We start from the raw sequence: 288,358 nt of genomic DNA, 5'->3' as shown, positions 1-288,358 counted from the left end.
GCTCACTGAGAGGCATGTGAATCTAGTTCAAGTTTCCCATTACTAAGAAAACCAGATGAGTTTCACCTGCTTTTGAGTTTAAGGCTGAAATTTTCAAAAGGACCTGGAGGATTTGACTGCTTAATTCCCCTTAGGAATTGGGTATCCTTTTCAAAAGTATCTAAGTGACTTTGGAGCTTAAGAATCACTGACTTTCAATGGGACGTAGGGTTCTAAATCACTTAAGTGCGTTTGAAAAAATTATCCCAAATCCCTCATGCAGCTTTGAAAACACTCAGCCTAAAGTTTCGCTCAGCTCAGTACTATATGAGGTCCCTCACCCATATTAGCAAGAGAAAAGTATCTCACTAGGATCCCTTTCAGCTGACGGGTTTGTTCAGAATGTGCTGTCAGAAACTTGAACTCATTGCCTCCTCTTTATGCAGGGTGGTTGACTTGACTACTATTAAAATTCTCCACTAATGCACTGAGCCATTACTGTCTATCTCCTCACGGGCAAAGCAGTAAATCATTTTCATGAGTTAGCAATTAAAGTGCCTCTTGTTTGCTGTTGTGATATGAGGCTGAGGCTGGCTCTTTAGAATTTTCTAAATCTCCAGAATGTCATATGCACTTTGTGAACTACAGTCACATTTTTAAATTCTGGAACTACAGCTGATTGAAAAAATACAAACCAAAACAGTACTTTCAAAGTGGTTTCTGTTTCACAGGGCTCGGAACAGTTTTTTTCATTTTCTTCCCATTTTTTTTCCCTGCAAAATATTTTTTCCAAAACTTTTAAAATTTGGAATGTTTGAAATTTTGAATATGTTTCCCCCCTTTCATTCCCTCCTACTTTATTTATTTATATGTTTGTTAGCATGTGCAATAAATTGAGTGATGGCCAGGTTTTTGGTTTTTTTGGTTTTGTTCATTTTTTTTTTTTTCCCACTGTCTAACTTCAATAGTTCTCCAAATGTTGGAGAGGCAGCGTTAGTTTTATTTTTAATTTCTGTTACTCTGTACCTTTTCCAACATTTGAGGAAGTTTTCAGCAGTTACTGAGTGGCAAAAAAAGGAAAAAATTGAAAAAGAAAAAAATAAAACTGGAAAAATTAATCCTAGACATCATGAATTCTATTATAGTCAGTGACTAAAAAGAGGTGTGGGGGAAGATGGGCAGAAAAGGGGAAACAAAAAGGCAAAAATTCAAATTTTTGACATTCAATATTTGATGATTTTAAATTTCCATGAAAAATGGGAGAACTTCAAAAAACTGATTTTGACCTTTAATTTTTTTCATATAAAAATAATGACTCATTTAAAAATGTCATTTTGAAACAAAACATGGAAACATTCAGTTAAAAAAAAAAGTCTCAAAATGGGATAATTTGTAACTATGAAAATCCTTCATTTTGTTTCTTTTCTAAACAAAATATCATCAAAATGACACTATTTTTGAAACTTTCCAACTTAGACAAAATTGCAATTTTTGGTTATTGAAAAACTGTTTCAATAAAAAGTTTCCGACCAGCTCTAGCCACCAGTTCCCAACTTGCCTATTCCTCTGAGGAGCAGCCACAATGGCTTCTGACCACAAGGAGGGGAAGTTCAATAGCTTGAACCTGAAGCCGGTCAATTAGGCAAAGTACCTCTAGTTCTTTAGAAGACTTAGGGCTGGATTCCATGCTGTGGCTTTCCACCAACTTTCTGCCCCCTGCCTTCCAATCCTGGGGGATACTGAGGACTAAAGCAGACCCTGGTACAAGTTACATCAGCTTTAAGAAAGGAGCTGTTCCACCAGCTGAAATCACCAGGGATCATTGCTTTTTAGCCCCTGGAATGTGGTGGAGTTGGTATGTAGGGCTAGGTATAGTAACTTAAGGCCTTCTGAGGATTCAGGAGAGTCTTCAGCTGCTGTTTTAAGGCTGCTTTAAGTTTCCTTTGTGTGACTGCAGTGACACACACAGCAATTGCTAGGGGCTGAGGATCTGGCCTGTCCAGGTTGAGGATCCGTCTGAGGATCCGGTTGTCCAAACCCACCTTTCACTAGGTCCTGTCTAGCTTTTGTACTATGTTTAGGTTGGTTGTGTCTTATTGTGCACTGATCCTGTCTAGATTCTCTTTCCAGTTGATGCAATAATTCCTAACTGGCCTTCTTAAATTCAGTTGTCTGTCACAGCAAGGGCTTGCTGATCTTGGTGAATGACAGCCCATGTCATATCAAATTAACCCACATCTTGGTCTGCATCTCATTTTGTGTAAACACACATGCCGACAGCACAGTGCTCTGAAGTCCACACTCCAGTCCACTGTGCAATGAACCTGTTTGACCCATTCTCCTCATCAAAACACTTCAATATTAATCTTTGTTTGGCACAACAGCAATGCAAAAAATATGCCCTTGGTGTTTTATTAACTTGAAGGATTATGCTTTCAGCAATGTATCAGAAAACATTTTATCTAAACAGTATTAGCTGTTAAATTTGCATTTGAATTTCAATGCCCAGCATTTCACATGCAGTAATGACCCCAGAGAGAGCAGGGACAACATTTATCATGTTATACCATTTGTCACTGGAAAGAAACCAGAAGAGCATTCCCTTTCCACTTCTATATTCTCATCATCACAATTTCTTGCTTTGGTGAATACCTTCGCTAAGTCCTCTGCAATTCTTTTGGCTGGGTGTGCCCTTAAAATCTATTTTAGACACTAAAAATGGCATCTTGAGATGATAGTTCAGGGCTGTAACTTCGGGGGCTTATGGACCCACTACTTCCTTGTTCCCACCCACTGTCCATCTCATCTATGTAGATTGTAAGCTCCGTGGAGCAGAGACAGACTCTTACTATGTGTATGTACAGTGCTTAGCACAATGAGGCCCTGATTTTGACTGGCACTTCCAGGCACTCCTATAGTACAATTAACAATTATCCTGGAACGTTATAATCACCCTCTTGTAAAATGTTGAGCGGTCTCAAATCCCACTGATGTCAATGGGAGTGGAGAGCTCTCAGTACTTTACAGGATCAGGCTGTTGGTTACTTTTGGGTAGCCGTGCTTTTTAACATTTTGGGAAACCATTGCTTTCACAGATGTCCAAAGGAGTAATCGAAAAGATATACAGATCCTTCCACCTGTTTACTTTACCAGCTGGGACCCACCCACAGCAATGAGCTCCACGTGGGTAGACCCTGTACTTGCGTAGAGCCCCATCCATTTCAATGGGCCTCCAATGTGGGTGCAGCTGTACTGAACTCACTGCAGGATTTGGGGCCTGTTCTGCTCTTGCTCTCCAGATGGAAAAAGAAACTAATGAAAGGCCTGAAAGTGCTTAGACATTTGGATGGTTTACAAAAGGAGACAAATAATATTCTTTGGTTTTAGGAGGTTCTAAAGAGTCAGACTGAAGTAAATGGGAAATTATATATTGGGGAATATTTACCAAGACAAGAGCCTCTGGGCCTCCATAACCATTGAAATTTCCCCCTGTATATTCCGCGAGGTGATGGCAGTTACCCAGTTTGAAGCAACCTAGAGGTGCTATAAAATTCTCCGGTAGGCAGTTTGAGGCAGCCTAATGCATTTCAAAGCTTGCAGAATAAGCTAAAAATAAGGAGTGCTGTAATTCGATTGTTAATATCCCATTAAGTTTTATGAGCATGAGGAAAGAATAAGAAGAAAAAAAAGAGGTAGCTTTGTGGGCTCTTTTCACAAAGCTACAAAATAGCAATAAACAGCCAGCTTGCCATTAGATTTAGAGACTTTTATAATACTTTTGTGAGGCATTTCTCATGCTCTTCTGCTTCATGGAAATATTAAATCAGTGGAAGTGGGGCAAGTTGAGGGGGGTTGGTGGGCCTTTTTCTCCCTCCCACCTCTACCACCTCCCCTGGAGATGCTGGCCACAGCCATCAGAGACAATGACATTCCACACAATGAGAACACAAACCAGCACAGCGCTGCATGCATGGGAGGAGGAGGGCATGGAGTTCAGCAACAAATTGCGGGGCACCTTGTCCTAGGCCCGTTTTGAAATAAGTAAGCATTTGCTTAAGATTTAACAAGTCAATCACTGTATGATAATTGCTGTAAATGGCGAGGATTAAAAATGATAAAAGCAATACATCTCATTCCAAAATAATTAGCCTTGGTGACATGTTTGTACAGCACATGAAAGGAGCCTGTTAATGGAAATCAGCCCACTTTCTGTGTGTATGTACGATTGTATTGTAATACGAGGCACTTTTACAGAATGCCTTGCAGACACTGGCTAAGCTGCTATGGTCATATTTTCAAAGGTTCCAAGCAGCTCCCATTTATTTTCACTGGGCATGTAGGTGGTCAAAACCTCCGAAAATCAGGGCATTAGACCACACCAATTTTCTTTCAGGTGAATATTATTATCCCTGTTTTGCATATGGGGAAATGGAAGAAAAGAGGTTAAGTGACTTCATCCACAACATTGAGGGAATCACTGACAGTCAGATTTAGGAGTTCCCAGCTCTGAGGCTCTTGTTCTAACCACTAGACTATACTGCCTTTCTGTATCCTTTTCTTTGTTGTATACATCCAGGGATTGACTCTGTTCTACCTGGTGTTGTGTGACACTGACTCCCTTAGTGACCAAGAGCTAGTCACTTAGCCTCTGTAAGGTTTGTTTTCCCTGTACACAAAGTGAGGATAATAATATTATTATTGTGTGTATTACAATAGTATTCGTCTAAATTCATTTCAGTGCAATCTAAACAGGATTAGGTGTGTGTATGGTGGGGGAGGGAGGGTCAATTACATAACTAGATTGATTTTATTTCCATAGATAGAAGTTTTGCAAAGTAGACAAAGTCTGAGAATTAATTATTATGTTAAACTCTCATAAAAGCCAGTAAATGTAAAACATAAAGATTAACGAAGATAATGAGTCTGGTTTCAGGGGGAAGATACATATGGAGTTACTGGACTAAATAGACCTGTTCATCTTCAACCACTTTGACCTGTATAATTTATTGTGTCCTGACTAGTGATGAAGGACTGAGTTGTACACTGTATGGCTGGACTAACCTTTTCACTAGCCACTAAGTTGGAAAGTCCAAGGGGTGTGATGAATGCTGAATGAATAAGACACCTTAGTTGCTTCTTTCATCTTAGCCTGTTAACACAAGGATGGAGTAGATTAGTGTTTGTTTTATAGCTAATACTGCCCTTTTGCTGACATCCTGCACTGCCTCTGCATATGAAAATGTCTCCATAGACAGCAAAACAAATGGACTTTCATTAACAAGTACTGTGTTGGTCTCACGGATTTATGCACACTGCTATTGAAAAGGTAACACACATTCATGCCTGGGGTAATATTAATTGTGATCTATCCCAGAGAGCTAGTCTTTATGCAGAGATCCTTTCCTTCTGCTTTGTCTCCTTTAAAAGTTCAATTAATGCAGGGTGGGAGCTGCATTTGCTTCACCTGGGTAGGTGGACAGAAGCCTCTCAAATGATGGCTGCAACACCTACAGATGTAGGAGCTATGAAAGGTGTTAGATATAGTGTTAGCTTGCTGCCTCTTTATTGCACTATGGAATCCTGGGTTAGACCCCTTGCTAGAGTGTTACTGGTGCTACTTGGTCTTATTTTGTGGGCAGCTGCTGTAGCTCTGGTCTTTGGTGGAGCTTTTGTGATTCTTACATACAAAAATTATCAATCCTTTTTTGGGGATTGTTTCCTGCTTGTGGCAGGCTGGCTGGCTATTGTGTCTGCCTTCCTCCTGCTGCCCACGGGTGCTTTGGCTCTCTGTATTCCCACAAGGAACGCTCGCTATCAACAGGGGACTTTCATGTACTTGCTTGTTGTTCTACTTTGCCTAGAAGCCTCTTCTGCAGTCTTGGCACAGGTCTACTGTGACCAGATGAGTTCTGAACTGAGCCACACCATGGGCCACCTCTTCCATCAGTACAATGGGACTGATACTCACCATCCTGGCAGCAGGGCTGTGGACATAATCCAGAGACAGCTGCAGTGTTGTGGTGTCCACAACTACACAGACTGGGGAGAGGCGGCAATGTCCCAACATGTCCAGATTGGAAACAAATGTGCTCCTGAAAGCTGTTGTAAAGAGACTTATTCAGATTGTACTGGTGACCTAAACCAGCCAGAGCAGCTCTTTCCAGAGGGCTGTCTAAGGAAGCTGGACTATCGGCTGCAGTTTGTCATGGGCTATGTGTTTTGGTGCTGTGTTGTTGTAGGTTGTCTGGAGGTGGTAGCTGCCATTAGCAATGGGATACTTATGAAGCAGGGGCCATTCCAAGATTTCCGAATCCTGGACTCTGCCACATTTTCATAGACTTAAGAAGTGGGAACTTGTGTGATCTTCCCCATATCTCCTGAGGATGTGGGTCAGTGCCAGTTACAACTATACTGAAAGCAGACTTTTTTTTTTCTTTTTTCTTTTAAACCCAAGAAGCTCTCTTAACCCACTAATTTCCCCTAAAGTGGACACCCCTCCCTCTCAAAGAACTATCAGGTCTTGGATTTGATTTTTATAAAACTGATATATTAATAAATATATTACATTTGCAAATGCAATGCCATTAATTCAGTGGGCACTTGAGCCAGTGAGAAGGGGAGTGTGTTTGAGGGTATGCAAAGATGAAACTGCTGAAAATATAGGAGTTAGCCACAGATGTCATTGGAGGCATAATTTGGTTGGGTAAAGCTTCATTAGTCAACTTTTTAGTACCAGGGCTAATCCCATTGATTTTAAACACCTGCCTAAATGTTTGTAGGATCAGGGCCTAAATCACTAGAATAAATCTGAAAACTTAATTGACCTCCCTAGAGTCATAGAGCTTTACCTGAGATCAGAAACCGTTCCTATCTGTTGGTTTGAAGTGATGTTTATCGCCAGCCTTTCATGCCTGGCATTACTATCACAGGCCTGAGAGCGCACGCAAGGGAGAGAAGGCTCAAAACAGAGGATTAGATACACCTTTATTACAGGCTAATGGCATTCTACTATTTACCTTCTACTGTGCCAAAAACAAGAAATCTGGAATAATATTGAGGTATTTGGGTGTTCACTAAAATGTGTTCTTATCTATATGTTGTTCATCAGGAGTGATACATTTAATGGACTATGAAATATCTGTATTTGGGGAGGAGGAATTGAAGCACTGGAAAAGTTGGCTAAGGGTATTTAAGTAACTTATTCAGAATATGGAGAAGTAATTGGGGAGAAAGTCAAGCTCAGCTGTTCTGGAGATAGTTAATTTAATAAACCTTCAGTTTCCCCTCTTTACTTAATAAATAGTAGTGGGAAGAGTGTTTGAAACTTGTTATGGCAAAACAAAAGAGGAACTAAAGAAGCAATACATTGTTTTTAATCAGACTAAATGATTATAGCTTTTGAAGATGACAAATTGCAGTTGATAAATGATGGCAAAACTTAAAGTGCAGTATTGCAAAATCGTGGGTTTTTTTGTTTTGTTTTTCTCCAGGCGGGAGGGAGGAAAGAATATCATCTGGGAACACAAATGAACTAATTCAGTTAAGCCAGTTTAAAAATATGTTGCAGAGTCACTCAAATCAAAAGCCCAGCCCTGCATCTCTGCAGAGAAAACTTGTCATTTAATGAAAATAGGAGTGCAATTGACCTCTTAGGAAAGCTTGAGCCAAGGGAGCCTTCCAAGACTTGAAAAACTGTACAACAAAGGTAAATGAATGCATTTTCAAGCAGGATAATAAACACTAGCAGGATTCCTGTTACAGGTTTACACTATAGATGAGGCATGATGGAGTGATGTACTTAGGAACCAGCCGAGACGTGGCTGTCATAGCGTAAGGCTATCTTAGCACACAAACATTTTATAATGCAATGATGTGCTATGATGATTCAATGATGTAATAAAAGGGCGATGACTCTACAAATAGTAGAAAAGTGGCCAATCCAGTTAAGAAACCAGGTTATTTGAAGCACTCAGGATAAACTAAGAGAGAATGAAGTCCCTCTTTTTCCTCACTTTGCTAGCTTGGGGAATTTAGCTCCCCTCCCCTCTCCTCCCATCTTGGCTTGGGTACTGAGGATATGTGGACCAGGGTCTTTTGAAGAGAGAGGAGATTGGGGGCGGGGGTCCTCCCATCCTTCCTGCTTATAAGTGGAGCAACACCTCTCAACTAGAAAAAGGTGTGTCCTACAGGGGAGTCTCGTTGTCATCTTCTGTCCTCTAAAAGATCAGTTTGCTCCTGGCTTCCCCAGTTTTACAATGCTGATCTTCTATTAAAGAAATAATAAAGAGTGAATTCATCCTGTATCGTGACTTACTCACCACTGTTGATTTCTGGAGCCTATTTAACAACAGCACAAAAAACTGGATTTGGTCTTCTGTCTAGAGCATAGTGGTAGATATCCTGGCAGAATATCAAACAGACTATTTTGATCCTGTTAGGAATAGTGGAGAATGAGATCAAAAGAGAACAGACTCCTACCAATTAGAAGGCTATATGTAGTAGGGTCGCTAAGTAAATTGTTTGTTTGTTCTTTTTAAAACAAAAAAAAAATGTAGTCTCAGGCAACGTTACTAGGTGGAACCGGCTTTTTAAAAAGTGGATGTATCTAAAGAAATAGGACAATTATGTCCCCTTGATAGAACTCCAATGTATTTCTACTCTACCAAATGTATCCGTTGCTCAGATTCTATTGTAACAGATTTTACCCTCATTTCTAATGTTATGCATTGCTACTGCATCTCTCATTCTGAGATCTCAAAGTGCTGCTCACACTATATGTACCACTACAAGTAACTTGCATGCAGGATGCTATGCAATAGTGGTTGGGAGGGGTGGGGGGATGGAGACCAACCCCCGTTGCTTACAAAACATCATGTGAACTTTTAACATTCCTATAAAATAACCAATCTACATAGACAGTCTGGGCCTGGGCCTGTACCAGATCTTCTGAGACAGTCATGGGGGAATCAGTCTTCTGAAGGATTAACCCCTTTTCTATCAGAAATGACTGAGGTGAATGTAAACAGTGGAAAAACACACTCCTTCTCAATAGGAAGGAAATATAATCAAGCTGTAGCAATGAAAGACCGACAATACACCTGGCTAATCCCTCTTAATCCTCCCTAGGCCTGTTCTTCTAAAAGGACAATCCTCCCCAGTTATCCGGGTATAAGAACCTTTTCCCCAGCAAGCCTCTCAGGGGCTGGCTTCTAAAAGTGGGCTGAGACCAACACCTGCAGCCTAAGAAGTGGCCATTTTGGAGCTGGCTGCTGCTCACTGGCTCTTCTCCACCTTCCTACCGTGAGCACTTTTAACTCCTATTATTTCCTCTTCTCTTTTCTGAAGTGATCGTATGTTATTGCAGGGGTAACTTGGCCCTTTCTATTGAAAGGTATTTTGTTTTATTCTTAGCTCAGGATACGCTAACACTAGAATCTGGTATTGACTCTCATGCAATAACTGTCTTGTACTCCCATAAGGGACATTAATTGAATACATGGTACTAAAAATACAAAGGGGCCTGGTGTGTACAGGGATCGGTGGAGCAGTGGAAAGTGGTGTGTTTTTTGTATCCACGTGGTTGAAGCTTCATATCCTGCCTGCTCTGACACGGAAGTGGTGAAAATCACCTGAAGTTTCATTTTTCAAACAGAAGTGCTGGGCTTGATGCAAAAACTAATGGGTGAGGTTCTCTGGCCTATGTTCTGCAGGAGGTCAGACTAGATGATCTTAATGGTCCCTTCCAGCCTTTAGAATCTATGACATACTGTGAGGCCTTAAAACATGGGTGAGCTGCCCCAGCTAAGAAAGTTTCAATGCAACAGCTGCAACTTGAGTAAGTAAACAGAATTTTGCTTGCAGCGTGACACCACTAGGGAGAGCCTTTGTCCGTATGTGGCAGCTGCCACTTCAAAAGCCAGGGAGAAACCCCATTTTTCCCCCCAATTATTCCCTGGGTAACTGGATCGTTTCAATCAGCAGAATAATTTCTGAGAGCCTTTCAGTGAGGAAGTAGCATGACAGTCAGTGAGTTGACACCTGTTTGATGTTCAGTTACTGTCTGAATCGTGAGGATGAAGGGTTAGAATATGCTAATATTAAGATATTTAGAGTGTTGAGAAACCTGGCTTTCTGCTGAGTCCCCTTTTGCCTGCTTTTGCTTTTTGAAGGAGAGAACCTTTTCAGAAAATCTGCTATTGTTTGCTGTTTACTATGGCTTACAATGGAAACAGATACCCTTGCCATAATCCAAATAGAAACTAAGGTTAATTGAGAAATTCAAAACGCATGATACATTGGGTTCAATTGCCTCAGTGGTGCATTGTACACAGGGATAGGTCGTTTTGTTCTGTGTTTGTATAGCACCTACTGTGATGGGATCCTTGTCCATGACTGGGGCTCTTAGATGCTACAGTAATATAAATAAATAAGAATGATTAATCACATGGGTGTACTGAAACGGCATGTGAAGTCAGTTTGGTATATTAACTTGGGGATTATTGAAAGTGGGGGAGAGAAGCCTTTTGATGACTTAAGTTTGCACAGCTCTTACAAAAAATTTGTATTGTTGGGTGTTAGAATACACAGGTACTTTACATGGAATTACTCACCTTCCACTTTAAGGGACCAACCCTGCAGACACTTGTGCATGTGAATAACTTGATTAGGCAAGCAAGAAAGCCACTTTCAGTTTATGCAACTCTTAAATTTTGTATGAATCCTTAGTCGGGGAAACCTCTTGCAAAATTGTGTGTGATTTTTTTTTTTTTTTTTTCATACATGTTGGTGTGAATTATGTGTTTGGAATATAGAATGTTTGGTTTGTGTACACACACAAACACACACACACACGTATACTGTGGGGTGCTAAAGTAATCTAGAGGAAACGTCCACAGAAATAAATAAAAGCAAAATTACCTGTCCTGTGGTATTAGGCAAGTAATTAAAAAAAAATGCATAAAGGTCCTTTTGAGACTTGCATAGAAGTTCACTGGGTGATAAAGCTGAAATTGGCCACTGGATCATAGTACTGCAATTTGTTTCTTGGATGCCCCTTTTTAATTAAGGAAACTTCATGTGGTAGCTGTTGATCATGTGGCATGCCTGAGAGATTTACCTGCTTACAGGAAATTTCTCATCTGTTGCTTCATCCTTTTTAAAATCTGCCAACAAGTGTCTCTTCTGATAACCATCAACATATGCAGCAAAGATGCCTTTTTTTTTTTTTTTTTTTGGTATTAGGTCTGGAACTGTTAATTTCTTATCAAGGCTTATTGGCTACCTCCTAAAAAGATTAGCCAGGATTCAGCTTTTGTTACAGAAATTATGAAGTTTGAATCTAAATGAATAAAAAAAGGTTTTGATGTTTCATTGGCTAATGAAAAAAGTACTCTAATCACACTGTCTGAAAACCTCCTTTTGAAAAAGGGAAGAAATCACTCATCTCTCTAAACAACCTGCTGTTTTTAATCTAACCCTCCAGGGTGTAATGTGTGAACTCTGTTATCTCTAGGCTGCTACTTATATGTTAACATGCAACAGGAATGTGGATCTTTCATGAAAGAAAAAGGCATATATTACTATTGGCTAGTAGCTCCCCTGGTGGGCATTCTCATTCCACATCTAGAATAAGAATGCCTTTTTCTGGTTTGGCTTAATCCACTTCCAAGTCCAATAGTTATTCCAAAACAGCTATTCCAGTCGATTTCCCTGTGTAGCCATAGCACCACTGTCATCAATAGGGTTTGGCTGAGTTGCACCAGCTGACGATCTGGTCCTATATCTCCAATAGACTTTTGGTATACGGAAATGTTTCTTCTTGCTAATGTACATTTAAATAGCCCCTCTCACTCTCATTTTTGAGAGGGGGAAGGATGGTCCAGTGACCTTAGCCTGGGACTCAGAAGACATCAGTTCAATTTGTTGCTTTGCCACACCTTCCTGTGTGACCTTGGGCAAGTGACTCGAGCAAGAATTTTGAAGGAATTTAGAGCTAGGGGCTTTTGTAAATTCCACTAGGTGCCTAAATGTCTTTTAGACATCTGACCAATAGTCTCTGTGTCTCCGTTTCCCCCCCTGTACAATGGAGATAATTGCACTTCCCTACCTCACAGCTGTGTTCTGAGAATGAAGACATGAAATCCTAGCCTCCTGATTTTCAAAACTGGTCAGTACCCATTGACTTAACGGGAAGGTGCTAGGTGCTTGCAATTTCTAAAAGTCAGGCTCCTTATTGAGGGGCCTGAATTTAAATAATCATTTTGGGAAAATCTTGGTTTACGGTGTTATTAGCAGGTCATCTCTAAGTATCTATTGGCCAGATTCTGCTGCCACGTATGCCAGCACAAGTTAATTGAGTTACACCTAGAGCAAGAAAGAATCAGTTGCTAGTTTTACAATATGGGTCTAGTACATCACAGAAAAGCAGCATATTTTGTGGCATAAGATGAGAGTGCCAGTTAAACTTCTTATTCAATTATGTCAAATGATCGACATTCATTAGATGAAGTAAAGTGACATCAAATTACAGCAAGTAAGTGATTACATTAGGTAAAGTGAGGTTTTAAATTGGATAATACGATCTCCATTCATTTATTACATTAAGTTCAGAATGTTAGATATCGATGCCACTACTGAATCCTTGGAAAAGCTTATAAAGGGAGACTAGTTAAAACACAAAAATAAATAGCACCTAAGTGAAGCTACCCTCTCTTCAGTCAAGGGCCTCCTCATGACCCACTTACTCTGTGAGGCCCACAAATGCTAATCTAGGTCAGAAAAACCTGTTACATCTCCTTTTATTTGCCCTTAAGTGTACGTAACAGGTGGGCTTGTTCTGTGGTCTGGAGAGCCTAGGACTAAACCAGCCTCATCACAGAATGAGCCCAGCCTGAAGGGAATAAGGCAATTCTCCCTAAAGAGCAGAAGGTGGCTACAGAAAAGAGGAAGAGTCAGGTTTAACTGATGATAAAGCCCCGCTGGGGTAAAAGCCAGGTAGGCATCTAGGAGTAGGAGGAAAAGCTCTCCAGGCAGGGTGGCTTGGGGAAGACCCTACCTAAAGCAGGAAAGAAACAAAGTGACCTAGAGGGGAGCTTGAGAGGCTGGGTAGAAAGTGACCCACTGAAAATGACAGCAGAGGTAAAGGAACAGACCTAGCTGTTCCGTAGAGGGCCCTGGGTTGGAACCCAGGGCACAGGGTGGGACTCGGCTCCCCGATTGAGCCCAGCTGGAGGGCTGCAGGTTATGCCTGGAAGACAAGCTGAGGAATAGTCCGAGAGATGGTGGAAGGATTTTGTTTGTGTTGAAGATACTTTTAGTTTGGACAGTTGTTAAATCCCCCTTCTCCCTCCACCCCCAAAGAAAGGGATGGACTTAAGATGGTGACCTGGATGAAGGGCTAAGTCCCTGGAAGAGAAGCCACCACAGTGCTGGATCAGCTGTTGGCAAGGGGGTCCTAGAGAAGCCAGAGAGCTGCTAGGCCACGCCTAGCCATGAAGGGGTGCCTAGTGGTGAGTGGACTCGTTTACAGAATACAAATCTCTGAGTTAGCACCATGTCTTGTGTTTCCTGCCTGTTTATGGTTTCCTCTCTCTGGCATCATGCCTTTCTCTAGCGCATCATGCCTTTCTTTACAGGTGAAGTTCTGTAACTCTTATTCACGTGACTGTAGTCATATTGAAATCAAGGGACTACCCAGTAGCTCTGTGTATGAGGCCCAAGGTATTTTCTGGTAGCTGCAAAAATATGGATTCAGGTACTTAACTTTAGGGACCCACGTCTGAAAGTCTGGCCCTTTTCTATCTGCTTATCTTCTGTGGTCCCCAGGACTGTAGTATCTGAGCATAATAACCATCTTTAATGTATTTATCTTCACAACACCCCTGTGTGGTAGGGAAATGCTATCATCCTCATTGTACAATGGGGAGCTTCAATACAGAGATACTATGGCTAAGATCCACAAAGGCATTGGAATCCTAAGCATTATGGTGTCTAGACAATCACGGGAACAGCACTATGGTCAACAGAGCCCGAGTTAGGCTCCTTATACAATGTCTAGGGAGAGATGGGCACCTTCGAATGCAATCCACAAGAGTCAGCATGCTAGGTGGAGAGCTTGCCCACGCTAGCCAATGGGAGACGATGATGATAATAGGTGTGTGCTAAGTCTCACCCATTCTGAGATGGAGTCAGGCATCTTAGGCACCTGAGGCATTTCTGGTAGGAATGAGACAGACACCTGCTTCACTCCACACACAACGGCTTGAGGAGAAGTTGGTGATGATGGTGCTCAACTTCCAGCCCCGTGGTTATAGCAGTCACCTGGGATGTTGGAGACCAGGTTCACGCCACTGTTTTTGCCAGAGGGAGAGAAAAGATGTAAACAGGGGTCTCCCACCTCACAGAGGCAGAAATTTAGGTACTGAGGGAATTTCTACCTTGATAATTTAGGTAGAGAGAGATTTTAGGCCTCTACAGGGTGGGAACTCTGTGGGTCACAGTGGAGCCAGGTGCAGAAGTGATTTGCCCAAAGTCACACAGGAAGAGCAGAAAATTGAACCTAGCTCTCCAAAGTGCCAGACTAGTGCCCAAACCCCTGGACCCTCTTTTCTTTCATGCCGGGATGAGGCCCTTCATTTTAAAGGTCTTATCAAAAAGAGCCACATACAGTAAACCACTTGGTACTCAGTCTATCAATCATAAATTAGAAGGATAAAGGCCTGGGATGATCCCCCTAGGATTCAAATCTGTTGTCCCAGTAATTTAATAGTTAGGCCAATTAAGTCCTCCCCTTTCCCGTTTACATTAAGATGCAAAACTATGAAAGCCTACAACTGTTAGCTGCAGCTCTGTCTGCCTGAAAAACTAAATGGTTTTCATTGTGATTTGTTCCTCCATTTGCCTCTGCATAAGTGACTGTGTCTCTCTTTCCCATCTGCTTTTAAAATGGCTTTAATACTCTGCAGATGAAAACAGGTAGCATTTTATTTCATTATTTCATAATAAGAAATGACAGCTGATGGATTTCAGGGCTGTCACATGTTGCGCTGGCTGCTGTTGTAAACCTTGCAACTCCAATGTTGTGGGTGGAAATACAGGTTCAGATCCATCCAGTCTCAGTGTGAGACACTCATGTAGGAGTTCTGTGTTTGGGTTCATATATAGAATAGCTTGGGTGGGATTTTCAAAAGCATCTCCTTTAGGAGAATCAGTCCCACTGAAAGTTGTAGGTGGTTTTATAAACCCCTCATCATACCGTTCTGTATTCACTGGGACTGTTGTCTACAGTGAGGAGTAAGGCCTTCTGTCTAGCTGTATACCATAGAGCCTGGCACCACCTTACACTCATTCATGGAATTTTGCCTCACAACATCTCTGTGAGATGTCTCCATTTTTTCCCCCCCAATGGTGAATTGAACTACAGTGTAGGTTAAGTGTCTGTCTTGCCCAAGGTCACACTAGAAGTCTGTGTCTGAGCTGGGAATTGGAACCAGAACTCCTGAATCCCAGTCCAGTGCCCTACTTGCTAGATCATCCTTCCTGGGCAGAAAGGTTAGGGTAGGGAAGTCCTTCAAGTCAGACAGTTGCAACTATGCACAACTGATCAATATGTAGGGCTTAATTCAATCCCACTGCAATAATCATATTAATTAATTTTAACACCATTACGATCCGAGTTAAACCAGGGTCAATGTAGCCCATTGTCAAAAACAATGATCAAAATCCATGTTTTCTTCTATATTCTTCTACATGAAAGAAAAAATGATTAAAGCAACTGATCTCGGAGGACCAATATCCTCCCTGGAGTGCTCTTCTTTGGGTAGCGAATGATTGTGTGACTAAAGAGAAATTGGGCTTTTGCATAAACTAAGATGAGAAAGGGAGATGGCGTCAGTAATAGCCAGCCAGGATGCTATGGTCATGCCCCTAATTCTAAAGCCATTCCCTAGAGAAAATAAAAGAATGTGCTAATGGAAGCATTCACTGCAGGGAAGGGGAGGTGGCGGTACTAACACCCTCTACAGGGGAAGGCAGCTTTGAATGCCATCTGGGCCTCCACAAGAGTACCACCTGCAAAAACTGTCTGGGAAATGCACTGAATCAGTGTGTCTCATGCCCTGCCCCTGAATGTCCACTGTTGCCAACTCTTGTGATTTTAACCCAAGTCTCTTGGTTTTTAGTGTTTGGGTTTTTGTATGCTTGTTTGTTTTTTGTTTAAAACCACAGGCTGCTGCTGGAATCAAGCTATTACATCAGAACCTCGCTTTTTAAAATGAAAGCTGAGTTTCTAGTGCTCATGATTGCAGAAAAAAACTTGCAACCACAATGTGCTGGCTTCAGAGGCACAAAAAGCAGATTGGCAGTCAAACTGTAGGGGGGTCTTTGGTCTAATTTCAGTTGTTAGGTTTATTGTGTGAGTGGGAGGTGGTGGTCATGGCCTGAAATATACAGGTGATCAGTCTAGATGATATGGTGGCCCCATCTAGCCTAAAACTCTGATGCTAAGAACAGAACAGTTACTTAAAAAACAAAAACAAAAAAAAACCCACCTCATGATTTGTGAGCCAAACTCATGATTATGGAGAATGGACTCTTGACTATTTGGAGTTGGAAACGTTACTGGTACCTTTATTACATGCCTTTGTAGTCATGGTGAGGACTAGGTCTGTGTATTGTTACAGGTTTAAAGTGATGAAATAAACAATCCATATTTGATAGTAACATAGTAATTTTGAAAAACAAAACTTCACCATCACCCCCCACACAATAAACCTAACTGAAACTAGACCAAAATATCAAACTAAATAATATTTTGCTAGTCATTTCTATGAGGCCAATACTGCGGGTCTTGGGGGGAAAAATCAAATCTGTTACAACGAGGCTTGGAAGGATTAGATTTTTATCAGTAAAGGTCAGTAATCATCAATTTCACCATACAAATAGATTGAAAAAAATATTTGCATAGATGATAAAAATTTATAGATAGGCAAAATAAGAAAAATGTTGTTTGAGAACTAGTTTGATTTAAGCGTATATATATTGTATATTTTGATGTGATAAATTGTGTTTTAACCATTATAAAGCTACAACGTTTTGATTCTCAATGTCTGTCATTAAATAATTGTCTGCCTCCCTTAATTTCCAGCAACTGTGAAAATTTAAATCAATAAAGTTTAAAAAAAAAAAAAAAAAAAAAAAAAAAAAAGCTTAAAAATAAACATTAAAATGAGAAGAAAAATTACAGGTCAGCTGGCCTAGCATACACACATTAGAATAGTGGTGGTAATGGGGAACAACATTAGGAATAGAACCATTTCTTATATATTATTATTTTTGCATAATACTTCAAAAGGGAGAGACTGTATGTTACTGTATGGAGTCAAGTACAGTTTCTTGAGATTACTAACAGGCACCTATGCCAAGGAAGTGTTAATAGATATATTAGGTGTTTTTATGTGTGAACTTGAGACCCCCAAATTAGTCTGATTGCATGATTGGGGCTGACGTTAGTTTTTCATATTGTTTTTGTGGAATTTCACAAAGCAATATGGGAGAAAATGGCACTTTAAAATAAAGTAAAATGGGATTGTAAAATCCACAAAAACTGCCATGGAAATCTTTATCCGTGCAGAGAAAAGAGGACCTCATTTTAAAAGACTAATCTAAAAAAGACACAATCTCCCTTGAAACACTCAGGTGACAAAGTGGCCTTGCCAGGATTTGAACCTGCAGTGTTTTTCTGTGCATTGTAAAACAGCTGCTGCATTTTACCTGAGATGGTTGCATTTTCAGTGCTTCAGAGTTTTGAATTTATATCAGTTAATTCAGATAAAAAAGATCTAAATGTTTATTAAAGATGAAGCATATGAAAGCATAGACTGTAAAACTCAGTTGGGCTATGTGTGGGGCTAGGAGACCACCTGCATGGTTCCAGTTGGAGGATTGGGGTTTAATTATCACATGAGTAAATGGTGGAAAAATTAGAGAATTTTTTTAAACTAGACTCTTCCAGTAATGATGATCGTGTGGTGCTATTAACAATAATAGATTTTTAAAAAATCAGCCCAAAGTGAGGGTAAGATTTTTTTTTTTTTTTAACTGAAGATATCCCTTAATCTAAAATCACAGCTGCAGTGAGAACTAACTATAAAGTACACGGACTTCAAAATTCTTAGGGTTTGACCAAGCTCTTAATGTTTTCTGGGAAGCATTTTTTTTAAAAAAATTACTGTTTGAATCGGTTCCTCTGAAAACTTTGATTGAAGAAATGTATATTGTTCAACTTTTATACAAGCAGCATATTTATTCTTTCCTCCTCCTACTTCCTGATGGCTTATTGGCAAGCAGGCTAACACCAGTAGATAAACACAAAACTGAACTGCAAGACATCTGTAAGCTTCTAATCAACATTCATTGTCTTAGACCGACAAGAAAAAAAAATACAGTTTGCAAATACTAAACTGCGAGAAATATTAAAATGAAAACTGAGCTTAAGTACTGTCTATGAAGAGTGACAATGAAAAATGACTGCTATTAGAGAAATATATTTTAATGGTTTCAACTGTTACTCTCTTCTCCTTCATGCAAATTTATAGTTAATATCCTATGGCCTAATCATAAGATCAGAATATACTCACAGCAATTGACCCTAAATTAATATTATGAACAGTTATTGCTCTAAAATGAATTCATTTGCTTTGATGTATTTGCAGTGTCATTTTAAAATAAGTACATAGAAAAAAATACCAGCTTTACTCTAAGATGATAAATTATATGAGGACAGTCCCTTCTTAAAAATCCAGGTCCTGGGTTTGGAGTCTTAATGACGGGCAGGTGATTTAGACATGGGGAAAGCAGGGAAGAGATGGGGAAATGTCCTGCAGAGTCACATCAGCAAAAGTAGAGCAGATCTTCATAGATTTGAAGGCCAGAAGGGACCATTGTGCTGATGCATAACCCAGGCCAGTGAAGTTCAGGTTTTGCTGGTATTATTGCCCTGATCTAACTTGGACTATCACTAGCATAGGCTTGAGGGTAAAGCATGAGAGTCGGAGAATATACCTGGTTGGAGTCCTTCATATCGGTGTATGGAGGGACCCCTCCCTGTGTAGATCCCCATGCTCTTTCCCCAAAGGAGAACTCAGTTGCTTTCATGGCAACATCCAGGTTCTGTGTGGGGGTGAGGGTGGAATTTAGGGGGGAAGTGATTGGCCTCGAATTCAGTAGAGCTAGCAAACGGATATCAATTTCCCATTAAAAAGTTTAGGCTTGAAATTTAGATGAAAATTTCTAATCATCAGAGGAGCAAAGTTTAGCCTCCCAAGGGGAGCAGTGGGGGCAAAAAACCTAACTGACTTCAAGACTGAGCTTTATATGTTTATGGAGGGGATAGTCTGATGAGGTTGCCTACAATGGCATGTGACTCTTCTGTGACTGCTAGCAACAAATATCCCCCAACAACCAGAAATGGGGCACCAGATGGAGAGGGCTCTGAGTTATTAGAATGTATTCTTTGCAGGGAGGCTGGCTGGTGGGTCTTACCCATACGCTCAGGGTCTATTGAGCACCATATCTAGGATTTGAAAGAAATTTTCCCCTGGATCAGATTGGCAGAGACCCTGGGGGGTTGTCTCCTCTGCAGCATGGGGCACAGGTCACTTGATGGTTTGAACTAGAGTAAATGGTGGAGTCTCTGTAATTTGAAGTCTTTACATCATGATTTGAGGACTTCGGTAACTCAACCAGAGGTTAGGGGTCTATTACAGGAGTGGGTGGGTGAGGTTCTGTGGCCTGCAATGTGCAAGAGGTCAGACTAGACCATGACGATCCCTTCTGGCCTTAATGTCTATGAGGAGAGGTAATTCAGCCTGGGTTGTGCAGCAGAAGCCTGTCTCTTGCGGGGCAGGGGCGGGCGGGCTTTTCCTTGAATTGGGGTTTCTTGGGCAGATGCATTCAGAGGCAGGGTCTGATGGCTCGACTGGAGCTGTGCTACTAAGGAGTGGGCCTGGAGCCACCAGGGCACAGGGCTTACACACACGTGGCTTTGACCCTTCGTCCGATCCCCCTGAGTTTTATGTGGGTCCTTGGGCATCCTCTAAGTTTGCAGGCCAACCCCGTGCTCACTGCCAGAATTCCTTCCCAGAGGAATCAGGGAGTAACTCTTGTTCATGGAATATTCCTGCCCCTAAGCCTCTTGCCATGGATTTTATTGTGTGGGAAAAAGTGGGATCTGATCCCCAAGTTCAAGTAAGTCTATCTCACTTGCTGTGTGACTTTGAACAAATTACCCTGTGCCTCAGTTTCTCCATTGTCAAAAATGGGGATAATAATCCCATAACTGCCTCACAGGGATGTTGGGAGATTTCTCTCTATTTTGGAGAAAGGCTTTGAGAGGTCCTTGGATCAAAAGTACTCTACGTGCTTAACGCTTATTACTTTTGCCCCATTTCCTCTGAAGTGCTAGCCATTTTCCAAACTAACTAGCCCTATGAAGAAAGAAAATTGCACTGTGTAAGGGGGGTGGGAGGAAGATGATTTGATGGAAATAATTTAGCCAGCAGAGGGGATTCATCAGGAGCCAAACCGAGCTGGGAAAGCACTTTGTGCAAAATTTGCTTTGATTGTTTCATCCTTTCGATGCTCGCCTCCCACCTGGATTCTAGCTACTGACTTTACTTGCGGGTATATTCTGGCCCAGTCATGTTTCTAGGCAGTAAATTTCATGCTTGGAGCCCTAGTAGATCTGGTCAAAATTTTTCCAACAGGAACGTTTTTTGTGGGAAATTTCCCTTTTGAAGAAATTTCATTTAGAAATAAATCAAAATGAAGCATTTTGATAATGTTGAAACAGAACTTTTCAACATTTTCAGAAACAAATGTTAGGATTTTTCCTTTCAAAATATGTTTTTTGTTTTGAAATGCATTTTATTTTAAAAGAAAGTCAAAACTGAAATGGAAACATTGAATTGAATATTTTAGATAATTTGTTTTCCAGGAAATTTTGAAACGTGATGGGTTTGTTCCTATTCGGAATGGAAACAAATTTTGAAATCGCAGAATTTCCTGCAAAACGGAAATTCTTGTTCCTGCACAGCTCTAGTAATTAATATTTTCTGCAAAAAACAGGATTGTCACAGTCATCCAGCCACAACCCCCTCCCAATACCATACAACATATAGATCTGAGCAGACCATTGAAATGTTCAAAATTTGAGATGATCCAACTGCTGGAGCTAGGACTGTGAGGTCACTACACATCATCGCCCAGGCCCAAATCCAGTGGGATTTGACTAATCAAGAAGAGGACACTTTAAAAAGAGCCATCCAGCTACGCCACTGATTGGATGCCCTTGTGTAACTGACTGTCTGGTTCCAGCAGCTTTTTTCAGCTGTTTCCATGTTAATTCCATCTAGCTATCTAAGGTACTTGTATGGCTTCCATTACCATAAGTATCTGAGCTATTCACCATCTTTATGTATTTATCCCTCACCACACACCTGTGAGATACGGAAGTGCTGTTATCCCTATTTCATAGATGGATGCACAGAGTGTTAGGCTAATATGCCAATCACAGAACCATCCTTCCTCCATTAAATTTTCTCAGATCAAGTCTAAGTAACATGTACTGAGAACAGCCAGAGTCTGTTTATCCTAGGGCTCCCAATGAGGCAAAAACTCGTGGATCAGAACTGGTGTTAATGGTGAGAACATCTTGTTTAAAATATATATACATCTCACATGGACAAGGATCTAGAGAGTTACATTTTATCCAAACGTCCCAAATCTCTGCAGAAAATAACTCGAGACAAAATTTTCTCAGAGCGATAAAAGATGACGTCCAAAAATCAATTTATGTTTGTCATTATATCCATTGACTCCAATGTCACATTGTCCTTTAATAAAACCATTAGCGCACAATTGGTCTGAAGAGAAAGCAATCAGTCACTGTGTCCTGGTACCTCTCTGTGATTTGTTGACAGTACTGTATGTCCCATTAGACCAGCTGCTGGCAGTAGTAAATAACCATACGCACTGCTTTCAAAAGCAGGGCGCACAGAACTGGCACAGGTCTTGATAGGTAGATTAGGCAGACATCAGCAAAGAAAAGTTCTTAATTTTATTTTGTTCTTTCTTTGGGGGGGAGGAAGGAAATTTTGCATGTTTCTTCATTAAAATTGACTTTTCACCCAGCATTAGGTGAAACTCCAGGGAAACAACCTTTCCCCGCCCTTAATTAATCCGGAGAACGAACACAGGGATGACTAGACAGATGGGATATAATTTGAGTATGGAAAAATTGTCATCATCCCACTTTAATTAGTGTTATAAGATGCCTCTCTCTTCAGATATAAGTAGATATGACAAAGATGTGTTTCACATATTCAAGAGGGTAATTAAACTGCCACATGCTCAAACCAATATACATACAGCCCTGATTAAAAAGCTGAATCTCCAGAAACAATGATGGATGAGCTCTGAATGCCCATGGGTATTGGAGGTACAGTGAGAGGGGAAAGTCAGGAGTGAATTGTTTTGGTTCTTAGTTTCCATAAAAAATATGTGAAATGTATTAAAATTAAAGGAGGGAAAAAATCAAAGTAGGGGCTGAGAACACAGCAGGGCTAATTCATAAAGTACAGTTTAATGCAATGCTTAATTATAAAGACAGAAAAGCAGGCAGGCAAAAGAAGTGAGTTTGGAAGTACCAGTGATCAAGAGAACTAGCAATGCCATTGATAGTCTTGCTTGTGTGGCCATGTCTGACAGGGTTATGTATAGACTCTTTCTATTGGTTGAGTCAATGGGACTACTCCTTTAGTTCAATACTGTAGATTGAGATCTGTGTTTCTGGAGTCCTGTTTGTGAGCTCTGACTAGAGGCAGGCCTAAAGCAAACTCAAATTCTGATCCTGTTGGGCTGGTGCCCATATCTAGTTCTAACTTGGACCTTGCATGTGTGCAATTGGTTGATGTTTCTGGTGTCTATATGGAGTTGTGATCCTAACAGTAAGAATAGCCTGTGGCACCCTGGGGAATTATTGATTTCTAATATGTACTATAAACATTGGTTATTGTCACAAAAGAAAAACATCCTGTAGACTTCAGGTTTGATTCCACCCTAGGTAAACCCAGGCTTGGGGCCTCTGTGGGTATGTCTACACAGCAAAGAGAAACCTCTGGCTGGCCAGTGCTAGCTGGAGCCTGGATTTTAAGATCCTCCCACCTTACAGGGCCCCAGAGTGCGGGCTCCAGCCTGAGCCTGGAAGTCTACCCAGAATGAAACAGCCCCGCAGCCCAAGCCCTGCGAGCCTGAGTCAGCTGGCTCTAGCCAACCATGCGTTTTCTTGTTTCTTTGTTGTGTAGACATATCCTGAGACTCTAGAGTCTCCTGGAAGTGATAGAAGAGATGGCTTTTCCTTGAAGTAAACCATCTGGTTGCTGAGATAGAGAAGGGACATAAGATGTGAAAAGGTTCTAGTAAGTGCTCAGTAACCATGTGAAATATGTGGTCAAGTCTGCTGACTGCACTCTCCGCAGCAGCCATGACAGTGTGAAGGTTTTAGTTTCTGTTCCATCTGCCCTATGAAGAAGAGCTTTATCCTTAACCAGATCTGAGGAAATGATTTTATGGCACAAGACTCTTTTTGACAGGCTGCAATCCCATGAATTCTCGAGGAGCTGGCCTTCTTTCTTCTCTGTTCCAGCCATGGGAACAGATTAGGATTTCTCTTGTGTGGATGGCATAAGGTGGGAGGGTGACTACACACAGCCCTTACCCACTTTGAACACCTGCACGTGGAGGAGCAAGCATTTTAGTGCTTGTGCTTTGAGAGTGCAAGGGAAATGGGCCAGGCTAGTGTGACATGAGAAAATCCCTCCGATTTTTGCGGAGCAGAGCCCCACCTGATTCCCAGCCCATGAGTACTTGTAGCCTAGCTCTTGGAAGAATGCCTGATGCACCCTTTGTCAAAGTGTAGCCGTTGTCTTTTTGGAGACTACTCCTTTGGTACCACTGAAACAATTCTGCCTGTAACAGCATTCTGTGAACATGTGAGCATTGCATTTACACACACCCCTGTCAGCACGTCTGCAAAGACACCACTTAGCCAGAGATACCGTAAACCTCTGCGAAGGCTCAAAGCTGTGAGTTACTGCAGCTATCCGATCTAGAAGGTCTGGCTCTTGAGAGAAGCTTGCCAGAGCAGGGGCTGAAGAGGAAAGGGTCTCTAATGGACCATTTTAATTATATCCATTTCTGGTCATAGAATCAAGTGCATCCTCTGGCACATGACACAAAGGGAATTCGACCTGCAGAAGAAAAAGGGACTCACTTGGATGAGTAAAGCTGCCAGTTCAGCTCTCTTACTTACAAAGAAGATGCAGTATTGGGTTCCCGTTTAGTAACATTGCTTCCATCCAATCTCTCTGTTTAGGAATGTGCCACCACTTGGGGTGTGTGGAAGGGAAACAGGCCAGTTGCAGCTACTATCGGTGGGCTGAAGCAATAAGTGAGACTAATAGGGCCAGCTGTGCTCAGACTGAGGGTGGGCAGCTCCTATGCAAGCTCCCTTACAAAGCGCTGCCAGGGCATCCTGCTCCTCAATCTGCATCATCACTGCTTTATCCTGTAATGGACCTCTTGAGCGGTAAGCTATCAATCATGCCAAATTGGCGAATGGGTTTCTTTTTCCAAGATGTGGACAGACGCACACCTCGGATGATGCCTCCAGCCTCGCTTTGCTTGTGAACTAATCCAGGACTTGAACCCTGGAGATGTCCATGTTGAATTGTGTGGTGATTTTTACTGGGCTAATCTCTATTTCAATGCACCAGGCTCAGATACAACTCTTCACGACCCACTAACTTGTCAGAAAATTGTGCCTCTGGGAAACAGCCTCCTGATTTATTTTTTTGTTTGCTGTTTCCCAAACAAGATGAATGGTCACATTCTGTTGGCACTAAATATCCTGGCCCTTGACATGTGGGAGAAGAACAGAAATCCATGTCCATTAAATCTTGGATCTAGATTTTAAAAAATTAAGCAGTGTAGTAACTCTTTGCCATCTGCCAGAAACAGAACTGGCAACTTTACACATTCAATTGGCAGAATTTCCCTTTTATTTATTTGCTGGTACTTTGATTATGATTTATTCTCACCAAATAAATAACCTCCCTATTATGTTCACTGAGGCATTTCATTTTTTAGAAGATAGAAATCATTCATTTCCTGCCAATGGAAACTGATGAAACAATAGATGACAATTACAGCCAGCTGAGTTGGTGATTATGAGATTAATTATTGGTTGGGTGATGGCGCTTAGTAGCTTTAGGTTTCTAGCTGTAGTAACATGGGGCAGTTTCTCTGGGCAGAAGGGAATTACAACCCATAGCTTATAGTGGATTGGACACTGGAAGGACACCAATAGTAAGAAGAAGTGCCAGCAACCAATCCTTCAGTGAATTAGGAAGTAACCAGTAGGCAGATTGTCAGGATGAGGGAAAAGGTTATATCAGGGTAAGGGATGACACACTGCTGTGAAACTCTCCGTGGACCCTCTGTTTGCGAGGGTGCCACATGGTAGGTCTGCTCCTGGGGCAGCCCGCTTTAGGGGGAGAATGGGGCTTCCCTCCCTCATCCTGGTAAGCGCCTGCATTGCATTGCTAGCAGCTTAAATAAACAGATTTTGTAGACACTGGCTCATCCGACTGCTCCTTTCTCGCTACTGAGATCTTGAAACACAAACCCTCTGTCTTGGCGGAGTACACCACTGACTTCAACAGGAGTTATAGATGCCCAGATCCTTGTAGGTTTGAGTCCCAATAGTTTGCCCGAGTTGGGAATTACACTCAGTTTCTTCTTGAGCAGTTAGATGCTTTGTAAGGGGACTCTAATAGGATTGCAATGGTTTAAACTGGGATTTTTGAGCAGGAACTCTGGATCTAATGTAGAGATGGGTGGATTTTTCAGTTCATTAGCTATTTCAAGAAGTAAAAAAATAATAATTCTTTGGGTCAGACAGAAAATGGAAATTTCTGAACTTTTTAGCAAATTGAAAAGTCAATCTTTTTTGTCTTGGATCAAACTAAACATATTCTTTCAACAGACTCAAAATATTTTGTGGCAGTTTTGACCATTTTAAAATATTTTTGGGTTTTTAATATAATTCAAGGAAATTTTGAAACAAATTCAATGTCAAAATGAGTTGGGTTTTTTTTTCAGAATTTTAGTTTTATGGTATGAAGAATTTGGCAAAACTGAAACACACAAACAAAATGTTTTGGTGATGACAAAACTGCAAAACTCCACTGCAGCTCTTGTTAAATTAAAAAACCCAACAACTTTTGGCCAAAAAATTTCTCCCAGCTCTAGTCTCATGTGCATGTATGGGTCTACTCCCCTTACCCACCAGAACAGGATATCCAGGGGAAGTTGCCTGTGGACTTTTCCACCTGGATTGCCACCTTTTTCCTTTTTCTCTCAAATCAGCAGGGATTGGACATTGTTTTGATTTGGAGGATTGTTGAAGTTGAAGGAGGTTTTGTATTTGTGCTGCACTTTATGGTCATCCTGAGCTCTTTTGGGAATTTCAGATATGAGGCCTTTTGCCAAGAAAATTGTCTCCTGCATGCACGAATCTCGCAAGTAACGCTGACAGTGTCTTTGTTCCCATGGAATGTAGCTGGGCATCATTATCAAATGTGCATAGTCTACTGAGGACCGTTGTGCCTTCCAGAGTCACCCAGTTGTTGGGATCGTAGCAGGCATGATAGAGTAAAGTTCCTAGATCTGGCTCAATCCTGTGAGTCCATGAATCTCTGGGGTGGCCCTGCGAGTGATGCCAGGTATGGTCAAGCCATGCTCCCCTTTGCATGTCAACGGAGAGGTTGTGAGCACAGTGTGCGGCAGTGTTTTTGTCCATCCTAGTGATATGGCCAAAGAGTACACAATGCCAGTTTTGGATGTAGTGAATGATTGTAGGAAGGCTAGATTTCTGTAAGCTTATGGCATTTTGCATAAAGTCAAACCTCTGTATGCTCAGGAGTTGGTGCTGACAGTGGATATAGAATACCTCTAGCGTCTCTAAGTCTGCCTGTACGAGGGTCCAGGTTTTTGACCCATATATTGGTAGAGGTAGTACACAGGTTGGATAGATCCTGAATTTTGTCTTAGCACAGAGAGATTTTTTTGCATCTAGATATGAGAATGGACTTCATTCAGGAGAGATGGCAAGCCCTATTAATTGGAGGACATCTGTCTTGCTGCAACCACTTGAAATCTTCTTGCAGCCTTAGGAAGATGAATTTGCCAACACTCTCTCCAAGGTGCTCGACCCACCTGCTCCAACGGGGCTGGTAGTCCAGCTCTGAGGTTTTGGACCTTGGTCTTCTGCAATGAGAAATTCAACCCAGTAGTGTGGTTGACATCTTGGAAACCTTGAAGGGCAGGGCTGAAATTCTCTGGGTTCCCCATAAGCAAGGCAGAGTAGTCAGCATAGTCTTGGTCAGTGAACACTTCTTAACCCATCTTGATTCTGATGTGTGGAGTGGCAAGTCCTGATCTCTGTGGACTGATCAGCTGGATAAGTGCCAGGGTGAGATACATCGCTGCTGCACACCATCTGAGTTAGCAGGTGCTTGTATGCTACCAAAGACACAGTGAGGTTTCACTATGTAGCTGACTTAGGAAGTTATAGTCATGGAGGGTGAGGCAGTCCTTCAGGTAACTTGGGCACGATGGATGGTCCCATGGAAAATGATGACTGGAACGTTAAATTTGACTCTGTATTTAAAGAGGAGCCAATTAAGAGAGTGGAGTCCTGGGAAGATATTCTCTCTGCACTATGTTGCTGAGCATCTTTTCTAAATAAGAACTGTAACTTTCTAAGATCAACATTTCCATATCTAGTTCCAAAAAATTACTACACTTGAGCCCTGGAGGTCACAAATGTATGGAACAGTGTGTTTAAGTTTGTTTGAAGTAGGAGTGGTTGGTGGGAAAGTCTGTGCCAGTCAAAGAGAAGGAAAAGGCCAATTTTTTGGCCCTGACTATTTGCATATCCTGACAGATCCCAGGTGAATAAAGAATGCAGATGGTTCGAACAACATAAGGATAGAAACCTTCAGTGGAGGGTGATGTTACAGAGAACAGATGGTTATTCAAAGCATGTCCATCTCCCTGTCACCATTGTCTTAGTCTTTCCTGGATGTAGCTCCAACCAGCTGATCTAAATCCAGTTGCTGTTTTCAGTCATTCCCTGGGAGATCAGGGAAATGACGCACTTTGCATGTGATGTGGAGGTAATGGAGAGCTAGGTGATGTCTGCATATTGTGAGACAGCCTGGCGTAAAATATCAGCAGTCTTCCCTTGTGGTTTCATATAGATGTTAAACAGGATGGCAGAAAGATTGGGTCCCTAATCCCTTTGGCTCTCCACTGGGGTGAGGGCTTTGGAGGTGGAGGTGCAAGGATGCTCAGTGAGTTATGATGGGCATTCTGAAAGCAATGCCGGAATCTATATCCGAGTGATTCCCCTTTGCCCCTGTTACATGAGAGAGATGGGTCAGCGGGATTCCATGCTCAGCCCTGCTAGATATTACAGACCGGTCCAGCAGTATGTGTATGGATGTACAGCTCTTGTCTGTCTCAAGGGGAGATCATCTCCCACTGCCATGATGACCAGCTGCTAAGAGGGCCAGCACAACATCTAACCCAATGTTTTCTTTGTCATTGATATGTTTGGTTGAGCCTTAAAAGACCATTTTTAATGGACGCCGAAATTGTTCAGTAATGCTCCCAGAACCCTATAAATGTTATGGCAATGTACCCTTTTGAGTCTGCCTACCCGGCTCACTTATGTTAGTCACATTCCATATAGTATATGTCCAATAAGGGCTGGGAGAGAGGGAAGGATTTAAAGGTACATGGGAATGAGGAGGCAAGATAATAAAATCTAGAATACTAGTTCGAGAGCGCCAATGCATTTAGAACTTGCGCCTTGAATTGCATTGGCCTTTTGTAGAAACTAGGCAGTGCCATCAAAATCACCCTACTCAAGATTTCCAACCATCGTAATGTTATCATAAGCAATCGTTGTTCTTAAAGTGACCATTAAAATGCTCTAAATGTCAGGGCTTTACCATTTCTTTTCTTCAGTCTGCATAACTGCAGACCAGAAAGTTATGAGCCATTTAGGTAATTACTATATTGTGCTATTGCTTTATTTATTAAAAAAAAAATACTAATTAGAGCATTATGCTGGAGAGTGCATGCACCAGATGCAATAGATTTAGTTTGTGAGATGCTGTTGATAATCCTCTTTATTGAATTGTATTTTATTTAGATGACCAGACCGGCAACCTTTACTGGCCAGCATCTGATTCAGGTAATGATGCTATACCAAAGAAAAGAAAATTAATAGCAATGACTGGCAGCAGGAAGAACCACTGTCATGTCTCTCTCCCCAAGGGAAATGCAGTAGCTTTAATTGGCATTCAGGAGGACTGGTTGATTTACCAATGGATGACATGCAAATGCTTTGTCAAAAAAGGCATTTAGGCTGAGGTTTTCCAAGCCTCTTGGGGAATTTGGGTGTCCATTTAATTTCTTGAGCAGATAGCTTTGAAAATCTTAGCCTTGCTGTAAAGATAATAGCATGCTATTTTGCTCATGTTCCCACATGCACATCTAGCCTAAACAGGTCTAGTTTCAAACAGATCAATATATCCTGCAGGGCAAACCACAGAGTAGCCACCCAATATAATAGTTTCACACCAGTTGTTTTATTCTCCAGCACTGCATTGTTACTTCTCAGATTACACTTTGCAGAATCTCAGAGAACTCATGTAGCGATGTATTTTTTTTCTAAGTAGTTTTCAAAGACTGACCTTCCAGCTAAAAAGGGACACTGTCAAACTGAAATCTAGTCTATTAAAAAAAAAAAGTGATTTCACAAATTATACCTGTCCCTGAGTCCCTCAGCCCATTTTTGTGGTCTTGCAATCAATTTTTTCCATCTTTTAAAAAAATGTTTTCCCCATCTCTGTTGCTAGGTGAAAGATCCATACCAGCATCAAGGGATTCTAACTAACTAAGTCCCCGATTGTTCAAACCAATCTTTTAGTGCAGACCCCGTGCCAGTGTGGAGCCTAACTGAAATCCCTTTGGGTGCAGGAATCTGCTCCTGTGGATCAGATTGCAGGATTGGGACCTAGGTGGTTATGCCAGAGAAGCAATGAAACTGATTACTGTGAAATACTCAAACAAACTGAAAAGAGGGAACAAAATAGCTTCTTTCTCATCTCTTACTTTTATAGTGATCCTGACTGTTACCTGTAACAATAGCAGGTGATAGTCACTCTCCTGCCTGAACTCCTATTTTAAAGCTGTGCTTGTCCCTTAAAGGCAAATGCTATTGACACTGCTCAATACTGAACAATTTCTGCCCCATTTTATAGGGCTCTGAGAAGAGCCAATCTAAATATCTGGAATGGCTTGCTTCTGTCAAGAACAGCCTCTCCTGCTCATCAAGGAGTCACTTATGTATTCAGGGACTCCCCTTATTTGGGAGCTCCCTTTTCCCTTAAATTGGGGAAGAGTCTGTGGAAGTAGGGGAGGATACCATTATTTTTATATTCAGCAACCCAGCTGAGATTGGGTCTCCATTGTGCTAGGAAATGTACAAATACAGACTAAAACAATGATGCGTATGATGCTTATGCTTATGCTGCTTATGATTTAAGACAGAGAGGAGAAATGGCTTGCCCAGGGACATAAAACAGGTCAGAAACAGAACCCAGGTCTCCTGACCTTCAGTCCAGTGCTCTACTCACTGTGTCATGTTGTCTTTTAATAAACTGCAAGACAAACCACTAATGGAATAATGAGTGTTAATACTAAAGAAGCAGGTGACACAGAAACAATAAAGATCTCTGGGTTGGGATTGGGGCAGTAAAAGGGATGCATTATGTCTTGCTGGGTGTCTATCACATCCATGGCAAACTGGACATCTATATTTTATGAACTACTCATAAGGGAGCCAGCTCCCTGTCTAAGTGAGGGGACACTTGCAAAGCAACAGAAGCAAATAGTATTCAGGAATCTCTTGAAAGGCTTGGGTTTGGTATTTTTCTCATTCAGGTTCATGTCAGTTTCATTATTAGTCATTGAGAGCAGAGCAATTTACTGAATAGTAAAACTACTGAGTCACAGATGAGTGACACGTCCATTTTGTGTTGATTCCTGGTGTTGTATTGTTTCATCATTTGCAAGTATTTGGATGACCACTATGGATTCCAAAAATGTCACAGATTTTTAGCTTGGTTTTATTCATTTAAAAATACCTTCTGTCATCCAATCAGGTGAGAGAAATAGTACTAAGTGACTGAGATGACTAAGCATTCAACAGAGATGTGTACGCAATGCCAAATAGTTTGCAAACAGCCCATGCTCTGAAAACTTTGTAGACAATTCCTTAGGAATACTGGGACAATTAGCCAGTTTGGACACCACCAAAGAGCAGATGCTTCAGCCATGTATTTTGTATGAGCATGCCCGTTTGCTGCAATTCCTGCTTCCAAATGTTTATAACTTAGTAATACACAATTTACTTCTGAAACTTGACATCACATAATATATATACTTAATTCTCTGCTGTGTTAGACCAGTTTTATGACTGCTTAATGCCACTGAAATCAATAAGATCACACTCATAAAAAAAAAAATGCAGCAAGGCAATGGAGAATCAATCGATAATGTTTACTGTATAGTTTTTGTTATCTGTACTTTGATCTTGGTTCCTGGAGACTTTAATAGAAAGTCTATATTTAAAACACTGTTGGGCATTAGGGGACTAGAGAAAATAAGTTAAAAGAGCTTTGTAATGCCAAATAACTTATTTTACGGTCTAATTTTATGCAAGGAACACTATACATTGTCTCAGGAAGACACAAAAAAAAATAAAAAAAAGCAACAGATAAGTGCAAAATGTTAGTTTTGCTAGACTCTAGCACTCTAAGACTCTAAGTTGGCAGTATAATGTCAAATAATCAGAATCATACCCCGTGCCTCTGTCATAAGAAAATGTGTGTTTGCTTATCATTGCATGTATCAGAGCTGGGTTGAAAAATCCTTTGCTGACCAGTTCTGATTTTTAGGTCACATATTTCATATATTTGGCAATGAATTCTGTTCCCTTCAATACATTTAGAAGTCTAATTTTAAATGTTCTGTAGATGGGCTTCCAGAACTTCCCTTGGGAGGTTTATTTCTCAGCCTAATAGTTCTCCCTTGCTGGGTACACAACACAGTAATATACACTGGAAAGGAAGATAGCCTTATGTGATTGGTGCTAACAGGCTTTCAACAAACCAAGGCAGAATCTTGTGAGAGTCAGAATAAAACCTACTGAAGGTCAGATTGTGGCTGGCTCCTGAGCAAGTACATAAAGGAACGTTGCACTGCTGCAGGATGGCCAGTCACGGTGGTATTCCCTGTGCTTTCTGGAGGAGTGGAGCATATGCTACCTCTTCTTAAGGGGTGGCTTAGCAGGTGTGGAGCACATTATTCTGTGACAGGCGACGTTAGAAGGTGGTGTGTCTGCACACCAGCTCATACTCAGGTAGTGCTTGAAAGATGCAATCTAAGCCTGAGGCCTGGTGGGAGTGGTGTGTGTGCAACAGAGTTTTGTTCAGACATAGAAATTCTACCAGAAAAGACTATTTTTAGTAGATATGGTGAAAAAATTAGTTAGTTCTTCAGGGTCAATTCAGATAATGCATTCAAGCCTGCCGCCACAGAAGGCCTGACCCCAGCCGAGATCAAGCTGAAATGCTGGTGTGGTGTTTACTGCTTAGGTTTCAGTGTTGTCTGGAGTGAGATCTGAGCCCTTTCATGCAAAATGAGAGCTCTGTGGTGAAAATAACTTGAGCTTGTGGAGAATCAGTACAAGCTGAGGGACATCACAAGTTTTCTCCTCCTCCTGTTCAATAGAAAACCTCCTTTTTACAAGGCTCCTATTCCAGACCCATCACCTGTTCCCCTCTTTCTCAGCTGACACAATGGAACACAGGAGAGAAGGTAGCACACTGCATCCTGGGCCAGGAAGATTGTTGTGGCCATGAATACCCAGAAACGTAGATGATTATTCCAAGGGTATCTGAATTTACCAGTTTGCCAAACCTGACCTGGAAATCTCCTTAGAATGTAAGAAAAGCTTGTCTAGTGGTGTTTCTGCATTGCTGATTCCAGATGGAACCAGGAAGCCCCCAAGGCCCAGATCCTCAAAAATATTTAGGCATCCCAAGCACACACACACACAGAATTTTTTCAGATCTCAAATGTGTGTTTCAAATGCATTCTGAATTTCCAAGGCAGGCCCAGACTGGCTGTTAGTCATTACAACTACTTATCAATAGTCTTTATACAGTGTGAGGCTTTCTATCTGCAAAGCACTTGTGACATTAATTCTTTTATCTGCATTTGTATGCACTTGCCTGCTACCAAGATGATGTCCTTTGATAAATGATAGCTGCCTGTCTGTTTCTTTTGCTTCAGAGAGAAGGTAATAGTCTCATCTGTTACTTTTTGTTTTGTTTACTGTAGGTAGTTATTTAAGCAACAACAAAGAGTAAGGAAAATGGCCTTTACTGACTTGTAGAGTTATATACTGTTTTTTGCTGCCTCTGGCAAAGCTGAAGTAATCAATGGACCAGATTCCAAAACTCATATATTATGTTTGTGTATCAGGATGCTGGAATGGAAAGCTTATGGTGCATTTAAGTGCAATGCTATTTTATTTTGCCAGCTCTTTTGTTAGTTGTTAGATAGCATAGACGGGTTAGAGGAGTGTCTGAATCTGACTCTCTATGGGAGAAACCACTGAAAATTTCTTAAGAAGTGGAATAAGGAATTGCTTTAGATTGAGCATATAGTCCAGTAACAACAGAAAATCTGGAGCTATATCAGAATCAAGTTCAGAATGTCATGTCACATTTCTTCCCTTTTCATGTTTACAAGTTCTAAAAAATATTTCGCATTATATTACTTCTGTTATTTTTATTTGTATTGAGGTAGTGCTGAGAAGCCCCAGTCATGGACCAGGGCCCCATTGTGCTAGGCGTGTTGTACAGACACATTTATTATGCTTATATAAAGGGCCAAATTCACTCCTGGTGCAAGTAGGTGAAGCTACTGAAACCCATGATATCCACAATGAAATCTGAGTTGCGCTCGTACACCGGAGCAGAGTTTATTCCTTAACTAACACCCTTCCATATATCTGTCCTGATTTAGTAATTCAAATAGGCACATCACTTGTTTGCTTGTAGTTTTCTTGAATGCAGTGTTGACTTCTACGACAAATGAAGATGAAAAGTAGATGGTACAGCCTGATAGTGTACGTCCCTGTGCCTTGTGTAGTCATGTAGACCAATTCAAAGGGAGTGTACCATTCAGAGGATGGTACCATTCTGAGAGCGAAGCATTGTACACTCACTTTGCACTGGGGTAAATATCGTCACAAGGTGCAAGGTAATAGCCAATCAGGCCCAGGAACTGAAATCTTTTGCTTCATCATCCAAAGGCCCAATCCAACACCAACTGAAATCAATGAGTCTTTCTAATGACTGCTATCAGCATTGGGTTGGGCCTTAAAACTTTCTCAGTTTATAATCTCTAAAATATCTATTTACCTGAACTATATTCTACAGAAAGCTGCTATTTCTTATATATCATATGAAAAATGACCTGGGATTTTGTGGCCTCACAATATAATTGTCATATGATGGATACAATTGATCATGGAAAAACAAACCTTTAAGTCATCAGTTCAAATGCAGCCCAGGTCAGCAGTGACTGAATTTTGTTACCAGGTGAAAACAACGGGAGTTCTGTAGCACTTTAAAGACTAACAAATTTAATTTCTGCAGGCATAAGCTTTTGTGGGCTGTAACCCACTTCATCAGATGTAAGGAATAGAAATCAGATTGGGGGTGTATATATATATATAAACATCTAAGGTTAAGGAACAACAATGGGGAGAATGTGTGAACAGTGTCAATTACTAAATCTACTAATGTAATATATGCCAGCAATGCCCCTCTGTCATGTACACTGGCCAAACCGGACTGTCACTACACAAAAGAATAAACGGACACAAATCAGACATAAAAAATGGTAACATCCATAAACCAGTAGGAGAGCACTTCAACCTCCCAGGACACTGTGTAGCTGATTTGAAAGTTGCTATACTTCTACAAAAAACCTTCAAAAACAGACTTCAAAGAGAAACTGCAGAATTGGAACTCATCTGCAAATTTGACACAATCACAGTAGGTCTAAATAGGGAGTTGGAATGGGTCTCTCATTACAAGAAGTAATTGTCACCGTTCACACATTCTCACCTCCTAATCAATGGTTGTGAATAGGCTCAACTACTCTAACTGAATGGACTTTGCTTATACCTAACTTCCCCATTGTTGTTCCTTAACCTTAGATGTGTGTGTGTATATATATATATATATACACCCCCAATCTGATTTCTATTCCTATTCACTTCTGATGAAGTGGGTTACAGCCCACGAAAGCTTATGCCTGCAGAAATTAAATTTGTTAGTCTTTAAAGTGCTACAGAACTCCCGTTGTTTTTGCTGTATACAGACTAACACGGCTACCCCTCTGGAACTTGTTACCAAGCGAGATTCTTTGGTGTCCTCCTACATTACATGAGTCTGACTGATCCAGATCCTGGATTCTACATCACCAAAACAACTACCACAATGGGCATCTTGGATGATAATCTCAGCAAAGAAGCCAAGGACTCTACTTTCTTATGCACTCCCTCTCTACTGCCAACCAAGTGTGTTTCCTGTGCTCTTTTAATGGGGAGTAGGGCACATGGTATCTGAACTAACCCTTTGGGTGATGGGTTAAGCATATTGGCATGTCAATGTGTGCAAACCTTTATTTCTGCTTCTCTACCTCTTCAGTGGACAGAGAACTTCAGTGTTCCATGATTCTCAAGTTTTCTATAAATGCTCTAAAAAACTGCAGTTTTCCAAAACACCCTTCCCCAAAATGGAACAAACCTTTTTCATACAATCTTCCATCTACCTGCCCAAAGCATTGACTCCGTAAGTCACCTCCAGAATTTTATGGACGGTTAGGAAGTAACATTTACTTTAGAAAGTCTTTTGTCTGAGATCTCCTTATCTCTCTCAGATTAAACATAGCAAGTGCTATATTTTTGGACCATTACCCTTTTGTATGTCAGAGTTGCCTATCGTATCTGGTCCTGTAGAACAAATATTTCCTCATTGAGTTTTACTGCAGCGATCCTTCATTCTGTTTTATCTCTCTTTCATTGCCTACCGGGAACTTGAGCTATAAATTTAATGCCAAAAAGATTCCATTTTTTCCCTGCTTCCTGGGCCCTGCCACCTACTCCCAATGCGCGCACATGCTCCAATGGTCTCTTGTCATTATTCATCATGTTACTTGTCTAATTTAGAGAATGAGCTCCTGTCTGCTTCTAAATAATGGAACTGCCCATTTGGTGGGTGTGGTTAAACTAAATAAGCAGAGGCTGGAACTCTACCCTAGAGTTAAACAGATTCTCCCCAAGATTTAATAACCATTACCTTACTATGATTCGCAGAGAGAGAAGATACCTTTAGTGCTGACTCTAATTTAATAAACATTAAATGCTACATTATTTGACTTCATGACTACTTGCTGAGATGGTCAACGGGAGGGGGGGGACGGAACGGGGGGAAGAGCAGTTTAGTGCTGATGAGAGTTAGTACCATATTTGTATCTTGGGTGGTCATAAATATAGTTGGTTGAATTATTCATCAGAAATAATATTCATTGAAGATTTCATCCTTTTTACTGTTCACACGTGATTCACAAACTCATCACAGGCCCCAGTCCTGTGCTGCGATCCATGTAGACAAGCTGCTGTGCCTGTGGGAAGACCCAATGACTTCATGGGAAAGGAGCATTAATTACTGCAAATATGCTGATTATTGATAAATATCTGTCAGATAGCCTGGGGTACCTTATGGGTAACTTGTAAACTGCTCACTCTATTTCTTATATGTTCAAAGTGTGCAACTGGTCTCCTAAATCAGATAGTACTGTTTCTATTCCTGGATTGGATGATTGGAATTTTTTAGTGGCAGTCAACTTAAATTTGGCACAAAATTTAAATTCCATAAAACAAAACAATTTTAAAATAAAATTTAAGATCAGCAAATATTTCCACATTAAAAAAGTAATTCCAGTGAAAACAGTTAGTTTAGAGACATGTGTTTCTTCTCCTGGTGTTTTTGAAACCCAAATATAACAGCATTAAGAATCTGAAAATGAAACTGCCAAACAGTGAAATTTGTCATGTTTTTTACCTGGTTTTTTGGTTCATGTGGGTCTATTCTGTAAGCAGCAGTTTTGCATACAAGAAAAAATTTCAGTCAGATCTTTGTATAGTAAATACAACCAATCAAAATATTTTTGTCAAAAATATTTTTGGTATGAAAAGGTCTTAGGGAAATTTTGTCTCTAATTTAAAATTTTAATTTCATTTCAATATTTGGAAACTGATTTCCTCCTCTTCCACCCTCCACCCCCCCCCCCCATTCTCCTTTTATTCCACGTTCTATCTGAATGGTATAGAATGAATAATTGTTTAGGGTTTTCCCTACAAACACTCTTTGCATTTTTGTCCATTTTCCCTTTTCCCCACTCTAACTTTTCAAACACTTCTCCAGAGGTGGAAAAGTCACAGAGCCACAAAAATAAAAATGCAACAGTGGTGAAAGTTGTGTGGAGGGAAGAAAAAATTCAAAATGTTTCAGTTTTATACAGCTGAATTAAAAAGGTTTGGTTAGTTTTGAAACTTTCCCAAAGAGAAGAACTTTTAAAAAAAAATTCAAAATGAAATACTTTTGCTGTATTCTTTCATTAGCTCACGTGGGCTTAGCGGAATGGGACTGGGTTGTTTGCCCAGTTACTGTTACCAATTTGATCAATTTCAGATCCAGATGTGCTCTGAGACAAAGCACTGATATTAAAAGGAAAGATTTGGGATGCTTTGTGGTCCTTATTGTGCTCACACATTGTAGTACATGTACTTTGCATGCCTAGTGGGTTACATCCACAATCAAACAATTTCTGGACAATGAGCATGAGTGCTTTAACCGTGTATGTACTATGTAGATATAGTACTAACTTGTGCACAGGTATCCTATTTTAAATTGATCTGGTGACATTTCTCTCCAACTGGTAACCTATGTGAAGCTTTGGTCTGTTGCAGATGGAGCTGCTGCCACTCAGGTCCTTGAGTAGGTTGCTGCTTCCACTAAAACATTGTCTGTGCTGTGTTCTGGATTCTCATCCGTTGTTTGGACTTGCACATTTCTGACATGTTTGGCCAGTGTGTGTCTGTTTCCCACAGGTTGTCCCTTTGTTTAGTGGTTTACCGCCTTCCTGCTTGTGTGAATTATTATATTTCATAGGAGATCCTGAGCCATTGAAATCAATGGGAGTTATACCTTTCTTGATTTTGAAGATGCCTTAAATTATGGAGAGGCTTTGCTACTCCGTACACTGCGTTCTCTGTAGCAGCATTGCCAATTCAGGCAATGTTTTCATGAGACTCACAATATTTGGCGACTTCTTAAATCCCCAGCTCCTACAGTCATGATGGTGTGAGAATCTCTTTTCATTTAAGAGAAGTAAGTTTCTAGCTCTCCTGGCTGCGGAGAAAAACCTGAAAATATGAACCCTATAAGATCAAAACTCAGAAGGCAAATAAAAAAGCACCCCAAGTTTATTATTTTTAAGAAGTCCCGTGATTTTTAGTGGCCTGACTTATGGCTTTTGAATATTTGGAGTTGGCAATATGGCTGTAGTTATAGATTTTTAGCTGGGCTTGTGCCATTTCTTGTGTTCTAGCAATATTTAATTCAGTCCAGACTCTCTGGCCAAGTAATCAGCTTTTTACAGACTTCTGGTGAATTTGTGTCAAACACTACCCTGTCCTGAATCATTTTCTCTCTGTCAGTAAAATGCAGTCTTTAGCCAACAACTTTAAGTGCGACACAAGCTATCTGATGGTTTTGTTCAGACCGAGTAATTTGTTATGAAATGTATAACGTGTACACAATGGGTAAATTTCTGAGATGACCTCATCCAGCTTATTGTAAAATGATTCCTTTCCCGTCACTAGAAGGATCTATAGAAAACATGAGTTGAAACTCAGTTTTCTGGCTCATATGTAGGTTATTTCCCAAGCAGCGGACAATCCTACCCTTTAGTTGCCAGTGTATATTGTTGGAGTATGGCAGATGATCCTGGTTCTGAGTATATAGCATATGCAATGGTCGATCCACTGGATTGTGGTGTACACGCAAGAGGTCTAGTCAGGTGCCTGATGAATCCATTTAAGGCTGACAAGCCCCATTTGAGAGCAATAGAGTGTTACAAATGTCACCGATCCTAGTGTTGTCTGAGCTGGAATCGAAGGTTATAGCACGCTGCTTTCTTCTTTCTCACTTTGCTTCCATCCTCTGAATCAAAGACGCTTCATATTGAGCTACACCCAGTGCCAGATATTTCCTTCACATTGGATGCCTCCCAGCTTTCTACACTGATTTTGAACAACTTCATATCCTTTTTGGACTCAGGGTGGTACTGCCATAAAGGGATGCTGAGTGAAAGGAGCCTAAATCAATTCACTGGTAGTGGATCAGTCTAAACAGCGGTAGCTACAGGCACACCACCAATGGGCCAGAACAGAGGATTTTCCTCCAACTGTGATTCAGGACTTAATGCTTTGGCAGAGCGAATCCTGTCAATTTCGACAATGGCTGTTTGCTTTAAAACATTCGGTGGACAGAGTAAGATGAACAGTTTGTGCAGAGGATGTAATTTCCCTATCTTTACCGACTGCTCGACGATCCGTATCTGGCATTATTACACATAGAGGAGAGATTGGCAGTTGGTTAATTTGAAATAGTTATTTCTTAGCAGAAGTGATTGTTTTCTGTAATGCACAGGGGCTTTGTCGATTAATTGTGTTTCTGTGGCAACGTTTCATGTTAGCAGGGAGAAGAGTTTGGGTTAAGCAAGGTATTTGAATAGTTACTTCATTTCACAGGTCTGTTATGTCGTCTTGGCAGGTGATTTCTCTGATATTCAGTGATTGTGTTGAAAGGAAATACCAGGTGCTGGTGATAGGGTTTCGGAGTCAGCGGGGGGCCTGGTGCTGGCAGAGTGGCCCGGAGAGACAGGAAAGAGGTAAGCGGGGATTGCGATATAGGTGAAGGGTTGCTGGATAAGAGGAAGCAGCTAGGCGAACAGATGATAGCAGGGGACATGAGGAGAAGTGGAGGTGTGCGCCAGTGCGTATGGTGGAGGGAAAGCAGAGGAGTATAGAAAGAAAGGGTGTCATCGGTAGGGGTGGGGAAGGGCTGTGTGGCCTTGGCAATAGACCCCTCATTGCCTAGTGTGCAGTGTGGTGTTCATCCATGGCTATAGTCTGAGGGGCTCCCCCCCAAAATAAACTCCATTCCCTAATGGGGGAGAGGCCAAGGACGGGGAGGGGAACAGGAGCATTCTATCTCCTGCTTCACTCTTCCTTCCATGCTGATCATTTCCAATTAGTTGATACTGCCAGCATGCAATTACTGTTTGTGATGCCTACTCTGTGGTTCGCACAGAAGTCATGCTTGGGGAGACACATAGTTAGGCTGCAGGGAGTGGGAGAAGAGAGAGAGAGTGTGCCTAGGTCAGTAATTGCCATCCTATATGATAATTTCAGGCTCTGTCCCCTTCCCTGTATATGTGCAAAGCCTGCTCACATAAAGGAATGATGCATGGGAACTGTAATGACCAAATCCCATGACACTTTTCAGATAACTGTTGCTTTTCTGTGTGTGTTTGGGTTGGAAGGGATTGTTTCTGCCCCATGATATTCCTTAAGGACCAAATCCGCTTGACTCCAGAATTAACTTTGTTCCTTAGCCAGATCTCCTACTTCGTTTCCTGCTGGCCCACTTCTTCTGAGTCAATCTCTTCATCTTCTGAAGAACCAATTGCAAAATTCAAGCTGCTTTCTTGCTACCAGCATGCACAGATTAGCTGTGCATAACTCCTCCTTGGCTGCACTAGATCTAGTTACAGCTATCATTGCTTGAAACTTATTTTCTTCACCTCCTTTTTCTGTAATTCATTGTATATAATAATGTCTGATCAGCGATGGGAGGGGAAAACAACTTTCAGCCAAGCTTCTCTTCTCTCCCAGCCTTTAACCAACTGTAAAAAAAACTCCATGCTACTAATTCCAATAGACTTGGCTCTAAATGAGAGGAGGGATGGTTTTAAGGCAATGAACTAGGATTCTAGCGAATAGTTCAACTGGGTTCAGTTCCCAATGACTCTGTGTGAATTGGGATCAATTTTATAATCTCTGTGCCTCAATCGTCCATCTGTAAAATGGGGCAAAGACTTCCTTTGTTTCACCCCTTGTTAGTCTTGTCTATTTACTCGTTCCAAATAATTTACAATCTAGTTTGTACAGCATCTACCAAAATGGGACCCTGATGACAATGAAATTGGTTCATTCCTAGGTGGAAATGGTAGAATTATCAATAATAATGTAGAAAAGGCAGAAGTATTCAATAAAGAATTCTGTTCTGCATTTAGGGAAAAAATAGATGATGCAGTTTCATCATCCAGTGAGGATAACTCTTTCCATTGCACTAGTATCTCTGGAGGATGTTAAACAGAAGCTACTAGACTTGGACATTTTTTTAATCTGCAGGTACAGATAACTTGCATGCAAGGTTTTAAAAAAGCTGGCGTGGGAGCTCACTGGACCATTAATGTTAATCTTCAATAAGCCTTGGAGCACTGGGGAAGTTTCAAAAGACTGGAAGGAAGCTAAGGTTGTGACAATTTTTTAAAAGTGTAAGTGGAAAGATCCAGGTAATTATAGGCATGTTAGCCTGACATTGATCCTGGCCAAGATAATGAAGTGGCTCATATGGAACTCAATTAATAAAAAATAAAAGGAGGGTAATGTAATTAATGCAAATCTACATCAGTTTATGGAAAATAGATGAAGTTAGTCTAACTTGATTTTTTTTTTGATGAGATCACAAGTTTGGTACAATAGTGTTGACATAATATACTTAGACTTCTGCAAGATGTTTGACTTGGTGCCACAGGTTTTTTTAATTAAAAAACTAGAAAAATATAAAATTAACATGAGAGACAAAGTGGGTGAGGTAATATCTTTTATTGAACCAACTTCTGTTGAGAGAGACAAGCTTTCAAGCCACACAGAGCTCTTCCTTTGGTCTGGGAAACGTACTTCCAGCATCACAGCAAAATGCCAGGTAGAACAGATTGTTTAAGATATGTAGTTAGCACATATTGTAAGGGACCATTCAAGACAGAGTGGCCCATTAATGCTAAACAATCTGTTCACCTAGCATTTTGCTGTGATGCTGAGAGTACCTTTCCCAGACCTGAAGAAGCTTGTCTCTCTTGCCAGCAGAACTTGGTCCAGTAAAAGATATTATCTCACCCACCTTGTGTCTCTAATCTTCTGGGACTGATACGGCTTCAACTATCCTGCATACATAAAATTAACATGGCACACATTAAATTGATTTAAAAATGAGTTAACTCATAAGTCTCAAAACGTGATTGCAAATGGGAAATAAACAAGCAGGTGTGTTTCAATGACATTCCACAGAGTTAGGTTCTTGGCTCTACCCTATTTAAAAATATTTTTATCAATAACCTGGAAGAAATCATGGAATCATCACTGAAAAACTTGGCAGATGACACCAAAACTGGGGGAGTGGTAAATAAGAAAGTATCAGCTTGCAAGTTCAGAGTGATCTGGATCACTGGGTAAACTGGGTGAAAGTAAATACTATATGTTTTAACATGGCTAAATGTAAATATATACGTCTAGGAACCAAGAATGTGGGCCGTACTTATAGGATGAGGTGGGGTTGGAGGCTCTATCCTGGGAAGCAGTGACTCTGAAAAAGATTTGTGGGTTGTGGTGAATGATAAGCTGAACATATGCTTCTGATGTGACACTGTGGCCAAAAGAACTAATTTGAGCTTGGGATGCATAAACGAGAATCTCAGGAAGAAGAGGAGATATTATTTTATTTCTATATTTGGAGTGGCTGCTTCTGGAAAACTGTGTTCAATTCTGATGCCCACAGTTCAAGAAGGGTGTTGATAAATTGGAGAGGGTTCAGAGGAGAACCATGAGACTGATTAAAGGATTGGAGAACATGACTGATAGACTCAAGGAGTACAATCTGTTTAGCATAACAAAGGGAATGTTAAAGAGCACTTGATTAGTCTCTAAGTATTTACATGGGGATCAAATATATAATAATAAACTCTTCAATCTATCAGAGAGAGGTACAGCATGATCGAATGGCTGGAAGTTGGTTAGACAAATTCAGATTGGAATAAGGCATCAATTTTTAACAGTGATAGTAATTAACCACTGGAATAATTTACCAGGGGTTGTGGTCAGTGATGGAGAATCCACAATTTTAAAATCAAGATTGGATGCTTTTCTAAAAGATATGCTCTAAGAATTATTTTCACAAAGTTCCATGGCCTGTGGTATTCAAGAAGGCTGACTAGATGATCACCGTAGTCCGTTCTGGCCTTCGAATCAGTGAACCTCCAAAACTGTTACATCCAGAGTATTTGTCGCTTCAATTACTCCTATACCTCCTATAGGCAAACCCTGTTATTATATTAGTTGTGCTTGAGTACTGTATTGTACTAACGAGAAGTTAGATTCAGTCCAATCTAAGCCATGGTATTATGTCACAGTGTTTAGTTTTGTTCATTTGGATATGGCGAGAAAGGCAGAGCCCTGAGATTGCCTGTGTAGCCTCTATGAAGATCAGTCAGCTTGGGTTTATTGAAGTGGCACTTTCTCCTAGTTTAGCTAAGAAAGAAATTATAGGAACATGTTACATAAATGAGAAGCTGTTCCTTAATTGCATAGAGAAAATATCAGTTTTAATGACCTCAGCAAGAGTTATCGTATTAATAAAAAATTAAACATCATGAAATTACTTTTACATGTTACCTTATTATGAGTAAATTTATTTTTTTATATGATGCAGCTTTTAGTGGGTATATGAAATGGAATTTGAGACTTAATAATTGAAATGCTTCATTTAAAAACATTGTGGTGGAAATGGTAATTGCTACCGATTTAGTTTCTTTAAAGCTGTTGCAATCATCACAACACAAGTGTGACATATTATTATTAGGCGCTCAATGTAATGTTTTTCCAATTAGGCTCACAAATATAATCTAGGTCATACTCCAATACACTTGATGCAAAAGTGCCTTAAAACTCAATCAAAGCATTAGAAATTTAGTGAAAAGGAAAACTTTTAATTTTACTTTTGAGAAATCCTACCCAGGTAAAGGATAATATAACAAAATATCAGCTGTGAGACTGAACAACAAAGAGGAGGGAAAATAACAGATGATCATTTGGACTTAAAACAGTGGCTTTAAATGGGGGCTTTTCCGGCATTCCACGAAGTTGGTTGTTTTTATTATCCCTGTTTTACAGCTGGGGAAACTGAAGCAAAGTGTCTGTGTACAAGCTAATGTGCTGCAAACCAGAGCTTGAATCTACAGTGCTGAGGCTTGCCCTCCAGTAGTGTACTGTGTGGACACGGCTGCAGTACACTGAAAGTCCTAGAGTGCAGTCTGGTGTACTACACTGTCAAACGGTGGTCCATCAAACCGCACTCTGGGACGTCAGCTGTTGTGGTGTTCAGCAAGCTGGTGTACTGTAGAGTCACACCCTGACTTGCCGCACAGCAGTTTGTTGTCTGTAGACAAGCTGCAAATCTTGTGTCCAAGGTCAAACAGTGAGTCACCTGCCAGCCTGAGAATCCAATCCAGGGCCTCCGACTTCCCATCCTATGCTCTAACCATTGCTTCTCTTCATCACTTTGGGGTGGGTTGAGCTTTTTTAGTGCTTAGCCCTGAACAAAGGACAAAGTATAGCTGTGGTGCCCCAGAAGGAGCCTTGGGAATAATCGTGACTTGGCCAAAGTTCTTCCCCCACCTTGATGCATGGGGAGGACAACGTTAGCTCACCCATTTTCATCGAGCAGCTTACACCCCACTATGCAGCCAGCCAGCTGCTCTGCCTGACATAAAAGGGGTGGAGCCAAAACCCCTGCCACACCTCCACCTCCTCTACACCTGTCGGTCCCCATGTGTTTACTCACAGCGAGGGAGTTTTGTGTTAGCAGCAGGCCTTGGGAGCTAAGTAAGGGAATGGAGGTAGGGTTACTTCTCCTTTGTAATACTGCATGGCTGAGTAAGGGCTGTACCAACTTAGCCCGTGGAGTCTGGATACAGAAGCTTTCTGAATTCAATATTTTGTAACAGCCTCGTAATTTTGGATGAGTGTGGTTAAACTGAGCATGAGATCTTTAAGGTGTATGAAAGAGAGGCAATGGTACCTTGAATGCTTTGCTGCAGTTGCTGAGTCTTGCTTGGCAAAGTACAACTAAGGTTGCACTGACACCTTTTTTTGCCAATCACATCATACTCGAGCAATAATGATTGCCGTGTGGGGCATTTCCTTGGAATTAATGACTGGCTGGGAGGAGTTTATGGCACAAAGAATAGCAGGCGGTCAAAGAACGGGTCTCATGCCGCTAGCGAATGTTCATTATGAAATGGAGAAAAGAATGTGAAGTCATTATTACGTTTGCTTTGCAAAGCATCAAGCCAGATCCTTTCTGCACTCCCCAAATAATGAAATACAGTGTTGTACTATCCCTCTAATTTGCATGCCTTAAAAAGAATGTTCTTCAGTTCTCTGTGACTTCCTTCCATTCTGTTTTCCTGAATTTCTTTATTGTTTTCAACCCCAACTTCAAAATCTCTCTTCCTCTCCTCAAGGCTGTGTGTGTGTGTGTGTGTGTGTGTGTGTGTGTGTGTCTGTCTGTCTGTCTGTCTTTCCTCTGTTTAACTGCCACACTGTTATGATCTCCCTCTCTTTCAGGACAGCCAGTTGCTGACTTTTTTACTGGGGATATTTTTGGGTTATTTGGTTGTATCTGTTACCCTTTCCCCTAACTCTGGATTAAAGGTGCAATTAAAAATAAATCAGATGGAACATTATGGTCTGAGTAAGTCAAATGAATCAGAGTTTGCACGTATTCATTGACCAGCTCAACCAAGATAGTGCAATGGATGCACTGTTTCTAGATTCATCTCTGCTAATGACAGAGGAGGTGAGTGTGGTGTTAGTTGCAGTACAAAATCCTCAATCTGTAGCACAGCTTATTGCAGGTAATAAAACAAGTATTCAGGCAGAGTGAGCATAAGCACTTATATCACAGCAATGTGAACATGTGGGGAAAGCACTGGGCTGCCTGAATGTGGTGCAGTAGCTTACTGGGTATAATTCGGAAGAGGATTTATTGGGTTTTCAGCTATTTGCAAAAATCAGCTGCACTCTGTAGTTCAGGAATTAGTGGAGATCACCTAGTAGTCATCATGCTTATGGAAGCTTAAAGACTAAATACATGTGACTTAACGCTCTCTCTTTGGTTTTGTTGTGACTGGGTATGTGGTGAGACCAATGGGATCTGGACTTGCATTTCGCCCAGTCTGAAAACGTATGTAATTCCTAGGGCTGTCTGATTTTGATTTATTGAATAATAATGGCTGGGATAAGGTAGCAAAGTCAAAGATCCCATGCTGCCCCTCACACGTAGAAGGATCTCCCCATAAACATCCACAAAGCTACAAATTTTGTCCTACATCAGATTCTTCTTTAAAACCCTCTCCTTTGCCTGATGCCTAAAGCAAATGGACAAGGTTAAGCTGCTGGTGTGCTGAGACCACGCTGACCTCTGTTCCCCATCTGTAATATGGTGGTAAGACTTTCTTTCTCCCACCCAATCTGCTTAGCTTCTGGACCTCCCGAGATTGCAAGTGGCTAAAGCAGGATGCAGTTGCTACCCACCAGTCACTGTAGAGCAAGTCCTTGCTGCAGTCATCGGCCACAGCATCTTGCCTGCCAAGTCCACGCCATGCTCAGTCCGTGTTCCAGCCCGGACTACACAGATGCAGTGCCGTTCCCCATCCCTGAGCTCCCCTGCAGCTCCTGAGCCTACTTGAGAGGGCCGAGTGTGCTCAGGAGAAGCTGAAGCTGCTGTCCTCCCTAGCTCTGCCCCTGCAAATAGTACACATTACGCGTAATGCACAGCTGTGGGTGCCACGAAATGTTCTACTTGGACCAAGACAAGGGGTTTTGGGAGGTGAAAATGGGACCGTCCCATGAAACCTGGGAGATATGAGATTCTGAACCCTATGGGGGCAGACACTTGAGCGTGTTCCTTCCTAGCTAGTTGCAGTACATTAGATGTAATATTTGCTGTCGCTAAAGAAGCGATCCCAAATCTCTGAGCCTGCAGTAAGCTCTGCAGGAGTGGACGCCTGTGCCTTTATGGACTTCAATTCAGGGAATGTATCTGTCTGTCGAAATGGATTTTAAAAAGAATACCAGGTGGGAGGTGGATAAACATCACGATTTTTAACTTCAGCTTAACTTGAACTCTGCAGGGGCAAAGGCAGACCACCCACATGCAGCTTGCTGCAGGTTTGTAGCTCAACTGAGCAGCATTTTTCAATTGATGGTTTAGTTCAGCCCAAAGAGAAGCTCCTCATCCCAGCAGGCACATACAGGAAAGCAGCCCATTCAAAAATCAGATCCAAGTTGTGTGTGTTGGGTCTGTAAGTATTTCTTGCTAAAATACCCCTGCTTTATGGCAGGAACAGAGGAGCTGTATCCACGACCCAGTTCAAAATCTAGAGGTTAATTTGATTGTCACTGAATATCCCTTTTCTGCTAACAAGATCTGACTTGTATTACACTTTAGTAAATCCAGTTCCTGAACTTAAGGTAGTTCTTGCCTTTTACATCTTTTTTTTAAATATCATATATGCATCAGGGCTCAATGTATAGCATTTTCAAAAGAGGCACACGGTTCTTGACACTAGGAAGAACTGCCATATCTAAGCCCTTTGAATGCTCCACCATTTAAGTAGCTAAGTTTTTTATACTTTATTCTGAAATCTGGCTTTTCTTGTCACGAATACATTTAGGTGCAGGGCACTATGAAGGATGACTAGGCTAAACTGCTGGAGGCCAGCTAATTTTTCATACACTTTATTAGTACTACAAGGACCCTGTATAATGATAATTCTGCTCGGTGGGTCATGATCATACTTGAACATTCCTTCTGCCTGAAAACTTATTGCTGTTGGCTGAGTGATCCTGTTGTAATACAGGAAGCAGAAAAATGCATTTTGAGCTGGTGGGTAGTGGGCACACAACAGTGTGCACATCTGTTATGAAATTTCTTCAGGACAGTAGGAATAAGTCCAAAACTGGAAGGGAAGTAATGGGACAATGAGTATATGGTAATGGAGAAGGATTGTGGAGAGGGTGGCTTTTTTGCTATTATTCTGAGGTTGATGGCACACTGGACTCTGAATCATTCCAAGAAGTGTAGCCCCCTGATTTGATCCTTGCAAGAACGTAAGAGGGATACCACAAACAGCCCTCAAGGTTGTGAGTATTTTGACTAGGTCTGAGCTGCAAAATGTGGATCCAGATCCAGTTTTGAACTTCTGCAAATTTGGCGTTATTCTGATCTGAGGTTTTGTATCAATCCATTATACAGAGAGTGACTTGTCAAAAGTTTGGGTCCTGCTCAGAACATCAGCCAAGTTCAGAGATGTTCAGATTTGAGGTTTTGATGGAAGCTCAGATCTAATTTTAAAGATATTTTTATGTCCGCGGTGGTGACTCTTTCTAATACTACTTTTATTATAGTATTTTTATATCCTAGTCTTGTGCAAAACTCCAGAGATGGGTGCCTGGCTGTTGGATCATGCAATGTTAGACAATATACGCTCCGTGCTCCATTGATCTTCAAAAGTCACAGTGGCCCCGTAGAGTCAGGGGCAGCTGCATACAAACTAGACAGTCCAGCTGTCTCTAAAGTCTGGGAATTTCAAAGGTGCTGTGGAGTCACCGTTCAGTACAGTTCAACCACTTGCGAGATTTAGTATTTTCATATTTTGCTGATTCCTGTATCATTCCCGAAAAGCACAACAACTTCTGCAGCTGCAGTTAACTATTGTCTTATATAAGCTGAAATCTTTTAATACAAGCAAATATGTACTAGGCCTCCTGCTTCTGGAATTCAGTTCTGTCAAACCTTTTCATCTGCTCATTGTAAACTTGTAATCAACAGTTCTCTGCAGTTTTATTTTCTAACACAAATACCGTCTAATGTCATTTCTTCTATTGTATGTAAAACATGTTGCATATTAAATAAAATTCTTAATCTTATTATGCATGAGCAGGGACTTGCACATTCTCAGTTGTATATAGTAGCTGATGACAAAAACCTATTGAAACTTGAAAGCAAAAGGAAACCTGCTGCAGTAGTAACAAAAATAGGGTTCATATTCAGTGGAAACTGACCATGGAATCTGCCATAATAAACAAGCTTGAAACACTGCTGATTTGAAATTTTTCAACCAAAGTAGTTTTTTTTTTGTTGAAAAAGGCAGTTTGTCGAATTGTTTCAGTTAAGTAGTTGCATTTCAACTATTATTTAAATTTTTTAGAAGACAATTTGAAACGCCATGAAAATTTCATTTCAGCATCAAGCAGGAATTTTTACCTTCTTTGTATTTTCCCCCTCTTTCTGTTGGAAAGTTTTGGGGAGGAATAAAATCAGATGTTTTCCAAGAGCTCTAGTTTGAAAGGAAGCCCAAAATTACATTGTTGGTTCTTTTTCAATGATCGAATTAAAATTTCATTCTGTGCATGTAGAATTTCAAGATCCAACAGGCTATGTCAGTTCTTCTTTTCTCCTTCTCCTACATTGCTGCCAGATGTAGCCCAAAAGCACACCCGGAATAAAGTGCGTAACACACAGTACTGCCCAAGGAAACGAAGAGACACTAATGGGTCTGATTCTCCACTGCCCTTTTCCCTAGTGTGGTGAGTCACACATGTACAAAACACTACCCAATCAGAATGGCAACATTTTGCACAGGTGTAAATAACCATGCAAGGAATAAGGCAGAGGAGAATCATGCCCAAACATGTTTACAAGCACTCTATAATACACTGTTCAGAGTTGTCTTCTACAGTCAGGCCATAGGAGGCTGCTGGGCTTCCTGGACTTGCATTGCTCTATCCTAACAACCATGTGTTACTATACTCAGAACAGCAGGGGCAGTGCACTGCACCAGGAAAGCGTTGAAATTTACTAGAGTGCATAGATTAAAACCAGTCTTTTGTCATTAGCCTTAGAATGGAGCAACGAGACGGAGGCAGAATCGATCTGCATTTATAACACTGGAAGACATTTTGTTTGATGACTGGCCCACAGGTTCCAGGAAAAACATTTCAGTGTAGTTAGGAAACGAGCAGCCAACTGTGGCACAAAGTGTTGTTTTGTACCTGAGCTGCCTGCCAAGTGGGATCAGTTCACAACATAGATTTAGTGCTGCTGATGGAACTAAAAAAAATATTTTAGGTGCCTCACTTTAGTAAAATGTACACTGGAAAACTTCGGAGACACCAGGGGATGCTACCTCAGTCTCCCTTTTAATAGACAGCTCAAAGAAAGAGGTATAAGATGGTTGAGGAAGATTTCAGAAATGGATGGCTGCTTAGTATCTTTGCAGATCGAGGTTTGAAAAAGCACCTGGCGTGGGCTGTGTACACAGCTTGTTAGCACGCCACAGTGGCTGATGTATTTTTGTCACTGTTCAAAATATTTTATTTTGTTGTTTTAGAGCATACTGGGTAATAGGGTGAGATGGCAGATTGGAGGCGGTGACTGAGAAGTTTCGAATACGAGGAAACCACACACACAATGGGGTTCCAAGTAATCCTGTTTACTAACTGTATATAAACACACATGCCCAAACTACATATATACATTGCTGCAGGTTCTGGCAACTCATTCCATGCTATCCCTGGATTAGGATCCCAATCTCTTTGTTGCCAGTTGTGTAGAGAGCAAAGACACAACAGGGACACACACATACAGAGTTAAGGCTGAGCAGGGCTAGTCTCTACGCTGGTGGGCAGAGGTGGGGGGAAGGAGGACAGAGAAGAGCTGAAGCCATGATGCTTGGGGAAACATAGAAACTGCAGCTGAGATGTTCCTTCTCCCGAAGCAAATCACCCGAAAAGGGACTGCGAGGAATGCAGAGTAAGTACAGCCATGGTCTTTCTCCTAATATACTAACTAGCAGAGCTGGCTAGCTGCCTAGTGGAGGGAATATGCTTCCCACAGTGCAACCAATGCAACGTGGAAGGCATTCTGTTTCTCCAAGCCATAACGCTGCTAGTGCTCTCTGTTATGCAGTGTCCCCTTGCTAGTCCAGATCCCAGAACCTGCTCAGTTATTACTTACTTTCAGTGTCCGAGAATCACATAACGGACCATCATTACAACAGAGACAGGTGTGCACTCACTATAATTAAGGTTATGTCAAGCTTTTCATTACAACCTGCTATTTTCAGGTTCCCAGAACTTTCTGAATTTTTTACCTTCTCAAAAGAAAGTTGTTGTGCTTAATCTCACCTTAAAGCTGAAGTTTTTTGGAGGGGATGATCATGATCTGTTCAGCTGTGGGTGAGTTTATGGGAAGATAAAGCTTTTTTTAACTCAGACAGTTCAAAAATAAATTAATTTTACAACTAGTAATTTTCAGAGTGGACAATAGAGCTCGGTGTTCACTAATAATTCATCCAACAAATGGCATGCTACTTACAAAATCTTTCTTGACTAATGTATTTGTAATTTTTTGCTGACCAGTTAAATATGAGGGCTCAGTTTACAACCTATATTCACAAGTAAGATCTCCCCAGTGGTACTGCATGTGGAATAAAGTGCTACTTGATGGGAGTAAGAGTGGCAGAATATTTTCAGAAAGCGAATGCAGAACTTGTAATAGTGAGTATTTGCACCAGAAATATGAGTTTAATAGCTATGCTCATCCACTCAGAAATACACACATAAACAGTGTTGGGTTAAAGAATTTTGTGGCTGTGTGCACCGTGGAAATTGTCATTCCCCCTCCCCCCCCCCACACTTCCCCCTCTACCTTCACTCAAATTAGGCCTGCGGCTAATCCATCCCTTTTCCCCGTTCATGATGGCGAAACCTGAGTGGCATTGTGATCTCATGCTGCTGGTTGCAATGCCGGCCACCCAGATCTGGTGATCAGGGCAAGTGTACCAAGTGCATATTGGTTAATTCAGGCCTGTATCTGAATAATGAATACTCTCAACCATTGGCAAACAAGCGGTGTACAAACCAAAAATTATTTGCTGAATCCTTGGGAATCATGGATACATTTCAGAAAAGTTTCACCCCATTTGCAGTTATCAAATATATTATTAATTTGCCCAGTTCTAGAGCTCATATAATTAAAGAAGGACTCATCATTGTTGCTTTCTGGTGACATCATTGGTTAATAGTTGCTGTTTTAGTTTTGGGGGGGGGGGGGGTGGAGGGGGAAATTTTGACCAAAATAACATTTTCATTTCTGTTAAGATTTTTATTGGAAAAACTTCTATCTTTTAGTGAAAAGTTGATCTTTTTTTTTCACTTTTTGGCAACAAAACTGAAAATTTGCAGCTGAATATGGAAAACTTTTTGGGTTTCAGCTGAAAATATTTGTTTTTTTGAGTTTTCCAAAGGGGGGGGAAACCCTCAACATATGTCGTTTGAGGAAAGCAGATCCTTTCCACAAATATTTTCATTTAATCAAAAACACAAAGCGCTATCAAGAAAGCTTTCCGGGAAGATATTCAACCAGCCCCATTAATTGCTTTCCAAACAGAAGCAGGCAGAGTTCCTGCTTTGAGGAGCTCAGACTGTAAATATATTCTAGAAACTATGTATAGCTTTGTCAACAATTTCTTTAAAATAGGATTTGTAAACTATTCTCAGTTCCTCCTCTATTACCTATGACAAAGGGCATAGTTAAGGCTGCTTATTGAATCTTAACTTTGGCATTTCCTCACTTTTGAGAATGAAACTCCAGAGAAAAGGACTATATCCCATCAACGATCACAAGCCTATTGCATAAAAAATGTTAAATTCTTTTTAAATTTGCAAATGTCCTAAGTTTATGATGCTGTTCAGTTGTATTTGATCCAGATATTCAAGTTTGTTTTAGAGAAGGTATAAAATATAGAGGCTGGGAACAAATCTTTGTGTCTAATTTTAAGTTTCACAAGAAAGTTGGTTTCAGTTTGAAGATAGCCTAAGATGTATGTCTACGTTATGAGCTTCGACTGCGAATCCCTGCTCGTGTGCGCATATTTGCGATAGCTGTCATCGAGCTTGCACACATATAAATAGCAGTGTAATCATGATAGCATGCATTGCAAAGGTACACCTAGGTTCGACCGAGTACATACCCATCGGCTTCAGCTGGGTTTGTAGTCCACACAGCTCAGGCTTGCTACCGTGGCTGCACTGCTGTTTATGCTCAAGATAGTTCAATGAGAGCTAGCGTGAATATGTGTGCTCAAGCATGGAGCTCATCCCTATTAGCTTGTAGCACAGATGTAGCCTTTTGAGTATAAAGAAATTTGAGTGGAAAGGCATTTTAAAAGCCAAGATTTAAACATGACTATGGGGAATTACCTTCTTGCAAATTGAAGATGTCTGCCATCAGGTGGGCATAGGGGTGGATTTGAGAGGGAGGGATTGCAGGACTCCTAATGCAAGCTGTTCTGGGACCTGTGACTCTACTACTACATTTTTATAAGTGATGGCACTGTAATGTAGGAAAAAACACAGAATGCAGAAGTAAGGATTGAATGCCATTCTTCCAATGTTTGAGTTTTGTCATATTAATGAGATATTTTAGGAGCAACTTCATAGTTTATTTTCCCTAAGAAGAGATTACAAAAGATTTGCAACACAATAGCACACCAAAAAATGTACCTCCGTACATTTTATTAACTATTGTCGATATACATCAACATAACCCCCGTCAAAGGTTTAGCAATTATGTTCTTTATTCCATATATCACAAAGAAACACTAATGGATTGATCTGGTCATTTATTAGAATTATTTTTTAAAGTGTAGGATAGGGAAATGTATAAAAAAAAATATTTCATTTCCACGGAGATAGACTGGCTTGATCTATTGTTGTCATATTTTCAATCTTAAATGTCTATAGGCTTGAGTCCTTCCACTGACTTCAATGAGTACTGGATGATTTTTATGTTCAGGTACTAATATGTCTGGCTGAAACCAAAATAAACACAAACTATTGCCTGTGAAAAAGATGGGTAAAAAGAAGAGCAAAATCAATATTGTATGACCAATCATAGATAATGAAAAATGAATAGCAAAGAGCAGACGTGAACATTTGTAAACAACCCACTGTCTACAAATTACTCCTTGAGATATTTGCAAATACTTAAAATTATCGAGAGGTTCACAATCGTTCATGAATCAAAGACTCTATCAAAGTTAACCTCCTCATTTAATGTTTGACTTGAAGTATAAGAAGCTGCAGAAGCAATATCAATTTCTCTCCCAACTCTAGAATGCACTTAGGAATACAAATTACCAAATAACCTTTTTATGGATGAAAAATATGGCCCAAATATATTGGAGATGGATCAGAACCAACACCCAAGATATGAACACTTCCTGGAGAAATTTGGATCCAGATTCAATCTTCTAGGTAGGATAAGACCTACATCTCCCTCTAAAGGCCTGACCCAAAACAACCAATATGAATATCCATATTAGAAATGCAGAAGATGTGGGGTATGTAGGTGTGCGAATACTTGAGGGTATGTCTACACAGCAGAAAACATACCCTGTGGCAGAGAGTCTCAGGGTCTGGGTCAACTGATTTGGGCTCATGGAGCTTGCCCTACAGGGCTAAAAAATAGAAGTGCAGACATTGTGGCTGCATGTGGAGCCCCATGCTCTGAGACCCTCGCCAGGTTTCTGATCCTGAGATCCAGCCCCAGCTGCTATTTTTAGCCCCACAAACCCAAGTCAGTTGACCAAGGCTCTGAGACTCACTGCCATAGGGTGTTTTTTTGCTGTGTCGATGCACCCTTAGGGAACCGGATGCGGGCTGATGATTTGTAGAACTTAAACTACAAGAGTGAAATTCTGGCCCAATTGAACTCCATGGCAAACTCGCATAGAGTCCAGTGGTGCCAGGATTTTTATCCCAAATGGTCTTGACTTTCAGTCGTCTAGATTTGTTGTCATTAGATTTGTAAAGCCATTTCCTCTGCTGGTATAAATCAGCCTACCCCATTGACTTGAGATGCTGCAGAGGAAACTGCTCATTCTTATTGGTTCTTTCCTATACAAGGTAGGTATATTTAACACTCTTGCCTTAAGAAAGGTATTTGGGAATTGCTTAATGTCCTTCCTTCACCCCAGGAAATTGGGGGATAACTAAGAAAACAAAAAATCAGACTTCAATAGAGATTACCTTTACTATGGACTCAATTTGTTTTCATTTCATTAGTATTTATTCTGAATAACTCTTGATGTGTGTTGGACATTATTTTGGCAGGTTTATTTAGTAGATCACTGGGGGTGGGGAATAGGCAGGCTTTTTTTGTGTTGGGTGTTGTCCGAGAGATTCTTAAATATAAAAGTCTGACCAGGGCAACTATTTTGGACAGTGCCACTGTTTCAGTGTGTTGTCTGTCTAATTTTTACAGCCTGTTTTCCTAAATCTTCTCATCTAACCATCATAATGTATAGTTACTGGAAAGTTTTATTCAGGCTCTATATTATTTCCATTTCATAATATTTCATTAAACTTTATTTGTGTGTCATTAAACTCGCACATTCTCCGTTCCTGCATGGTAGTTATCTTGTCATCATAAATCCTCTGTTAATGGGATTTTATTTCTGTACTAACAATAAAAAGTAATGAAAAAATGAAAATTTTGTAATAAATGATTGTAAAGTGCAGAAACTGAGCCAGTGGGCTGGAAAAATGAGATAAGTATTTTTCTTTACTTACCCAGCAATATATTAACAATTTATGTGCTATCAATTCAAATCATCTAATTGGATGGGAGGAATTTGGACAATAAGTCTGAAGTGTTATTAGGGACCGGTTTCTGTGATTTTTCTGCCATGTTTCAAGATGTTCCACAGTGGTGTGAGTGAAGAGGGGTATGGGCCTCTGACCGTTCTAGGAAGGCTGTTCTAAGCAACACTGCTATGTAGGTTAGGTCCCTGATCCTGCAATGAGCCCTGCGTGGGCAGACCCCTGCACCTACATGGAGACCTGCTGACTTCAAAGGGTGCAGGAGTTTGCTTGTACAGCCTCACTGAGGATCAGGGCCAGGATTATACGTGTGTGTGTGTGTGTGTGTGTGTGTGTGTGTGTGTGTGTGTGTGTGTTCACAGCTTTTAAAAAGTCATTACTTTAGAAATTAGGTTTAAATCCAAAATACCTTTTAAAATGTAAACACTTCCTAGAAGTGATTGTAAAATGTCAGGGCACCATTGTATTCTGCTAGTAGATGATAACCAAACAGTGAAATGGACTCTTTTGGGGAAAAGAGTGGGCTTAATATTGGAGGGGGTTGGTGGGATTTTTATGGCCATCTGTCTACATTGTGTGTCTTTAATTCGCAGAATAGGTGTATCATGGGAAGAGGCTTAAAAAGGATCAATCTGTTAAAATTATTGAAAAGAAGATCGAGAGGTGACTTGATTACAATGTGTATGTGCCTTCTTGGGAAGGAAACGCTGGGAACTAAAGGGCTCATTAATCCAGTGGAGAAAGGCATAACAAGAACTAATGGTTGGAAACTGGATCCAGACATGTTCAAATTAGAATACGGCACCAATTTTAATTGTGAATATGATTAATCTTTGGCACAACCGAACAGGGGAAGTGGTGGTTTCTCCATCTCTTGAAGTTTTCAGATCACGATTGGATGCCATTTTGGAGGACATGCAAGAAGTTAGTTAAATATAAGTTATTGGGCTGAATATGGAGGTAACTGGGTGAGGTTCTCTGGGCTGTGTAGACAGGACGTCAAACTAGATTATTTAACGCTCCTTTCTGTCTTTAAAATCTATTAATCTAGAGCACAGAAGGGGTGTATAGATATTTTCATTAATTTGAAGGAATTGAAAAGAATACAGAAATCAAAACAGACCTGAGTGAAATCACTTAATAAAAAGAAGGACATGTTGGTGAAAGGCAAATTTAATTTTTTATGCTCTTTCATTTTCACTGTCTTGTGGTATTTTTAATAGCACAAAGAAAAACCCCCAATACATTAGCATTTTATCTTAGCAATGTCCCTCTAAGAGAACTTGAATCGCGCCTCGTTCTTTAATGTTTTTTACACTGTAGCTAAACAAGAACTATAAAAAAAGATTTGTTCCCAAAAGGGACATATTTTTCTCTCTCAGCCTAATCCTCCTAACCAGAGCTTATCATCAACCCTTCTGTTTATCAAAGATGCTAGCCTGAAAGGTCAGCATTTACTGCATTCCAGTTCTGAGAAACAGCTGTGTTTTCCTTGTAATTAATAGACCCATGTAGTTGATTAAGGAATCATACGACATTTTCTTACTCTCCTTTGCTAGTTACCCACATCACAGGTAGAAGTGATGGCCATCATTTTTGCTGACACTGAGGATTGATCCAGTGCTCTCCAAAACTAGAAATACAAGTCTCTACAGCTTAAGTAAGAGAGCCAGGGCTGTCAAACCAGAGCTGCAACCAGGGCCCCCACATGGGAGGGGGGGAAGAGTACACTTTTCTGGGGTCCGGAGACCTTGGAGGACCCAGCCCAGGCTGCAACCCCCATTACCATGAGGAAAACATTTTTCATGGCTCATGTATGGGATGAGGGATTGTGGTATGTGTGTGGGAAGGGGCCCATGTTACAAGTTTGTACTGGGCCTGAAAAAAGTATGCTTGGGCCCTGGCTGTAACAGATCCATATCCTCTGTGAATTGGACAATTCAGAACGAACACACTGATTAGTGGGTTACAGATGCACAGTGAGGTGAGCTGTCTGGTGTGTGGTCTGGGGAAGGGAGTAGACCAAACCTTGGTACAGAAATATCAGTACGGATAATATGCAGAATACACACAGTTCTTCCCACTTCTTACTATCTTGTCTCTCATAAGATGTATGCAACAGCAACAGTATGTTTTGGGATAGGTTTTCTTTTATGTATGTTAATGATTTGCATTATAAGACACTTCATTTCTGTCTGTAGAAAGAAGGTTAACTGTCTCAATGAAAAAAGTTATTAGTCAGCTTATGTAGGGTGAGGGGGAAAATAGCATACACCATAACCTATGCCAGAACAAATTTACTGACACAGATTTTGCATGACTTTTTAATCTACTTGAGGTTATGCTTCACTCTGACTCATAAATATATCAGGCAGAGCTCCTGTAAAAATCTAATATTTAGATGCAGAATATCTGATTTTTATATTTACATCTCTCTCTGCATATATAGATTAATATCCATTAAAATATGGTTCAATTCACCTCTGTGCAGAAGGCAACAAATGCTTATGAACTATTTAAGTCCCACTTAAGCTGTATTCTGAGGTCAATAATTGGATTTCAATGGTGCATAGGAGTGAATTGCACCCACAGGTTTGATATTATATAGGTAGTAATAAGTAAAACCTGCTTCATGAGTTCTGAAATCAGGATTAGTTTGTTTCTGATGTTCTCCTCCTAAATCATGTGTGCATGAGCAGTGCTTATTTATTAATGCACTTGGATGTGGGCGAGGTATGTTAAGGGAGGGCTCCTCATGCTACTGGTTACTCATCTCAGGCCCCTTTATGTTAGCTACCTATTTATTTATTATTAGACGCTGTGATGGGGTGTCTGCCCCACAATGGCTGCTAAAGAGCTAATAGAGCTCTAGAGAGGTTGTGCAGGAGGCAGCCAATTAGAGATGGGCTGAGAGGAGCAGCCAATCAGGGCCCAGCAGGCCCATATAAGAAGAGCTGCAGGGCAGAGCAGAATCAGTGACTCCTTGGAGCTTGAGGAGGGAGGACTAGCTGCCTTGCAGGCCGAAGACCACGATCACCCAGGATACAGCAGTGCTGCAGGTGGGGGCTGGGAGAGCTAAGAACAACTTCAGGCTGGCTGCAGGGATTTGCAGGCTGAGGCCCTGATGTCAGGGCTGAGAGGGTGCTGAGGGCTGTGGGGTGGTGTCCCAGGGAAAAAGGCTGAAGAGTTGGAGGGGATGCAGCAAGTGGTGGCCTTCTATAGCGGTGGGCCCAGGTTCCCGCCCCACCCGCCCTGACTTCTTGCCACTGAGGATATAGCCAGATGATAGACTGCAGTAGCCACTGAGGGAAGTGGCAGGACAAGGACAGTGGAGACAGCCCCCGGAAGGGGTGGGGGTACTGATAGTGACACAGCTGGAGGGCCCTGTCATGAAGAAGATGCTGCGGTCCTGAGAAAGATGTGGGTCCAGAAGCAAATGAGAGGATGGGCGAAGCACCACCAGGGGAGGCGCACTGGCTAGCAGAGATAATCCCCAGAATGGCCAGCAGGAGGTGCCAGAGTGGTGAGTTGGCCCCTTTACACACCCTGTTTTTAAGGGTATAGGAAGTCCGTGAGCTTTAGAGGAATAAGCATGAGACTGGTTGTCTGGTGCCTGAGATTTTCCAGTGCTGCCTCTGCCACTGATTTGCTTTGTGAACTTGTGCAAGTCATTCAGGCCAACACTTTCAGACCCCTGTGCCAACAGTTAGGCTCTTACGTTGGTATTTAGCGAACAAAATACGTGGCCTCGTTTTTTGAGGTGCTGAGCTCCATCAGCTCTCGTTGGTTTCAGTGGGAAATGCTGATGCTCGGCACCTCAGAAACTCGGTTCCTTAATCTTTAGCTGAGCCTCTGTTTCTCAGTCTATACAATGCATTGTTATATTTGTAAGGGTGTTGTGAGACCCAAGACAGTTTGTAAAGTGCTATCAGTGTAAGGTTTTGTCAAGATCAGCCAGTGACAGAGATGAGAATAAAAGTCAGGAATCCCAAACCCCCCAGTTGCTTCACTCTATCCTCCTATACCCTGTGGCCACTACGGGAGCTCTTCTTCCCTCAAAATTTGGAAGTCGTTCCTCATTGTTTCAATTCACAACAAATTCTGACCTCCTGGAATGTTGTGAAAAAATAACATTTTGGAGCACCACAATTCACATGATTTTTAAGACCAGATGAGTTCCAGATTAAATAATTAATAACACACACCATTTATTTACCCTAGCCCGTAGCCTGGCACCTTGCCTACCTCAGGCTGACACCTCTAACCCCCTCAAAGGCCTCACTCCTCCCTGTGTGGAGGAGTTCCTGCCTCTGACTCTCAGCCCTTGGATGTGGGTCCTCCAGTGTGGCTGCTGCATGGGTGGAGTGCCCGTGCCCTCCCTTGTGAGTCGTTTTCTGAGGCACGGTTCTTCCTGGAGTTGCACGGCTACAACATAGAACAGTAGCAAATGGTATAAGGAACATACAATGACATTTGAAGTGGAAACAATCAGAGGATCATAGCCAAACAAATCGGAAACAGATATTGTAACTAAGGAACTGCAATGCATCTTTGATTATATTATTGCCTTAAGCAACTTTTTACAGCTTTGAATTTAAGCAGAGCCAATGTGCAATACACCTTACCAAATCAGGTTCGTTCACAGTTATGAGTATACAACCCTGTAGCCTTTAAAGTTCCACCTGTCCGGTGAGGTGAATTCCATTATAACACTGGCTTCTCTAAAAATAACCTCTATCCCCTTCCTATAAGGCAGGTGGAATTTAAACTCCAGGACTATAAATAAATCAAACTATGAAATAACTCAATATTTATAACTATCAACAGCACAAAAAGCTTGGTATGAAACTTTAGACACCTGATCAGCAACTGTAAATGCGGGGAAAAGTAGACATATCCGTCAGTCATGGCTAAGGCGCTCAGAGATTTCAAAGAGCATGAAGCAACTTAAGCAATGAATCAACAATTTTCAATGCAAAATCAAATTCCTGTTCTATGGCTGCAACCCAGGAATGAAGTTGAGTGCGTATGAGATATTGAGAATGCAGTTTGCTGCTTTATGGGTGTTGCTATAATCAGCTAGGCAACAAAGTGTCTCAGCTTTCTATCATTTCACCATTTTTTGTTATTTTATTATTGTTTGTGTAAAGCTAAGTCACATGTACTGGGAAGGGCAAACAAATGCATGGTTCTGATAGCTGATTGATTATTTTTTTACCTTTTTCTAAGACTGGTCTTTTTTTCAAAGAGGATAATAGTAGCAGGATTGTGCTTTGTGACGAGGTTAGTGTGCACGATGCAGTACAATAAACAATATCTTTTCTCAAGCTCTGAACATATGAACATATAAACAATTACAATGTCCTCTCCTTTTAGCTGTAGGTTTTTGGTTTAAAAAAAAAAAATAATAATAATTTCGGTTACTTCCATTACAGTCTCTACGGTAGTTACAAGAACCCAGAGCCCTTAATCTCTTTTCAGTAATAGGACCAGAAGACAGGTCAGAGGGGGCAACTAAAATCCCTAAAATCTATGCAGTGAATAGAACATACTGCCTCCTTCCATCCCCCAACTAACCCACAAATACTCCTCAGTGCATACCTCCTGTGTCCGAGATCCATAGGCTTTTGGGTTCAACACCAAAAATGTGGGAGGAGGTAGCTGAGATGCTGGAAAATTTCTGGCAGGCTGCATAACCTGAGACAGAAAGAGGCCTGTTGTGGATTGAGTGGTATCCCCTTTGAGTCCTCTAATGTTCCTCACTTGTCGGCTATGTTTAAGAAGCTGCTATGGCAACAGGGTGTGTCTATAGGTACGCCTGGCCTGGCCTGTTATATATACTGTAGTTACTAAACAAAGTTATTTGGGCCCAACTGTTACCATGGTGGTTCCTTAACATTATCTATGCTGTGAAAAGAACAAAAAGTTCAACAGGGTTCTGATTTGGGATTGAGAGGTTCCCCCACAAGGGGTGAAGAAGACTGGTCTGAGCACACTCATTTCCTCATGCTGTGTACTAGGAGTGATCTGCTCAGCTTGGTGCTGGAGCAGAATCCTCCTGGGCCCCATGAAGTATGTGATTTAAGCCCTCAGTAGTGGAGTCTCTGCTGTAAAAGATTTTCCCCACTGCTCACCTGAGACAGGAGGCGAAGAAGATTTCAGTGGGAAATGCACTCGGTGAAATTTTGTAGTATTATTTACTTCCTGATGGCATTACAAAACTGGGTTTCTATTTCTTGTGTGAAGATTATGTGCAGAGTTATAACAGAGAGGGTAATTAACTCTTGGAACATCTTTCCTAGGGACATGGTGGAGTCTCCATTACTTAACATCTTTAAATCAAAACTTGATAGGTTTCTAAAAGATATGCTGTAGCTCCAAGAGAAGTGATGGACTTGTTGTAGAAATTACTCGGTGAGGTTCTTTGGCCTGTATTTTGCAGTTCAAACTGGATCGTGATGGTCCCTTCTGGCCTTAATATTGATGATTTTTCTCTAGCAGAAATTCCATTAGACTATTAGAATCCTTCAGATGGTCCCTACTGTTATCTGTTGATGTCTACTAGTCTTCATTGGTTTCTATTGAAGACCAATAAGTCCACTGCTCTGTTCCAAAACTTAGCTGGTAACTGGAACCAGGTAAATATTTTAAACTGGATTTCCACTCAGCTCTTGAAAGCATGTGTCCTAATTTATTGCTGAAGCTGCAGCTTCCACTGAGTCTAGGAAACCAATGTACACGAGACCCAGTAGATGATGGGTATGCTCTTGCAGGTGAATGATGAACAGTATATGTACTAGGATTTCTGCTTTTATTCAGTTAAAAAGGAGTGTTTCTACAGCCCATTTTTCAAATCCATCCCCCTGAATCTCATCCACATACCAGTTAAGTGCCTGTGTATTTCCTTATTTCTCAGTGATGAATAGCACCATGGAGACAACACAGCTGACCACCCACAAAGATCATCTATGGAATAATGAAGAGACAATACAGCCATGCAAGTATAACTGTGATGAATATTTTACTGAAGATCCAGACCTGCGGTAAATGAATAGGAGTGGGCTGGGAAGGCATCCGTTAGCATCTGGACCAAAAAACTTCATCCTAAATTGCTATTTTAATATTCTATTGCCTTCCTTGTAATGTATCCTATTAGCACAGAAATTAAATTACTAACTTTCAGTAGCCTGGTAGTACCTGTAAAATGGCTACATTGTTATGTTACAAGAGCATGAGTATGAGACATTACTAATATATGACAATGGAACAGTTGAGAAAGCTATTGTACCACCTACACTATATATCTTGCGCTTAAATGCATTAATAAGAATTATGACAATGAAGGAACTTGAGTAGCACTGCAATTGAATGGTTGTAGGGGAGCATTTTTATGGGTTTCTCATTCATGAGGAAGTGAAAGACTCTGACATTCCTGTACAAGAGTATTTCAGAATAACATAGATATAACTTCCTTTGCTAGGTTGGTTTTCATGCAATGTTTCGAAGGGTGTAAAAATGCAATAGTACAATGCTCCCACTTTGTACGTGTACAGTCTTACATCTGTGTATAAGGGAGTAGAGAATGAAGTCTGTAATTCATAGTCCAAGCAAATGAAACAGGCTACCTCAATACCACTACTAAGAAGAACTGGATTCTGCCAGTCATAGGTAGAACAGATTTGTCAATTTAGCAATTTTGATTAACGTGCTAAAGTTAAAAAAACAAACAAACAAATGGAGGGAAAAAAACCCCAAACAAACAGAAAACAGAGATTTAGTCAGTATGAACACTTACGGGCATGCACACTTTTAAAAGCAGTTACTTCTGTATCTCTTAGCCAAAAAGCCATCAGGCTATATAGTTAGTGAGCAATTTCACATGTTGAAGCAAAAATGTGCTTTTGCACTTTTATCTTCGGGGTGTAAATGTGGCTCACAGAGATGTTGAGCTAATTCATTAATGTAGTGTTCTGCCAGCATTTTTTTTAGCTGTCTAGAAATGTACTTTTATATTAAATCTTTCTTTATAGAATATGCCTAATAATTCATAATCAAAACACGTGTTACAAACGTCCCTCCCTCCACCCACTCGTAGGACGGGGGTTTTTTTTCACTGCTTTGCGCCTTCTGTAGTCCTGGTCATGTTGTTACATCTCTGCAAAGTAACTCTAAAACTCTATAGGCTGATTTGCCTAGGATGAAGAAAAGCAAACTAATGAGTGAGTGCTCAAGTGCTAGGGCAGGAAATAATATTGAGAAACGAGATACATAATGCATCCTGTGTAAGTACCAGCAGGTAACTGTTCCTTGCTTCCCAATGACCCAAGTGAAACCAGAGGTCAGACTAGGGGGAAGGTGGTGGTATTCTTCCAAGCTCCCTCCACAAAATAAATTCCATGTGCGGGAGACATCATTCACAGTACATTGTGCAGATATTCAAAAGGTGATTATACATACGCTTTGGGGTCTTGGGGCTTGGCTCCCTCTTCATCTGTGGGCATAACCGGACCAGACTGCACAATCCCTTCACCACTGTGAGCATGTGGCGGGCCCTGGGATACATGGTGCTGTCTGCACTGCAATAAAAAACCCATGTCACGGAGTCTGAGTCCAGGCCAATTGACTCAAACTGCAGAGCTGAAAATTGTGGGGTAGGTGCTCGGCCTGGAAGCCTGGCTCTGAGACCCACCCCCATTCACGGGGTTTTTGAGCCTGAGCCCGAACATCTACATTGCAATTGTTAGCCTTGCAACTCAAGTCACAAGCCCAAGTCACTGGATCCAGGCCAGCTGCAGCCGTGGCCGCGGTCTCTCATTTCTGGGTTGGTGCACCCTCCGAGTCGGTCTCTCTGGTGCTCCTTTCATTGGTGGTTTGGCTTTGCATCACCTCTGACTCTGTAGTTTAAAGGCAGAGCCCTATCTAGCCCTGTATTAACATTAGGATCAGGAGGAAAACAACAGGACTGAAGAAAAAAATAATTGTGGAGCCTTTGACTGCAGTGTGCTTTCCGTGTTTTTTTTTTAATTGTTAAAATACACTGTAATGGACTATGTTTTTGTGGAATATTTTCACTTTTCGAGACCTTGAACAAGAAGCTAACTGTCTGGTGTGTCGATTGCACGAGCTAGCTTTGTGTGCCAATTCTCTGAACCTTTACTTCTATGGTAAATGAGCTTTGTTAGCGCTCTAACTCTTCTCCCATGAGGAGATACTTCACTAATCTAACATTAAATTGGATTTTGAATTCCATCATCTACACAGCAAAAGTTAATTTTGGAATATAATTTAATTACAGTGGTAGGGTACACATGAGCATTTTGTAATGCATAATGAATGTGATATAAGTTTTATCTACAAAAGGTTCCTGTTGCGTTGCAAAATTTATTTACCAAAATTTAGTGGGAGGAGGGAAAGGGAGAGAATAAATTGATTAACTTATTAAAGCAAAATGAATGGGGACAAGCAACCAGTGGCTGTGCCCATAACAAAGCAAGAAGAAATTGGTTGTCTTTAAGCTGCTTAGCCTAGTGTAATACAGGACTCTGTGAAGTGCCATGATGTAGTGCTCTCAAGTGGTGAGAAGAAACAGGACTCGTCTGTAACAAATATAAAGATAACTGCTGATTAAGGCCCAGTTCAACAAAGCACTTCAGCGCTTGCTTAAGTCTGCCACCGTTCAGCAAAGCACATCAGTGGGACTTAAGGATTTCAGCCAGATAGGAGGCCATAGCGCATCATGGAAGATAGTCTAATCAGGGAGTCCAGCCCCTAGCAGCACATGGGGGCATGAAGCACTCAAACTTCACCTCACATAGGCACTGTGGTAGACTGGGGCCCTCACAGATTTATTTTAAAGCAATTTAAATGATTTTTTTTACATTTTATTTTTCCTGATGGCGAAATTTTAAAAATATTCAGCAAGAAAAATTTAGATCTCCCAGAGACCACATTTTCTGTTGGAGGAAAAAAAAATCGTGAGTGAAAATTCTCTACTAGGCATCTTACTGATCTTCCAGCTGACCTGGCTGGCTAAATAGCAGCATTGTCCAAGAAACCTTTTTTTGTCTTCACTTGGCTAAAGGTCTGTGACCTTTACTTCTCAAGTTATTTATACTTTTGTCTCCTCAGGGCTGGGTTACTAAAAAAATCAGGGAAACTGCAGCCTGTGCAGAATCCAGCTGACTGCTTACTTGGGGGTGTTTCCTGTGGGGTAACTTTGGGATTCTCTGTGCTGGTTGCCAATTTCTGAGCTCAATTTAAGGTGTTGGTGTTTCAATATAAAGCAGTAAATGGCTTTGAAGTATGACCTGCCTTTCCTTTGCCTGCTTGCCTCCTAATTTGAGACTACAGCATTTGGGATGAGATGAGGTGATCCTTGAGTTTGGAACCTACATCTCTCACAAGTCCAACAAACAAAATCTGTTGACTTTTTAGGTATTCTGCAAGGGCTATCATTTCCCCCAGGCTTCTGAGAAGGGGGTTAATTAGTGAGTGACTATGGGACGTTTTTACAATGGGTGTTTATTATTCCCAACTGCTTGATGGGGGAGGAGTCCATAATCTATCACTGATTTGTTTGGATAGTTTTTCATTGTATAGAAGCATTGGTCATTAGTTGGGTGCATTTTTATTAATCCATAGAAACAATAGAATCCTAGGACCATAGAGTTAGAAGGGGCCACAATGGTCAAACTCCCTGCCAAGATGCAGCATTTGTTGTGTCTAAAGTCAGATGACAAGCTAGTCTCTTTTCGAAAAACTCCAGTGAAGGAGATTCCATGACTACCCTTGGCAGTTTGTTGCATTGTCCCATTGCTTTTACACACCGCCTCGCTTCAAAGTGAACCACGTTTAAAATACATAGCAAAAGTTATTCTGCTCTTTGACCAAACTGCTCTTGCTACTGAATGATAAACATAACCGAAGCGTATATTTCATGCTGCAAAAGAAATGATGAAGTTGTTAGTCTGCATTCCCATAACATCTACCAAAGTAAAATCTTTCTGGCATTGCTCCCTACAAAACAGGCTGGTGTAAACTGCCATAGCTCCATTAATTTCATTGTATTCTTCACTGGCTTTTGAAGTATCTGCGTTAGGGCCCATTCATGCTCCCATTGACTTTAGCGTGTAAGTGTTTTAAGGGTACTTGGAACCTTGCAGGATCGGTCCCTTCATTAAGCTTACTGCGTGATACTGTGGTCTGGAGACTTGGCATTCCATACTTACAGAATGACACTAATTTGACGCAGAATCCATTATGATATTTAAATAGGGCTATTGTTGGCAGGACAAATGAAAATGAAGACAAGCAAAGGAGCAGACATTGCTATAAGCTTGTTTTTATTGCCAAGTTATCATTGGACAGATTCATCTACAAGTAGCGCTTTTTACCATCTTCTGATAATGCATTTTTATAATCCGCTTGATTAACTCAGCATTTCATAACCTGTGTATTGAATTTTGATAAATGGATTAAAAGCCAGCAAATGGTGACAGGTGATTCCTTTCTTCCCATGCTCTCTCTCCAAGGCTAGATATTTTTTTCCTAGAAAAATATCCTGCAAGCATGTCCCAGGGGGAGACACTCCGTTTTTTTTTCTTTTTAATTGATAGATATTAAAGATTTGTTGTACGCAGTGGTGGGCCCAGGATATTAGAGAGACAAGGTGGGTCAGGTAATATCTTTTATTAGACCAACTTCTCTAGGTGAGAGAGATGAGCTTACTCAGAGCTCTGTTATTTACATGCATACTCAGAATTCTGTGTGAGCTTGGAAGCTTGTCCCTCTCACCAACAAAAGTTGGTCTAATAAAAGATATTAGTCGCCCACCCTGTCTCTCTGATACTAAAGATTGATCAGTGGCTGCATCTGTGATAAAATAGTTATTAGGAACAGATTATGATCCCCTTACTACATAAGGAGTCTCATAGATTTCAATGGTTTACTTGTGGTGCAAGTTTTGATATATTTACATGCGTACAAACGCCTGTGAAGACAGTATTAAATTGATTGGTTTATTTTAAGTCAATAAGAAATTAATCTAAAACAGGTTCAAACCAATGTAATAAGATCAACACAGAAATTTTGTACTAAATAACTTTTTAAAGTACATCCCTGGCAGATGTAACCCAACCAGGGAAGGTCGGCCCATGAAGGAGACTGGGAGTATGAGGCAGCTTCATTTTCTTTAAAAAAATTTGTTGTCTGATGAAAAATTTCAGGTTTTTGGTTGAAATGTTTAAGTTTTTCATGAGGCATTTTCTTCTGATGAGCTCTAATTGAGTCCTACCTGCTTGTTTTGGTGACAATATGATTTTACTGCTTTTTCTTGTAAGCACTACGTGGCTTGCACAGAGTGATCTGGGTTCTATTAAATTCTGTTGATGATGCATAGGAAGGTTTACTGATCAGTTACCTCCATGTAAACCCATCGACACTGACTGCACAAGTGCCAGTGAGGGCATAACCTGAAGAGCTGAGTTTGCTCAGACCTCATCGAGGGCATAATTTTACCTGAAGGAAACTTTGTAACAGGAGATCTAAAATGACTTAGTTTAACTCTCCGAACTCAAGCTGAGTTTTCATGCTTAGAAAATGAAAAAGCAAAAACAAAACCATTTCTGAGATGCCATTTTGATCATTTCTCAGAGTAGAAGAAATGCGTTTTCTCTGATTCACTTGTCAGAATGCAACAGTTCATCACAGCAAAGGTGAAATAGAACTCGCTGCAGATGGCGCCTACTAAATCATTTGGCACTCTACTCACATCTGAAAACATCAGCTGTATTCAGTTCTTTAATGGTTGTTATTATGTCAGTGTCTATAAAAATGTATACAAGTCATTTATGGTTAAACTGATCAGTAGGGGAACTTCAAAACCCTATAAAAGGTGTTTTATAGCATCGCCCACCCTGGTGGAACACAATGTTTCTTGGATAGGAGTGTGGAAATAAAAAAGGTCAGAATCCTTGTAGAAGTGCAGAGAATTCAAGCAGCTCATGACGACAAAGAATTAAAACTGTGGTCTGTAGTCAGCAAGGAAAAGCCAAGCGATACCAGCAAGCAAAACTATTTCAATCAAGATGCAATTGCTGAAACCTTAAAAAGGATGATTGCCGCTCTTTTATTTCTGGTGAATTGAGCCCTAGAGGTTAGCCCTGACAAGAAAAAGTTCTTTGCTTTCTTCATTTCTTTTAGATTTCATTTATCAAAAGGCTGACAAAACAATAAAACTAAATTAAAAGAATCCTTTCCGTTCCCCCTTACTACTCCTCCCCCCCAGGACAAACAAACAAAAAGCCCACACATCTTGATTCTGATGGTAGTTGTATTTCTTCATGACAAATCTCACTTGTAACCAGTGGTAATGATTTACCTTATTTGAGAAGAGCCAAGATTTGGGTCATTAGGTCTCATCCTACCCCTGCTATCTGGTGTGTGTTTTGTTTCTGAAAATACATTAGAAGAACATTACTAGGGTTGAAAAGTCCAGCACTCAAAAGTCGGAATTCAATCGTCTTACATGTATGATGATGGTCTTTAAATGCTTAATCACATACTGCAGCTTCTGTCACCCTCCGAGGATATGTTTGCACGGCGATCAGAGGTGTGGTTGTGGCATGTGTAGATATACGCGAGAGAGCTTTGATCCAGCCATCATATGTACTGTTAGCAATGAAGCCGTGGTAACATGGGCTCCAGTACAGGCTAGCTTCCTGAATAATTACCCAGGGTCCTGGGCAGGCTTGTACAGGTCTTGCTACCACAGCATCACTGCTCTCAGTAGGCGAGCTACCGAGAGTAAAGTTAGCACAAATATGTCTGGGAGGGTGCAATCACAAATCCCAATTGCAGAGTAGACAAACCTTGAGTCTGCAGGGGACTGTCAGAAAACATGGAGTCCAGCCACCTCTAACCCTATCTCTGTGCTGAGTGTAAGGATGCTGGGTGGGATTTTCCAAAATGTGTTAATTTCAATGGGATTTGTGCTCCCCATTCATTTAGGAGGTTTTGAAAATGTCGCTCACTATAAGGAAAGGGCATGAACAGAGCAAGGTTTCCTGCAATATCTCCAATATGCAGTGTGATTCGGTTTTACATGTGGGAGAATGTGTCACATGTTCTTATAATCCAGTTAGATAGCTTTAAGAAAGGTAGTTAGCTAACTAACGAGTAACTCAGAAAAGTACGGTGATATTTGCTGATGATGATCTTCTGATGTCCTAATCCGGTTATTTCATGTCTGCAAAAAGATTAATAAAAATTAAACAAAATGATGGTGATGTGCATATCTATTCCACCTTCTAAACGAGAAGCAAAACATTAATCACCTTTCAAAGGAAACAAACTCTCTTCTGCATTGCAAGCCACACATCTGATAATCTCTTCCTGGGCATGGTAGACTGGTTTGAATAATTGCTATTATTGGAGGAATTCCCTGGGTAATGATCTGCTTTACAGGCAGCTCGGACTAGATAGAATACCTGCCAAACACTGAGTTTTGTTGATGGCCTGCTACAAAGACAGGTGATGAGCACAACACGTTTACCTTCCTTGGATCTGAACAGTTACGGTGAGGAGAAGTCCTGATGATGACTTACCCTCTAAGAAAGTAGGAATGTCATTCAATTAAACGAAAAAGTGATTCAAAACTGATGCAAGGAAAATACTTTTGTCACACGAGAAATTAAACTGTAGAATTTAATGCCACAGGATGGTGCGGCCAAAAAGTTAGTTTTAGATTCAAAGGGATAGGACATTTATATGGATAACGAGACTATCCAGAGTTGTTGTACTTAATGCTAGCATTTTAAATTGATATTTAACTTCATGCTAAACTAATCTCAAGGGTTTAAGAGGTGTCTTCGTCTGAGGTGTCTGGCACTGGTATCTGTCCAAAGACATGACACTGGACTAGATGGACTTCAGATCTAACCCAGGACGGCTATCCACCAAAGCACCTGCCATCCAAGTTATTGGTTTAGGTGTATTATCATCCCCATTTTACATAAGTGGGTGAATCACACACAGGTTAAGTGACTTGCCCAAATTCACATGGTAAAATCTGTGGGAAAGCCAGGAATTGACCCCAGATCTCCTGAATTCAAGTTCAATGCCTTAACCACAAGATGACTCCTTTTGCAGTCTCCTCTAGCTTTGACAATACAATTCCCTTACTGACAGTGTTGCTGAAATGAACTGGTAATTGTATTTTTCTCCAAGGATATTGGAAAAGGGGTAAAACAGGACACCCCTGTTAGCATTCTCCTCTTAGTATACAGTTTCAATCATCCAGTCAGGGAGGAGAAATAATACCTTGTGACTTAGGTGACCACCTATACAAGAAGAATAAAAATAGTGAATAGCCAAATTCAAAAACCTATACCCTGAACATTATTGTTCCAAACCAGCTTATGCTTAAGAATAATACATCTATCACAAAGAATTAGGATTGATTTCTAAAGTAAAAAAGGGACTGAACTAATAACAAACACATCTCATTGTTTCCTGGTGCTGCCCCATCAGTTTGTCAGTATCCATTTCTTTTCTTCTACTTGCCTTGTAAGCCTATAGGGACAGGGACTTTCTTTTTGTTCGACACCTAATTCAATGGGGGCCAGTGCTATGATAATACAAGTAAATAATAAATGTTCCTAATGCAGTGTTCAACCAGAACTACCTTTAATTATAGAAATGTGAATGTATATGAAATTTCAGAAATGTTGCTGAATGCTCTAAATGGCTTTGTTTTGTCATTATATCAGAACACGTTTGAGCAGAGGGAGAAAGCTCTATTCTTTACTTCTGCCTCTTAAATTAAAAAAAAATCAGTGTGGGAGGGTTTTGTTAACAAGCTAGGTGCCAGAGCCAAGCAATAGATATAAGTTGTTTTTTTTGCTTGAAATCAAAAGGAACGTAATTAAGGATTGAAAAAGAAATTCACGTGGAATATTTGCCACAATGGCTATTTCACTTGTAGTACATTCAATTGCTTTAAAATATTCTTTATATGTTCAACAGCTCAGCTCTCTCTGCATATGTGAGCAGACCTGTCTGATTCTTTCACCTTAGAAATCTTAGAGATTTGTGTTTCTCTCTGTGGACTGTAGAATGTATTTAAAGATATATGCTCCTGACATTTCTTATCTCTGTAACTGGAAAGCATGTTAGGGCTAGATATTCCATATTTCTCTCTGCAAGTTTTCCTGTGCTGAAAGCAGACATGTATCAATATTTGCAAACTGCTGCATTTATAATCCAGGTGAATGATTATTATTTATTGTTTGCTAGGTGCAACAGTGTGCAGTGCCTGGTAGAAAAATTCCATGGGGCTGAAGGGTGGACAGAACTGGGGAACCTTGCTACTGAGGTGGTCTTTCCTTGCTTGCCCTAAAGGCCTCTGAATGAAACTGTAATGCCTCTTGTTTTCTGTGTAGGACTCAGGTTGACTAGCACATCACACCCAGAATCTACCAGCTTTCTAGGTGCTGTCCCTGTACGCAGAGCTCGTCATTTTTCTTCTCAGAGATCAGTGTGAGCTGCCAGAATACTCACACGCGCTCTCTCTCTCTCTCTGGGTGAGTCTACACTTCAAGCTGGAGGTGTTCTTTCCAGCTGAAGGGGACATACCCATGCTATGATTGATCAAACTAGGACACTAGAGTGTAGGCGTGGCAGTACACGTGGTGAGAGGGGCTAGATGCCCTGAGTATGCGATGGGCACTCTTGTTTTCTTATTTCTAGTTTTCTTGTTCCGTTTAATCTAAGTGTCGTGTGCTCAAGACCGACCGTGGAGCATGGGATAGAGTGTGGACCACTCACAGACCTCGACTGGGTTAATATGGGCCCGAGACGCCAACTATGGCATCGGTCTGCACCTGGAGGAGAGTCAGGGCTGACAACCTCTAACTGATGAGGAAGAGCAGCTGGGCAGGAGCAGGCTGGGCTGGGATATAATCAGGAAGCGGTGAGCAAGCGAAGGCTGCCAGGAGAGTGCCTGCAGTCACACTCTGGGAGCAAAGGGGTGGGAAGGAGACAACCCAAGAGGGAGAATAAGCCTTGGGATCCTAGCTTTGGAAGAAGGGTGAACCCCAAAGGAATTGAGGAAAGAAAGCCTGGGAGGGTTGAGCAGGAAGAAGCCCAGGGAAACATCAGCAAGGAGGGAGTAGGACTGAGCTGACCTTGGCTGCTTGTTATAGGGTTCCTGCCTGGAACCGAGTGAAGGGGGTGGGCTGTGTTCCCTACCAGACACAGGATTGTGGGAGATGCCAACCAGGTGGCTGGTCCGGAGGGACTTTGTAAGCCCTCTAACTCCTTACATATGCTAAGAATAAAATGGACTCTTCCTTCAGCATATTTCCATCAAGGCAATTATAATTTGCATCCTTCTAGAGTGCTTTATATGCATAGGGTGTGATCGCAAAGTCCTTCCTCCATGCGACTCTCCTCGGCTTTGGTGGAAGCTTTACCTGAGAACGGACTGCAGGATTGTGTCCACTATGTACTTCACAGAAGGCTATCAGATCTAGATGCGAGCCATTTTATGAGTGTATATTACTGGTGGGGAATTAATAACAGTGTAAAATAATATTAACATCTCTAGATTCTGTACTGTTCTAGTCAGTACCTTTTCACTCTAGACATTTGTTGTACCTTGCTGTATTTCCATCACTGTAGTTTGACCTTTAAAAGCTTTTCGAATGCTATTGAGGGATGGTGGAGCCAGCTGATAAGCAGAAGATAGATAGTCCAATCTTAGCCTTCAGTGCACAATGCATCACCTCTGTTTAACCTGGCTTAGTTTAGGTGTCACTTTTTTAATATCCACCATCGCTGATGTAAAACAATTTTATGAAAGATGTTTTTAAAAAACATGTGGTATCAGAAAAGGCCAGACCTCTGAATTTATATCCTTGTTATGATTTACTCATCAGGGGTTTCCATAACAGTTCTAAAGCTGATGTTTTCTTGAATTAAAATGCCAAGGTATAAAATATATGTTCATTTCACAATGCTAATTGGCACATGCGGCATATGTTACACTGACATTCAATTGGGCTACTACTGAATAATAGAAATGTTTGACCAGGTAGCAGTCTGAGGATGAATGGGGGAAGCACATACACCAGGCCTGAATATACAAATCTTCACCATGGACGAATCAGAACAGGAGTATAAAGTTCACTGCGGTCTGCTCAGACTCAGGGGGAGCTGCGTGAATTAATAGGAGAGAGAAGGGAACTGATGTTCCTTTTGCTATATATCTACCATGTAGGACACTTGGTTTCTGTATGTTTCAAAGATGTCATATATGCACATGGCAGTTGATAAATAAAGAACATTAATCTGGGGAAGCTAAACTATCTACAAACATGTTCAAGGAAACCTGAGGGCCAAATTCAGAAGTGAGATTTTCAGAAATTCTTTGTGTTTACCATTAGACATTCCTCTGGCCCCTGGAAAGTTTTATATTTTACCATGTTAGACTCTCTCGATTGTGACTCAGTCTCAGATCCTCTCATATTAGCCCCATTTTACAGATGGGGGACTACAGATTAAGTGACATGCCCAAGGTCACACAGGGAGCCTGGGGCAAAGTTAGAAATTGAACTCAGATCTGCAGAGTCCCAGTCCAATGCTTTAGCCAGAAGACCCTCCTTTTTTTCCCTCCCCTTTTCTCTCCCCCCCCCCCCTTGTTTCCCATGGCAAAAGGCCCAAAGCAGTGCATAGAATGGAACTTCTAGTTTTGTGCCCCATTTGTTGCATACCATATTGTCATCTGAGAGGTGCTTTCAGAAAATTCCAAAGGCCGTGCATGCCAATAGAGCCAGAAGACCAAGATACCTTAGTAGCCCAGAGAGGCAGCTACATTTTCCAAATTCTATCCCCACCCAAGCTCACTTCTGAAAATTCCAAAGATCTTAAGGGCTGCCCATACTGACCGCTTACCTTCGTATGCTTCATGAGCGTCCACTTGGAAAATCACGCTGCAAAACAAGACCTTACAATAAAAGGCATGGAAAATAATTACCATTACACCTCTTGGAGAAAGTAATTCGTTCAGTCACAGAGCATAATAATGTCACCTGCTGCTCTGCTGTTGCGATCCTTGAACTGCTTTCACCGCACAGGGGGAAGAATGAAAGGTAATTGAAAGCACAGCATATTCTGATTAGTAAGATGATGCTTCAGCACCACTAGACTAGATCAATAGCTGAGTCCACAGATAGGCTAGTTTTATGAGGTCTTTACAATTATATATATATAAAAGGCAATGCGGCATCAAAATCCTCTAAAACCACAAATGTGTCTTGTTAATGATTGCCTTTCCCTCTTTTCTTCTCTTCTATTTCAGGCAATTTACTGTAGGAAGCTCTTATTTTCTTTTACAAAAGTTTAGGTAAGGGACATCAAAATATGGATTTGAGAATGTTTGTTTATTTCTACCTCTGATTTTAAAGGGAGGTAGAATATATAGAAGAAGAGATCCTTCACACCTGCCAACCTTTCCTGATGTCAGTTTGTAGAGGCACTGACAAACAGCAGTATTAGGTATGCACAGATTTTTTGGAAAATCTCACACACCTTGAGGAAGGAGGCTGATGCTGATTATTCCTAGATTGATTATATTTGATGGGGAAGAAGTAAGATGTTGAACAATGGGTGTGTGATACCATAAAATTCAAGATGACTGAAAGTGCTAACAGGCTTACTGTGCCCTTAGCAAAGTAGAGTAGTTTCATTCATAGGAAAATCAAAAAGCTGAATGAGTGCAAATTTGAGTACTATCTTGTGCTGAAGATGTAAAAAAGGAAGGAATGTTCATACTGAAATTGCATATTCCTATTATTATTTATTACTTCTATTACCATAGCAGCTGACCAAATGTGTATGGGATAACAGGAAACTAACACTGAATATGAAGATACAGGTCTACCAGATGTGTATTCTGAGAATGCTGTTGTACGGGGTGAGACCTAGACCACCCACCTTCCACAACTACTGTCTTTACTGTATTCTAAATTTCAAGTGGAAAACCAGAGTTCCTGATGCTGACGTTGCAACTTGGAAAAGCAAATCTGCCAAGTTTAACCTCTATTCTCAAACACAGTTGTCTCTGTTGGCTTGGTCATCTGCACCAGATGGACACTGGCTGTGTTCCAAAGGATCTCCTGTGTGGAAAGCTTGCTCCAAGACACTGAGCCAACTCAGGCTCAAGGACATTTGCGAGAGGGACTTGAACACTTTCAACGCAGACACAGCGAAGTGGGAAGATGCAGCTAGCAATGGGCCACACTGCTAGTCTGTGCTGCACCAGAGAGTCCAAGAGGTGGTCCAAGAGAGAGAGGAGAATGAAGAGGAAAGCACAGCAGATCTGAAGGGCTAGTAGTTCACTGGCTTTGTGTTCTGGCATGGTACGCCATGCCTGCACTATTTGTGACAAGGATTGTCACTTGCGAATTTGGACTTTTTAGCCACTCATCAGGCTGCAGCATGATGTGCAGCAACTGAACTGCTTTGGGCCTTCACCCACCCTCTTTCAAAATGACTAGTTGCTGACTACTACGGCATGAAGGAGCTCTAGTTGCGAACCAGGACTCTGTTGTGCTAGAAAATGTACAGACATAATAATAAGACAGTCCCTGTCATATCTTACATTTGGCACAAACATGAGTTCATTTTTACCCTTCAAACATTGTATTTCCCCAATGAGCACTGCTATGCTTTGATATGTATTAGCCCTTGTATGTGGCAGTCACTGGTAGCCAGTTCAATGTGAGGTAAACTCGTTTTTAGCCTTAAATTCCAAAGTAGGAGAAAGCACTGCAGATCCAGGCCCATGTCGGTGTCACAGGCTTTTATTGAAATGTTCTCAATGTAAATATAGGTATGTTTCAAAAGGCTTCTTTGTAATATAAAATATCCTGAGTGGTTAGGCCTGCAATGATTATACTGAGAGTTGTCCCATGTTGTAAATCATATCTCAAGGTTTCTGACCAGGCATTTTGTTTAGAATCAATAATTGATACAGCACCTTTCCTCTCTGAGTATCAGGGACCACTCATTGCTTTGTTGTGCATCCCAGACAGACCCTCTCCAAAAAGTGGATCATCTCGGCAATTATTCAGCAGTTTATCTCAGCAGTTTGGAAATTCATAAGCAATGCTCAGCATGAACAAACTGTGAAATGCATTTTCAATAGAAATTGTATAATTGCAACTGACCTTCTGAAGATTATTTGAGATGGCATCCATCTTGCTAAAAAAGGTGAGAACATTGTAAAAACAGCATTATGAAGCCCATTGTAAAAGCAAAAACTTCCAGACTGCTGAAATTAGAGAAACAGAGAGAATTTTTCTCTTGAAGGGCATCCTATCCCCAAGTGCCTCAACACTATGTTGGAAGGAACAGATGTCAAGCTAAAACAAAATTTTGCTCTAAAGTGATACTCATAAAGGGCTTAATTCTGTATACTCTGATGTAAGCAGACATTACTTATAAGGGTAAGTATTTGCAGATTACAAACCACAATATGAATAATCAACAGAGAACTCACAGCTACCGCATCCAATTGATGGTACCATATCTGTATTGGGGCAAAGAGGAAGAAAACATAGGACTGAGGTAGGAGACCAGGGTTTTATTCCCAGCTTTGTTACTGACTTCCTGTGTATCCTTGGGAAAGTCACTTAACACTTTTCTGGGAGCAAAATCAGACCCTTCATTTTTCTGTGTGCTGCCTCCATTTCTTCATCTGTAAAAGGTAGATGGTAATACCTACTTTACATAGGTGTTAGCCCAAATCCATTAATGTTTATAAATCACTTTGGGATCCTTTGAAGAAGGATGGCATTGGGTTAATGAACAAGACTGGTGCTCAGGAAATCTGGGTTCATTTACTAATTCTTCCACAGGCTTCATCTGTGCCCTTGAGTCTTGGATTTAGGTGCCTAAATTACAGAAGTCTGAAAATGTTGGCCTATGTGACATCGCAAATGCCATAAAGAGTCAGTGTCAGAATAGGCCCCTTGTTGTCAGTCTTGTGCTTAGTCCACTAGTTCTTATTGGCTTCTCAGAGAAAAAGCTGGTTCTTTTATCATCGGTGGTGTCCTGGCAGAATTGTCCTCTATAGGCTGTAGCTGTGACATGATCTGGGGTCTTCTAAAAAAAATCAAGGGACATATTGCTGTTATGTTCTGGAAGGCAGTAACTCTGAAAAGGACTTTAGGGCTCACCGCAATAACCAATTAAACTTGGGCTCTCAGTGTGACGCTGTGCCATCCCTGTACAGGGTCTTTGTGAAACCAACGCTGGAATACAGAGCCCAATTCTGGCGTGCACACTCCTGAAAGGGTTTGTAAGAATTATTTGAAGTCTATATTTAAAAACAACAACAAAACCCTTCCAATGAGACTGAAGGAGCTCAGTCTGTTCTGCTTATTAAAAAGAACTTTAACTGATAACTTTATCTCCATCTGTAAGAAAGGAAGGAAGGTCCATGGAGAGGCAGCTAGTATGCAACTTGGTTTGATTCTCTGCTCCACTACAGGCTTCCTGTATGACGTTGGGGAAGTCATTTAGTCTCTCTCAGCCTCAGTTACCCAACTGTAGAATGGGGATGATAGCACTGCCCTGCCTCCCAGGGTTGTGTGGATCAATACATCAAAGACTGTGAGGAGCTCAGATACCAAAATAATGGGAACCAGATAAGAATCTTGTATACACAGATAAAGTGCCTATGCAGGGGTCTTTAATCTGGCAAATAAAAGCATAATAAAATCCAGCAATTGGAAGCTGAAATAAGAGATCAGGTTTAATAGTCAATGCAATTAACCACTGAAACCGTTTTTGGCCAAATCAAACTAAAAATCCTCAGTTATTTTTATTTTGCAGGGTTCAGTTTTCACCCATTTTCAGTTTAATTTTTTAAAATGAGTGATTTGATTGAACAGATTACTGGAATGATTGTTGAAATATTTCATTTTTCCTAAAAAGTTTTTATTAAACAAAATATAGTCACTAGTTATTTGATACCTATGCTTTCACAAACTGGAGGTTTTGAAATTTAGGAAGAAAGAATGTACATATTGAAAATGCAATTTGATCAAGACATAAGAGTTACCACTTAATTCTTAAAAGTAACAACATAGGGATATTCATTTTTGTGCTTTTAAAATCTGTAAAATGTTGGCTCATTTCATATAAATATGCTGAACTGTTTTGTTTTGTCACTGAACCAAAACATAACAATGGAAAAAAAATGATTTGTTTTAAATTGAAGTGAATTGGGTTTTTTTTTCTTGCTGAAACGAAAAACTGGGGAAAAAAATGTGCAGAAAGAACAAAATGTTTTGACTTTTGATTTGAAATTACATTTTCTAAGTGAAATGTTGATTTGCACTGACATTTTGTTACAGAAATGTCAATTAGAAACAATAGCAAAATGAACTGTTGTGACATATCCAAAATTTTTGTTTTGCCAAAACTATTTGCCTAATTCAACATGAATTTGCAAATAGTTTCACTACTCCCCGAAATGCATTTTGTTGCCCAGCTCTATCCATCACTTTTGAAAATCTTTGTTTTGATAGTTTTTTTTTCCCGGAGGATACAGTGAAAACTTTGCATCAACATCAGATGAGGAAGAGATTTAAAGCTAAGAGGAAAGAGACAGCAGGGATTTTTCCTATAGCGAAGTAACATTTTAACAGGGTTTTCTTTGTATGTTTGTCCTAGAATGTCTTATTCATACAAAATGCTGTACTGTTCAGGCCTTTTTGTTGGCTTGATATTTTTGGTCTGTGTGTGGTTTGGAACTAGTTCTAAATTAACAGGCAAGTTAGGGATGGGAAAAGTATGGTGTTCATGATTTTTCTTGTCTTTTTCAGCTTTTACAAGAAAAAAATGACTCTGCATGCAGACTGGTGGTAATTGGCAGTAATTGTTTTGGAATGATTTCCTCCTTCAAAGAGAGAGAGAGAGAGGGGTTCATGAAGCTGGAAAAGCTTTGACCAGTAAGTAGTTTTATTTCTCAACCTTTCGTCTGTTTGTGGGTGGCCTACACTGAGCTGTCAGGTGCTTTCTCCACGTATTTTCTCTCTTTGAACACTGTAAAGTGCACAAAACATATTGCTTTTAAACTTGTGTCTATGCTGTTAAATGAACTGTTTTCCCCCCTATGGATCTGGCATATTCTTTGTCAGAGGCACCTCAGTAAAATGCTGTTTCACAAAACTTTAAACTACTACATTATAGGGCCCATACTTGTGCTGTATTGAGCTTGTCACCGAGGGGGTTGAATTAATGTCACCTTGGTAGATGTCCTTGTTAGATGGGGGAAGAAGATGTAGCTGCTGTTACCCCTGTCCTCAATACGCTCAAATAGGAGACAGTCATATGCTTTTCAGGAGCAAAATCTCAACGTTCCCCACTTCATACAAGAGTTGTGAGTGTAGTGCTTATGAGAATGGGGCACTGGTCCATGCCTGGGGCTCCTAAATGCTACCATAATACAAAGAAATAATGATGTAATAATAAAGTGTTGGGAAAACAAATAGATTTCCATCTCTCTTCCCCTTTTGCTCTATAAACATGCATGCAGTCTTCCATTTTAGGATTTATAATAGGCTATGGGTGGGGGAAACATTCTGTGGGAACCACTTATTGAAATATTACTTTCTAAGGATCTGGCTTAAATAAAGTCATTGGCTGAGGTTTTCAAACCCAACTAGGCGATTTAGCCAGTCACACAAACTTTTATCTTCTTTAGAAGTGTCTAGTGAATAGATAACCACTAATTCAGTTTTAGGTTAAAACTAATGGGAGTTGTATGGTTAAATCCCCCAAATTGCCTTTGAAAACCTTAACCCATGTATAACATAAGCAGCCTAACACTAGGCTAAATAACTTGTGCAAGTTAAAAACCGCAGTTGGAGCAGTTTGGCACAAGTGCAGCTTAAGCTTTTGATAGTGTATTGCAATGGATTTGGTGAGCTACAGTTTATTTGTGTGCGTCTCTGCTTTTCAGAACACAGAGTGTGGCACTTGCTACTTGTGACAAACTGTTATATGCAGGTCTATCGTTATAAAGCCTATAGCATTTCTTGATGGATTACAGCTCATAAACAATTCTTTTTCCAAAATGTGTCTTTCCATTTGGATAGACTAAAGATAAAACACCAACGTACTGAAGTATATTTTCTCTTAAGATACCGTACAATTTAATTAAATCTTTTTTCATTTCTTTTGACATGTGAAATATGAGCTCTCTTGTGAAAAGCTTCTCTTGATTACTGGGCACAGACTATGACAGGGGGAAGATATAACTCTCTCTGCGTACAGTATAACTCTCATCTGTTTGTTTTTCCCCAGCATAACAGATATTCATAACATTTTATAGCCACCCTTTGCTGATATTGGCTGATCCCTATAGGCAGATCCCTGCTCCTGCTGGGAATTCAAGCAGGGACAGAAGCAGGGCCAGCCCACAAAGTACGACAGCGGGCCCTAATGTATTTTGTAGTTGTGACCCATCCGTGCCCAGGGTAGCCCACCTGAAAATGCCAAGGTAAGGGCAGGCTGCAAAAAGAGAGCAGATTCTCCCCAAATTGGTGGCTAACACTGCAATTAGATTCACCAGTCAGTTACAAACAGTGCTTCTGTTTCCCCACCCTGCTTATCAGGAAGCTAAAATTAAAAAATTACACAGTCCCCTTTACTGCACTTCAGTCTCTTGCTCCCAGTTAGCAACCAGGTCCGGTAAAAAGATCAGTTATTTAAAACTCTATTCCCTTTTCCAAAATGTTCTTCTGACCCAAAGGGTCAGCCACAGTGCCAGATCAATTTAAGTTGGATCTTTGCCCAAAATACCACCCTGCCAGCCAATCCTTTAGTAACTAAAACTAAAGATTTATTAAAAAAGGAAAGAAACAAATGAGAAGAGAAATGTTACATAGTTGAAGCAATCAGATACATACAAGTGACATTAAAGTCCATATTTATTATCATAAATAATGAATTGTGGAGTTGCACGCTTATATAGTTCCTCTGGAGTACATCAGTCCTTTGTTTCACAGCTTCAGTTGTAGATGAGTTGATCCAGAAAGCAGGAATGAAGATAAGATGATGATGGTGCAGCTGCCTTTTATAGTCTCTGGTCAAACATGTAGCTTGTTTCAAACACGAGCTCACAGCACATAGGCAGGGAAAGGCCCTGCAGTCCCGCTGACTGCAGGTATGTCTCTATATGTCCTGATGAGTCATAAGTGCCATCCTGGCTCCTCTATCTGGGTTTATTGAAAAGTAATGGCCCTTGATGAGTCATTAAGGCTGACACCAATCTGGGCGGAGGATGTAACCCAGTAGCACCTCACAAGTTTTTGGATACACCTAGCCATAACTTACAATACCAACATGTTACATGCATATAAACAAAATAATAATATTTAGCAAATTAAAACCTTTCCAACGGTATCTGACATGACATATCTCAACCGAATTACTGTAATTTTGCAATATTGATATTAGTATTATAAATGGTCACCCCCTATCCAGACAGCGTCAGAGTGGTATCAGGCTTCTCTTCATCTAGGGATATGTGTCTCCTTAATTTTTCTGCTTTTTGATTTGTTATAACCCAAACCATCCTGGAAAACCCTCCCAAAATACATATTTAAATTAGAGGTTAAAAGATTTGTAGACCCAGCTACTTTTGTGACTCTCTCAAACCCGCATAGCATACACGGGTCTACGCATATGCAAGGGTCTGCCCATGCAAGATTCTGGCTGTATACTCTCTCCTTTCTTCTGTACTCTTTGGTTAAGTTTAAAACTCCTGTGTTGAACCTAGTTTATGCTTCCACAAAGGTGTGACTTGGTGGATGTATATGTGTGACCTTATTACTTTAAAGTGTGAATCCATTTAAAACCTCCTGCAATGCTCCTCTCTTTTACTTGTCAAGTAACCTTTTAGCTTGTTGTTAACTTTTCCAGTTTTATCTTCTTTAAAGGTGACTAGCAAATAGATTTACCAAGGATCCAAAGATTTTAGAATTATGAGCTTGACTGCCTTAAATAAACAGTTTAAGAGGGTCACATCCAGCACAATAGTTACTGAGAGTCTGATCCTGCAGACTTGGCATATCCAAATTTGTTCAGGATTGCAGGACTGAATTTTTATTGCTAGGTCTTGATGTCAAGTCCCTCTGCAGGTTGCTGGACTCCACAGCACACAATGACTCAGCAGGCACTATGCTGGTGACATAAAAAACATGTTCTCCTGCTGCAAACTGGAGCAACTTAAAGGGAACAGCAAATACTTACTATTTATTTTTGTTGCAGTTGTACTTAGAGATCCCAACAGAAACTGAGGCCCCGTTGTGCTAGATACAGTACAAGAGAGTTCCATTTTACAGTGCAGACAATACAAAGGCTGGGGGGCAGAAAGCAAGCCTTATTTAATCCATTTAGTATGCTAGGGAACTGAGTTATAGCGGCATTTAGTAACCTGCCATAGTCTCTCAGTCAGTTGGTGGAAGTACTAGAAATTGAACCTAGATCCCTTGAGTCCCAGTCCAATGGTTTCACCCAAAGGCCATCCTTCCTCATCCTATAGGGAGGTATTTTTAGCATTTCACAGTGTTACCAAAATAGAATAATGTTTGATCACGGTTAACTTCAGTAATATATTACTGTTCTACCAATGCTACAATCAGTCTAGAGTTTAAGGATTCTAGGAAAAATAATCCTGAGCATAGAAAATACATGTTTCCCTATACTAAGTCTTGGACAGTTATCGACTCAATATTTTGAATTTAACTGAACACACTAACACATTTTTTACATTCCATTTTGTTTCTGTCTTTGACTGTGCTGTTGAAACCTGGCGGCTTTTTAATTCTGTCCCATTTTTCTGTTTTCTTCTCTTGTTCTGGCATACGCTGACACTCAGAAAGGAAAACTCTCTAAGCCAGTGATAGTATGTTTTAAAAGAAAGGAAAAGAAAGAAAGAGAAGGAAACTGTGCCCTGTAAAATAAATAAAATGCCATTCTCTCTTCCATGGAACATCCTACATATTGATTTTTTCCCAGCTCTATTTCATGTTACTTTCTTACCTCAATTTAATAATATTTTGCACTTACCTAGAGCTTTTTGGCTGTAGATCATAAAGCACATTGTAAGTATTTCATAATTTACACTACCTCTTATACAGCATTTGAGGCAAATAGAGTGGACATAGTTTAAGCAAAAAATTAATAATTGCTAAGGACTCTCTTCAGGGTTCGAAGGGAATTGTTAGAGAGAAGTGAACTCAGTTGTTATGGTCCAGTTGATGTCGACTTCAGAATCCTGGGGGCAGGTTTTGATGTGAAGCATAACCGCATCCAAACCAGAACAGTGAGTGACTGTAGAATATTTTACCTTCCCCTCTTCCTGGAGCCATATCCGTGTTCCCATCTGAGAAGGCAATGCGAATGATGCCACTACCCCTTTCTCACCTCCTCAGCTGGCATTTGATTGCTAGTCTGAGGCAGCATTTCTCCCTTCTTGGAAGTGGTTGCCAATTGAGCCCCTGTTTCCTCTTAAAGTAATGGGCAGTACAGCTAAACCTCCACCCACTAATTCAACAGGGGACTTCTGTGAGATAGTGGTCAATGACCCTTGAATGGCACGATCCACTTGACCCTTGAATATTGGGAAAGCACGATCCACTCTTCTACTGTCTGTCTAAGAAAGTTGCTACTTCGTATCCAGCACTGCTGTATCTCAGTGTCTCTCATGAATTACAAATAATAATGTCACTCTCTTTCTTCATTCCCAGCAGATAGGGTTTAAGTTATTTGATTTGTCGGGTTTGTGTGTGTCTGTCAGAGAGAGAGAGATTCTGTCATTACCACTTATAATTATAAATGCCACAAGTTGTTATGCAGTTTCCTAGCCCCCCATTCCAGAAGACAATCTGAGTGAAGGGGTAGGTTGTCCTGAGGATGGAGGCAGGGTACTGGAGACCTAGGTTTCATTGTCTCTTCTGAATTCTGGCAGTGAGAATTGGCCTTTTCCAAGTTTTAGATCCATCTATGAATAGAACAAAAAAGATGGACCAGGATCCAGCATTCATGAACTATAGTCCTCAGGATGCATCCTGAGGGTGCTAGGATCCCAAATTTTGGTTCAGACACATCTCTATAATTTATCTGGATGTCAGATTTTATTCAGTGGCTCATGAAGGAAAGAAGTGCTGCTTCCACTGGACCACTAGAAAAGCTGAGTTTAATTATCCAGGGCAAAATCTTGATGTCTTTATTCAGGTCTACAGCTGAAAAGGATATTTAAAAATATTATCCTTCTTCAATTGTATTAAGCTCTACTTACAATATCTATAAGTATCTCTCATTGGCATTCAGTGCAATAATACATGTTGTTGGAACTAAGCTGAGGAAGCATACTTTCAACAAAAAGTTGAGAAGGACAGACTTCATGGTTGGTTTGGGGTATGTTGGCACTGCAATTGGAGTGAAATTCAGCCCTCGGGTAAGGGGCCAATCCAAGTTCTGTGCATCACTCAGAATAGGGTGTAACTGGGATTTAAACTACTGCTCTGTAATTTAGATTACTGAGAGAAAGGAAGGAAAATATCCCTTTGAATTTATAGGCCATGCTCTTTCCTCTCGTTATTGCAGAAAACCTGCAAGAATTCTCAGGCTGTGCAATTTCCACAATGGCCTCTATATTTTTCCAACCCTAATTGCATAATTTTGTTTTTGCTCAATACCTGGATTGCATGCGTGACTACATTTGGGTCTGACGTAGTTAATGAGAAAATGTAAGGGCCAGAGCCTCCACTGGTGCAAATCAGAACAGCTTCATTGAAGTAAATGGAACCACACTGAATGATGTAAATTAGCTGAGCATCTGACCTTATGTTTACACATGTGCAAAATGTGTCCCAAACTGCATACTCCAAAAATTTACACAATCAAGAGTGAGCACAGAACCATAGGCCAACTATGAACATTTGGGACTTCACAGTGTTGACAGACTGTATGACTCATTCATGGTTTCATCCATTACTCGCAAAGCACTCTACAAGGGAATCATCATCCTCATTTTACAGATGGGAAAACTGTGGCACACGGTGGTGAACTGACTTATCTGAGGCCACACAACAGACAAGTGGCATTGCTGGGAAGAACATCCAAGACATTTGAAGCCCAGTCCAGTCCCCAATACATTGGGTTCTGGTACTGAAGATGTAGAAAGAAAATAAAGAACAAACAAACCACTGAAATAATGGACATGATGAAATTTCCTTTTGTGTAAGAAAATATTTCTTTAAATATCGGGGTGGGTTTGTTGCATTTTCTCTCTCTCAGGTCTAGTAAATAATATTGTGAAAGTGTTAGACAGTCTCATTGTCAGTTGGCATTAAAAGGGACATTATTGCTTTCTCGCGCTGGATTTTTTTTAGTGTCTTAATTACAGTAAATTAGAATAATTAGAATGAAATTATATGAACCCTACAATTCCCCAAGGCCTTTATGCTGCCTTTTAGCATGATAATTAATGTTAATATAAATAATTGATGTATTCTGACTATCTCCAAATCTTTACAGCTAACTTTTTCTCCCCTTCTTAATTTGCTTTTAGAGAGAAGGTGATGCTTTCAGAATGAAATATAATATTGTGTAATGCTTCTGCCCAATAAAAGATGTTAATTAAGCTTTTGGTGAATTTTCTTAAAAATAAAAAAATATAGCAATGATGGATGGACATGTTGACATAAAATTGACTTTTTGTAAAAATATTTAAGTAAGTGAGAATGGTTTAACTTTTTACTTAGAGAGTAAAAAAGGTTCTTACCAAGATAAAATGATCATTAATACAAAGGAGCCATCAGAAGGTTTGTAGCAAATAATGGCCTTCCTTGTTTTTAATCAAGGAAACTGTTTAAATTAAAATAAAGCGAAAACCTTTTATTCTATCATATAAATTCTCATACAGCCCTTGTCACAGTCGCATGTGAGCGCCTTCCATTAGTGAAATAAGCAATGTGACCAACATCAGTCACATATGGTGCATTTTTTTCTCTCCCTCTTTCCAGGATCGGGAATTGTGCTTGCAGTGTAATCTGTTGGTAGGTTTTTTCCCCCCATGATTATGTACATGGTGCTCTGTTTATAGTCAAAAAGTCAAAGTGTACACTGCACGCAGAGCGGAAGGTAGCAGAAGATTTGTGGTAGATCTGTGATATATTTTACATATTAAACATTGACAGAAAGTCTAGCTATTGGCATGACACTGCTGTCTTCACCCTTAGCTTCAAGGGAAGTGTTCCCAAAGGAAGGACCCCACCAGGAATCAGGCTTCACACTATAATCATTGTTTATACACAGCTTAGAGAGGTGCTACCTTTTTATACAATATATACTCTAGATTGTGATAGTTTCTTACAAGAGGTACGGAGAATAAAAGGAGCATGACAGGATCTGCCTCCACTTGGGCAGCCCCAGGAAAAAGACTGCAGTTCCTGGGAACCATGGAGCCTCAAAGGGGAGGAGAGGAAGTGGGAATCTCTCAGATGATCCTGTTTACCCCTTCTCATAGCATAAGAACATGAAGATTCCCAATGAAAGGCAGCATATGTAAAACCCAGTACAGAAAATTATTTGTATATACTTTACCTTTGGGACTCCTTGCCACTAGGTGGTGCTGATGTCCAAAACTTAGCTGGGTTCAAAAAGGACTAGTCATGTATATGGCTAATGAGAACATTCACAGTTACATTAGATATGACAAAAATGGTAAGGGATACATGCCAACCACGAACTGTTTGGGGTTAGGAAGAGACTCCCCCTTGGGAAAGTTACTGTCCATTATCGGGACTGCCTTCTCTGAACCATTTGATACTGGTTATCATCACAGGAAGGACAGGTGACTAGATGGACCAGTGATCTGATTTGGTGTGGCAATTCTTGTGTTCTTGTTCTTACCTTTAAACAAATGTTTAAATGAGTAAATTTAACCTGGAATGCTGGCTTCATTTGCTTTCTAACCTCTCTGTTAATCCAGGATCCTGAACCTTTTCGGGTGTGCTCAAGGGCAATTCAGCTGGAATGTAACAAGCCAGCAAAGGATTTGAACGTTTTTTTTAAAAAAAAAGTTTTTTGAACTGTCCATGTGTTGGATGGACAAGGGCTAAGGCAATTTATAGAGCTGTGTAAAGATTCCACATGCATCCCCACTTTCCCATTTGGAATGTTGATGTAAATGTGCTTTTTCAACTGAAAGAGCGAAAAACAGATTTCATTTGCAGAGCAGAAGTGGACGTTAATTATAGAGCTGCTTCCGGTACAGAAGCCCAGAAGAGAGTGAATTTCTACGTCGATTTCAAAAGCTAGTCCACACCCCTGTGCTAATGCACAGTTTTCTAATCCCCGGTGGAGTCTGTGGATAAAGAACACCGAGTAACTGTATCTTAAATATGTATGAAGTTGCTGGGATTAATTAAATTGCCTGACAGTTTTATGCATCAGGTGAATATGCTATTGACTTCATTATTGCAGCAGGCGGATTATAACAGAGGAGCAGAGAAAGGAGTATGGTGAAAGCTGATCTATTCTAACATTGCACTTCAGCACACCCTATGAGACACAGAGGTTTGAGACACTGGTGTAATTGATCCAAAGACTCTTGTCACTGAGACGCTAATAGCAGGATAAAGCCTCCTTTTCCTAGAACAAGAAATCTCAACATGCTGGTTCAGCTAGACTTGGGGGACCATATGAAAAGCATGGGGGTGCTTTATGCCCCACAGTAGATGGTAATTATAATTGTCATCACTGCTGCCCTTTAAACAGAATCAAAACAATGAACACCTTGTTATTCCCTGCTCCCTCAAAGGAACGTCTGTTCTAATGAAAAATGGTATCACTTGAGTTGTTATATGTATTTTTTACTTTATGGGCCATCTTCTATTAGTCAATTGTTATGATGAGCCTTAAAGCCAAGAGCTAGCAGACATAAAAACGCCGTCCTCGCAAGTCAATACTCACATTTAAGCAAGACTGCTCTGATTAAGCTTTTCTTTTTCACTCTTCAGACTGAAGGTGTTATCTAGCTTAGGAAGAGTGAGAATTAACCTGCATTTCTTATCTGAAGGAAAAGTTGTCTGGCTTGTTATGCTTTAAGGGGTAGTATGAGCAATGGAGGTCCAAAGGATCTGCTGGATCATACCACCCTTTCTGTGCACCAGATATGGCACCAGGAGCACAAAGAGGGGAGGTCTCAGGGAACCATCTTCTCTAGCATCTCTGACCACAGGGAGTGTGAGTGTTTGTGTCGTTCTAGCATGTCCACAAGTGCTAGGGCCTGAAAGGACAGGGGGAGGGCATGGGTTAAGGTGGTGCCATGGGTCCACCACCACCTCCATGCCCTGTCAGCCAGAAAGGGATATCCACAGGCTGACTACAGCCATCACACACGCTCCTGTGCTCATTCTTGTGACAGCAGAGGGCATAATCTATTTCTAAAGCGTTAGCTCCTATTGTAGACTAGGTAGAACATGTTTGTGTATGCAGAAGCACCAGAAGAAGGTTTGCTAGAGGTGAGCAGCTGGGTAAAGGTGTGGTGCCACTAAACACTTGGCCTAATTTCTTCCTTTGACTATTTTGTGTAGATCACTTGCTTGCCAATGGTGGCTATGGTAGGTTGGATGGAGTTTGTGTCTCCTTCATTAGATGGACCTGCATCATGCATTATTTTATCCATGATCTGCACTCATGTCCCATCTTCTCACACAAGCTGTGTCCTGTGATTTTTTTTTTTTTGGGTGGGGACTGATTCTTCATCTGTGGTTACTAAATTCAACCATCATGCTCACCAGTGCTGGCAGAGGGATTTACCCCATGGGAGGGTAGGCAGTTTTTCTATAGCTGACTTTTTCTCTTGGAAATCCACTAGGGAAAAAGGGGTGTTAATTTCTGCTGCTGAAGGGATGGATCAAATCAGTACATCCCTGATCACACCCACTTCCTGTCACTGCAGACCAGTTTTTGGGCTCCCCTGATAGTCAACAGAACCCCTGGCGAGAGAGGTTAGGTAAGCATTGCACTTCTTAAACAACCCCACTCAATCAGATTTTTCTGACTTCGGAAGCTCTGCACTAAGCCTCTTTGTGAGCTCTTGCAAAAGCCCCAAGTGTGTAAGGAGGATAAAGTAGCCATGGCATGACATTGCATGCAGAGTGTGTGGAACAAAAGTTTTGTGAGTAGAGCTGGCATAGTCCTGCTTAGCACACGTTGTCACACATGTGCTGACGGCATAGCATGATGTGGCCTTTACCCTCATTCATCTCATGGCATTTCACTTTGGCTCTGGCTGTAAGACAACCAGTCATGCACTCGTGGCATCTGACATACATTCTAGATTGGGTCTAACTTCTATATTCGTATGAGAAGAGGGGGCGAGTAACGAGATGCACATTCCATTTTGCTGACAGAGAATAATGAGTCTGTAACTAGCTGTGTTGTGTGATGGATTGAAGGGCAAAATCATGCTGTATGAATGGATACCTTTCTGCAGATCTTTTTTTCTTGGTTTGGCGAGGCATCACCAATTCTGTCTTGTGGAGTGTATACACAGATACATGATTGATGCTTAGCAAATCAGGGTATTACCTAAAAACCCCTGTCTGCTAGAAGCAGCTTAATGTTATGTCCCCAGATTTAAATACATAAACCTCCTAGTTTCATTCCCTTCCCTCTGTACTGAAGTGTTCAATGAATGAGAAGTAGAACTATATCTGGACCGCCAGTAGATCGCATGAACAAATCAGAGGATAAAAAATGTAAAGATAATCTCTACCAGGGAAAGCAGCAGCATTTTTAAACACTTCCTTGTCTTGTTTTCCTCAAGATCCCTTTCCCCCCTCTGTGTGTGTGTGTCAAAGCCTTCGTAAAAGATGTATGTAGTGCACATAGGCAGTCACAGGAGTGAAGACTAGCCAATTGATATTTAATCAAATAATAGGATCTGCTAGCTGTAACAGATAAGCAGCCATTTTCCACAGCGGCAGCCCACAGCGGTTGAAGAAAATAAGCTGATTTTCTGTGTCAAAATCATACGTGGAATACAGAAAATTAAAGAAGGAGGAACCAGAAATGGAGAATGGGATGTTCCGATCCACCGATTTGCAGGTGAGTTTTGCACATAAAGGAGCAGATTAATCCAGCTGTTGCTCAGCTAGTTGGAAACTAAAACTGAGGCTATAGTTTTATTTCAAATAGGTGTCCATCCAATTCTTAGGATGACACTAAAATTCCCATGATTAATATAACCAATCCATATATTCAATTGTCAGTCCTGTCAACTTCAGTTTCTAAAATATGTCTTTTGTACAATAAAGGGGTACGGTTTTCTAAATGAGAGGCCAGCATGCCTTTAGGTCATGCTAAAATAAATTCCTACCTTTACTGAAGCGGACCAGAGTGTTGGTTCCTTTGTTCAATCACTCTTACACACTGTGGGATAACATTTCAAAAAGTACGGAAGTGCCAATTTCAGAAGTGACTTCGGGCCAGATTTTCAAAGGTCTTTAGGTGCCTAATGATGCAGATAGACACCTAGTGGGATTTTAAAAAATGCTTGGCTGCTTTACTCCCACTGGGCACCAAAACACCTTTGAAAATGTGGCCCTTTGGAGCTGAAATTCCATGAACTTTCAATGAGACTGTCTCCGAAACCAGTGAGGAAGCGCAACCTTGAACGAGCAATGCCGAAGTACCTTTAAAAGTCTAGGTCTACGTTCCTGTGCCTTTTTCAGTCACGCGTGGGGTGTGAGTGAACATTGCCTCACTTGCCGTAACCCAGACAGATCTTTGTAATCAAAGCGATCTCATTTCTTCATAAGAGCCACATTCAGCGACAGGAGCTCACGCGTATACACCTGGGGATATTCATAATCTCAGGTCAGTCCAACTCGCAGGCTCTGGCTCCTTCCTTCAGGACACACTTGTTTCCTGCACTTGTAAATATTCTCTGTTTCTGGCATCCTTCCCGGTTCTCTGTGTTCCTCCTTTCAATCCCACCTTAAGCAGGAGCCCCCATGTCTCCTCTCCGGAGCTGTGCTGTATTAACTACTCCCTCACTCTCTCCTTAAACCGGTGTCAGCGGCCCTCTCTGAAGCTGGGCTCTGCTAATCAGATTCTCAGGTCATTCTTAAGCAGGAGACCTGACCTCTCCTCTCTGGAGCTGAGGTCTGGGTTAGTCAGAGCTAGGGCCTTTCCCTGATGGCCGCTTTTCCTTCATTAGGCTTCAGCTGTTCAGCCTTTCCCTGCTAATATCTCCCACTGTCTGCTCTGCTGTGAGAGAGGGGACAGTCTTTCCACCGGTCCCCTTCTGATAGCTCAGCTCCAATTAGTTGGGGGGAGAGAAGAGCCTTGCCCCACCCTCTCTACAGGGCTTCTGGCCCTGGGCTCATAAAGCTACAGTGACTGGATTTTCCTCCCATCATTCCAGCGACCGCTTCCTTTATCTATACCTCCAAAGGTGTTCCCCACCCCCATATTTATTGGGCCTTTCAACCTCCCTAAGGACCATGCTATGGTGTGGGCTGATCATTAGGCCCCACTACTCTTAAGGGGCCAACTAACCCATCAGAGTGCCCAAGTCCCTTTTGAAAATGGGACTTCGACCCGCTAAGTTATGTAAAAATGTTACCTTGCGTCAAATATTTGAGTTTTGTTCACCGCAGTCTAAGTCAGTGTTTCACAATGCATGATTACGGGCATCTTGTTGTCGTTTTCACCCTAGACACATATTACCATGACTGTGACTTGCATAAGCAAATAATTTCTTATTTGGTCACACTGCTCCAGCAAATGCTTATGCGCAGTTTTATAACATCAGCTAACTCTGCAGGGTCCATCTTTGTGGTCAATAGATAAAAATCGGTCCCAGTATGGATGTTTGTAGTTCTATGTTAATGACAGGCATCCATTCTTCACACACTCTCTGTTTTAAATACCTAAGTCAACTTTTCAAAATCTATTGAAGACTAACTCCCACCATCTCAGACGCCCTCAGTTTCGAGAGTCTGGCTATAACTTATACTAAAACTATACCTCTATCCATAGAAATATTGTGTTTGTGAACTAGGCACGATTTGACATTAAAAAAAATAATAAAAGGAGCAATTGCAATGGAAACTGAGAATTACAGGGAAATACCTAAAAGCAGAAATTTTTCAAAAAGATCTAAATCTTGACCTGTTATCATTTCTGGCACATTATAGCCAGAGAGCTCATTATGTCCACAACTTTTTTCTTCAATAATCAAACTCCCGACACTGATTTCTAGCTTCAGTGAGTGGTTAATCTCTGGACTCTAATTGCATCTTGACCATATATTTTGAAACAAAATGATTTCTCCTCAGCTTCACAGATACTTTAGATATTGCTGCTTAAAAGCAGCAGTAGAGAGTCCTGAGAAAATGCTATTCTAAATCTTGCAGCTGCGTTTTACTTATCTGACACTGTAAAGGACTCCTGACACCTTCAATCTAATGAATTTTACCAAAGTCCTATCTAAAACCCAAAACACGGGTTATCAGATCACCACAAATTGCTTAAAATATACACTACTGGTACGCTGAAACCCAAATTTCCATCTTTAACTTCATAATCTGTATGATTATGAGCCCATAAAAAACTCATATTAACTTTCAATACTGTAATATCGTTAAGTTTACATACTTTGCCCTAACTTTCCTCCTTTCCTATGTCAAACAAATCTGAGATTTTACCCCATAATCCCAACCCAGTGGCCATTTTGGAACCAATGCTGACTCCTGTTTATCTTTCAATCAAGACACTCTTATCGTAAAGATAGATTAACGGGTATGGGTGTATGTATCCTAACGTGCAAGCTTTCAACAGCACTTATCACAGTACCCAAGCCCTTCACCAATATTAATTCATTAATTCATTAGCTTGGGACCTCCTGGGCTAGATGTAAATGCTGAACATCCCCCTTCTCCAGTGGGATAGAGCTACAATTTCTATCTTGCTGGGGCTGAGTTACTGGATTTTCAAAATCACATTTTGTTTTGTGGAAAAGCTGTTACAGGCACAAAGCAGTTTGCTATTTGCTGTTTCAGGGTCTCAAGTACTATCTGAAAAAAATCTATGTTTTTGTGGCAGGAATAGGAGGAAAATTAGGGATAAGCTTGGAATGCTAGAGAAAACCCTAGGGAAAATGGGTTAGTGGGCTAAGGGCTGGTTACACAATGGTGCCTGCTTCGCTTTACTTCCATGGCTCTGCAATCGGTGAATTTTCACATCAAGCTATAACCTGTTGTGGGGCTCTGAGGGCTATTACAGTCCGATTATCTGCCCTTGCTAGAACTGAGGTAGTTTTGATTCCATTGGCTCTTTGATTGGCTTACCTGGGCATTTTCTTTTCACTCTTTAGAGTTTTCATTGTGATGCTTCAGGAAATAAATTCTGGGGGTCTTATCCACTGCCTTGGAATTCAATAGGATTTTTACCATTGTCTTAAATAGGAGCAGGAGTGGGGCTTTGTGTAGGTAACACGGCTATCTCCCTCACGTTCATATCATACTGTACGTTCCTGTAATTTTCAAATTATTCTAAAATTATCTTTTGCAACATGCCACAAAATCCATGCACCAATGTGCATTATTTGCCTGGATAAGAAAAATAGCAGAACAACTCCAGAATGGCTTTTAAAATAATTGGAGTGCTATAAAGTATTGTATAGCACTTGAGAGCAACATTGCTTCCATCTGTTAAAATACCCATACCTCAGATACAGGAAAACATTATCATCGAGACATCCAATATTTCTGGCATGATACACTGATGTGATTATTGGAAGCTGTAGTATTGAATCACATGCAGAGTGCACTTGTATTTATTTGTCAGGATTGTTTCATTAGTGGCTACTAGTCGCATGCTATGTCTTCTCTGCAATCAGGTTTGGACCCCTGCTGCAAAAAATTGTTTTTAGTGGAAAGAAATGAATATTAAGCAACACAGAAATGATTATTATTGTCCTGCCTTGCTACAAGAGGAAGGGAATAATTCTTATTAAACTTATGCTAGAATAAGCAATGCAATTCCCTGGGCCTTTCCACAAAGCCAACACACTATCAACTTTTACAAAGAGACTTTTTTCTGGCACATGAACAGAAGCAGGTATTAACAATTCATGGCGCCTCCCTTTTATTTTTGTTCAATATCTCTTCTATTCATATTTAACATGCAGAAAGTGTATATCATGTGAAGAGCCAGTCAAACATTAGAGGGAAGTTTAATGTCATTCCAGACAATTGTTATCCTCCAAAATGGCTCTTTAGGTTGCTATTACACTTTCACTTTGTGATTGTGGCATTTTATTTTTGTGTTACTTGATACCACTTTCCTCACATGGGAATTTTCTGGGAGCTAATCTGGTCATAGAAAATATAGCTATGGAACTTGACAAAATCACAGGCTGGGATAGAAAAATTGGTTGGCAAAAAAAATGGCACCATTATTTATTTTAAGCACAGTAATGCCTAGAGGCTACAACTGATATTAGAGGCCCCATTGTGCTGGAACATACACATAGTGAGAGGGAGTCCCTACCCTGAAGTGTTTACATTCTAGAGAGACAGTAGAGGCATAGACGGGCACAGTGATTCGCTTGCCATCACACAGCAGGTTGATGGCAGAGGTGGGACTTGAATCCTTGTCTCTTGATTCCCTTTCTAGTATTTGAGCCGCTGCACTACCCTGCCTCCCCAAACTTGCTTGGAGTAGATGTGGCCCAGGTCACCATTTTTGTCAGGATTTTTGATCCTCCCAAGAGTCCGGGAGTATTCTGACCTGGGGTTTTGTTGTGGGTCCATTTCTATGCTGCCGTTACGTGAATGCTCTAATAAATGCTCTGATTTTGGCTATAACTATGTCTTTTTTTTAAAAAAACAGAGAGAGACACACACATGTTCTGATATTCATGGGCCAGATCCTGGGCCAGATTCTGCTGTAAATTGGGCCAGAATCATGGGCCAGATTCTGCTGTAAATTGATACAGCTCCACTGCAGTCAACAGAACTCCACCAATTTATGTTGATTGAAAATCTGGCCCCATGTCTCTAGATTTACTTTTGTTGTATAGTGTTATAACCCTGCTTATGGCTTTGTCCAAAACTAAACCAATCTGCCTGAAATTCTACATACATCCCCTTTTTTTAGAGTAGAATTTTCCTGAGAAGTTGATCAAGGTGTTTGAGAGACAAAAATTGTGAGTAGCCGCACTTTCTCCCTGTTCATTGACCTCAACAGAGTTAGTAGTCAGTACTTATTTGCATCAGTGTAAATGACAGCAGACTCAGCTACTTCATGTTTCTTATTTGGGGGCCCATCCAGTGTTCAATAAAATCAGGATTGCATCAGGCCTTATTGAACAGTTCCCTTGTCTTTTTTAAAGCTTTGTCATATCTCAAACTGCTTGACCCAGAAACTAAATTTGTTTTATTCTCTTGGCCTCAGTTAAGACTAAAGTCTGCGACTATTTTGTGGAGGTTGGGGGTTAATTGTGACTCACTAATCGGTGCATAAATTGCATCCTACCTGCACAGAAGGAGGGGTTATTTGCTTCCATGGTGCTTTCCTCTCCCTCACCTAACTGGGATTGCATGCAGAGTCCTCCTCTGTTTGGAATCTGGGTGTTGGGAAGGGAGCCTGTGTTTGATTGGAGCCAGCTGGGGGCACGGGTGCTGGAACAAGGGGTGCGGTGGGTGCTGTTGAAGTGGTTTCCATCAGATACAGGATTTACAGTTTGGTTCACAGCACTCCCACTATACAAAGTGTTCCAGCAACCTGGAGTGCGGGGTGGACAATGGGATGCGTAGTGTTCTCCCAACATCGATCAGTGAAGAAAGATAATACAAGCTAGGCAAGGGTTACTTTTTCCACAGGAACACCCTCTGGCTGCACAGAAATGCCCCCAATGACAGAGGAGGCATACTGGGGGTCCCTGAGCTGATTTAAAAGTACATCCCTAGGCTTTGGGGGGCCACACTCATGGATCACTGAAGTTATTGATACATATTCACACCTTGAACTCCAGCTTCACCAAATTCCTAGCGTAAGAATATACAATTTATTTGTAGCTAGGTTGATCTTCCTTTGGAAACTATAGAATACAGTTCAGAACAGGCTTTTCTATACATAGTTACACCATCTCCATATGCACACATTTAATTGGGGAAAGGAGGTAACTGCTAGGCTGCTCTACCTTCTGCTGAGGTTGGTGCATCGTAGCCACAGAACACAGAGCTATAACTGGTCCTCTGATTCTCTTGCACTGAGTGGATGTTGGACCCAGGAAAGAATCTGACCCTTTATCTCCAACAGTAAGGCATTCGTATAAAACCTCGTTAGAGTGGTTGGTTCTCCTGGCCTGGAACTATATGAAACTATGCATTTGTTCTTAGAGGGTATGGTAATCTTTGCAAAACTTTATGGTTGAACATAGAAAAAAACCTACAGGTATTGTTCATTATGGAAGCATGGCCAATCATTTTCTCATGGGTGGCTTTTGCAAACCAGACCAAGCTTCAAGCAGAGTTACTAGTATCTGCTAACCTTACCATTTTCCAAGCTGTTTTGCTGCCACCCTTGAGTGAGATTTTTTCACTTCTCCCCTTTCTGTGGGAGTGCCCTGCTAATTCCTCTCTTGAGATTGTTTACACTGAGTGCTGGGTGGTGGAACTGACTGCTGAACAGAGGAATTTGTCAGACAGCTCTGGAATGATTTGCCCAGACTGTTCCCACAAGGGAGGAAATTGAAAGAACAAGAGAGATGTTTCATTGTTGTTGTTTCTTCCTCCTTTAGCCAGATACAGTATGAAAGGAAAAGGTGATGAAGGAAGTAGGAAACAGAGTGAAAGACGTGAGAAGAGGAAACAATAGCTCAGATCCTTAGCGCTGCCTGAAATGCAATGAAGGTCAGGGTGCTAAGGTCCTGGCTTCTAACTGTGTCACACTATTCATTTAGTTATTCATCCAGCTCTCAACGTCTATATAGTGACTTACCTCTGAATTTTGAATTCAAATAAATATTCACTTTTTACATTATGAGATTAACCATCATGTAACCATAAAGTTTTTACAAAGTACCACAAGCTTCATACGTGTCTCACTGCCCTATTTATTATTAATATTATGACAAGTATTTAGCAGTCCTGTAACTGGGGCTTTATTTTGGCGAGGCACCACTGGCTTACAGTTTAAATAGAGATGACAGACTAAGTAGGGGGGAAAATTATTATTATATCATCCCCAGGATACAGATGGGGAACTGAAGCCCAGAGAGATTAGGAAATGAGATGGAAATATAAATTAGGAATGAGTAAATGGGAAGAAATTATTTTTTTGCTAGAGACTAAAACAAATACACATTTTAAAACTCTGCAAAGAATGTATTAGACTCTAGCTTATCTAATCTTTTATGTGTATAATTTGCTTATGTCCAAAGATGACAAGAATCTGATAAAAAATATTAAATAGACGTGGTCGTAAAACTTTGAATTTAAAAAATTTTTGACCAAAAAAGGGGACGTAGGTTTGGCACAAGTTTTCACAAAAAATCATCACACTTAAAATTTTGATCTTTTTGAAAAGGGCTACATCCTTTGCAAAAAGTTTGCAAATCAGCTCTAGTATTTTATTTCTATTTTTCAATCACCTCTAGTATTAAATGTAATAGAAAAATCTGGTCTCTACATAAAACCTGTTAATAAATTATCCTGTACATTTTATTACTAATATTTTTATTATTGTTGAACCTAGGAGCCCCAGTCATGGACCAGAACTCTATTGTGCTCGGCACTGTATGTACGTGTCCTGTTATAGTGTCTCTTGTATACATTTTCAAATTCTTAGTCAAAATATTGCCCTTTTGGCCTGAGCAGATCGTCAATGTTCAAGGCCTTTCAGGGTTGTTTCCATTAGGATGAGAAATCAAAAATACTCATCATGTATATACTTTGGTGAAATCTTATTTATTTGCAAAAAATGTACATACAAAGTCCTGTTTTCCTGAACACTGTAGAAACAAAGTAGAGCAGGCTATTTCCTTCCTCAGCAATCCCCAACTCTACTAAGCTCTGTGCCCAAGAAACCCTGTCTCTGCTTCCTTTCAGGATCACACTCACAACTGCTTCTTCAGGTTTTCTCCTGGCTTTTTCCTCTAACACACACAGGCTGTAAAACTCATCTCCTTTCCCCTACATACTCTCTCCTCCTTTACCCTCCCCAGGTTTAACTCTGACCGGTCATTTGCCCGGGTCAGTCTCTTGTTCATAGCTATCTCTACTATGTAATACAAATACATAATAATGGAACTTAATTGTTCCTTCGATTGAGTTTGAGTGTGTTTGGAACACCCATTGACTTCAACAAGACAGTCTTTGGTTCAATGACTCACCTTATGATAGCTGGTAGCACCTTTCAGCACACTATTTAAAATAAATGTAAGTGAATAGTCAGAGTTGTTCATGACTTACAGATGGGCAAGCTGGTTTGGATAAAACCAGAACAATCTGAACCTCCATCAATCCTCAAACCACACCTGAAACTTTTTAATGCTCAAAAAGTTTCACACTAACTCAAAATGAGCAAAGTAGAACACATCACTCCAGACCCTGAGGTTAACATCTCCATCCCTCTCATTTTTCATCCATTTTAAAAATGCTTTAAAGCTCTGCATCAGTTTTTTCTTGTTTAGAAAAATTATAATAGCCTATTTCCCTCCCCCCGCCTTAATTCAGGAGAAAACTGACTTTCATCTCTCTTCTGAGAGCTCCTGCTGACTAAGCATTTACTAAAGTACATCACAACAAGATTTGGTGCTTCAACTGATGTTACACATAGGCTGAAATATGCTGTTTCATTTTTTCCCTATTTTCTTTATCATGTTGGATGTGTGTGCATGATCTAATGAGCCATTTCCATTCATTCCCATAGGCTGTTACATAAATTGCCTATGCTGAATCTGAAAAGCAGAAATCCCACGCTGAGTCTCAACCTCACAGGCAGTGAAGTTCCTTTGTTTAATGAAATAAACCACTAAGCATTGAGTTTATAGTGAATAGGATGCCCATTAAATTGGCCAGGGCCTAATTCTGCTCCCATTGACAAAAATGTAAACAATCCCATCAATTTCAGTGGGAGCAGGATCAGTTCTGTAGCCTGAGCTGCTTCTCTTCAAGACTCTCATTGGTTTAATTGGGAGTTGGATCAAGCCCCTATTGACTGAGGAATTGGGGAAGGCGGAGCTTTATCTAGGGGCATTGTGAATTTTCTTCTCTACCAAAAAAAAAAAAAAAAAATCCTCCTCCTGACCTGATTTAAGCAAAGATAAAGGCATTTTACATACATTGTATGTGGATTAGTTGTGGCACCTCTATTGTATGTTCCATTTCATTCCCTATTTCAGTGACTCATTTCCACATTTTTAGCAAGCTGTTTTGATGCCCGCCCCCACACATTTATCTTTCGGACAACAGACAACCATCACAAAATGGACAATACCTGATGGTGACCATTGAGTATGGAGAACATTAGGGTCCAATAATCCAATGCCCTTGGCTGCTTTGTAGCACTTGGGCAGCAGACAGCTGCCATGCCTCTGGTTTGATGCCCTGGAAGGACTCTCCTTACATAGGAAAATTCTCTAATTGAAGAGGGCCATAGTGACTCCTCCATCAATTTCTCTTTTTGGTGCACAAGGTAGGGTTGTGACAAGGGAAAAAGGGAGAGTTGCTGGGGCCCCCTACGTCCAGCTGATCCCCAGCTGCCAGAACAGATTCCCTTGGCTATCAGCAGGCAGTGTAAGATAGAGCAGCAATTAGTTTGCTTCTCATTTGCCAAGGGACCACCAGTGCCTACTGTTCCCAAGATCAGGTGACCACAAAAGTATCTTAAAGCCACCTTAACCAAGTCTGGACACATCAATCCTTGCTCAGCTCATCCGGAGAATGTGGTTCTTAACCTGATGTTCAGCTCACACTCACGGCATACATAGATCACTAGAAAGACATTCTCAGACAGAGAGAAATTCAGTTTGCATTCTCACCCTCATCTCCTAACTTCACATAAAACTACATACTTTTCCTTCTCACTGCTCTCTTTTTATCTTCCTTTCTTTAAATATTATTTTTGGGTTTTGCCCATCAAACTGTGTACAAAAGCTGGTTGGGATGATTCGATAATAAGATAATAACCCTCTAAAAATGGGTACCAAATACATGTTAAGTACTTTTTTTTTTTCTCACTACTAGGGACACCTGATTACTCATGAGCAGTTCATCAGCATTTGCAAGCCCTCACCCATGTGGGATATTCAAGAGACAGCCCAAGGCAATTAGAAGGCCCCACGCCTTCAGCTCTTCTAGTCATTCCACCACCAGGTGGCATTCTTAGTTAATTCTCTCTGAAGCTCTGTAAACTGCATAGAATATGTTATTGTTTTAGTCAAGACCCTCTTGGCTTTCATCAGTACACACCACAGTATATTTTGTATAAACATTAAAAAAGTTAATGCAAACATCAGTTTCTTATCAAATAATAAAGAAAAATGAGCTATAAACAACAGCTGTTTTGAAGAGTTTGATTTAAAAAAAAAAAAAAAGCAGCCTCAGGCTGCTGTCACTTCTGTTTTCTGTCTCTTATGATGCCTGCCAAGTGGATATTCAGAAAAATCAAATCAGACCTTGAAACTGATTTTTTGTGAGTGTGTGTGTGTTTATATGAAATGAGTCTTTTTTTTTTTTTTTTGGCCTCTTTCTCTTGGCTGGGGATCCCCTACTGAATCTTTGTATCTATTATACAAGGATCCTTTTGACAATTCAGCGTGGCTGAAAGGGGTGGGATTTTAATCAAAACAGATGCAAAAAAACAAAAGAAAACAAAAATCAAATCATTGGTGTTGCTGTGTCTTGCACTTAATCTACCAGGATAAAAATAGTAAAAGTCTCTTTTAAGCATCTTTCAAATATCATTTTATTCATTGATTATTTCAGCTGGTTAAATGTAGACAAGATTACAAATACTACTGAAGGACTTGAAATACTCATGGTAAGTACCATAGTTCTTGTGGAAGCTGGTTTTTCTGTTCCAAAGATTCCGGAAATTGAAAACAAAAGACTGATGGATACAATTTGTGACACACACTGAGCTGCCAACTATTAAATCCTTGTATTTTAAAATGTTTTGTACCATTGATTCTTGTTGTTACCCTTAATAAATATTAACTAAGGTTCCTGATTTTGTGGGGAAATGTATTGTCTGAAAGTTTGTAACATGCAGCATCCAAAAAGTAACAAAGAGGCAAAAACTCAGCGCCTTGTCAGATTCAAATTAAAAATGTATAAATGATAATTAGCCCTAAATAGCTACTGAATGACTGCAAAATGAATACAGAGTGGAGAAAAATCTTTCTGAATTCTAATCCAACTGCATTCTGTTGCACCTTATTTAAAGTTTTGAGGATGCACAAAGTGTGCTGTTAAGTAGAAATGTTCTGATCTATGCAAAACCTATCTCTGAGTTACATTTTTTCAATGGTAGACAAAAATGGTTTTGCTGGTGCACTTGAATGAAAGAGCAATGCATCCTCCTGTATGCCTCGCAATACTCCAGAGAATAGTTTTCTACTGAAAGCAATTGATTGATAAAATGTTGATTAACAAGCTACCATAAGATCCATCAGGGAACTGGTAATGTAATACAAGGACTTTGCACTGGCTGACACCGTTTCAAATCCTTGTCCTTGTTTGGTAGTGGCTGAGAGCTATTGCCATCTGCTAGATGTTTGTTTGGTCTATGTGAACAGAGCTGTTCTCATTTCATTTCCTAGTACAGATGCCAACACCACAAAGAACACTGGCACAATTGGCAGTAGGTGGATTATTTGTTGGCAGGCTCCTCTGAAAAGTGGAGGGTAGGAGAAGCCAAGGAATCTCAAATGGCCGGTCACCCCTGCAGGAAGCTTGCTCTGTAGAAGCTTGTCTCTTTCATCAACCGCAGTTGGTCCAATAAAGGGTATTACCTCACCCATCTTGTCTCTCTCATCATTTTAAGTAGTCCCTCTAGGCCAGAATGGGCAAGCTTGAACTGTGACTGCATGTGTAGAAAATGGACATATTCTGTGAATGGAGGACTTCAGCCACCAGCTGAATTCAATGAGCTAAACAATTAAAAACATGCTCTTGTTCCCTTTCATCACTGAAACCAAACACACATGCTCTTTAGAATAGTTTTGTCTCGGTGCTTGGGGATTTACTATAACTACAATGCTGTGATGCTACGCTCCTGAGATGAGTATAAATACCCCCTTTCATTTGTCAACTCCATCTCCATCCAGTAGCTTATGATGGAAGTTATGTCCTGAATTTGCAGCCTGAGGTTGCACCACGGAAGTCCTGGGTAGCTTTGCCATTAACTTCAGTGGGCACAGAATCAAGCCTTTGCTTAACAGCTTCAGGTGAACCCTTCTCCCAGTGATGAGCATCATAGCTTCCACCCAGTAGACAGCAGGGATTCCAGGTGGAAAACTACTGAAACAATGAATGAGAGATGATCTGTTTGGTTTGTGAAATACTTGATTACTTATGAACAGGAAGGGAGGGGAAATAGGTGTTTTGGCTTCTAAAACTGGGAGAAAGGTCTCATTCAGGCTTCCTGGTGTGGATTCTGATGGTCAAGATGGTCTCTAGAACTCTCACCTTTCATTGAAGTAGGACTCTTTCTGGTTCTGATGTATCTATTCTGGATCAGGTAAGTTGTCAACTCACTTCTTATCAAGGCTCCATTGAAAACTGGTAATAAATAGATGTTGCTTGTCATTAAGCTTGCCCTTTTCAGAGAGGTCTAAATTGCTTTGCTAATGGAGAATTTACTTTTAGAAACCCAGAGAAATTAATGACTATCTTTCTTTCTTCATACATCTGATTACCTCCACAACATTATTTTATACCTTTTGTTTATTGACTCTCTTATTAACTCATTTTCCATTTAATTTTCTGTTAGATCAACATTTTCTGCAGTTTTGTAGCTTTTTCTTACTTTTTAAGTGTATTTTTATTGCAGTGTGCAGTACTTCAGTGGGGTTACTTCCGGTAGAAGTTGGAGAGTCACACCATTGCCAGACAGAATAAGCACTAATCAAGGATGCACTCAAAAGTTCAGGGAATGCCAGGATATAAATACGAAATGCTATACATGTGGAACATGTCTAAATTACTGTGGCCATTGGAACCTTTATTTCTCTTTATTTGCCTTACTTTATTTCACTTACAAACTCCACTAGGTACGAAGCCTCACAATCTTCTTTCTCAGTATCTGAACTTGTGGGTTGCAAAATGGCTGTGCAATTAAATGACTATGCTCACAAATGCACACTGCATCTATCTTTAATCTTAATATAATTTTCCACTACACATGCTTAATTCTGCATTTTGAAGTTTCCATAACTTTTGGGAAATTTTCCACTCTTAACAAAGGCCATGGTGAATATGACATACTGATTTTAAGTTTCAAATTTCAGTCTTTTCTGGATTAGCTCAAAAATGGTCATTTTTTTCTTTTTAAGTAATAAGAACATTGATTTGTTTTTAACTCTCTCATAACTCCAAAATGATTGCAGGGAATTGGGCTCAAAATTAAAAATAAATAAATTGGGAAAGCCTAAGAATGGAAAATTCCTGAACAAAAGTTCTGAACTGTTTCATCAGGAAGCTACGAGCATGTGAAAACAGGGTTAAAATGGAAATGTGATCATAAATAAAGGAGTTTGGATAGGCACAATCAATAATATATAGGGTGGACTTACAAAGTCACTTCTGATTAATATTATTGCCTTTTTCTTTCATAGCCTTATTTCAATCTTTTTTATTTTTCCTGCATATGAGATTTAGACTAATGTATGAATGTCCAGAGTATTGGTGGGAAAGATTACAAGGCAAAACAACCCTCCCACCCCAATTTTCTAAGCAGAGAGATGCAAAACATCAGTCAGACAGTCTGATGTACAGTTATGTACAGATACATTACCCTTTAGAACGATATGTTTTTGCTATGAAGTATATCACTATATTAAGTGGCTTTTTTTATTCACTTAACTCTTTTGTAATGCAGTTTAGACGTTGATTAATAATAAAAATATTTCTCTGGGGAAGGCAAGTTTCCTATGAATTCTCTGTGTATGAGCCATGGCATTTATTGTATTTGAGACTCAAAAAAGGAAAACAGAAGCCCTAAAATTATTAGGTGAATTATTTATAACATTACAAAATAACCTACTTTTTGGCACAGTGCCGGATAAAGGAATTCTAGAAGCAACGTGGGACTGTCATAGTCATTAGGAAGCTAATAACCAAAGTGCTTTTCCAGCTTTCGCTTACACAGCTGTGTTGTACAGTAGCTTTACTGGATTTGAGCTCTAGGAACCTCCCAGATGATTTTAGAATACACTGAACTTCTGTAATTTGTAATTGTTATCTGAGTAGTGTTTGAACACCCATATCAATTATTTGTGCAAGGGACCAAGCATGTGAAGGAAGGCACTTATGCTTCAGCTTCATTCACCCATTGCCCTTCTCCAGCTAAAGTCTGATGCTTAAGATAACATCTCTTTCAAGCAGGACTATACTAATGTAAACTAGGTCCCTTTTTGTTCATGCCATCGGTGTCCACACAGGGCAGTTAAAACATAACACTTTGCACTCTGCAATTCAGACCCTTGTAGTCCAGGGGCATGAACGAGCTGGAACAAGCAGGGGCACGGGTCCCGCAAGTAATCAGCAGGGGCACAGAACTCCTCTGGCCCCAGGGCTACAGTGGGGAGAGCAAGATCCTCTGGCTCAGGGGCCATGACAGGGGCACAAAATGTGCCCATCCAAAAGCCTGCAGATTTTTATTGCTGTGCATGCCCCTGCTGTAGTCCACATGTGGTCCAGTGTAGACAAACCCAGACTCTTTTGAAGAGCTTATTGGGAAGGGATGGGGGGAATGGGAAGAAAAAGCAAAGAGAGGGTAACACTGGAGAGAAAAACATAGCCCTGAGAACATTGGCAGTGGTTTGGATGAGTCTCTGAGAAGCCAGCTGAAGGCAGAGGATGTTAGGGGAGGGCCCATGAGCAAAATGTGGATTAGTGGAAAACCAGAAGCAAATGCTGAAGCACCATTGGAAAGGGCTAACGTAGGACAGTTAAGGAGAACTCCAAGAGCTTGACCCTCCCATTCTTAATCCGCTGGAGTGAGATTAACCCTGGTGCAGAGAGCCAGCACCCAATGCCTGTGCATGCCGTAAAGCCAACATTAGACCTAATTTGTAGCTGGAGATTTTTAATCTGAAGTGAAACCTGGATGTGATGGTTTGGGCATACTGTACCTGAGGGCTGGCCTCGTATAACCTGTCATTGAGAGAGTCCCTCTGATCAGAGGACAGCCTGAGCATGGGAGTTGTTCACTAAGGAGATCTGCAGGCATTGGTGCAGGGTGACAGGATCCATCCTTCTACCTTGTCTGTGTGCCAGTAGCAAAGCCACTCCACAGCCGTGAATGCAATTTTAGGGCAGCAGTATGCATTGCATTCATGAGAGTGGATGGATGGTGGAGCTATGTTCCTGTGTCCCCCTAACCCTCCTATTCACTAGGGAGCAGGGAGCTCCATGGATATCATGTGGTGCTGAGCCTCAAATTTTGCTCCTGCTGCAGAACGAAGGAACAGCCTGGTGGAGATATGCAATGTCCTACCCTCTGGTCATGGTGCAGGATTTGCATGAACTTTGAAAACAGTTTCCCAGCAAGAATCCACCATGACAGCTATTGAGTAATGCCTTCCTCACAGGAATAAACCCACAGATGTCTAGGGGCCTGTTGGCTAGTAATAGTAAAGAACACTTGCATGTTTTGAGATGGCAAACCATGCCAGAGTGGACTCTTGTGGTTACTTTGTCAGGAAGGTATAGCACTTCCTGCTCGTGACTCATGCAATCCGTTCCAGCGAGAGTTTGCTCTATGTGCTGAAATGAGGTGAGGTTGCTATAAAACCAGCACCAGCAGATTTGGAGAAAAATGGGCAGTGGGGCGGGAAAATGTTAACTACTTTTTTAAAGTTCCGGAGGGGTAGCCGTGTTAGTCTGTATACAGCAAAGACAACGAGAGTTCTGTGGCACTTTAGAGACCAACAGATTTAATATTTGGAGACATAAGCTTTCGAAAGGCTAGTTCTTTTTTAAACAGTACTTTTTTAAACAGTAGCATTCATGGGGTTCTAGGCAGCAGCTGCCATCAGCTTTTTGTTTTTAAAGTTTGTCAGCTGTTTTTTTTTTTTTTTTTTTTTCTTCCTCTCTTCAAAACCACATGCTAGTGTAAAGTTCAAACTCCCAGTCCTCATGAAGTAGGTTTATTTCAGGTTGTCTCTCCCTTGCCAGTTCCAGAAATACTTCTCCAGCTGCTACGATCTTAAGGTTTCAGCTGGCTAAGGTCTTTCTGTTTTCCTTCATCCTGTCAATCATTTTCATTTAAATTTCTAATTCTCACTTCTTTCACAGGCACCACCAAACCCCCCCCCCCCCCCCCCCCCCCAGAATGACAGCCTAGCTCTTTCAGGGGAAGCATTTCTTTAAATAGAAAGGGTGTAGGTGCTTGTCAGGTGTGTGGTTTTCCTCTGAGGGGTCCCCTTAAACATTCAGTTCTTCTTCTGTTGTGTTGTTTTTTTTTAAATGAATATTTGCTGGACACTTTTAACCACTGTGTGAGGGTTACTTCCCTTGTGCACCTCCAAATTGCAGCCCAGAGAGTCCTTTTTTTTTAAAACCCCAACTGGGTATTTTTATGGTAGCAGGCAGTTCTTCTCTGGTGAGATGCGGTACTGAGGTTTCTCAGAATGAAAACAAAATACAACCTTTTGTTAACACTTAACCAAAAAAAAAAAAAAAGGGGGGGTGGGGTGGGCAGAGGAACACTCGATACATAAGGTTTTCAGTTTAACAGAACTCCCTGTAATGCTCTGAGCTGGTACAAGTCTGTATTCCTTGCCTTTTGCTCCTACATTTGTCCCTTTAGTAGGCAGCAGTGAAATAAGTAATTAATAGCCTGAGAAAGCTACCTCTGATACAGCAGGGTTAGGGTCTCCTGACTTCTAGCCTTCAAAGGTATATATACACCTATTAAAACAGTCAGAATTTAGAAAACCAAACCTTACAATAGGAGAGTACTAAGGTTATATATTAATGCACATTGTGCCCCTTCCTTGGGTAGATCTTGGATCCAGAGGCCCCACAAAATTACACAATAACAGTAGTGAACCTTCTGCAGTTTATTTCTGGCCAATGCCTAGCTGTGGAAGAGGCTGATTACAACTTCCAGGAAGCGACTAAGGCTGACTTTAGGGTCCAACAACATTATTTAAACACGTTTGACAATGAAGTAATTAGCTGGATGCAATTTATAGTCAGATCCCTCCCTGGCAACCACCAGCCGGGTCGATGATAACAATCATTATATTAGACCATAGGCAATTTCAATGAGCTGCCAAATCCAGAGGTAGTGGAAAGTTGACTCTCACCCCGTGATGTTTTGGTAACCATTCAAGGCCTATAAATGCAAGGTGAGAGTTAGAGGGGCACAAATCTCACTAAGTTTGGGCTTGACCCCTGCATGCAGGTTTTAATCTGGTAAAGGCAGAGACAATATTCGTATTAATCTGTATTCTGATACAAAAATCAGACTCATCTGTCTTTGGACGTATTCATTGGTGATCTAGTCTGAAAACAAATCTGACTGAGCAGGTGCAAATTAGGGAGAAGCCTCTAGCAAGCTACAGATGTTTCCTGCTGCTGCGAGATTATTTTGAGTTAATCTTTTTTATCTATTTAAAGCAATAATTGAGCTTTAGTTATTATTACAAGTCATGTCAGCTAATGATATTTTATATCTGCCCTGCAGTGAAGTTTCTCTTAATAAAAACTGGCTAGGACTGGGACAAAAAATACATGAAGGAAGAATAATGAGGTCCTTAGACATACAGATTAAGAGTTTTGAAGAATGACAGCCTAAAATCCTAAGGGTTCTAAATCTTTATTTAGGTGCCTAAATAACAGGCTGGGTTTTCATTGAAGTTGGTGGGACCTGTTGGCTGTTTAGCACTTTTGAAAATGAGGCCATGTATTTAGACACCTAAATACAGATTTAGGAAGCCTAATTTTAGGCACCCTTTACAATACATAAATGGTTCATCCCCTTGCTGCTTACAAAGAATGGCTAATAGTCCTAGTGTTTGCCGGTCCTTATTGTGTTTTCTACTTCCTGTCCAAAAAGCAGCATGCATCATCCCTCAGAGATTGCATTGTGGAAGAAATCTACTTCAGTAGAGGGATAACTAGTGATAGAAGTGACTGGATTCATCAATGTATTTTCTGGGAAAAAAATGTGCATGATTTAAAAATGGACTTGCTTCAGCTCTGTTTGTGGTCCTATTTTGTTCACTCTCCATTTATGTCCTAGTAGATGACTTCACAAGCAGGAATATTTGGAAAACAGTAAATTTTAAGCCTACTTTAAAGTAGATTTGTGGAAAGTGAATTTTGAATTCAAAATTCACATTTGTACTGGAAATCTAGGAGTAACTTTCATCTAGTCAGGGAACAGAAACAATAGTATATGACCTCGTTTGCCATTGACTTCAGAATTGACCTGTAAACTTTAATATCAAAACAGAGTATGCTAAAATGTAAACCACTAAGTAATCCGGATTCTCTTCTGGTAAAATATGGCCAGATAATATTATAAGCTTTCCTGCACGGTCACTCCACCTATGCCCTGTTTTATGCAGAAGTAAATGGGAGTTCTGTGGTGCCCAGAGTCTTATATAGTCCTTCTGCCAGCAGATGAATTTCAGCCTCTTGGAAATTGCTTTTAATCCTTTGTCTCATACTAACGCTTATTATCACTCTCAAATTGGTTGTGGTGGGTGGGAAATTCCTGACAGGAAAAACTCCTCTGAATTTCAATTCTAACTGTAACAAGCTAGTTTTATCAGCTGCCCTTTTTATGGTGTAGTGCTGGCCTTGGCAGTGTTGTCTCATACTGTTCTCACACCAGTGTAAATCTGGAGTAATTCCTCCAAAGTCAATAGGGTCACATCACATGTTTAAAACTGGGGACAGTGAGGACATAATTAGACTCTTTAGTCTTGCCCAAATTTGGAAATGTAGAAGAAAAATCCCACTTGCGATACTACTGGTGGGGGAATGTTTTACTAAAATTCCCTCGTGTAGAGAGGACTTTTGAGCCTGTATCAAATTGGAGTTGACCCTGAAAGAGGGATGCTTGGAATGGTATCGTGTCCCATTGTGTGCATTTGAAACAAACACAGAAAATCCTACCAAAATAAACCAATACAATTTTCCCCCTGAGGAGAATATGCATGAGAATGACCCACACATAACAGATGTGAGTCATGTTGGCTAATGCGCAAAAGGAAGGTGATGAGGGCAGTTTAAAAACTGATATAGAATAGAAATAAAGGACTGGTAACTGTTTCAGCACTGATATATACATCAGAGCATGTTCCTGACCGCTTCCTTGACATTAAACAGCTGCTAAAGCAAGCTCAGCAGGACAATGAAAACAAATAAATGGAGATGTCTTCATTATAACAACAGTTAAAACAAATAGCTGGTGCACAAATGAGGACAGTAGACTGAAGAGCATTTGGTAACTGTGGACTATGTTCATCTGGCCTATCTGTCTAAAGGATCATAGTTATGACAGCTGAAAGGACTGAGAGAAAGCGCCCGCTTAGGAAACAAATATGCATTTTTTTTTCAAGTGCTTAACTGTATTTTGGATTACTCCTGGTTAGGCACCAGATAGGATGGCATTTCTAGTAAGGCAGGCAGTACACTAGTGGTAAGCGTGGCATAAAGGAAAAATGTTAGGTACATTGTTGCCCATCCTGCTCACATCAATGTCCCATTCTGACATCCATTCTGCTGTCTCTCTAACAAATGGTAGCATGTGTCCTAGACTTGCAGGCTGACTTCCCACCCAGTGAAGGAGAAATCAGTGACTCAGAGTCTGGGAACACTTTGAGTGTAACTACCTTTGTGTGCACATATACATCAGTCCTGAAATGAGATGGCCAAAGAGCATGCAGAGCAGTCCTTTCTTCCAGAATCTCAACCCAATACCAATTTCCTGGTTGCCACTCTACCTCAAGAATTGACTCGAAACAGAGCTAAAGGCAGATAGCAAACTCACCTGCTGCTTGCACAACCCCTTCTCTCCCCCACAAAAATCCTTGCATAACACAAAACTAACAACACAGCTAATGTCTTCCCAAGAATCAAAACTCACTCACACACTAAGAACTCTGTTGACTAAATGTAACATTGCCACCTGGTGGCACCTGACATAACTATTTTGTGTTTTGCTGGTAATGGACCAAAACAGAACCAACATCCTCTCTTTTTACACTCCCTCCTGATTAATCTGAGTGGGTGCTGCTAGTGTATGCAAATCAGTGTCAATCGTTTTAATCAGACCCAAATCGTTGGGTCAGATCAGATATTTGTGTCCAGGAGCTGTGATAGTTTTCAGTGATGTGTCTGAATAATTGCCGCAGCAGCAATATGAAAGCTATTAATATGTGTTGGAAGAACATTAATTGGGAAATTGGAGAGTTCATGGCTGAGCAGAAAATGTGTACTATATGACATAGAAATGTTACAAGCTCTGACACCTCACTTTGTCTCAGAGATGAGGGACAGTTATTGTTTGAGAGTGAGATCCTCTCACTCCTCTCCATAGAACAGTCCATATTTCAGAACAGACACCCACTTTTATTCTTGCCAGCCCTTCCACAAACTCTGCTCTCCAACCATTCGGAAACCAGGAACACCATGCCATTGTAACATCATTGTCCTTTGCTCCAGGACCTGCATGTGAACTGGGTTATTGGGGGGCTGGGGAGGGAAGGTGCAGAGGAGAAAATAATGGCAATAGAAATGTTTGTATGCCAGGGAATGAAGACTTCAGTGTGATACCTTCTTGCTTGTGGTGGGGTCACCTAGGTACAGATGGAATCCTGGGCGTGAAGGTGAATAAGTTCTAAGAAAGGGAAGAGCTTGTACATTTTAGCAACTGTAGGCTAGGCAGAGTACAGGTCTGCATGTGTTAATAGGGCATGTTGGGGCATTGGTGAAAGAGGGCAGAGTTAACTGTGCAGTTCCTGTTTTCAGAAGTTTGCGTTTTGCTCAACTTAATGTTCTGCAAGGGGACTATAGACTACCAAGCATTCTTAACTCAGTGTTAACATAGAGTTTTCCCTTGAATTATTATAGTCCCTGTTTCAGCTACAGCCCACATGGGACCAGGAAAGGATGGAGGAAGCTAGTCTCTCCCATTACATGCCAGCTGGCAAAGTCAGTAAATTGTGTAGCAGGAAGGAAACTACATACCCTCAAAAAGTATCAGAGTACCAGCTCCACCATGCACCAGGCTCATGTCTTGTCAGTATTGTGTCTCATGCTGCATGCTTGAAGGCACTTAGGTCAGAATCTTGCCCTTAATGTTCTGTCTTTGGGTCCAATTCTGACCTCAGCAACCTGGTTAAAATAGCTCAACTCAATCCCGAATATAAACTCTGTTGGAATTACTCATACCTTGAAGGAGAGGATCAGGCCTTGGGATTTCTTCCTTAATCCAGGATACACTGCTCAGCTATGGCACATACCTGTACATCCCAAGAGTTGTTCTTTTCGGAATTACACTTAATGTAAGGTTGTTATTAACATAAACATAAATAAGTATGAATAAGCTCAGTCCATGTATATTTTTGTATTGGGATTGAACAAGACTATTCTTGCATTCTGTCACTGACATAAAAAGATCTAGCTGATACACCCTAAATACAAAATTCTCCGTGAGTAAGGAGGCTATTATTATACAGTAAGTATAATAAGGTGACACAAGTGGTGAATATCTTTTCTCATATGGGAGCACTGGATATGTATTATATAAATTTTAAGTGGAAATTAATTAGGCCTCAGGGGAGGAGTGCTAGATTTTTTTATTTTATTTTTTTACCTTTGCTCAATATAATTGGCAGCAGCATCTTAAAAAGAGAGATGCTCAGATTTAAATTTGAGCGGGGGGGAGTAGAAATGAAACAGGAATTAAAGCGACTCCACAGCAACCAAAAAGTAAATGTCTAGCTATTAACTGGAATATTGCAAGGGAAGAGCAATCTACACACTTTCTTCTTTTACTGGGAATAATGAAGCCAATGAGTCGTGGAAAGGAACTCAGAGTTGCTAATTTCCCTTTGTCTGGTGATACATTAGTCTACTAGCTTTGGAAGGCAACCTCAGGACCCAATCCTGTAACCCTTTCTCATGTGCCCTTTAAGAGCCAATAAAAAGCAGTGGGACTACTATTGTGAGGGAGACTTGCAGAAGAAGACTAATAATGCCAGAAATCGGTCCGAGTCACACAGTTTGGATCCAAATTAAGACCCAAACATCCCAAATTAGGAGACATTTGCAGCCAAGGTTTTGAATTGGTCCGTAGCGGGAGAGTGTGATGATGAGATTCGGAACCACATTCGGTTCCGATTTCACCAGAATATGGAGATGTTTGCTTCGGAGTATTTGGTTCTGGCCCATCTCCAAGGAATACCCCAAATGTGAATTTCTTAAGCATTATTTACAATTCTGTTTCTTCCATTCTGTTTGCCCCACCCTCCTGCAACCAACCTAAATAAAAACAAAATGAAAAACAGAGCAATCTGTCTCCTGTGGAGAGACTTCTAGACTGTTATGACAGACTAATATAGCAAAACCACAGATATATGCCTAGCTTCCATTCCACAGGAGCCAATGCAAGTGTGTGGAAGCCGGAAAAATCTAATTTCAGGACCTTCGTGTCACTGGATATATATATATTTTTAAATAACTGAATTTAGCCCAGAGTTTGTTTATCGGGAACATGGATTAAGAAGATTGTAGAAAGAAAACTGTAAATCTTTTTTGAAGCCCAAGTTTTATCTTATTATACTGCTGCTAAGGTTAAGGGTATAATGCTATTTCCATTATAAGCCTATTTCCAGGGGGTTCATATCTTGGCAAATAAATATGTTGAAAAACTTGGTTTATCAGGTTATTCTAGGAGTGACTTAACCCCCGCAACACTGTATCACTTTATATGATACTGAAAATATTTATTGTCTTATTATTATTATAATATAAAACTATATGGTGGTTTTTCTGTAACTAGAAATTGACATCTATATATACATACCTATATCTACCCATCTAATCTATTTATACATACACAGCGGGAGTCTGATCATATTCTATGTTTGGATAGTACCATCCAATATCAGGTTTGCAGTTTGTGATGGTTTCTTAACAGTAGAGTCATTACAGAAATATAGAAGTAATTTTGCAGAAGGCTAATATTTAATGGACTTGATTGTGGCTGGCCCTATAGGGATGAATATGTTGAGGGGAGGGTAAAAAGCGTCCTACCTCATGAACCCTTGAGATCCTGTGTGTGAGTCAGCCCTGAACCTGGTCCTTCCTTTGCCTGATTTCCAAAACTGAGTGAGTGTTGGAAACACCAGGAATTTTAAACATTCCAACAGGGGCAGGGAACAGCCAGTATGGGGTGACTAGGGAATGCACACCATCCATCCCACAAGAAGAATGAGAGCTGTTTATGCGCATGTTTCTCCTCAATATCCCCAAAGGAATTCTGGGTGAAATCCTGGTCTCATTGAAGTCAGTAGTGAAAGTCCCATTGACCTCAGTGGAGCCAGGATTTCACACCTTTCCACTTGTATACTCTGCCTGCAGAGTATATCTCTTGGGTCTGGGGCTGCTGTGATGCCCTTATGTATCTCCTCCACACATGTGCATACCGTTTTATGTTTTGGTGCCTCTTAAAATTTTAAAACATACCAGTATTCATGTCTGTCCTTTGCTTTTAGATCGCAAACTCCTCAGGGCGAGAAGTGTCTTTTTGTCTTGTACACTACCTAGAATGATTCTGGTGCTAAGGAAGTAATAAATAACAACAAAGATTTGCCACAATGGCTATTTTTCCATCAGATTTTAATATTGTGCATACTAATGAACAGATGAAGATCAGGACAAAAATATAGGCCAAGATTTTCAAAAGTTACTGTTCATTGTGGGTGCCTCAATTTTTGGGTGTCCAACTTGGAACATATAAAAGGGGCTTGATTTTTAGAAAGTGCTGGGGACCCTCTTCTGAAGAGAGGTGCCCTTTGAGGTGTCTGGAGTTAGGCACCCAAAAGCACTGCTTACTTCTGAAAATCTTGACTTAGAATACGTATTGTGTAAGAGCATCTTCATTCCTCCTGCATGTGTATATTGAGGTGCAAATTATGGCATCACCTAATGCAATTTCACCAAGATGTGTTTTCTTTATCACTTGTTTTATTAAGTACTCTAATGTTTAAACACAGATATAAAACAAAGAAAATTAATACACAAATGAGTGTTCGGTTATGTATTTGACTTAAAACTACACGCAAACAAGAATGTTGTAGTTAAGGTACCTACTGTCCTTGTTTGGTGAAATTATGAATACTTGAGCATTACAGAATATATTATGACCTAGGTAACAACATGTACTGTTTTCTGATCACTGTAATAGTCAAGCTCACTGGGGATGTAAAGGACCTAACCCTGCAAGGTGCTGATTGATCTCAAATCTCCCTGGACCAGTTCCTCAGGAGGTATAAATCAGCATTGGTCCACTGAAGTCAATGGAACTATTCTGATTTACAGCAGTTGAGGAACTGATTTATATTTTATGACCGTTGCTTGTATTAAAGTATGACTATGACTGGGAATCAGTTTCCGCCTGTAGGATTCAGGAAACATGTCTGGGCACAGTGGTGTCTATGTTCCCTCCTACTGTCGGCCAAGATGGTGCGACAATATTCTGTTCCACGTTCTGCTTCCTTCGTAGCAGAGTGCCAATCTTGCCTGTCAAGGGCTGTATCCTTCCAGGTCATTAAGTGCAGTCCAGCAAGCTGTCTGTGCCGCTTGATGCAATCCCTGTGGTGGAGTTTGGGATGGACATCCTTCCTACTGCCTTTTTTAAATTCACTGAGCAGAACTCTTAGATAGTCGATTGTTATCCATATGTATGATGTGGCTGACCCAGGACATTTGCCTTCACACTAGCATGGCTTCCATGTGATTTTCCAGACCGTTTGATTCCCATTACGTTGCATAGTTGTTGTTGAAGGCGGTTAAGTTTTTGGATATGACGACAATAAAAGGGGCAGGTTTCTAATGAATATAGAAAATAAGGGAGCACAACAGCTCTAGAAACTTGGCATTTTGTGGACATTTTGACCCCACCCTCACCCCATCTTACCTAAAGTCTTTTTCATAGACAACTGTAGTTTATATTAATTACAATGACATTAGAGGGAGCTCAGCCCTTTGCAGGATTGGATTTAATAGGCAGAATACAAGTTTAACTTGGAGTGTCTATGCTTTCGTAAGTATAAAGCATTCTCAATAAGGCAAGTTTCTGTTTATATTTTAAGGTCTCTCATTTTAAAAAAAATCCATTATTTTCTAGTATCTTATAAAAACCTTAAAGTAATTTCCCCCTCCTGATATTGTCATGTTCCAATTGGCAGACATTCCCTTCCATCATTTCTCTGTCTTGTGTATTTAGAATGTAAGTTCTTTGAGACAGGGATTCACTTTCACTGTGTGTTTGTACAGAGCCTAGCACAGTGGGGGCCTTGATCTTGGTTGGGAGCCTCTAAGCAGTACTGTCATTCAAATAATTTCCCTGCTTTGAAGGTGTTGAAAATAACATTCCTTTATTTGCTAATCAACCATTTCAACTGTATAAGCCTCTTCTAATGCTAGAATATGGATCAAATCCTGATTGCCTTATTTTTGTCTAGTCGCACTGACGTCAAGGGCTCAGAATATGTTTATAACCAGTTCTTCCATGATGAACGACGAGTGCATAAACCCAGAGCACTGACCATATTCCAACCGTACTCGTCTTTTGTTGCTGGATGATATTTTATGGTATCTGGAGAAAACCAGCAAATTAATCACATGATTAATGTGATTTAATGTTTAATGACATAGGTCAGTCACATTGTGAACAAAGACGACCTGTGTGGTAATAAAGAGAGTGGAAAATATTCCAAAGTTAATATATCTCTAACAAAGTAAACCCTTTAAGAGTACCATTTCTGAAAGCAAACCTATCACATTTTCCCTTTGCTGTGCTGTGAACTTACAAGCATGAGTTCAAGGCTGCCAGGTAGGATTCCAGGCTCTGGGCCAGTGAAATCTCTGGGACAAGGGGTCATGGAATAGTTAACTGCATCACTCCTGTGGTTGGCCCATGCATTTAAAAAAAAATCCAGTGGGAGTCAGAATACAAGGTGGTAACAAATAAAGAAGGCAATGTGTAGAGCTAAATCGGCCCCTTGTTCTCCCCTTATAATGAAAGTATAATGCAGTAGCTAGGATTTGCTCAATCCAGCTCTGCAGAAGGATATAGCTGTCCAATGGAGCCATTGTGCAATTGCCTGCACGAGACTGGTATAAAACATTTACACAAAGGCAACCTTTGAAGCATATAGTTAAGGCCAATCAAAACACAATAAATGGAATAAAATTAAATTAAAACACACATACAAATGACTGTAGAAAATTATATGCATCTGTCTGTCAAAGCTGCGCAAACAATTCATAATGAAAAATGTGTTTGAGAATTTTGTTCCTTTTTTCAGTTTGCAAATTCTCTGCCAGCTAATTATGGCTTTTCTCGGTTTCATTTGCTATTCAAAATTATTCACAGAACAGCTTCAAGGAATACCATTTGATCGGTACTTTTCTTTTAAGCCATGCTATACAATTATTCCGTGTTCAGACCTTAAGAGGTGAAATTCCAGCCTCTTTAAAATCAGCGACAAAACTCCCATTGAGTTAAATGGGACCAGGATTTGACCACCTCTGTCATTTTAACCTCCCCACCCATCAAGCAGCTTCATGTGAGTACTGTAGATCCCTGTGCCCACAAAGTGCCCCACTGATGTGATACATGTACATTCCTTGGTTAAATGAATATAGGGTGGGATTTTAAAAAATGACATCGGAGCGCAAGTTCTACAGACTTTCAATGTGACTTGTGCTGCTACATCACCTAGGCATTTTTGAAAATCTCCACTGTGCTTTTTAGAATTAGATTCCCATTGTGAATGCTTGTGAACAGGGCTGGTCCTGAAAACACATTTTTTTTGGACATATTATTTGTTGGTCAAAATTTGAAATTTCATTCACATTTCATTAAAAGAAACACACAAACTCAGCATGCTCCATAGCGGGTCAAAAGAAACTAAGTGAAATGTCTGCACAGGGGTCACTAAAATGTATCATGTCGATCATCAAAATTTTGATGCCAAACTTTTTGGAAAGTTTTGCCCCACTCTTGTCATGAGCATACATCCAAACTTCGATTCCCTTGAATATTTAATAACATTCTTGCACAATATGAAGTTTCAACCTGTCACTAAATGTGTTCACTACAGTATATGTCAAGGATGGCCAAACTCTAGCTCTTTTACAGTTACAGTACGGTTCACGGAACCCCCCGTATTCTCCCTATTCTCCACCTACCAGACGGGGGGTGGGGAGCAAGAGGATTCTGTCCAGCGGAGAGGAGGGTTGTGGGGGGGGGGGGGAGAAGTCAGTAAGTTTGGCCAGCCTTGGTATATGTACAGCCAAACTGAAGTGAAGGTAAAGCAAACACTTTTCAGCTGTGTTTTCAACAGTCAAACGAGCATTTTCAGAGTTTGTCTGCAAAATTCACCCCCTCTCCTCTCTCTCACATTTAGCACACCTGCTATATATGCACAGATGTGCTGCAGATACACGCAATACATACATTGGTTTTCTCATGTACTTTTCATCACCTCTCCTGCATTCTGCTTAATCAGGGTGAGGTCCTTGTCCCTGCTCTGTCCCCTTTACACCAGGGAAAAGGACCAGACCATGTAAAGTGGTCCTAAATGCCCTGTATCTGCAAGGGAGGGAATGCCCTATATGTAGGCATTGCAGAAAAGAGCCTTAAGGCTGCCTTCTGAGGACCCCCCCGCCCCCCAACAAGCCTTTGGAGTAGGAAACATGCCTGGGATGGGGGTGAGAGGGTATGTATCAGGGCAGGATGCTAGAATGCAATGCTGCAGAGATTCCATGCAGCACGGCAATTCAAAGGGCAGCCATGGGCAGCTGCCATAATTCAATCAGGCCGTGACAGCTTTCTAAATTATTCCAAGGATCACTCCATTCCTCCGAGCAGCCCAGGATTAGGCACAAATACAATTAATACCACCATGGCCCCACATCGCCTTGAGCCATGCGTCTTGAACATCTTAGAGTAAAACGCTACATCAATTTACACCAGCGGAGGTCCTAGTCCAATAATTATAGTAATGATGTGAACATGTGTCCTCTGTTGCCTTTGTGGGAGAGAAGTAAGGAAGAAGACACTTACAGTAGCTTATTCAGAAAGACTAGCCAATTGAAAGAGTTAAAAAACTGTTTGTAAAAGTGTAGCCTGCAGGTTACTTGTCTTAAATTGCATTCTTACGTACGCATCTTTGAGTGCTTTTAAACATTTCTATACTTTATTGTTCATAATAACACAAGAAGTGGAACCTTTTTATTCAAGGTAAAGATTGCACACTGCAAAAATTCAGCTAACATCTGGGTAACTCAATAGCATCAGAGGAGGCGAAATTTCACAGTCAATCATTATCAAAGCCTATGTCAAAGTTGTCAGCGAGTCTTACTTTGTCCTCTTTAATCTTCTTTCAGAAAACGAGTTACAGATTTTACGTGCTAGCAAAGGTAGTTTCATCTTGATATTTCAATCTAAATTTATCAGGGAATAAAAAGGGCAGTTCTAGATCCTCCTCTGTAAAATCTTGCTTTATCAGAAGAAAGTCGCTCCTTCCACTTTGAGTGATAGGACTCAGATTAGGAAAGATATAAATCTTTTTACCTTCAAATTCCCAAATTTCCTTTTTCTTTGCGGCCTGAAAATTTCCCCCCTTATCTCTTATCAGATGAGATTAATAAATCTTGATCCATCTATACAGCAAGTAGGCATTCTGTCACACTATTCTATTCTATGCAGGTGATCATCTTCCACATTTAAACTAAGAAGCTTGACAAATACAATAACCAACAAGTCAGAAGAATTTGATGGTCTTTTCTCTGTTGGTATCTGATCCCTATTATTCTGAAATTAATTGATTTTACTTTTTTTTTTCCCCCTTCTCTTTCTAAAGCTTGATCCATACAAAGATTTTGTACTGGTATAACTCTGTTGGTTAGGGAGGTTGTTTTCCCCCCCTTTTTTTTACTGATGTAATTATACTCTCACTGCCTCTAGTGTGGAAGCAGTTACGCTGGGATATATCATTCCCCTTCCCATATGTGAAAAAACCCATACTGATACAATTATATCAACACTAGGGTTGCTGTACCACTTTAACTATGTCCCTATAATTAAAGGGGTGCCATTTTGCTGTGTAGACGAGGCCTAGGGTCTGATCCAGGTCCACTGAAGTCAATCGAAAGTCTCCTGTTGGCTTCCATAGGCTTTGAAGCAGGCCATCTCAAGTAATGTCATTCTTGGGTTTTTTTAACATAATATTGTTATGGATAAACTCACTATTTTAGATCACTTTCCAGACGTTTCCAAAATGGACTAGTTAGAAATAACTGTTTTTACCAGAGGTCTCTTCAGTTGGGGTGGAATCCTGACCCCACTGAAGTAAAATAGTAAAATTCCCATTGACTTCAATGGAGCCAGGATTTCACCCTTGGAATCAAGGTAAGTAAGGCCCTATTCCTGCAGATCTCTATGTATGTGTGTAAAAAATAGAAATCAACCTGACTACTGATGTTCATAAAGTTAAGCATATGTTTTGCATGATGAGGGCCTAATTTCTGATCTTGTTAAATGACCAGTGGGGGTGGTCCGTTATGCCCTCACAGCATCTCATTAACGGAAATGGGAAACTGTGCTGTGTAAATGAGCATAGCTTCATTAAGGTCAAATAGAGATGCTAGCTTCTAGCCCATATGTCTAGAGTAGCAGTGTCCTTGTTACTGTGGTGGTGGTGGGAGGTGAAGAACTCTGGGCAGTAGGCAGCTTAATTTTATAGGTGAAAGGACAAAAAAAATCGTACAGAAATAATGTAAAATATTTGGTCAAGTGAAACATGGACATGCCTGGAATACGTGAGGGGTCGTATGATATAAAGGTTTTATCGGCACTCTTGTGGGATGACTTGCATAAGGCATGCAGTGTAAAATAAAAATAGACATGCTGTATATAAAAGCCTCTCCAAAAGGCTCTGAAATGAATAAAAGACAAATCAGTGAAATACATTTCCCAGCGCCAGGTGGAAAAACACAACAATACTTTAATTTGCTAGACAAAGGAAGAAAAGAAACTGGGATATTGCCATGCAAGATAAGTTTAGGATTTCCACCATACCATTTATTTAATTACCAGTGCCAGCTTCACAGAATGCTGCCATCAGAAAGGGAATACACTGAGGGAGTGTTGAAGTGGAGTAGGTTTAAAATGTTGTGACTGCCTTAATAGCTACATATCCCATAAAATGCATTAGTTTTCAAGAGGGTGATTATGGTTTGCTTTTTATGTGCCATTATGTCTAATTTGTTTTATGCTCCAGCAGAGAAAATTATTTCCTTCATTCCAATTTATATGACAAACACAAAAGAATAATCAAGTGAAAAATATATTGATTTAATATGATCATACTCGGCATCCCTATGTAAGTACATACCACTCCTGAACTGCATTAGTGACAATAATAACTGTGCTTTTTAAATACATGCAATTCCCCATTCTCTAAAAGGTAGATTTTAAAATAAATTAATCTTGTTATTGAAAGGAGGTGAAAATGTAAGTATTTTTGATGAAACCCAAGGCTACATTAACACTGGAAAATTTAAAATCGTGACACTTGAAAATGGATCTGGCTGGGTGTTTAGACTTATGATTTATTTTGGTTTAAAAGCCACTCAAGGTATCTGCATAACTTCTGTGAACATAACTTTGTGTGTGTTAATGCTAGGATATTATGGACCAAATTTTCAAATGGCTTGACTTCCTTTAGTTGTATGACCAAATTACATCTGCATCTGTTTTTTTGTTTACTGTGCCTTGCATACAAAATTGTAAGGCTAGATCTTCCAGTTGGGCTACAGTGTGCCAGTGCATGACTAGAGGGGGACATCAAAGTTCACTTTAAGCCATTTTACATCCCAATCCTGCCAGTCCTCAGCATAAATTGGAGAAGCCATGAAGTTGCTCTAATATGTGTCCAGTTACCCACAGCCCTAAGAAGCTTTTTCAGCAGCCAGTGATCAGCTGGGTATAGTTTATCCTGGTCGTGCCCCCTTTCTCCGAGAACACCCTTTACACTGGCAACTGGGAGGGAGAAGGGCATAGCAGCCCTATGCCATCTGAAATTTTCTCTACACAGGGATGTTGTCCTCTATTACGTTCTATAGGGTTTTAGAATAATTTCTGCAGAGCACTGTCAAATTTCTAGAGAGATCAGTTGGTTTTATCCCCATTTATTTCTATAAGACATTTCTATATGGGTTTTTAAGTCAGAACAATATGATAAGCTAATGTCTGTCGGAAATTGCAGGGGATGAAGAGCTAAAATTATTCATCTTTTATGGTAAAGAACACGGTGGTCTCAGCATCATTCATTAAAAGAGAAGCCTGCACCAGCTGCTAGTTTTAAAGGTCATATTTTGTTTGAATGAAGAGGAAAAAAGAGCTGTTGCAAGGACAGTAAAAGGGCAGCTAGGACGGAGCATGTATGTTAATGAGCAAGGATGAACACATCTCCCTGAACTTTTAAAGATCCTGATAAGATGTTGTATGCACAATTTAGGGCAAGAGCTTAGGAGTACAGATAGGCAGCACAAATCTCATTTTGAGTTTGCATTATTAATAATAGAATAGTACTAGTACAGAATGATGGCACTTATATAGTGCCTCACATCTTCAAAGCAGTTAACAGACACTGCAGGTCTGATACTTCATGGTAATGAGTGTGTCCAAGGAGATACTAAGGGCCAGGTTTTTAAAGACATTTAGATGCCTAAAGATACAGAGAGTTAGTTATTGGGATTTTCACATGAACCTGGGGTCTAGATTTTAATGGTATTTAGGCATTGCAGTGCTCTGTGTTTCAAAGCCTGTCTCATTTTCACAAGGAATTTAGGTATTCAGAAGCCTAAATCCCAATGTAAGACAATTTTGGCTCCTTAGTGCCTAAATCAGTTCTGACAATGAAATTTAGGATTTGCTATGTTGAGTGCACCAGCACCTAAATACCTCTTAAAATAAATACCTTTGCATCTTGCAGGCAGTGCAAAAACACTGTGCAACATCAGACACTAACTAAGAGAGAACAAAGTAAGCACCTACATCTTTCGCTATAACACAGCACATTAACTCCAAGCACTGTATATAATATATACTAACTGTTCACAGACTCGCACTCGTTAAGTGTGTGACACATTGAGTTTGTAAAATATCACACTTATCTGGTGCACAGACGTGCACTGTACCAATGCCTACTATTACTGAATTCAGAGTTAAGGTTTTGTGTTGAATTGTGTGTGGCAGGAATTTTGTGTTTGTTTGTTTGAGCTGGACATGAGCTGCTTGGAGAGGAACGTCAGTGAGTGGTTAGTACAATGTGAGGATGTCCAGGTATGTGAATGGAGGTCTCCTTCTCTGGTCATTTTCCTGCTTTGACAGGTTTGTGTTGGTGGGTTTTCCACTGATGCAACCTAACCTGGCTGTTAATGAAGATTTTACGGGGAGTCAAGGGAAGGTGAGCAGTGGGAAGGAATGCACACAATACATAGCTCAATAATGCAGAAAATTAGTCACACAGTCTTGCACTTGCCGGGGCAACTGTGTTACCCAGGGTTCCTTAAACCAGTAACTTTTAGTCTCTGCCAGTTGGCGTTTGGCAATAAACCAAAGGGAAACATAGTAGCTCCTCTCATTATGTGGCTGGCAAAAGACAAGTAAGTCAGAACCAAATGCTTATGACTTAAAGCTTTACTTCTGGTCCCCAGCACTCCCCACTCGGGATTACCTTCACCACCATCTCCACTTATTAGCCTTAAGCAACACAATACAATAGGTGATTAGAGTACTCCAAAACTTAATATTACCCCCACAAGTCTTTGGCAATCTTCGGTCAGTCTTCTGGTGAATCAGACACAGATTTCCGTATGACTGGTCCTTCTGTCTACACCTGGGGATCTTTCAAGGTGTCTACAAAGTAATCTGCTGATTTAGGTTTGCGACTTCCCTCTTATGCCCCAAAAGTTACAGAGACATGTCAGTCAAGAAAAATGTTACATAGCTGACCAAACCAAATTAATCACTGGGCAGAAGCAAAAGTTAGTAATGTCACTTAAAAAAAAATGGTAAGCAAGCAATCTTAAGTTTTAGTCCAGTAGCTAGATTTCCCCATAGCTGCAGTTCTAAAATCCAGACTTCCTGTTTTTCACAGACATCTGCCCCAGCATATTTAGAGAGAGAGAGAATGCACTGAGTCAAGCTTACTTCACTTGTCCACTGTCTACTACCTCCTCTCTCAGTTTGCCTAGTTTTATGTAAGTTCCTGCAGATGCCTGAAAATGGACAAAAGCAGCAAGCAGAATAATTGATAGTCCATCCCAACAATTGGCAATGGCTTGGATACCTGGCTGATTGCTAAAATGCCCCTGTATAACTGGACCAGAGAAGCCATTTGCCTGGTGAGGGTAGCCACTGGTACCATGTCAATCATTCCCCATGGCTTCCATCAAATGGGAGCAGCTTTGAGCTCCATCTCAAATTCCACAGTAGCTCCAAGTCAGGATCCCGAGACAACTGGCACATCTGCCAGGTGCTCTGGTCCCATCACATCCCAGGCCAACTCCAGCACTCTTCGAGTTGCCTTTAACCAGCTCTGGACTTCCCAACCATGCAAAGGTTGCAGGCAGCTTGGGCTGCTGTACGCCTCATTGAGGAGGACTTTCCACTTACAATGCTTCTTCAAACACAGTCAGTTAGACCTGTTCTATCTATCATTCCTTTGATCTAGCACAAAGTTATGTATGTTTCCAATTATAAACTGTAACAACTAAACAGGACAAAGTGCCCTACAAGTGTCAAAGCCCCTGAAGAAAAGCCTTACAGTATCACCTCAATTTCCCAGACCACCTATTCTCCAAAATAAGGTCATACTCTCTCTGGTCAGTTAATCACTATACATTAGAAATTTCCTCAATTATCTGAAAAGTTGGTTAGCTGAATTAACTGTCTCCTGCAATATCTAGACAATTGAGGTTGCACCCATACATACCGGTATGAAGATGGTAAATACAGTTTTTATTTAATTGTGGCTTGCTTTACTTACAACGACACTTACCAAGCCAGAATAAGTCAGTGTTCAGGCTGCATTAGCAGGAGAGAGTGCAATGAGAACTTTAACATTGCTCAAAAACTTATCAAAAGGCACATCAGGGCAACATACGGCAGTGAAAGACATCGTATGACACCTGTGTCATCTGACGTAAGGGAAAATTGTAAAAATATACTGTGGTGAGATTTCACTACGGCCAAGTCTGACCCAAAAAATGGTGAGAAAATAAGTTCAAACTAGGAATTTCTGCATATCTTGACCGTTTTGTCGTTAAACGGAGAAAAGAGGTTGCAGATTGTGATTTTGATGCAGTTTATTAAGGACACACAGGAAAAACGGGAAGTTAGCACAGAGCTGATATAATGATGATTTAAAGTAACTGTAAATAGTCCCCATGAAATCTCATTGGAATGACAGCCTTTTCATGTCACTCCATGCATGTTTTAGAAAGGTTGATGTAAGCATTTGCAGGAGTAAAGAAATGCACAGATAAGATTTGATTTGGAGAACCTTGTCAGGGAAGGAATTGCCGCAATGTCACCCAGTGCGTCACTGTTCTCTCAAATCTGTCAGGGGTTTTCCAAGTCCCTCTGGTGTGATTACTTCACAGCCTGTGGAGCAATTAACAATCGTCACTGAAGAAATGGAGCACCAGCTGTTTTGAAGCTGCAATGGGCATTTGTCATGGTTGCATTACTTTTTAAAATTATGTTGAAAGTGGGCGAGCAATTAATTTACCATAGCTAAAGCCAGCTAGCAGTGGGATGATCTTTTTTTTAAAAAAAAAAAGAATATTCAGCAGAGGAGATACTGGGCCATATGTTGTCTGTTTCTTTATCTTTGCCCTTTAACTTTTGCTCAGTAACATAGCATATCAGTTTCATCTTCTGTTGGTATATGAAGCAGCCCATAGTGGTTTGTGGAAACAGTAGTGACAGACTGCATGATACATAACATTAAATAAATAAATCATTTGCCCTGACCCCCCCCCCCCCCTCCCGCCCAGAAAAAAACAAAAATAGTAAAACACAACAACAAACTAAGCATGTTCTATCACATTCTGTGTTCCGGTGTTCCCCATTGTGAACCATGGCTTGGGAGGTGGTTAATTGCTACTGCTTGATGAGATCCTCAGCTGGTGTAAATCAGCAGAGCTACGGTGACATCAGTGGACTTATGTTGATTTAGAACAGTGAAGAATGACCCGGTGTTCTAATTTAAGTGAAAACGATAAATATTTGGAGTGACCATCTAGAGGTAATAACACTTCAGCCAATCATGTCTGTCCTGTAAAGTAAGTCCTCCTGGAAATGTAGAGATGCCACGCTTTGTGTATCCTGTGTACTCTTGATGCAATCATTTGCAATGCATTCTGGGTAACAGAAACAACACAGGAATACAAGACGAGGCATAGTCACAGACTACGGTTGAGAAGTCCTGTTACCTTAGTTCTGTACATAGTTTCTTTCCTAAGAAAAGGTTTACCTTTAGACCTGTCTTGCTTGTCAGTAAGATACAACAATTCTGTCTCTGGTGTGAATCTACCATATCTCAAACTTGCAATATTTAGTTTATTTTAGCTTCAAGTTATGCTTCAGGAAAGATGAGACCTTGAAGATGTTGCTCTGTGTGTAGCTAATCACAGAGTTGACATATCCGTATCTGAGTTTGGCCACTGACTAAATCTGCAGAAAAAGGCTCACTGCTAGTAAATCACCGCACAAAACATATTTTCACAACTTGCAGGTTCACCTCAGACAGTTGCTGGTTTGTCTGAAAAGTGGAAAATAATGATCAGACAAAACCAAAAATAATATAAAAAACATTGATGTGCATAGGGAAGGGAGGGTGGGAAAGAAAAAAAAAATTCCTCTGTAAAAATGGTTAGATTTAACAAAGTTATGGAAAAATCAGGAAAATTCACGTTTGCCATTGCAAAGTCTTACCATCTCTTTTTCAGTGAATTTGTCCAGAAACAAATCAACACATGCTTGTGAATACTCATGAAAATCTCAGGTTTTCATTTGAACACTTACATTGTCTATCCATTTCCCAATTTTTGTTGCAGACATTTTCCTACGCTGGAAGTTTCCCACAAATCACCTGACACACATTGCTTATCTTCTGAGCCAGATCCAGCGAAAGACGTTGAGGCGGTTTTGTCATGTTTAGTGGAGCAATGTTGACAGTGTAGATTCTTGAACAGGATTGAGTACCAAGAAAACAATCATTAAATGGGCAGAGAAAGTATTGGTGTAGTGATATTGCTAAGCAAATAGGGCTGCAGTTTAATCAGACAAAATTTAGCCTACTAATTTTACTAATGATAACGGCATTAGAGGAAAGAAAATATGAACAAACTATTTGATGTGGCAAGCAGTAGCCATAGAAGAAGCACGATTAGCAAAAGGATAAAAAGGAACTAAAAAAAACTTAGGGGATGGGAATCATCCCTGGGCTCCCCAGCTTAAGTGATCAACCACTAATATGCCAGAGGAAAGGAAGCCAATACCAACAGAGTACAATTTCATCCAATGAGCTTTTCCTGGAGGAAAGCAACTTGAAATTGACTCAGCTGCTGATAAATATTTTTTTTCTCATATTGAGCTATAATGTCAGTTTCAGTTTCTTAACCCTGAATGTTTTCCATGGTCTAGAGGGAGCCAACTGTGACAACACATTATGAGATTGAAGAAAACCTACAGATTGTATCCTGAAGCAAACTCCAGAAACTTTCAGGGTAACAAATATCATGAGAAAAATTCATAATGAGTTTTTTAAACTGAAAATTAATGGACCACCTCATCACTTAACTCATTCTTTTGTACTCTGTGGTATTGCACCTGTTTATACCAGTGATGCTGATGGTTTCAGGTTTTTATTCTCTCCATTTATCTTACATGATTAATGGGATTTTCAGAGACTGCACTGTACTATTTTGTTTTTGTTGCTGCCACTCAAGACCTTTATGCGGTGCGGAAGTGAGAGGTACACATGCACACACGTGCGCACTGGAATTGAACTTCACACTTGTGCAGAGGGTCTGCCCAACACCTGGGCACCATTTAAGACCAAGATGTATAAGCAGCAGCTACATGTTTTGGAAAATGTGTACTGTACTCAGGATAAATAGTTGGAATCTTCACCTTCTTCCTAATGAGTGTTTGAGTTCCAAATCGGGGTATGCGTAGATCATCTGACCTGACCTTCTGTATAACACAGACCATAGAATTTCATCATAACTAAATCATCTATTTTAGAAAGGCACCCAGTCTTAATTGAAGACATCAAGAGTTTGGTAACTTATTTCAATGGTTAACCACTCTGTTAAAAATTTGTGCTTTATTTTTTTTATTTGAATTCATCTGGCTTTAACTTCGTCATTGGTTCTTGTTCTGCCTTTCCCCACTAGATTAAAGAGACCTTTAGTAGTTGGTACTCTCTCCCTGTGAAATTAGTTATGTATCCTCATCGTCACCTCTCAGCCTCCTTTTTGATAAGATAAAGAGAAAACTTTGAAAACTATAAGGCAGTTTTTCCCCAGTCCTTGAATCAGTTTTGTGGCTATATTTTGCACCTCTCCAAGTTTTCAACATTCTTTCAAAAATGTGGATTGCAGAACTGTACACAGTGTTCAGTTATAGATCTCACTAATGTAATTTACAGAGGTAAAATAACCTCCATACTCTTACTCACTACTATCTTGTTTATACATTCAAGGATTTCATTAGCTCTTACCAGGGAAATGCAGAAAATGCCTTGAGGAAAATAAACAGTACTTCTGCTAGGAAGAGGATCATAAATGACACTTCTAAATTCCAACTCCAATTTCATGGCAAGGTATCACCTGAGTGAATCTGTTAACCTTCTAACCTGCCTCTCCGGACACACTGCCATGCTGGGGGCTACGTCTGTGGAAGCATTACTCACTTTAATGGAGATACCAAGCAAATAGAAGTCCTATAGTGTTACCCAACATACTCCTGAACAATATAATGCAATCTAAACTAGCAGACAACAATGGGAAGCAGCTACAAATGGTTGACAGGGTTACTTATGTTTATCGATCAAAAGTTAAACTCTGGGTGTATATTTTAATGGAACAGGTACTATAGATTAATCCACCAGTTTGGGGCTAACAACTCTGAAAGTTTGCCTTTCGTAGGTGTTCTTATCTTTAGGCATTTTTAAAATTAATAGCTGGAGAACCGAGAGAACAAGTATGGAGATAGCATACACACAAGGTTTATTTCTCTTCTGGGTGAGGTATGAGAGCAAAGTCAGACTGTGCAGGACAGAATGTTTATACTGATTTTAAAATGCCTTTTAGTTTGATTGGCTATTCATTCTTCCTGACAGCATATAAAGGGCCTAATCCTGTACCACTAAATGCAATGGGAACTTTGCCATTGACTTCAGTGGTCACAGACTCAACCGCTAAGAGTGTAACTGTTTACTTTGGTCCTTTCCCTTTAAAGGGAGAAAAACAATAGTACATAAATTTGAGTATACTCACTAGGGTACTGGGAGTCGGGGAGCCTGGGCAATATGATGGCTTTGCATTTAGACTCTGTGTTTGATACTTCTGTGTCTCAGTTTCCCCATCTATAGTACAGAAATTTTATTTATGCATCTTTGTAAATGGCCTTGCAGATATCTGTGGTGTGTGTATATATAACATTAAGTATTATTTTAATAAAATATTTACTTCTCTTGCTTCTTTGTTTTGTCAAAGTTTGCAGCGAGATGAGAACTTGGCACAATCATGGATTTCTCCTCATTATAACAAGGAATCTAATGAGAATCAGAAATGGTAATATTCCTATTAACCCATTCTAATTAACATCCATTAAAATTTTAATCTTGTGATCTTCTTTGGATGCTTGAATGGAATTTTAAAAGGCATTTCATTTTAAATGGAAATGAAACCATGTCATAATAAATCCAAGTTATCTGAGCTTTTTAAAATCTAACTGGTGAAAAGAAAGGAATTACGGTTATTTATTTTTTCTAATGTATAGCAATGTGCCAATAGAACAGGAAAAATTCATCCACTGAAGTGAATGGAATTTCACCAGGGACTAATATAATCCAACATCTATGATTTATATACAAATACTGTCAACAGAATATACATATCAATACTAAAATCCTCCCTTTTCTATGTACCCCTCAAACTGTCCTTTGAAATGAACCTTGAAGAGACGGGGCTTGCAACATGTCCTGAAGATCAACAGATTTGGACTCTGTTGGATGAAGAAAAGTCAAGAGATTAGTTCTTTTATTTATATAATATAATTATAGGTACCAGAAAGTGGGGGATGAGGGAGAGAAGCCATTTATTTCCACAATTACCTCAAGTATAAAATTGCCCAGGTGGGGTCGCAAGAAAAGTAAATAAGAGAACATGTGGGTAATCTGAGAGGATAATGAAAATGCATAAACATGCAAAAAATAGCCTCCCCTGAAGGAAAACTTCAGATTGATTTTTAATCAAAACAAGAGAGCACTAGGACTGCCAACAGAAATGATCTGAGAAGGGAAGCAGAAAATCTGTCTCATAATGCTCAAGAATTAAAATGCAATCCTAGTCCCAATGGAGATGAAGTAGAAAAAAATTGTTGGGGAATGAAAAGACCAGGTACCTAATGATAATGCAATTGTAAATGGTATTCTAAAGGAGAGTGGAAAACATGCTGCTTGAGTAATTCCCAAAGGTACTGATGAGCAGACAGAGAAAGAAACCACAATTGCCGTACAAAAACAGCAGTGATATCATTTCACAAAAAAAGTGACAGACAGGCCATTGCCAACTGTGGACCAACACTCGTCCCAACATCTGAGTTCACTGCCTGTGCCTTTGCCATACAGACTTTCTCCACTTCATGCACGTTCTCTTTTTTTAGCTCTGCCCCCTTCCTTGTCTTTCAGCACTACGTTAAAAATTTCAGTCATCATCTTTAAGGTACTTAATGACTTCTGCTAGGGATACCTGAAAGCCTACCAAAAGCTCTCTGAAGTGAAGCATGGTCAACTCCTTTGTTTCTCAGGCACAATAAACAAGCAGTGTGTGTGTGGGGGGGAGTTTGGTTCAAGACTATGAAACCAATTGTCACGGCACCTAAGACTAGCTCATGCCTCACCACCTTCCATTCCAAATGCAAGGTGTACAACTTCAACATGTCTTCACTAATAAAAGCACATGACACAGCATATATTAATATAAAATTAATATTCACACATAATTTTCTTCCTGGAGAGAGGGAGGAACAACACTATACATGATGAGCTCCACGCTCTACTGGAAAACACTCAGTTATTCAGATGGTGGGTATAGTATAGGAACCTGAATAGAATACTTCCCATCTCCCTCATTTGATGCCCCATGCCCACAACTCTTTTGACTTACTGCAACCTTCAACTCCATTCTAAATCCCTTCCTCACATCCTTACTCTTTCTTCTCCCTGTAATAGCGAGCTGACTTAATTAAAGAGACCCACCATGATCTCCTCCCACCTTTCCCCCTCCTCCTAATGACCTTTTATCTGTCACCAACACATGCTTCCCACTAGCTTTCATCTAAGCCTTCCCTAATCCCCCATCTCTTGACTTCCTTTGCACCCTGTGACATAATGCGTCCCCATGTACACCCTTATGGTGTGATTATGTATCATTCATATTAACCCTTATAGTGTAACTAAGTGTTGTTTAATGCAAAGTGTGTCATGTGAGGTGTTTTTGGAATGCTCATGACATACAGAACGTTATTTTTATGATAGTGTGCTTCTTGCAATGTCACGTGTGGTTACGAAGCTCTGCTATGTAATATTCCCAAATATGTGTCTCACATTGTTTGGAGCAGATCCAGGCAAACACTGACTGCAGTGTGAGAGTACATGCTTTGCTGAGGCATGCATACAGGAACAATGGACTGGCCTAAGTATCCGATAAGGGGAATGCTCATTGACTCAGGACATGGAGGAAACCATTCTAGACATTGCTGATCATCTGACCCGGGGGGGGGGGGGGTGAAGGATCAGGCGTTAAAGGCAGAGACATTTTGATCTCTTGAGCTCTCCCTTGTAAACCATCTATAAAGCAACATCAAGCAAATGTGAAGGACTGACCACAGGGGGAGGGGGGAAGCCTGGTTGGAGGCTGATGAACCAGCCTGTGGTAAGATAACATCAAAGACTGCGAGGCTACTGAAGTGTTAAGTTTAGTTTAGAATGAGATTTGCTTTATTTTCTTCATGATCAAATTTGATTTATATTATTCTGGCTTATACTCATTTAAAATCTTTCTGTACTTAATAAACTTAATTGTTTGTTTTATCTAAAGCAGTGCATGTGGTTTGGGTGTGTGTAGAGACCTCATTTAGAGTGACAGAGCTGGTGCATATACAATTATTTGATAACTTGACTAACCAATGAGCTTGCCGAGTCCAATGAACTCTGTGAGATGGCAGTTCCCAGGGTTGCATCTGGGACTGGGGATGTTGGCTGGGGGGGGGGTCACACCATTGCATAATCTCATGAGGGGCTGGCCAGAAGCACTCATTCACTAGGTCAGGGAACACTTGCTTGCAGGGTGCTGGATGTGGGCTGACCCAGGAGTAGGAGTTCACACAGTGAGGCAAGTGCAAGACGGGCCTGTGACCCTTCTGTGCCTACGGCAGCCACCTGATAATGCCAAGGTCAGGGCAGGCTGTGAAAAGAGCTGTGAAAAGAGAGCAGATTCTCCCAGCGCTAGTGGGTGGCACTGAAGTCAGGCTTCCCAACCAGCCACAAACAGTGCTTCTGACTTCCCACACTGGTTATCTAGAAGCCCAAAATACAAATATACACAGCCCCCTTTACTGCATTCCAGTCTCTGGCTCTCAATCAGCCACTAGGTCCAGTAAGTTAACCAGTTATTTAAACTCTATGCTCTTTACCAAAAAGGTTCCCTCTGACCCCAAAGGGTCAGCCACAGTACCAGATCAATATAAGTTTGGATCTTACACAAAATACCACACTGCCAGCCAATACTTTAGTAAATAAAACTAAAGGTTTATTATAAAAAGAAGGAAACCAACCATAAGAGAAATGTTAAAGGATTAAAGTAATCAGATACCTACAAATGATTAAAAGTCCATATACATCAGGTTTCTAGTAGAATTGTGGAGTTTGCAGGCTTGTAAAGTGTCTCTAGTATACATCCAGTAATTAGATGGGTCTCAGTCCTTTGTTTCACAGCTTCAGTTCAGTTGTAGATGAGCTGGTCCAGAGGTAAGTTGTTAGTTGAAGCTGAATCCCGACTGAAAGACCAAATGGATTCCCAGGGCTCCACCTTATATACCCCCTGGCCTTCGCCAGGCTGCTTGTGAGATTTTACATGAACTAAAATGGAGTCTAGAGTCACGTGAGCAAGTCCTGGTGACTTATCAGGCGTATCTCTGGTTTCTCCCCTGGGCCCCTTGCCTCTGTGAGTGTCTTAATGGGCCATTAAGCAGGCTATTGTCCTGCCGCCATCCAGTCTGGGGTGTTGCCCAGGCAGCACAATTTGAAATACAGATATCTCAGATATGTCCATAACTTCCATTACACATCACACATGAACAGAAGTAGTATAATCTTACCTAACACATTATAACCTTTCTAACAGTACCTGACATGGCATATCTCACATGAATTATTATGATTTTGACATACTGATGTTAAACCATATACGAAATGCCCCCCAATCTAACCAGCATGACACCCCCAATGTGAGACTAGTGTAGAAGGGAGTAATCGGAGCTCCTGAATACACCTTAAGGCCCCCCCCCCCGATCCAGCCAGCGTGACAGGGCCCTAGGAGTGAGGGATTGGGGTGACACAGCAATATACCAGTTCAGGTTGCAGAGGAACGTCACAGCCCCCATTCTCTCTCCTTCCCTTTCATCAACCTTTCATTCTGCGCCAGCTGTATCCCTGCATTAGACAAGCATGCTCCAATCTTCCCCACTGTTAATGAATCTGTCCTTCCAGCCCACCTGCCTCTCTAGATACCTTCCCATTTCCCTTCTTCCTGTTCCCTCATTGTAGTTCAATGCGAGTACACAAATGCTTAAATGTTTTGCAGGATCAGGGCCCAAAAGAGCAATTTACAATCGTTTGCATCAGTTTCTCTCCTTCAATTGGGGTTCTACCTTCAGTTCTCCAGTGTAACCTCTCTTATCAAGATGTCAGCTGGCCAGATCTCAGGGCTTCTTACTCCAGCCTCATCCTTCTTGCCCTCTCTGCTGTTTTTGAGTAACAGCTACTCCTGTTTGTTACTCAGAAAATAATAGATCAAAGGTAGTTTTGTACAGGTTGAATATAGATGTTTCTTATCCCCGTAAGAAGATTTGAGAAAGCTAATGACGCATAATTTTAGCTTCATCAGTAGTTTAAAAAAGTACTGTGCTTGATTCACCCTTACAGTGAGGTTGAAATTATCGTTCCCCAGAGCTTCAATGGAGAAGACCATTTTTACTCTGCCAGTAGAGGCCACCCAGGGAATTCACTGAATTACTATACCCACTGGTTGTCTGCGCTATGCCCATCACTGCCCAACACTGTCTGTTATTGAAATTGTACTGGTGGCTTGCGAGCCCCTGGCAGAGTGGAGGTTGTGAGTGTTGTGCACTTCTCTTCCTACAGTGGGGACTTTCTACCACTATGGGCCCTAGTTCTGGTATTTTGTTTGGCTGTAGCTAGGATAACCCAGGGTTAGGGAGCCAATTCTTGACTAGTTTAAATGGGCAGTGCTCCAGTTGGCTTTGACAGAGCTTCATCTATTGACACACCAGCAGTGAATTTAGCCCCAACATTTGTAACCTGTTTAGCAAGAGGCTAATTTAACATAAATTTGACTGATGCCATTTTACAGACAGCTAGCGAATCTGCTTTGTTTTTGAGTCAGAGCTGTAAGCCATGTGCACTTTTGATCAAATACAGTAAGTGTCATATCAGTTGGAGGAGCTACAGATAATCCATATAAATAACTGACTCCACTTCTAAAAGCTAAATCAGGTCAGGATATGAAAACCATTTAATTCCCAAAGGTGAAATAAATAACAGACAAACAATTTAATAATATTTAAAAATACAATATTGTTTTGAAACACACGTCACACAGAAACTGCCTTACAAAATGAACAGAAGCAATTATTGGAAAATCTAGGCAATGGTTGCTCAATTTTAACACCAGAACAGCATCCTTCAGGTTTCAGAGTAAAACCAATAATATCAAGGAGGATGAAGACATATGGCAATTTCACTAGATCTCCTCAAATCCCTATTGGTGAGGAATTTTCCAGGTATAGGACTTAGATGAGCCTGGTCTTTCTACGCTGGTGTGGTTGGTTAGGGGACATGTAAAGTTTTGAAGCAGTGTGGTGTAGTTAGTGTGCTACCTTATGTTTAGATTCCAAGGCCAGATGAGACCATTATGATCATCTTCTGACCTCCTGAATAACACAGGCCTTAGAATTTCCCCCAACGTAATTCCTAGAGGAGATCTTTTAGAAAAACATCCAGTCTTGATTAAAAATTGTCAGTGATGGAGAATCCATCACCACCCTTGGTAAATTGCTCTCACCATGTATGCCTTATTTCCAGACTGAATTTGTCTAACTTCAACTTCCAGGCAATGCCTCATGTTAGACCTTTCTCTGCTAGACTGAAGAACCCATTATTAAGTATTTGTTCCTCATATAGGTACTTACAGACAGTAATCAAGTCACCCCTTAACCTTTTCAGTGAGATAGCAGAGCTCATGTATTTTTCCCCCTATTCACAAAATCACAGCAGGGCTATAGGGACTATAATAAAAAAGCTGCAAGGAGAAAACAATGTTGATATAAGCAAATAAGGCTGAGTATAACCAAGGACACGACAAACCAGTATATCAAATAAAAAGATATTATAATTGAAGCAGCCCAAGTATTGAGACTAGATTCCTGCATGGACAATATATATTCAGTAATGCTCTTGAGGTGAAGTGAAATTGTCCATCTTCAAAGTGCTTTAAACTGAACTGAGGGGAATGGGACAATAGACTCCAGAAATAAATACAAACCTAAATGTACACAGCTGTCTGTTTATTTGTCCAGGTTAAAAACCCCAGGAGTTTTTGAAAACAGAACTTAAATTATTGGGTCGTCTGATGTGTCACACTATAGTGGAAGCAGGGGAGCTGTGGATTGAAGACTCATGAAAATAATGAAGTAAGGAAGGGCAGCAAGAAGTCAGGAGTCCCTTGCAAACATAAAAAGTGAGGGACTGTAATTTAAGATTCCATTAAAAAAGTCCAAAAGCATTATGATTTGATTTATAAAATCCCAGTAACAATGGTCAAGTGAAAGTCACCCCTTCCTAAAATACGCTTGAAAGGACAAATAGGCATTTGACTGAAACACTTGAAGTCGTTTCTAACTAACAGTATGCCTTGAGCTAGACAGAACAGATAGCTATGGAGATCACTTTTATATTTCCTTGGCTCCATTCCATTTTGGCCTCAGCCTGTTAGCCCCCCGACCCCAAGTGGTTTTTTTCTTTTCCTTCCTTCCCTCTACTTGCATGTGCATTTTTCTCCCAGTAAAACACTTCTGTATCTTACTTCCTTTGGCTAGAAGGAAGTAAGGGCCACCACCAACAAACCACTCACCTACGCAAACAAACCAGAATTTGACCAATTTACTAATAAACACAATTTTCTGCTCCACAGTAGGAAGCTGCAGGGCTGTCTTCCTTCCAATACTGCATTGCTAACACCAGATGGTGCTGTGTAAAAGTATAAACAAGAGCACTTTCAGGCACCTCCCCTCCCAATTATCTACAATAGAGTCCAGCAGCAACTGGAAATTAAGTCTGGTTTCTCCTTGTTCCAGAGAAAACTGGCCAAAGATTCTGCTCAAAGGTAAGAATGCCTAGGTCTCCTGCATTTTGAGAGCATTAGGAAGCAGGGAGGAAGAAGCTAGCACTTCAGTGTGCACTCTGCAGCTGGGTTTTCTTTTCTTGTCCTTGGGACTTTACATATCATTCAGTGAAAGAGGTTTTAATATAATTAACTTACACTTCTGAATTAGCCCTTTCACACATCTACCTTTTGGGTTTCCACAGCCTTTGCTGTGGCTTGCTCTGTCAGGGGTTGTATATCGGTATAGATCCATTGAAGTTATATGTAGTCAAACATCTGACCGCTATGGGGTCCAGCAAGTGGGCCCAGCAAGTTGGCTCAGGTGTATTACAATTACAGTATAACAAAGAGGAGGGACCAGCCAGAAAGACCAAACTATTTTATGTTGCAATACTGGCTAGCTATAAACAATAGGATTTAAAAAAAAAAAGATGAGAAGAGAAGCAAGGTTAGAGCACTTTTAGGAAATTTAACATCATCATGAGCAATAGACCCTTTGGGCCTGATTCCTTTGCATTACTCCACCAAGCTGAAGAGGGATGGGAGAAAGAGGCAGTTTGGATGGGAAATCAATGGCATTTAGGTGCTTAAATACCTTTGAGAAGCCCACCCTTTGAGATCATTTCAATCTATCTCTTCACATGCCAGTGGAGTTACACCAGTGTAAAACTAGAGGTGCATTGTGGTGAATCAGTTCCATGATCTGCCTGACAACAAAGACATTGAGTCCCATACATTTATGCAGCCATGACATAGAAACAATTGTCATTAAGCAAATCCACCGAGACAATGCTACAGGTGACAGGGAGACATGAATCACCTGGTGCTAAGACCTACAAACATGGAAGAGAGCAAAATAAATGTCTGAGGGGTCAGACAAACGTCAGAGACAACTAGTTCATTCTGTTGCACGTGACTGGGAATACAATTCACAAATACACTGGTCCACACTGATTGCTGACTGAAAGGAAGGTTGGTGTAGTAGTTAAGGCACTGCACTGGAATTAAGAAGATCTGGCTTCAGTTCTTGCCTCTACTACATACTCCTTGTGTGAGTGTGGATAAATCACTTAGGCCAAGACCTTCAATTGAAATCAGTGGGAGCAAAGTATCTAAATATATTTGACAATCTGGGACCCTAGGCCTCATTTGTCCATCTGTAAAATGGAGGTAGAAATGTTTCCTGTCTATCATATCTATTTAGGTTATGATCTGGACCATCTTCCGTAAATTACTTATTGCTTAACACTTCTGGATAGCATATAGCTGATGCTGACTCCTGCTCTCCCACTGGTCCAATGTGTGCCCCGGAGCATGAGCATCAGACATATATCCTGTTAGTATACAAATCTGGATGAAACAGTAACTGTGTTCTTGTTCGCAATTATTCTCTCTTCTGTGATAGAATGCTTCAAATGCTGCTGGTTATGCTTTTAGGTCTTTCCACAGCTGTTCATTTGCATTTTTTGTATTTGAAGGATTCAGCCAACAGCTTTACTTTCAGTTATTATTAAGAACATCATTTCTATTACAGATGTGCCCGAAGGACCCACTCCGGTCCAGGGCTCCATTCAAGTTGCTGGCACTTCTGCAACTGAATGCAGAAAGGTAGATTTTAGAAGAACTGAAATTAAAGATAAAAGGACGTATTGATTGGCTTAATCTGATCCTTCCCCTGCCAGTACAGCACCATGCCTCTTGTATTTTTTAATGCTTTGTGAGATCTAGGTTTAAGTGCCTCCTAGGAGGTAGTCTTGACAATATCCCTTTTGAGACTATACCGCTTCCTAAAATATTTCCCTCTCAGGAAGTTTTCCTGATATTGGATCTGACACTTGTTCTAATGTTTTTCCTGTCTTAACTGCATCATTTTACTTGCACTTATTCTTCCAGGTGCTAATTTAAATATTTCCCCTCTATTCTTGGTGTTTACATATTCAGATACACATTGTGCTGACTCGCATTTTTTGTTGCTTGACTAAGTGACACAAATTTCATTCTTCTAACCTTTCCTTATAAATCAGTTCTTCTAATCCCCTGATCATTTTGGTTGCCCTTCTCTAAACTTCCACTGTCTTTCTAGTAACCATAATGTTCCATGTAAATTGTGGGCACATTGTTTCATTACTTAGTTGAACTAACTAAGTCAGGACTGAGGAGTGTTTGTACAGCAGATCTGTAGTCCATGCCTTTCATATATATGCACAGATTATGTCTAGGACAGGACATTAAGGGCAACCTTTTCATACTTAGCTCATATTAAAGCTTCCACAAAGTAGTTTGATTTTAAGAGCTGTTTTGCAACTGAAGTGAATGAGAGTTGTGGGCACTCAGCACCTGTGTAATCCTGCCCCTTATTTTAGGTGCTTAACTGTAGGAAGGGAAGTTTGCAAAAGCCAAAGTACAGCTGCATGCAGATGTGCAAAGGGGAGTAAATGCAGCTGCACTGAAGTCCCATCAGTTTCCAGAAAATGTAGGAGCAAAAGTTTTGAAAATGTTTAGTTGTGGATGGTAGACGATGCAAATGGACTTATAGCGGGTGGGTATATGACAGTTGCCCTCTAAACTGACACAACAGTGATCAAACTGGGGACCTGCAAAGATAAAAGCACGAGTCTCTGCAGCATGAGCTAAAAGCTGTAACTGACCCACGCCCTCTGTGGATCAGGCACAGAGAAGGACAGAACACACGCTGACCAGTGGGTTACCTGTACTGCAAGAATGATATAGAACTGCATGTACCCTGCTCTCCTGATTGCACAAGTGGCATTTCTGGAAATGTGAAGTCGATAAGAGACGGTGTGCTATGATAATGATAATAATAATATCTAGTTTTTATAAAGCACTTTTCATCCATAGATCTCCAAGCGCTTCACAAAGGAGGTAAGGAAAGAAATTTAGATGTCCCAGAACAGAGCAGCAAAGGGCATTGCTAGATGCAAGCAGTTCGTCAGTTAGCTTGCACCCATTGATGAGCTCCTAGTCATATTGCTTTTGCCCAGGGAATGCACACTGCCAGCAAAGCAGGAGCTGCCTCCAAGGCCCAGAGTTCAGAGCAAGATGTGGGGGCAAACCAGAAATAAAAACTAGAGGGAAGGCATCTCAGTAATTGCTGGTGAGAAGGGAGAGACACTCTGAGATTACCGTGTCTCAGACAAATCACGCACCCAGAACGTGGAGTGGTACAAAGAGAATTTATTGGGGGCTTATGACCTAATGAACTGTCAGACATGTCTATGATACAGCAAGATTATTTTGTGTCCTAACTTTCTGAGCTGCCTGCGTGCAAGTCACAGCACAGGGCAGAAAGCAGTCTCCCCAGGGGCACTATTTCCTTCCCCATTCAGGTGGGAAGGGAATAGATGCAATCTTGGTTCTGCCTTCCAAGAAGCAACCAGCAAAGCTGAGCCGCAGTGCAGGGAAAAGTCATCTGATACTGGACTTTGCCATGAGCAAGGTGGGGGAACCAAAGAATTAATTGCGGCTGGGTCGTATTCTTTTTCTCTTCTGCCTCTAGGGCCATGCAGATATGTGCTGCCCCTTACACAAGGAAGATTTGTTAAATTACAGTCTGGTCTGCAGTCTGCCAGTAACTCGTGATATATAGAATACGTGATGATGTCATATGGTGTACAGGTTTGATCAGCACTCATTTGGGACGACCTGCTTCATTCAATCCTGGTTTTGCCAGTCACAAAGTGCCCATCCCAAACTCATACAGATCAAACCTGTACGAACTGTACAGGTTGAGAACATCACGTGTTGTCAATCTCTCTCTCTACAGTATACAGAGAGAGAGAGTGTGTGTGTATGTGTCTATACATACATATACACACACCCACACACAGTGACATTAGTTTTGTATATACAACTATTCTGCTACTGAATGGTAGAATTTAGTGTAGTTTATACTTACTATGATATTTCCTACTGTGTGATGGTGACTGAAGAAAAGTAATGAAGCTCATAATTCCATGCAAATATAGGTATCCTTGGATACTGCTGACACAAATTGCTGTTGGGATAATAAGAAAGCGATGATAGTGAGCCCAACAATGTGACTTAAATACCAACAATGTATCTAATGAATTGTTGTGTCATTTCTTTATTGTCAAGGCTGGAACTATTTTCACAATCATATGGCCAGGTCCAATTAAATGTCTGTGATTAATTTAATGCTTGGAAAAGGTGAGAATCTGCCCGCCTGAAAAATGGATGCTTTCTTCTTATCCACATGGCCCACACCCCAGATGAGCAGGCTGCAATCTGGCAGGTTTATCTCATTTATAGAACGGTGAGAGGGGATCTCACTGGTGCACAACTAGTTTCTTGAAGCAAAAGGTATTATTTTTGATTCAGGAATCGTATATATTTTTGGGGGTGGATTAGGTCCTCCTATACTGTCTAACATGTTGAGTGGGGCCTGATCCTCAGCTAGGGTAAAGCTACATAGCTGATGTTGAATTCAATGAGTTATGCCAATTGACACCCACCATCATTTTTTTCTTAATCACCCTATTGTTTTAAATTAGCACCCACTGCATTAGTAGAACCAGGCTTGTTGTGTAATATAAGCGTGTGGATATACTCGATACATAAGACACTTTCAAATGGAAGCTTCTTGTTTAGTCATCTCTAAAAGCATAAGGTGTGTGAGAAAGAGAGAGAGAACATATCTATCCTCTTATTAGACTGTAAACTCATCTTCTCTTAGCTATTCAAAATACAGTTGGCTGGATCCTCAGTTGGTCTATGTTTCAATGGCGCTATATCAATTGATATCAGTCAGGATCCAGTTGTGTGTGTGTGCGTGCATGTGCAGAGAGAGAGAGAGTCTCAAAAAGTCTGTATTTTTCTCCTGTAGTTGTAAGAATTGTCTTACAGAGATGTGTTGAATGGCTCTGAACTAAATATATATTAGTTTGTCATTCTTTCTCTTACCATGCCTTAGTTACAATATCTAAGTCTTAAAGACTGCTCTAAGATACATGCGTGCAACACCTGTTGACATGAGTGGGAACTATACTCATCTACTTGAGAACAAAACTTAGGTAGCGGGTGGAAAAAGTGGACCTGTGTACTGCACATAGTGGGTTAGATTCTGGCCTCGGATATATAGGAATTTCCATACCAGATAGACAATTGGTTTATGTATTCTAGCATTCTGCCTCCAACAGTGATCAATATGAGATACTTCGAAAGGAAGATGTCCAACCCCTTATGAAGGACATTAGTATGCTGATATGCCCATAATAGTAGTTTTTTGTGACCTTGGGAAGTTAGTAGATGGTCTGTACCCTGAAACATGAGGCTTTTTATCTATTATACAGGGTTATCCTATGTAAGGTAACTCTGAATTGTATTTTTCTTATTTCGGGAAGTGTTATTAAAAAAAAATTATATGTGCCATGATTCAGTGATATCTTCTGGCAGCGAATTCAACAGGTTAATTGTATCCTACTTCCTTTTATCTGTTTTAATTTTGTTGCATTTTAACTTCATTCACGACCCTTCATTCTTATATTATGATGCAGAGTAATAAGATCACATAACTGCTGTGCACTATACCATATTTTTATATACTTCTAACATGTTACTTCACATTATGCTCCAAATTATTTTAACTTTTCTTGTTAGGGAACAAAACAGGAAATAATAATAACAATAATAATAAATAATAATACCGTATGAAAATATGGCAAAGATTTGGCTCAAAATTAGACTGAAATTTAGAGTTACAAAGTGAGGATCTGTTCTCAATTGGTGTAAATCAGCTATTGATGGCGTTATGCTGATTTAAGCCAGCTGACAATCTGGCTCAGAAACTATTTAAACTTTGTTTTCATTCCGCCTGCTTATTGCAGCACATATGGCATATATAATACTCTACTTTTAGGAAACCATCACAATACCTAGTTGCAGCAAACTTAATTAGAAAGTTTCAGCTCAACTCTGAATGTCCTAGCTTTTTGTCTGTATAAACCAGACCTTGCCCTTTCTCATCTTTATTCATCTCAAACATTTTCAGAGACATTTTTAAATTGCTATGTATTGCTGTGGTTCTGCAAGAACTCAATACTTTGAAATAGTTCTGTAAGTCTCTGATCTTGCAAGATGCTGGGAAGTCTGAACTCCAATAGATTTCAATAGTAGGTAAAGGTGCCTGTCACCACATAGCACCCTTAAAAGTGGTGAGGTCACCCCACGGGTTCTGGAAAGGCTAAGATGCCACTTCATCTGCACAAAGCCCTCCAGATCCACCCAATAACAAACACACTGCTGTTGTAAGTAAAGCGATGCAGGTTAGAATCACCTCTCTCTCTCTTCCTTGCTCCCTGCTCTGGTGGTGGCCTTTAATGCAATTGACCATCGGACCAACTTAGATGTACAGGGCTGCAGGCTTAGATGGCTGATGGTTAGCCCCAGCTTCTCTTCAGAGTTCCTGTGGCAGTCAGCTCTGTATTGGAAGGCACCAATGGATACCTGTCCTCAGGAGCACGCATATAATTTCCAGGTAACTGAGGAAATGGGGAAGGGGAAGGAATTTAAAAAAAAAAAAAAAAGAGAGAGAGAGAAATATACAAAGAGAAAATGGAGGGAAAAAGGAGGAGAGACAGAGAAAAAAGAGAGATGGCATCAGTTATGTCAGGGCATGATGCACAGGAACATGGGTTTGGGCCCCCCAGTGACCTATCCAATCCCAGTGGGGAGGTGCACCCTGCTACCACTCCCTGCACAATTCAGGCCCCATTAAGGTTTCTCAATGTTGGTGTCCAAAATCACTTTTGCAAATGTATCCCATAGCAGGTCACAACTTATATAAGGGGTCCATTTACAAAGAGCTAATAAACAATTAACAGATGAGCTTGTTACAGACCTGCATAATGTGTGTTAAAGATAGTTATAAGCACATCTGAAGAAGATGTTACAGCTGATTATAAGAAACAGGTCATTACCTCTTTTACAGTAGCTATATAGTACAATTAATTAACCGTTAGGGCTGGTAATAAGTGTTCTGTCCAAACAGTTTTTAGTGAAAATTCTGATTTACAAAATAATGATTTTTTTCATGAAAAAAAATCTGCTATCTTTGGAAAAATTGTAAGTTTTTGTTGAAAATTTTTTGGCTGAAAATTTTTGGTTTTCAGTTGTTCAGTGAAAAGTTAAAAATGTCTTCAGGAAAAAACATTTTTTGACTAGCATTTATTAACCATTTGTTAAAGCAGCTATTCATTATTAACTCTTTCTAAACTATATATTAATGGAATCTTAATATACAGTTTGATTCCATAGTCTATAATTAATTATTTTCACCTTTTTCTGTGGGTTGTTTTAAAATGAGGTTCTGCTAGCCTGTTTTTAGAGCACATTATTTACATTATTTCCAGTCTTGACCCAAGTGGTAACGTGAAAATGGTTTAAACAGAATCTTGTACATTCAAATGCATTGTAAAATCAAGCAAGGGAAAAATGATTCAATTAATGTTACCCAACACCTTTTCTGGCATTCTTCCCCTGAGTTAATTGGAGCATTGTGTTCACATTTACACCTTGCCTATCCCTATATGAGAGTCTAATTCACTGTTAATGATTTGCAGAGATATTCTGAGGAGAATAATAAATAGGTATAACAACACTAAACCTATTAAGGAACATGACTGAATTTAGGGGATAATTTTAAGATAAGGGCAGAGAGAATTGAGTGCACTGCTTGTTATCTATTCAGTGATTAGTGTCACACTAATCACACTGAGTGTGTAAACAACGCCATGCTTCGGGTGCTACCAATTTCACTAATGATAATGCTAAGTGGCTTCTTCAGTCTTACACAAAATATTCAGACTCGTTATTGTACGGTGACAGGCCTGAATGCAGTGTTACTGCTATACAATGTATTTAGGCATTACTGTAAAATATTTCAGTGATAGCCAAAAGGCCAGTTATCCTGCACTGTAATTTGTTCATTAAAGGCCCAGATATTGGATGTTCTCTGTGCTGGGATACATGGCACCCCAAAGAGTCTGGGTAAGGGCAGAAAATAGTTAAACATGGTTTGCTTAGGAGCAAGAGACTGGGTAGGGGAGATGGGCCAACTGCACAGAAGAGAAATGAAGTGAGATGAAGATTGACAGAAACCATTACACTGTCAGAAGATGTGCATTCTTCTTTCCTTTTTTATAGCCTGGCTCTGAGGCCTTGTATACTGTGAATAACACCACCCATGGACAGCTGTTAATTAAACAGTAAGTCCCCACATGTTCATGCTTGATACCCCATATAAATATGGGGTTGTAAAGTAGAGCGAGGTGGGAAATGATTTTCCCATCCCATGTCAGAATGAAACTGAGACCTCTTGAAGTTCTAAGAGAAAGCAAGAAACCTCCCACCCTATGAGAGCCAGGTGGTGCTCACCTGTGATGTGGGGGAATGGTTCAAGTCTACTCTGCTTGATTTAGAGTAGGAATTTACCCAGTTCTCCTATCTCCCAAGTGAGTGCCCCCAAACCGCCAATATTAGTTATTCTGGGTGGGTCTTTCCCAGTCTCTTCTGTTGAAGTGGTACTGCTTTGTATAAATAATTAAATATTCATTGGGTGAGGGAGCAGGGGGTGGGGCGGAGATTGATTGACTGGGTCTACAGCCTTATGGTAATGTTACTCACCTGGGATGTGGAACACCCTGGTTTGAGGCCCTGTTCTACTGAAGACTGTTGGCTTTTCTCGGGTTGACCTCTCTCTCAAAGTTCCATCCTGAATCCGGAAAAAGTTTAATCAAAATTGCTGCTTTCCTGCAAAATCGTGAGTTTTGACAAATAAACTTTTTCTGAACAGAAGTGTTAGTCTGAAAAGCAACTTCCCAACCGGCTCCATTGTAAAGATACATTTCTTCCTGGCCTTAACTTGGAATTTGTGGCTCGGACATTTAGCTTCATAATCTTGAGACTAAGTGTCATTTAAACAAACACATTCAGGTTTTTTTTCCACTGTAAAACTAGTTTCAACATTAAAAGAAAATGTTTTGTTTCAGGAATAGCCTGTCTTTTATCAGACTGAAGCAGTAACAGGCTTTCCCATGGCCAAAAATGCTGGCAAACAAAGTCACACACTAGATACCACTTTAGAAGGTCAATATAATTCATTACAAACAGTCTGTTATTTCTTAGAGCGGGTGCTCTTCTGGCAGAAACAGTGCTGAGGCTGCATGATAAAAATTCCTCATCTTTTTTTATCTCTGTGTCAGTTATTGTACACAATTCTCGGTGGACCTTCTATGAAACCCATCTTTTCATTTTATGCCTACTATGCCCTCAAAAGCATCTTAGATTTTCCTGAATGAATACAGATGCGGAAAAGAAGACTTCTAGTTATATTAGTGCTGGCCTCACCAACTGCAGTCCTCATTTTCTTGTTAAAGTAAAAGCAGATTTTCAAATGGGAATATAAACATGGTTGATTTAAGCAAAGGCAAGAGAAGGGCCCAAGTAAGGTTCAAAGGCCTCATTTTGCAGACCCTTACAGCTTGTCAGTCATTTATATGCATGCAGTGTGATTGAAAAGTGGATGTGAAATGCTACCAGTTCAGAATAGAAGATGTACACATGTAAATGACTCCCCAAGGAGCAGGTCACTGGAGTAACAAACACTGTATTTAAAAAGGCACCAAAGAGATGTTTACCACTGAAACATCTTTAAAACCAAAATCACAATATTTCGTGTTGCCTTGTCTTGCACATGGTGAAAAACTCTCTGAAAAACTTCTGCTCAATACACAGCAGTGGTAGAAGAAGACTAAGAGGAATATAATAGAGGTCTATAAAATCATGAATGGTATGGAAAAAGTGAAAAAAAGAAGTTTTACTTACCTTTTTGCACAATACAAAAAATAGGGGTCACTCAAATTAATAGGCAGGAGGTTTAGTACAAACAAGAAGAAATACTTCTTTAAGAATGCACAACTAACCTGTGGAACTCATTGCCATGGGATGTTATGATGGACAAAAATATAACTGGATTCAAAAAGAATTGGAGTAGTTTATGTAGGTTTGGTCCATCAATGGCTATTAGCCAAGATGGTCAGGGACTCAACCCTATGCTCAGGGTGACCCTAAACCAGAAGCTGGGAGTGAAAGGCAGAGGTGGATCACTCCATAATCGCTCTATTCCATGCACTCCTCTTGAAGCTCTGATGCAGGTCACTGTTAGAGATAGGATATGAGGCAAGATAGGCCATGGTCTGACCTAGTGTGGCAGATCTTATGTACCTCAGGGCCTCCTCATTTCTTGTGTCAGATGCCACAGCATGTCCTATAGAGCACTGTTGCAGCTAGCACATAAGATTATAATTTTTTCTTCATGTTAGAGAGGGTAGGTCCTCAGTTCAGTCATTGTCTTAAGAGCCTTCTACACACAGAAGATGAGCCACTTTAACTGCACCAATATAATTAAAGCGCTACAATCTCCTAGAGTGGACTCAATTATACTGGAATAAAGGTGCTGATAAAGCTGTTCATATATAGGAAGGAGAATAAGATATCCTGGCATATGGCACCTTTAAACTGATATAACTGCGTCCACACTAGTGGTTGTTCAGGTAGAACTGTGTTGGTAAAAAATCAGCCCCTTAACCAGCATAGTTAAACCAGTGCAAAATCCTTGTGTAGACCAGGCATAAGGTATCTATGTACCTAGGGACCATCTTGAATGTAAATGTTTACAAAAAAGTTTCTGGAATCTTTTTCCTATCCCAAAGGAAGAGCTGCTGCTGAATTATTTAAGGGAGGAAAATAACATTTTAAAAAATAATCTGAGTATTATTACATGTCATTGCTGTAATGCTACACATTGACATGGCACAGTAAGGCACGTTCCTTGCCCTAAAGAATTTGCAGTCTGAGAGCTTGATCCAAAACTCATTGAAGACAATGGCAAAATTCCCATTGGCTTCCAAAGGAAGGAGGGTTTGGTCATAAGAGAAGACAAACTAACAGAGGGCACAAGCATTACATTTTTCTATTTGCAAAGTGCAACCTTTTATTTTGTGTGTGGATGACTCTTGTTTGAATTAAGAAAAGCAACAAGAAGAAAGGACCAAGTCACAGATCAAAGGCACAAAAGTCAGGCCTTCAGGAGAGAGACAGAGCACAGTATGTGTGTAACAGACTGTAGCAAAACCCAGAATAAAATGGTTGCTTCAGTGCAGGTACACAGAATACTTAGAAATTTAAAGATGCAGTGCACTTAAAAATAGAGGCAAGATTGTCTCACAGATACGGGCAACACACCAGGACCTCAGAACAAGTATGGGAATATGAGGGGATTCTCGATGATGAGGGGACAATAGGAAAGCCTATTAGAAGAAATGGAGTCCCAGGAAGAAGAGAAAGCATGTAACATACCCAAGATCTGTGTAATCCACACGGGTTTATTTGGGTTGTTCTTGCTCCCTTTGCGTGGATGCACAGAGAGCTAGATTTACAAAGAGGACTTAGGTGTTGCAATGTTTAGCATTTAGGCACCTTGCCACCCACTGGAATCCTCCGCCCTGATTTAGGTGCCTAGGCTCCCTGTACAATGCATGGAGAGAGGCAGCTGCCCGAGCATGGGATCCAAGAAAGCCAGCACACTGAGCAGGGAGCAGTCTACGTTAGCCAACAGCAACTACCAAGGAGAGGGGTGGGTCCCAAGCCTCATAAAGATTTAGGTGACTAAGTGTGAACTAGAAGGAGGTGCCCATCTCCGCTGGGGATTCACAGTTGTGAAAACGTTCCTGGAGTTAGACACCTACGCCACTTTTTTTTTTGCAAAAAATGCTGCAGGATGAGGTGGTGGTGCCTCCCCTTATGACTTTTAGCCCTGGGATTAGAGCACTCACCATGGATGTAGAAGAGTCAGGTTCAATTCCCCCCCACCTGATGTGGAGCAGGGATTTGAACTTGGGTCTCCTTGCTGAGCCTTAATCACTGGGCTGTAAGTGTTCCAGGGTGGGTCTGACTTGCTCTTGTTGAAGCTGTCCCACTTTTCATCTGGGATGACTGATGTAACCACTAAGCTAAAAGTTTTAAGGAGGCACCATCGCCTCCACTTCTTCCCCCTGCTCTGTGTGGGTTTAGGTGTGGTCTGAAAATGCCTCCACAGGCAAGATTGGTGCAGGAATAAATCCTCCTGGGGCTCAGGTGTGAGACAGGTGCCTGGGTACCTAGACAAGGCAGCTGTGCATATGGTCACTGGCAGATACGTAGGCTCTAGGGGACTTGAACAGTGGCAATGTAGGTGCCTTGGGACTTTGGGTACTCATAGAGGGAGGCAGCAGGATTTTGAGGATCTCCATGGCTCCTAAACTGGCAGTGAGGCATCTAAGTCCTTGAGGTGAGAAATTTTGTAAAGAACATTACAATGCTAGTGAACCTGAGTGGAAAAGATGTGGTTCATTAAGGAACAATTCTGCATCCCAGTTTTGTCATTAATCAAACTGTACAGCTTGTGTTTTATAACGTTTGTTACAGAACAACATATTCACAAGACTGAATAATGAGTACAGCTCTGCCATGCGGGTCATTTAAGTTAATTAAAAAGTTTAGAAAAGTAGGCGCCAACAAAGAAGAAGGTTAGCTGGTGGTCTTGGCCTGTTTTCAAGCTAGATTGTTCTGATCCCAATTTCACACCTAATTCTAACCAATTGACTCTCTTTCCCTGGTTTGATTTTTACAGTGTATTCCAATTAAGGGTTGAACTTTTCACCCAAGCCCTTGTTACATTCTGTAGCTGTCAAGGGAATGCCAGGATAATATACACTTTGTGTGTCATTGTGTTAAGAAAAAGTTCATAGTTTTCTATAATCTTTTTTGTTTTGTTTTTCAATGTGTTCTTTATAAAGAAATATAAAGAGTATGTAAAATGTTTGTCAGATTTGTTTGTGCTGGCTTAGAGAATAATGGACTTAACATCTCAAATTGGTGTTCTTTTCCTGAAGTTTTTTTGCTACTTATGTCATCTTTGTATAAACTTTTCTTTATAGATTTTAAGTGGTACAAAAAGGTAGTTTTAATCAAAGGAGCATGTCACTGCAGCATGGAAAAATGGCTAGACAAAGAAAATAAAAAACCCTGGCAAAAAAGACCAGTTACAATGGAAACGTACAACTGCATAAAGAGAATCTCACAAAACAGAGAAATTTGTGTTTCCAAAATACTTGGTGAGATCTTGGTATAAATTGGTATAATCTTGCTATAAATATATATATTTATGGTATACAGTATATATCTTGGTATAAATTGGTGCAGCTCCATGTAAGTCAGTGTAGCTATGTTGATTTACACCAGCTTAGGATCTTGGCTATTAATTTTAAATTTACATCGTCCACTGATATAAGATCTCAATTTTGGGGTTTTGTGTTGAGACCTGTTGTTCTTTGTACTGATGCCAAGGGACATATTGCGAGGCAGATTGAAGGTGGTGTGAATCAGATTCCCTGCGACCTATTTATACCTGTCCCCCAATGTGTAAGTTACTGTTATGTTGGGGGAATTTACAAGAACCCAGAAGAAATTTTGGTGAAGTAGGGAGTGTCTGCTTCAATGTCTATGTGGCAGGGGTGGAAGGAATCTTCCTCATAAGATGGGATAAACTGTCTATGTGGCAGGGGGAAGGGGAACTGGGAAGGCGCCCCTATGTGAAATACAAGGAATGTAGGTTAGGGGGAGAAAAATCCTGCCCACCTTTTTTTTTAAACATCTCTGTAAATCATTACACTTGACGGTTTCAGCTTGAGCTGAAAATGGAAGTACCAAAGTACTGCAAAATATCTTGACACGCAAAGCAACGGATTTCAGAGCCCTGGTCTTATGGAAAAGACTTTTTACAGAGCCTCCAAAGCACTTCAGCACTAGATGGGTGCCCCAAAATGGCTATTGGTATTTCCCCAAGCTTTTGACCATGAGGCCATATTTTCAGAGAACAAGCACCACCCACATTCTGCTTTGAAAACTCCCACTGATGCTGGGAGACAAAATCCTTCCCAGAACTTCCAACAGAGGCCTTTAGAGAAATCTCCCTATTATTCTTTCCAGTATAAAAATACTTAATCACCTCACAAGGCCATTTGCAAGGGCTAATTAGGCCACATTCATCTATCTATTTATTTATCTGCAATGAATTCTGCAGGATCCCTGCATATTGCTCCTTATAGAATCACGGCTGATGGCTCCTCTTAGCTGGCCTCTCTCCCTTCTCCTCCCAGTAATCTGACAGGGCCTTGGTGGCCTCAGGGATGAGTCTGCACCTCTCCATGACCTATGCCTCAGTGAGGTAGAGAAAGGTGTTCTGAGGCTCCTAGGTCCTGTTGGGTGGGTATGGGCCCCTCCTTCACTGGGGCTTGGTCTGCTTTTCCTGCCACCTCCCTTCCTGAAGTGTCTCATGAAGCACCATTTACATGCAAAATGGAAACGTCCTGCCCCTCCTCACTCAGTGCTCCTTTTCCCACCAGCCCTTGCATTAATGCCCTGACCTCTTTCCACCTTCACCCCTCCTTGTCCTCACCCTAACCTGACTGCTCGCTTTGCTCACGTTGTAACCCCTCAGCAAGTCCTATTTGTCCTTCAAACACACTTACTCCAGCTGCTGTCTGTTTTGAAGGCATGTAGCACGCAAAGCAGCCAATGAGGCTCAGGTTCTTTAACTGGGTGACTCCTAGCTTGGTTGTGCTCCTGACATGACTAACTTTGGAGCAACTCATCGGAGCTTCTGCAAATTCTGTCTGGCATCCTCCCACATCCTCGGACGAGGACCCTACTACACCTCTTTGGTTGCACTAGCCGCCTGGTGCTCAGACAACTTGGATGCAGCCAAACTCCTGTTTTGAAAATCTGGTTGCCCAACTCCAGTCTGAGCCCCTAGATGACACCCACATAGATATTCCTGCTTCCCAGGTTCTAGAGAAATGGAGCATAGTGTGATTTGTGTGATTCCTGTTGTTTTGACGTCTTGGGCTTCTTTCTTTCTTTTACCTTTTCTGCCCTTCAGGTCGTTCTGCCTGAGGCCTTGTAAGTTTGTTATCTTTTCTCTCCTCCCCTCCCTCACTCCCACCTTCCTTCTCTTTCATTTATTTGCCCTCATCCATTTTCCTGTCACATATTTCATTTAATTTTTTAAAGAAAAAAATCCCAGAGCATTCAGCCGAGCTGGTAGTGCCGGCTCATCAATTCACCTGTTGCTCTGATTCTTTAGTTAGCTCCACCGCTCATAAATGAAAGAGACTGAAGCATCTCAGTAAAGTTAGCATGATTCAATTTTGGCTGAATAAAAGTGGTCTCAGCCCTGGCAGAGGGAGTTCCAATTATTTATTTATTTCTACGCTGTTCAGCAAGGCCTGATGTAGAGAAAAAGTCCAGAAATAAGGGCAACTTTTTTACCGCTGTAGTCAGATAAACTGAAACTAGCTAGAAAAGAGATGACTCTAATTGCATGGTCAAAGCTGAATGTAAACAAAGGTAAATAAACAGCATGAATAACAATGGAAAGGAAATGAGATTTTTAAAACCCTTTCATTTTTAATAATCTATGGCCTTATTAGTAACACTGGCATGTTGGAAAGGGTTTGAATACAGCATGCACTAGTTAATCAGGTCTCATTGAAATGGTCAGTTAATTGTGATGCCCCTCAGGGAATCTGTTTAGTCTAATAATCACAGCTATGTGAACTCCCTTTGTGTGTATATAGATACACACACACACACACTAATCTGATCCATGCAAAAGTGTCTGTCAATTGCAAACAACTGCCTATACATTCCTCCCAGACAATTCTCTGTCAATATTCCTTTGATTATTTGATATTCAAGCTCAGGGACTGGTCTTCTAAGTCACATGGTATTGCATTTGTTCCATGAAACTCAAATTGTAATGTAATGCAACTAGGTTTTTAGTTGTTTGATTTAATTTTCTCTGAACATTCATGCAACTAGTTTTTGCTTGCGTGTTTTGAGAGGAGATTTTAATCAGGCAAATGTCAGTAATCATGCACAAACACCTACACTCACATGCAAACTCAGTTGTATGTACTTAGATATCTGTATTCATGCCAAAAGTGGTCATTCCGCCATCCTGTACACACTGGCTTCATCTGTTCATAGATTCATTGATTTTTATGGCCTGAAGGGGCCATTAGATCCAGTGGCATACCATGGGTTTCCGGCGCCCAGGGGCCAATGCTTACATTTGCAATCCTCCACCTTCCATTGGCGGCAGCACCCCACGGTTGGTGGGTGGGTGGGGGGAGGGCCCTGCGGGCCTGTTTCCCACTCTCTCCCACTCCCCCTCTCTGCCTGTGGTGCGGCGGGAAGCGGGAGTGACGGGGCAGATGGTGGCGGGGTGTGTATGTGTGTGTGTATGAGACGGGTTCCGCCCCGGAGCTCTGCCGTTTGGTTGGCTGCCTGGCCCCTGCATGGCCAGGATCTCCACAGCTCCCGGGTGTCCTTAAACTTCCAAAGCTGGGCTGTCTGTGAGGATAATCATCCCCTGGGGCAGCATCCCCCTCCCATGCCTGAGGAGCCCTATCTCTACTAGTGTCACAAGGAGCTTGCTCCTGCCCTTTTAACACATCAGTGTGAAGGTGGGGGCGGATCACGGTGAAATCTGCAGCATCTTCAACCTAAGCCCAGAGCCTGCTGCTGAGAGCTGCCTTCCAGCTTTGTGTTTGCTTCAAGATCGAAAAAGTGCTATGAGGCTCCCAGCCCTGCCATTGGCGCTGCATTCCTCTTGGCTGAGCAAAGACTAGGCCAGTGAGGGGAGGGGGGGAAGAGGAGCAAGCAAGTCATTGAAGGGGAGGGAGGGAAGAGAAGCGACTCATGGCGCCCTTGTGCCTAGCGCTGGGGGGGAGGGGCAGGAGGATGCTTGCTCCCCCCTGCATCCCCCACGGCGGGAGCCCCCAGCAGCCACGCGGGGATGTCAAAGCCAGGCCCCTGGCTGCCTGCAACAGTGGGGCCAGCTCCTCCATGGAGGGCTCAGCTGGCGCCCCCTCCCCAAGCTGGCACCCAGGGGCATGCCGCCCCTCCCCCTCGGCCTTCCTCAGTATGTCACTGATTGGATCTTCTAATCTCTTGTTTAACATTAGGGCTGGGCACATCTTTAGGGATGAATAGTTTATTCATCAAAAAATGCAGTTTTAATCAACCCAAAAGTATTCCTGAATTTAATATGAATTTGTCACACAGTTTTAGCCTCACAAAACAAATTTTGGTACACACCTGGGCAGCGGAGGTGGAGATAGCCTCCCTTGTAACTTTTTATCCCAGTGGTTAGATCAGTCACCCGGGATTTGGGAGACACTGGTTCAGTTCCCACCTCCATTTGATGTAGAGAAAAGATTTGAACCATCACATCCTATATTGTAGGCGTGTGCATTAACCACTGGGCTATGGTGGAATAGGAGTCTCTTAAATGCTCCTGTTGAAGCTGTTCTGTTTTGTATAAATCATTAAAGAGCAATTGGAGCAAGGGCTTGAAATTCGGTGTCCCACTTCTTAGGTGAGGGTCCTAACCACCAAGCAATAGAATCATTCTCATCTTCTCTCTTTGGCCCAAATCATTGTCATTCACACTAGCACATCATAGTCATTTCTACGTTTTCAATTTGGTGAAAGAATTCACAATTTTTAGATTCGGTTCAGCTCAAATCGATTGGTTTTGTTTATTTTTCAGAACTGCCAGTGAACTAAAAAAATCAGTTATTCTCCAAGTTCAGTATAACACAGGTCATAGATTTCATCTGGTTACCCCAGTATTGAGCCCAATAACTTATTTGACTAAAACATATCTTCCACAAAGTCATCCAGTCCTGGTGTGAAGATTTCAAGAGATGGAGAATCCACCACTTCCCTTGGTAGTTTGTTCCAAAGGTTAATCACCCTCTCTGTTAAAAATTATGACTTATTTTCATTAGTCTGGCTCTAACTTCCAGCTATTGATTCTTCTTATGCCTTTCTTCGCTAGTTTGAAGTGCCATTTAGTACTCTGTTTTCTTCCTGTGAAGATACTTACACCCTACAGTCAAGTTACCTCTTGATCTTTTTGTTGATAAACTGAACAGATTGAGCTCTTTCATTCCATTACAATAAGGCATTTTTGCACCCCTTGAATAATTTTTGTGGCTGGAAAAAATATCCTTTTTAAAATGTTGTCACCGGAACTGGACACGGCATACCAGTATCAGTCTCACGAATGCTGTTAAAGAGGTAAAATTACCTTCTTTCTCCTACGCATGGTTGGAGAGGAAGGGAGTGAGGATCCAGGACACTTTAGGAAAGTGCTTGTGAAGTGTGATGTTGAAACTTATAGTGTCTTTTTAAATGATTTCGTTGTGTTGAAACTCTGTTAAGTCTGCCCACCTGCACAACTGCTACAAAGAATTCTCCAAGGTAGAAACTCTCACCAGATCTGCTATGCAACTTCTCATGGGCTCCAGTGACAGTTATTGAAATTCTAGCTAATTAAAAAGACCCTAATTGAATTTGAAATGGGCCAAGTCTCAAAGCGACCTGCCTCAAGTGGGACAAGGCAGTGTTCTTTAAAATTAGTAGATCAAGCTGAGACTTCTCCCCAATGCTGTTGGCTGAAAAATGCATGCACATTACCAGCAAAATGTTTTACAATAAAGAATGTTTGGTTTATTTTTTAATAGGAAATGGGAATGAAGCACAGAAATGAGATATAGGAGGAGTACTAGTACACTCCTGGTCATTTAAGGTTTCTACTGCATTGAAAGACTGTCTCTTTTAGGAAGTCAGTGTTATTCGCCCTGCAGGGCAGGAAATCCTTCAGGACTAGATGAATTTTAAAGGGCTGGTGTGAAATTCTAGCTCCATTAAAATCACTGGGAGTTTTGCCATTGATTTCAATGGAGCCAGGATTTACCCTCAAGAATGTAGGTCATCTACTTCTCTCTGTCAATGCAGGATTATGTTCTCCAGAACATTATCTAGTGCAAAACAACCTAGTTTTAAATGACTCAAGCAAAGGGGTTTCACTTCTTTTGGGAGACTACTCTAATAGCTTTCATTGTCAGAAAGTTTTGCCTGATACTTAGTCTGATTTCCTTTTCTGAGTTTCACCCTTTTACACTTAGTGATATCCTTGCACAACCCTAAATCAACCCACAGGGAGCAGATCTAACTTTAATGAAAGTGTTACACACAGAATTATCTCAGATAACACGAGAGAGCAATTAATAGCTTCCCCTAGTAAGGAATCTTGCTACTGAATTTTCTGAATATCTGAATTTTATGTACCCAAATAATTTATTCTTGCTTATATTGTGACACGTTACTGTTCATTTTACTGAGTTGCTAGCTTTCGTTAGTTTCAGTGTGCCTTTATTAAATGCTTTGCTGAGCATCATCTCTTTGCAGTTATAAACGTGCATCTTATTTTCTATATTGGATTCTTACTGAAATTGTTCTTCAAGAGCACAACAAGATAAATGATACAAAAACACTTTGCCATTTAAGACAAAATTACCCCTCAAATTCCCACCCACTGATAAACCCAACACAAAACTTGCAAGGAACTTAAAAGCTTTTCAAACAATTTCTGGGGTTTCAGACTAGCTCTGTGGACCCTGGAGTGTGCTGGCCCCAGAGTTCTTCACCTTCAAGTACTGGAAGCAGCAAAACAACATACGGAGCATTTGAGTCCTTCCAGTCCACAATGAGGGCTCAATCTAACCATCAGCCATTCCCTTCATCCAAGAAGATGTTATCATCAGAGATTTGAAGCCAGACCCCAAGCCTCTTAAATTCAATGGGAATCTTTCAACTGACTTCAGTGAACTTTAGATCAGTCCTTTGCAGGGAGGATGGGACAGAGGCTGCGTATAAGGTGATATGACAGGGCTCCCTCAGAAAAGGGCGGGAGAATGTTAGTACAACTCCCATCCCAGGTAGGCCCTGAAGAGTCGTACTTGGCCGCTGTTCGAGAGTTTCCTGTGTGCGGTGGGGTCAACAACCCACCCAGGCTGAGCAGGAGGCAGTCCTGAAGCCCCTCTGGGCATGGCAGGGCTGCATCCCTTCTGGTGGGCTCAGAGTTTTTGGCTGTCCCTTGTAGATCTTGAATCTTATCATTTTGTGGATCCAACAATTTGCCTATCAAAGTTTGTCCACAATCAAGAGAAATCCTACTCTGTCTAGCCTTTCTGACTGTCTTACAGGAATAAGTCACTGCCAAGCCCTCACAATAACATTCTTGGCAGCTGGAAGTCAATGTGGACAGATCTTCATTATGGTTTATACACATTATGTGAGTCTAAAGATCGGAGAGGAACTGAGGGAATCACAAGCAAATTGAATTCCTTCAAGACTATAATTTTCTGTTTGTTGCTAGGCCAGAAATGAGCAAGAAAAGGACAAATCACCCATAGATCTGCAAAACTCCATCACCACAGCCTTTCCAACAATCTAGAATTTTCCTTATTTATATTAAATAATTTTCTAGGCATAATGTATGAGCTGAAAATAATTTCAGCTTGTATATCTTGCGACACTGGTGCTATTGAACCCGAAAGCCTGCCATGTGGAGAAAAGCCATAGATATAAATTATGCTCTAGATGGGGAGGGCTTCAACTTACTACAGAGAATTCTTTCCTGCTGTCTGGGTGTTGAGTCTTGCTGACGTGCTTAGGATCCAACTGACGGCCATATTTGGGGTTGGAAAGAAATTTTCCCCCAGGTCAGATTGGGAGATACCATAGGTTTTTTGTTTTGTTTTGGTTTTTTTCCTTCCTCTGCAACATGGGGAATGGGTCACTTGCTGGTTTAAACTAGAGTAAATGGTGGATTCTCTGTAACTTGAAGTCTTTAAATCATGATTTGGGGACTTCAGTAACTCAGCCAGAGATTTTGGGTTTATTATAGGAGGAGGTGGGTGAGGTTCTGTGGCCTGCGATGTGCAGGAGATCAGAATAGATTATCATGATGGTTCCTGCTGGCCTTAAAGTCATGCCATGGCAACTAATTGATGTAAATTCTAATGAATATAATGTAAATCAAAATCAGGGACCCCAATATTAATGAGGTGTGGAAATGAATATAAGGAAAGGAGGATGAAACCATCCTTAAATAGGTATAAAATACAGTGGGTATCAGAATAACCCGTATAAAAGGTGGTAACCCATCCCGCGGGTGGTAGGATACACTGGAAAACAGTGATCTGATGAGCATATGCGGATCACCTTGCCTATAATAGATGATCTGAGTAATGAAAGTGCTGGACAGTCAGAACTGGCTCTATCTCCATTGCTGTAATACAGTGTTTGTGATTCTATTTGTTTTGCTAATAAAGCTTCTCACGTTACAACATCAGGGAACACGTAGTGGAACTGTTTCTCGTGTGTGCCTCAAGGTTCCCAGTTGAATGACAACTTTACTACTGTCGCTGATCTGGAGGCAGAAATCTCTCAGACCACTACACGACCACTCAGACCAGTTCCCGCTTACAGATTAGGCTACAGGTCACTAGAAAGGGACAAAACCATAGTGAAGTAGCCTTGGTTACTATCAGAAGACAACCAAACTTCCCAGTATGATATAAAAAAGAATATTTCTTGGTTTTGTATCTGTATCCTTTAAAAGATATTCTGTACTTTAACTCATGTGATTCAATAAAAGTCGGGCCACTTATCTATCCTGGAGAGATACATGACTGAATTCTTGTTGTTGCCAGAGGCACTCTGCAGTTGGTAAGAGAAGGGAGTGAAGCCGTAGCCTCTGAGTAAAGGTTCCTTATATAATTCTGCCTGTGTAGTACAAACAGAATAGTTTAGTAAGATTCACTGCAGCTGATCAAAAAGGATGCTCGGTGCCAGCAGACCCATAGGGGAATAGAACTTGGACATTGTCTTTCTCCAAGTTACTCTGTGAGGTGAAGGAGCATTGCCAATTGCATTTGCCAGCTTCCTTCTCTAGTACTCAGTGGCTATCGGATCACAGTTCCTCCTGGCTACTTAGTGGGTATGCTTAGGAAGCAGAGGAGGGGGATGAACAATCTCAATGCCAGGGCAAAATGAGGACTCATTCTTGGGTCAGAGAAGAAGCTTTCAAAATCTGGTGCAGGTAAGTAAAATATCAGCAATGGGATAGACCAGCACAGGCTGAGCGTATGAACTAGTTAGAACCAAGACCTTACACTAGCAAGTGTTCCTCAGAAGATTTATCAATTCCTCGTCTTCTCAGACATAATTATGCTATTTTATGTTTTTTCAGTGAAGAGGCTGAAGAATGATTTTACCAGTTATCCCTGAATTATTGGAATTCTTCTCTGTCTCTCTTTTTCTACTTAAGTAAGAAATCATGCCACAGGCTTGCTCCAAACACACGGCAAAGGAATAAGGTGTTTAAAGCTGATCTTGACCCTCCAGATATTAGAGTAATCCACTTTAATGCATCCCGGAGGGTTATGATGGCACTACTTTCTGTAATTTAATTTAAGTGATAGTGCATCACCTAATGCTGCTATCTTTATCTAATCAATATTTTTTTCTAATCTAAAGCCAGGAAGCTCTGGGCAAAGTTAAGGATGGTAAAAAGATCAATATTATACTAGGCATTAGTAATAGCAAATATGTATATTTTGTTTCCCCAACTGGCCCACTTGTGCCTGGTGCTGTACAAACAGAAAAGAGACAATTCCTGCCTCAGAAAGCTTACAGGGCAGGGAACAAGCAAATTAGTATGGGGAAGGATTGGCCTAGCATTGTTAGTTCTATGCGGTATTATTTTCTGTTTTGTTTTTAAGTGGGGGTAAACATAGGGTCAGAAATGGCAGGAATGGGGCAGTTACAAGATTCAAGGAATAGGACAAGGAAAGAAGTGTCGAGAGAGGGACTTACCACCTGCCGACTCGTGATCAGCAGACAGCGTTTTATAGGCACTGTGAAGAGCCTGAGGTGAAGCCTAAGGAGGTATCTGAAGGAGAACAAAGTAATGGCTGTAAGGGGGAGGGTTCCTCCATGCATGAGAGGCAGCATAAATATTTAAAGGAGAAGCTGACTGATGAGCAGTGAAGGTTGGAAATATTGACAGAGCAAAGGGAAGGGGTCAATATCTCAAAACATTACTAGATCACCAACATAGGGAGAGGCTGAATAGAGATGGGCCTTAAAGGTAAATAAAGAAGCTTGTATTTGCTATGCAGTTGAAGGTGGAGCCGGAAGGGGCTCCTGTGTCCAGACTAATGAGCCAAGAGGGATAGTCTTTGGAGCAGGATTTTGAAAGGACTGGAGGGGAGTATGGTTGCCATAGTCAAGGCCAGAAAGGAGAAGGCTATATTAGTCAAGAGACCAAATGATGAGGGCTTAGATGAGAGTTTTGGCTATGTGGACAGAAGAAGGCCAGATGTTAGAGATGATGTGTAGGAAGTAATGATGGAGCCCCCTTGTTGTTGGACACTATTATACATAAGAAGGCAAAACTGTTCAGAGTGGCCAGGTTGTAATACACAGGGAAGGCTGGTGAGGATGACTGCCAACTTATAGTGTATACTTAACATCAGGGAGAAACATGGCTACCTAATTGATGAAGTTCAGGCATTTTGTCCAAGATTTTAAAAAATGACGTCTAAAGCAATAATGAGCAATAATTATTTTAAATCTAGATTGCTTTTGAAGTCACAAAGAGGAAACCAATGTCTACTTTGCATTTGATTGGCGTATACACCCTTAAGCTCAAGTGAAGTTTCTGCACCCATTGGAGTTGTGCTCACAGCTTGTGCACGGAAGAATGTATCAGTTCGATAGTGTCATTAGCATACGCTAAGGGAGGGTTCAGCTTTTGAGATGTGGTTTTCAGAACTGGTCACTGGTGGTACAGAGGGCTTAGGATCTGGAAGGGAGATCAGTTCAGATGCTTGTAGGATGGAGGCAGGGTGGGAGGAAGGAGGGTAGCAGAGGTGCTCCAGAGATGAGATGGGGGAAGGATGGAGTGTTTCCATGGGAGGTGCCAGTGAGTAGAGCATGTGGAAGGCCTGGAATTTGGGCTGTTGTAAAGATGGACTAGCACTGCAGCAATGTTCATGCTCATCCTTAGTGTGTGAAGAGTTAATATGGAAATGCACCACGATTAATCAAACGGGTCCCCTCTTGTTAATAGTCTGTCTGAACAAATGACTGACTCAGTCTCTGGTAAAGAATCAATACATATCTGAACTGGAATTTCCAGTCTCCAAGTGACACTTATTTGTAAAGCTACAACTATTAACTATAAAGTCGCCACGTGTGTGTAATGCAGAAAATTCAGTTTACTAGAGTCAGCTACTGATAACCACAAATGGAAAGCAAACATCTAATGTGTCATTTAATTTTCATGGCTGCGTTACACACTAATTATCCCATATCTGCTTTAAGTAAATGCATTATTAATAATTACGCTGCTCTCTTTCATATTTGCACTTAATCGCAAAACCTTTAATTTTACCACATTTTGCGCATTTCCTCTTTAAAATATTTATGCTTGTGCCAAATGCTTGTAGATTGTCTCTAAAACATATAATTTATCACAGCAATTAAAGGTTGGTGTTTAGCTTTGTGAAAATGAAGAGGGATTAAATGGATAATTAGGTAGACGTAAACTATGTGGCAGGGTGAAAATGCTGTTTTGTGCTACCAGAAAGTGATATGCCCATCTGTGAAGAATGAGGACTTATCAGTATTATTTTTATGAACGTCATGTGCACTTCAGTTTACTTGCTTTATATTATACTGCAATGAGTGAAATCAAATGCAGGCTCTTGAGGGGAGAGGGTGGGGAACAAACAGAAAATTAAACATGGATAAAGGTAAGGTTCCAGAAGAAAGAATATCAGAGGTCCTTGAGGAAAATATTAATTGGGGAATATCCACCTACCTGGCTCCAACTAGGATAGAAAGAGTTATTTTCTTAGACCCAAACCTGGGATCAAAGGAGCTATGACATCACTAAAACATCACTATGACATCCCTGATCTAGGGAAAGTGGGGTGAGTAGGCGGCAACAGCTGGAGAACAATCTGTGATAGAGGGAGACACAAAGGATGCTGCAGGGCTGTTTGTCATTGCCAACCCTGGAGTAGGGATGTCTGGGCATGGTGGAGCTTGCCCAACACTGGCAAGGAAAGAATAAAGCATAGTAAGAACCAGGCATATAGGCCTTTAGTTGTATTATCCCTCATCCTACTTGCTATTTGCCTTTGGGTGAATAAACAATACCTTTGTTTCGATGTAACTCTTTTGAGTCACTTTAATCAGCTGCTCATCACGGGCTCCCAAAGAGAAGTTTTCTTGCAGCTGCCAAGTAGAATCATAGAATCATAGGGTTAGAAGGGACCACCAGGGCCATCTAGTCTAACCCCCTGCCAAGTACAGCTGGGCCTGTTATGTTCACACGGTTGGGAAATGGGGGTGGGGGCTGTATCCAGACATCCAGTCTAAGAGTTGTTGGGCCATGGGATTCCACCCTCAAGAGCAATACAGGAAGCCAGGCTTATCACTGGAATAGTGCATGTGAGAGGGATTAAAAACGGGTCTCAAGTGTAGCTTGCCTCCTGACTGTGACACCATCATTTTGGGGACCTTGAGCTGAAGACAAAAAGAAAGGATGAGCTTTTAATGACTAAAATATGAGTTATGCTTAAGTTCTGCAAACTCTCCAGTGAACTTCAGCAGCAGGATATGATTAATTATTGCCAAATTAATAACTGAATGTCTATGACGCTTTAATGCATCGAGGGGAAATAGGTTTACACCAGCTTTCAGGATAGCCTGGTGCCAGCAGCACTCAGTGCTAGAATCACGGGAATCGTTCCTGGAATATGGGCTATTTCATGCTGATTGAGAACTCTTTGGTGATCCGCTCCCCTCAGCTCCTTCTACAAACACATCCGAGTTTTGAATATATTACCTATTCCCTCTCCTCAGTAGCATGCCTCACCCAGGCAGGTGACCCAGGCTAGCATAGGGCATGTGTGACTAGAGGAAAGAAGAGAAAATGTGTCCTGCACTGAATCTTGGGCCTTGATGGCAGTTGAACTGTTTTGCACAGACACCCTGATTTACATTCACCAACCCTGATTAAATTGGCCTCATGTTTATTCTAACCAGCACAGTTGCTTTTGTTTAAAAAAACAAACAAACCCTCTATTATGAGTTCTTAACTGGAAAATTTCCCTAGACATCATAACTGAAGGGTTAATCACTTTCTATTAAAAAATGTTATATACATTAAGATTGAAACAGAAGAAAAGCTCTACAAGAGAACACAGGAAGAGAAGAAGGAAATAACTTGGACTCAACAAAGGAAACAAATACATTGCATTAAAAGTACAAGTTAATTTTTGCTTTTGAAACTTGCAAATTCCACATTGTCTTGTGATTTGAGCATTTAAATATGTATTCAAATGGCAACATGAAAATGACCATGTCTTTTAAAGCAAACAGCAAATTATACAAACTGTGCTTTTAACATTGGACAGCTAAAAGCACAGACTCATTAAATTTAATACATTCAATGCTCATTGCCAATGCAATATTTTTAAAACAGAGCTGTTGTTGGTATATTGGTGTTATGAAGAGCACCGTGCTTGGAATGAAACAAACCTGAATTCAAGTCTTTAACACGGTTTCTCACTCCCATTAGCTGAGTCCCAGGGATGCTATGGGTTGGAGCACTGAGCAGACAGCAGGACAAATTTAGAGATAGTGGCCAAGATATAAAAAAGAAAAAGAGTATCTCAAGACAGGGTCCTTAGACCATATTGTGGGTGCTTAGAAAGTGGCTTGTGTTTTTTGTTTTTTTGGTTTTTTTTCAAAAAAGCATGCAGCAGCTCTCATTGACATTAGTGGGAGCTGCAGGCCAGTGAGCACTTTTTGAAGTTTAAGCCATTTGTTGAAGACTTAAATATGGACTAAGGAGCCTAACTTTAGAAACCCTTTTTGAAAATCCTGGCTGATGAGTAAGTTTACATATTGGAACAATAAGTGGGTGTGAGAGAATCCACACAGGTGTAATTTACATGCACGGGGCTGGAAGGAGAGAAGTGTGGTGAGCATTGCAACAAACAGGAGGGTATGAGAAGTTGTAAATAAAAATAGTCCCATCCCTCCTTTAACTGACACCTTCTGACAACTTCTTCTGGTCCCTGAGCATAAAGGGTGACTGCTGTTGATTTCAGGGCCAGCATTTCACCCGTGACTCCCACACTCTCACTTCCACATCCAGTTACAGGTATGTAACCACTTTGCACATCACCTCTAAATTTGGCCTGGCAGTTTCATCCTTAGTTTAGATGTTCAGAACCTATGTTACTCAGCTGTGGCATCCCTAGCCAGTCAAAGAGTGGAGTTAATGGGCTTCATCTATTTCTTGTCGGCTATGATCCTGGGACGTAAGGATTGAATAGTGTAAAGCAAAAGGACATATAAGAGCCTGGCAGTCATTCAGAGAGGAAAAATGTGCTATAAAAAACAAGAGCAGGAGAAAGCAATCTGGGTCTCCTTTTTTATTTTGTTTCTCCAGCTCCTAGCACAATAGGGTTCTGGTCCAATACTGGGGCTCATAGGAGCTACTGCAGTACAAGTAATAAACAATAAGAACGGTCCTGTTAAATGTTTAATTTAATTGTGAACATTTATGTATTAAAAATCCCAACAACAAAGCCAAACAGATGACTGTGAAACTTGGAAAAAAAATGTGTCTGGGCTGATCCTTTGTGTGCTAAGTTTCAGCATAGCATGAATTGTTATGGCCTAGTTCTAAACCCTGGAAAATAGGAGTTTATAATGCAAATGCTGACATATCCTTCGCCACAGCAGGCATGAGCTGTCACTGCTATAATTAAAGTAAGTTAGCAAAAAACTCATTGAATTAAGTAAACCCTTATTTAAAGCCAAACCAAATAAGTGTGGCATCATCCATTAATCTGCCTGTATTTCAAATTCACAAAGTGCAAAAAACAAATAAACAAAAAACAAACACCCGAACAAACAAACATCCCAACCTTCTTAAATGGAGACTTTGTCAACGCCATTATGTTTAATGCATGTTTAATCATAACCAATAGCCCTCGTCATCAGTGTACAATGATATATAATGACAAAAACCTGGAAACTGGTTGCCAAGAACTCATTATGTCATCACAGAGCAGGAATTTCTGCCTTCAATTCTTTACAGTTCTATTTCTTTCAAGGAATATGACACCTTCTGTGTGATTTTTAAGGTCAGGATTTTGAAAATGTTGATGAAAGAAGGGCAGGAATGGATTATTGCATTTATGTTTGGTTATTATAATGTGTTTACAAAGTACTGCTGGCGTTCTCTGCACCAGCCAAGACCCAAAGGGGGAGATTTTCAAAGGCACAAAGAGTAGTTAGGTGCCTAGCTCCCAGTGGACGTTAATGGGGAGTTGGAAAGCTATCATACGTTAGTGTCTGGAAATTCCTTCCCAAAGCCACAGCCCTTGCACCAAGAAGATCCAATAGCGATGCACTGGGAGACCTAGAAGGCAATGTACAGTCGTAGCTGTTAACATAGATATGTACATGCATGCATATGTGTGTGCATATATATGTATATAAATTGGGGTGGTGAAGTGGCATTATCGTGACACGAGTTAGTGTTTGTGAGCCTTGTGCTCTGAATGCAGAGATACGGGCGCCTGGCACGCTAAGAGTGGGAAGTCAGACTTGGCATAGGCCTCATCTCAAAGGAAGGCCCAAAGATGAATGTGAGTGGGTCAAACCTATTGTACTTCCAGCCCGTTCTTCAAATGACACTTGACACTAGAGCTGATGATGCAGGGTGTTGTTTTGGAAAAGGAATATTCCCCTCCCTCGCAGCTGCAGAATGCTTATATGGGCTGTGTCTGTGTGAGGTAAAGGCCTGAGGTAACAATTTCAAAGGTGCCTGAGTGGCTTAAGAAACCAAGTCCCATTTTTAACAGTGACGTAGCCACGTAGGACCCTGATCCCCAATGACTTGCAGCGAGACAGTGGGGATGTCTACACTTTGAATGGGAAGTATAAATTTCAGCTTAAGGAGACAGACCCACCAAGCCAGCACACTAAAAACAGAGCGTAGCCGCAGCAGTGTGAACGACGGAAGGGGCAAGCCGCCCTGAGTGCATACCTATCTGAGGCACTCGGCACGTATTCCGGGTGGCTAGCCTCTCCTGCCGCTTGCACGACCGCCGCGACGCTCTCTTTCCAGACCACTGGCTCATTCAGAGTTGGCACGGGTCTGTCTCCTTGAGCTGGAATTTACAGCTCCAGCTCAAAGCGTGGATATACGATAGGTTCCTAAATTCCTAAAGCCACTTGTGAAAATGGGACTGATTACCTCAGGGCTTTAAAAATGTTACCCCAATGCTACTATTGAGACTCACTAGCTATATTGGAATAAATATCTTTCTCAGCAGGGTCTAACATTGTGCAGAAAGAAAGGAAAATGATGATCAAATCACATTTTTTACAAATAAGGAAGACCAATAATAATTGTATATAATTGTTATCGTACAATCAAGATGAAACTGATTACCCATTTTGATCTTAGTGCTGCAATCTTCACCCTCTTCACCATTCTACCCCTATTATGTTTGTTGCTCTGGTGCATGTCATGTCTAAATTCAGCATGCGAGCTTTTTAGGGGATTGGGCCACATATTATTTACTCTTTAAAATGCCTAGTATTCTTTTTGGTGCTGGTAAACAAGATAATATCAGCAATCATCGCTGCAGTGGGGCAACCAGAAAAGATGCCACAATTTCCCGAGGAAATGGCTATGTATCATTTGGCAATTATTACTGAAAGTTGGTAGAGTCTGTGCAGTCCCACCATACACCAGGCTGCTGTGGGAGGGACTATGTTTTCTGGAGGCATATTCTGTGCTTTGATCAGTGGCTAAATGACTTAGGGAGTATACATGAAAACAGACAAAGCCCATCCAACCCCTAGTTCCCCCAAACAATTGTGGTCAATACGCTGCTGTTTTTATAATAATTTAATACTGTATGCTGGCCTAACAATGGGTTGGTGGGTTTTTTGTATGTTTATTTTGGTTTAAGGTCTTCTCAATAGGGGACAAACTGAAATGGGTCAGGTAGGTAAGAGGAGATCGTACTGCTACATTTGTGTCATGGTTGCAAGGCTACCTGCACTTCTGTCCTTTTGTGGTCTTGCTGAGAACACCACCTTGGGGTGGAATCTTGCAATTTTTCCGTTCTTAAACACGGAACTGTAGCCAGATCTTTTTTGTTTGCTTAGTGTGTTTTAATACCCTTTAGCATATATGGGTGAACCATGTGCAACCTTCAAACTCTTAGTTGGAGGGATCCCTCTGATCTCCAGTATCAAATAACAGCAGGGACTGTGCAAACGTTTGCTATGTTCTCAAGACAGCTTTCATAAAATATGTACAGCCAGCCTCACCATTAATTCCTTTTAATTAATTATCGTTTCTTTATCAAATCATCTGCTTATCCGGTCCTGTCAGAAATAAGAAAGACAGTGGGGGAAGGATATTCATTCCTAATAGCAGAATGTGGTAATTGCAGCCCTTGCCTGTCACCTAGTTATTTATTTACAAGACATTATATAATATGTGCCTATTGCATACCCTCTAGGCACATTTGAAATAAATTACAATGAAACATCAACATCCTTTTGTTGCCTCCACTGCTGCTTTGTAAGTACATTAATGAAGGTTTGAGTACTTTCAGATCGGTACATTGTGTGTTTGTTTTGTACAGATTAGAATACAGGTGGGCTGTGAGTCTGGGTACCTTCTGCTTCTGATTGTGTTTAACAGGCCTTTTGTTTTTTTCTAAATATAAGCCAGAATGTTTGCAAAATGTTCCATTCACACACGCCCATGCAAGCGCACGCTAATCTAGGTCAAGGGAACACAAAAGCACCTCATTTTAGCTTGCGATGGGTAAAAAACAGGTTCTTTGTTTCTGAACCCCTTTGACTTTGGGTTAGAGCTGAATGCTTGTCGTTAGGGAGTTATCCAGCTTCCACTGAAGTCAATGGGAGTCTTTCCATTGACTTTAATGGGAGTTGGATGGGGTCCTTAAATGCCAGGGTGATCGATGCCTGAAAATAGCTGAGAAAGCTCATGAGTTAGCTCTTTCCTCTTTTATTCTTTTTGTTCTGGGCTGAATCCAAACCCAGAAGGAACCTATTTTCTGATTCTGGTTTGGATATGGCTGAAATTTCATGAAAGCATCCTAGAAGGTTTTGGTGCTCTCGTATCCTGTCTACCTTAGGTACTCCTACAGAACCCACCATTGTGGTATCTAAGCACTGCCCAGATCTAATTAGTAGTTCTTCAGCCTTGAGCCTGAATCACAGTCTGAATCTAATCCATATTTGAATGCTGTTACCTTGGCTCATCTTTACTTTAAACATGTGGGTAGCCACCTACCACATTTACACCTATACATAGTATGTCCAGACAGTGCAGTCTGATTGCTACATTTCCCAGCTCAGGTTACAAGCACCCATACACCCTAGCATGCCCAATTAGCATGTATTCTTCCACTAGGAAATACAAAAAATACATGTTCCATAAACCTTACATTTTTCCTAGATCTCCAAAATGCTTTCTTTTTTTATTTGTGACATTTAAAACCCTACATTCTGGGAAGGACAAAAATTAAGCCACTACTAAGAGATTATAATAAATAAGGAGATATGTTTCCTGCCTTTTTAATGTTGACGTGGAAAAATAATTTAGATAGAGAAACAAATTCATTGGTACATTAATATCTGTAAAATGGAATCTTGTGTTCAAATAATTGGAAGGAAATTTGGACCAATAAGCAATAGCAGGGAGGTGGAACAATTTTTATAGTGGGGGTGCTAAGAACCATTGAAACAGACTGTAAACCCTTTATATAATGGAACCCACTTCAAGCCCGGGGTGCAGAAGGAACTTTAGTTCCAGAACCTATGAGCAATAGTGATGTAAAATATAAATTAAACAATTGTTGTAAAATAACAATCTCCCGATGGTTGTATGCAGGTAAACCCATTTAAATTCCACAAGTTGATGAGTCGTTTGAAAATTTCACACATTTAAAAAAAATAAAAATAAACCACAGCAAAATGAAGAGGGCAGTGGGCATTTATATTTCCCTGTTTGATGTAGGCTTTTGGTGAGGACAAGGAATGTGGTTGTGCTTTTTTCACCTTTTTAATTTTCACAGCATAATAAGTTTTAGTAAAGAAGTGGGATTCTCATCACACACTAAACATTTATTTTTCACTTACAGCCTCACTGTGCAGGTCTCATCTGCTGCAGCAGTTAGTATTCTGGGCTGAGTTGTTTCATGTTCTCAGTGCTATTCATTGGAAGAATTAAAATTGATGTGGAAATTTCATTCAATGAAACTTCTCAGTCAGGAGACTAGCTGATGCCAGCATTGTGTTTATTGCTTCACCATATAAATGTCCAAATTAGATAACAAGAGAACTTATTTTTCAGCATCCCAAATGAGCATATTGTGTATAGCAATTTTTCATATGTCTTGAATCAGCAGACTGCCTGTTAATTGCCTGAACTACTCCCAAATTGCTTGGCCATTAAAAATGAAATCTCTATAATTCTTTAGTTTCTCTATCTTTCTCCACATAACTGTTCCCTACCTATGAAAGAGTTCCAGAAATATCATATTTTCGTGGCACCTTTCAAGTCCACAAAATCCAGGCCAAATATCAGCCATTAGGTGCCTTGAAATTATGCTCCAAAATCTTTTTCCCTGGTGGGTCTGTAAACAAATCTAGTATCTCGTTAGACACTAATTGCATAACAACACCATTGAAATTCTCTAAAAACATTACCCATATGTCAAGGTCTTCCCTTATCTGCCTGATTATTCTAATAAATAATGGATCTTTTTGTATATCCCTGTGGATCAAGGCTATTATGTGTCATACAGATATGCTAGCTATTGGAATCAACTTGTAGGTGAAACTCAAATGACACGCTGGTGTCTGTAACAATTTCACTGTTACCTTCTTTGTTAGGGTTATCTGGGTCACTGAGAACTATCCAAGATACAGTTTTTAAGCCAAAGTAAGTAAAGTAACCCAGCCTAAGTAGTAGCTAACATAGTTGAGTACAGTACAACTGTACAACTTTTCCAAGTACAACTTTTTCCAACTTTTTTCCAGTACAGCTTTTCCAAGCTATTTTACAATTATTCTAAAATAAGCTGTTTCGGTGGTGCTGGAGTACTTTCAGAGCATGATTATGTTTCACATAAGATTCCTACATTTGGGACCCTTTTGTGAAAATATTCTACTTGTTGCTACTATTGGCGCAGCAAAGTTGCACCGTAGACACACCAGTGAGATCATCCATAAAGACCGGCAATGGTGGAAGCACTAATAGAGTGCAGCTGCCGATATATTAACCATTGTGTCACCTAATCCTGCCAAAGGCAGGTGTAGGCAAAATACTTAAAAAGATATCATCAGGTATCACCGACTAGTCTACACTGATAGTCCCCATTGTTATCAGCTGTGGAGCTGACCCCACTAGTGATAACAGTAGGAAACTTTATGAGAAAAGCCCTAACGTAGACAAGCCACAAATGGTTTAGCTTAAACCAATTTAGGTTGAGTGAGGATGATGCTTTATACCTTTAGTTGCAAAACCATGGTAGCCAACCCACTCAGCCAGTCCCTCAATACACAGTTTGATGCCAGTTGAGTTGAGAGGGAATTGTTTGGTTGTTCAGAACTTCTACTGCTTTGACCACTTATTTAGCTGTCTACATGTAGATTTAAGTGCTTTTCTTTAAGGTGGGCAGGTTTGAAAATTTGTTCTAAGTGCTTTCAGAATGGCTGCTTTCAAAGATTTGGTAAGTTTGAACATTGAGATAAAGACACCTGCATTTACTTGAATGGGTGATATTTTAGCTGTGTGCATCTGTGTTTACTTGTAATGAATGTGCAATCAATTCAAATATAGGCAAACACACACATTTGGTATACCACACTTTCAGATATATATCTGTGAGAATAATGATACTTAAAATACAAGCACCAATTTGAAGAAACATTCAGAGTAAATGAACACACTTCAGTAGTACAAGTCTGCGACAATTTAGGAACATCATGGTTTTCACTGTGATGAGCTCCATGGCCTAGCACTTCATAATGTCATTTGGATTCTCCTGCTCTAAAGTACAGCTTCCCTGCTATGGAGCAAAGAAGGAAACTTTTATTGGCTTTTAGAATGACCAAATGTCTTGATTTTATAGGGACAGTCCCGATATTCAGGGCTTTTTCTTATATAGGCACCCTATTACCCTTGTCCCGATTTTTCACACTTGCTATCTGGTCACCCTACCTTTGAGCCACATAGAGCTGGTAGCTCTGCCTATAGTTGAGGATGCCTACACTTTCCATTATTAAACACTGGTTTCAATTGCTTTTTTCCTCTGGGCAGTGTCTGCCTCAGGATTTTTTTTTTTCATAGAATTTCAGCTAAAACGATTCAGAGAGAACAGAATTATGGGAAAATAGGTTGTTTTGCCAATGTTAAAAAATTCTTACAGCTATTTAATTGAGACTTTCTAGCACTTTGCCTTTCCTGTGAAAGTTCACCCATATCTGGCTGAATTATAAACCTCTGAGAATTACTATCTCCACATATTGAGTAGAGGTGCATTTGAGGCTAGCAACAAAATTTGTCAAACATTCCACCTTTACTGAGCAGATGCCAGTGCAGGGCCTGCACAACCCTAATTCTGGCATTTCTTAACTTCTGAGTGCTTCTTGACTTTGCAATCTTAATGCTCACTTAATGTGTGTTTATTTTAAATGGAGTAGGACTAGAGACTGGCACAAATACTGCAAAGGAAGTATTACAAACATTGGTTCAAATGCAAACTGATTTTTTATTTGCGAGAACATGCATGGATGGAGCAGGTGATTTCACTGAATGGCAGCGAGTCTTTTTTTCTGAGTAGTTCTAGTACATTTAGAATCAAGCAATGTGTATTAGTAGTTCATATCATTCCTCACAATATGTATTACCTGGCATTTAACACTGAATTTCTTCTGCCATTGTCATGTCTATTCACTTAGTTTTGTTAAGTCTCTCTGAAGTTCCTCAAAGACTTCTCTGCCCTAGTTCAAATTAATTAATATTGTGTGATCTGTAAAATTTGCTACCTGACTTCACCTCCTTTACAGTTCCTTAGTAAATATACTAAACAAAACTAGTCTTAGTAAGGATCCATGAAGCATCCTTCTGTGACACTTTTGCCATGTTGAAACAATCATTTATCCATGCTCTAATGTTCTGGGTGAAATCCTGTCTCCATAGATGTCAATGACAAAACTCCTATCATTTCAATGGGGCCAGGATTTCACCATCAGTCTCTTAGCTAGTTTTTAATCCATGGTAGCACTTTACTTCTCAACCCTGACTACTTTGTTTTCTTTAATGACCTGTTATAAGGGACTTTGTCAAAGGCCTTTTGAAAATCCACATACATGCTCTCTACAAATAAATGTTTCTCCTTTAAGCCCTATTTTTGTGGATACATTCAAGGAGTCGTCGTCCCCTCCCACCCCCCATGGTGCATATGAAGAGTGCTGCTTGCTGACAAAGCGAGAATTCTGGCTTCCTGTTTTTGTGGTGGATTGAAGAGAAAAATATAGCCAGGGAAATGTGATTTTAATAAGCTATGCCCATCAAGAACTCCCTTGAACTCGCTTGTATCACTCCATTCCTCCAGCATCTCCATTTGTTTTATATTTCCCTCACTGTGCTATCAGTGTTGTGATGCGCATTGCACAGATGTTTGCTCCAAGCTGCCACCTGGCTGTTTTTCAAGCATGTTCTTAGAGAACATGTTCCCCCTGTGTATTCTCTTATGCTACCTCTCTTTCACAAATGGCAAATTCAAGTGTTGATGACTTTTGGGGGGCAGAGGGTGGGAGAAAGAGAGAGAGACCACCCCAGCAAATTTGTTTTTAGGTTACATAAGAATCGGATATTTAAATTGGGCCACGTTTCTCCCTTTTCTCAACACTATTATTAACATTACAGGAGTGCATTGAGAGTCTAACCAAGATCGGGGATCCCATTGTGTTAGGTACTGCACAAGAACATATTTAGAGACTCTCCATGCTCTGAAGAGTGTACAACATAAAGAGAAAAGACAGAGAAAGGATGAAAGTGGGAAACAGAAATGAAATGACTTATCCAAGGTCATAGAGCAGAGCAGTGGCAAAAGTAGGACTTGCACCCATCTCTCCTGATATCCAGTCCAGTGTCCTATTCATTATACCACACTGCCTTGCTTTCTGCCAGTTAGCTTCACAGGTGCCCAGATTTACTAGATTTTTCATTGGTACTGAGTGTTGCAGAATCCAGAGACCTTGCCGCAGAATTTATGTCCATCTTGCTGTGGGTTACACAAGGCCTTGAGTATAGTCCCTGTTGTCTTCTATTTATTTTAAACTAACTCTCTCTTTTCTAATCATGTCTTATCTATTGCATTTGAGTATTTTCCTCTTGGCTGTTTCGATTATGCATGTATAAGATGTATTTGTCGTGCATTTCATAATATAGGGCTTCCATTTGCCACTTGAGCTTTGTACAAGAACAAAGACTTCTACTGTATGTTTAATACAGAAAGTACTTCAGCAGAGATGTTGTTATGCAGTTTCGAGTTGTCTGCTTGAATTTATCACTTATTTTTAGTGGGGTCTTATGTTTCTCTGACATGACTTGGCAGCTGTTGGATAGACCTTGGCTTATATGTTCCTGCTCATCAGCATTGAAGTTGTGAGATATTTTTTGACATGAGTATTTCGGAGTTGTGTGATACTACCATCTTTCTCTCTCTCTCTCTCTCTCTCTCTTTTTGGGGGGTAGGGGATGGTCTTCAATAGATTTTTAATGATATGTGTTTGTCTTCAGTCAAACTGTCTGTTGTTAGATTTCTTGGTAAATGGCAATGCGTTTGGCCTCAATTTTCAAAAGTGACTCATGATTTTTGGGTCTCCAATTTGAGACACCTTAAACGCGCCTGATCTTTGGAGGTGCCTCCTCTGAAACTCAGGCCCTCTCAAGGTGTCTCAAACTTCACATCTGAAAATGAGGCACCTAAAATCCCTATTCACTTTGAAAATGTAGATCAGTGTGTTTGAAATCCATATGTCATACAAATTCTTGCAATTTATGAAATGATAAAATAGAGTCCTCGTGTGATTTTTATCTCCTTTCTCTTTTTCTCCATGATTATACCATATATTGTGTCCAATAGAGTACAGATTTTGCTATCTTGGAGTTGTGCTATTTCATGGTAACTCTAATTACTGTAGTCTGCTATGTATAAGTTATATTTCCATCCCATGTAAACCAGTCTGTTCTCTAAACTTGCTGTGAACAACTTAGTATTTCATCTTTGTCTGCCTCCGACTTAATCTCTGCTCATTTTCCCCCCTTACTGGTGGATTCTAATCTACATATGGGATTCCACATCCATTTTAAAATCAGTTTCTGCGACTCTTTCATTAATACCGATCACAAGTTCCACCATTCCCAGAATTACACGGTTGTTTAGTCCGAGTGCTGGTTCTGAATTTATTTCTGCTGAATGAAACTCATCTATAACTGTGTTGCTTTGGGACCTGCACAGCAATACACCTGTGCCTTTCATTACAAGCTGAATTCCTATAATATGTAGGAAGTTTGCTACGTGACTTCCCTCACAGTCAGCAGTGTCATCGTTAGGGTAATTTTCCATTTTCCTGTGGCGTTACATGTGTCCATGTCTATTTTGAACTCAGACTTTTAAGAAATGTATTTAAATTATATAGGAGGAATCAACACTGCAGAGAGTTCTTTATTTTCACTTTCTTTCACTCCTAGTACCATCTTCGAAGTCCAAGTACTCAGGAGAGAATCCTTGCCCCCAGTCCAACAGAAGGGCGCACACTGCTTTTGTGACACTGTAGCTGCTACTAAAACCCATAGACTTTAGGATCCACCAGCAACCACGACCCCATTTCTAAAATCCCCTGCACACTGCTGCATGGGGTATAGCTATGAAGCATTGGTCTGCAGCTTGCAGGATATGTGGACTCTCCACCTTTGCCCAAAGCACCCTGTGATGGGGTATCTACCCCACATAAGGACTGAAGGGGTTAAGGTGGCTAGGTAGGCCAATGAACTGCCTGGGCCGCACCTGGAGGAGGACACAGACAGCAGGGATTAATTAGATGAGCCTCAGCTGGACAGGAACAGGAACTTCCCTGGTGCAATTGGCAGTCTGAAGTGGTCATTTTGGACAGAGACACAGCCCTTCATGAAAACCCGAGATAAGAAAGCAAGGTTGCCTATGCAAACCATAGTGTATGGGCAGGGATGGGATGGGAAGTGTGCTGGGGCCATATGTGGTCCCCAGGCTAAATTACTGTCAGAGACCTCTCCAGTCTCTGGAACAGCCAGGGAAAGCGCAGGAGGCTGCAAAAGCTATTCAAAGCCTCCCTCTAGGCCATTAATTCTGTCTGAACCCCTCAAAAGCACAGCTTAGAATCTCACCCTTTAGTTCTGCATGGGCAGCATTGGAAAGAGCCTCTTAGAGAGCTCATATGTAGCCTCCACTGCCATAGCGACAGTTGTCAAAGAGGCGATAACATCCACAGGTGTTGTTGGGACAGTTTATAACCTCCTGATTATAACATTTGAAAGGCTGCACGTGCTGCTGTCTGTGTGTCCTTAAAAGCAAAACAACTTGAGGAGCCGTTTTATCCTTAACACATCTCTTTGTGCTTTGGCAGTCCTAATGAGTTACCTGCATAAATCAGTGGATTTACACATTGAGGCCTTGAGTATATTAGGAAGGGTTTGCCAGTGTACATACTGATTTAGTTATACCAACAAACCCTCCCCATGGAGATGCAGCTTAAACGGGAAGAGTGATTTTGACAGTATAGCCTATTCTAGTTCCTCAAAGGAAATAAGCTGTACGGACAAAAAAAATGGGCATCTACGCCAGGGATTTTGCCAGTATAACTATATCTGTTAGGGGTGAGATTTTTTTTTCCAAACTCCTAATTGATATAGCTCTGCTCACAAAATTTTTAAGAGTAGACCAGCCCTGAGAGGAGAATGTAGCACCCTGCAAGGAACAGAACACACAACAGAGAGCAAAACCCAACATACCTCGTATGTGCAGAAAATAAATATTTCTCTCAGGTCATTATTAGTTACCAATAGGATGGCTAAATTCAAAGCACTAGTTGAGGAAAAAATACTTCACAGAAACAAAAAGCTTTTTGTTTTTTTAAAAAATGGCTAATATAGATAAGGAAACACACAGTACAAAGAATAAAAAAAATCTGAAATTAAAGGCAATACTTAATACTAACTTGCTTAATTTTCCAGTATACCAAATCTTCTTTAAGATGGATGAAGTCTGACTCAGTAGTAGTGAAACGATTGATTTATAATACCCTGTCTGGAGGGCTGAGGATACTTGCAATTTTTTTCTGTATTTCTTTATGGCAGGCCTATGATAATTGTAAGTCCTTCATTTGCATGAAGTTTCCTTACAAATCAAAGTCCATAAAAATGAACCATTCTGAAGCTTTGCTTCTAAGTATGAATCCATGCAAATGGAAAATTTCTGTGACTTTCCTTTCCTAATGCACATCATTTAAAAAAAAAAAAAAGACACAGAAAAATATTCTGAACACCAATGAATAAATGCATTTGTCTGTGTGCTTTTTTTTTTTCATTTAGACCAATGTTTTCAAACTTGAGTGCCTAAAGTTAGACACCTAAATAAGTGGCCTGATTTTCAGAGGTGTTCAACACTCAGTTCCCATGGAGGTGAGTTGTAGTTGCTGATGTGAGCCAAAGGTCCATTGACATTGGCTAAATCAATATATATAAAAGAAAAGGAAAAAATTACCCATATAAAGTCTAGGCTGGCATGCGTGAGTGATTTGATATACTAGATTTATTTTAATTAGAATCTTTCTTGCTGTCGCCTCCTTTTTCCAGTGTCTCTGTATTGATTGTTCATTCTGTCTGATTTCCACTCCATTTTTAATTGAGACTTTTCTCTCTGGCCCCTCTCACCTTCTGGAACAGTCTTACAGACCTCAATTAAAATTATATATCCTTTCTATAGTTTTTTAACCATTCTGTAGAATAGAGATTTATATCCTTGCTATAGAATTATACAGTTGGTTTGAAAAACCTAGAGAAATGATGTCATTTGCTATTCAATTCCATAGGTTTTTTATGGTAATTTCTTACAGAACCCAGTTGGTTTCACCCCTGTTCAGTTCTCTGGGATTTTCTATTTATTTATACTCATGCAAGTAGAAAGTTAAACTCAGTATTCAGAGGTGACTCAGGTTTGAAAACCCCCACAATGTTCCAGTGGCTTTGGAACTTGGTAAAACAACTTTCCCCGTCATTGCTAAAACATGGTATTGCAGGGCCTGATTTATTCTCCTCCTCTCTGCCCACTCAACCCACGTCTCTCTCTGACTCTTTTTAACATTACCTAGGACTAATGAGCCACACAGTACATTGGGTCTTAACAACATACTAGGGAAGAAGAATGATTTCTGAAAATCAAACTGGCACCAGTGGATGCACTATATATTTAGCAGATATCGTGTGTGTGAAGAGAGAGAATTTCTGCCCCCCCCCCCATTTTTTCAGTCTCTTCCATTAATTTCACTACTTTATCTTTTCTGCTTTATAATGGTTTCTGATTCATGTGAAGAGGACAGAACCCACAAGGTGAGCACAGAAAAGCCATGCTGGATCAGACCAATGGTGCAGCTTGTCTGGTAGCCTGTCTCCAACAGTGACTTGCACAAGAGGTTGGAGGTGTACAAGACTCATAAGGAACAGTTATGCATTCATAGGCCTACAGAAGAAGAGTCTTCCAACTGCTGCGTGAGTTTAGGCACAGCAGTAGCTGGATTATGTTCCTTAAGGATAAATGATTATATCCATTGTATACTTTAGTTAGGGAACTGATGGACTTTAAATGGCTGCTCTCTCTCTCTCTCTCTTTCTGAGTGATGGCGTGAGCAACTTGCTTAAGCTCTACTAACTTTTCAATGGAAGTTAGATTCGATGCTTTGTATCCCCGTGTGACTGGATTCACTCTTGTCAGATGCAAATCCAAGAACACTGGTTTTGAAGGCATACATTTTTGCAACAGTTTGCAAGCTGTGTGTACAAGTTCCAATGAGGCATTGTGAATTTTACACACTGCTTTGAAAATTGACCCTTAAATATCATATGAATCCTTCCCTTGAAAGAGCAGAAAGCATTAACCTTCTCTAAAAGGGGGGGAGGAAAAAAGTCTGGGCACCTACTTGTCTGTCTGATGTGCATTTTCCCCCCTCTGGTTAGGTTTCTTATTTGATATGCTAAATCATTAACATTGTTTATGTCTTTTATGGATGTAACTGCATGTGGCTTCACTGGAAGATTAAAAAAAAAAACCTTCATAGAACTTCATGCAAACCTGCTTCCTAGCTTGCGGGGAAAATACACTCATTAGAAGCATTCAACATCCCCAGCTGAACTAAAAAATGTTTTATGATGCCATGTCTAAGTGCTGAGCAGTGCAGCAGATATCTGGCTGCTTTCCAGAAGAGAGATTGCAGTTTGTAGGACATGATAACAGCGAAAGCCGCCATAACTAAAATGCACTTTTGCACTGTGGTCTTGGTGAGCCGAAACAATGTAATTGTTTGACCTCATTCTCCAGATTCAGACTGGCCAGGCCTAACGAGCCTCATGGAACATGTGATAGTTAATGAATATGCTTTCTTTTTGGTCTGCTAGGCTTTTAGTGCAACTTTCACCACAACAGAGATCAGGTGGGTTATTATTCCTTTTTGGTGCTAAAACTATACTGAATGAGGTCTCTCAGATTTCTCCAGTGTTTTCTTTATTACATTTTTGTTTTGATTTTCCAGGTTATCTTTGCTCCCAGTGAATGAAATTTCTCCCATGTAGAGCGGCCATCAAAAGACCTGTGCATCACCCAAATTCCATTTAAGCTATCATAACTGGGCTAAAGCCAGCACTTCCTTAACATGGAAGGTTAAATCCTGGAGCATAGTTTTCAGAAGGCCTACAGAAAATTGTATGTCTGCCTATTGTGTCATACTGGGGTGAAATCCAGCCCAGTGAAGGGCTGTGTCACCACTGCCCTGCAACCCTAAGTGCCTTACAATGCCTTGCTGAAGTAGCACCCACCTGGGCTGTTCACAAACAGCTTTCCAGCATGCAAGTCACACCCCGAGTGTCTGTGTGTAACAGCAGCCTGCCAGCCACACTTGGGTTACACTTGAGCTCCCATTAGCCCTGGTTATACTGTAGGGTCACCCCAACACACTCTCAGTCCTGGATTTTCTCCCAGAAATGTTTGTCTTGCACTGTCCAGCCCTCTCTTGGACAGTTCGAATGTATTAAGCCTGTTATTCCTTTAAGGAATTGTTACTTTAAATAGAGTTACCCAGAGACTTTTATTTAAACACAATGGATTAGATAAAACAACAAAATAAGTTTATTAACTATCGAGAGAGAGATTTTAAGTGAGTGCAAGCAATGAGGCATAAGAGTCAGAAGTGGCTACAAGAAAAATATAGATGAAAGTACCTAATTTAACAAACCATATCAAATGTAAAACAAAGTTCCTTATCCCATGCTTCCAACAGCATTACTGACCAAACTCTTCAGGTCAGGACCCTTCCCCCAGAGTGCAACAGCTACTTCTTTTGTCTTTTCAGGTGCAAATAGTGTGATGGGAGGGAGACAGAGGCGGTGGCTTGTGGGGTGTTTTCCCCTCTTTTTTATAGTTTCAGTCCCCCTCTTGAAAGCACTTCCAGCTGAGAACCAGGAGAGAGAGTTTGTGTGGAAGGATGTTCCCTGCTGGGTTTTTCCCCTGTGTGAACTTCCTTCGATTTTTCCCTTGCCCCTTTCTGCTTGATGACTCCATGTACTGCATAAATGCAAATTAAGACAAGCATAAACTCCTTTGCTCATGACAGGTCTGTTTGAGCAGGTTGCTGCTATGTGAGTTTGAACATGTCTTTTTAAACATTATACAGGGGAAATGCATGACTTTAGACATAAAGCTGCAATACACATCTTGCCATGATATTATTGATCAGTGGGTTATGAGTTTTCAAATGAGACCTCAAAACGCATGCCTTATGCAAAGATTATTACAATAGGGTGTAGGTTGTGAATACAGGGATGCATTCCATCACATCTACCCAAATTCCCCCTAGAATTTCAGTATGTAAGATCATTAACATTGCTGCTCCTATTACTATTTATTATACGTACTGTGGTAGCCTTAGTGCCTGGGAATAAGTTGTGCTAAGCATTGTACACATGTAACAAAACAATGTGCACCATTAGCGCACCATTGGAATCAGTGGGAGTTCTGCCACTGACTTCAATGAGCCCTTCGTTGCTTACGTGACCATGAGCCATCTACCGTCTTTTTACTGACCGTGCTAGTTATGCAGCAGTGTTGGGCCCTTTCTCCATGGCCAGAAAACCAAAGCGTTAGATGGAAGCTTGGTATCTGTTACTAAACCCTAGCTCCAACTACTCAATGTCCTTAGTGCTTTGATGAGACTGGCCTGTTTTTTCATGTTGCTATATTACTTCCGTCCCCTTAGCACTTACTGAACGCATTTAATGTGAGACAAGCCTGTTTCAAATGACCTTGTTTGCCACACTAAAACAAAACAAAACACTTCATTGTTTCTGAACTTGCAAATGCAGTATAATGGCTTCACTCTGCATTTACTTATGGAACCAAATCAATTTTTCCCATGGCCGTTCACAACTATTGACTCGCCTTCTGTAAGACATTGCACATTTTCTACTGGGTCTGCTAGAAAAGAGAAATTATTTTAATACATAAATACCTTCTAGCCAGAGAGGTATATATTAAGAGTTTTGTTGTTGTTGTTAAGATTTCATTTTCACTGAAAGGAGAGGACGATTTGACAAAGCTATTTTAACAGCAAGATTAGATAAATTTTAAAATGGTAATGGAAAACATAGCCCTCCAGAACCAATCTAATTGCAAAGCATTCTCTACAGCCATATATTATATGCATATATAAACAGAGCAGAATATGACATTTGAAAAAACAAAATGAGGAACCAAAGCTGTCAGGGATATTTTAAAGTCTTGAAAGGACCTTTCTAGTTGGCTAACACACTTTTATATTTTCTGCATGTGATTCCATCAGGACCAGGATACTAATCCCATGACAGGAATTAGGTGGTTCAGTGATCGACATTGAAAGAAAAAAGGGAATGTGAGTTAGCATTTTTCCATGAACTCTAATATAGAGACAAGCATCCTTCCCAGTTTTCCCACTGACCTGCTGGGTGAGCATAGGCAACTCTGTGCAACTTTCTATGCCTCGGTTTCCCTCTGATAAAACTGGGATAATAATACCTACTTTTAAAAAGTGATCTGAGAGCTCCGAACGAAACATATTCGAAAAGATGTTATTTATTTTTCTGAGCCACCTTAGCACATCCTAGCTCACGGTCACCCTCCCATTACAGTTAGTGATCACCTTTATTAATGGACAACCCCAAGCATTTTCCAGTGTCAAGTTGTCTGCTTGGAGCTATGATGCTTATGCACAAAGCAACCGTGCATAAGTGTCTCAAATGCAAAAGCCATCGGCTGAAGCTGACTTACTCTGGTTGTCAGCTACCCCCATGGTACTTGATAAGAGCTGGTTATTATTCATATTCTCACCTTGCCTCTCTTCAGCTCTCTGATGACAAGCAGGTCAATCCCTTGCCAAGACAGCAAATGTCTCCTTCTCACAAATGTGTTTCATAGGTAACTTGTATGGAGCACTACACGTTTCATTTCACATAGTGTCCCACAAACACTAGATTGAGCTGTTTAGGACAAGACAGATACCATACAGTTATGATTTACTGGGTCTTTCCTCCAGGACAATCCATATCCCTTATCCACATGTTACCATTGTGATCTGTCATGTGACAGTTAACAAGTGCCAACCCTTCCCACTGTTCACTCACAATACCCTAGATATTAATATCTAATGTGATGTAGGCCGATTTCTAATTTAAATCAAGCCAGCAGTTCCCTTGAATCCAAGCACCTTCACGTTTCAAGGAGTTTATATTTGATTCCCGGGATCCAAACATGCTTCTATGGTTTGGTTTCAGAATGGATTCAAAACCAGCAGGGGATCTCATTTTCAAATCTAGTGTAATGTTGAAGTTTCATGAACTTTAGCAAAGCCACTGTGAGTATCGGGTTTGTAACAGAAGCCAAAATTGTGTGGGGTTTGCATGGTTTCAGAGTCTGCTAGGAGATTTAACACACACAGTGTGCTTAGTGCGACACATGCAGTGTCTTAGAGCCTACTGTATCAACTTTATAACTGTTATCTGTATCTCTGTGAGAGACAAGATGGGTGAGTTAATATCTTTTATTGGACCAACGTCTGTGTCCCTGGAAGCCAGGGATTGTATGCTGGCTGTCAGAAAGGGCTACTGAATTCCTTTCAGAAGCTATAAGCAATGAGGGGTAATTACTGCAGGCCCAGGAACAGATAAACAACACCAGCAAAGTCCCTCCTCAGGGGGGTGAATTCCATAAACTGGTTCAGATCAGGTTCAAGCAGCCCAGGAGACAAAGGCTATTTGGTATAAAAACTATGAGCTTGAATTGACAGTGGGCCCTCATTTTCATCCAGAAACTCACATGAACCTTTAACAAAGGGAGCAAATCCTACTTGAAGGACTAGAATCTGTCACTGTTTTATGGCATGTCTTCTCTGCAATGCTTTTGTCCTAAAACAAAAGTATTGTGCTCTGTGTAAAGCTGTCTGGTCTCTGGCCACTGACTCTGCCCCTGAGAGAAAGCAAAACTGCAGGATCTGAGCTCCGATTAGACCTGCTGGGCTAATCACAGTGAATTGCTGGGGGCTGCCCCCTAAATACCCAGGCTGGAGGGCAGGGGACACAGGTCTTTGCCCAGAGAGAGAGGATGGTTAGAGGCCTGAGACCTCGGGAGGGGACATCCCTTAAGCAGTCCACAGAGTGGGCCAGAGGTGCATTTATCCCAAACTATGAAACCTAGCTCTTATAACTTTCTTCCTTCAAGGTGCCTGACTTTCATGTCAGGTCTTAACTTCCTTCCCATCTCTGACTACTTCAGCTGTCCTCCTTCTATCACACCTGCATGGACATAGTGACTGCAGCAGCAATTATACTGTTCTCTAATTTGCAGCTTCTGAAAACTGTAATTTCACTGCAGCTGAGATTAAGGTCAAATAAGAAAAGATTTCCGAGAGCAGGCTGACATGTTTATAGGGATGATGGTAGAAACGGAAGAACTGGAGCAAGGACATACAGAAGTTCAGCTCTGGATCTCACCCAGACTGCATTGCTCTCACCCCTAAACTGACCACGTCTCCCAGTATGTCAGGGAGACGCCCATTTGCAACCAAAAAACTCCCAGTTTTGGGTAACGCAGTTGCCCTCTGCTCTGCTTCTGCTTGCACCAGTGGGAATGTGTGTGGGGTGGGATAAGACAGGCGGATCAGCCAGTGGCAGGGCAGGGGTAGATTTGAAGTGTGGGGCTGCGGTAGTGGTGCAGAGCCTGTGCAGAGCAAGGCAAAGGCGGGTGTGTGTGTGTGTGGGGGGGGGGGGACACGACGGCTGGTCAGTATGTCAGGGAGGAGTCATGCCCCGTTCTTCCCCAGGCCTTGGTTGCATCAAGCAGGGGCTGGATGGGGGAGGGTTCAGGGAAAGGGAAACAGGCCCACTTATCCAGGGACTCAGTGCAGTGGGGGAGGGACAGGGGGTCATGCCCCATTTTTCCCAGGATGTTGGGTGCAGCAGGTAAGGAATCAGGGGCATTATACCCCTGCCTCTCCCGGGACTCAGTACAGCAGGGAAGAGTGGGCCCATGTGGTTTTGTTCTAGGGCAAACACCCTGCTGAGAGTGAACATCTTGTCTCTGCTTCCCAAATGCTGCCTATGGCCAGGCTTACGATAGCCCTGCTGGGATGGGACGCCTGTGTGTGTGTGTGTGTGTGTGTGTGTGTGTGTGTGTGTGTGTGTGTGTGTGTGTGTGTGTGTGTGTGTGTGTGTGTGTGTGTGTGTGTGTGGGGCACTGCACCACTGTTCGTCTCGGTGTGTGTTCTACGGAGGGCTGTGTGTGGGCAGGGAGGGGCAGGGAGCCAGAACAGGGGTGTTAGTAGTGGGCAAGGGGATGGCAGTGGGTTGTTATTTGGGATGGAGGGGCCCGGAGGGTGTTGGAGGGGGAATATGGAGGGTTAGCAGTGGGGCTGGGTATTGGTGAGGCTGGAGGGTAGGGTGGGCCTTGAAATGAATTTGAAAATGTTGGTGAGTATACTTCCCGCTAATGCTCTTTCCAGATTTAGTTTAGAAACGTAACTCATGTTTTGGGCTAATTCCCAGTGAAGACAATTAGCTATCAGTGACCAGTGCAACAAACCCTGAGTGATGACTAGGAAAGTTATAAATTACAATAGTGGAGCATACCCCAGTTTCAAGCCGGTCACTGATAGATGAATTCCAAGTCTGGCTTCAGAGGCTCAGGGAGAAATACTGGCCCCACTGAAGTCAATGGCAGGATTTCACCTCCCATTTCTAGTATTAAACAGATGACCACTTAATGTTCTTTATATAGGTCTTAATCCTACCATTCCTTTTTCACTTTTCTTAAAGGAATCAATTCCCATTCATGCAATCCTTCTTCCAATTGGTTCTTTTAGTTCCTCTGTTTGCTGAGTAACTTTTTAACCTTTTGCACTCAAGCAAGTCTTTCAGTGTTTGCAGTGCATCATATTTAAAAACATCTGGAACTCTGTCTTCCTCTTGAAAGCTTTATTACTCCCATCATTCTCCTAAAGAACAGGAGATTTACTGATGATAATATTGCCAGCACCATTATGATAAATAGCCAGCTAAGCCATTTAACTCATACTCACACTATTGCAAGACGGTGCTTATATCAGTTTTGTGTTTCCACAAACAGAAGAGATGGACACACAAGACAGATCTGCCGGACCTAAAGGTGTAAATGTCCTGTGTATACCAGGTAAATCAGGCACTGTGAGAGCTCATAACCAATCAGCCATTAAACAGCAACATTGTGGCTTTCATAAGTGAGTTCTAATACAGCCTTTTCCCAACACCTCTCTCGTAAAACAATTGCACAGAGGGCTTTACAAATTCTACCCACTGATTTCCACACACACCCATTTTCTACTATGACCTGAGTAAAGAAAACTAGATGATATACTATGGGCTCTGTTGTGGAAGCCCAATACACAATAGTAAACTTTTGCTCACCCATGTGGTCCCATTGACTTCTTGGGACAACTCACGAGTCCAGCCCATCTGACTCAGTTCCGCAGTCCGATCCTGTTTGCATCTAGTTGTGCTGGTGGCTTTCCAAACATAAGAATCCACAGTCTGTCTTGAGTAGCAGAAAACTCAGACTTGGTCATGGTTTTTTGTGGTGTTTTGATCCAATATTGAGAGAGGCAGTTCTGGCCTTTCATGAATTAAAACAAAAAAAAAGTTACAAGTACACTTAATTTTTCTATCAAAATATCTAATTTCAGCAACATTAGCACTCGGGCCTGATCCTGCAGGCATTAAAATCATGAGTTTTCTCAATGACTTTAATGAGGGCAACAGTAGAAGGGCAATAGAGCTATGCTGATTTTCACCAGCGGAAGTTCTGATCCTTTAAATATAACTGCTACCTGGTATGCCATAAAGTACACGTTTCCGTGTGCTGTGCTGTATTTGGCCAAAAAAATTGCATTTTTGTTCTTCCAGCCGTTTGGTTTGTTGTTGGGTTTGGTTTGCATTTCTATTAACTTCTTTGGTCTCTTTCACTATTCAGCTCAGAAAAACCCACCACACTGAAAGTGACCTTTAAACAAGATTAACCCGAATCCAGAAACTTCAGAACTCTGCTGCAGTAAACTCACAATGTGACAAGTTACCAAAAAAGGTGCATGCAGCACCGGATTGAAAACTTCTTGCTTTGTATATGTTAGCATCCAAAGCGCCAGCTGAACCTGCTCTGTGCTGGTCATCCACTGTAGAGGTCAGGTGGAGAATGGGGCTTTTCTTCCAGTGCTAGGAGGTAAGATGTCTTATTTTCAAATATATATTATTTATATTACCATAGCATCTAGGGGCCATAGTCACAGACCAGGACCTCATTGTGCTAAGTACTGTACAAACACAGAACAAAAAGACAGTTCCTGCCCCAGTGGGCTTACATCTATATCAATAGGTTGCATATTTTTTGTAAAATTAAATAAGGATTTTTTTTTTTAAACATCTTGGCGCAAACCATTTAACTCCTCATTATCTTCTGGGGAGAAAGAAACCTGCTTCACAACTTTCCCATTAATTCAAACAGGGAAAGAGAAATAAAGAAAGAACATATTTTAAAAAACACATTTCTTTGCTGCTGTTAAAGCTGCTGCCAAAATTCCAGTGCTGCCTATCTCTAGCTAGCTAGTTTTTTTTTTTTTTCTGTTTATTATTAGCTCTCTCGTCTGCGTGACCCACACCCGATGGATGCTTGGAGGCTACTTCCTTGCCCTGAAAGGTCTTCAGATTTTTTGAACTTCCCCCTGAGTAACAAACTGAGGTTCTTCATTATGCAACTTTCTTATCAGCAATTGCTCGAGGCTTTTGTGGTAATATTCAATGCCGATAGCCTCTAGATAGCACGAGGGCTTCCTATTAGACAGTAGACAGTGGTAAAGAAAGTGTGGGGAGCTTTACATTTGTCACTTGCATAGGGCCTTTTCGGGAATAAAGTAGACATAGCTCAAATGGAATTATATTGATTTACACCGCTGAAGGATTTGGCTCAATCTAAATTTCAGTGATAGCTTTGCTCTTGTTCTGCTTGCCACTGTTATTGTTGGCAAATCATATGAAAAAAAAAGGGTCGGAGCTTATTTTAATAAGCTTTTGATAAGCCACGAGTTTTTTTGGTCTACCATCAGTCTCCTCCTCTACAGGAATCCAGCATGGTTCTAAAAATGTTGTAATGAGAGAAGTGTGTTTCTTACTGCATGATAAAACTAGTTACAAATTTAAAACAACCAAGGACCAAACGCGTTTCAAAAGGAACCTACACTTCGTCAGGAGAAAGGACAGGGTTAACTTTAAAGAGAGAAGGAATTGGGTAAAGAGGAACAGATAAATGAATGACCAATGACCATAACAATGATCAGACATGCTCTCAAATAAAAATATCCCTCAAATAACTACGTATAGTCTTCATCCCATTTTCTATAAAAGTAAATATTGCAACCCCAAAGCCTCCCCACAGATGGTTGGTGTATACACTGTTCTTGTGTTGGAGTTCTCTAGGGCTGACTGAATATAAGCAAGTCTGTATAGAAGAACAATAAAAAAATTCAGGCCTGATCATCACTTGTGTGTAGCATGGTGCTTCACACACCTTCAGTTCTGGGTGAGCCTTCACTTTCCTATATATCCGTTGACCAGGACTTTCCTCACCCCCATATAGCCTTTTACTTGCTCACTAGGTGTGGAGGCCAAACAGAAATCATGGTACTGATGTCCTACTTTGAGGCAGGGTAGAGGCAGATCTTTCACTGGTTGAAGGCAATCCTGGGTGTGGCATATTGAGGACTGTGTTGGCACTGCAAGCGATCACTTTAAGAGTAGGGAGGTTCCTGGTCCTGCCTGCAGGCTAGGGGGCTTTGTAGGGAAGTATGCAATGTGGGACTGGGAACACAGGTCAATCTGTGGGCAGACAGCGTCGAGTAAGGTGAGGTGAGTTGCATCTCTCTGTTTTGGGGTCTTGCACCTTATCATTCTGTTACCAGAAGAATTTAGGGAAGCCAATTTGATATTATTGAGAGAACTTTAGAGTACAGGGTTACCCCTAAAAACTATTGGTATGGTAGTTCACTCTATTGGAATTTCCAAGGAGACAATCTTCCCTTGGAAGGACATGGATACAGCCCTCTGATCAAGATAGTATCACAGCTCATGTGTTCTTCGAAAACAGATACCAAGTTTATTTAGAACTGAATGGTTACATCAAGTACAAAGAGATAGAAATCAAGCATGGCATGTAACCATATAACAATATACTCAATATACAGAAATAAACATTTAACAGGAAACAACTATTAGAAGATATATAGTACAGAAAATACTTAGACTACTAGAACATATACAATAATAATACTATTACTATAACTTAACACTCTAATACTTGACTTAACGTTTTATATAAGCCATAAACAAACATCTATCATCCAGTTAGCGTTAGGCCAGGCAGTTGCAGGATGGGTAGAGAGGGACCACAAGCATCCAACTTTATTGACTTGCAGACTCAGGTAACCTTTTACTTACACAACTTTTAAAACATCCCTCTGTTTGTCAGGGAAGGTCCTTCTGCTCTGTCTAAGGATTGCTAAGAGAGTTACCTCAGGCTTAGACACAGAGCGGGGACTCAGTTAGCCAGTTTGCCTGTAAGCCCAGAAGCACTTACGCAGCTCTCCGACACAAGTATCACCTTAGACCCAGACAGAGCAGGGACTCAGTTAGGCCAGTTATGTGGCTGCTGGCGATGACATTTGACATTACAACATTGGGTTGTAAAGTTGGAGGCTCCAAGAAATACAGGAAAAAGCAGAGGCAGATGAGAGAACCTGGACAAGTTTCATTGTTACTCTGTAGAGGATTCTGACGTGGACAAATAGGTTCACAGCTAAATTTTTTCCCCCCTTATTGAAATTGCTTATCTGCAGCTTCTGGAGACATACAATTAGGCCCTTCTGATGGGTTAAAGCAAACCCCTCTCTGGTGATATTATCGATTTGCAGAAAGGCCTAGGAAATCTTTCATAAAATGAGACTTTTAAATTGGCAAGTCATTCAAAAGCTGGAAGTTCATAAAGATAATAAAACATCCATATTTTATATGATTTAATTCTGCTGTGTCAATCATAACCTCCCTGGTGTATTTGACTGCAGTTTTTCATTTCTAATCAGCAGGCGGAAACAGAGATGGGGTTTTGGAATGCTGGCCCTAAAACAAAATTGACCGATATTAATCCATTTTTTTCAGGGTTCTTTTACAGTCTTGCCATTAATTTCAAAGGCAGCAGGATCAGCCCATAGAAAGGGCTCCCCTTTCCAAGTAATGTAGTAGCCACCCCGCAGTCTCAGCAGAAGTAAGTGGGATGCAAGAGCTAACTGCAAACAGGATGGAAGTACCCATATATCAATAAAACCCTTTTAATAATGCACTGTCTATATTCCTCAGCCAGCTATAGCGGATGACTAGATTTCCCATATGGAACACACAACATTTAATTCATTTTTCTCTAGCTGTAGCAGACAATAACACAGTGTTAAAGGCAGGGAGCTGAGCTGATTAGGAGACTTGGCAAGCGTAAGTAATTGAAACGGAAGACTGACTTGTATGGTTTTGACTTTTTACAAAATCAGCCTCCATGAGATGTCAAACATGCCTTAATTAAATAAACTCTATGAAAGATAGTGATTTTAAAGATACTCAGTGAAATGCTTCTGGTAACTGCAGGCTTTTTCTGCTAACAAGGAGTTTTGACACCAGTCTGCTGATTGATACTATATCAACTGTCACCTATATGTACCTAGGATAGCCCACCTGAAAATGCCAAGGTCAGGGCCCGCTGCAAAAAAAGGATAGCAAATTCTCTCAAAATTGGTGGCTAACACTGAGGTTAGATTCACCAACCAATTACAATCAGTGCTCTTGCTTTCCCACACTATTTATCAAGAAATGCACATCCCTCTTTATTGCATTTCAATCTCTGGCTCCCAATCAGAAACTAGGTCCAGTAAGAGACAAGTTACTTAAAAAACTCTATTCACTTTACCAAAATGTCCTCCTGATTCCCCAAAGGGTCAGCCACAGTACCAGATCAATATTGGTTTTGATCTTACCCAAAATATCAAGCTGCCAGCCAGTCTTTTAGTATCTAAAATGACTAGTTTATTATAAAAGGAAAGAAACAAGATAAGAGATGTTAAATGATCAAAACAATCAGATACATACAAATGACTTCAAAGTCCATATATATCAGTCTTAGCAGTATTGTAGTTTGCAGACTTGTACAGTTTTTATGGAGTACATTCAGTACCTGGATGGGTCTCAGTCCTGTGTTTTACAGCTTCAGATGTAGAGATGTTGATCCAGAGGTAGGAAGCAGGAATGAAGACAAGATGGAGATGGTGCAGCAGCCTTTTATAGTTTCTGCCACGTGGCCTGTTTCAAACACAAGCCCACAGCATATGTGCATGGAAAAGCACTTGGAGTTCCCTGTTCACGGGCATGTTTCTACATGTCCTGATGATTCATGGGCATAGTCTCTGCCTTCTCTCCCTGGGCTCATTGTATAGCTGGTGGCCCTTGATTGGCTCTCAATCAGGCTAGACAGTGCTGGGGCTAATCTGTTGGGGGTGTCACCCAGTAGCACAGCACAAGTTTTAGATGCAAAAATATCATGTATATTCATAGCTTACAGTACAAAGATGATACACATATATAGATGAGCTTATCATATTCAGTAAATCATAACATTTCCAATGATGCCTTACATGGCATATTTTGCAAGATTTGCTGTAATTTTGCAATATTGAGATCAATAATGTTAAAAATGGTCACCCCTGATCCAGACAGGGTCACATCAACTACCAATGGTCAAATGAGTTTAAATAAAAACAAAGCCCCCATTTTTGTTAAGCTTTTTTGAGTGATCCCTTGTTTTTTGTTTTTGTTTGGGTTTTTTTTGTTAGCAGTTTGTCATTAAGGGTCAGTATAGCAGGTGCAGGCAGCAAAGTCAATACCTTCTGAGCAGCCCTCAAAATGTATCTATCTTTCTTAGGGCTCGATACTGCTGCCCATCTCCATAGTGTCTGAGTGCCTTTCATGTAAAATCAATAGCAATAGCAAAGTCCATAGTGAAATTCATGGAATTTCTGGCTCACCTTCTTTTTCAGGATTAAAACCTCTGTTTGGGGTATATGTTTGTGTTGGCAGATTGTTTGCTACAGGTTGTTTTGTTGATTTATTTTTACAGTAGCCACAGCAACAGCTTGTGTGTGTTTGGCTTTTTTTTATTATGCACCATTTTAAAGTTATTGTCTATAGGATCATAAAATAAAATATGTACAGACCTACATCATTATTCATTAATATTGAAGTAGCACCTATAACATGCTAGGCATTATACACTTCACAGAGGTAAATTCTTCCAAAAGTTTCTGCATCCTACAAGACTGCAAAATTTAAATAGAAGTGAGTACCAGACGTACAAATGAAACTACAGAGAAGGCAAAACAGCCTGACAGCCAATCAACCTTAAACCATAACAGCTAGAAGCCAACGAAAGTCATTAGCCTTGCACAGCAGATCCATGATCATAGAATGTTCAGTTCAAGAGAGCAGGGCAACCATCAAGATTCACTTAAAACCACAGACTTCTCTGTTTCCATAGAAGGAAAAGGTGGATGCTTGATTCCTCATCCACCAAATAAGGAAATGACAGAAACTGTATCAGTCTCAGCAGCAGCATCACAGGCATCATCATTTCCAAAGCTGTCACATGCATACACATGACCAGGGATCCTAGTTTCCCATGGAAAAAACCCTCAAATTCTCCACTTAAAATGAAATGCTGAACTTTACTTTACTTTCCCTAGCCACTATGCATATATATAATGTGTATTAGTTGAACACAATGTTTTATTGATATATTTACAGTTTTTAAGCTGACAGCCCAAGCCTTTCTGCCAAGGGCTGACAGCCCCATCGCCACCTTTCTGTGTTAAAATCACATCACACTGGGCGTAGAGTAAGTCATGCTAGTGCCTTTTCCCTAGGCTCACCAGGAAGAGGCATGCAGGGCAGAAATACAAATTAATTTGGAAAGCATTCCAGAATCTAGTCACCAGATATATATATTTTTGTTGTGTTACATGTTGTTGCATCTTGGTCCCAGAATATTAAAGCGATAAGGTTGAGTCAGGAGGTACTGTCTTTTCTTGGGCCAACTTAAACTTAAGTGAAATATATCATCTCACATACCTTGTCTTGTTATTTTAAGTTAGCATAGAGGAATTAAAACGTCTAGAATTGAGGGCTGTCAGGTATGTGTTGAGCTCTAGCATCCATAAAAAATGAGAGTGTTGTCCTTTGGCCAAACGGTAAGCCAAAGTTCAGGGCTTTGCAGCCCTTTGTGTCCATTCAAATGAAACATTGGTGATACAAGTAAGGTACACTCTTGCTGAAGCCTTGTGTATTTACAAACAAATGGACACCAAGTCCTGTTTCTCTGAATACAGTAACAACAAATAGTGGAAACACCCAAGTGTGCTATACCAACAACTCCATGGCCACGAAGCTCAGTCCCTTTGCTCCTCTCAAGATGATGTTGAGAACTCCTTCTGGCTTTCTGCCTCCAGAACACCTATCTTGGAACCACTATCCAACCCCTGTGTTTGCAACCAGAGAAACATCTGATCTACCTGTGGGTTAGCTCGCATCTGCCATATGGCCTGTTGACTTGGGCAGTCACCACCTTTATCTTCAGCTTTTTTTCCTATAGAAAGGGGTTTGATTACTCCTTCTGTTGAGCCTGAAAGACCATGCTTGGCATTCTCCTGGGTTTAATGAGGTCTGTGATTGTCTGTGGATATAGGACCCACCTGCTGGCAGTCATTATCATCTTTGAATATAACAACTTGATGTAATGTTACTATTAAAGTGACTATGCTAATACGTCTGTTAGACCTCCAAGCATTCCCAAGATGAACTAGATACCTTCAGATGCTTAACAGACTCTGAATAAGCTGAATATGAATGCAGTTTAAAAAGTGCTGTGCCTTTCCTCCAGTCAACCTACTTCCTGATATACTAAACAGCATAACATTCAGCATCTTACTTTGCATGCACTGAAGAAGCTGATTTGTTTCTGTTCCTTTCATTTCAGGGAAAAGGCTAAAAGAATGGGCTATTCAGTCTCCAGGAGCTGATTATTCAGGAATCCTTTTGCTGATGGCGATAGAAAGATACTGTGTTAGCCACAGTCTCCAGATTGTCTTCACCGTCACAGTCAATCAGTACCTCCAATTACCTCGGGAGCACAGGACAGAGGTAATTGGAGATACTGACTGATTACTAGAATACTAATACTTTGAAATCATAGAGGCTGAATATTAATTAATTCATCTAGCCACTAGGTGGAGGCAGCACACATGAGAATCCAATTTAGGTCCAGCAACCAAAAGACTGACACATGTCATCCGCCCAAGGAGCGCACAGAACCCAAGGCTCATTGGACCTAAGAGGCGGACACAGGCATGCAGAAGAGAGGAGCAGGTAGAGTCTGATATGCTTGGGGATCAGGGGCATTCTAGGAGGGGGCTACACACACATTTACAGATGCTGGCTAGCGCAGGCAATTGATGGTGGAATACCAAGGCTTTCATATCACGGTCACTAGTTTGATCACAGACCAGGTTCATAATGATCAAGAATAGTGCATTTCTTTGTGGCTTACATGGAAGCAAAATGAATTGGTGGGCTCAGTTCAGTTCCTACCAGACTGATGTCCGGGTCTCAAACTGGGAGAAAGGATGGTCCAATAGTTAAGGTGCAGGCAAAGGACTCAGTTATCTGGACTGAAATCCCTGCTCTACCACAGATTTCTTGTGTGACCGTGGGAAAATCACTTAGCCTCTTTGTGTCTCAGTTCCCCATCTGTACAATAGAGATAATAGCGCTTCCCTTCTTCACAGGGGTGTTTTAAGGGTAAACACATTACAGTTTGTGAGGTGCTCAGGTACTACTGTGCCATAAAAGTACCTAGATAGCTAGCAAATTAACACTCATTGGTACACTTCATTAGTCCTATGCCTGTTTCCTAGGTTGAATCCTGAGCTCATAGACTCTAAGGTCAGAAGGGACCAAAATGATCATCTCGTCTGACCTCCTGCACAATGCAGCTCATCACTGTGTCTACTTTTCATTTCCTTTTATTTTAAAGTTACTTTGCAAAACAGAGCAACATCAACATCCTTTTTGTTGTTGTTGTTGGAACACTTTCTGTTTGTTGCAATGAATTTCACCACACCAAGCCTGAGCTGTTATATGCACTATGCATTGTTCTCTGGACTATTAATGTAAAGTTCAGAACAGCAGAATGCACTTTTGAAACAGGAGGAGTAGTTGTGAGGCAGACTGAACTTTCTGCTACCCTGCAGCCTATTTAATTAACTAAATTGATCACCTCCTGAAAAGGATAAAGAATGACTTGATAGAATTCTGAGGGTGAACACTTCCTTTTTAGGGAAGGCCTAACTTGTTTTTATCACCCCTACTGCCTTTTTAAATTACTCTCTGCCAATCCCCACAGAGGGTTTGTAGGGAGAAAAATTATTTTTTTATTTAGAACTTCAGATCCTCTACAGTGATAAATGACTTTATGATAGATTCTCCTATCAGCGCAAGGTCCTATTTGCCAAACCACCTTTTTGTGCCAGAATGAATTAATTAGTTTTTTAGAATAAATAAAAGTGAGCATTCTTATTCCATACTACTTTTATGTAGAATATCTCCAAACTACCATATACACATTTTGTTTTAAATCTCTGTTTAGGGCCAGATTTTCTAGGTTAAGTGCACATAAGTGTACACACACATGCATGTAATGCCCCCTGCTTAGGTCATCAGTGGGGTTTAAACCTAAGACCTCAGCACTAAAAACACAAGCCTCTACTTCTTGAACTAAAGATGCTATTTGCTAGCAGTGTACTTGATTCTTATCTTCTAATGTGGACTAATCACTCAGAGTAGTGCAACCTAATTTATGCACATGAATCAGATTTGCTCAGGCACCAGGAGCTTAATCAAAAGCCCGTAGAAGTCAGATTCTCTTTGGCTTCAGTGGGCTTTGGATCAGGCCTATGACCAGTTATTTGCCTAACAAGTGTTCATCATCCCAGATCTGCAGCACGAGTCCTTAAATTAGTCACATATTAATATAAACATACATGATGGATTGCATATGCTCAGCTTTAAAAAACTGGCCTTAAATTTCTACTATTGCTCCAAAAATGTGCTACCCAGAATTTTAAGAGCATCTTACGTACGTTACATGCAGTAGAAAATTATTTTTAAAGATATTTAGAAGAAATGTGCCTAAACTGTCCATCAAACATTATACTGGATTAAAAAACAACAACAACAAGAGGCCAGATAATTCTGTGACCATTAGCAACAAAATATGGGACAACACCAGAGTTCAGACTGGAACATCCCCTAAATTTTAAGTCATTTGGACCCAGGGTTTTGGTTCTGCTTCTTTTTTCTTAATACATATAATTATATTACATTAAAAAAAAGTTAAAAATTCAGGTTCATTCTTGATTGTAATGCCAGAAGAGCAGTTTTGGTCATCTAATCTGACTTCTTGTGTAATACAGGCCATAGAACCTCATCTAGTAATTTCTGCATAAATCCCATAACATCTGTTTGAACTAGAGCAGATGTTTTAGAAAGCCACCCACCGCCAACAGTTCTGCTGCCATGCACAAATGGTGCAGTGGGAAGAGCCTGTGGCTGTTACTTCAGTTCATAGGCTGGCCTGGTGGCTACAGAAGGGCTGGACTGCACCCTTATAGAATGCGTAGAGCTTGAAACCATGGCAAGATGCTGAAGTTACTGATGCTTTGTTCCTGACACCAGTAATTTAGGCCATTTGCCGTGGTTTCAACTTGCTGTGAGTAATCTCAAGCCCTAAGCATTCTGTGTGCCTCCTAAGAAATAGCCTGCTGAGCGTTGGCATTTAAGCAGGTTTAATAAGGTCTTGTCTATTTCCATCTTTAGAAGTGAAATTTGATTAAACCCAGGCAAAGCTCCTGGAACCAAGTCATCTTCGGGTGAAATGCATGGGGATTAAGGGCATTCCATTCCCTTGCCCCCAACCTCAGGCCTTAGGGGCACAGTGCAGCCCTTCTGTAGTCACCACCTATGAACTGTTTAGCAATAAGCAGTTCATAATAGACCCACATTGCTGACTTTTGCTCTCTTGCTCCCACTGCCAGGAAGTTTGGAGCTTTCAACAGCTGAACTACCAGATTGTCAACGGGATGAACTGAAAGCAGAGGCTAAACTCGAAATGATCGAGATTTCTTTCAGGTATGCCTCCGAAGCCTTTCCAAAATGACTGAGCTCTGGAAGCGAGTCAGGTTTTCTCATGTGACTTCTACTACTTCCTGGTGTGAACTGGGCCAGAAATACCATGAGATCAGCCTATCAGAATAGTTTTGGCACTTCCATTTCCAGTGAGTGAGAGCAGAGCAGTGGTAGTTGCGTTATTGTGGCTCATGAAGCACTGCCCTACTCAGCACAATGAGAAAAATGCAATCAAAGTAAGTGTCTTCCTTCCAGCTTTGCATGCCATCTAACACATGTTTAATTGCAAAGGGGTTCTATCTTTCAGATGAAAGATCTCTGCCATTTATCGCAAACTTGAGGGAGACCCAGCATTCCATGCCGGAATTTCACACTGTAAGGCACACTACACAAGGGAGCACCAAAGTATCAGAAAGATTTCAGGACAAGTGGCTGGCCTGAGAGCTATGCTTCACTGCATATCAGTCCCAGGTGCCTTTGAAAAGCTCCTGTCATCAATGAATGTATGAGCAGCTCCAAAGCAGTTAGAGGTCAACTATTCGTCATTTACAGCCTATGTTGGCTCTTGTACAGAATGAGGAGAAATGAAAAACAAAAACACAACCCCCCCCCAACTTTTTAACTCTTCTTACAGTTCTTGGTTGTAAATTTGCTCATCTAGTGCCTTGAATCAATAGAGCATATAAAGGGCCTCTCCACTGAATAAGATAATGGGTTAAAAATGTTGTGGTGATGGGTTAAAACTCACTGTGGCTTAGAAGGAGTTATAAAATATTTATAATCCGCTAATAAACCTATTTCCCAGAACTAAGACCTTTAGCACTGAAAAACAAATATTTCTAAACAATCCTCAGAAGCTTTCCTGCCACATTCCTTATACCAGTCTGGAGAGTAGGTGTCTCCTGTATTGTATTGCTAAAAAAGAGTTCTTTTGGTTTTTGAAGTGTTTGTCTCTGTAAACCTCAGGTTTGAATGATAGCCTGTAAATGCTGTCATGTGCAAAGCAAGGACAGATTCAGAACAAAGCAGAAATAAAAGCTAGCTAGGTCATTACATTCCTCCCTATCTGCAAATTAAAGTTCAGATTCGGCCTGATACATTTTATCACTTAGTCCATTGAAGGGAAGGAGGAAATTGGAATGGCACCTCCCTGAATCCGGGGGTATTGCCTGGCAAAATTTCAAAATCCTCGTCCAACTGAGGGAGGCAAAAGAGCTCCTAAAAAAGAAAAAAAAAATCAGCTTTTTTTTATAAGGGAAAGGGGTGGGGAACATTAATATAGCACTTGCTTCTGCTCCCTCTATAATAGCACATATAGTGATGGGAATGCTAGATAGATAGAGATTCCGCTTTCACTAACAAAATCTATCAAATTTTGTCATTTTTCCAATTAATATCTGCTCTGTAATATTAATGAAAATGTCACTTTTAGCATGCAGCCATTCACAAAGAGAAAATGCTAGGGTTCCTCCAGCTCTGCACATAACTGTATCTTTCTGGGACTTGATTCCTCCATCCTTATAGAGGATGAGCACCACATTATCCCAGGAGTAATCTTCATTTTTATTGTGGACCAGTGTCTGATGAGCAAGGCAGACTCAGAGATCCTGATTCTCCATTACCTTGTACCTAGTGTACCCTTTACACCAGTGGGAAAAGGGCTGCAGGGTCTATTGAACACAGAGAAGACCCAGTTAATTTTACTGCTTTTACATTCTTTAATTTACTTGTTTCTAAAATTCTCCAACCTGTTCACTGTTTTAGGGCCCGACTCTGCAAACACTGGTAATGCCCGAGAGGAATTAGATATGGGCAAAATGGATTTGGTTAACAATAAATTCACCAAAAAATTCCATTTTGGGGCAAAAAACATTTAGTCCCGTTTGGCCAGCTGAATAAAAAAATTAGGCAACTTTTTTTTTTAAATAAAAGCTGAAACCGTTTGTTTTGACAAAAACAAACTATTTTGTAAATGTTAATTCTAGTCGATCTGAATGATTTTTTTTATTTTTATTTTGGTAAATAAAATGAAAACATTTTGTTTTGGTTTGGAATAAACAATTTGAGGGTGGGGGGAGAAGGGGTTGTTTGTCTTTTCTTTGCTACCAAACTGTTTTTTGGGAAGTTTTTTGTTTTGGCTCCTGAACTGAAAAATCAATTATTTTCTCAGCTCTAGTCATAACTAGTCTTTTCTTAGCTTTAGTAGTAACTAGTTTTTGCAGGTCATGGCCCTTTGTGGAAAGAGTCAAGAAGAAACTAGTTGTTCTCTAACCAATGTTCTCTCTGCTTTGCTAGCTTTTCTCAAAAATCTGTGAAGGTACAGTTGTCATATTCATTTAGAAAGTGATTATATGAAGAATCTACATCTACTTGCTCTGTCCATTTAGAAGCACTGAGTTTAACTCTCAGCTTTATACAAATTTTGTAGAGCAGGTCAGAAAGTATCAATAGAACCATATTCCATTGGAATATGCAGTCCAGCTGTGAAATTGAAACGCTTGACAAAATTAGGTTTTGTTGCCAGAATTTTGTTTCAGAAGAAACATGGGGGGAAAAATTTCTGACAATGTTGAAACATACCATTTTGACATTTTCGGGAAAGCGGCAGATGAAGTTGCGCATTTACTAAAATGGGCAATCTCTGTGCTTTTGCAGAGAAGTAGGAGGGCACAGACAAAATAACTCCAACTTTATATTCATTTATCAGCCTCTTGCACCAGTGAGATCTTTCATGTAGGAAGACTATGAATCCTTCATTCTTTAGAACAAAAAGAGAGCTGTTTTACATTTAACTGGCATGCAAATTTCCTTTACATTCCAGAAAGGCATTTTAAATCAGTCATTTGACTACTACAGTAAATCAGATATCAGAAAGGAAGTAGAAAGCCAGGGCTTTTAATAAAAATGCCCAATTCCAGCTGAACATGGTGACAGATAAAATAAAATAAACAAATATGTATAAAAAAGAATGAGGATGCAATTGCCAAAAATATCCACTAAATACGTTACGTGTACTGAAGTGTCATAACATAAAAAAAATGGTAAATCCCCCCATCCTTTTGTTTCTATGCACTAAAGGAACTTCAAAGTCTTAAGCACATGAGCAAAGTCAAGCCTCCTGTGAGTGAATAAAGCAAAATGACCATTGTTTATTTCCTCTAGAGACAACGTGAGCTTACGGGATTTCAGACCTATTGTGATTATGCAAATGTCAGTGAATGTCTTTCATTAGTATTGATTCTTCGAGCTAAAGAACATCATGGGCCTCTAAATTTTAATCAGACCTGTTGGAGTTGAGAAGGTCTAGACCAGAGAGCTATTTTTCTAGAAAAACTGAACGGTTTCCAGAAAACATATGGGAGATCCATATGTGCCTGGTAGGGCAGCATTTGGATCTTATCTGGGAAGTTCTCCTGGAATTTCTCACTAGAATCCATTATTATGATGATCACGTCTTTCCAGGTAAATATGAGCATTGATCTGAATTCTGTTCTACAGTTCAGCAGTGATGGAAGGTTACTAATCCAGCAACAAATGGAGAACTGATGTAATGAACTGAGACTTCAGTCCTGCACTCTGACCCAATCCAGTAAAACACTTAAGCATATGCTTAACTTTAAAGGCAAGTCTCATTGACTTCAGTGGGACTATTTACATGCTTAACTTTAAATGAATGCTTACGGGTCTGAAAGTGGTATTACCTCTGTATATCGCATTAGTGAGACCGTTATTAGAATACTGTATCCAGTTCTGGTGTCCACATTTCAAAAAGGGTGTTAGAAAGTGGAAAAGGTTCAGTGAAGAATGATTCAAGGTCTGGAAAATAAGCCTTACAGTGAAAACTTAAGCTCAGTCTATTTAGTTTTATCCAAGAGAAAGTCAAAAGGGGACTTGTTCACTGTCTATAAATACTTGCATGGGGAAGAAATTTCTCGTAGTAGATGGCTATTTTATCAAGCAGAAAAAGTCATAATTTGGTGGTTGGAAGCTGAAGCCAGACAAATTCAGACTAGAAATAAGGCACAATTTTTAAACAGTGAGGCTAATTGGCCACTGGAACAATTTACCAAGAGCTGTACTGGATTGTCCATCATGTGCAGTCTTTAAACCCAGACTGGATTTTTTTTAAAGATACATATAATGGGGTATACATATCTCACATGGCCTGAAAAGGCTTAAAAAACTGGTGAGCACAGTCAGCCCTGCCCATTACACAGGTGGTAGGTGTCAGTCTTGTAAGCGCACTCCTTCATCTTGAACTGGAGGTGCAATTTCCAACTTGGGTAGACATACTCAGGTAGCTATTATTGAACTTGTGTGCCAAAAATAGCAGCGTAACCACAGTGCCACGGGCAATGGGACAGATTAATTTCCCAGGTAAGTATCTAGGGTCCTGGGCAGGATTGTATTCAGGCAACTGTCCTGTTCTGCCACGTGCACTGCTGCAGCTACACTTCTATTTTTAAGCACACTAGCTTGACCAAAGCTAGCATGCATACATTGACCTGAGCTAGAAAGTACACCTTCCGTTTGCCGTGTGGCTATATTCTATTGTGATGGCGTGTGTAGCCCATGTGGGCCCTGAAGGGGTTAATGTGGGCCTGAGAGGCCAATTAATATACCTGGCAGCACCTGAGAGAGAGAGTGCCTTCGAGAAAGCCTAATTAATAATGAAACCTAGCTGGGGAGGGGCTGAGTGGCATTTATAAAGCCAGGAAGTTTGTAGCAGAAAGCGGATGCAGGGAAAGAGTCTACAGTTGCTGTCAGAGAAAGGGGAATAGATGCGATAGGAAACAGTCCAATGAAGCTTCTGAGGGAGTAGAGATTGGCTGCTTGCCACAGGGTCCCTAGACTGGAACCCAGAGCAGAGGAAGGGCTTGTTTTCCCCTACCAGCCACTGAAGAAGGTGGGGTGAAATTCCCTGAGGTAAAGGGTGTAAGGACCATGGAGCCCAGAGATGAGCAGAAGACCTGCAGTAAGGTCACAGGACTATAACTGGGCTGGACCCAGTTACTCCAGAAAGGGTGTACTAAAGTATAAGGTGGCTGGAGGGGTCAACTTGTGGGAAGAGAGACCACGGCAGCAATAGACTGACCATCTGCAGGGGGTACCATGTAGGGAGAAAGCCACCATGCTGAACCTGGCCACAAGAATGTGCTCCCGCAGTGAGTGAATCCCTTTACACCTAGGAAAGGACTAACAGAGGTGTGCTCTCTCAGTTATAACTGGCTGGGAAGGAGAGCAGGCCAACTACTCTCAGCTGGGGTGAAAAGTGTGGCTGGAGCCAGGAAGTAAGTAGGACTGGCTGATCTGAGGCTCCCTGGAGAGAGAACTGATGCTTGACTCTTTGTGTTTATCAGGGACCTATCAATGATGGTTAAGTCAGGCCATAGTAGGATGCCTCACCTGTGAGGAAATGTTGGGTCTGAGAGCTGAGCCCAGAGGGTAAGCGGGTGAATAACCTCAGAGGGGCTGTGAGCTAAGCCCAGCTGGGATAAAAATCCTTTTATTTTAAACTTGTTTTGGACCTGTGACTGGATTCTGCTGTCTTGGAAGGTTTGTATTAGAGAGGGGAGGGGAGGGGTTTTGAATTTTTGTACTGACCTGGCTCGAGAGCTGAGCTATAAGCTATGAGAGTGTGCTGGAAATCCTGTTGGGGGAAACTGAGGCAGAGTTGCTACTGCACTGTATCCTGCATGAGGAGGCACACAGGGGACAGCAACCGCATGACAGTAGTTTATAACTCAAACAGACGCTATAGGCTTAACGTAGAAATTATGGGTAAGATTCCGTGGCCTGTGTCTATATGGAGGAGGTCAGATTAAATGATCATAATGGTCTAGACTGAGTTTAATATCTATGAATCTAACCTCTGACTCTAGAGATTTATTCATCACCAGACATCATTACCTCCCTTCCTTCTTCCCTACCACAATGAAGATTAGTGTTTGTGCCTTTGCATAAATATGTTGGGCTGTTGTGTCTGCTGTCTCTTCAGCCTTGCCTATCCTGGGAAAAGACCCTGTGTTGGAAAACAGGCTAGTTAACATGCCTAAGGAAGACTGGATTTGTAAAATATCTCCCATACTGCAGAGTTATCTATAATGGGACAATGCATCCCATTAAAAATATGCCTGTTGAAATATTTTTCTAACATGATGCATTTCCCTGGTATAGACAAGCCCTCAGTAACTGGGAAAGTTTTGCAAATCCAGTCAGCCTCATTATAGGGGCAAAAATTATGGCTTTCTGCTGTATGAATACAGAAATGGAGAATTTGCAGAAACAAAAAGGAGGCCCCACCATGGGGACATAATATATATTTATAAACATGCACTTATTTGCATAAAAAGAAAAAATCCTGAAAGAAGCCAAGCATTATTTTTTCTCCATAAAGATGCAAACGTGTGATTTTTTTTTTTTCTGCTTCTTTTGCTAGTGGTGAGGAATTTTCATGCAACTCTCATGATAAACAAATTATATATTCAAAGGTTGCCCTGAGGAACAATGCTATTTGTTGTCTGTTTGAGAGGCCTTGGTTTATGGGTTAATCTTGTAATTCATCATCTGAAATGAAGCTAAGGACAGGGAAACAATATTAATGAAATAAGAATATGGCTTTTTTTTTTTTTTGGTTTTGTTTTGGGGCTTTTTGGATCTTGGTTATCTTTTGCCTGTTGTGAAAAGGAATTTAGTCTTGAGCCAACTTCAGATTCCAAATAAATTAATCTGTGTTATGGACTAATGTATTATTGTTAGTTTGTGTCTGATTTACAAGTAGTACAGTGGTGAAAGAGGGAAGCACCTCAATGTCTAGCTACATAGCTTCTCCAAACTATCCATAACGCTGGGTGTGATGAGGCATGCAAACCTTACCCTGTCCAGGAAAGGGCTAACAAGTAGCTGTGGGCTCAATCAGTGCTGCCCTCCCACACCTGCAGTAGGTATCAGGCTTGGTGGGAGGAGCTAGAGGTGGGGTGTACAGGACTAAATTGGGGGCTGACTGGGAAGGAGACAGGAGAGCCAAAATGTAGCTTTCATTTTGTGAGAATGACTGGACTAGGGTCAGGAATGGTTTAAGAACTGGTGCTTGCCAGCGTCTCCCTGTGGAAGGTAAACCCAGTGTGGGACTTATGGTTTGATTTGTCACTGATAATTTACTTGCTGATGTTGCATAGTCTGCTGCAGGTGGTGTCCTGCTTTAAGGGGAAGACAGCTAAATAAGAGCCCTTTCGTTGCTGTACAGCTGATTGGGAACTAGGCTGTAGTTTGTCCTGAGCCTTGATCAAATGTGATGCTGCACATGTGGGTTGGAAATGGGGCAATAACAGACTGGATGCACCTTCCTGCTTCTGTTCACACAGAAATGCAGACAGAGAGCAGCTTCACTTGTGGAAAACTAACACTGTTGCTTTCAGCCCTTTCTGTATTCCCGCAGAGCTGTGCAGAAAAAGTTAACCAGAAGCTTAAAACCATAAATATAGAGGTGAGACCCTGAACCTTCAATCTCAACACACAGGAGCTTTGGGGAAGTCCAACTCCAGGTCTGTATTTCATAACTGCTGTCAGCTGGGTGTAGGGCAGGGACAAACAGGTCTGTGGCTCTAGACACCACTTCATTCCCCACAGGTAGTCCTGCTTCCTGCCCTACATGTTCGAGCAGCAAAGGGATGTTACTCCAAGCTCCTACCCTTTTAGCATCCCCGCTCCCTGCCATCCAGTCGTCTTATTCCTCGTAGACCACAAAATCCAGCCCTGCTTGGAAACAACGCACAAATGTTGTTCGCTCCCCTTCATCACACACTTGAATCAGCTTTGGTACATGATCTATTCCTTTTTTTAAAATCCAGGATCCCAATTTAAAACCCCATCGGCCAAGTTTTCTACAGAAGTGGTCCAAGTTATACACTTGAAATCCAAGCAGAGCCATTTCCTTGTTTTCTCTAATGTTTGGTCTATGGAAGTATGTTTGACAGTTATTTTTATGAGATTATATTTATTGATCCCCAGTTTATTTCAATTTCTAGCTCATTACAAATGAGGAGATTGCAGCCACGCAACATAGCAATCTTAATGCCACATTAATAAAGTCTCTTGTGTGTGATAGTCAGAAGTATTTGGCTTGCTGAATACTGCTGATATGTAAGCTATTCAATTAGCCCATCTGTGGTACTGCCTCGAGTTAGGAAGTTTCTGAGATAGTAATGCAGGTTGGGATTTCTCAAAGGAGCCTAAGGGAGTTAGGTACCCAAATTCCATTGAAAATTGCAGCCATAATACTTCCCCTTCCCATGGATTCCATGTACCCACATTTTAAAGATCCCACAGATAAAGATGGACCTTTGCACAAAAAAAAAAAAAAAAAAAAAAAAGTGATTTTGTTTTTTCAATGTGAGGTTCCCAAAGTTTTTCAATATGAAAGCTTTCACTAGATTTTCAATAGGAGATTCCCAAAGTTAGCTTGCTAGATCCTTATTTAGGAGATTAAATATTCAGCCTGACTTTCAAAAGGGCTGTATGCCCTGAGCTTCCATCAAAGTCAATGGGTGCTGCAGTCTGATCAGAAGCCCAACTTTTGGCTCCTGGCTGTGAAAATCTTGGTCCTTGTGCCCTGTGTGTGCATGTCCTTTCATGTCCAACTAAAATCTGACTGGAAAACACTAACTCCCATATGCTGCATATAAACTATAACTGCACCATTTCCTTGTTGCTCAAATGAGAATTACTCTTGTCAGCTTGGCGCTGCCTCACTGTCTTGGAGGGAAAAAAAAGGGCTATTTTTAAAAAGTATGACAAGTTACATCTCCTTTCAGTTGAGGGAGCGTGAAACAAAGGATGTTATATGGGGACTGATGGTTTGACTTTGAAAACTAACACTGAACAATTTATAACAAGGACATTCTTTTTTAGCCTTATGCAACTTTGTCCCAAGTTTTCTGGGGTTTTCAAGAGTAATAAAATGACTTCAGAATGTATTTAGCATCAATGGATTTTACATATTTTTTTTCACTAAATATTAATCCAATACAATCCAGCCTTTAAAAAAAAATGTCCTCTGGTTTTACAGATAATAAACTGCTCTTTCTCTATATAAGATATCTCTGCATTGGGCACAGGGCATACTATTCAGAGTTTTGTCTTTATCTTAGTATTCCATGGGGCTCAGTTGTGCCCCCTGCTATACGTGGCACTAGAAATGGAAATGATGAATGTGCATCAAATGTAATTCACAAGAGTGCAAAGCCTGTCCTGTAGGACACACTATCATGTTTCCTGTGAATGGTGGGATGGATGCACCACATACTGACACTCTTTTGCCAGTTTGGGCATGGATAAGCTAACTGGAGGGTTGGTAAGTAGGAAAAGATCTGTGCCCTGACATCGTCTCATCCGTTCAGAAATAATTGGCCTTTGGAGAGCAGATTAGTGTGTGTATGTCTCAGAGACAGTAGCGGTTGATATGGTGCAAACTACAGAACGCTGCACCTCCCTGTAAAGAAGCATGCTATAATGATGCGTGCATGATTTCCCAATGTTGTGGGGCATTTATGTATATGCTTTTGCTCCAGAGTCATTGTACTTTCTTCCTAGGCTGGGGTTCTCAGCCATGATATTTTATACCAGAATCCCAGCGCCAGTTATGTAGAGGAGTGGATTGACTGAAACGTTACATTTCTTCAGTGAGTGTTTCTAGTGCCCATTTCACATTGTTGCCACTATCATGGGCAGCTATTGCAAGAGGGCCTTACTTCCTATGGTCCATTGGAGTCCCATCATCTCAGACCAGGATCAGCACTATAATCCGTTCTCTTGTAGCCCATTAAACCTTTGTTGGCTGGGATGGCAGACCTGCTCTCTTATGCTGGATATTACCATATGTAAAGTGAGAGCAAGAATAACATCTCCCTAATGCTTCACCTATGAGTGGATTGATTTGTTTGGCCTAGTAATCTGAGCCAGCTAGGGAAAATCTGTTAAAGGGAAGGCAGTCTGCCCTTCTCTTGGAAGCTCTTGAATTATCATTCCATTTCTCTGCAAACATTTTTGGTTTTATATATATATATTTCAGGATAAGGACACTGCATCTGTGGCATTTAAACAAGTATTCGGCAAAAAAGATGACTGAAACAGATGTAGTGAGTGTCAGTATAATATGCCCTGGGAATAAGCATTTAATATAAGGCGGTAGCTGCATAATTCAGTCCATGTGTTAATAAATGTGCTATTTTGGCATGGAGTATGTTTCCCTGGTTGTGTATTTTGTTTAGAGGCTTACAGTGGTGAAGAGAACGGCTGTCAGTCTAGTATTAAGGTGTCAGTTGTTCCTTGCCAGAATATTAGTGTCAATTTGCTATTGCATTTGGATGATCTTTTCTTGTACTCTGTTGGAAACTAACAAAATAAAGCTGATGCCTACTACCCTTATTTTATAATATATTGTTTTTATTCATCTGATTTCTTTTTGGAGTCGTCATAACTCCGCCATGAGAGATAACTACAGGTTTACCAGGGCCCTAGGCAAAGAAACTCCTGCCATGCATCTCAGGTCCCGGGACGCAGAATGCCAAAAAGAGGGTGGGGGGAAGCAGGGTCATAGCACTGCCCTTCTTTCCAGCACCAGCCCACAGTGTTGGGCCAATACACTATTTTCCTTCCCCCACATCCACAAGGATCAACAGTAGACTATACAGTGCTTCTTTGAGGCAGTCTTTTTTGTGCTTGTCTGGATGTGGTTTCTCTATGCCCCCGATACTCAGAGCTGTGACTTAAATTATGTGGGCTGGATCCCGGCCTTTAATAGGGAATTTATATCTGAATTCTATAGCAGGGAAACACAGCTGACAAGGACATTCTGATGATGCTCCACTATCTATCTCGTTCAGTGCTGGTGCAACCTTTGCCATCATTAAGAGAGGTTCTTGGAAGAGCATCTGGCTCAGACTGAATCCAGGTGAGACCAAAGTGATGCTGGGTGGAAAGGGGAAATGCTTTGAAGAACTAGGTGAAGCATTGTCTCTGCTTCCATTGAAGGTGCACAGACCCCATTCAGCAAAGTGGTGTGAAACCTTGGGGGTTTGACTCCTCACTAAGCGTGGGTGACCAGGAAGCATCAGCATCTAAAAATTCTCCAGAAAGAGAGGGGTGCCAGGGGCTCCATGGAATCCACTAGGAATTTTGCTGTTGCTACAGGTTCCAGGTGGAAGGCCCTCAAATACTATGGTGATGGATGCAGATCTCCTCTATTGAACTATATAGGCTGTTTTAAAAACCTCTGTGGACAGGATATCACTCACCATCACATCTATAGACTTCCACTGTAAGGGCCATCTTCTGTAATGGAAGGAAACAGGTTTGGGGTCCTGATTTTAATTGAGGCCTGTAGCTGCTATCATAATAATAATGACTAATAATGAAATAATTTTTCATTTCAGTGGGACTTATGGGATTTGAGCTACAATAGGCTCATAAACTTCACTGAGTTGCATAGAAAACAAAAGTCTTGGAAAACATAGTGATTGAGGCTCTGCTCCCGGAAGTCCCTCAAACACACGCTTCACTTGAAGCATGTCACTAGTACCATTGACTCCATGAGGATGTGCTTAAATTTAAACAAGTTTTATATTGGAGGAGTTCTTGTTTTTTTGTGTGGATATATATCTGTGAAATGGGGATGTTACTATTTTCTTTCTCTGTCTATAGCTGTTACTACATAGATAGTAAGCTTTTTGGGACTGGAATTCTCTCTCTGTGCCTTTGTATGGTACCGGATCTCAGCTGGGATCTCTGGGTTCTACTGGAATATAAATAATATTGACCATGTGTAATGCTCATAGCACTCAACTGTGCTTTATTCACTATTATTTTGAAATGGCAGTTTTCAGTAAACCACTATACATTTTAAAATGACTGAAATAGAGGTATATGCAAAAAGGAATAAAAAACCAGGTTTGTCTGCATCTGGCAATAATTTTAACAAGTAAAAAAGAAAACTGAAGTGGAGCCAGCGCTATGAGTGATTGACTTTCTCATACATAAAGAAATACAGCTGGTCTTATTTGTAGTAAGAGCAAGTTTAATTAAATTCTGTAAACTGAGCAAACAGCAGTGAATATTAACAAAACCTATAAATGCCTGAGTGTCTTGTATTTTGCTTGGAAAGGAGATGGATAGAGAGAAAAGAGATAAGGCGGAAAAAATAATGGTCTCTCTGAAGTCAGCAAAAAGGAAACTTTTTTTCCTCCCCAAAAAACCTAAATTCTTTCTTTCACATGAGTCACTTTACAATAAAGTCATCACAGAGAATTGTTTAATAGTAGCCAGGAACACAAGAAGCAATTTTTATCTCCTTAATCGATGTACTGAGGCACGGCAGTGGGGTAGATTTGGAATCAACAAACATCCTAGAGGTAATACATTTTTTTTTTTTTTTTTTTTTTTTTTTTTAAAAGGTTGGTGTGTGGTGTTGGAATAAGAAGCTAAACAAAACAACAATAGCAGTGGACCATTCATTGTCACAATGCCTAAAAGCTTCCTCTCAGACAGATACACAGTATCATATGTTCTGACCCCCTTTTGAAGATTAAGAAAGTAATGACTGGTTTCCGTGTCCCTTAGTTTATGGGTGCCCAGCTTGAGATGCCTTTAGAAGGGCCTGCTGTGTGGTAAGTGATAAGTACCTGCCCTCTGAAAACCAAGCCCTCCCCAAAAAATTAAGGCACCTAATGTCCCTAGCCACTTTGAAAATCATGGCCATTGTCATCTTGAAGTATTTGGAGGGCCTTGTCATTCCCTTTGGATTCAAATTTATAAAAAGCAAGAAAAATGATCTTGTGGTTTACAGAAGCACAGCAAGATCTTCTACACCTAAATCCCAAAACAGATTGGGCCTTGTGTTGGTCCTCCGCAGAGGGGGTGAATTTCACCCCCAAATGCAGACACCCATGTGTAATGGCGAACACAGTATCATTTGTATTTGTAGGCTATCAGTACAACAGAAAATACCGATGAGCTGGGGATAAATTACATCCTACATAATCTGGATGTTACTTTGAGCTGACTACCAGACTCATAGCCAATGTTAGCATCCACTCTTCCTGATCTGCCCTTTCCATATGGGACCATAGTGTTCCTCATTAGGGGTTTTATCGCCATCCCTGTTGAAATGTTGGCCTTTTACATCCTTAGAGAAGGCACAAGAACAGTAGGTGAGTGCCATTTTCTTCAATCCTTTCCTCCTCTTCCCCACTATTCATACGTTCTAGATTCTATTCATGGCAGCAGTAGAACTGGCTCAGAACTTCAGGATCCTGAGAGCTCAAGATCTATACTTTTGGGTCATGGCATCAGGCTGCAGAACCTACTCCCACAGTCCCCAGCACCTTAAAACCAGTTACGTGGCCATAAAGATTCAACAGATTTCTAGAAAACAAGGCGTTGTAGTGCTCCCTACAAATAGTCAGTTAAATGTTCTTGAATTAAACCCACGTTGCACTCCAGAATCTAAATCATCATGTGTGTAATGCCTATGTAGCCCATGATATTTTTTTTAAAAAATAAGGGCTTCATTCATGATCCACTTGGGCTGCCTTGTGTCCTCTAGTAGCTGTTTCTTATAGCACTTCTTAAGTGCTATGTATGTAGTGTCCTAGTGACTGGGATTAACATTTTGAATGCCATATAATTATTAACTCTTTCCTCTGCTCATCACTATGACACAGTTTGCTCCATCATTCACTCCCACCCATATCCAACATTGCACAAAAGTCTCACCATCCATGCAGTGTGCTAACACTCTGCAATTATAAAGAAAGAGGTCAAAAATAATTTGGGATACTATTTAAACAAATATTACTGAGTTTGACAAAACATTAGTTAAGCAATAAATCAAACTGTCATTTTCCATGGAAGCAAATTGATTTGTTAATTTGACCTTTGCTGTGAGAGCTTGAGGTATGTCAAACATAATTTGTTTAATTACTCTCTAATAATCAGTTTTTATTAGATTAAAAAAATCTGAGGCTGACATTTTGATGCTGACTTTATTATGTTAATGAATGAGGCTTGTGCACTCCATGTCTGCTTAAATTTGTAGTTATCCACATCTGCTTGTATATTTTTTCTCACTTCTGAAAATAAATGGGAAAAACAGCTTTCTGGAAAAATGAGTCTGGCATTGTTTAAATTAATGAACTGCAGTAATTGAGCTGAAAGCTGTGGTAAGACACGAAGCATTTATGTAATATATTGAGGGTTAATAGTAAGGTTTAAAGGTTTTGGGTGGGATTTTCAAAAGTGCTTCAACTCCCATTGTTTCCTAGATTATAAAGCCAAAAGAGACTGTGATGATCATGTATAGCACTGGCCATTGACTTTCAATGGGATGGACACATAATTGTTCTTTTAAGAATCCTTGGTTCAGAAAAGGACTTTGTGGAGAACTGGGAAATGTTTGTTTGTTTTTACAGCTAACATACTTCTTACTGTATACATGAGATGATAGATCAAAAAGGGTTGTTAAAGGAAGCAGGCAGAAAAAGCAAAACGGGGGCCTAGATAAGGGCATATCCTCAAACAATAACCAGGATCATAGTCCTGAAGAGTGATTCCTTAGCCCCGACTGTGGTTTGCCAATGCTGAGAAGCTGGAAAACAAAAGATGCTGATGTGTTAAAGGTGCCCCTGGTGGAAGGGCAAGGGAGAAGCGGTCAGCTCAGCTGGAAGTTGAGGCTAAGAGAGAGCATGTTTCAGGCTGACAGACACTGACTGAGAAGCAGGGTCTGCAGGAGACAGGCTACAACTTGGTGCCCAGAGAGAACAATAACCCCCCAAACTAAGTAACAGCTACCTTGAGGCTTGGGGGGAATGCTAAGCATAGGTCAGATAATATGTGTGTTGGACTCTATTTTAAATCCAGTTCTCTAATTGGCAAAATAAATCATACTTTGTTTTGAAGAAGCCACTTCTGTACAGCAACGGTTTGCAGTTACACCGTCTTCTGAAGGAGAACTCTTGGAGGTTGCATGTCCATTTGCCTGCTAGGTATCATGGTTTGTACCTCCTCCCCCACTAGCTATCTGGAGACCCAGTCAGGGAATGGCAGGGCCATAGGGCACCACCCCAAAGAGAAATGGAGGTATGGGCCTGACAGTTGAAAGGGGTTTACATAGCAGGACAGAAAAAGGGGTCTCAGAAGGGGCAGCCTACCAGGGGATTAAGACATATGTACACTTCTGAATACTTAGCCATTCTATCCACATCTCTGTGGTTTGTAAGTCTCAAGAGATCAGTTTATGCAGTCAGATGTAAGGTAGTTCCTGTTTCTGTTGGGTCAGAAACATCATGCTATGATGAACTTTCCCAGGATGATTGGCCAGGTCAAATCCAGCCATAGTCAGAACACACAACTACAGCTGCACCCACAAATGAAACTGATTGCTTAAACGAGGTAATCTAGTGGTAAATGTCTCAGGATAGCTATGTACAGGCTGGACCTTACACGGTTATGGGCCAAATCAGGCAGGCAAGATCAGGGATCTATAAACCCAGAAGGTGGATCTGACTATTGTGTGTATTCTCCAGTTTCTCATTTTAGGATTGTTTAAAGCTATTGACTAGTTCTGTCTAAAGAGTGAGCTAGTCAGATGGTCTAGTGCATTGCAGAGGTCCAAGTTTGGGGTGCTGTAGATAGATCAGTTTTTCTCTTCTGAAGGAAGCTTTAAAAGAGCTGGAAGAGCTGCCTACACAGCCAACTTATCCCATGGGAGGAGGGAGTAACCTTGTGTTTCTAAAGAAATACTGTCGTTCAACAACCGCTTATTGGGTTTGCTGCGAGAGTTACTGGCTGAAGTTCTGTGGCCTGTGCGATGCAGGAGGCTACACTAGATCATGGTAATGATTCCTTCTAGCTTTAAAATCTTGTGTTGCATCTTGTGTTGCATCTTCTGACTGAGGCCAAAAATAAGGAGGGTTGGTTCTCTTTGACTTGAGGGACCTCAATATCATTCAGCCTTTTAGGGGATGTGGAGAATGTAAGCAAAGATGAGGATTCTAAGTCCCCCCAAATAGGCACTGGATTACATAGAGCACATTTTGTTGTTAGAAGTTAATGTGCCTCCGAGTTTTAGATCAAGAAAACTCTGTGCCAAATAACTAGCTGCTACAAAGCCAAGATAATAACTTAAACACTATGGGGTAAATTTTCAAAAGCAACTTCATTGACCTCTCATCCATTTACAGGATAATATTCAATCTGGGAAAAACAGCTTCAAGTCTTGATTATATATAGACAGTTCAAGAAACACAGATAAGCTGCCTACGGTTTAGGTCATACAGAAGATGAGTAATTGTCGCTGAAGAAATGGAGCAGCTGGGTGTTTGTTCTAATAAGAGGGATGTGTGTCACTCTGGGAGGTCTAAGATGTGACTCAGCTGTGACTAACGAGATCACTCCTCTTAGTGCGCACTTGCATTGGTAGGATTCTATGCCAAAGGCGGATCGTTTTGACTAACCTATTCCTTGTCTGTTTTAAAAACATTTGTTTTTGTTTTTTTAACACTTGTTTTAGGTGTTAACAGCAGCTTAATGGGCCTGATTCAAAACCAGTGAAGTCAATGGTAATCTTTTCATGGTTTCCAGTAGGGTTTAGATCAGAGCTTAGAAGGAAAGGTGGCAAATGCTCAGAGCAAATGATGGTGACGGTAATTCTGGGTTCTACTTCTGTGTGGAAAGTAGCATGGGATGAAAGAATTAAAGATTGCATCATAACAGCATGTCATCCTCTAATTAAAGACTCTGTTGGAGTGTAGGTAAGGTTGTCAGGCTACCTTAACTTTGGCATTTCCAAATGATGAATACGTCACTTTGCAACCTTAATGTTCTTTTAACAGTTTTTTAAAAATGAAATTAAGATGTACCTTCAATAGCACAGCAAAAATATCAGTTTCTATTCCCTCGTATCCTATTGTTTCCATCTTTAAAACACACAAGGCCATGTAACGTGCAGGGAGGCTTGCACACCACTAGGTAAACTGTTGAGTCATAGACCATATTGTATTGATTTCATCCCACTATATGGTACCAAATGCTACACCCCTCCATACAGACCCCCTTCCTATCTCAGCCACATGCTGGTTGTCTTACACAAGCATCATTTCTTTTTGACTTCCTCCTCCAAAGTCTGAGGACTTGTTTTACTCCTCTTTTCTGCTCAGGCTAACTAACCTGGCTAATTATGCTATGCTATGCCTGGACTCTGAGAGAGGGGAATTTGGGAAGATATCAGCAGAGATTTGCAGCTTTGATGTCACTGTGAAAATTGTTAGATCTGGCAGTAGCATGGGAAAGGAAGGTTGGAGAGAGAACCCTTTTTTATCAGGCTGTCACCTTTCTCCTTATTACGGGGATAGTGAAGAGTAAAACAATTGTAAACACTGGAGGGGTGAATAGATTTACAAATTTTGTAATTGCTAATTACAATTCTTTAACCACATGTTGCCAATGATTATTGCATATCTCATTGCTGCTAATAGACTGCACAACACAATGGGAAATTCCAACAGTTATACTCTTGGTTCAAGTAAGAATTCAGGCTTTATGCTGTATGCACATATATACTAAGCGGGCTAGATCCTCAGCTGGTGTAAACTGATGTAGTTGTATTAAAAGCCTATGTCAGTTTACACAAGGGGAGGCTCCAGGAGAGGAGAGGGTGGGTACATCCCCACACATGCACTTTTTTATGTATGCCGGCTTTCCCAGATTGCTCCAAAAATATGGTGCATCATTATCTAGCCTCAATAACAACACTGAAACAGGACCACAAAAAATTTAGTAGGACAAGGCAAACATATAACTAGCTCTCTGAAAGTCATAACTGGGCATTCCCAATGGACTAATGCGTACTATCTAGTGAGACTACACTATTCTCTTCCCCTCACCTCCTGAAAAGATGGCTGTACCAAATTATTCTGCTGCTTCCTAAACAGCACTTCAAACATTCATGCCTTCCGTCCAGGCCTGATGGCAAAATACTTTCCCATGTGTAACAGTGTGTCACGTCCCATGCTAGGGGTTGGGCTACTATAAGATAAGACTGTTATTTGTAGCAGCCAATGGATTTAATTCTTTAGCTCAAATGATAGAGGTCTGTGCTGTGGTGCTGAAGTTCTAGGAGTCAATCTCTGCTGATGAACTGCGGCAGGGGTGTTTAGATTGTTACAGATGGTCCTAACTACTACCTTGATCAGTGTAACATCTTCCCCTCTCACCTTCCAGATCCTCACATTGGTCCCTTTACATCCCTCCAAAATGCAGCAGCCAAATTCTCTTTCTTACCCATGGCTGAGTTCATGTCAACTTCCCTGTTCAGTCTGTTTCATTGGCTTCCCCTTTCTTGCTGCGTCAAGTTCAAACTTCTCACCTTTGCCTTTAAAGCCCTAAACAGTTCAGTGCCAGCCGACATCTCCGAACTCTTATGGCATGCTTCCACCTGGCTCGTCACTCCCCAAACGAGGCCAGCCCGAAAGCTCTCTCCACTGAATTTTCTCCTCCCACTTCTACCTCCACGGTCTTCCTGCTCCTTGCAGCACAGAACAGAATGATTTCCTTGTCGTTGATGGGCCAGGTCCTGTGGTGTTTGTCGGGTCACTCCATTCTCGAGGGGCAGTTTGCCACTACCTACCTCGCCAGGTGGGGGGAGATAATCAACCAGGGTGTGGTCACTGCTGAATGCAAGCACCTGCTTAGAGAGGTGAAGGATTCATACCAAATGAGTGATAGAGCCAGTGATAGACTGAGCTGCACCACTTATGTACAAAGGCACTGCCTCTTGGGGAATGCTCCCAAAGTACTGTACCCTGAGCATGGTAGAATCCTTCTGCAAACAATAAACTGAATAAAAACAGCTAGATAAATAAATTCATTGAAATTCTGCAACAATTTTGGTTGCCTTCACCTGGGAATATATACATCAGGCTAATTGGGCAGCTGTATCCTTTAATTAACTCCATAACAAATAGAAACCTTTTAACCCACCAACAGGAAATAAAGCACTATATTTTCATTGGCTGATGAGTAGCTATTTGGCCACGTTCCCCTTCTGTAATTTTTAATGAGATGGCTGCAGTGGACGAACTACTATATACTTTTTCCTAAGGATAGTTATAAAGCGCCCAGTACTGGAGGTTAATTACAGCATCAACCCATTTCCTAACTGAATGTTGTTAATGTATCTTATTCAGAATAGTAATCCTGACACTATTACCTGTCATGGCAGGAAAACACTTAGGGAATTAATTTAACAAACGACACTTTTTTCCACAAAAAAAAAAAAAAAATTGTTGGAATATTTTCCAAAGCAGCGAAAGCTCAACCATAGATACTGTCTGCTTAGGTAATTGGCATGATCTTTGATGTAGATTTCACTTCTAGGTCAGAACAACACTTTCTGCTTCACTTGAGGTCAGAATCACAAACATAATAGATTTCAGAAAACTGAAAAAATTTCTGTAATGCACAAGGATTGAGTACTTGGGGCCTGATTTTTCAGACATGTTGGCTGAATGCCAAAATCTGTAGTTGAAGCAAGGGGGAGATCAGCATCTCTGAAAGTCAAGCTCTACTCTCTTTAAACATTGTGCTCATCCTATCATAAACCAATAGTTGAACTGCTGTTCAAAGTGTGTCTAGGATGCATTCACTGAATATGTAGTTACATGCACAAACAGCTTTCTCCCACTCCTATTGAAGTTAATAGCAAAGCCCCCCAGAGATTTGAGTGGTATAGGATTAGATATAAAATGGGTGATAGCACACAGTTAGACTAGAGAAATCGGGAGTAAATACTACAGGTTCTTTTCCCAGCTCTGTAAGTGACCTACTGTGTGACCTCGTACCGGTCTCTAAACCTCTTTGTTGCCTCAGAGTACCCATCTGTAAAAATGGATATAACACCACTTACTTACTACACATGAATGTTGATGCTTAATTCATGTAAGGTGCTTTGAGATCCTTGGACAGAGGTTGCTGTAATTTCTTTAGCTATAGATTTGGTATGTATTTTTGAAAATATGACTATGAATCATGAAGTGATTCTGCAGAAGGAAGGGTCTCAGATGTCAAGCTCCAGACGTTGTGGGGAACAAATGCAGACAGGAACTGGATTAGGAGCCAGCCATCATACTGTTACCCAGGGTTCTCTCAACCCCAAGCTTGGGTTAACTGTACTCTTTGCTAGGTGGTGTCAGGAACAAATCAAAGGGAGACACGGCACATCTATCTGATTAAAGATTGGCACAAACCCAAAGTGATTTTATCCAAACTTACTATTGTATTCGATCTCAAGCACACACACATGGAAAAGGGTTAGAGCACCCCCAAACAATAGTTACCCACAGGGTCTTGAGGGGTCTTGGAGGGGTCTTGAGTGGTCAAACGACAAGGTTCAAATGGCCAGCTATCCGCCTATTGCTAGGGATTCCAAGAGAAGCCCAGAAGGTTAGATCCAAATTCCTCAGACCTGTCTACCCCTTTTATGTTAGTGACTGCTACAATTACATCGACGACAGGTCAGTCAAAGGAAAAACATTAAGAAAACACTTTTAAGCCATTAGTTCTGCAGCTGTATTTCCACACCACAACAGTCCAAAGACATAGCTAGATTTCCTGGGTTTTTTCAAAGACACAGACTTCAGCAATTTCAAGAGAGAGTTTAACAAGGAAAGCAGCAGGGTCATGGTCACTTCTTGTGGTCACTCAAACACCCTCCCCCCCTGGTCTGCCCAGTTATGCTAAGGCTGCTACAAAGGCCAACTAGCTTAGCTGCTTTTGGAAATGTCTAATAATTGGTAATCCAGTAACTAGCAGTGGCCTGCACATTTTGCTGGGCTGCCAGTGTCTCCCCTAACAATCTCACATCCCTATTAGGGTAGATCGCCATCATATTTGAACTTCAGCCAGCTATCTCTCATGCACAATCCTGTCCCAGAAAAGCAAGGATATTGTACCAGCTGGATCTGAAGAAAGTGAGGAGTCCTAGAGCTGCAGCGTTCGTGTATACTGATTACATTATGGTCCATTCTGAAAAATGACATGATCACTGGTTGATACAACTTTACTTACTGATTACACTGCTATGTGAATTCTGTGTGTAACACCTGACAATGATGAGTCACCTGTTGTGCTGCAACTGCTGTTTATTATACTAATGAAAATTGTTTCTCTCTTCCCTTATGGTCCTCTCATCTGTTTGTTGTATCTGCTTGTTGTCTCTTGTCTTGTACTTAAACTGTAAGCTGGTTGGAAGAAGGACTATCTTATTAAAACAGATGTGTAGTGCCTAGCCCAATGGAGTCCTGATTGGAACCTCAAGGCATTACCACAATTTAAATAACTACTAATTAGGCACTTAAACTATGGCTAGGAAAAAAAATGCATATGAAAATGTGTGTAAATTGCAGTGCATGTAATACCTAGATTCTATCTCATACTTTTCTTCAGTAAACCTCAAAGTAAAATAAATAAATAAAAATAACAAAGGAGGTAAACATCATTATTCCCATTTTACAAATGGGAGAACTGAGGCCCAGGAAGGGGCTATGACTTGACCAAGGTCACCCAACAGCTATGTCTGGTGCCCTGAGTCCCAGTCCAGTGCTTGATCCAGTAGGCCACATATGTGTGTTGTTTTGTTTTTTTCAGTATGGGTGTTGGAGCTGCACACGCTGGTATACCGCAAGAAGTGTGTTAGGGAAATGTCACTTTGTATTGTTGGGCTTAGGATGTGTCAACAGTGGGTCTGGAGATGTAACTCTCACATTACATAGATACACCTGTGCTAGCTTTTATCAGGTGTCAGGACAGGCTAGCCATCCTGATTACACTTTTGTCTGAAACTCTAGATATGTACTTGGGGCAGCCAGCCCATGCATCTGTGGTTGCACTGCTATTTTTAGCATGCTAGCTTGCTCAGCGTTAGTGCAGGTATGCCTACCCACGCTGGAAATTACACTTCCTGCTCCAGTGTAGGCATATCTTGAGCTACATCCAACAGCCACATGGTAAAGAGCATAATGCATCACTGCTGTCCATGGTACTGAACTTGATTAAAACCAGCCCTTTTTCTCCTTAGCTAAATCAAAAATAATTCTGAACTATTATGCTCACCATATCAATGTTCATGACTATTTGCTTTCAACAAAATTTGATTTATAATCATATTTTTCCTTTGCCTGGTATGTAAGCTCTTGGGAAAACAATTTTTTCCCCTCTTTTCAAGCTAAATCCTCTCAAGAAATACCTCATAAGCATCTATATAAAAAAGTAACTTGTCTCTTAGCAGCAAAATCTGTCATGTCCTGTAAGTCTGAACTGTAAAGAGAAATCTTTATCATGCTTTATGATAGGAAATGATGCTGTGAAATGGCTTCATTTGTTTTTTTTCCTGCATTGTTCACTTCCAGATGAATGCAAAATAATACATATTGCAGGCATAGATTATATTGGTTCACCGGCACAGCAAAAGTATTTATAAAACTATTGTATCTACATTTTCATCCATTACATCTCTAATGTGACTAATTTTACTATGGGGAAAATATAGATAATACATTCGTGTGTGCCCCATTTTTTTTCCATTTTAATTGCATGATCAACCACAATGGAGCTCTGCTGTGTTAATTTCAAAGCAGAAAAGCAAGTGGAGTGCTTGCTAAATGTAATTATTATTTAAAAGGTTCTTTTGAAGTGAAACCCCCACACACAATATATTTATAAGGCCAGATCCTCAGATGGAGGATTAACAGTGGAAAGTGTTGTTGCCTTTCTAAAGCCAGATGGCCTCTAAATGTATCCGACATCCTCTACAACTAGAGAAGCCTTGCTCTCATTTTCTCAACCCTTTGGTGTTCAAAGGGCTTTCGTTGTTCCCCAATGTCTGTAGATAATAGGTTTTGTTCTGTACAGTGTATGCAGACATCACTATATGGCTAAATTTCACTCTTGGGGAAATCTACAAAACAAATCTCTTAATTACCAGTGCACATTTTGAATGTGTGCAGGGCATTGTAAATCAATCCAAACCCTTTGCTACCTACAAAGAACATCTTACTATGCATCCTACCGATTATGAGAGAGTTTTTTCAGAATCCTGCTGTTCGACTGTATGGAGTAAAACCCTTCCCCTTTTGTACTCGATGCTGTGATCCATGGCTTGGCATGACTTCCTGAGTGCAGAGTGCTACATGTATCTTGAGCACAGACTAGACATCACCTGGCATGGCTCTGGAGATGGATTCTGTGCCTGGATCTCCATCCCAGGATGCTTTGTGTCTGTATCAGAACATCCCCAAGTCCAGGATGATGGCAGGGAGGCAGGCCATGCACTCCAAAGAACATGCTCCTGGTTGATAGGACTCAAAGAGATCTAAAAGTTGGAAGATGAGAATGGACTTCTGAGCATAAAGTCTGCCTCTGCACACCTCTTCTAGGGCAATTGAGGCAGGTAGGGGGTGTCCCTCACCCTGTTTCTTTGCAAATGAAGAAAGTGTGGCTGACAATGGATGGGGGTCATTTAACTCTCTTGTCATTCAAATGATCCTGGATCCAAAGCAGTAACTCTGGAATCTGCTGTTATCCCACACATTCAGCCTTACCTCCAATTCCTGAATAATATGTGGTGTTAATGGTCTAAAGCAAGTAGACTAACGCTTGCTCAAGAGTATCATTATGTGTCTTTGCTTGGATAAATATGGACACCAGCCAAGCTGTACATATTAGGCCAGGGGAATATAACCCAGGTTCTTAATCGCCCAAAACACAAGCCTCTGCTACGTGAGCTAAAGTTGTCTGTAGCAGGGAGCTTTTATCTAGTGAATGTCAGCCAACAGCAAGCTGCAGTACACAGACAAAACAGTATGTGTAGCATTAGATGCATAGATACACGTACCCAGCCGGTCATTTCTTGAGTCACTTTTCGATCACAGGAGATGTAATTAACAGAAGTTGTTATATTCTTGGGTCACAATCCTGCAAAGACTTATGTGTATGGTTACCTGCATGCATCTGATTAGTTCTATTGACTTCCCATTTGCATATAAGTGTTTGCAAGATCAGGGCATTATTCGTTATATATTTTTGATTGATTAACAGGGAGAGGGTGTTTTTTGCTTCAGATCCGGGCATTTTATTGTAAATTGTTTTCAAAGCATTTCCCAGCTCTTCCTTGGTGAGCAGAGAGCAATGCCTACTGTATAACCATGAAAATGAAATAGAAAATGCAATTTACTTTTACACTGGAAAAACATATTAAAAATTGTCCCAAGGAAAAATGTGAACAACAATTAATGGGATTATTTGAGGTTTTAGCTTTAAAAAAAAATCATCCTAATGAAGTTAAGCATCACTGATGCAAAGCTTTGTTACTATAACTGAAGGCTAAATAGTCACACTTTGAAAAAATTGCTGCTTCCATATTAAATCTTGGCATAATTGCATATCCACACTAGGAAAATTAAGTTCCAAAGTATTCAGCTTGCATCGTATTTAGCAGGGAGACTGAATAGATTTGGAAAAGAGGATATAATTTAGGCTGAGAGTTTAGCAGGATCCAAAAAGAGATTAAATTTTAATATTATGGCAAGAATATCCAGAATTAAAATTGTAATATATATGTCATGGGAAGAGATATAAACCCTCCTTCTTCAGTATCTAAGCCAGCTTTTATCTATGGGGGTTAAAAAGAAACTTCCCCTGGGGCAGGCTATCCCATGACTGCTTCCTGCAGTGTTTCTTGCAGTTTCCTCTTAAGACCTGGTGTCTGCTATGGTTGTTGCTAGGCAATGGTGCTCATAATAAGTGATGCCAATGACAATAGATATCAACTTCCTTTCCCACTCTGAAAAAAAATTGATTCCTACACGCCCACAGACTACACACACACACACACACACACACACACACACACACTCACTCACGCTCTCTCACATACACACTTTTTGATCTCTCAGATAAAACCAACCAACTAAAAGAAGTGGGATGTTCCCCCTCCCGCACTGAACAAATGCCATCCACTCCCCTGCAAACAGCAACTTTGCTGTAACTCCCCACATTGCTCCTCTGCTCCTCCTAAAAACAAACAAAATAAAAAAGCGGGCAGCCCATCTCCACTCCGCTTCCTACTTCCCACTCCCTCATTGCATCACAGGTTCCCTATGCTTCCCTTTCCTATTGTCAGGTCGTAGGCTCCCTTTGTTCTCTCTTTCCTCTTTGATCACAGGCCCTGCCTGTTACCTCCTTGCTCCCAAGGAAGTGCTCTGCATAAATTCAAAAGCTCGTCTCTCTCACCAACAGAAGCTGGTCTAGTGAAAGATATCACCTCCCCCACCTTGTCTCTCTGATCTCCTTGCTCCATCAGACTTACCCGCTATTTTTAGCTACCCTAGCTAGATTGAAGTTAGTGTGGCCATGCCTCCTGGCACTTCAATTACCCCTCTGACTGCAGGGTAGAGGTACCCGTAAGAGTCCAAACAGCCCCAGTGCAAAGCTCTACCCCCCAACTGAGGGCAGCACCAGGGACCCAAGCAAGGAAATCTGAGTCCGAAGTTGTCAGTTCTTTAGTCCCAAAGGGGATGGAACAGGCAGCCTCTGAACAGGTGCTGGTCTCAGCTCTGCTCTCTAGACCTCCCTGCCACCCCCAGCCCCTGGCTGTAAACTATGGTGCAGCTATACTGCAGGGGTTGGATGCTGCCGGGACCTACTGCCATCACCTTACTGCACTCTGGTGCTGCACTCAAAATGCTAGAATTTGCCAGCCCCTCCCTCCCTTATTTCAATCATCTCCTGCAGCTCTCTCCATCATGCTGCTGGTGAGACTGGGGGTGGGAAGCAGGGGATCTGTCACCAAAGATTTTGTTTCCTTAAAGAAAGAAAGGAGAGGGCATTTATTAGATGGGGCACAGCCTCTGTAGCCTCTCGTTACCAGCTAGCAATGGTGACTCCATCCTGGACTAGATGGACCATTGGTCTGATCCTATATGGCAAATCCTATGTTCCTGTGGGGCATAGAACAGTGTTTTATAAGCGGGACCAGAAGTGAAATGTGGAATCTATTTACATTGTGGTCACACAGACCAGTGTGCCCTGCTAGATTGACCAGGGTTTTCATTCAAGGCAGACAAACCATAAAGTGGGCATTCTCCACCACACAAATGCACAGATCTTTTTTTTTTTAAATGTGTATGCCAAGAGTGTCGGCCAGAAAACAATCAACACTATGCTTATCATTTCTGCATGTGCGGTCCGTGATATTACACAGGTTCTTTTTGCAGCAAGAGTGTGACACTTGCCACTGGGCCATGATGTTAACATATGCCCTGCTGACATCAGGAAGAGCCTGGCACCCTGAAACGAGGATGAACCTCAGCGGATGGAATTAAGTGGAAGATTAAAAAAAGATGCCATTGCATCTATGGAAGTAGTTGTAATATAAATAATAACTGCTTGTTTTTTCCATGGCATCTGCAGCAGCAAGACAGGGACTTTATCAGAGGCTGACCAATCTTGGGAGGAAGAAAAGGAAGTTTGCGTATGAGATGTATGGAGCCCTCTCCTTCACAGACTTGGGGGGTGGGGTGGGGGGGCTGGAATGAACTACAGAAAGCTGACAGGTGTTTTTGATATCTGAGAGGAAGAAAAACAGGCAGCTCTCCAAAGACAGCACTGACATATCCTGGGCGCAGTGTTGCCATTACGAAAGATGCTGGGGAGAAAGACAGGAGAGGGATACACAAAAGCGATTCCTGGAGGCAGTGTGCAGGCAAGAATGCTGGGCTGGAGCATATGCTGCTATTAGTCCCTCAGACAATAACATCATCCCAACCAGCACATAGCCATACTCTGCAGCCCCTGGGAATAATAGCAGGTATTCCCTGCTGTAGCCCTGCAGCTGGGCTCCCAGAGTCCATTCTCCTCCCCAGCTCCAGCACAGAGCAATAAGAACGCCACCATGTGAGGGCCCAGCACATTTGAGCCGTCGAATGCACCTGGCAACTTTGAGTTCTGGCACACAACCCCAGAAGGCAGAAGGACACGAAACAGCAAAGGCAAGATGTCCCCATTCCTGTGTGCCCCCCCCCCCCACCACCACTGTGCCCCACTGCACTGTGTGTGAATTTCAAACTTGTTTACTTTAAACCTGTGTTTCATGGTTTCGCAATCTCTACAAGCAAAATGTTTAACTCTTTACAAGTTTTATTTTTGGCTATTATGTACTGGCATAACTTGAGCAATAAAAAGCCATTGAAAAGGCACAAAGAAGCTACAGTTCTTGCATGCTGCACACAACACCACAAATATGTATGTGTAGTCGGTTTTTAAAAGTATAAAGCTCAGATACAAGATAAAATGAGTTCAAATAATGTGCCACTTCTGCCACCCATAAAAGGAATTTGGATGCTCACAACCCACCTCCCTCCCATACCCATCCGCCCGCTCACCCATCCATGGATAACAGCTGGATGTACAGCTTCATAGTGTCAGTTCCCACACTCAAAATAAGAACAATATTGTCCTGGTGGTTTGCATTTTCTAGTGGATGCCTTTATGGCTGCTCATGCCACGGAGCAAGTCTTTGCACCTCAGCCTCCCACCCATGGTTGAGATTTTCTCCCCTACACCCCACAAGTAGTGTGCAAAACGCAATGTGCCGCTATTATTCTAGGCAAGTTTTGTTCTGCAGCTTCTAACCTAGCCATGAGACAGAGCCGTCTTGCTTTGGGATGGCCAAACTCACATTCCAGTGTCATTCTGCAGTTGCCGAGGGACAGTTAAAGAGTTCCTTCCTCTGTCCAATTTGTCTGTGAATTGCTTCATTAGCCAGGGAAGCGGAGGGTAAGCTGGGTCTCCTAGAATAACCAGAGAAATCTTCACACCATTAATGACTATAGTGATCCTGGGGGAAATTTTCCATTATTCATTAAGGTAAAGAGGCATGAGTTTCAAAAAAATCCCAGCATCATGAACCTTTCCAGACCACCTTAAATGTATGTTTGTAAACCTGCCATGGTGCTCAAACAGGCATGGAGTGCCATGGAGAAACACCCCTTTCTGTTTATAAATGCCAATGCTTCATATGGGGGGGACAAGTGACAGGCACATAGGTTTCATCAGTGACCCCAGTTCAGTTTGAGAACCCTAAGCAGGCAAAAAACCATCAGTCTCCTGAGCGTTACCAAGCTTTATAACCCTGTTTAGTAGCACTTTCTTCATGGCAACACACACGTGCATGACAATGGCCCCAAGCGTCAATCTCCCTACACCAAATTGGTTGGCAACAGACTGGTAATCGTTGCCATGACCAGCTTCCAGATAGCAATGGTGACTGGCTTCTCAATGGGTATGGAACATTGCATGCTGGTATGTAGTGACTGCAGCTCCAGGGCCAGTTCAGCACAGAGCTAAAAAATAAATTGGCTTCACCAGCCTAAAATTCTGTTGCCACTGCTGGTCATCCCAGGTCTGAAGAATGATCCTCTCCCACCAATCGATGCTGGTTTCCCAAGTCCAGAAATGGCACTGTATGGTGTGAATTTGTTCCAGGAAAAGCTTGTGTGATCATCAGATGCCTTATAACTAGAGTGGGGATTGGGGCCAAACTGACCCAAACCATTCTGGTGAGTTAGGAGGGCACAATACTGTTACGAAAGGCCTCTAGCCATAAGAATATCCAGAGCAGTTCCTGGGTTTTGTAGGTCTAATAAAACTTCTTGTGCACTGCAAATGGCTTTATCTGGCATTCTCTTACCTCAGCTGTTAACAATTACAAGGTTGTTTCTCTTCCCCCCAAGTATCAGCCATCACAATATCACAGGCAGAGCTAAGAAAAAAGAATTCCTCCAGGTTATTGTTTCTTGAGAGGATGAACTTCTTTAGGGACAGTGCTGAATTCTCCTGCTTCCATTTACTTACAAAAAGGAGGCTGCAGTTCTCTTTTGGATCTTATTTCAGAACACAGCACTATTCAAAAATTCACTCTGTCATAAAACAATGACCTGGAGGAATTATTTTCCCTCTGGAAGCTTCTTCAAGATAACATCATATACTGAAATCAGTGGGACTGCTCAAGGAGTATAGTACTCCATTGTGTGAGTTGACAGAACCAGAATCTGTCCTTCTGCAATTACCCCAATACTCTTTACTGTGTGGTTGCCCTCCTATAGGAACTTTTTGACCACCTGTCTTTCTAGTGGGTTGGCCCTTTAAATTTGGCAGAGAGAGGAAACAGCCATTTTGGAATTGGCTGCTGTTTGCTGCATCTGCTCTTCTTCCAGAGGGTGAGTATTCTTAAAACTTCATTATATGTTCCCTGTTTTCTGAGGAGAATGGCACCATCTGCTAGAAATATATTTCTGTGACACTGCAAAAGAAAGAGATGGGAGCTTCAGGTTTGTGTTATGTTTTAACCTGCTGTAGTGGATCATATGATGCCTCTATGTTGTGTTACTTGATCCCAGATAGCTCTTACCTAACCCCCAGGAAATTAAAGAGAATGAATACCATGAAATCAAATCAGTGCTAGAGAGGTGGTGATTCTATGAAGGCTTTTCAGTTTTTATACGAATGCCTTAAAATAAAAATATATTGGGATTAAATGACTGTGCTGCTCACTCTGGGTTGGTTGTTTCATTTCCTGTGTTTGCTTTGCTGAGTTTGTATGAAGGCTCAATGCCATTACTATAATGTCTTTGGCTGGGTGCTTGGTTATTCACTGAAGCTGACTGGTGAAATCCAGAGCCTTCCTTCTTGAATAAATGGATTACTAAAGCATCCTACCCATGGAAAAGCTGACAAACTGTAAGAATGATTTATATGCCAATTGCTTAGCCATTTGGGTGCTGTTCTTTGACTATGCAGAAGATAATCTTGGTCTGAATAAGATGAAAAAATTGGCACATTTTTCTCATTCATTTTGAACGATGTTAACATCATAATAGAAAGTGCTTTGAAATCTACTGATTTATATAGGTGCTATATATAGGTATTACTGTTCCAGACTTGATTATATTGTTTGTTTTTTGTAATGCATAGTATTCCTGAGTACCTTTGTGGTTTTCTTTGTACACTTCTGTTTTCCCTGGATTTATCATTGATTTGTTTTGTTGTTCAACTGTAATGACTTGAACAATAAGTAATTCTAGAAAATTATATTCAAGTTCAGAAATATAGAGAAATTCACTTTGCACAGTTTCTTTGGGAGTTTTGCTCAAAACATATATATATATATATATTTAAAATCAATGAGCACCTTGATGCTAGAGGCCAATACTTATATTTTAGTAAAGTATTTGATCATTTGGTACATTCTGTCAGCTGACAATGAAATGCATCAAAGTTGCACCCAATTTGGCCCAGTGTCTCAGGAAATACTTCAACTTTGTGTTATTTTAATCAGAGGGGATATGAACACATTTTGGGGATTGAAAACTGGCTAAAGGACTGTAATGAAAAGATTATGATAAGCAGCAGAGTGTAGATGGAGGCATTTCTAAAGGGTCCCGTGAAAGACTGTTGGGTCCAATCTTAACTAACTTCTTCAATAACATTCTAGAAAGCTTTACAAGTTCCAGAGAGGTAGCCGTGTCAGTCTGTTTTCAGCAAAACAATGAGAGTTCTGTGGTACCTTAAAGACTAACAAATTTATTTGGGCAGAAGCTTTCATGGGCAGAAACCTACTTCATCATCTGATGCTGAAGTGGGTTTCTGCCCACGGAAGCTTATGTCCAAATAATTTTTTTAGTCTTTAAGATGCCATAGAACTCTCCTTGTATTCTAGAAATAAAAAGTCAGATTCTCAGCTGGTGTAACTAAGTATAGCTCCACTGAAGTGAAGGGAGAGAATACTGATTCCCACCAGCTGGAATTTCCTGGACCACCAGACCAGGAGGATGAGGTAGATGAGGCATCTGGCTTGGACCAAATGTCATGTTAATGAAATTCACAGATGAAACGAAATTTGCAGAATTGATGCACACCAATGAAAACAAAGAAATAATACAAAGTGACCTAGTGACATTAGATACTTGAGCGGAAAACAAAATAAGATTCAACAAGGGAAAATGCAAAGTAATACAACTGGGATAAAAATAATCCAAAACACAATCATTGGGAAGGAAAAATCTAGTAGAAGTCTTAGGAGGGAGACTTTCAAATGCACACATGGGAGTTAGCCTCTCAAGTCTCAGTGACTTTAAATAGGAGCAGGGTGCCTATCTGCACGTTGTGCATTGGAGACATCATTCCCTTAAATAACAGCGTAGTGCTGCAGTGGGTTTGGGAAGCCAGCACACTTCGGAACTGCATGCCGTGTGTAGAGACTTCCTATCATGGAGCAAGGAGGAGTGAGTCCTGCTGTCTGTAAACAGATTGAGTGTATGACAGGAATATTGCTTTTGGTTCCAAGTAAAGTCATTACCAAAAAAAAAGACCAAAACCATGGAGGGTGATCAAAGAACATGGACCAGGGGTGGAGGGACTGACACCTGGAGAAGTGTGCCTGTGAGTGGGTGGCTCAAGTAGGATCAGAACAATACTCTTCCAAGGGATTGATTCATTAACAAACCAAAGTCCAGTCCAAGCCCTTTGCTCAGACTTGGCTGTTCAGCCAACCCAATGGGTCCTTTCACTTGACGGGGTCTCTGTCATGGTCGCCCTTCTCTGAAGCCTCTTCCCTATATGCTCAGCTTTGCAGGTGTTGAGGTGTGGGGCCGGCTTCATCACCTGTCTTCAAGACAGACCATTAACCCTTTCCCGCCCTTGTCTGATGCGCAATTTGTCCACCTCATCCCACTATAGCCTGCCTATTAAGGTAACAAAGGTACAATTAGGTTTAACGTTACGACATTGAGAGAGGGAAAATGTAAGCTGAGTGTCAGGAAGTCTTTCTGATGAGCTATGGAATCATCTTCCGAGGGAAGTGGTGGAAGCACATTGCTTAGCACAGTACAAGCTAGACTGGATAAAATATGAGAGAACGTACCGTAAGGAGCAATCGTGACTCTGCATGGAGATAGACTGCATGGCCTAATAGGTTATTTCCATTTTTTCCATCTGATTTTAAGCAGGTTTGACTGCACCTTGCTAAGGAACCTTAGTCCCTGATCTATGAGATGTGAGAGAGCTGCATAGTGGACCCTTTTGTCTGTGCAGAGTCCTCTTGACTTGTTTGGGACTCCTGGTGCATGTTGGTGAGCACAGGCCCTTTGCAGGATGGGGTCACCAGAAAAAAGTGTAACCTCTTAAAGCAAATGCATCTTTAAAATCAAACACCTGTCCGCCCCTCAACCGGGCTTTCTTTCCATCTCCAAGAAAATATGATAAGAGCCAGTGTGGCCAGCAAATAGGGCATCAGTCTGTGAAATAAGGGGCCTATGTTCTACTCCAGTTTCTGCCACTGACCTTGGACAAGTCACATCACTGCTTTGTGTCTCAGTGTTCCCGTATGTAAAAGTGAGAGTAATGACACTTCTCTCCCATTGGAAAGTGCTTTGATATGTCCTTAATAAGAGCAAGATATTACTGTTGTGATACATAATTCTTATATATCACTTTTCATCAGTATATCTGAAAAGACGGTCAGGATCATTATCCCCATTTTACAAATGTGGAAACAGAGGCAATAGAGAGGGGACATTACTTGCCCAAGATCACCCAGCAGGTCAGTGTCTGAGATGGGAATACAACATGTTTTCTCAGTCCCAGTCCAATGTTCTATCCAGTAGGCTCCCCTGCCTTCTTTGACACCTAATGCTAATTAATCATTGTAATATGAAAATCCCTGGATAACTTTTTTCCCTACTATAGTTGCAATTTTCCCCTTTGCTTATTTATAATTGTCTTCCGCGTGTTAATGCTTCTGTGACTTATATTAATTCTTGGGTTATTTATTATTTGAGTACCATGCATGGAGAAGATGAAATGTTTGTCCCAAGGAGCCTGCTGTGTACATAGCAGCATCCTTATTTTTCTGTATAATTCAGTTTTCCATCTCAAATGTGGAGGCTTGCACTAGCGCTGTCTTTGTATCTTTTCAGCAGGATGTTTTGCCTTTCGCTGTCCTAACCTTTTTTCCTTTGACTCTCACCATATTTGTGCATTCCCATGACTGTGTTCTGTATGCTGGCCTTTATCTCTTTCTTCTGCTGTTTGTAACTATTACCATTAATTATATACCCTTATTTCTTTTGCCTTTTTGCAGCTTTCTACTCACCTCAACTCTCTCTTCCATCCCAACCCTCCATTCAGACTCCTGCCTTTGATCATTGTAACTGCTCTGATGTTCTGCAAAATAGCTCCCAAATCCCTGCGTTTTGTAATCTGCTTCACATTTTAGCAGGTGATGAAACTCTGAAGTAAAAGGAGAAATGATTTTTTTTTTATGAGAATGTATTGGTAGCACACATCCCAGTGGTTCTTAGAGACTGGGCTAATTAACTGACTAATGCAAAAGAGACTGGATTCTGCTTTGAAGGCTTGTACTTTGTAAGATAGTCATTGATTCAGAAATAAATAAATAAATCAGCCATCAAAGGATCTTGTATGATGATAGAAATATATAGCAAGGGAAAGGAATATTTCGGACAAATACTTTGGGACCAGATCCTCAGCGGGTGTAACTCAGTGTAATTCCATTAACTTCAAGGGAGATGCAGTGAAGCTTCAAACATTGATCTAACTGGGGCTTTGGTAGTTTATGGCCACTGAAGATCTTGCCCTTAATTTTCAACTTAAAAAGAAACATTTTAACCTCTTAGAAGTGATGCCTTTCATTTATGGAGTATTTCAACCTTGCCACTTCACTTTACTGTACCACCTAAGTCTCCTGGCTGCATATTAGAGCTTTCAGAATTCTTTGTTTTATGTCCTCTTGTAGCTAATGCCTGCAGTAAGTCTGCAGTTACAAGTGGCAGAACTCTGTATAACATGCCTGGTAAGGATGACTGATTTAAAAAAAAAAATTCCATGAGGTACAAACTTCAGAGTCAGCTCAGAAATGCCCCAAAACTTGGAGGTTTATCTGACTCTTATCCAGATGACATTATCAAAAGCTCTTGGATCTGCAAAACTTGATTAAAAGTCTCAAGAAAAAAGATTTCCTCTCAAGATATCCAGTATTTGGGAGCAGAACAAGCACAAGAAAAGTTATTCTTCCACTTTTGCTTCTGATCCTGGAGGTAGCTGGATTTGAGGAGGCATCTGGAAATGGAAGACAATGGAGGCTGGGAAATTTTCTCCAAATATTCAGAAAGGTTTAGCTTATGTTTGGTGTGAATTTGGATCTTTTTCAGGTAAAAAGTTTATCTGGTCCTATCAAAATATCAATGTAAGTTGAATAAAGTAGAATGCAAAATTACTTTGATTGGTCAAAACATTTCCGTCAAAACATGTTTTTTTGCAGCAAATGTAAAGTTTTATTTGAAAAATAAAATGCCTGAAAAATTAATTGGGATATTTCTTCCTGAGAATTGTAGTGTTGTGCCTCATGGGAGTTGTAGTTAAGGGACTGAGGAAACTATTAATCTCCAGGGAGTCAGCTCCCTAGCCAGATCACATCTCCCATGATGTACACAACCAAGGATGCCTATGATGCAACTACCTCTCATTACCATGTGGGAAGATTGTGGTGCATCCTGGGAAATCTAGTTCTGCCAGGGTGACTTATCCTATAGAAGCAAAAGAGAGGATAAGATACCTGAACTGCAACTCCCATGAGGCACTATAGAAGCATTTTTGCATGGAAATAATTCAGGGGGTTTTTTTTAAACCAAGAACTCAAACTTTTCCATGAGGGAAAATAGCCCATTTTCTGACCAGCTCTACTTGGATTTCATTTAAGTACTGCCAGTGCACCAGTAGCCTCAAAGGCCTGAGCCTTGGCCTCATCCTAACATGCTAGAGGGGCTGAGCCAAGGATCTCAGATGTCTTAGTCCAGAGAATTAAAGAGTCTGAGTCAGTAACCGTCTAGATACCATAATTGCCCAGGAAGCTCGTGAACTGATGAACAGCATCACTATAAGGTATCTAACTCAACAAGGTGTTGAGCAACCTAAACTCACCTTCGTTTCAATGGACATTGAGGATATTCACCACTTTGTAGGATTGAAATCTGAAAACCTTTGTGTGGGAATTTCTCCCTCTGTCAAAGTCCCTCCCCACCTCTTCAACCCTTGTCTGGAAACTCTCCTTTAGTCCTGGTCTACACTTACCTGGAGATTCGGCAGTAGTTGACGGGAGTTACACAAACTACACAGAATAGCTTGTGTAACTCTGCTGTGCTTCCCTTTTGCCCACCATCTTCACTGCACTGCGCCAATGGGAACTGCGTTCCTGTCGATGCAGCACTACACTACTTGAGGGGGTGGTTTTATTCTAGTCGACTTCCTGATCGATTGAGCGGGTCTACACTAATTGCTCAATTGATCCAGAAAGATCGATCTGGCGGCAGCGACTCTGCCGCCATCAGTATAGACATACCCTTAGTCTTTAACTTATGACTGACTCTCTGCCAGATGGGTTTTTTATTGTGTTTGAAGGAGGCTGTATAAAAACAAAATGTATTGGGTTGTTATATTTTGCTTTAACACACACTATTATTTTCTTTTACACTAGGTTTTAAAAGATGTATACAAGTGTTAGTTGTTGTGATTTGTACTTTGTATAAAACATCTGATAGGTGTCTTTAATTGCAAGTTTTCAGTGCCATAAATGGTAGATTGTGTAGAAGAATGTAAGGCTATTCTATATTCAAGAGAAGTGCTGTGTTGTCAGAAGCAATAAACTAAAATGTGAAAGTGGGCTGCTTTCACCCCTCCTGTCCTCATAAATGAAAAACTTTATTTCAAACCCACACAAAGGACTTTTAGAGAGATTCGCTTTGCATATTTTCATTCATTTAACTTTAAGGAAAATATGGTGGAGGCAAGTTTGTACTAATTTAACATTAGATAAATTATAACTTTTTTAATAACATTTTTACATCAATATTGAGATTTAATCCCTACACAAGAGATTGGTTCTAGTTTTAGTTAATCATCTGTCCTTCCTTTCTCTTGCTAAATCTTTGTCTGTGGGTGGAAAGATGGGGACAAGGAGAAATGATGTCCAAATGTGAACCTTCATACCACTTTGGTTTGCTTATAATCTTGAAACTGATGCTTCTGTAAAAATATACTTAAGATGTATGAGGAGGAAAATCCTGACTATCATGGCTTTCCAAAGCCAGACCCCATGGCCTCCCATGGAGATGTTGTAGGGGTAGGGGGATGGCCCCATCTACCTTTTGGATGGTTTGTCTTTGATTTATCTACACCCTTTTCAGGTACTAAAAGCCTGGGTTTGAAGAACCTCTGCCTAACAGTGGATCCAGAGCAAGCGTGTGCTGGTTTTCTTTACAGATGCACATCCCATTGTGTGGTGGTCTTTGCTTCAGAACTATAGTACAATCTTGTGAGCTCTGAAAAAGCCACAGAAAAAATTCATCTTTACACAACTCAGTGGTTTTAGGCCAAGACCTACAGTTGTTCAGTGGTTCTTGCTCAGCTGTAAATGAGGGCAGAAACTTGCCCCTCGTGCCTAACTTTTAATTAAACCAGAGTAGAATATCATTCTTTGGAGTAAAGCATTAAAGTATAAGGGTTATGGGTGAGAATTTCAAAGGGGCCAATGTGAGTTAGGTACCCAGTTTGCACTAACTTTAAATGGGCTTTTGGAATCCAACTCTCTTCGTTCCCTTGAAAATTCTACTCTAAATCTCTAGACTAGTTTTATTCAGCCCTTGGAGTTTTGCATTGTACTTAAACAGACGCCGTGGCAAGACACTATCACAAATTAAGGAATCTATAGGAATATGTAACTTCTGTGTTTATAAAACTTAATCCTGACACACGAAGAAAAGATGTTGGGGAAGGGGATTATGGGAAGGAATCAACCACCCCAATATGTGCCAGCACTAGGGCTGTGACAGACTGATAATATCCTGAATGAAATTTATTGAATTAGGGTGAACCTTGTTGAATAAGGTTTAAAACCTTTGGGCCTTGGGATCATTGTTTTAAAAAATCAATTGTGTATGTGTTATGGTGGAATTGTATGTAGTAATTTCTCTAGGAGACTGACAAATGAAATCTCTGGAAGGGTCTGAGGAACTTCAAAGGGGTTTTTACAATAATACCTGTGAAGTGGATTTCTAGGAAGTACCTGGGGGTAAAGAGAATGCAAGTGACCCACTTTGAATCCACCCTTTTGCAGCTAGGTCCTGGGGAAGAAAACCCATTCTCTACTAATTATCTGCTCCTGGAAACTCCAGATAGAAAGACTCCTGAACTGTATGAAGGTGGACAAAAGAGATTGTGTGCTTGTTCTGAACTGAAACTGAGATGAACTTGTGACCACAAAGGAAACACCTTGGGTGGGGAGTTGCAGGACTGCTCCGGCCACAGCCTATGTCAGATTTGGGGTGGGCAATTTCTGGTAATCTTATTTGTAGGAGTGTAGGTTCTTTTATTGTTTTAATATGTTTTTTTCCTGTGATGTTTTTCATTTTAAGAATAAAATAGACTTCCATTATCAAGAGCTGTGTGGTATCAATACCCATGGGCAGTCATGCTGTTAACCATCTCTGAAGAGAAAGTAAACAGGTGTACTTAGGCAGTCTGCCTCTGCTGGGACTAATGTAGTGATGACTGAGAACTGTGCAGCCTGGAAATATGCAGATCAGAAGAGAGTGAGACGTAGGTCCCCACTTAAAAGGGCTATGGCTGGTGATCTGGAAGCCTGAGAGTGAATGCTTCCTGTTTCTTGAGTAGAGACCTACTTTTCTGTCTCTGCATTTCTATTGTACCGATTACTTCCAAAATGTGCAGCCATGTCTGAGAACGATTGCTGGCATTAACAGGGAAGTCCCTCTTTCCTGATAGCTTCTGGACATAGGCCAAAGGTCCATCCATTGCTTTCCCACCTATCTGCAAGAGGAATGCTCTCCCTCACTGTACAATCCCCAAAGATGTGGGTACCCCGTGCAGAGGAGTAGAAGGGCCCTTTTGCCCCATTACTGGCCATTGCAAATGTGTATCTGGGCTCATGATTGAGTCCATAAGGATTAAGACAAGATCATGCAAACATTTATGTTGACTGTAACAGGGCTCCTTAGTCTAGTAAAATTACACGACTGTTTGAAGGAAATTTTCTTTTGTCTGTATTTACCAGGTTGCTGCAATTTATATAGCAGATAACGTCCAGATTAAATAAATGGATGCCAAATAGTTTCATGGTCATTTGCAAAATTTTCCATCAGAAGATATGAAACACTTGTAATGTGGTAGACAAAATTATGGCGATATTTCAATAACGAGGAGTCCTAGGATACGAGTAGGTTAATTATGATGCGGCTATTGATGACTGAGTCAAGTGAGTAATCTGGCATATTTAAATTGTACAGTGATTACATGTACTGAATGGGGGACCAGATTCAAAAGGAAATATATATACATATATCGAAATCTCTGCCATACACATATTTTGCCAGTTAAGATAACATTTTCTTCTGTACAAGCCCAGGAGTTTTTCATGGGTAAATGAAGCATGTCTTTTCCCCTACAAGCTAGATCCTGTACAAACGCCTATTAGTGTAACAGCCTTGGTAAACATGGTCATTGCTGATGACTTATTACTTCCAATAATCCCATATAGTTTTGTCACACTATGTTTAGGCGTAGGTGATACCAAATTAAAATGATAAAATGTCTTTATCTCTTCCCTGCAGCTGTCTTAGTAATTCCATAAAACCAGTTTATATCATCAGCTGTGTACATCCAGAAAAATAGATTACAATGGCATTCCTCCCAACATCCCTAAATATTGTGACTTTGCAGATGTGCTTTATAGTAACCTGCATATTTGGTATAAGAGTGCACTTCAGCATGAGATATTTTTTAAGTACCTTCTTCTCCATTATTCTGCATTTATTTTACAGATAGCAAGGTCACCTTTTCCCTTCATTTCATGCTACCACATGGCACCTCCTTTTAAAAGCAAAGAAAAAAAAGCCAGTGGGAGTCAGTAAGAAAGTGTATCTAGCCAACACTTTTTGAGCATAAGTCCCAGATGCTTAAATGTTGAATTAATAAGGTGCTGAGAGGGCTGGAGGAGCTTTGGAAGCTCAGAATTGAAGCTAGTTACTATGCAGTCAGAACTTCTTCGATTGGAGAAGGGCCAAGCTCGGAACCCAACCCTCAAAAATCTGATGGCTGTAGTAAAATAGAGCTGGGATCTAAAACAGCCACAGGGTTTGGTTTTCCAACAATGAAGCTTGACTCAAGAGGATCTCAGTCCTAAAAGACCACTATATGCAGAGTTCTTACTGAAATCAATGGGAACACTGACTGGGAATCTTCACAGAATGTGGCTTGAGGTTCTGCAAAATAACCAAATCAAAATATCACCCAGTTTCTGCTACGGATCTTGGTAAAAGGCACCCTAGGCTTTTTGCTGCAAAAAAAAAAAAGTGTCTTCCTGGTGTCTTGGCCCCAATCCTGAAAACTCTTACACACCTGCTTACTTTGACAACAGCAAGTAGTTCCCTTGATTTAAAAGGCAGTACTCACAGTAGTCAAGCATACAAGTTAAATTTTGCAAGATTGAGTCCTTATACAAATCCCTATGTGTGTTATAGTGGTGCAGCATGGATTTTCTTGAAATTTGCTTTGTCTTGTGGGAGTGCAGAATAAGGTTCGTTACCCAAATGTAGGGTCATTGGAACCAGGGAAAACTAAGCCCCCACAGAATAGCTATTTTTCAAAAAGTTTCTAGGGTTTTTTTGTACAAAGCTAGACATCAAACTATTGCTGTAATGCAGGTCAAAATGGTCTTGATGGATCAATTTTTACCCAAGATACTGCATGGCACCCGCTAAGTCTTTGGGGAACCCAAGTTGTGAATGATATTTAAGACTATGTTCACTTCTTCACTTGTGTAGATGTGTAGTCTGCAAGGATGATGGTGCCCATGCACCAATAAAGAAAAAAATGGAGAGGTTTTCTAAGCAGCCACTTTGTGCTTGCCAGGGTAGTTTGAGGGAATGTGAAGACACCATTGCCCCGGGTGAACACTCCACCACTGATGTTTCTCATCCAAACCTTTGCACACCTGCACAATAAAGATTTAATAACTCAAGTAGCTTGCTGTAAGTTGTCTGCTACAATATAACATTATGTTATATGGGGATGTTTACTGTGAACACAGCAGAACAATCTGCAGGTGATTTATTCAACGTTTTTTGACAGGACTGTGTGTATGTGTGGGGGTGAACTGGGGGACAGAGAGTAGTTGGATCTGTGGAGGCAGGGGCAGTGATGGAGACAAGTGCCAGCTCCAGGAGACTAGAAAGAAGGTAGTGTGGGTAACTTTTTTGGGCCTTTTTAATAGTGTTAGATGGAAAACTGTAGGTGAGAGTGAGTGGGTGGAAAAGGAGGTAAAGAACCTATACCTTTCAGCAACTGTGGGGTTAACAGAGTAAAGATGTGTGTTAATGGGACGTATTAAGGCATTGATAAATGAGGGCAGTGTTAAGGTTGATGTATGGGCAACCTTAACTGTGCATTTCCTGGTTTTCAGAAGTTTGAGTTTTGGTCAACTCAACATTCTGCAAGGAGACAACACATCACCAAACAACTGTAACTACGTGTTAATGTAGTTTTTTGCCATTGACTTATATCTTATGTATGCAACAGTGGGCACCCCTTTTCAGCTGTATGATAAGATTCTGTTAATTTTTTTAAAATTTGCAAGAAGTCTTGTATTTGCAAATTATGAATCATTTGGCATTTTTGTTTTGAAATTTATTTTTTTTCTTCCATAGAAAATTATTTTTATTTGTTTTTAATGTGAAAACTGTCTCTTTTCCCATGACTTGGGACAGCAAGCAGTTCTTCATGTCAAAATGTCTCCCACAAAGGTACAAGCAATGCATAATTTGCAAAACCATGGAAGCAGAAATGCATACATTACTATGGCTTTGTGTGAATACTAGAAACTCTGGGATTTTCCTAATGAATCTCTTGGTCAGTGGAAAATTTTGCATTATTTACGAATGATTCAGGTTTTACAATGAGAATTTCACATAAAGAATTTTCATAGCACTAAACAAATTATCAGTATCTGTGCTCAGCCAATAGTGAACGGCAAAATATTGATTTTCTTGTTTCTGGAAGCATATGTGGCGTATTTATTGTTATCAAAACAAAGTGTCATTCATTCCTGGTGTGATTCTGTTGCTAGTGATAGAGTTACCAGCATATCAAGCATGAACGTGGCATAAGTTGTTTTCCTTTCATGAAAGGATTTATGCTATATTTTTTGTGTCTTGTACCAAGTTTTGCTTTTCTACAGAAATAATGATACTGTAGGCAGCAATAGTCAATGATTTTGTTTATAATTTGTTTGTGATTCCATGCATCAAAGTCCAGCTGTTGCCAATGGCAGTTCTGTTGGTGTGGTTTGATTTCAGTATAAGGCAAACTCTTCTCTGCTTTGTGATAGTACATTTGTCCTCTACTTGGCTTTAGTAGAGGGGACGAGTGTAAGCAGGTTGAGCAACAGAGTCAAGGACTAAAGTGTTTTAAGCAACTTGGGTTTCTTTGCCTAATAATCAGTCCCAGCATTGTCAGGCTGTCGTTCCTTGTGAGAATTTGACACTTTTTAATGATTGCTGCTGAAGTTGTAGGGCATGTACTCCTCTTGTTGATCTACAGTGGACCTCTCAAAGATATCAGTTTGCTCTAGATAAACAGACTGAGCGTCATGCATCATCTTAAGGCCTAGTCCTGCATTAGGGCCTAGTCCTGCTTGCAAATCTCCCTTGGACTCCAACAGAGCTCTGGTCTGAAACAAATAAAGGATCAGGTTCATGTACGGAAGGAAGACTTTTTTTTTCTTATCAACCCGTCATGATCATTCTGTAGAGCGAGGAAACTGACAATGCTGTGCCTCCATTACTACTGCAAAATGGAGGCCTTGAGAGAAGCTTTACATTAAAGAACACACAGGGAGGCATTTCTTCTTCAAGTTCTTTTAAAAAAAATAAATCAGGATTTCAAGAAGCAAAAAGCATCACAGAATGCTGCAGCTCTTTAAATAGGTCACTAAGATCAGTAACACTGCAAATTAGAAACTGGGTTGGAGCCTTTTTCTCAAGGAAAGCTGGAAGGAGGTACTTCAGAGTTAAGACTGCATATATTAACAAACTGAGCACAGCTGTGCTTCCTCACAGGAAGACACAAAAACTCAACCTGTTTCCTATTAAAACCATAGACAAGTTGAAATGGAATATTCGGGGGGCATTTAGAAGGCAGTTTGTTCTCTCCCATGTCATTTTATTTAAGTTTTGAATCTTTTCATGTATTTATCTAATGAAATTAGATTCCAGTTTGATATAGGGCAGTAGCCCAAGATTTGCATTTGGGCATGTATTTTATATATATGTATGTATGTGTCCCCCAGGTTTTGGTTCCCTGTATCTATTCTCTGGCAAAAAAAGATAGGACTTTGTCTTGATCCAAAACTGACTGCAGTCAATGTAAAGATTCCCATTGACTTCGGTGAGTTTTGGGTCGGGCCTTGAGTCCATTTTATCTGTATTTGTGTTAAGGGGTCTTCAAATGGGCTCTGGGGTGACCAGGCATTAGCAAAGTAGCAAATATACAAAGATTTACCGTCTTGTACTATCACAAAGGGGTTAATGGGGGGGTAGGGGGGCAAGTTGGAGTGTAAGTCAAAGGCTGTCTCAGCTGGAATATTTTCTGCTCTCCAACATCCGCAGCTGTGTGGTTGCTAGGGCATTCTCTGGCTAGATGCTGATGATTTATTTTTCATACCTTTCAGCTCAATCAGAAACTCAAATGAAAAAGCAGCATTGTGCGAATTTGTGACACTCCTTGGAAGACGTTACATATATAATGCCAGGAATGGATTAGCATCTTCAAAAACCTATTTCACCCTTCTCAAAATGTGACAGATCTTGAGTGGGTACAGGTGGCCGAACTCTTCTGCTTGTATAGTCTAAATGTGCTGGTAATTGTAGGAACTGGAGTTCAGTTATTCTTTGGCTTGTTTGGTTTGTTTTTGTTTTGTTTGTTCTTGAAGATCTTTGGAAGAGTTAAAGACACCAAAAGTGAGAGTTTGATTAAAGCATTTTCTAATGGGATATGATACGGCGTGTATCCTAAGAAATCTGTTTGGGACACTGCAGAGTGCCATAACTGTACATGGTTCTTGAGTCTTGTTCCCTCCCCCTTTTTCAAGTATGAATTGAACATTGTGGGGCCTTAACAGGATACTCCAATAATCACTTAGATACACATATCCATTTTAGACCCATAGATGTCCAAATTGAAGATGGGCCTGAAATAAAACTCTGGATCCCAACAACCCTGGGAACTTGGTGGGTGTTGGTAATATGGATTTTTTGTTTTATACTACTGGATTAGACCTGAGGTCCATCTAATCCCATATCTTTTCTCCAACAGTGACCAGCACCAGATATTTCAGAGGAAATGTAAGAACCCCATAGTATGGTATGTGGGATAATCTCAATTACATTCCTGTGGCAGTGAGTTCCACAGTCTACTTACACACTATATGGGGAAAATATCTTTTTTTAGATTTCAATTTGCCTCCTTTTAATTTCCCTTGTTCCTTGTGTTAGAAAAATTATCTTCTCCCTATCTCTCCCTTCTCTGTTCCATCCATTATTTTATATACTCCATATTTGATGTTTTGCTCACTTGTAGTCCAAATGTGAGATTAGGATTTTCTGTTAAATTGGCCAAACCTGGAAAAACTGGCTTTGAGTTTGCAAAGCCATGTTTTGGTGGTGAATTGAGCTGCACATCTGAAACCTGAAAAGCAAGTTTAATCGATGGTAACAATGTATCCATTTTGTCTTTGTCTTGTCTTCTTTTAAACTAATATTTGCACTTTTGGGATGCTTTGTAAAATTCTCTAACATGAGCCAGGCTTTTGCCTCATATGTATTTACCTTTCTGTACAAAGCTTATCTACCTGCCAGTGATGAGACCAGGCTTGCTTTACGTTTTCATGGTAATACAGAAGTACAGACTGTTAATGAAATTTGTGGCTTCATGCTTCAAACCCTTTCTTCAATCTTTTAAAACTTCTTCTAGCAGTTTAGTAGTACATGCGGTGCCTGGGCTGATTGTTACTACATTTCAAGTTGGAATCTTCTCTTTATTGGTTTCTGGGATAGTTAGATGATTTTGGATAGTCTGAGTTTTCAGACCTATACGTTGCTGGTTTGTAAGGAGCTGAGATTTTAAGAAAATCATTAGATGGTGTAAGAATTACAATAAAAATGAGAGTTGACGACACTGGATCTTTTCTATTTGACAAATTTGGAATTGTCCTCCTTTGAATCTGGCTCATCTCTAGAAAACTGGTGATTGAATGGGTCTTAAACTTTCAGTCCTGCACCTTACTCATTTGTAGTAAGGATAAAATAATATTTGCCTCAATGCTTTGTTTGTTTTGCAGTGGTGTTCACAGTGTGCCAGGCACTATCTATCTGCACACTTATTTTTCTCTCCTAGATGGTGAGCTCTTCTAATAGGCACAGTGTTATTAGACCTTCCCTAGAAAGCCCCAGTCCGTGAGATGAGCTCACAATCTCGGAGAGTGAATTATCATTTGTAAATCCACCAATCCTGGGGCCTGACTCAGTAAGATGTTTAGGTATGTGAGTCATGAGATTGATATCAAAGTTAGGCATGTGCTTACCTTGCTGAATTGAGGCCTAGGTTTTTCCAGGTGGTGCTGATACCATAGTAACTGAGCATACCATCAGTACTCCCCTATGCCCATACTACAGTAAGACTAGTAGCCATGGTAAAACATTTTAAGGCTCTTGAGGGTAAAGAAGTTATATAAGTGCCAAGTGTCCTTATCTGGTCAGATTTCTCAAGCACAGTGATAAGGAAGAGGAGTTTCCATTGTTCAAAGGTGGCAGAGGAAGGATGGTTTAGTGGTTAGGGGACTACCCAGGGACTTAGAAGACCTGGATTTGATTCCCTGCTCTGCCACAGGCCTCCCGTGAGTCCTTGGGGAACTGACTTAGTTTCTCTGTGCTTCAGTTCCCTATCTGTAGTATGGGCATCGGAGAGTACTGAGAGATTACCTCCCTTTGAGGGCTGTTGTGAGGATAAATACATTAAAGATTGTGAGATGCTCACCTAGTATGGTAATGAGGCCAAAGAGAGATCTTTGTACCTCTCTATCTTAGATGCGGGGGCAAGATCAGACAAAATGAAGCAGCTCTGACACATGCTGTATAAAATATCTGGATTGTGATTAGTTATAGTCTTGTAGCTAAACTAAACAAAAATATATTTCACCATCTTTAACCCTATGGGACTGTTTCTTTTCTGTATGCTCATATCACAGTGAAACTTAAAATTACCAAAGGCAGGACTAAAGTGCTGAATTGAAGGGTAGCATTGGGATGTGACTCATGAATTGAAAGATGGGCAAAATAGAAGCAGTTGAATTAGGTCTGACAAACCATAGTACTTCAAAGTCCCTAATTTACTGTGCCCACCTCTCCAGGTATTTTTGTCTCATTTAAAATTTAAATACAGATAAAAGGGCACAAAAGCCTTAATGCTACTTTACCTGAACTCACTGCTGAGTCTCTTCTTGTTCCATTGATGTGTGGTACCACTTGTCTTGCATAATTGATCAATCTCAGGTTTTGACTTGAAAGTTTCTGTGTAGCACAGACAGCATGTCTCTGCTTCTGGAAAAGAGGTTTTAAGCATGCCTGTTGTCAGTTAAGATCAGAGAGAGGCCCTGTATTATCTTTCTACTAGGAAGACCAATTCTTTCTTGCTCCATTCTCCCCTTTCACCAGCTCTATTTACACCCTTCATACTTGACCCAGTCAAAGAAATGTCATCACTGCAGTTGCTACCAACCAACCAAACTCTGATCCCAAATTCAGAGAGTTGCATTTTCACCAGACCTTTCAAATAGCTCTGGGTGCCATTTCTCCACAGAATTCTTTCATCAACTGTGGATGGTTCCTATTTGCTAGGCATGTTAGTCTTTTGTGGCCAATGATGGACAGATGGCATAGTCGTTGGCCTGCCTCATATGTCTGGTAATGGAAAGATAATTCATAAAGTTTCTCTCTCCAAACACTGAGGTGAAATTCTGTCCCCATTGAAGTCAATCGGAGTTTTGTCATTGACTTCAATGAGACAAAGCTCAGGTTTCTGCCATACAAACTTTAGGCGATACTCCCTTAGTTTTCAGTCATATTAGATGTTCGATCCTCTTTAGCCAACTACTAGAAAATGATAACATTAAAAGGTGTGATTCCATCCATCCAATAAGGGCATTGGAACACAGACGCTGGCTCATGTTGCATCAAGAATGGCTCCCTCCTGACCACACTGCTCCATAGCAGTCAGATGGGGGCAGATACCAATATGAGTCAGGCCTCGGCATTTTAGGGTTATGATCTCTTTGATACTCCCGGTACGTGGCAGTCTGAAGAAAGTGAATTTGGGTTGCTGCATAATTGCCAAGTCAAAGGTATTTCCCACCACTCCCTGCACCCAGGAGAATTATTAGAATTGCTTCGGTCAGATTAGTGGTTGGTTAGAAAGAGGGTAGTGGTACAATTGGTGGTTTGAGAAAAGATTGTATATTGTACTTAAAATGGCTCGCTGTTACTGAGAAGAAATGATTATTAGGTGTCCCATCCAGAACTCTCTGTTCAGGCAAAACCCCACTGGGGCTCTTAATGTTAGAGGGAAAATTGTAAAGAAGGAATTGAATAGATTCCCACCATTTTATCATGTTCATTATGTAATAGATTGATCCGTACTGTAGGATATACTAACTTTCTCTGCAGTACTTGCTGTGCAAGATGAAATTTCAGTGCTGTGTTCATACTAAATCTTTATTGAGATTCTTTGTATTTATTGTGTACCATTAAGGCTTTAAGATACCTTGACATGAACAGAATCCTAATTACACAAGCGTTTACCATGGATCTGCTGCTGTTGCTGTATCAACTTCCAGAAGCACTTTCTTTTCTCAGGTGCCACTATATTGTAGTGTATATTGGTTGGGATTGATAAATACATAAAAATACTTAGCACTTTTCATTCAAGGTGATATTTTTAATGAGAGGTAAAGGTGCTTAGTGGAATTCTCTTAAAATTTTCCACAGGCCAACATTAGTCTAAGTAGAATTGCAGTTTGAACACTGAAATGAACTGAAACCATGTGGGATTTTCAATCTAATTATAAATGGAGTTTATGCGCAAGTTCACATTTTTGGACTCTCACATTGCACTTTCAGCTTTGTTTTCCCTGCTTTGGGGATTTCTGTCTCCGTTCTATCCCTCCTTTTACCTTTTTCCTTCCCTCTGGGACCACTCCTTCACTCTTGCAGTAGGCAAGATTCCCACTGAGACTGATGAATGCATGGCTGGGTGAATACCACAAGAGAACTTCCAGAGTGTTGTGAATAAATTGGCTTCATCAGTACTCTCGCCTTTTTGTGTGTGCATGTTCACTTTTAATTTTAAGTCTCCACATATGAGCAGTCACAATGAGCAAATCTCAAACCTCTCTGTGCTGGAAGTCGTATAAAATATATGAACCAGGACGCTGTCTAAAGCAGCAGAGGAGAATGGTTCCCGGAGGCGATGAGATAGACAATGAGTTGATTGCACTCTTTGCAACTGGGACTGTGCATCTATCCAGGATCAGTTTGTGTGACTGTAATGAGATAAAAATTAAATTTAATCTCTGTGCCCAGCTAATAAAGCATCATTTCTAGAAACAGTGCCATGGGGAAAGTTGATGTGGCCCAGAAAGAGAGAGGCTCTCTGGGTGGGATTTTCAATACTGCTCAGTGTTGGTCTACCTCTATTGTTGATGTCAATGCCATTAACTTCAATGGGAGCAGAGCTGAGCCAATGCTGAGCATTTCTGGAAACCTTGCCTTTACCATTTCCCATGCCTTGTTTATCTGCTCTCTTACCTGAAAGATTCACAGTGCCATTGTCTTCTTGAAGCCTTGCTACTGATTGTAAGGGTTACGCTTATCCAGCTGGAGAACAGAACTTGTCTTTTGTGACTAATCACAAAATAATCCACACATCTTGAATTTCAGAACTCTAATATTGAATACTACTTATTGTTAATCTTCCATCTAGAGAATAAAGATAAAAAGGTATACCCCGTATTTTTTTTTATTAAATTTGAGTACCTTACAAATCTGAGGCCATCATAGCTGCTGGTAGATATTCTGAGATCAGGAAAAATGTCTAAGATGATAAAATTATTCCTTGTGGATGACTGATTTATCTTCAGATGAATGTATTATTCTTTGTGAAAATACTATAGCGATATTCTGGGTGTAGATGTAGCTCCAGCTCCCATTAACTTGGCGCTGTTTCCTGCACTGGATACAGAACACAGCTCTGAATAAACAGATTGTTCATTAGAATTATACCAGGGATAAAATTTAGTTCACAGTTAATCAGATGTTCTCTCTCTTTGACAATTACTGTGTCTGTTTCAAGAGGTAACAACACAATACAGAGATTTTAAAATACTTTTAAATTAACTTTTCCTATGTGCTATTTCTGTTGTATTGGTTTGTGTTGCTGTGGCTCCTGAAGGCGGCATTCAGGAGCCACTATGTTAGGTGATGTACAAACACATAGCAAAACACATCCCATGCCCTGATCAGCATCTGAATGATATTTCTCTCCTTTTTTGGAATACATGAATATCAGTAATTTTATCATTATCAGGATTACTGGATTAGGTAATGTCCTTGTTTTCCCTACTGTGTGCCTGAATAAAGCTAACTTCTCGAAAGGTCTCCTGGTGATTCCTTTGACATTTTGTTGAAAAGAAAAAAAAAACTTTGAGAAACAGAAAAATAAACCACGTTCAGTCTCTCTCTCATCCTGTATTTCTTACTGCACTGAGAATTTTTCTTCAGCAATGTCAGTAAGAAACGATTATAGCTATAACCTGCTGGGTTAAATACAGTATGCCACAAATAAAGTGCTATCTGTTTAGTGGCTCAGAACCTTCATTTTCTACCTTACACATTTTTCCTAAAAAAACAAAACAAAACTATTTCTCCAGAATGTGTTAACATTCTGTTTTAATACTTTCATTGTCTGTGCCTTTTACCTTAAAATGCAGCAACATTCTACTTAAGAACATAACAATGGCCACACTGAGTCAGACCAATGATTCATCTAGCCCACTATCCTGTCTTCTGACTGGCCAGTACCAGATGCTTCATGGGGAATGAACAAACCAGGCATTTACTGAGTAATCCATTCCCTGTTGTCCAGTCCCAGCTTCTGGCTATCAGAGTTTAGGGATACCCAGAGTATGGGGTTGCATCCCTAACCAATTTGGCTAATAGCCGTTGATGAACCTATCCATGAACTTACCTAAGTCTTTTCTGAACCCAGTTATTCTTGTGGCCTTCACAACATCCCCTTGCAACTAGTTCCACGGGTTGACTGTGTGCTGTATGAAGAAGTACATCCTTATGTTTGTTTTAAACCTGTTGTCTATTAAATTCATTGGGAGACCTCTGCTTTTTGTGTTATGTGAAGGGATATATAACACTTCCTTATTCATTTTCTGTATCATTCATGATTTTATACACCTCTATCATACTCCCTCCCCGCCTTAGACATCTCTTTTCTAAACTGAACAGTTCCACACTTTTTAATTTCTTCCCATATGGAAACTGTTCCATATTCCTAATAATTTTTGTTGCCCTTCTCTGCACTTTTGCCAATTCCCATATATAATTTTTGAGATAGGATGACCAGAACTGCTCACAGTATTCAAGATGTGGGTGTACCATGGATTTATGCAGTAGCATTATGATATTTTCTGTCTTCTTTTCTACCCCTTCCCTAATGGTTTCTGACATTTTGTTAGCTGTTTTGACTGCCGTTGCTCATTGAGCAGATGTTTTCAGAGAACTATCCATGATGATTCCAAGATCTTGAGTGATAACACCTAATTTAGACCCATCATTTTGTATGTATAGCTGGAATTATTGCTTCCAAAGAGCACACATTACTTTGCACTTATCAACATTGATTTTCATCTTCCATTTTGTTGCCCACTCACCCAGTTTTGTGTGATCCCTTTGTAACTCTTCACAATCAGCTTTAGACTTAACTATTTTGAGTAATTTAGTATTGATTGCAAACTTTGCCACCTCACTGTTCACCACCTTTTCCAAATCATTTATGAATATGTTGATTAGCACTGGTCCCAGTACAAATTCTTGGGGGATCCTGCTATTTTACCATTTTCCATTGTGAAAACAGACCATTGATTCCTACCATTTGTTTCCTATCTGTTTAGTTACCGATCAATGATAGGTCCTTCCCTCTTATCCCATGACTGCTTACTTTGATTAAGAGCCTTTGGTGTGGGACCTTGTCAAAGGCTTTCTGAACGTCCCAGTACACTATATCCACTGGATCACCCTTGTCCACATGCTTGTTGACTCCCTCAAAGAATTGTAATAGATTGATGAAGCATGATTTCCCTTTACAAAAGCCATATTGACTCTTCTCAAACATACTGTGTTCATCTATATATCTAATAATTCTGTTCTTTACTATAGTTTCAACAATTTTCCTGGTACTGAAGTTAGGCTTTCCGGCCTGTAATTGCCAGGATCGCCTCTGATTTAAAAATCAGTGTTACATTAGCTATCATCCAGTCATCTGGTACAGAGCTAGTTTAAGTGATAGATTACATACCACAGGTAGTAGTTTTGCAGTTTCATGTGAGTTCCTTCATAACTCTTGGGTGCATACCATTTGGTCCTGGTGACTTATTAGTGTAACAATTTCTTCCAAAATCTGCTCTATTGACAACTCAATCCTTATAAGTAGACTAGAGCTTTGATATGCAACTGTATTGTTGGTAATTATTTGATGTTATTTACGTATCTCTTGTTAGAGGTTAGCAAGATAGATAAACTGCTTTCCTGTCTGTCACTGTTCTATTGATTAAGAGTTCAAAAGAAACATATGAACATTTGGATGGAATTTTGAATGTAACAATACTATTGTTTATATTTCTCTTTGAAGTTTGAATAGTGAATACCTGTGAATGGTTGTAAATGGCCAATTACCATATGCTAATGTTACTAGTTACCTGTGTGCTCAGGACATAGAAGATGGTACGTCGGAGTCTCAAGTAATCATCTATTAATTGTTCAAGGAGATACCTGCTGTCAAGAAAGTATCGGTCAGCCTGCATGGATCTATAACAGACTCTAGGGGACTGATCCTTTTATCTCAAATCTGTCCAAGCTTGTCAGGGAAAGTTTGGATCGCAAGATTGGGATCCCAGCACCAGCCTGGAATCACCCTGCTAATTCTCATGGGAGAATTTGAACAAACTCTGCACATGGACTATTTAGTCTTCCTTCCTCTGGATCAACTCTTCCACAACTGAAGTTGTGAATCAAAAGGCTGAGATCCATCCAGATGGATGCACACCAGAGGGACTATACAAGCCTGCAAACTCCACATTTCTACTGGATACCTGATGTAAATTAACTTTCCAATCATTTGTATGTAAGTGATTGCTTTGATCATTTAACACTTCTCTTATGGTTTGTTTCCTTCCTTTTATAATAAACCTTTAATTTTAGTTACTAAAGGATTGGCTGGCAGCGTGGTATTTTGGATAAGATCTAAACTTATATTGATCTGGTACTGTGGCTGACCCTTTGGGGTCAGGAGAACCTTTTTGGTAAAGAGCATAGAGTTTTAAATAACTGGTCTCTTTACTGGACCTAGTGGCTGATTGGGAGCCAGAGACTGAAATGCAGTAAAGGGGGCTGTGTATATTTTTGTGTTAGCTTTTTGATAACCAGTGTGGGGAATCAGAAGCATTGTTTGTGGCTGGTTGGGAAGTCTGACTTCAGTGTCACCCACCAGTGTTGGAAGAATCTGCTCTCCTTTTGCAGCCTGCCCTCACCTTGGCATTTTCAGGTGGCTACACTGGGCCCGGAGGGGTCACACCTTTGTCATTCAGTATGGGCCCGCTTCTGGTTTAGCAGGCTTCTGATGTATCTCCCCTCTCCTCCTAAAAAAAAAAAAAAAAATGCTGTTAGTTTTTTGTCCCTTTTGCTAGTTGCTCTTCCAATTCTTTATTGGACTGTCTAATTATACTTTTACACTTGACTTGCCAGAGTTTATGAAGATGAAGCAGACCTGTTGCTTGGATTGTTTGCTTGCTTCATTGCTTGTTCTACATTGAGACTGTTCCACAATTGGAAAATGAAGTTAAATGGGCCCTTTTAGAACTTGAATGGACAGATTTTCAAAAGCTCCTCAACCCTTGTTTTCAACAGGAGGAGCTGGATGTTGAGAACACATGAAAATCTGACCACTACATTTAGGTGCTTTAGGTCTGATGTAAGTATAGAAGTTGCAATGGCATAATTAAAATCAGTTTAGAAAGTGATCTAATAAAACTGGTGCCAACCCCTATGTGGACACACCCAGATTGATTTACAACTTGGCAAAATGGGTTTTAAAAAGCTGCAAAACAATAATGGTAGCTTTCTACACCCATTCTGCATTCACTTTGCACTAATGTAAATGACTGCACAGGACACAGTGCAAGCAGAGAATTAATTAGAACTGTTATTATTAATTAGAACTATTATTTAATAAGTATATTATTAAATATATTAATTAATTATATTATAAAATTATAATTAAAATGAAAATTAGTTATATATTACATGTTATAATATATAATAATTATATTAATATATTACATATTATTTAATAGTTAAAATATTATTTAATAGTTTAATTATTAATTAGAACTACTATTGCAGCCAAATGGAGGAATGCCAGATAGCATTCAACAGAAAAATACCTTATAAAGACTTGAGAAATATTTACAAAGGAGAAAGATAAATGAAAAATGGAGAAAAATATGGCTTTCTAGAAGAGACTCTTATGGAAGCTACTTAATCACTTGATTGCTTTTTATTAATTATTTGGACAGGGAACCCAAAGCATAAAGCCTTGCCAGAAATTTTTCTCCATTCTAATTGAAAAAAAACTCTCATTATTTCTGCCTAACTCTTCACTCAATTTACATACTCAATAATTCATTGGAAGCTCTTGTATAATGCATTTTTGTTACATATTTCCCAGTATACCTGCAGCAAAAACAGGAACAAAGTGAACTGAAAGTGAAAAGTAATTAATCTAATAAGTAATTGTTTTTTCCCACCCTAAACCCCATCTCAAAGTGCTTTCTGTCCTGATCAACTTCCAGTTCTTTAGTGAGGCATTCCATCGTTCCTGAAGTCTTTAGCTCCAGAAAGAAGTGTCCCCAACAACCTCTACCTCATCCACTTAGATTAAGTACCTATGTCAAAGGATTCCACTTTTGGACTTTCAGCTATTCCCTTACATATATCTGAACATTCACCTTTCAATAGAAAGACTGCCTCCACGCATGTCTTGCTTTTGTTCCTTTCTTCTCTCCCTCACCTTTTCTCTGTCAGAGCACCAGCCTGAAGAAAGCATTTTCTAAAGGGAATTCCCTGCTAGCATAATCCCTCCCCTTTATTCTCACACACTGCTGCTTTACATGACTAGAAGTCCCCCTAACATTCAATCCAGCTGTTACTGGGATTGCCCATCTGCTACTTGTAGCTGTTATGCCTAGAATCCTCCTGTAGATATTAGACCTAGAATGGAATTTTCGAAGAAGTCAAAGGGAGCTAGGTACTCATCTCATTGAATTTCAAACCAAAGCAGAAACACTAACAATTTATGATCACTTTTATGCTTGGGTGTTAATGCACACATTCTGAAGCAGTGATGAAGTGGGCCAATTATTGTCAGTCCAGCACCTTTCATGAGTGCAAAGTCCTTAAGTTCTTAACAAAAAACAAAACAAAACAAAAAAACCCACCAGTTATGCTGGTGCACTTTACTTTTCATAATTCAGCTGAGAAGGTGGTTACTGTAGAGTATTGCATCCATTTTCTCCTGCACTGCAAGTCATTAATTGCTTTGTATACTTCAAAGAATTGTTGAAGCAATGCCTCTGGTGGATACCTCCTGTCTAAACCAGTTTAGAGGCACAGGCACTTGTTCTACAGCTCTTCTAAAATGTGACAGGCTTCGAAGAAATGGTAATAATGTCTGGGCACTTTCTATGCAGATATCCAGTATATTTTCCTCATCTTTTTTTGTTTGGAAATATACAGTATTGGATTTAAAAGTCATGAAAAACATTGAATGCAGTCAGATTGCCACACCTGTCTTCCTCTAGGCAGTAAGCCCTGGGGAGAGGACCAGCAAAGCAGAATACTAATATCAGCCCAAATTGTTAAATGACTGGAGACTTTGGGTGCCAATCTTGAGACACATTAAAGGTTACTAACTTTTGGATGCTGGATTTCTGAAAATCAGGGCTGAATCCCAAAGATGGAGGCACCCAAAATCACTAACTAGTTTTGAAAATCTGGGACATAACTTTTGAAGCATGTTCATCCAGATACCTGGAGGATCAGGAATTTAGAGTCTCTGACACGGTTTTCATTTGTTTTCCTTCTCTGGTCTTGTGTGTTTGAAAATACTTCCTTTCAACTCCTGCAGTCACTCAGCACTCTATTTTCAGTGTCATTCTCTTCTATAATCACAATAAATAAATTCCTGTTGCTGCTAATTTGCTATCAACACACACTATTCAATGTCATGTTGGTCACACCACTGAAAGTGCAGTCAGGAAGAGTTAGGTAATATTTACAATATTTGAATGCAAATATTCTGCTGCTTTTCCTTCATTACCATCTCTTTTTAATTTCTAGAAGCGAATTAATATTTTTAGAAAGGAGCTGTATAGACAGCCTTGCTGAATGAGCTCCTCTTTTCCACAGTCTAAATACTGCACTGGCTGAAACGGAATGAGATTCCCTCTATGTTGCCTCACCAATGTGTTTTGCTATGGGAGAGCCACATATAGGAATAATGTGGTTATCCTTTCTCTATGGCCCTTTGAGTCCCTGACCTCTCTTCTGAGATTACCAGTGAGGCAAACCTGAAGAAGAGTTCAGTGTGGCTAGAAAACTTGTCTTTCTCACCAACAGAAATTGGTCCAGTAAAAGATATTACTTCACCCGCCATATCTATCTAATGAAGATGTCAGTGAGTAATCTGTGACCTATCTAGGAACTGGACTGAGACCACCAGCTCATTTCATGTAGAGAACCAAATAGCTTATTCTCTTGTTATCAACCTGCCCTGGATCTGGACCAGGGCCCTCCATGTGAAAGACTATTATACCCCACTAGCCATCCAATCCTTATTTAATACCCTCATATACTTACAAAACCGCACTCTAAATTGGTGTAAAAAAGCACTGCCAGCTCCGCAAAATTAGAGACAATGTTTTGATCAAAACTAAGTGATGCAGCAATAAACTGAACATAAACTTTGCCCTTTCTCCCGCTTCATTCTGATATACCAGCTTATATTTCTGTTAAATGGAAAAAGCAATTCTCTCAGGTGTGAGATCTCTACCTTTTTTCCCCACTCGTACAGTATGGTGCCACCTAGAAATTCTCAATTTGGTTTAAAAAAAAAAAAAAAATCAGTTGAAACCAAAGAGGCAGATCCTTTTGGGGTTTCTTTTTGGCTGATCTGCTACATGTGCAAAATTTTTCATCTTGATTTACTCAATGGGAGCATAGTTGCTTGCCAGATTTGCCACAGCTTTTCCATCAGAGTCAAATTTCCCAGGTTTTTTTTAAAAAGGGCATGTGGAGGATCAGAAAGGCATTCTCTCCTTCTGATATGCCACTAGTTCTTCATGCATCTCGGAGTGATTAAATGTTGTTTCTGTGCTTGTGGAGAAGAGTAGTTACTGGCCAAATGTTGTGCAAATGACAACTGGGAATACAAGAGAGAAACTTTTATTGACATACTGTTGGAACAACAAATGCAAAAATCTCTTATCTTTTGCTGATAGGCCATGTGGAAGTACAGCATTCAAAAGAGAACTTAAAATAAATAGATTGTATAAAGCAGTCAAAACGCACAGTAGTTCTTTATTGCCCTGCAGCTTCTGTAGTCACTTACCCTAATATAGTGGTTCTCAGCCACAGGTATGCATACACCTAGGGGTATGCAGAAGTCTTCCAGGGGGTACATCAGCTCATCTAGGTATTTGTCTAGTTTTACAAGAAAGCACTAGTTAAGTCAGTACAAACTAAAATGTCATGCCAATAGTGACTTGTTTATACTGCTCTATATACTTGATCTTAGCCTCAATAGGCCGAGAAGCGATATACACTGAAATGTAACTACAATATTTATATTCCAAATTGATTTATTTCATAGTTATATGGTAAAAATGAGAAAGAAAGCAATTTTTCGGTAATAGTGTGCTGTGACACTTTTGTATTTTTGTCTGATTTTGTAAGCAAGTTGTCTTTAAGCGAGGTGAAACTTGGGGTACTCAAGACGAATCGGACTGCTGAAAGGAGTACAGTAGCCTGAAAAGGTTGAGAACCACTGCCCTAATACGCCAGGCTACCATTGCAAGTTGATAGCATTTTAAATGCTTGTGTAAATGATACAAAGAAGAAGCCAATAGAAAATCAGGTCTCCTAGCTTTAGGCTGCGTCTACACACTGCAATTAAAGCTCTGACTGCAGCCATGGTAGTGTGGGCGAGCTGCTCATAAGTAACTAAAGAACGTAAGAATGGCTATACTGGGTCAAACCAATGGTCCATCTAGCCCAGTATCCTGTCTTCCGACAGTGGACAATGCCTGGTGCTTCAGAGGGAACTAACAGAACAGGTAATTGTCAAGTGATCCATCCCATTGGCTATTCCCAGCTTCTGGCAAACAGCAGTCCCTACCCTGAGACATGGGGATGTACAGCCCACAATGCTGTGGCTTCACTGCTATTGCTGGTTGAGCTACCGAGAGCAAAATCTGCTCAGTTATGTCTGCACATGCTGCAATCTTTGATTGTGGTGTAGGCATACCATATATTAAAAAAAAGTTGTATTTTTAAAATACCATTTTGTCATCAAGCTTCCTATCAAATGGCAATGATTTTTTTAAAATTTGTTCTTTCTGATCTATTTTCTTCATTTCCACTGTATTTTAGGCTATCAGCTTTTTCCAAGTTCCCCTTAGTTAACTTCTGCTTCCTCCTTCCTCTGTCTTCTTCGACACTCACTTCCTCCACTTTTTCCTCCTTCCACTTCATTTTTATATCTCTCTCTCATGCCCTTCCATCTCTCTTGCCCCATCTAGCTCTATGGTGCATTGTATATTTCTTTTCTGCAAAATAGCACTATCACTGGGAGTTCTGCACAGGGATGGAGTGCAGAATGTGTGCAGCACATTGAAAATGCATCAAGGAAGATCCCCATTGAGGATCCTGGGAGCAGAATTTTGCCCTGTGAGAGGTTTGTAAAAAAAAAAAAGAATCCTGTGAAAGATGCTACCCTTACACATGAGCAGTTTCTGCAGCTCTCAAAGGGAGTTGCCTAGAGGTGAAATGATGGCAGAATTTGGCCCTTTTTAAATAAAAATGTGTAAAGATGTTTTCTTTTAAGTATCAAAGGACCCAAATACACCATCAAAACTTTCACTGGTGTTTAATGGGTCAGATTTTCAGATCATAGCAGTAGCTAACTGATATAACTCCATTGACTTCAATAGTTACCCCAGATGTACACTGAAATAACTGAGATCAGAATCTGGCCCCTTGTTTGCAGTTCTGTGTTTAATATTTTAAACATAATTATTAACATAAATCTAGAGCATATATATTCTCTAAGGCATGGATTTTTGTAACTCACCTCACTTTAGGTGAGTGAGTGGCAAAATTCCCATTGACTTCAATGGTGCTATGATTTCACCCTTTAACACTATTTTGGCTCTTCCACTTGGTAAACATGTATTTCCATCCCTTCATTTCTTTAACATTATTTGTCACCACAGACCCAATCTTGCAAGGTGTTAAGCACCTCCTGAGAGGGACTGGATGGTCTCATTTCCACTGATAAAGTTGAGACTGCATGGTATCTCATAGGAACAATGCTATGTACATTAAGGTTCTTGAGAACAAATCCTGGCTTCATTACGACGACTCCAGCGTCAGGTGATCAAAATTTGACCTCTCTTCAACTGCTTGAAATCACTTAGCAATTTAGAGCAGGTTTTGTCACTTTTACTCTCACTCCATATTCTGGCCCTGATTCAGCAGAGCCTTTAAGCACATGCTTAAATCAGCTTGATGTCAGGGGAACATAAGAACTTCCATAACATTTAAATATAATCTTCAAGGATTTTACTGAATTTGTGTGTGAGTGTGCATGTGTAATCTTGATGATGAAATCAGAGAGGTTTGTCACTGAATTAGATAGGGTCAGGGGTTCAACCAGTGTCTCTGAATGGTACCCACTGAAGTCAATAGCATTACTCTCAGAGAAAAGTACTACTCAACATGTGTGGCAGAATTTGACCTTTAGAAAATATTGCATCTCACTTGTTAAGTTCCATTATATTTTTGCTAGTATATTTTTATTATGTACTTGCACTTGTGGTGGCTGTGTCCAGGAATTAAATGGTTGTGGAGGTACTTATCTGAGATTAATTTGACAAAATTTAAGCTTCCTAGAGATCCCCATATTTTCATACTAATGCTCCAGTAAACCATCTACATTTCAAATAGAATGACAAATTACATTTTTTATATATATAGCAGCAAAACTTTGTATTGCACTTTATTGAAAAAAAAATTGACTTGCCTCCTATGAAACTGTGATAAAGTAAAATATGGACTGTTTTTGTAATGAAAAAACTTCTACACTAAGTACATACACAAGAGAAGTGTCAAAAAAGGTGATAGGTATTGAGAAATTGACATACTCGTAGGGTTCTTCCCAGCTAGCAAGCCAGAAGCTTTAGCCATGTTCTTTAAACATTAATCTGTTCCTTAATACGTATAATGTGGTATCTCAACATTTTATTGTAACTTTGCCGTGTCAAAATATTGTTTTAAAAACTTTTTATTAAGATATACTACTGTCATTAATGCCAAACTCTAAAAAACAAACAAACAACCCTTCCCCCCCCTCCCCCCCCCCAGTAGAACGAGATTCTAACAGATAATACAAATTCGGTGAGATTTCAAATAATATTGATAATCTAGTAAAATATTCCTATTAGTTATAGTTGTTAGTTATAAATGTTAGTAACATGAAATTAATTATATTAATTTTGATATATCACAATAGATCTCTGAGTTATTTAATACATTCTTGTCTTTGGGTTGTATGCATTTATCCTGTAGTTAAATAGGCATTTATGTATTTATCATTATGTTGCCTAAAAGAAATTATCATTAAATGACAACAATTTATCATAAGTGTCAAATTATTACTTGCTTTGGCCTTTACTATAGTAAACATATATGATGTATTTTAAGTATTAATGTGGTTGGAATATGTAATTCCAAGGACATGAGGAAATAAATTACATTTTCTCTTTTCTTCATTGATTTGCTCCACAGATGTCTAAAACCTGAAAAGCCTACTGAATGCAAAAGTCTATCTGTTTAGATACACAAACCTGTATGAGTAGGATTTTCAGAAGCACTCACCGTTGGCTGAAGGAAAGGTTTACCATTAATTTTCTTAGGTGCAAAGTTAGGCCAGCAATGAGCAATTTTGAAAATCCCATCCTAGATCTTCAAAATTGATCTTTGTACATTTTTATGCAAATACTGGTCTCAGCCTATGGAGGGAGTTTTATTTACTTGTATTTATGAAAGTCAAGTGTGCTATCAGCAATGCACTTAATACAAGGAATACGTGTTCTGTGTTGTGTATACAAATAAGAAAAGCATCACCTATATGTCAGTGTGGTTACTAAGAAACAATAGGAGGGCTCCCAGGGAACATAATTAAGCTATAGTCACAATATGTTTCCATAAACAATTGGCTGCTGCAGTTACTAGAAGAAACTGTAAGATTGTGGATTAGGATCATTTCCTGAATCATGAATCAACTGACAGATATTTGTGAAGACAAAACACGGATGAAAGCAACCAAATTCATACTCAGGATATATGTGGAGAATGGTATAAGGAAAAGGGAAGCATAGGTGAGTATATCCTATCTCTATTTCACTTGAAGCAAAAGGGGAAAATGGGTGGGGCCAGGTAGGTGAGAACTCCCACTTTTTCTTGTTTGTTTCCTCCCCCCACATCTGAGCACTGGTTACATCTATGGGGTGAAATTTATTCCTGTGTATAGATCTAGTGGTGGCTTTCTGCAGAATGGTGAATTTTACTGAATGCCTCTTGTCCCTCACACTGCTCCTTTCTATCCCCACATTCACTCTCCAGGTTCTTAAACCTATTCTCCATCTGTTTTCCTCCCCTACCTTTAACTAGTCAGCACATCTGCAATGTGTGCACTGTTTAAACAAAGTGACATTCAGTTTTGCTGCTGATATATTTTGCATGTAAGGGGAAACCCATCATCTTATATTTCATATGTATATGAAGTTTTTTCTCAAAATAATGTATCCATATGTATAAGAAAACTATATTGGATCATATGGAGATCCAACACTTTATGAGATGTAATTTTTCACTCCCCCTGAGGCATGTGTGGTTGCACTTTGGGTCTATGGAAGCCTGGCTTAATATGTGGAAGAATGCAAAATAGGCCTGATTATTATGGTCTGATGTAAATCAGCACAGCTTCAGTAAAGTCAGGGGGGCTACACTGATTTACACCAGAGGAGGACGTGGACCCAAATCTGTAATAATTCTTAAACATTTATAACGTTATTTCCAGCTGTGTGTGTGGCATATACAGAATATTATGATGGTGTGACATGGTATAAAGGTTTAATTTCAAACTTGTGATGCTAAAATAACAATGTACATACGGAGCTGGATATTTCGGATGTGCTAAACTTCTGCAGCTCCCATTGACGTCAGTGGGATTTGTAGGTGTTCATCACTTCTGAAAATGAATCCTTATTATAGCAGGTCTGGGATTGGGCCAGTATGTAATGGCATGATACAGGCATCTCTCCCAAGCGGCCAACTTGTTGGCCATAATTTCAGTTTTCCTTTAAAGAAAAAGTTTAAACTCATGTGTAGGAGGAAGATCTGAAACCATGAAGCCAATGCAACCAACCTGCCTGAGTTTGTAGACCATCTGAAACAACAGTTTAGAGAGGTGTGAGCTGCTCAATGGGAGATAATTCAGATGCCAAGCGGGGATGATATTTCAAATGCCAGCATTGGAAGAATGAGCTCAGCACAGCTGAAGACTCAGATGTCTCTTCCAAAAAACTAACTATATTTTTCTCTCTCTCACCCCCATCCCCTTTAAATCTGACATCCATAGAGAAACAAGCTGGTTTATACCTTTTTTTAAAAAATCCTTTTTGCCCCCCTCGCTTGGCTACAGCAGAGTAATGTGGAATAGCTGATCTGTGTTAACACTTTGATCTTCTTTCAAGAAGTGAAAGCAGATCCCCTTTGTGGCTTTTCCTATTAGAAGTTCTACTTCCTTCACTCTAACCGCACTGCTCCATAATAAATGTCATCAAAGAGTATTGGCCTGATCTAACATCACTTAGTAGAAATCTGACTTTCTCGGCTATAGAATGTGAATAGATAATGTTTCAATATGCTAACCTTATCTCATAAAAATATATATATTCCAGAGCAATAAAAGGGAATTATATCATGACTGTCAGCAAAATTATATACTAGTGTTACATGGTTCCTTATTTTTTATTGCTAGAAAGACAGTGGTGAGTTATGCCAGTCATGCCAAATGAGTGCCATTAAAATGTCTGGACCAGATTTTGATCTCATTTTCACCAGTGTATATCTGGACTAATGTCAATGAAGTTGATGGAATTATATTGGTTAAAATCTGGCATAAGGGATGTATTTCTCCACATCAAATATTTAGGTTAGGCCAAACACGTTAGAGAGGCTGTTTTAGGAAGTCTTAAAATGTTGTTGATGTCACCGTCCCTGGGTAGTCAACCGCTGCCGAGACCCTTTTCCAGTCTCCTGAATGCACTGCTTTCAAGTGACAGTCCCATGCTTCTACTTCTTTGGGCTCGGATCTGGTAATCCAGCCATTCTCTGGCTGTGTTTCCAGGTTACACCTTCTGGGTATCAACCAAGACTAATTCAATAGGTCTAACAGGGGTTAGAGTCAGCATACATTGAGGTGAGACAGTAACATCTTCTAAACAAAGCGTGATGTATTTTTCCCAAAAGGTATGTAGCACGTAGGGCAGGTCTACAGTACCGCTTAAGTCACTCTAACTTACGTCACTCGGGGGTGTGAAGAAGACATGCCCCTGAGCGCTGCAGGTTACGGCGAACTAAGCGCTGTCCACATCAGCTCATCTCCCGCCAGCATAGCCTCCGCCTTCCATGGAGGTGGAGTAATTATGCCAGTGTGAGAGTGCTCTCCTGTTGGCGTACAGCATCTTCACCAGATGTGCTACAGTGGCACAGCTGCATCAGTGCCTCTCTACCGTCGCTCAGAAGGGTCCGGCTTACAGGTCTGGCTAAGCTATGTAGACTGGTTCTCCCATGCCTGAGGTGGGAGAACCAGTCTACATGGATTGCAGTCTATTTCTTATGTCTGAGTCTCTGTTCGGACTCCTAGTCTTTTTACTGAAGCATCCTGACCATCGTCTGACCATTCTTGACCCTCCCGCCACCGCTTTCTGCCATGGGCACCTTTTTAACAGGTTCAGGTCTTTTGATAATTTAGGACTCCTTTCATCCCAGGCTTAGCTTAGGAGCAGTAAAACATCCTAGTCTTGATGGCGCCAGTTAGGTAACTTCTCCTCACAATTAATGGCCCAGCCCTTGTTGTTTTAATTCCTTTGAAGCTGGGTACCTGAGAGATCCTGGCTTATTGTTTTACCTTTCCTGCTTGCTCCATAAAAGCCTTACCTGCTCTGGAATCCAGGTATTTAAGAGAACCCTTCCCCTCCCCCCCGTCTCTTTGTGATAGTGGAATTCCACCTTGGTGTCTGACCTAAAGGGAAATTGGGGCTTGATTCTGCAAAGCCAAGGCAGACCATCCTGTGTTGAACATCCAAGGATCTGTCTCCGGACTGGCTGTCAAAGCCTGAGTTTCATGAGGTTCAGCTCATGCTTCAAGGCTTTTATGTTCCATCAGGTTTTTGACTTAAACATTGTTTTGTTCCCGCATCTTGGGATAGGTGAACTTTTCATGAAGGGGTGGACGTGGACTTTAACTATATTCAGTGCTTTAATAATATTACACAGTGCCTCACTACATTTTATAGGCTTTAAATGATCATAAATACATGTTGTGTAATTTATTAACGCTTTTGTTGAAATGGTTGATGGATGCAAATTCATGAAACTTGATTGCAGCTAGAGCAATGTGTAGCTTTAGGAACAGAAAAAATACCAGTGCACTCTATTTCAAAGGAGAGAGCTAAATTAAGTGACTGTTATATTCATGTGAGATAGGGCATAGGTGAAAATCAAATAAGTGTTTTATATCTATTTATCTTCCCATAATTGTCATTCATTTTGTAACTGTAAAAATATACTGTAGCTATTGCACTTACTTGGTATTCTTAAAGTCTGTTGTAACCTATTCTTTATTTTTGTGCTAGAAAGTTATTGATTCTTTGTTTGCTATTCAGACAGCACAGTACATTGCAGGTCTGTGGCATGAAATAAATCTATTTAAGTCACCCACAGAAAGGAAACCAATGTAAATCTCTTGCGGTTTTACTAGTTGGAGATTTACTTTCAGCCCCATTCATTACGTGTTAACTATGATCTGGAAAACCAGACTTTAGGGCAAGTAAGCATAGTAATTCACCAAAGCATTACATGGATATTGCAGGTCAAATTTAGCTCTATATGTAATTATTATTTAGGAAAACAAAACAGGGGGACTGGACAAGATGATCTCTCGAGGTCCCTTCCAGTCCTATACTTCAATGATTATGATTGGGAAAAAAATCAGTGAAAACACTTTTTTTTTAAAAAAAAAAACAAAACAAAACACCTAAACATTCCCTGGTAACGTTTGTATCCTAAACATTACAGCATTGTGCTGAAGCATGACAACCTACAAGTGAAATGGACAAGGGTATTTTCTGCTCCCAAACTGGGAGAAATGCAAAAAGTAAGCAAAGAACACGGAGAGTGAAAAGTCAGTTGGGTCCAAGCCTGCAATCGCTCCCTGAGTGGAAGTTAATGGAAACACTGCGCCAGCAGGGCAAGTGGAGTAAAGGTTCCCAGTCCCATCGCTGCTGGTGACCCGTGGTGGGGTGTCTGACACTGGCAGGGTCAGGGCTTATATTTTTAAAATTGTGTTAATGTTGGGGCTAAATGGAAAGAAATTTCTTAGCTAATTAGAGCAGAAAACTGAATCCTGTTGTGTGACCCTGATGCAGTAAGTATCACATAAAATGCCTGGTTTAGGGAGATTGCATAATCGACAAGTGCTGAAGCTAAGAGCCGGTTGTGCCAGGTCCTCCCTAAGGAATATGAAAGGGTCCTAGCCAGCCAGGGAAATGCTGATATGGAGAGCAGCAGCTGCAAACATATGTCAAACAGAAGAATTGCCACACTAGAAAAACCACTGACTTGTTTACAGTAGCGCAGTCTCCCACTGTGGTGACTGCCTGATGCGCCAAAGGAAAATATAAAATGCCTATACTGTGTCTGCCAGTGTAATACCAGACTGGGGGGTAGTTAGCATACAGGTGGGTGAGAGATTCCTTCCTGACTTCATTTATTAATTAGCCTATGCCCTGAAGGAACAAGATTGATAACCTGTATTATTTTTATCAAAGCTGTTGTGATGTACTATAGCTGTAATTTTCTGTTTCAGTAGCTCCTGGAGACACCTAAGGGGGACTAAGGCCTCATGTTAGTACATTGCCTAGTTAAAAAAAAGACTGTCCCTGTCCCAGAGAGCTCACAATTCAGGATTTAGGCTATATTCAACAAGTAAATAAAAAAACAGACTAGGTAAAGAGCATGGAACTGTAGAGACAGTGATTTGATATGTTTGCTAGTGATCTCAGCTGGCCATTATCGTAATCCGTGTCAGATGGCTTTAATTTGTAAGCTTTATGGCAAGGGGAGGTTTTAGAGAGGCATTTAGAAGCAGGTGAGGTGTGAACACTCTTGGAACCTCCCCCAAGTGTAAGGGCTCAGTGTGGGATAAGGCACCAGGATGTTTGTGGGTAAAACAGACAAGCAGGTAATCCATGTTGGTGGTTTTGGCAGAAGTTGGCTTTGGGATAGTCTGTCTGTTCATATTCATGGTTTAATTATTACTATTATTATTATTTATTGTATTTTATTGTTAATTTTACTCTTACTGCGGGGGATGGGCTTGAGCCACAATGTTTTGGGATCATGCTCAGATTTGCGGTTCTGATTTGCGCCTGTTACTACTTAACTAATATTTGCCTCTGTGCGTAAATAGTTGCTTACTCCCAGATATATCTTCACCCCATCTTCCTTCCCTCCCTGCCTGCTGTAGCTCTTCCATGGCTGCTTGGGGCATATTTTATCTTGAAAGCCGATTCAGGCACTGTTTCATGTCCCTGATAAATTTCCTCATGAAACTAAATCTAAAGGCTTCTAGGAAGCATAGAGTGACTGTTTTTGGGGTACCCAGGTCTGAGTGTCATCTTGTAAGGTCCCGATTCAGCAAGGTATTTCAAGCACATGTCTGTCTTTAAGCATATGAATTGGCATGCTTCTGAAAATGAGATAGATATGAGGCTAAAATAGGGAAAGAACAAATTAAAAATTACTTAGACAAGTTAGATGTCTTCAAGTCACCAGGGCCTGATGAAATACATCCTAGAATACTCAAGGAGCTGACCGAGGAGATATCTCAGCCATTTGCGATTATCTTTGAAAGCTCATGGAAGACTGGAGAGATTCCAGATGACTGGAAAAGGGCAAATATAGTGCTAATCTACAAAAAGGGAAATGAGGATAACCCAGGGAATTGCAGTTTAACTTTAGTACCCAGAAAGATAACGGAGCAAATATTTAGGCAAACACCTAGAAGATAATAAAGTGATAAGTAACAGTCAGCATGGATTTTTCAAGAACAAATTGTGTCAAACCAATCTGATAGCTTTCTTTGACAGGGTAATAAGCATTGTGGCTGGGGGGAAGCAGTAGATGTGGTGCATCTTGACTCTGGTAAGGCTTTTGATAATGTCTCAGATGACCTTCTTAACAACTTAGGGAAATGCAACCTAGATGATGCTACTATAAGGTGGGTGCATAACTGGTTGGAGGATCATTCCCCAGAAAATAGTTATCAGTGGTTCACAGTCAATTTGGAAGGGCATATCGAGTGGGGTCCCACAGGAGTTGATTCTGGGTCCGGTTTGGTTCAATATCTTCGTCCATGATTTAATTTCGTCCATGATTTAGAAAGTCCACTTACAAAATTTGTGGACAATATCAAGCTGGGAGGATAGGATTAAAATTCAAAATGATCTGGACAAACTGGAGAAATGGTCTGAAGTAAATACGATAAAATTCAATAAGGACAAATGCAGAGTTCTCCACTTCGGAAGAAACAATTAGTTGTGCACATACAAAATGGGAAATGGCTGCCTAGGAAAGAGTACTGCAGAAAGGTATCTGGGGGTCATAGTGGATCACAAGCTAAATATGAGTCAACAGTGCAATGCTGTGCAAAAAAATCAAACATCATTCTGGGATGTATTAGCAGGAGTGTTGTAAGTAAGACACGAGAAGTAATTCTTCTGCTCTATTCCATGCTAATTAGGCCTCAACTGGAGTATTGTGTCCAGTTCTGGGTGCCACATTTCAGGAAAGATGTGGACAAATTGGACAAAGTCCAGAGAAGAGCAACAAAATGATGAAAGGTCTAGAAAACATGACCTATGAGGGAAAATTGAAAAAGATGGGTTTGTTTAGTCTGGAGAAGTACATGAGTACATAAAAGATAGTTACAAGGAAGAGGGAGAAAATTGTTCTCCTTAACCTCTGACAAGAAGCTTAAACTTCATCAGGGACTGTTTAGGTTGGACAGTAGGAAAAACTTCCTAACTGTCGGGGTAGTTAAGCACTGGAATAAATTGCCTAAGGAGGTTGTAGAATCTCCATCATTGGAGATTTTTAAGAGCAGGTTAGACAAACACCTATCAGGGGTGGTCTAGACCAGTGTTTCTCAATTAAATTTGGCCACGGAACCCTTTCGAACTCGATAAATAATTGCGGAACCCTCCAAACTCTTAACAGTATTTTTACATATGGGGCTAAAAAAAAAGTCGAAATAAGCAAATTATATACAAACAACTAGGTCAGCGTTTCTCAATTAAATTTCCCCGCAGAACCCTTTAGGCTCCGCAGGGAAATTACACTCATACTCGATACCCTCTGCGGAAAAATCCGGGACATATTCCCTTTTTCAGCGGCGCAGAAAACAGCTGCTCTTGGAGGCGCGATGTCACTTTCTCGCGGAACCCTAACAGTGTTCCCGCGAAACCCCAGGGTTCTGCAGAACACCAATTGAGAAACACTGGTCTAGACAATGCTTGGTCCTGCCATAAGTGCAGGGGACTGGACTAGATGACCTTGCAAGGTCCTTTCTAGTCCTACAATTTTATAAATCAATGGGAGTACTTGAGTTCTTTAAATTTAGGCCTCTACTCATATATCTTGCTGAATCAGGACCCAACTTCATACATACTGAGGTCACAATTTAGTCTTTTTAAACAGTAAAGCCATCCTTAGAACTACTGTAATGGAGTAGCTGCTGAATGAAAGCAGAGATTCATCTGTGGGGTAGAAAATAGGGGTAGGGGAGAAGAGGATGAAACTGAGAATCCAACCAGAAGGAGCGGGAGAAGGAGAAGAAAATATTGATGGCAAATTTTAAAATGTGATAAAAGTATTTATGAAAAATGGTTTCCACTGGAATTAACAGCTGGATCCAAAGCACACTGAAGTGAATGGAGGGACCAATATACATGGGAATATTTCTCTTGTTCTCAGGTTTTGTGAAAACTTAGCTTTCTACTACTTTAAATCTGACCTGGCTGTGTCATTTTAAACCATGCCATGTGTGCCTGAGGATATCTGTACAACTAGTACAGTATCTGTACAGTACTAGTGAGGGTTAGCAATTTTCCATGTCAGCATCTGCCTGCAATCCCATATGGAATTTCTCATATGGGATAACATTGACCTAGTCAGCATTACATTATGCATAATCCACTTCTGTGGTCTGGGGATGTTGGTGTGGTGGTTAGTGCACTAGTCTACGATTAGGGAAACTGGGGTCCCAGACTTGGTGTGTAATCCTGGGCAAGTCACTTAGCCTGTCTGTGCCTCAGTTCCCCCATCTGTAAAATAGGGATGATGGGAATAGAGCTGATCAGAAAAAATTCCAAAGACCCCCATATTTAGTCAGAATTTGCTGATTCATTGAAATTAAAACATTTCACAGAGATTGTTAGGTTTCCTCAGAGTTCCAGTGGAATGCAGGCAGGGTTCCAGCAGAACTCTGCTAGGCAGGTGTCCAATGGAAACCCACTTGGCTTCTTGTCAGGTCACTTGTCTAGCTCTCCGGCAGCTAAGCATGTGGACCGCCTGGAGTCAGAGACCCGGCACCTCCATGGTGTGCAGCTCTGGGACTCCAGGGCCTGCACCTCCATGGTTGCCTGCCAGGGAGCCAGGGTGGCATTCTCTTTTGTGGAGACCTTTGAAAAGTTGGGGTTTTGTTCTGAACTGGAATGAAAATAGATTCTGAAATATTGAAATCGTCCAGGAAAAGAGAATTACCTTCCTCCACACAGCTCTAGGCACTGGCACTTTTCTACCTCACAGGGGTGTTGTGACGTTAAATACATTAGATTGTGAGGTGCTTATACTACAGTCCTGGGGGCCATATAAGTGTGACAGACAGTGCTCTCAATCCAGCTTCCCTCCTCTCCACCACCTGAGAAGCAGGATTTGACTCCAGTGTGCGAGTAATGGGAGCATGACTCCACTGTGCCAATGCCTCGATCTTATGCAAATATAGTGATTCTCCATGGAAGTTAGGATAACTGTTGGTTTGGGGAGACCATGTGTTGTGCCTACTCTGCAAATGGGTTGGTGGTGGGGGAACCAGTTCACCGAGACACAATGGGATGATTTGTTTAGACTAATGTTTCTCCATGGTTTTCCTCCACTGGGCCCCATTGTGGCCTCATGTGGACAATGTATCTGGCTCAAAGGGAGAGGATTAAGATCCTGATCCCACAAGGTATCTACACTCATGCCTCACTCTCTACATATGAGTAGCCCCATTAGTCAGTGGAACTACTGACATGCTTAAATTAAGCACAGGTTGAAGTTCTTTGCTGGATTGAAATCTAAATGCCAGTGAGAGGAGTCAAGATTAGTAGCACAGCAGAATACTAGGGGAAAAACAGACATTTTCCACAGGCTTTGTCTGGTTGGTTTAGCTTGACTTCAAATTTTATGGGATACATCTCTCTCCCTGCCATGAAAAAAAAACCATTTAAAGAAAGCAATAGAAAGGAATGGAGACATAGTACTTACTTAGTGATATTTTTCACATACAGTGTAGAACATTTCCTGGCCCAGGGCTATGGGGTCCCAAGTTAATTAAAATCTTGATAGCAAGAAAGAAGATGATACATTTTTTTAAAGCAATGTAAAGAGTCTGCTTCTGGACCTAGATATTTAGTGTTGTTCATTTATCCACCCATTACACGCACTGATTGAGACAAAAATCAATTTGTAGTGCTACCCAATTTAATGCAACAGACTATTGGTGATTCCTCACTAATAATGGGGAACTGCTGAATTTTGTGAATTTGCAAGTAAGTTTGTAAATACTTTTTTTTTTTAAAAAGTGGATGATACAATACCACATGTAATTGACTTATTTTTGATTACTATGTTTTTAATAATGGCATTTTATAACATGCTAGTTAATGCTCTATAATGTATATGGTAGAATTAAGGAACTCTGAGTAACACAGCAACCTGTTTCAAAAAGCAATATCAGCATTTTAATGACTACTGTGGTTCTGATGGCTAAATGCCTCTTGCATCCATGTCTAATACTAGTTGCATGCATATACATCAACAGAAGAATGGTTCTGTGGGTAAGTCACTGGGCTGGGCACTTGGGACCTGGCCCAATTACCAGCTCTGCCACAAATTACTTGCGTGACCTTGGGTAAATCAGTTACTTTCTCTGTACCTCAGTTCCCTATCTGTAAAATGGAAGTGTCACTTTTCTCCCACCTTTCGTCTTCTCTGTTTGGAGGGTAAGCTCTTTTGGGTGTACCATGTATATGTACAGTAACTAGATTGGGGGACTCAACTTGTAATTCATGCAAAATAAAATAATGAAAATAAAAAGGAGGGGGGAAAAAAACCAACAAGTGTCCAAGAAGTTGAGCTTTCTGAAATGATGAGAGGGAGGACAAAACAGGTAGAATTGCTAAAGCATTCTCTGAAGTTGAGGCAATTTCAATTTTTTCCACAGACTGTAAGTTGGTCTGATGACTCAAACTCCTTCCCCAGTAGCAATAAGCAGGACTCTCAGTGAGAAAATAATGAATCATCAAACAAAGAAACAAAAAATCCCAACCTACCAATGGCAAGGATCTCCTGCAGTGCTGCCAATATCTGTTAAAAGGAAATCTTAACACACTGCCTCAAAGAAAAGCCATGAAACTTAAGTGGATATTGAGTCACGAGTCACACAGACTTGGAACAAGCACATCAGAAAGCTGATTTGAGTATTGATTTGCTATGGCTCCCAGCAAGCATTCCATCAGATGTCGGACGCCAGCTGACCCCCATGGTAGTGTTGCTTTTTAGATATTATTTCACCCCTTCCTGGAGGGTTTTTCCATGATACTGTAGAGACAAGAGTTGTGCATGATTTAAAAAAAAAGCTGAATGATCTGAGTACCACCACTAATATGGAAATTAACGTCCTGAAAATTATTGCATGTTCGTTGTAGGGTGTTTATTTGACAGAGAATGGTGCAGTAAAAGCTTTTGAATAGGCCACTCATCACTGACCGCTCCAAAGGAGTTGAAGGAACTATGTCTTGTGTAACTTACTCCAAGTAATGAATGGCTGTTTGCCATGGGTTTATTGCATCAGTAAGTATTTCTACTATAAATTGTCATCATTTATATATATTTGTGACATGTTGTCTTTTTGTTCTCCACCCCACAAACATAATATGAAGAATTCACACAGGCATATTGGGGCTCAAATAACCTCTTTACTAATTATAAATAATATGCAGAACCTATCTACATATAGACCTTGCTGCTCTGACGGGATTCTGGTGGCTTCTTAAACATAGAAGACAGCGAAGGCCACTAGAAGGCTCACCAATTATTTAAAAGGATTCATTACAATTCCTATACTCTACACATGTGCTATCCTCTTAGCTAGCATTTTATCAGATATGGAAGACTTTACAAGACATGTAGTCTTGACAGCGATGACAAAAGCCATTTTCCCCCCAGTAGAAATTAGTTAATGAAAGAGTTTTTTGTGTGACATCTGGTCTGAGTTTTGAAAGGTTCTGGCCAGCTCCCAACAGTTTGGGGTCTTTTCCACGCTCTTCACTTATGTTCCCTGGTTGAGCTACTATTCTCTGTAGCATGATGGCTCTGAAATTTTATACCAATTAGATTAAAGGATAGAATTTTAATCTTAAATTATCAGTGATCTGCACCTCTAATAATGATTTATACATTGAATTTTAAACAAAAAGACTTTGTCGCATGCCTCTGGCAGCAGAAGTAGCTTTTATTTAGTGCTCCGTGAAGTCTCAGACTCTAACCTATAAACCACTCTCAATGAGTCAGTTTCTGAAAGCAAACTGATCCTATGAATGTGTGAAACTTAAATCCGAGTTGGACTTGACATTTTTGGTGCGGTCTCGGGAGGCCAGCACGAATGCTAAGAAGCTTATTGAAAAATGTTTGAAGAGCTTTAAGAGCTGGCCTACTCTGTAGGACTATATTGTGCCCATGATCCAAACCCACAACTCCCACTGATATAAGTATGGCATGATAGATACATAGCACAGCTCCATGTGTAGTAAACACTACAGTTCGATTTCTCAAAAGCTCTCTAAGTTGGCCTAGCTCTGCGCCTGTTGAAATCAATGGGAGTTTTACCATTGAACACAATGAAAGCCGTGTTAGGCCAGCACTGAATACTTCTGAATATCTCTGTCCTACACGTGGCTTAAGGTAACTTGAATTTAAGGATATATAGTACTTTAAAATATGTATATAAAATGCACCCTAACATAGTATTTTGTTCACACCTCATTTTATCTTTTCTGAACATAGTGAGTGCTCTTAGTACAGGCAATTCAAATGGAAACCAAGATCATATTAAAAAGAATTGACATAGCTTTAGTGTCAGGTCAGACTAGTGGTGAAACCATCATTCAGAATGTACATTGAGAGAAGTGGCTTTCAAACCGTTGGGTTGTTTTTATTTTTATTGCCATTTGGGATCAGGCCCCCACTGAGGTAGGCATTGCTAGTAATTTTTTTTAAAAAGTACTTAAAAGTCCCATTTCCAAAAGTGACAGAGGTATTTTTAAAGGTATTTTGTTGCTTAACTCTTATTGCAGTCTAGTTCTTAGGTACAAAGTACCTAAGCGCTTATGTCATTTACGCAATTCTGAAAGTTTTATCTTGTATGTACACACATGTTAAGAGATAGTCCCTTCCCCCAAAGAGCTCACAGTCAAAATTGATTCGATAGAGAAAGGTTGGAAAAAGAAGCTGGTGGTGGTGGTGTTATCCCCATTTTACGCATGGGCAGATGAGGCACAGAGATATCAAGTGACTTGCCGAAGGTCACACAAGAGTCTGTGGCAGAGCTAGGAATTTATATCAAATCTCCTGAATCTCAGCTATGTGCTTTAACCACTAGACAACTCTTCCTTTCTTTCGTAGACTACAATTTTGAAGCAACCATTTAGAACATATGTTGTCAGTGGTGCTTAATAAAGAGTGGGCTCTGCATTTATTTTTTACTCAATACTTCATTTGCTATCGCAATGACAGAATGCCCACTCATTTTTCAAAGCACTGTTCTTTGGCACTTGAGGTTTCCCTGTTGATTCTTTTCTGGTTTAGGCTGTTTTAAATAAAGCCTTTTTTAAGCTAAATTTTACTGTACATATATAGCATTTGGCCCAGCGGAAAGGTGTAAAGGTTCTCCGTTGTGTAAAGGGCTATCTGGATCTTGCCTATTACAGGGTTATGAAAGGAAGTAGTGTGAAGAAGACCACTGAAATTGTAAGCTCTTTGGGGCAGAGATTGTCGTCTTGTTCTGTGTTAGTACAGTGCCTGCCACAATGGGGTCCTTGTCCACATCTTGAACTGTTAGGCACTACTGCAATTATATCACTACAGATGATAAATAATAGGGGGAGGGTGTCTCTTCTCTCTCTCCTTCTGACTGGAGCTTGAAAGGCCTCAGGTAGCTCTTGACAGTAGTTGGAGTGGATTTGTTCAGGTTCTGAGTTTGGACTTTTGGCAATAAAGCAAGCCCTGAAGAAAATGATGTCCAGTGACTTGTAGTTGGACCTTTATTTTCCCTTCCTCTCTTAGTGAGTCTACTCACCTATTTTAAACCTAGTGGGGTTTTCTGGGGTTCTTCCAGGTAGTTGTGTGTATCTGGCAAATCATCTGCCACGTTTACCACTAGGTATATGACTGGTGCCATCACTCACATTCTAAAATGAATTACCCTACCTTAAATTCCCATCCAACTGAGAAACTAGTTTATGTATTCGTAAAACTGCATCTTGTATATTGTGATGCTTTACATGTGCTCCCTTGCCTAAAAGATTTTGATGTTTCACTTGTAATGAAAAATACATATATATGCACGCTATTTTTACTCAGGTTATTTTCTTTTTCATTTTAATAAAATATTTATTTGTCCCTTAATTGAATAAAAATCTGGTACTGAACCATGTTGGAAGGTCCCAGATGTATAGTGTTAGCCAGTATTCATTATATTCATACTCAATATTCATATTCAATATATAAATATGAGTATATTCAATATACTGAGTATATTGATTATATTGAATATCTTCATATGTTATATTCATACAATCACTGCGACACAATTTCCAGGTAGAAAAGATAAACCGAAAAAAAAATCAGGATGTATAACGGTTATTTATTTATTCCTTCAACAGCTTCTGAAATTCATTATGTGCCAGGTCCAAAGCTAATGTATGTTGGCATAGCTCTACTGACTGATTTACATCAGCTGAAGGCATAGCCCTATTTTTTCTCAGTCATAGAAACGTAGGACTGGAAGGGACCTTGAGAGGCCATCCAGTCCAGTCCCCTGCACTTATGGCAGGACCAAGCATTATCTACACCATCCCTGACAGGTGTTTGTCTAACCTGCTCTTAAAAATCTCTAATGACGGAATTTCCACCACCTCCCTAGGCAATTTATTCCAGTGTTTAGCTACCATGACGGTTAGGAAGTTTTTCCTAATGTACAACCAAAACAGCTCTTGCTGCCATTTAAGCCCATTGCTTCTTGTCCTATCCTCAGAAGTTAAGGGGAGCAATTTGTCTCCCTCTTCCTCATGACAATCTTCTATGTACTTGAAAAGTGTTACCATGACCCCCCACGGTCAGTCTTCTCTTCTCCAGACTAAACAAATACAATTTTTCGCTCTTCCCTCATAAGTCATGTTTTCTAGATCTTTCATCATTTTTGTTGCTCTTCTCTGAACTTTCTCCGATTTGTCCACATCTTTCCTGAAAACTGGCACCCAGAACTGGACAAAATACTCCAGTTTAGGTCTAATCCGCATGAAGTAGAGAAGAAGAATTGCTTCTTGTGTCTAGCTTACAACCAGACGGCAAGCAAGGGACTTTTAGTCAGCTTCTGTCATCATGAGGGTGTTATGCTCTTATTGTTATATTATTGAAGATAATAATGAACTACATTATAGATCTAAATTTTATGAACGATCACTTTATTAGTAACTGAGCCCTTCTAAATCTCAATGTCAGTATGGGAGTGGACATAGCCTTCCTCTGGTATCATACAGTTCTCTTTTGCTCTTCAGTGAAGAGCAATAACTTTCCCATGCACAGAAGATTCCCTTCAGTGTGAAACCCACAGTTATCTTTTAGTGAGGCCTGGTCTACACTACAAAGTTAGGTCGACAGAAGCTGCCTTACATCGACCTAATAATGTATGCATATACACTAGCAGATCCCTTCTGCTGACCTCACTTGCCTGTAACATCGACTTAACTCCACCTCCATGAAAGTCGTAGCACTTACATCGATGTTGATGTGTCGACAGAGAGGCAGTGTAGACGCAGCATTATGTAAGTCAATGGAATTGGCCTGCAGGAGGTATCCCATAATGCTCTGCCATGACCACTCTGGAGATCATTTTCAACTCAGCTACACAGTAGCCAGGTACTCACAGAACTGCCCCTCCCTGTTAAAGCCCCAGGAAATTGTCAATTCTTATTTCCTGTTTGATCAGCGTGGAGAGCTTGAGCATGGTGACTCAACACCCCAAATGCGCTCCAGCCTGGAGTACACAGGAGGTGGTGGATCTTATCAGTTTGTGGGGAGAAGACTTTGTGCAGGCACAGGTCTGATCCAGCTGAAGAAACATAGACATTTATGAAAATATTGCATGGATCATGGTGGAAAAGGGCTATACCAGGAACACGCAGTGGTGCATCATGAAAATCAAAGAACTGAAGCAGGCGTACCATTCTTGGTGGTGACGTGGAAGCCTCTGAGGAGTCTGAGTCCTGGGCTCTGGATATACTGCAGGCTAAAGTCTGAGGTGGATGTAAGGCTCACAATAAGAGTACACAGCTGGTCCATGCTTCTCTGGCTATGGCGTACGCGAAAAAGGTGATAAAAAGTGTGGTTGTTTGCCATTGATAACAGTTAGGGAGGGAGGAAAACTGCTTCATGTGAGGCTGAAGCCATGTTCCCGTTCCCCCCCCCCCGCCCCCTCCACCCACCCAACAATGTTTTGGTCCACTGAGCTGTTCACAAAACTCCCTGAGGCTAGTTGAACTGTAGAATACTCTGCTCTGGTACTCTGCTCTGTGCATTGTTGCAAGTGCTGCTAGCGTGTCAGCCGACAGACATAATTACTGAGGCGGCTGGATGTTGACTTAAGTTACGCTGACTTAACTTTACAGTGTACACATGCATTGACTCTTTTTTTGCCACGAGGTGGAGTAGCTGGATGCACTCAGTGACCAACTTGTTAAAGTATGGGTCTTGTCTAAATAGCATTTAATGAGGTTCCATATTTATTGTCTGTCAGAATTTCATGCTCAGTTTGCAAGAACTAAAATGATTTTCTTTTTCAGTAGCTAGCCCTGCAAACTCATACCGGGATTTGAGAGTCAAGCTGAGCTCTTTCCTTCTTGTGCACAAGTGTTAGTACTAAAAGCACTGTTGTGCAAATTATGCCCTTAGTTTCGCTTGTGCAAGTCAATCAAACACTTTCATATTTTCCTAGAAATATGAGTATGGGGACAGGGTACTTTGTACACTGATGTCAAGTGGCAATTTCTTAACAGGAGGTGTAACTTCAACCCACTCAATGTGGTCTTCTGTCCCCATCTAGTGGTGGCAATTGGACAAGCAGGGCCTCATATATCGTCCCATAGTGGCAGGCATGAACAAATTATGAATTAGCATTGGTCTAAGCAGCTATAAGATGTGTCCCACTGGCCATTTTGCATTGTCTCAGAATATAGCTCATCACACCATGACAAATACCTGCAATAGAAAAAGTGATTGTGGCTCACAGCCTCAGGGCTACAAGGCTAATGAACTGGCAAATGGAGATGCCAGATGACCACTTTGGTAGCATTAATGCCTCATCTGTTTCTGCTGGTGACAAATCCTGGGGATATTTGAAACTTTCTGGGTGTTTTGGATGTATCTTCTTGTGTATGTGTCTTAGGCCTGATCTACCCACTAATCCCTGGTGCAGACACAGTGAAGTGAATGGGAGAATTCTTCCATCAAACTAGCTACCGCCTCTCAGAGAGGTGGATTAACTATGTAAGTGCAAAAACCCTTCCATTAGTGCAGGAAGTGTTTGTTTACACCACAGTGCTCTAACTGCATCACCGTAACTGCAGCACTGTGTAGTAGCTGATGTGTAGACGAAACCTAAGAGAAATGACAGTTCAAACTGACAGCTTTTCTGGGCCTTGAGCAGTACTTTAAGGCAGATTCCAGAGCTTGCTCACTGCTGAGATGTACAGGAACTTCAGGGTAAGGATCCTTATAACAATCAAATAAATTATCATTTGGTCTCTTTGAGTATTTTGATGGTCTTCCTAATGCTTTTTCACAAGTTAACCATGTTCAATAGCAGCTGTTGTTTGGTATGACAGATCTTGCTTCATGTACCTGCCACTATGAAGTTGGGGCTACAGGAATGCTTGTGCCTTTTGTTTGGTTCTGTGCAGGTATTAGCATCTTACTCTCTCTTATGAGAGAGGTCATTATACAGCCCATATCCTGCTTTTCAGTCCTGACTTGTTAGTACCAACATCAGTCTGTGGTCCCACATTTTTGCTGGTGCAGAATTATGATATCTGACCTACTAAATAAATAGCACATGCCTATATATGGATAATAGTGTTGTTTCCTCTATCCATCTATCCTGAGAAGATGGCATTCTCTTCAAGGACATCATCCAAAGCCCACTGAAGTCAGTGCACTTTGGATCTGGTCCTAAAGCAGCACCTCCAACTCCACTGTATGTTCAGAGGCTTCCTTCTTTTGGAACTCTCTCTCTCTCTCTCTCTCTCCTCCTGAACCTGAAAGACTTCCATTGACCATAATAGGTTTTGGAAGAGGCCCTTCTCCAGGACCTGCATAGGCCCACTGCTGATGCTGTGATCTCCTTAACTGAGTCTACAGTCAAATATTCAAGCACATCGAAGGGGCACAAGAGTCAAATAAAATACTCTGCAGTGGTACTTTAAGTCTAAGGGAAACAATAAAAAATATTCACAAGTATTTTATTAATGTAGTAAATTGCATTCACATGAGTGCTCTAGAGTGCTCCAAACAAAATGGAAAGCATTCTTTTCCCTTTTGCTGGCAGATAACTTTTAATTTTTTATGACCAGGCATTGAGATCGATATCAATCGGCTTTATCTCTCTTACTTTGCATGTTGGAAAAATACAAAGCCAAGATGTAAACGGCTCCTTTGAAGTTGCATCTGTGTCGGCAGTTTATTTTGTATATTTCTGTAATTTTATTAGAACCACTTATATATATATATCCAACATGATTCCATAGCTCTGTAATATGAGCTATTTAAACTGAAGCAGTTTGCAGTATAAGCATATTTATCAGGGATAAACTGCCAGTTGGCATGTACTTTAGGAAGAAATAGCTACAAACAATATACATATTTCCTCCTTTCACTGTGGGTTTTTTCCCATTTTAATACTAATGTGTTTTTTTAACCAGCACCATTGTTCAGCAAAAAAGCCCTGAGATCTTATACAGTACTCCAACTCTTCTCAACACTATCATCTATACCAGAAGTAAGCGTAAGATCTCTGCGTTGGCGCAACGGGCAATACGCGTGGTGTTAAAAGCTGGTGTAAAGATCAGCCAGAGGAAGCTATTTGCCATGCATGTTACCCTCTTAATTACAAGACTCAGCTTTTCAAGGGGAACTTTGGGTATGTCTGCACTGCCCTGCCGTTTGGACTACCAGGGTGTGAATAGCAGTGCACACCCAAGTGCTGTGCTGTAACTCACCCATGTGGACACTAAGGGCTTAAACTAAAAGGTTCTTTCTTTTGCATAAAATAGTCCTGTTTGAAGAGGAACTAAGAGCATGTCTACACTGCTGTGGCTGCAGGCATCGATGCATGGGCATCGATTGATCGGGTCTGTGTAGGCCCTTTCAGTCAATGGGAGAGTGCTCTCCTGTCAACTGAATTAGTCCTTCTTCCCAAAAGGCAGAAGGTAGCATCGACAGGAGACGCTCTCCCATCGACATAGCGTTGTGAAGACACTGTGCTGTGTAAACTTAAGTACCTCGACGTGAGATATGCTAGTTACATTACATAACTAACGTATCTCACGTCGACCTAACGTGGCAGTGTAGACCAGGACTTAGATGCATATTATTGAGCTATACCTTATTCATTAATTATTTACATATATACAAATATAGAGCACTCTTGTAACATGTGGTACTCCTTGCAGGATTGGAGCCTAACACCTTTAAAAATAGAAACAGAAAAGAATGGTTTGAAAATACTATGTGGATCTAATGGCTTGGAATCATTTTCCAGGGGTATGCTGATGTATACAGTCATGACTCCAGCTGAAATAGCAGCTCTGGAGAGAAGTTACTGTAGCCACTGCACTCATAGGACTTAGAATGCTAAGTGCCTAAGTCATGTAGTGTACTTGAAAACTTTGCCCGTAGATCAATAAATATGAAGAGTATCTAAGATATTCTAACTAAAGACTGGTTTCAGTGCATTAGAAAGAAAAATGTACCCGTTGACTCATTTCTCCAGTATAGTCTTCCTTTTCCAATTTCATTTTCTCAACATATATTGATATTACACATTCCCATTTCTGTTGGATTAAAGTAAATTCTGTGAATGTAATTGTAAGTGGAACACTAATTGCTGTTTAATGAATATTTTAGGATGTTAGGGAGAAGTGCTTTCTCTTACCTATTTGAGTCTGAATTTTGCAGATTTGGAGCACTGTAAAATAAAAAGTCATGCCAGTGTAACAGAGCGCAAGTCCAGTACACTATTTATTTGTTTCCACTTTCCTGGCAGAAATTAGTTTAGTTAATATAATTTAAATGAGGTGAAATAAAGGAAGAAATTATTTCTTAGCAGCTGGTTGTCACAAACTACATAGTGTGACTGAGAATTAACTTATGGGTATATGCTAAGTATCATCCTTACAATCTCTCTCATTTCCTTCCTGCCCCCTCCCCTTCTATAAAACATCTTTGAAAAAAAATTCTTAAGATAATATAACAAAATGAAAATGAGTAGGGGGGGAAGAAACTGGAAATAAAACCATTTCTCCATAATACTGTTTCATGATGAATAGATTTTTTTTTAATACCCGGAGTATCAATCAGAAATAAACAATCTACCTATTTAAAGCTAAATATGCAAAGAAATATGTCTGTTTTTATTTGTTGTTCCTTGGATTTGCAAGTTTTTGACAAGATTGACAACCTATCCATCTTACCTTCACATGGGCACATCATACCCTTGTGGAAGGAGCTCTCAGTAGTCATACAGCAGTTTCTACACACTTTGGTACAGTTACTTTTAGAAATAGGATTTATTAGTAAGGGTCTTATTTAGGGTATGAGCCCAAGGATACCGTATAGATGGTCTAGTGAACAGGGCGCTGGATCAAGGACTTTTACTGTTTCTGCCAGAATTTGCTTCCAGCGTGTGCACTCTCACTTTAGTGCACTAATGCGTTGGAATGCAGGTGCTAAAGCTTTCACCAGCAAAATTGTGTGCACAAGTGTTAGTGTAGCACAATATGCATGCACAAAACAGGGCATGAGCACAACAGGTTACATTCCCCCTTCCCCCCCTCCCAGAAGGGCCAGCATCACGTCTAAATCAGGTTTAAGTGGGACTTCGGTCTTGTGCTGTGGTGCTGCACAGGAATAAAGTTCAACTACATTTGAAGTCCATAAGAAGTGAGGCATCTCAAAGTCTTTATCCAGTCTCCCCATGGGATCCGAAAAGCCTGGAATTGAATAGAAAAGGATCTAGACCCCCCAATAAAAAGAATAAAAAAAACAATGAAGGACTCTTGATTCTAACAGAGCAGCACAATGATCAGACCTAATTCCTATGTAGTATTTTTCATCTGAGTAACGCAAAGCACTAGGCAAGTATCCTTATCCCCATGTGTCATAAGATGTCCAAATGGATTTTTAATTTTGATGTTGTATGTTGAGTGGCCAGTCATTGCTTGGGTCTTTTCAACCAGTTGTTTTTTTATAGGATTTTGTGCCAAAGTTTCTGTAAAAATTGTCTTGTTTGTCACAGTGTCATCTCAAGATGGCTTTCAACTGGTCACAGGATAAGGCCAGGTCAGCTTCCTCAAAGTAGCCTCATTCTTGATTTTTGATGTTGAGGGGCGGGGAAGTGTCACAGGCTTAGTCTCTGTGGTATGCAAACACCAAATATTGTTGCAACTGCTGGCTTAAGCAAGAATTTTCCACGTTGACACTAGCTAAAGATGACATAATTCACACTTGATTGGACCAAGATGAATGGCTCTGAGGTAGGCATTGCACCTGATTTGTCCAAAGACCTTGGAGGAAGATTCTACAAGGTGGAGTAAAGGAAGATCACAAACCATAAGAGTTTAAGGCAAGGCTGTGAAGCATGGCCTTTCAGACCAATGGAACCACCAGGGGACAGACTGTTCTGGAAAGCTGAGACTGATCACCTTGGGGGAAGGCAGTGCCAACCTCATTGAACAGAACTATGCCATTCTCTAACCAGTATCTCCCTGCACACAAAGGAAGAGCGCGAGCAAGAAGCACTGTGTCAGTAACATCACAGTCTGCCTCCTTTACTTCAATTCCAGCTCCTATTTCATAAGAGTCCAGAAGCTTGCAGGAGCTGAAGAGCTCATGAACTCCCCTGTTATCTTTCGTATTTCCTTTTTCCTTTTTTTCTAATTTTGTCTTGTTTTTATTAGGTGGGAGACATCCCAGCATTTTTATGTTTTAATTATAGAGTGTGAAAATGTAGTGTAGTTGTGTGTGCCTATGTGTATACACACCCATATAATACACATAGGGAAGGCTCCAGAAAGTTAGTTTCCCAAGTTTAAACACCCCTAACATAGTCTCATAAAGACACTCTTGAAGTGTGTTCCGTATTCTGTGTTTAAAAGCGCTAAGACATTTAAACTGTCATATGTAAATTTTGGTACATGACTTGTCCAATTTCTGCTTATCAAAATGTCCGGTTAAAGTCTGTATTACTTATCACATCTCTGATCATAACTTGACTGCATGAGGCCAAGTGAATATTCCCAGAAAGGCTTGCGTAACTTAAGGCATTGGGAGGAGAGGGGCATTGTCAAGGTTTTGGTGGATAGGAAGAAGTCTGTTTTCCTGGATTTGCGGAACTTTGCGGGGTGTCATAGCAGTTTGGCATATCGGCAGGGGAACAGTGTAAGAAGGTAGCCACGGTGTTGGAGTCAACTTAAAGGTTCCAGTGATGCACCGAATCACTGTATTCAGCTGGGTGTCAACAAGTCGCCTGTGGCTTCATCTGCTCCATACCGGTTCACAATATTCAGCTACTGGCACTGCAGATGTTCGCAACACTGATGCCGATGCACCATCAGTTTATAATCAGAAGGAAACTTGGAAAGCAGATTGGGTTAAACAAGACTTAAAAAATAAGCAGAGTGTGATAGATCCCACACAGAAGGTTCCTGGGTTCGACCTTCCACAGACATCTTGATGAACTGAAACCAACCATGGTAAATGCAGAGATTTAATGCACAAATGGAAAACCAAAGACTCCCCGGAGTGTGAGTGTTGCTCCCCATGACAGGCTATCAAACATATCACCACCTATTGCCCAATTTATAAATATGAAGGAGGTATCACTGCAATAAATTCTGCAACTCCTGATGTATCCATCTGTCTCAATCAGCTTCAGGTGAAATTGTAGTTGCTGCTCTACACCAGCCATACGAAAGAAGACGATCACATCTCTGAAGAGAAACTGATGAGCAGAGAATATCTGATGTACTGAATGGTCCTTCCTTTTTATGTTTTATTTTGGTGGGAGAGACATAAATAAAGATAAAGGGATACATTTAAGAATTTTTTGGTGGGATATTCTAATTCAGGTTGGTTGTAATTTATATTCCTCAGGCAAAATTCAACACGTATGGAAACATTTCCCACAGTGCCTTAGTGACTTCAGGGTATGAGGTCCCATTTTCAAACATATCTTGGGAACCTCATTGAAAGTCCAATGGTGCCTAATCTCCTAAGTGCTTAAGTCACTTTTGAAATTGTGACTTAAGCTCCCAAGTCACTTAGGCCCAGATCCACAAAGGTACTTAGTCACCTAAGTCTCCGTTTTAGGCACTAATTCAATCCACAAAACCCCTCCTCAGCTGCCACCTAACTGTCTAGGTACTTAAACTCCCTTGACGCCTAAATTTCTGTGGCAAAATTTCCCTGGGCACCGTTTTACTGCCTCTGGGCATGTTCACTGCTGCCTCATTTCAAAGGTCTGGATCACTATCTCCTGCCTAAGTCCCAGGCAGAACTGGAGGAAGACAGGCTATGGAGGAACATTTATCTGGCATGAGGGCCTGATCCAGTAGGTGTTTCATTCACAAGGAGTTAAGCTGAATAAGTGAAAAGTGCTCTGCTCTGGCCATGTGACTGAGTCGCTTCCAACCTAACTCCCATCAATAACTGTCCCTCCAGGGAACATGGGCCCTCTGATTCCAGCTCCACTGGTCATGATACATCTTCCCTATTTCACAAGTATTTGAATATAAACATTCAAACCAAATAACGGCTGCCTATTGAATTCGTTCCCATTTAAAATGTGGTGGGAGGAGGTGGAAGCGACGCTGGTGTCCACTTTGTAACTTTTAGCCCAGAGCACTTGCCTGGGATGAGGGAGATGCAGGTTCAATTGTTCTCTCAGGCACAGTGAGGGGAGAGGATCTGAACAGGGTTTTCCCACCTCTCAGAAGTGTGTTCTAGCCATTGAGCCATGGACTATTCTGAGGGAGAGCTCCTTCAATCTCTTCTGTTGGAGCTGTTCCATTTGGGACAACTTTATTTACCTCATCTGCTAAAGAGGAATAACCAGATCAACGTCTTCTGAATTTGTAATACTACGGGCCTGATTCTTCTCTGCCTTGTGTTGGTATGAGTCACGAGTAACCACATTGATGTCCTGAAAATAATGTTAAAATTGGCATCTACAAGAGGAGAATCAGTCCCAAAGTCTCCAGAAAGGCCAGGAATTTAACAAAGTGGGATTTAGCTTAAGTTGTTCACACATTCCTATCCCAGGCTGGCAGATCTTGAACCAGTTTCTGACCTTACCTCCTGCAACTTCTTGGAAGCCATGAAGTATAAGTGAAACCTCTGGGGTTGACAGGGTAACATCAGTGGTGACATTTTTTAAAGTGCATACAGCCTGGGATGTTAGTGTTGTTAAGTTAAAGGCTGGGTTTAAAGGAAAAAAAGGCAGTGTTAAATCTATAATTAAGATTAAAAAGAAAATCTGAACTCACTTCAGTTAAAATGGCAAACCTCATACTGAGACAGATCAGCTGAATTATTGAACTGCATATCGCTTTAATCAACCCCTTTTAGTGCTGTAATATTTTCCAAATGCCTTGATAACATTAAACAGGTTTCTCTTTCATATCAGGACAAGACAGATGAGATAATGCCAATCAAAGAAGGTGTTTCACAATGTGATTAAAGGAGTAGACAGCCGATTAGCGGACGTTACAGTTGTCAGGAGGGATGATGAAAAGATACATAGGAGCAGGGGGGGAAATGTTAAGGAAGATTAAAGTAGTCAGTGAAATAAAAATACCTGAGGAAATGAAGATAACAAGTATGAAATTGTTTCAATTAAAAAAAAAAAAAAATCCAGTAGCTAGGTGAGGCCATTAAGGGTCTTGATTGCAAAGTTACTGGCTGATAGCGCTAATGTTGACAGGAGTCCTGAATGAAATATTTAACTTTCCGCCTCTGAGAGAAGCACTAAGGCCTTGTCATCCAAGGGTGTGAAAAAACACCCCTCCCCCCAAACAGCATAAATGTTGCCAGCATAAGCGCTTGTATGGACAGCTCTGTGTCAGCAGGAGATGCTCTCCCACTGACGTAGCCACCACCGCTTGTTTAGGTGGTTTTATTAGGTTGGCGGGGGAGCTCTGTCTATCGACTTAACATGGCTACGCAAGCGCTTATGCCGGCAAAGCTTACGTCACTGAGGGGGTTGTTTTGTTCACACCTCTGAGCGACAAAAGTTTTGCCACATAAGTGCTAGTGTAGACAAGGCCTAAGACACTGACCTAACCATTTTCTAAAGGCAAGGGGGGGTACTATCTGCTAAAAGGCTCTGCAAAGACATCAGAATAAAGGATGACAGCAGCCTGTCCCAGATGTATAGTCTAAACACTGAAATAGAGTAGTAAAGGATGTAGGAATTGCTTCAACAAATATAGCAGCTATCCTTCATTCTGCCTGTGCTTCCACTTTTCTTGGATAATCAAGCAAAGATTTCAATTATCCAAGAAAGGTGGAAGCAGAAGCAGAATGAAAGAAGGATAGGTACTATATTTCACATGCTTTGGAAAAGGACGATTGAAGTCCCACTGGAAGCTAGACCAGTAATCCTCACTTTGGGTTTGGGGTCAATGGCCCTTGTGTTCTTCATTTGCAGTTGTTTACCTTAGTGCAAAGTGGGTGTGAAGAGCTCACAAATCAGTACATTAATGCTTCTCACCACGTGAGAAAAATGCACACTTCTGAGTGATGTAGCCAAGACAACCCAAGTCCTTTTGTAGATAGCACTTAGGTTGATCGAAGAATTCTTTCTCGGGGAGATGGATTTACTTTGGCGATGGGAGAATTCCTCCCATTGCTGTAGTAAATTTCGATACTGAAGCGTTACAGCAGCCCAGGTGCAGTTGTCCTACTGTAGGATTTTCAGTGTAGACATAGCCTTCATGGAAACGATCTTTCTGTGAGAGAATAATAGGCTACAAAAATAACGTTGTTGTGTCTAGGAACCACTGTTAGCAGATACTAAAGAAATGGTTCCCAAATTTTGAAAACTGAGCCCTACTTTAAGGAACGTGGTACCAGTTGCATCTGCCCTAGAGCCCTGCCATTGCTTGTTAAAGGCCTACTCGTTTTAATTTAGCCCCAATCTAATTGAGGAAAATATGCGCTTAAACAAAGTGAGAATTAGAGCTAGTTGGGAATTTTTTAACTAAACTTGTTTTTGTCAGAAACTGCTGATTTGTCAAAACTGAAACGTTTGTCAGGAATGTTTCCCAGGTCCAGGATGTCAAAACTGGGTGGGGAGTGCCCTAATCACATGGCTGTTCGGGAGGAGAGGTCTTTGGTTTTTTGCAAACACAAACAAACAAACAACCACAACCAACACCACAAACTGAAAGCTTGTCCCAATGAAGAATGGGGAAAACTTTTGAAATTTCAAAAATCTTTGTAGCATGGGAAAAGTCAGTTCTGCGCAGCTCTGCTGAGAACATTACAGCATACAGTAAGTCTAGACTAGAATTTTTAACTATTACAGACTTTCATTATAATGAGAGGGACAGGTTGGGTGAGGTAGTATCTTTTATTGGACTTTTATTGTTGGTGAGAGAGACAAGCTCTTGAGCTTACACAGAGCTCTTTTTCAAGTCAGATAAATTGAAAACGTGTCTCTCTCACCAACAAAAATTGGTTCAGTAAAACCTGCCTTGTCTTTCTAATATCCTGGGACCAACATAGCTACAATAACACTGCATATATCATCATAACTCATTCACAAGAGGTCAGAGTTAAAATTCCACAGGCAAACAATTCTGGTATTTCCTAATTCTTAACTGCTTCTCTTTCCAACCTTAATTGATTGCCAATTAACTCATTAGCTAACTTTGTAAATACTAATTTAAAAGGTCCACAAATGTCTGTTCCAGGACAAACCTATTTGTAATTTAATCTTGGGCTCAAACACAAAAGGTGTGTATAAACTACGGAACAAAAATGTGCTTCAGTCACATGCAGTGTTGGAGCTGTGATGGTCCCAGGATTTTACGAGAGACAAGGTGGGTGAGGTAATATCTTTTATTGGGAGAGAGAGACTTTCAAGCTTACACAGAGCTCTTCTTCAGGTCTGGGCAATGTACTGAGAGTGTCACAGCTACAGACAAGGTGGAAGAGAGAATTTAGCATACGTAGTTAACATATATATCAAGGGGCTATTCAAGGTGAAGTGGTCCATTAACATCCCTCCAGTCATAAGGAGGAAAAGAAGGAGGCGGGAAGGCAGCTGTATGGGGTGGTTGTAATAAGCCATAAATCCAGTGGCTCCGTTTGGTCCATGATTTTTAGTGTCTAGCAAAGTTATGTCCCAGACTCATCCTTTGAAAGTGTTGTGCAGGTTTTCTTTGAGGATGAGGACTGATAGGTCAGATACAGAGTGATTGTTTTGTGAAAAGTGTTCACCCACAGATGGTGATAGGTGTTTTTGTCTTTTATCATTTTCCTGTGTGATTTCCAAGGATCTATTTAGTACATTCTTTCCTTTCTAGTGGTCCATGCAGCCCAAATATGCCATGGTAGAATCTCCTTCTATTTATTTTTTATTGCTGTTCTTTGTGCCATACCACATCCTGTCATCATTACTGAAGCCACTATTTGCCCTCAGCCAGCTTAATGGGGTCATTGAAACACTTGTGGGTTTTGCTGAGGGGGTGAGGCTGCACATTCATCTGATGCTGGCATGTTTTTGTTATATATAATGCTTCAGGATGAATTTTCACCACATGTAGTACAAGAAAACCTAAGAAATGAATGTAAAATGATCAAATCTTGGTAGTTTTATAGTTCTGGGCTCTGTTCTACGCAAATCCCTTCATTTTAGTTACAGAACTGAAATACATCGGTGTCATTTTCTGACATGGCAAGGGAGTAACTGTTTATGGATGGTCCTCCCAGCACAAATTCCAAGTGCATCTAAGCATCAGTCATCCCTCAGCCAATCCACTCAAACCCAGCAAAATCACCCCTCGCTCTCCGTGACACAACTCTCTCTTTGCATCTTTTTTTCCTTCCCCTACTGAGATTTCCTATCACCACCAGCTGCATAACTCATCCAGTCTCTGCTCACCAGGTCTCAGCCTCAACATAGTGTGAGAAAAGTGCAATGCTGGGTTTTTTGGTTTGGTTTTGTTTTTGTTTTAGGGGGTGGAGCTGAAACTGTAGGTCAGGTTTTCAAATGAGTCTATAAAAATGCCATTATCCAATCTGGGAAAGAGGTTGGTGCATGATGGGGGGGGAAAGCAATTTCATGTCTAATTTTCTTGTTTGCCATCCCAAGTGGCTACTTGGTATAAGTAGATGCTCATTTGTGTGTTCTAGCTACAGGCATTGCTCTCACAAAATAGACACTTGCTAATTGTGTAGATGCAGTTAAAGAGGCCCACTAAAATATAGGCCTGAAAGTTTAAATATACTTGCATGCAATGGTATATTTACCAGCAAACTGTAATGAGTGTGCAATATCTTGTATATGTGTAGTTAATTAATAGATAAGATGCTTGTGGAAGGCGGCTATCAAGAATATGTAGCATAGTTCCATATTTTGTATGATCAATAAAACTTGTGCACTGCAAATGGATTCTGAGCTGCTCTTTATATTAGCTCTTACACAAGGGTTCTCTTAAGATACTGTCGTATTAAATTAGATGAAATATATGAACCCAGACAGTCAATAATGTGAATGTGATCCTGAAACTGTCCAACATTAAACAGTTTCAAACAAAGTTTGGGGTTTGGTATAAAGAGACCTCAGCATACTTAGTACCATGGCAAACACATGAGGAAATTCATGCCAAAGGTTAGAAAGTTATTAGTTGAAATGTGCAAAAAGAAAAGAACCAAAACAAGGGAATAAAAGCATTGAAACTGAAATTCAGTGATTATGCAAAACAATCAAAACATGCCAATGTTTCTTTTTTAAAGAGAGGGAATACTGGTTAAAATCTCTTCTTCTGTCAAACAGTCCTTCTTGTTGGGGAAGAAAAGATTATTCAATTTTTTTGAGTCAGGAATGACAATCACTTTCCTGCATTTGATAAAACAAACACAGAAGCAGGAGAAGAGGTAGGATAGTCAAGATGGGGAAAATATGGTTTCTGTTGATGTTCTCAGGATATTGGGGCTAGTCAGTCATGGATGGATGCTTTAGGCTGGTAGCTCGGTCATGAGAGCTTTTGCTCTCTATTCTGGCTTGCCTCCCCAGTCAGGAATATCATCTGGTTGGTCTGGTCAGGTCCTTCTCAAACTGAGCAGAGCTGGGTGGCCTGTCTCATTTTGCTATGCTGGTGCTGTGCAGTGCAGTTGATTTCAGGATTATGTGAAAAGCTGAGAGAAGGATGGTGGGGGATGGAAAGGGACCTGCATGAAAGAGGGGAAGACAGAATACGATCCCCCATGTATCAGGCTGGGGTCTACACTGATGCAGCAATGATGGTCAAGCATCTCCACTGGAGTATCAAGGTCTGGTGTTATGGCAACAACCCTTCCACCTCAGATGCAGTGATGGTAAACGTTCCTTTTTCTCTTGAAGCCCCTTTTTACTCAAAAGGGGTAGTGAGTGGAACAGCCCATCCTCTCATTTTCTCCACAAATTAGGTCTAACTTCTGAGTACCAATTTTAGTCCATTGATTTCCAGCCCCCTCTCTACTCATTTACCAGTTATAATCTTAACACAATCTTTGACTGGCATCAGTCCACCTGCTCTGTTTAAATTAATGCAATCTTTCTGTCTCCTTCATAAATCTTTTCTTAAACAATTTTATGTAACAATTCCTGAAGCTTTAGCCTCAGTGTACCAGTTTGGCTCACAATTTAAGTTGGCCTGCGAGATCTCGGCTATTACAACAGTTCTCTCTGGCAGAATCACACTTGGTAGTATTCTAAACCAAGATCCCAGACCTGTTTAATTGAAACAAATTCTTTGGGTGAATTGCATGCAAGAGAGGGAGCAGGTGTGGCGAGGAGTGAGAGTTGGTGTGTGATTAGGTCTCTAGAAGGAAGGGAGAGCATAGAAGTAGATAGGAGCAGTGGGAGGACATATTAGGACATTGAACTGGATTTGTATCAGGAAGAGGAAGGTATTATATGTGTCTGGGATTCACTCTTTGTGCATGTTAATCTCAAGGGATTTTTCCCATTTGTAAAAATAGAAATAATACTTTGCTGCTATCAGTTGTACAGTGGGAATCAACTCATGTTTAAAAAGTGCTTTTGAGCTTCTCAGGTGGAAGATGCACAAATGCAAAGTTGCTATCTTCTCTGTTCTTTTGCTGCTCCCTATCCCGTTTCCTTATTCCTCTCTCCCTAATGATAGGGTTAAAATTTAGCAAAGTATGGTTCACGTCTCCTTTTACAAAAGGACAAGGCCCAAAGTGCTCCCTTTGGTGCATGGTCTGGAGTGCAGCTGAAGTGCTGTAAGAATGTGACAATAACAGTCTTAGGTGAAGGGAAGAACACTATTGAATATGTTTGTTTTTTACTAATCCAGTTGTGGGCACTCAGCACTACTCAGACTAAGTGTTTTGTGAACTCCTTACTGGAAGAATCACCTACACACTAACTAAGAGAATCCAATCTCAGAACTAGCTGGGCTGCCATTGTTTGGGTAACTGAGAAAAGATCACAGAACAGGAAGAGGGATGCCAGTGTTTGTTGGGGTGATTCACAAAATCTCTCCTGCAAATTTGCACATATCTCTGGCCAGCATACCATTTTTGAAAGCCCTTCCACCTAGGTGACAGTCAAATCCTTTCCAGAGGGATGATACTCTGCATTATGGAGAAAGGAGAAACCATGCACTATTTCAGAAATGTTTTTCTTCCTTGGGGTTTTACATGGAACACTGGACATGGGGACTTAGGACTTAGCAGGCACCATGGTCGATTGCAAAATCAAAGCTTAGTTGATCCGGGGAACAGTCTATCAAAAAATAAGGAATATGCTAAGGGTTAAGAGGCATGAACATTGACTATTCAGAAAATTAGCTGGTCCTTTACATACTTTAAATAAAGGCTGTCCCAATTAATTTTTTCTAAACCAAAACTATGCCAGCCTTCTTTTATTTATTCACTGCAAAAATGAGTCAGAGCTGTCATCTATTTG

At 40.6% G+C, this 288,358-nt stretch overlaps 3 long non-coding RNA genes across 3 annotated transcripts; all 3 read left to right on the top strand.

The window, feature by feature from the left end:
- Positions 1 to 63,106: 63,106 nt before the first annotated feature.
- On the top strand, positions 63,107 to 101,812 carry LOC137156403 (uncharacterized). Its single transcript, XR_010920758.1, has 3 exons — positions 63,107 to 63,167; positions 80,062 to 80,187; positions 101,521 to 101,812. It is a non-coding gene; the product is annotated as an uncharacterized lncRNA (long non-coding RNA).
- A 2,088-nt stretch (positions 101,813 to 103,900) lies between these two features.
- Positions 103,901 to 188,239, top strand: LOC137156551 (uncharacterized). Its single transcript, XR_010920812.1, has 4 exons — positions 103,901 to 104,017; positions 186,729 to 186,974; positions 187,387 to 187,448; positions 187,870 to 188,239. It is a non-coding gene; the product is annotated as an uncharacterized lncRNA (long non-coding RNA).
- Positions 124,035 to 131,145, top strand: LOC137156550 (uncharacterized). The gene is made up of 3 exons (XR_010920811.1): positions 124,035 to 124,102; positions 130,552 to 130,629; positions 131,019 to 131,145. It is a non-coding gene; the product is annotated as an uncharacterized lncRNA (long non-coding RNA).
- Positions 188,240 to 288,358: the final 100,119 nt, after the last annotated feature.

The sequence above is a fragment of the Emydura macquarii genome, unplaced genomic scaffold (genome assembly GCF_026122565.2).
Source record: "Emydura macquarii macquarii isolate MOO-44397 ecotype Brisbane River unplaced genomic scaffold, CSIRO-AGI_Emac_v2 contig_1451, whole genome shotgun sequence".
Classification (NCBI taxonomy): Eukaryota; Metazoa; Chordata; order Testudines; family Chelidae; genus Emydura; species Emydura macquarii.
The sequence above is the reverse complement of the archived record's forward strand: the minus strand, read 5'-3'. Positions and strand labels throughout refer to the sequence as shown.